The sequence below is a fragment of the Equus caballus genome, chromosome 9 (genome assembly GCF_041296265.1).
Source record: "Equus caballus isolate H_3958 breed thoroughbred chromosome 9, TB-T2T, whole genome shotgun sequence".
NCBI lineage: Eukaryota > Metazoa > Chordata > Mammalia > Perissodactyla > Equidae > Equus > Equus caballus.
In genome coordinates this window covers 25,869,259-26,157,616 of record NC_091692.1, presented here as the reverse complement: position 1 = coordinate 26,157,616, position 288,358 = coordinate 25,869,259, and the positions used below count along the sequence as shown (strand labels likewise).

General features: G+C 40.5%; 1 protein-coding gene and 2 long non-coding RNA genes across 13 annotated transcripts; 1 reads left to right on the top strand and 2 right to left on the bottom strand.

The window, feature by feature from the left end:
• Window positions 1-50,665: 50,665 nt before the first annotated feature.
• LOC111775083 (uncharacterized) lies at window positions 50,666-56,013 on the bottom strand. Its single transcript, XR_002810581.2, has 3 exons — window positions 55,889-56,013; window positions 51,292-51,358; window positions 50,666-50,769 (listed from the first exon to the last, which is right to left on the bottom strand). It is a non-coding gene; the product is annotated as an uncharacterized lncRNA (long non-coding RNA).
• Window positions 56,014-72,999: 16,986 nt separating this feature from the next.
• LOC111774948 (uncharacterized) lies at window positions 73,000-95,977 on the bottom strand. 2 transcript variants are annotated; one of them, XR_011421281.1, is made up of 3 exons: window positions 95,743-95,977; window positions 76,325-76,467; window positions 73,000-75,858 (listed from the first exon to the last, which is right to left on the bottom strand). It is a non-coding gene; the product is annotated as an uncharacterized lncRNA (long non-coding RNA). The 2 variants fall into 2 exon arrangements; XR_011421282.1 differs by lacking the exon at window positions 95,743-95,977 and having other exon boundaries at window positions 75,645-75,861.
• On the top strand, window positions 95,353-240,479 carry FAM110B (family with sequence similarity 110 member B). 10 transcript variants are annotated; one of them, XM_070221524.1, is made up of 5 exons: window positions 95,440-95,830; window positions 130,722-130,818; window positions 147,910-147,948; window positions 177,834-177,922; window positions 237,614-240,479. In XM_070221524.1, exon 5 carries the CDS (start codon window positions 237,934-237,936, stop codon window positions 239,044-239,046), a length of 1,113 nt encoding a protein of 370 aa, XP_070077625.1. In that variant the 5' UTR covers window positions 95,440-95,830; window positions 130,722-130,818; window positions 147,910-147,948; window positions 177,834-177,922; window positions 237,614-237,933; the 3' UTR covers window positions 239,047-240,479. The 10 variants fall into 10 exon arrangements, with proteins under 10 accessions (XP_070077622.1, XP_070077625.1, XP_023504334.1 ...); XM_023648568.2 differs by lacking the exons at window positions 95,440-95,830; window positions 147,910-147,948 and adding exons at window positions 96,286-96,425; window positions 155,635-155,684; XM_023648569.2 differs by lacking the exon at window positions 95,440-95,830 and adding an exon at window positions 96,286-96,425.
• The last annotated feature ends 47,879 nt before the right edge of the window (window positions 240,480-288,358 follow it).

Genomic DNA, 288,358 nt, shown 5'->3' with positions numbered 1-288,358 from the left:
TTCAGGTGAATGGGAGAGAAAGGGGCAGAGTCTGACAAGTGAGGTTTTCAGCAAGGAAATGACTTCCTGCTATTCCCAGGTACAGACAGGAGAGGTGCAGGGCTTAAAAGAAAGTGGGTGGACGAGGCGGGAACCAGGCACTCATAATAGAGGCCAATATCAGCCAGTGTTTGGGGGTTGTTAGGGATTAAAAGCAAGCCATGGATATAGAACTGTGAAGGAAAACTTCAGGATGTCAGTGACCTCAAGAATCTCTTTTTTCTCTATCCTCTCTCTCTGGTCTATTTAGCAAGTTATTCCTCTCTAGCTTTTCTCTAAATCCTTCCAGTTCCCCAGTCAAATAAGTTTATTATACTCCTTTCCCATTCCAGGATTTATTGCTTCAAGATTCTCCAAATGAACTATACTCCTAACCTCAAAAGTACATCTTACGGCAAATAAGCACATAAAAAGATGTTCAACATCATTAGCATTCAGGGAAACTCAAATCAAAACCACAAGGAGATATTACTACACGCTCATCATTTGGTTGAAATAAAGAATCGTGACAACACCAACTGCTGGCCAGGATGCAGAGAAACTGAATCACTCACATATTTTTGGTGGGAATGTAAAGTGGTACATAGAGCCGCTCTGGAAAACAGTTTAACAGTTTCTTATAAAACTAAACACATAATTACTTTGTGAACCAATAATTTCACTTGTGGACATTTATCCGAGAGACGCGAAATCTTACGTTCACGCAAAAACCTGTACACAAACGTTGATAGCCGCTTTATTCATAACAGCCAAAAACTAGAAACAAGCACGTGTCCTTACGAGGTCAAGAGCTCAACAGATGGTGGCACAAACTACTGGTAGCAATGAACTATTGGCTTTATAATTTTGTCTTTCTCATTGAGATCTTTCATGCACCTAGACTTCTCCTTTGCAAATCATGTAATAAAGAGGTTTATCTTTATTTGTCCTAGTGAGTTGGTATTTCCAATACCCTCTACTGAAAAGGCCACATTTCCCCAATGTCTTGAGGGGCCTCCTCCCCGTGACCCTCAGTGTGGGGACACTAGTGCCAACTCCTCCCTGTGACACCCAGTGTTGGGGCACTAGTGGCTTCCTGCTTGCTGGTCTGTTCACCATCCTGTGCTTGGCATTCCACCCACTATCTGTGTAACAAATCCCCTGCACTGAATTTCCCCTGTTGTATATATTAAAGCAGTTTCTGTTTTTCTGATTAGACGCTTGGAAAGTTGGATAAAAGTTAGAGTCTTTATAGTGTTGATGGATCTCCTTCTATGGCTAGTTTTCTGAAAATGTTTTCAAAATAATAAAAAAGTATTACATTTTATCAAATATTCTGCACCATTTGAAATAATCATATGCTTTCTCTCTTCTGGCCTATTAATGTACAGATTACACTGACAATTTTCCTACTGTTGAATCCTCAAACCATTTGGTTATCCACGATTTCATTTAAAGTGATTGGAGTTCTCCTGCTACCAACTACGGCCTGAGTTATGTCTAAGCTTCTATGCTCCTTGGATAAGGCTGCCCTGGACAGCCCAGCAGGCCTTCTTGATCGGCTCTGCAGCCAAATCCAGCCTGGCAAAGGCTTCTCCCCACAACCCTTCACTTCCCCACTTGCCCCTGCAAGGGACATGTGCTCGTGGGAGCCAGTGATGCTGGGAGGGAGGAGGTCATCGAGGCGGTCTGACTAATTCATGGTCTAAAGGGCCAAATGAGTTCGTTCTTTGTTTTCGTGTCTTTTGTTTTTTGGATCTGAGCTTCACTACTGACCTGTTCTAGGCCGCTGTCTTACAGACCCATGAATGTGAGAGTAGCAAGGGGCGGGCATTGGTATCACTTGGAGATCTTTGACGCTTAAAGAAAAAATACCCTTGGGAGCTATGTTTGGCCCCTCTCCCACTGTGTACTGAAGAGTTGGGCTGTGATGAGGCTCATCTGGTGGGGGCTGCAACCGCTCTTCCAGAGGATACCATCTGGGTCTTCCATCTAGAACTATTTATGTGAAGATGCTCACTGTTCATTAATACACTTGCTGTTCAAGTATTAAAACCTATGCAACATTTTTTACTTTCTAATAAAACAAAAATGTTTGCTAAAAAAGAAATACCCCTCTTCCCCACCTCGACCCTGGCCATTGAACAGAATTCTCCTCATAAACAAGCTTCCTTTTTTGATGGCGCAAATTTTGGGGGGCTACCATCATGATCTTTCCTAATATTCATATTCATTCAGTCCTTGTAAATTGCTATGAGGTGAAAGGGGTTCCCCAAAAACTTATATGTTGAAGTCCTGATCCCCAGTAGGTCAGAATGTGACTATACTTGAAGATAGAGTCTTTAAAGAGGTAACTAAGTTAAGATGAGGTCATTAGGGTGAGCCCTAATCCAACATGACTGATGTCCTCAGAAGAGAAGGAGATTAGCACACAGACATTCACAGAGGGAAGACCATGTGAGGACATCTTGAGAAGGCAGCCATCTCCAAGCCAAGGAGAGAGGCCTCAGAAGAAACCAACCCTGCTGACACCTTGATCTCAGACTTCTAGCCTCCAGCACTGTGAGAAAAATTTCTCATGCCCGGTTGAAGCCCCCCAGCCTGGGGTGTTTTGTTACCTCAGCCCTAGCAAACAATACAGGAGGATATGAGTGTTGGGGTCAGGATGAACCTCGGCACAGGCACTACCCCCATGGGGCAATTTATGCCTTCACTTTCCTTTGTCCATACATGTATAGAAAAAGCGTTCATTGAGGAAAAGACAATCTACATAAAAATCATTTTCAATAAGTAAATGACAATTATAGTTTTTTTTTTTAGGAAACCAATATGAAAAAATAGTAGTAAAAATAAAAAATAATAGTAATAATTATAATTAAAAACATTAACAATAAAAACTAGTTATTGAGCACATACTGTTAGTTACACAGTACCCTGTAAGATTTGCAAAGATCATTTTAGTTTTAATCCTCAGAACCCAGTGAAGCGATTCTCATGAGCCCCATTTAACAGAAGGGGAAATGGAGGCTCATGGAGCAAGTGACAGATCTCGAGTAACACAGGAAAAGGCAAAAGCAGGTTTTAACTGAAGACCTAACCCCAAACTGCATTCTCTTGCCATTTCAACTGATATGTTTTAAAAAATTATTCTATCTCCGGTCAATTTTTCTCAGGAAGAATAAATGCAAACATGATTTCCTCGAACACGACTGTAAAGTTGGAAACGATTTGAAAGCTTGCCCTGAGAGGAAAGTAAGCCTGCAACCAGCACAGGATCAATCATCCTTACCTTTCACAGAAATCACTATCATCAAAGCTGTTCTCATAGCTCATTGATGCTCACCTCCTTTTTAACAGCTTGTATTTCAAACTTGAGCTCAGGCACAAATAGAAGATAAAATGGAGTTTGAACACATCTGCATTAGCCAGAAGAATTCTCAGATTACCTAGTGTTGACAATTTTATACTCCAAAAGTATAATCTAAGTGTTTTACCCACATTAAAGATTATACGAAAAAGAAGTTTGAATTCAAAAATTTAAAAATACAAGGCAGGCCTGGTGGCACAGCGGTTAAACGCACACGTCCCGCTTCAGTGGCTTGGGATTCACCAGCTCGGATCCCGAATGGGGACCTATGCACCACCTGTCAAGCCATGCTGTGATAGGCGTCCCACATAAAATGAAGGAAGATGGGCACGGATGTTAGCTCAGGGCCAGTCTTCCTCCGCAAAAAGAGGAGGATTGGTGGCAGATATTAGCTCAGGGCTAATCTGCCTCCAAAAAAGAAAATTTAAAAATACTATCCAGCTTCAAGTGGATGCAAGAACTTTAAATCTCCATAGAATTTAACATAAGAAGTGGTAATGAAATAAATAAATAAAACTGGAATATAAGTTGGAAAAAAATGAAGCATAATTTATTTATTTTTTTTTTTTAAGGAAGATTAGCCCTGAGCTAACTACTGCCAGTCCTCCTCTTTTTTTTGCTGAGGAAGCCTGGCCCTGAGCTAACATCCATGCCCATCTTCCTCTACTTTATATGTGGGACGCCTATCACAGCAGGGTGCGCCAAGCGGTGCCATGTCCGCACCCTGGATCTGAACCTGCAAACCCCAGGCCGCCAAGAAGCTGAACGTGCGCACTTAAGGGCTGCGCCACTGGGCTGGCCTCTGAAACATAATTTAAATACACTATTAATATTGGCATGTTTTGGGGAGATTGTGTTTTTTCCTTTCAATTATCCCCATGTATTCTTTATTTAATTTGAGGGGATCTATTTAATATAAGAAGATAATAGGAATCATCATAATTTCATCAAGCAGTATCTTTTTACCCTTTGTATTTTATCCAAACTTTCCTAACGTAAGAGAGCTGTGTCTCATTTTGCTATCATTAGGAATTGTGACTGAAGTCTTCATTAAAGTACCCTTCCATTTGCCGTGTAAGTAAGGCATTCAGCTCTGGAGAACGACGTATAAAGAAAGCATACAAAGTATCCTTTATAAAGGATAAAGAAAGTATAACTTAATGAATGTGCTTCAGAAGACAGATGGAACCAAGCATTTGAAAGAATGATGTTGATATCTTTTAACTACATCAATAGAGCTTTTATCTTTGAACAAGGATGAGTTCATATTTTACAGGTAAGGTCTGGTCTGAATAGAATGTCTTGTCTCCCACCCCCCACCCCGGCCCTCCAAGATGGCTGTGCCTGGGATTTTAATGCTATATATTTGGGTTGTTTGTTTTCCAGATAAATGTTCTGACTTTAGAATCTGAAATTAAGAAGTAATTAAATCATAGCAGTTTTTAAAGAACTATGGAGAGATTTACAATTGAGCAAATAATTTTCTGTTTCCTTCTAACGGCGACATACTTGAAGAATGTCCTGGTGACCGGCTGTTTTGGATAATACTGTTAGTATTTCTCCGGGAGGAGCATACTTACACGGGGTACATGAGATGAGTTCTATTCTTATCCCCATTGTATAGTGAGGAAACTGAAGCGCAAGTTTTCTACCCAAATCCTCTGATTCGTGAGCGGAGGATGTATTAGTTATCTACAGGTGCGTAACAAATTACCCTGAAATTTAGTTTAAAGTTACAAAAATTCATTATCTTACAGTTTCTGAGGATCAAGAATTCGAGTGTCCCAGCTGAGTGGATCCAGCTGCAGGGTCTCCCATGAGGTTTCAGTCAAGAGGTCAGCCAGGGCTGCAGTCACCTAAAGGCTTGCCCAGGATAGGGGGAACCACTTCCAAGATGGCTCACCTACAGGCTGTTGACAGGGGCCTCAGTTTCTCTTTGAATGTTGACAGAAGGCCCACTTTCTTGCCATATGGCCCTCTCCACAGGGCTGACTATGTGTCCTCAGATGATGGCAGCCAGCTCCCCCAGAGTGAGTGATCCAAGAGAGTGAGAAAGGAGAAAGCCTTAGTGCTCTTCACGGCCTAGCCTCAGAAGTAACACAGCTTCACTTCTGCCACACTCTGTTCAGCAGCAGTAAGTCTCTAAGTCCTCAAGGGGCAGGAAATTGAGGGCCACCTTCTAAGGGAAGGGTATTAAAGACTTTGTGGACATATTTAAAACCACCACCCAGAAAATCTATCCTAGCCTATTATGGCATTTTTGAGGCACACATCAGTTCAGTAAGGTGTGCCTATCTTAAGAAAACAGCTCAGTGAATACATACATGCATGTATGTGTATACATAATACACATTATTATACATACCACACAGAGCAACATGCGGAACATTCTCTGCACAGAAGAGTCCCCAAAAACAACTACTATTTTTTAACTACTATTTTCCTTTTAATAACTACTATTTTTGACCACTATTATCTGATTTCTATCATCATAGATTAGTTTTGCTGAATCTTAAAATACACACAAATGAAGTCGTTCAGCATATACTGTTTTTGTGCCTGGCTTCTCCCACTGAACATTGTCTATGAGGTTGGTCCATGTTATTTCTGTGGTTGTGGTTCCTTTTTTGTTGTTGCACAGCATTCCATTTAAAAATATATACCATAATTTTATTTATCCATTCTAGTTTTCATGGACATTTGGGTCGTTTCCATATTGGGTCTATTACAAATTCTGCTCTATGAACACTCTTTTTCATGTCCTTTGGTGGGCAAAAACACTCATTTCTATTTAGTATTAAACTAAGACCAGAATGGCTGGGACACGAGATAGGAGATAGTAGATAATGAGAGTTTTCCAAAATAGCTGTACCAATTTACACTCCCAGCAGTGAATGGAAATTCCAGTTGTTAACATCCTTGTTAACACTTTGTGTTGTCCATGCCTAAGATTTTAATCTTTCTGGTGGGTGAGCATGTTTTTAATTTGCGTTTCCCTGATTAGAACTGATATTGAGTATCTTTTCTCATGTGTAGAGCCCATTGTAAAGTACCTGGTCAAGTCATTTACCCATCCTTTCACTTAATGTCTGCCTCATATTAATTTATAAGTATTCTTTATGTATTTGAAATATGAATATGAGTTACATCTATTGAAAACATCTTCTCCAAACCTTTAACTTGCCTTTTCATCCTCTTCCTACAGTTCTTTTTGATGAACCTAAGTTCTTAATTGCAATAAATTCTGTTTTTCACATTTTAGAGCCTATATTCTTATAACTTATATGATCGGATAGGTAAAAAAGTAAAATTTAGGAGAAATAAAGGTTAATACCTTTTGCCTTCTAGATAAGTCATCCAAAATATACATTTCACACTCAGTCCTTCAAAGAAAGGAGTATCATGGTTTTCAAGGATAAATGAAGTGAACACAGGAAAATGTCCCATGTATGGGTGAAGAAATCTAGGTGAAGATATGATTTTAGGAACGTGGCTTGGCTCCTGTCAGGGATGGGGTGGTGGGCCCCACAGGCAGTGCCTGACTGGTAGCTCAGCAGGATTGAAACTTAGGAAATAGGTACTGTGTCAGTCTTGTTTCCCTACTTATCTTGAACTCCTAGAAATGTCTGGTAAAAAAAAAATGTGCTCAAAAATATTTGTTTAATAAATCAACAGAAATGAGCCCCATCTCAAAATGGAATGTGCCTCCCAGCAAAAAGACATCCTTTAGCGAGGAAAATATGTTTTGCTGAGTAAGGTGGAAATTTAAAGGGAGAAGTAATGAGAGGACATTTCAGTGAGGCGCATATTCGAACTGCTCATACACACACATCAATGAAACAGAATAGGGAGCTCAGAATAAGCTCATGCATAAATGGTCGATTAATTTATGACAAAGGAACCAAAAATATACAATGAGAAAAAGACAATTTCTTCAATAAATGGTGTTGGACAAACTGGATGGCCACATACAAAAGAATGAAACTGGAACATTGTCTTACACCATACACAAAAATCAACTCAAAATGGATTAGAGACTAGAATGTAAGACCTAAAACCATAAAACTCCTAGTAGAAACCACGAGGTAAGCTCCTTGATGTTGGTCTTGGCAATGATTTTTTTGGATTTGACACCAAAAGCAAAGGTAATAAAAGCAAAAATAAACAAGTGAGATAACATCAAGCTATAAAGCTTCTTCACAGCAAAGGAAACCATCAACAAAATGAAAAGGTAATCAACCAAACTGGAGAAAGTATTTGCAAATCATGTAGCTGATAATTAGTTAATATCCAAAATATAAAGAACTCATACAACTCAATAGCAAAAAACAAACAATCTGATTTAAAAATGGGCAGAGGATCTGAATAAACATTTTTCCAAAGAAGACATAAATATAGCCAACAGATACCAGAAAAGGTGCTCAACATCACTAATCATCAGGGAAATGCAAATAAAAACCACGAGACATCAACTCACACCTGTTAAAATGGCTATTATCAAAGGACAAGAAACAACAAGTTTTAGGATGTGGAGAATGTAAACTGGTGTAGCCACTATAGAAAACTGCATGGAGTTTGCTCAAAAAATGAAAATAGAACTACTATATGATCCAGCAATTCCACTTCTATGTATTTATCCAAAAGAAATGAAAACACTAACTTGAATAAATATATGCACCCCCATGTTCATGGCAGCATTAATTACAAAAGCCAAGACATGAAAGCAACCCAAGTGTCCATTGATGGATGTATGGATATTCAGCCATAAAAAGGAAGGAAATTCTGCCACTTGCAGCAACATTCATGGACCGCAAAGACATCACGCTATCTTAAATAAGTCAGAGAAAAACAAATACTATATAATCTCACTTATATATATGGAATCTAAAAAAAACAAACAAAACAAACTCATAGATACAGAGAACAGATTGGTAGTTGCAGAGGCAGGGCGTGGGGTTGAGAGTGGAATGGGTGAAAGCGGTCAAAAAGTACAAACTTCTAGTTATAAAATAAATAAGTCCTGAGAATGTAATGTACAGCATGGTGAGCATACTTAGTAATACTGTATTGTATATTTGAAAGTTGCTAAAAGTAGATCTTAAAAACTCTCATGGCAAGAAAAAATAATTTGTAACTATGTGGTAATGAATGTTAACTAGACTTAGTGTGGTGATCATTTTGCAATATATACATATATTGAATGATTATGTTGTACACCTGAAACTAACAATATTATATGTCAATTATATTGCAATTTACAAAATAAAATGAAATATAATAAAATAAAACTACTCTTACTGACGGAATAATAGCCTCTCAATGATGTCTAAATCCTAATCCTCGGAACCTTGAATATGTTACCTTATGGGGCAAAAGGGGCTTTGTTAATGTGATTAAGTTAGGATCTTAAGACGGGAAAATTTTTTGGGATTATCTCCATGGGCCCAATGTAATTGGAAGAATCCTTATAAGAGATAGACAAGAAGATCTAAAGAAGAAATAGAAGATGTGACAATGGAAGCGAGAAGTTGGAGTTATAGGAGGAAGGGTAACCAGGCTAGGAATGCAGATGGCATCTAGAAGCTGAAGAAAGCAAGGAACAGATTCCCCCTTCTCAGATTCCAGAAGGAGCCAGCTCTGCCAACATCTTGACTTTTGCCCAGTGAGACTGATTTTGGACTTCTCCAGAACTGTAAGATAATAAATTTGTGGTGCTTTAAGCCACTACGTTTGTGGTAATTTGTTACAACAGCAACAGGAAGGTAATACAATCACGGTGAGATATTATCACATACCAACCAGACTGGCAACAATTAAACAGTCTGATGGTACTTGTGCAGCCAAGAGTGTAAAGCAATAGGAATTCTCATATACTAATGACTGAAGTACAAAAGGGTACCACCTTGGGAAACAATTTGCCATTAGCTGGTAAAGTGGAAGTATCTGTATACCCTTCAGTGCAATTCTCTTTCCAGGCATGTATTCTAGAGAAATTCTTGCATAGGCACACCAGGAATACCTGTGCAGTGAACTTTACAGCAGCACTGCTTGTTATACCCAAATTACTGAAACATCCCAAATATCCACCGAGAGTTGATTGGAGAGAAACAACGTTACAGAAGCATAGAGTGGGAAACCACACAGCCCAGAAAGTGGGTGCATTAGGATCACGTGCATGGTTCTGGAGGCATGTCCAAAGTGGCTGGCTGGGAAAGAGCACATATGATCAGATTCCATTTAAATAAAGTTCAGAACAGACGAAGCTAAATAAACAGTTCAGGGTACATAACTATGTGTTCAAGAATAAATGAAAGCAAAGGATCTGGAGCAGGCAAGGCAAGAAGGGACTCCAAAGATACAGACTGTTACGATGATACTTCTTAGGCTGGGAGGCAGGTATTCCATTTTTTTAATTATGTTTTATATTTACACTTATATACATTCTTTTGCGTAAGTGACGTATTGTATTTTGAAATACAAAATGGCTACTCTCTGATATCTTTTGATTATTTTTCATAATGTTTTCAACTAAGTTCTTGAACGCCTTTTGTTAGGTTTGTTCCTATGTATTTTTGTTTACCTTTTTGTTGATATTATAAACGGCAGCTTTTTAAAATTGCATTTGTTGCTAGTCAGTTAAAATATAACTGCCTTTTGTAAATTTTTCATCTATCTGGGGACATTGTTAAACTCTCTTATGCTAATAATTTGTCTATAGATTATTTGTTTTTCTAATGTAGATAATCACGTCATCTGCAAACAATGACAATTTGTTCCTTTGTTTCTCATCTTTATAACTTTATTTTTTTTTTCTTGTCTTATTAGAATGAATAAAAGTTGCAGAGTGGGGTTTAGCAGACGCTGTGATAGTGGTTGTCCTCAGCTTGTCCCTGATTTTAAAATCTCATTACTGAGTACGATGTTACAGTAGGTTTCTGTAGACGTTCTTCATCAGGTTTTGAAAGTTCTCTTCTTTTCCTAATTTGCCAAAAGTTTGTAAACTGGATGATTGCTGAATGTGACTAACGCTTTTTCTAAACCTGCTGAGATGATCATGTAATTTTTCTCCTTTAATCACTTAATGTAGTAAATTACTTTCGTAAATTATTCAGATTTGGTAATAATATCTATGGCATCTATAGTTATATCCCATTTTTATTCCAAATAATGGTAAGTTTAATAGAGAGAGATATGTAGAGACCTACATGGATCTATATATCTCTCTCTATAAAACACAGCTAAAATCAGTCTCTAATAGAAAAGTTAAAAATTGATGGGATTTATCTTTACAGATTTATCTTAAGTCCTTCACAAAGATACAGAATCTAAGATTCTATAAAATCATCATCAACTTCATTGCCTAGGAAATTATTGCTATGGTTGTAGCAATAGTAGATTATATTTGAAAAATATCTGGTAGTATCATTAGAAATGCCCACTAAGTGTTCAGTCCTTATCTCTCACTTATAAGCAAGGTCTTTCCAGGATTGCGTTAAGTACTTTTCAAGGCCTGGGGTAAAGATTTTGTGTTAGATGTTTTGACGAGTCAAGAAAAAGAAATTTGTCATTTTTTTCTCTTGATTCTATACACTATGTAACAGCAATGAAATTCACACATATCTATCTGTTGGCTGTCTATATCATTGTCCGTATTGTGATTCTTTCCCAAATGTATCACAAGGAGGAGTGGCTTATGATTCCTTTACCTGACTTTGTACTATGGGATCATCAGAACCTGAGAAAGAAGGAAACTCATAGATATGGGGCAGTGCGGGCAGCACTCCATACTGTGACGTGAGACAACTCAGTTCCAAAAAATGGAAGGATTTACCCAAATGGCGTTAATAGTGGGTAGGAATAGAGCCAGGGTTTGTGTCAGAGCCGGGACCCCCAGTTCAGGGCTCTGTCCAGCCACAGGCATGTCTGAGGATTTAGCCATGCCTTAATGGGATGGCCACAGATAGCCTGCTCTTAGACGATAACCTTCATTCCTCCTGGCAGGTCAGACGTCAAACATAATTATCTATTCCTTTGAAATCAAAATGAAGTATATTGAAAGGGACCATTATTTACCGAGTTTCGCCCTAGCAAAGCGTCACCAGTCTCTGATTGACTAAAAGGCTTTTATTAAAGCATAAATAAAAAGTGGACAGATGGCATTGAAGTTTTCCTGAGAGGTTTCAAAAGATCATATTCTTTAGAAGAACTAGGACTTCCCTTGGAGTAAAGCAATAGGTTACTAGGCTCTAGAGAGAATAAATAAAATGGTCTGATGTTCATTTTTTATTCTCAGTAAAATATTGATGGAGTACCACTGTCAAAATCTATTTGGCAAACTGCACAGTGTGCCTTAAATTATAACCCTTTATGTTTCCAGACACGAAGAACATCATCTTTTGAAATGTTCCAAAATAATAGGTGTAGGAAAAAAAATACCGAATTCTGGTTTATACATTTGCTAATAAAACCGTCAATATTGTATTTAAAGAAATTTGTGTATGCTACAAAGTCTAGTAAAGGTCAACGAACCTTCTGACTGTACTTACATATGTACTGAATATTTATTTTTTCTTCCCATTTAATTTCAAAAAGATCATTTGTTTCAACAGTTTTACAAACCATTATTAAGTATTTTAAACATTTTATTTCTAGCATTCTTAAGCATACGCTTTGCCAGTTGAAATCCCATAGCAATAAGAGAATAAATCAAACCTAACATGAATTTATTTACCACCACATATATAAAGACTATTCTTTGGGGATTATAGTCGATAAAATGTTTTCATATGCAGGGACAACATTTTTCCAGCAGCAGTATAAAAACACCAGAGAAAGCGTTTGTCTTCTTTTTCACGTACAATATTCCCTTCAGAGCTCACCTTTAGTTTAAAATGTCCTTATTGCTTACAGAGGACACAGAACAGGCAGCCAGCCTGGCAAACTTTCAGCAGGTAATTAAGGGTTCTATTCTCTTCCGGTTTCTTGTACTTTAACAATTACTCTAAAACAAAGCACGTGAAAAACAGGAAGAATAACCATCTAAGTTTAATAAAGCATTTGAATTACTTTTGCCAGCTTTAATTGGATCCATTTCTTTAAATAAAACTTTTATTTTAGAACAGCTTTAGATTTACAGAAAAGTTGCAAAGATGTTACAGAGTTCCCATATACTGCACACCCACTTTTCCCTATTATTAACATCTCATATTAGTATCTTACATTTGTTACAATTAACAAACCAATATTGATAAATTATTATTAACTGAAATTCATACTTTATTTAGATTTCCTTAGTTTTTACCTAATGTCCTTTTTCTAGGCCAGCATCTCAACTGGTGATGACAGTTTCTCAGACTTTCTTTGTTTTTGAGGACCTTGACAGTTTTGAAGTGTGCTGGCCAGGTATTTTGTGGAGTGTCCCTCAATCTGAATTTGCCTGATGTTTTTCTCACGGTTGGTCAAGGGTTATGTATTTTGGGAAGGAAGATCAGAGAGACAGAGTGCCATTCTAATTACATCATATCAAGCGTACGTACCATCAACATGATTGATCATGTGATGTTGAACTTGATCACGTGGCTGAGATAGTGTTTGTCAGGTTTGTCACCTTAAAGTCACTCTACTTTGTCCTCTTCCATACTGTATTCTTTAGAAAGAAGCGACTGTGTGCAGCCCACACTTCAGGAGTAGAGTTATGCTCCATCTCCTTGAGGGTAAAGCATCTACATAAATTATTTGAATTCTTCTGCACAGGAGATTTGTTTATTCTCCCCCTTTATTTATTTATTCTTTTATTTATAACCATATGGACTCATGGGTATTCATTTTATACTTTGGGTTATAGTGCAGTATTACTTTATTTATTTTGTTGTTCTGATTGTTCCAGCTTTGACCAATCAGAGCTCTTTCAGTTGGATTGTGTCCCTTTGACATGATCCTAGCATTATGTGTGTATGGGCTTTTTAGTTTGGTTTTGTTTTTTAGAACTCTCTTACTTGCTGGTGCTATAAGATGCTCCAAGATCATCTTGTTTATTTCCTGCCTCAGTCCTGGAATCAGTCACATCTCCATAGAGCCCTAATTCCTTTTATTAGAGAATGGTATTAGAAAAAAGATCTGGGCACTAGGTCTGCTTTTTGTTACTGTAGCATCGTTTATTTTAGGCCCTCTCAGCTAACAGAGTAAGGAAATATATGTGTGTATAGTAATCTGTGTATATAACATATCTATAAGTGTATCTAATATGTAACCATCTATGTCTATATTAAGCTAAATATGAGCTCATACTGATGTCTCCAACTCCTATTCATTATACCATGGGTCATTCTAGCCTCCTCTTCTTAAATACAGTAACCTCCCACTCCAACAGTGACAGAACTATCCATCATCCACTTACTTAATTGCTCAATTGCAGTACACATGAGTAGCAGTATCAGAATGGTTAACACATATCCCCACGGGAAAGACTTTTATCAACTGGAGTACAATGCCTACGGACAGTTGCTTTTGCCTGAGTCTTAAAGACTCCACTCATTTCTGAAATTACTTACGTTAGCACCTGCCTTCCCTCCACCTCCAACAGACTCTTTTTTCGAAAGAGAAAGAAATCAGGAAAAATCAGCCAGTAAACTTGTACACTTTGGTGTTTCCATTTATAAATTATAAAGTTGAAGCAGGAATGAAGAACTCACCATGCAGATCACAGTTCTAATATTTTATGTAAAAAACAAATTCTTTAGAACAAGAATTAGACAAGTAGGCTCTGTAAGGAAATATTTTCTTTCCTTTTTTTCTTGGTGAGGAAGATTAGCCCTGAGCTCACAGCCGTGGCCAATCTTCCTCTTTTTCCATGAGTAGATTGTCGCTGAGCTAACATCTCTGCCACCCTTCCTCTGTTTTGTATGTGGGATGCTGCCACAGCATGGCCTGATGAAAATGTGTATGTCTGCACCTGGGATCCGAATCTGCAAACCTTGGGCTGCCGAGGCAGAAAGCACAGACTTAACCACTATGCCAATGAGCTGGCATCAGGAAATATTTTCTTATATTTCAAAGAGAAATTTAGAACACAGCAGTTCAAGACATTGATTTTATTTAAGCTTAACTACCCAGCTATCACCTTGTGTCAACAGACCAGCCATATAAACAAAAGCAGAGTATACAAAAAGAGAAAGGAAAGGACCCTTATGATGGAAGTGTTTTGCAAGACTCCTGTAGACTAGCCGTGATAGAGAGCACAGCTGCCTAATTTATGTTTTACATTCAATATAGTCGCATATTCAAATAGATTCTTCTAACACACTTTTGGTTATTAGTAATAGGATTGTGAAATAATAGCTTAAAGCTTCTTTAGCTACCAAACTTTAAGGAACATATCCTTTGTAAGTTCAACTCTCAAACTAAACTAAAAATTTGAGTACAGTGTTGATCGGAAATGAAGGTTCTTATTAATAATTCTCAACATCTCTTTAATTACTGGCCACCTGCCTCAGGCTCTGTAGCACTTACTTTAAATAGTGCTTCCTCCAACTTAATTTTCCTTTCTTCTTGGTTGTATGACATATAATGACCTGACAGACTGTTTTGAGCAAAGGTAAATAAATTAGTCATTTGTGTCGCTGAATGTATTTACCATGGTTAAGAAGGAGTGAATATATTAAATATATTAATGTATATACTGTCCTAGCTCAAGGTAGAATACCGACCAAAAACAACAACAAAATCTAATTTCTAAAAGAGACTAAACTTTCCTCATTTAAGGTTATGTGATCAAGATAAAATTTCCACATTGTGGAGTATTCCATTTGGAATCTTAGTAAGATTTTAAAGCTGTTTTCTTTATCTGAAATTAAGTTTGGGGAATGTTAGAATTGACACAAAAAAATCTTCTTCTGCCTTCTTCTCTCTCTTATCTTCAAATTTCATCTACTTTTCTTTCTATGTGTAGAAGAGGCAAAAGAAAATTAACCATTTTTCTACATTTAACACCAAACAATTGGCTGAACTTTTTCAGTGAATTGATTGATTTCTGTTGAAATAAGAAAGCCCATCTTTGTTATACAGTGGCATAACAACTGCTTGAAAAGTGATCAATTTACTCCTCGTCTGCAGTCACTTGTCGGATAGCACGTAAGTGTGTACATACATCTCACGTGCAGAAGTCCAACTGATGGCTAGATGATGCTTAGGTTCCTGCATTGAAAAAGATTCTGAAAACACAAACATGATGAGAGAAGGTGTTGTACACGACTAGCAATGCCTGTCACCAGTGAGGAAATGAGAAAGAGTGGCAAAATATCTGTATTTACCTTTTCTAAGTTATAATATTGACTGTTTGTGATGCAATTAGCTCATATTTTAGAATCAAATTAGTAAAACCAGTGTTACTTTATCTGATAAGCATTTATGACTTTTTGCTTTACATAAAAATGATTCCATTTTTGTGCTCTGGTTGTATCAATTTTTCCTCCTCCTGAGAACCAAAGGCCATAAAATACATTACATAATGCCACCTAAGACATAATTTTTCTCAGTAATTCTTCCTAAATCCACATTACTGGACTATAAACTCCATGAGGGCAGGAATAATGCCTAACTTCCTGCAATGCCATAACCCAGAACTTAAAATGATGACTCGGCTGCATAAACCGGGCTTCCCATCCACTGATAAGGAACTCGGAAGTCGTTACCAGGACCCCCCAGCCCCTGCCTGATCTGGCTCCTGACCACTTCTCTGACCTGCTCCCCCTCTGACCGCCCTCACTCCAATCCAGCCATTCTGACCTTCCTGCAGGCCTTCTTAGAGGGTAAATCCAATCCCGCCCAAGGGTCTCTGAATCTACTCATTCTTCTGACTGCCACTCCCTGCCCACAGGCATCTGCATGGCCTACTCTCTCAGTCACTACATTAGGTCCCTGCAAATGTCATCTCCCCAGGAGGAATGGCCCAATCCAGGGTAGAGGGCCTCAGAGCACTCATCATCCTCCCCGAAGGTTACATTAAGGCGCTTCTCCAGGACCTTCCGGCTCTCAGCACCTCCACTGGCCTCTCCCAGCTGCTGCCTGCTGAGCCCGGGCGTCTCTGGCATACATCGTGCTCTGGACACAACCTGCTGTTCACAGCAGCAACTCGGCGAGTTTACACTCTCTCATCTTCGAGCCTTGAATCACAGAGCCACCAACCTAAAGCGTCTTGTTAGATTTAACAGGGCCATTGCAGACAGACTTGACCGCATCAAGCCTCTCAAGTACAGATGTCGACTCTCTTTTCTCAAGCTGGCGTACCAGAGTGTGTGCCTCTTAATAAGAAGGGAAGTATTCTCACTAAGAATTGTATATGTTCTAAATGTATTTGCACTTGAGATAGGAATTCTTTATATTTAATAAGGTCTCAGGATGCAATTGACACAGAGCACTTATAGCAGCAATGTTTAAATATTCATGAAAATATTATCATACTGTTGGCTACTTTTTTCAGCTGAAAATAAACCATTAATAATCCATTTCCACCTTTTGAAAAGACATCAAACAAGGAGTCTGCAAAGTCAGAAAGTGTATATTTAATTGAGAGCTCAAGAAAACCGCTGTGACTATAAATATCCAGCAGTAGAAAATGGACAGGTCTAAATGGACTAAAATTATAGTGGTTTCAGAAGTTAAAAGCTGTGTAAATAAGATAGATAAATGGAATGGGTGGGATGGAGAGAATGTAAGCAAGCGTGAGAAGGAAGTAACATCTTGCCTTACTGTAAAATTTTCTTATCGATGTAACTTCACCTGCCTCTCATCCAGGCCTTCCAGCTAATTTTAAGGTAACATTTCATTTTAATCTCCAATTTTCAGATAGAAATAATGAAGGGAGAGAAGTTAGGTGCTTGGTCCAAAGTTCTCCATCTTCCAAATTTTTTCCAGCTCTAATCTCCCACTCATGATACAGAAATAGGCAGATCTTTAAATTCTATTGCTTATTCTCTGTCCTTTACTAATACAGGAAACGGCTTTACAATCTTCCACGTAGACAATCACCTAATTAGGGAGCTATGGAAAATCACTGCAGGCCCAGCTCACAGGATTCTGCCAGCTCCACTGTACTCTTTGGCTATGAAACTTCCACTCAAGACATTTCCTGAGCCTGTAACTTCATCAGCTGAGGTTCAGCTGGAATGGTCTACAAATACATCAGTATTCTCTGCTTTGTAGGCAGAGTCCAATTTAGAAACAGGTTATATAGTTACTAAGCTAATGTGTTAAGGCAGTAATTTGGATCTGGAATATATTTCCCCATGGAAACTTTATTACATATGGTAGTTTTAAGACAAGCCCACAAAGACTATCTAATCCACAATGAACCAAAATTAACATACTAATGCACAGTTTCAATGATGTGGAGCCCATCTGCGACTTTGTGTCTATAGAAAAATGTACTCTGAAACCCACATGGGACCCCAGGAATCTGTGTTTCTCAGGAGGTGACACTGGGGAACAGGAAGGCCATATGGGATGCAGGAAAAATACTTCAGGCAGCAGTAACTTAGAAATCTCTTTACCACTTTGTAAAGGAAGGCAGCTAAGTCAACCAGAGCCCAAAGGTTATTCCTGATGGGCAGACAAGTCAATGCTGGGACTCACCTGCCCGACTTTTGCATTTGGGATTCTTTCAAGGTCAGGTCATTGCATAGTGTGTACAGGTTGAGGTCTGTTAGTGAGGCAGGCCCTGCCCGGAGGCTCTGCAGGTGGTTTTCAAGGTGAGCACGCTATGAAGGGTCTTGAATAATTCAGCTTCCCAAAAGCACCTTTGCATCAGCTTGTTTCTTTCTCTGCCATGACACTCCCACCTTAGAGTACCTGAGGGCCTGGCAAGCTGCACATCAACAGGTACACAATGGCAACTTCCACATTGAAAATCAAAGGGTAAGGCTTTCCTGCTCTCTTCTCTCCTAAAACATCAGAAAACAAGAAGGAGGAGAAACAAACAGTAAACATCCCCATGGAGGAAATAAGTAAACTGCTATGGAAATCTCCCTTAGCCCCATGTGACACTATGGGGCAGCAATGGAGACAGGGCCGAGGAGGGAAGAGCTGACCTTTCATCTCTGCACCCATGCCGTGGGGCAGCCCTGCAGCCACCACCCTTGGTCACACCGGCAGAAGGAAATGCTAAAGTCCCATGCACAGAAGACCCTATGTCATGACGAGCTTCATGGAGAGCCAGGAAGCTTTCCCACCAGCCATCCTAGGAAGAACTCCCCTTTTCAGAGATGATGACAATGTAGCAGGCTGGCCTCATGCTTCTCTGTAGATGCCCGAGGTGCTGGAAGACAGTGGCTCTATGTGTGACCTGGGAAAGGAAGCAGGACCCAGGAGGTGCATGCCTGCTCAAAGACAACATCAGACAAACTCAACTTGAAAGAATTCTGCAAAATAATTGATCACTGCTCTTCAAAAATGTTAAGATTGGAGGAGATTGGAGGAGACTATGGAGCGAGAAGAAGTGAATACAATGTGAGATCCAGGAGAGGATCACGGAACAGAAAAAAAATGATATTAGTTTAAAAACTGGTGACATCCAAATAAGGTCTATAGTTAATAGTATGGGACCAAAGCCAATTTTCTGGTAATTGTGCTATAGTTATGTAAAATGTTTACACTAGAGAAATCTAATGCTACTTTTGCAATTTTTCTGTAAGTCTAAAATGAGTCAAAATAAAATGCTAAAGAAGTAAGAAAGCAGATAATTATGTTTAGACATGCAAGAACTTAAAGAATATAATTCCTATGAGCTCTTCTTGAATAAACATTAGAAGATGAATCTGAGCCAACGAACAGATGATGGGAAATCATGACGAAAGGACAGCGAGCACTTGAGCATTGGATCCCTTACGTAGGACTGAGATTCAACCAGCCTGTGGCTATAAAGAAAAGCGCAAGTATTTTTAAAAATTATAAACTGTGATAATGTATAAATATAAATATAACTATGAAAATGTTGGAGTGGTAGTCAGAGAGGAGGAGCAGTGGAAAGACAATGATAAATTTATGTAGTAAAGTAGAGTTTCAAAAGATATTTAAAACTGATAAATCAATTAATAGAATTATGAGTACTTTAAAAATACAAGAGTAAACACTTGAAAAACTAATGATAATGACATAATCAAAATTGAGAGGAGTGAGAGGCAGACTGGTAAAAAGTGAAAATACACTAATATTGTTATTGCTTACAGTGGGCAATAAATAGATGCTGTCCGATGAACAGAGGATTAAGTATAACGCTATTTATGAGGGTAGTAGTAAAGGCTTGAAATTAGACTTTCTAAATTATAATAGTGAACACAACTAAAATAAGGGGAATTTTTTTAAAACATAGAGAGGAATTGGAGTCGGTCCAGTGGCATGGGGGTGAAGTTCCTGTGCTCCACTTCAGTGGCCTGGGATTCATAGGTTTAAATCCTGGGCATGAACCTATACATTGTTCACCAAGCCATGATGTGGCAGCATCCCACATACAAAGTAGAGGAAGATTGGCACGGATTTTAGCTCACGGCCAATCTTCCTCACCAAAAGAAAAAAGAAAAACAATAGACAATAAGATAATTATATTAATTGCAGCATTGTTTTATAACAGCAACAGACTGGAAACAATCTAAATGTTTATCATTGGAGGACTAGCTAAACAATCTGATAAACAGGAATACAACATAGGTATTAAAAAGAATAAGGCAGCAGATCTATATCTTGATATGGAATGATCTCCAGGATGTAGTAAGAAGAAAAAAAGTTCAGTACAGTTTGTGTAGCAAATAAAAAAAGAAAGAAAAAGCCCCTGCATGGATGTGCATGTGTGTTTGTGTGCTTGTATCTTGGAAGAACAGACAGAAACTAACAGCAGTGGTTTTCCTCTCAGGGAAGGAGTGAATTGTAGGACACGGATGCAAAGGAGACTTTTGCTTCACTCTAGATAACCTTTTGTGCCTTATAAATCTTGCATTATAAAAATCTATTTCCTGTTGAAAACAATGGATAGATGATGATGACAAAAGATAGATAGAGAATTAGATAGATAGATAGGCAGACAGATAGATAGATAGATAGATAGATAGATAGATAGATAGATATAGATATAGATATAGATAGACAGATAGATACAGATAGATAGATAGAGGGGCCAGCCTGGTGGCATAGTGGTTAAGTTCGTGCGCTCCGCTGTGCGGCCCAGGGTTCACAGGTTTGGATCCCAAGTGCAGACCTACATGCCAGTCATCAAGCCATGCTATGGCGGCATCCTACATACAAAATAGAGGAAGATTGGCACAGATGTTAGCTCAGCAACAATCTTCCTCAAGGAAAAAGAGGAGGATTGACAACAGATGCTAGTTTAGGGCCAATCTTCCTCACCAAAAAAAAAGATAGCTAGATGATAGACAGAAAAAGATAGATAGATGATAGAAAAAACTAGCCACCAGAAAGAGTGTTTAGAATAAAGCACAAGGAAATGCTGATTCCCAGTGTTTTTATACCTACAAAACTGTGCCAGTGATGGAGGCTTCCATAGTTGGCAAACCTGGCTTCTGGAGAGAGGCACGATTCACTTGGTGGGTGAATGTGAACACAGAAGGGCTTTTGCCCATATCCAGGGTCCTGCTGAGCAACCAGAAAACTGTTCCAGCAAACAGAAAGGGTGCCCTGGTCTTCTTATAACCTTTCTTGGGGCTGAGGATCTTGTGATAGAGAATGGGGGTCAGGAGTAACAAGCAGTCAAAGATACCATTTGCAGTCTGGCTTAGGAAAGAAGGTTGACTGTGGCTCCATTTCCAAGATAAGGAACAGAGGGGAAGTGGTTTTCCTAGGGGTGGTGAAGGGCGAGTGGGAGTGGAGGTGGGCTTGTTACTGTGAACAAGAAAAGTTCTTTCTCTTTGCAGTAGGTTAGGTTGAAAGTGCGGTAGGTTAGGTCTGTGCCTGGAGAACAGACATCCAAATGTAGATGCTCATTAACCAGTTGGACTTATCAGTCTATATTTCAGAAGTGAGATCTGGCCTGGACATATAGACCATGTAGACATCAGTGGATGACTTTAACGTCAGTCTTTGTAAAGGGTAAAACTGACAGCACGGTATGCAGACTGAGGAAGAAATAGGCAGATGGAGGAGAAATAATCGAAAGGAACCCTAAATGTAAGGATGGGCAGAGGAGGAAGAGCTACGAAGGAAGCTAAGAAAGTGAAACCAGAGAGCTCACAGATTTCACAGCAGCCAAGGAAAAAGACCTTGTCAATTCTTTCAAGAAGATTGGCTGTGCCCAGGAGAGATGCAGGGCAGAAGCCAGAGGAGAAAGCAGAGTCCAAAAGGGACTTTGGTAAGACAGAAGAGACTTGGTACATTGAAATGCTAATAGTAGGATCCAGGGGATAGAAAGAAGTTGAAGATGCAGGAAGGTGAGATGAGAGATGTTTCTTGTGAGGACGGAGAAGATGGATTCTGAGCCTGAGAGACCTGAGCCTTGGACAGGATGGGGACCACCTCTTTCATTGTAACCAAGGGGAGGAGGCAAAGCAGAGGTGCAGGCGCAAATCAGCTTGTCAGTGCAGCAGCAGGTAGGAGGGCAGTCCTGACTGCGAATACGATGACATCTCTTTTCTCATTGAAGTAGACAGTGAGTCATCTACTAAAACTGAAGGGGTAAGTGGTGGGGTTAGAAGATATTTAAAAAAAGAGTAGATGTTATTATAGCTTCTTTGCAGAAAAAGAGAAGCTGCTGACTAAAAAAGATTGGTGGAAGAAGTTGGAGTCCAGAAATTTGGAGAGCCAAATGTCAGCAGGGTCATGTGGGTTTGGTTTGGTTGGGTTTTTTCAGCATCACTCAGCAGACCAGATATAGACGCAAGAAAAGCGAGGTCGGTTGTATGGATCCAGAGTGAGTACAGGGGAGGTGACCTAGTGGAAGGACTTGTAGAATATGAGTAAGAGGTTGAAATAATGGACAATGGGCTGGAGACCAGACAGAAGACGAACAGAAGACAGAAGAGAGCTGATGAATAGGAGCAGAAGGGTCAAAGATCTGGAGGTCTGAGACTGGTAGAGAAACACATGTATAAAAAGAGCTGGGCAGATTGGAGACTGAAGGACAGAGGCAAGTTTTCAATAAATAGCCAAGTAAGATTGTAAGAGATGCTTCAGCATATTTTTAAATGCAAATCAAAATATTTCCACTTCTCAGATTGGCATACAGAAAGTAAGTTTAATAATGAAGGGTTCAATGTGGTGAGGATATGGGGAAATGAGCACCATTCCACACCGTTAGTAGGACCACGAATTGGCACAAAACTTCTAAAGTGGATAATTTGGCAATATCTGCCAAAATTACAAGTGGGCGTACTGACTGAGCAGGCAGTTCCATAGCTAAGAATTTAATCTAAGGACTTAGACAAGTTTTCCAAAACGCACGTAAGGGACATGCTCCATATCGTGAATTTACTCATTCAGCAGTTATTTACTGGGCACCTAGATGTTCTAGATCATGATGGTCAAAATGTAATTTTCAAAAATGAGAAACATGACTCTCAAAGAAATATAGAATGAACATGCCACCAATTTAATTCAACACATTAATGATTGAGACAAGCAGTAATATAGTAAAGCTGGTTCAAAGGAAACCTTGAGGAAAGGAGGTTTATATGATCCTTTAAAAAGAGAATGCTAAAATAAGATTGTTAGGGTACATACAGACTCTTAAGTTCTGTAGGGAAATAAACTGTAACCTTTGAAGATATCTTTTCTACCAGACAGAAATAATTTGCATCTTGACTGGACACAAATCAACAAGTTAACATGTGCCTTTATAGAAACTAAGCTCTTAATTAATAGTAAATTGCAGTCAAATAATGGTGTATTCTCTTAGAAAATTAAATGATTTCTGTGTAGGCTTGTTAAATGATGCCCTAATATGACATGAAAGGATATGGCACACTCTTACACGCTTATTTTCAAATTCAAACAATTTTTCTTAGCATGACCTTGTTTTTGGGGTACAACCATGAACAAAGCAATCAAGTTCCTTGCCTTTCTGGAACCAGCAATGCAGGGACCGCCCCCTCAATGTTGGGGATGGTTATATAAGATTTGGTATGTACATTCAATGGAATATGATGAATTCTATACAGTCTTTTAAAATACTAAAGTTGATCTGTCACATTGATAGCCAGAGGCCAAAGAAGGAAGTGGTTTTTCTTTTCCATAATAATGAGGACTTTGCATATTGGACTGGAAGCAGCACTCAGAACTAGAAGTACTATGTCTTCACTTCATCACAGGGAAAGTGAGATGTGGGGGAAGAAGGCAACAATGCCACATGAGAGTTTCCGGGAAAGCTGGATCAGTAGTTGGGAAGAAATGGAGTCTGTCTAGCTGGGAACAGAAATTTGAAAGGGCACACTGAAAACCCTGAAGGAAGAGGAAGGAGGAAGGGAAAAAATAAGAGTTTGAGTCTTAAAGCAAAAGCGTGAAGCGTATGGAAATTAAGAGGATGAAAGAGGCTATCAGAGTCACTCAGGGTTGACATTGGTGGGAGTGACCAAGGATAATGGCACACAATGAGATGATTTCACCCCATTTCTCAAAAGAATTAATCAACTTCCAGTTTCAGCTTCAACATATAAAGAGCGTGGATGTTATCAACAACTGTCCTTACAAGAAAAAGCCAGAAAAACTAAAAATCAATGACTTCTCTCGGACCTGTCAGAGAACTGAAGTCACTGGGCAAACTGTCACCCTGGATTCTTGACAGTCAGGTGCATCTAGAGAGATACAGAGACCAAGATCTTCTTCCCCAGAGCAAAAGCCACTAGAGCCATAAACTGGTAGGAACAGTTAAATGGTAAGGTTGACAAATTGCTGGGGCCTCAATGTGGAACATCATGAAAGTAAGAAAGTCCCAGAGGAAGTTTTAGGGAGATCCCCTCACTTTCATGGGTTTTTTTTTCCAGAAACCCCACCAGATTCTCAGTGAGAATGCCAAAGAGACCCCCTCTTGACTCTGGCAGATGGAGGGGAAGAGCCTTCTCCATAACAAAGGGCTACTCTTCACATAAAAAGACTTTGTAAGATCTCAATTCTGAAACCTCATCTCAGTTGGAAAAAGAGGATTCTTTCCAACTCCAGTCCCTCCAACCTTCCTGTCTCACCTGAGGCCACACACACACACACACACACACACATAGTCAACAAGGGTCAGGACTTTGAAAAAATAGATTGGGAACCCTGTAGTCAGGGAAGGGAGTAGGGGGCAAAGGGTAAATGCAGGGTATACCACTGCAGAAACACATATGAAGGTCACAGGCCAGAGACACAGGCCCTCAGAAAGACTGAGATTTTATCAGAAGATTATAGGATGCTCTCTTTCCCCTACACCTTACCACCACACCCACAGGGCTCCAGTATAATAACACTGGTTCCCAGGTGAAAGAACTGCCAGACACATTCTCTGAGGAAAAGCACTGTGGTAAGCCAAAAGTGAAGAGAGCAGACAAAAACAAGGATGGAGAGGAATTTGATGCCTCTGGTACTTATAGCTATGATAAATATTAATACAACCCAACATCTGATCAGATTAGTGTAAATTCTCACACTAAAGACATATTTATTTCAGTTTTTCTTACCCAAAGCAACAAGCTTGAATTTCAGCAAGAAATTATACGACACACTAACAGGCAGAAAAAAATGACGCATACACACAGTCTGAAGAGACAAAGCAATCATCAGAACCTCACACAGATATGACACAGATGTTGGAATTCTTGGATGGGGAATTTAAAATAACAATGATTAATATGTTAAAGGCACTAATGGAAAAAGTAGATAAGATTCAAGAACAGATGGTTAATGTAATGTAATTTAAGCAGAGAGATTAAAACGCTAAGAAAAAAATCAAAAAGAAATTCTGGAAATCAAAAACATCACAACAGAAACAAAGAATGCCTTAGACGAGCTTATCAACAGACTGGACATGGCTGAGGAAAGAATCAGTGAACTTCAAATAGGTCAGTTAGAAAATTCTCAAACTGAAAAGCAAAGACAAAAAAGAACAAATAAAAGAGAAGAGAAATAGATAGAACATCCAAGAACTGTGACCAACATCAGAGGGTATAACATACATGCAATTGGAACACCTGAAGAAGAAGAAAGAGAGAACGGAATAGAAGAAATATTTGAGGTAACAATGGTTGAGAATGTTTCAAAATTAATGACAGACACCAAACCACAGATACAGATGCAGGAAGCTCAGAGGACACCAAACAGGACAAGTGCTAAGAAAGCACCCACTTAGGCATGTCCTATTCAAAAGAATTCATCCCAGCAGTCACCTGCTAAGTGGTTAGATGATGAGACTCAAGCAGCCTAGAAGTTCTTGTAGGCACTTCAAGCAGTGTTTGATACTTTAATTCCTCCCTCTTTTTCACCTTCTATTTCAAGTTGCTCACGAAATGCTGCCAGTTGTCTCAGAAAGGTCTTTCAAACCCAGCATCTCCTTTTATCTTCCTATTGCCACTGCCTGAATCCAGGGCCTCATCATCTGTTACTTGGAACTATCACAACAATCTATTCATCTGTCTCCAGTTTCTTCACTCCACATGTAGGCCAGAGTTATCATCCAAAAAACTCAGTTGGATTTTTGGTACCTGCAAACTGAAACTCAAAATTCTGCTGAAAATCTGGCTACAGATTCATTTCCATTACCCACCACCAGGCACCCAAACTGAACTCAGTACCTTTCATTCCGGGCCTTGGCATTCTATTCCCTGTTCCTGGATCACATCTCACCCTATTCTTTATCTGTCAACCTACTCATCTTTTGATGTCTAGTTCAATATTACCTTCTCAGTGTGCTTTACCATATTCCCATTGTTAAATTAGTTGCTCTGTATTGCTGTGCCTCAATGGTATTTTATTAATACTTGTGGAAGCAGTTACAATGTTATATTACAATTTATTTGTTGATGTGTTAATCTGTGTCTCTAGAACAAGAGATCCACAGGGGCAGAGACATTTGCACATACTAGTCACTAAATAAACGTGTTGAAATAAAGAGAAATAAAAAGATGAGATAATTTTTGGAAAGGTACTGATAGTCAAGATATTCATCACAAAGATAAAGAAGGAAATTTTCAGAGTGCAAAGAAAACCAATCGAGAGAAGGTTATCTGGGCATTTGATTTAACAGTTAATTTGGAAACTAGAAGCTGTTTTTGCACTGCCCAGGAAGTCAGACAGTTGTGGCATTCGATACTTCACTATTAGGAGAAACAGCAGATACCGAATACGCAATTTTATATCAGAGATTTCTTCATCAAGCAAAATCTAGGGAATCTCCTGGCATTGATGTTCCTTCTTTCCCGTTGCCTTGGTCTATTTTGGCTGCTATATATAACAAAATCCGACAGAGTAGGTGACTTAGGAATAACTGAAATTCATTTCTCACAGTTCTAGAGGCTAGGAAGTCCAAGGTCAAGGCACCCACATGGTCTCATTCTGGTGGGGCCCTCTTCCTGGTTCACGGCTACGTTCTCACATAGAGGAAGGAGTGAGGGAGCTCTGTGGGGTCTATTTTATGAGAGCACTAATCGCATTCATGATGGCTCCACCCTCATAACCTAAGCCCCGCTCAAAGGCCCTGTCTCTTAAAACCATCACCTTTGGGCATTAGGACTTCAACACATGAGTTTTGGGAAGACACAAATATTCAGCCCATAGCAGCCACAGTCTGTCCTCACTGCTCACTCTTGTCTTTACAGGAAAGCTCCATGCACCATGCAATGCCCAATATTCAAACTTTTGATAGCCATGAATCATCAGAAAACTCTGTTAATAAATACTGAAATAATACATTTTTAAAAACATTCCCAACAAAAACTTCTTTTTTGAAATCTTACCAACTAAGAAGTTAATTGATTTTTTAATATTATTATCTATTTTATTTTGTTTTGGTCCCTAACTCAGGATGTAAACCCAATGATAATCATTTGAACATTCTCTGGGCAGTTTCCAAGGAGACCTAAATGTTTTCAGCTTGGACCTTTCTAGACTTCCCCAAAGCTTGTCCGTGTGCCAAGCACCACCAGAGTAGCAGTCGAGAGCAGAGGCCGTAAGTCAGGATGGGAAGGAGCAAGGAGTGGCTTCCCCAGCTGGGCCCAGGGCTTAGGCAAGAGCGAGGCAGGTATCCCAGGGACACCAAGGCCTTGAACTGTCAATAGCCCCCTTCCCTCAGTGCGGGCGTTCTGGACTTGGTGTCTACAGACAGTCATGTGATCTGTGGATAGAACTGTATGTCAATATCATTTATTTCCTTTGTAATTGTATGGATTTTATTTTACAGTTTAAAAACATCATCTTGAGAAGGAGTCCATGGCATGAGAAAACGTGCAAACTCCTGCAGGATTTCTTTATCAAAGAACCATATTTCAGGGAGATAGAATACAAATTTTATAATACTGTACGTGCATTTTCCTGAGAAGGCCTAGGGCTTTCCCTCGCCACAGAACAGGGTCTAGAGAGTCAAAAAGCTCTCAGGTGTGTCAGGTTTTAGGGTGGGTCCTTTAGGCACACCAGAATCTCTCTCCATCCAGTTTCTAAAACTAAGGACTATTTCTTTCAATTTCATCTAGGTTTAGTAAAAGAGTGACTAATAAGTGATCTGCCTGCTAACTAATCATACCTTTTATTTAAATTCACTAGGCTCAGTCTAGGGCTTACATTCTCAGCTCAGTGCTTCAAGCTGTCCTATCTATGTGACCTTCCTGCCTTAGGGACAAAACAAGTCATTTTGGTCCCGACATTTTACTATTTACCAATCCTTCCACAAGTGCTATGTCACCTTATTTTTGCAGTAGGCCTGTACAATAAGAATTTGTACCCATTTACAAGGGGAAGAATCTAGCAATGGTGTGATTTCAGGCAAAGGCCCAGCCTTAGTCTGACTCAGCGGGAGAGCTTTGCAAGGGAGCCACTCTTTATACCCCTCCACCACCCACACCCTATGTCCCCGTCATTGGTCACTGGCAGTGAGCTGCCCCTGGGTAATAAGGGGTGGGAAGTGTTGACCTCCAGGCTCTTTGGGTTGTCTGGCATGGGGAAAATGGGGTCCAGGAGCCCCAGAACAGCTCTCCAAAGAAAGCAATGGGTGCCAACCATTAAAAGCAAAAGCACAAAGAAGGGAGGCGATGGTGCAAACACAGGGTCAAAGGTACTCAAGGGGTTTGGGTGGAACATTGGCAGTATCTGCTACAAAGAGACTGTGATTTTCCCAGGTGAATCTGAAATTAACTACAGGTCTTCAAATTTCAACTGTCACTTTTGCATTGAGTTTTCCATCATCTAGAAACCACACTTTTTCAGAACATTCCTATTATTCCTACTATGGCATATACCTGAGACCTAATTGCCACTCACTCTGTGCAGCCTCTATTACAAAGCTACCAAAGTCACCTAATAAATCCTGAAAGATAAAATGACATGCCCTGCTAACTTGATTGAGTAAAAAAATAAGTAACATACTTTGTCAGGTCACTGGTGATGCCTGTGGTTTCCCTCAACATAACACAGACTGGGACAGAAGCAGAAGGGACCATGACTGCTGAAAGAATGACTTGAATAGAATATCTAATGTAAGATGAATTCACAGGAAATCAAGCTTCATTAGCTCAGATGTCTCCATATGGAACTACTTGTTGGGTCAAGAGCTTTCCAGAAAACCATATGAAACCCTGGGAAATGTCTGTTTTGGATGTAAGAAATCTCAAGGGCTTTTATGGATTCAGATCTTTGTTATGGAAAAAGGAACTCTGAGGGGAGCCTGGGAAGTGTGCGTTCTGGGAGACATGCCAACTTCAAAGCTGACGTGATTTGCAATAACCCAGTTAATCAACCATAAAAATCAAGGCTTTATCATTTTTTAGAGATAATCATACACTGTAATTTTGAGTAGTAAGACTTATTGTGAGAAAACCACATGCTTTAGCTAGCATGTATGTTTGTTTAAAAGACAATTAAATGTAAAAATCTCAGCCAAGAGCTTGCCCTGTTCATAAATATCCAGTATATTGATGTTTTCAGATACCATTTGCCCATATTTTTAAAAGATAAACTGACTTCAGAAACCTTTCATGACTTAAACTTGGCTTTAGCAATTAGGGAATCATTTTTTAAATAAAAGAAATTGACTGTCACTGACGAAAGTCAGAAATTCTTACGTGTAGTATGAAGCTGAATTTTTATGTAAACAAATCAGAATTTTGAAACTACAACACAGGCAGGCTCATTCTTACTAGCACGACTGTCTGAGACTATTTTTACCTGCTTTTTTTTTTCTTAATACAGACTATCCGGGATCTTAAGCTGAAATTTGATAAAGGGCCTAGCAAAATGGTTTTGAGAGTCTGGCAGGGAAAGAGGGTGAAATTGAAGAGAAAAGAAGATCAGAAACGTCAATCCCAAGAGAAATAGTGAAGAAAGCAAAGCTGAGCTTTCTGTCTCCCACTTCATGCCCCCTCCCTTTTGAATACCTAATGCTTTGAAGCTGCTCGGGGTCCCACAGTGGATCTCAGCCAGATTATGCCCAGGACAGTAACTTAAAAAGATGAATAGAGATAAATAGAAAGATAAATAGAGCTTAAAAAAATGAATCCAAGTTCTGGAAACTTCAGGTTTCCAAAGTGTGTTCTAGGTACACCTAAGGATCCCTGAGACACTATCAGAAGGCTACCAGGTCAAGACTATTTTCATATTCATTTTCAAAACTATTTTCATAACAATGCTGTATTCAAAACAATAAATGTTATTCACTTTTCACTCTTATTTTCCCTTAAGTGTATAATGGAGTTTTCCATAGGCTACTTAATGTGTGATATCATAACAGATTGAATGCATGTTAAAAATAGCTAGAATAATAACAAAAGAGTCAAAAAGTATGTAATTTCCCAATAGGTGCTGATTTTTAAAAAGTAGTTTAAAAAAAAAATCTCGATCCAAAAGAAGGCAAATAAAGGGGGAGTGGAGTAGCAGGGAAGAGAAGAAATAGAAAAATATGGAATAATATGAAATAAACCTAAACATATGAGAAATCACAATAAAAGTAAGTGGATTAAACCATTGAGTTAAAAGATAAAAATTTGTGAGACAAAATATTTTTTTTTATAAACTACATGTTTGTACAGAACACCAAAGCAGAGGTGGCAAACGACATCCCACAGGCTCTGTCCAGCCCTTGCCTATTTATATATGGTCTTAGGCTGAGAATGGTTTTACACTTTTAAATGAATAGAAAAAAAGAAAAATATGTGACAGAGACCACATGTGACCTGCAAAGGTTAAGATATTTACTATCTGGCTCTTTACAGAAAAAGTTTGCCAGCTCGTACTTTAAAATATAAAATCGTAAGGTCCAGAGGGGAGACAGAATGGAGACAGATTTAGAGGAGACAGGTTTAGGACAGAAGATGGTTTCCCCCAATATCTGGATACTAGCTGGATAGATGCATGTCTTACCACATTTATTAGCCTCCTTGCAGCTAGGTACAGCCAATAGGAAATTAACTGCAGCAACTTATACAACTTCCAGGTCAAGACTTTATTAAGGATACAGATGCCTCCCACTCTACTTTCCCTCCTTCCTACAGAAGAGAGAAAAATGAGCCAGGGATGGAGTGAGCTATCTTTGATCATGAGGATGAAGTCATTGCTTGGAGGCTAGCAAAGTAATGAAGTAGGAGCCTGAGTCCTTAGACAATTTATAGAAGCAGAGATATCTGATAATCCCTGTACTGCCCACCTCCAGATCATTACAGATTAGGCAGAAATAGACTTCTCTTTCACTTAAGCCAAGGAGGTGATCTTTGTTACTGTAACTTAGCCTGTATCCTAACTAATATATCAAGCAATGCAAGCTAAAAGAAAGCCATGTAGCTGTGATAATATCAGACAAAATAGGCTTTACAGCAAAAGGGTCATAATGAGGGGCTGGCCTGGTGCCGCAGCAGTTAATTTTGCCCATTCTGCTTTTGCGGCCCAGGGTTCGCCAGTTCGGATCCCGGGTGTGCACCTACGCACCACTTGTCAAGCTATGCAGTGGCAGGCATCCCACATATAAAGTAGAGGAAGATGGGCACAGATGTTAGCTCAGGGCCAGTCTTCCTCAGCAAAAAGAGGAGGATTAGTGGCAGATGTTAGCTCACGGCTAATCTTCCTCAAAAAAAAAAAAAGGTCATAATGATAAAAGGCTCGTTTTACTGGAAAATGTAATAATTCTAAATTTGTATAAACTTCAGTTCCACACTCATATATCTTCACAGAACTACAGGAAATTAACAAATCCACCATTCCAGTGGAATAGTTAACACTTCTCTCTCAGTAATCAATAGATCAAAAAGAAAATAAAATTAGCAATGAAAGATTTAGAAAGAAAAATTAATATGCTTTATCTAGTAGGTATGTAGAGAATATTACATCCAACAATTGAATAACTTATGACTTTTTAAAGTACAAATAGAACAGGTTTGAAAATTGACCACATTCTAAGTCATAAAGCTAGCTTTAACAAATTTCAAAGGATGGTAAGATATGGAATGTATTTTCTGACCACAATGTAAATAACAAATAACAATATAAAACAATAACAAAATAAAACAAGAGAAAAAACACATTTACAAATTTTGTAAAATTCTAAACAGCTCAGAGATTAAAGAAGAAAGAATAATGCAAATTATAAAATGTTTATAAATGAGCAGTAACTAAAATACTATGCAATAAAATTTGTTGAATGTAGCAAAAGCATTGCTTAGTGACAAATGCAGCCCATGTTAAAAGATGAGTTTCATTGAAAGGTAAAATCATGACTCATACAGATAGAAAACTGAACACATGTTAACTATTTTATTCTATTCAGTAATCAACAAGGGAATCAAGCTGATGTTATAACTGTTCAAAAGAGAATCCAAAGAATAAACACATTTATACATCGGGAATATTGAAAAGAATGTGTGAATGGAAGTAAAACTGGTTTGCCCAGAGGAGAAGAGGAAGTCAGTTGAACTTCGACCAAGCAGGACAGAATCTACATATCCATAAACAAGAATTATTTTGTGCTGTTATCAGCTACTTGCGGTTTTATAAAATAGGTCAAAGACAATGACTATAGAAGAATCAGATAACCAGGAGAGTGTGCCGTATGTTGGAAATGCATAGTTTTCCATGGAAGCATAAATTTTTCCTTATAGTCACCTCCTTATGATCAAAAATACCATACAGAAGGGTTATTCAATATCACAAAGTAAGGCTGGTCTCTTTAGCTTTGGCTCTACTATTTACAGAGACACAGCGAGAATGCTATTTTAACATTTAGATCTCTTTGAGTTTGTTTTGTTGCAATGAACTAAGCATATACCTTATGAAATATGGGAGAGAAAAAAACACAGCAAAATAAACCCAAAGAATAAAGGTTGTAGTGCATAAAGATAAGTGCAAAAAGTTAGGAACTAAAAAGCCAAGAGTTCCTGGATCTGCCCCAGGAAGCAGAGAGCTGGAAGAGCCTTGCTTCCACCCTTACAACAACTTCATCCATACTCACTTCAAGCTCATGACTATCTTTGAACCCACTGGAGAACTGAGGTTGCAGAGCAGCAACTGGTCCAAAATCCAAGGAGGATGGCACACGCAGGGTGAGAGAAGAGATGGGAACATTCAACCGGGATATATCAACTGTGGAAGATGTAAGCAGACACTAGTTAAAGTGTTAGGCTAGAAGAGGTGAAAAATTGGTGAAAACCAAGTATGGAAGAGCCAGAGAGTGTAAACCCCTGGAGGCTGCAAAAATTGAGTATGCACCCTCTTGCAGACTCTTTCTCTACAAATCCCCTTGGCCACTCACAGAAAAGATCCGAAAGAGCTCTAAGAAGCAATCACTGTGATGGAGGAAGGAGAAGAGCAGGAGTGTAGAAGAGGCAAGAAACTACTGCTGCCCTTAGGGGCCTTTGAAAACTCATGGCAGCTGGGGGGAACTTTATGCCTAGAGAGGAGCAGGATTATACCAACCTCACAACTACCACCAAGGGAGGGCAAGGAGAAGTCCACACCTCCAATAAATAACAACCCAGATAAATAATGCATGCCTAAGTCAAAGGGTTAATCAAAACAACAGAGAACAACACCCCCAACTGCAACCTAATAATAATTGAAAAATTGAAATGATAAGTAACAGTAGAATATTGATGGGAGGGATCAGGAGAAGAACAAGAGGATTCAAGCAATCTTCATGGAGGCACAGTGCAAACGGAAGACCTAAAACTCAAAATTCAGCAGACAGGCCCCCATCCTAAACAAAACGTATCTCTCAGAGCATTTTGAAGCCTGTGATATACTGATAGTTGTCATAGCAACAGCAAACCTCAAACCCAGGCAATCTCATGCTGGGCCATGAAACAAACCTCAACAAATTTTAAAAAATAGAAATCATAGAAAATATGTTCTCAGACCACAATGGAATTAAATTGAAAATAAGTAACAGGATACATGAAAAATCTCAAAACGGTTGACTATTAAAACTGTAGTTCTAAATTACCTGTAGGTCAAAAAGGAAGTCTCAAGAAAATTAGGAAATACTTTGAACCGAATTGAAATGAAAATAAAACATCAAAATTTGTGGCATGCAAGTAAAGCAGTGCTTGGAAAGAAACTTATAGTATTTAAATGCTTGTATTAGAAAGAAAAGGGGGGAAAAGATCAAAATCAGCAATCTAATCTTTCATGTTGAGAAATTGGAAGAAGAGCAAACTAAACCCAAAGCAAGTAAAACACAGGAAATAAAGATAAGTACACAAACAGATGAAATCATAAACAAAAGTCAGTAGAGAAAAATCTATGAAACCAAAGTTAATGCTTTGAAACATCAAGAAAACTGGTAAATCTCTAGCCATATTGACCAAGCAAAAAAAGATAGATTATACAAATAACCAATATTAGGAAGAGAGGATATCAGTACAAACCCTAGAGTTATTGAAAGAAGAATATGGGACTATTGTAAAACTCTATGTACATAAATTTTACATCTTAGGTGAAATGGACCCATCCTTGAAAAACACAAATTACCAAAAGAAATAGATAATTTCAATAGTCCTATATCTATTAATTAAATTCCTGCTTTAAGAACTTCCAAGAAGAAACCTCCAGGTCCAGACAATTTCATTGTAAATTCTATCAAACATTTAAGGAAGAAAAACTACTGTCTCTATAATCTCTTCTAGAAAATGGAAGAGGAGGGAAGACTTCCCAACCTACCCATGAAGCCAGCATTACCCTAATACAAAAACTAGTGAAAGACATTATACGAAAAGAAAAATACAGACCAATAGCCCTAAAGAACATAGACACACACAAAAAACCTTGAAAAAAATTAACCAATCAAATCCAACAATGTATAAAAAGGAAAATATATCATGACCAAGTTAAGTTTATCCTAGGAATGCAAGGCTAGATTGGCATTCAAAAATCCATCAATGTATTTCTTGTGAATCTGTAATTATTTCAAAATGAAAAGTTAAGATAAATTTAAAAATAAAAATGAACAGAAAGAATCCATTAATAACAATGAAAAAATCATTTGACAAAATTCAACAGTCTTTCATAATAAAAACTCTCAGAAAACTATGAATTGAAGGGAAGTTTCTGAACCTGATAAAGGGTGTCTACTAATAAAAAGCACCATCATACTTCATGGAGAAAAACTAAATGCTTTCCCATACGTTCTAGAACAACACAAAGATATCTTCTCTCACAACTTCTGTTCAACATCCTACTGGAAGTCCTAGCCATTGCAATATTGCAAGAAAACAAAAAGTTGTATAAGTCAGAAAAGAATAAAAATATCTCTACACATAGACAGCATTGCTGTCTATGTAGAAAGTTAAAAAAAAAAAACTCTACAAAATAGTTCCTAGAACTAATAAATGAGTTTAGCATGGTTACAGAATAAGAAGGCTATCTACAAGTATCAAATAATATTTAATATCTAAACAAAGTCAGTAGGAGGTAGATAGATGTGGGAAGGAGAGGGGAAGAGAGGAAGAGGGGAAAGGGAGAGAAAGGAATTTATTGCAAGAAATTGGCTTATGCAATTGCAGGTGCTGGCTAAGCAAGTCTGAAATCCATAGGTCTAGCAGCCGAGACAGGAAGATCACTGGTGAGCTGGAACTCACAGGCATGGGCTCATGCTGTTCTCCACAGGCAGCCAGGAAAGGAAGATGATGAGCAGGATGGACTCCACAGACAGCCTACCAAAGCTGCTGTCAACAAGCAGAATTTCTTCTTTCTTTTGGGGAAGCCTCAGCCCTCATACTAAGGCCTTTCAATTTATTGAGTCAGATCCACCCAGATTATCCACGAAAATATCTCTTACATAAAGTTAACTAATTAGAGAGAGGCTTTAATTATATCTGCAAAACACCTTTGCAGCAACGCTGAGGTTAGAGTTTGGTTGAGTGACTGATGGTTGTAGCCTAGGCAAGCTGGTACATGAAAAAAGCCATGACAGATATTGATTCTTTCCAATTTGATCTATACATTTAATGTGATCTCAATCAAAATCCCAGCATGCTCTTCTATAGACATTGAAAAACTGATTCTAAAAATGTACATGGAAAGGCAAATGAACTAGAATATATAAAATAAATTTGAGAAAAGGGAAAAAGGATGGAAGACTCTCACTACACTTATTTGTTACCACATAAAATTGGACTTCTCTTGCCTGATGCACATAAACGAGTCAATTATTATGGCATTAGCTTTGGGGAAAAGAAACGTAGCTTTATTTTGCGAGATCAATCTGTAAGGAGACAGGGAGCATGTGCACTCAGATCTGTCTCCCTGATGCAGGGCTTGGGGCACTACTTACGGGAGGAAGGGCAGGGCGGTCTGAAGTGCGGGGCGAGACGATTAAACATAAAGAGAAGTGGAGTAACTGATGATATGCACAAATTTCATGCCTCTTCCTAGGATGCATGGTCACAAAATGGTGGTGTTACCACGATCTGAGGGTGGGACTTTTAGCAACTTGATGTCAAAAAGGTCGCTTATCGAGCATTTGTGCAGGCCCAGTTGAGGGGTTGGTGGTCTCAACCAGCCTGAACTGGACAAGGGTTCTCAGTTCCTAAAAGACAGCTCTTTTTTTTTTTTTTTTTTTTGAGGAAGATTAGCCCTGAGCTAACATCTGCTGCCAATCCTCCTCTTTTTGCTGAGGAAGACTGGCCCTGAGCTAACATCTATGCCCATCCTCAACTTTATATGTGGGACACCTGTCACAGCATGGCTTGATAAGCAGTGGGTAGGTCCGCACCCAGGATCCTAACCAGCGAACCCTGGGCCACTGAAGTGGAACGTGCGAACCTAACCATTCTGCCACCAGGCCGGCCCCTGAAAGACAACTCTTAATTGCTCTGTTGATAAGGTGGAGTCAGTTGAAGTGGTCCACAGTTACATATTCAAAACACAATAATCAATTGTACTGATTGAATAATGAATAATCATTGACTGATGAAATAATAGGCACATATATCGATGAAATAGAATAAGAGCCCAGAAATAAACTCTCACATATTCAGTCAAATGGGTTTTTACAAAGACAATATGATAAAGAATAATCTTTTCAACAAATGGTTATAGAATATTTGAACATGTATATGCCCAAAAAAAGCCCCTCAAACTATACCTCATACTTTATACAGAACTTGAGTGAAAAGAGATCATAGACCTAAATGTAAAATAAAACATTATACAACTTCCAGAAGAAATTATAGGAGAAAAATCTGTGTAATTTTGGGCTATGTAAAGAGTTTTTACATTGACACCAAAAGCACAATTGATAAAAGAAAAAACAGATATTCTGGACTTTATTAAAACTAAAAACTTTTGTTCTGCAAAAGACACTAGTAAGAGAATGAAAACACAAACCACAGTCTGTGAGAAAATATTTGTAATCGTATTGCTGAAAAAGAGATTATATCCAATATATAAAAAATTCTCAAAAGTTAACAATAAGAAAACAAATGACCCAAAAAGAGGAGAGGGGAAATATCTGAGCAGACACTTTATCAAAGAAGATGTATGGAGAGAAAATAAGTATATAGAAAGATGCTACACATCATTAATTATTAGGAAAATGCTAATCAAAACAAAAATAAGGTACTACCACATGCCTAAAAAAGATGTACATAAAAAAAAACATCCAAAGTTCGCATGAATGTGGAGCAATTGGAGCTCTCCTACACTGCTGGTGGCAATGGAAGACAGTACATCTTAGAAAGCAGTATGGCAGTTTCTTGTAAAGTTAAACACGCACCAACCATATGACCCCCAGAAAAACCCACACATGAATAGCAGCTTTATTCATAGTAGTCAAAAATTGGAACAACTAGATATCATTCAACTGGCGACCAGATAAACAAACAGGTACAACCATACAATGGAATACTCTGTGGCAATAAAAAGGAATGGACTACGGATTCATGCAATAATATGGATGGATCTGAACTGCATTTAGCTAAAGTAAAGAGCTCATGTTGTATAGTTATAAGGCTACATGTTGTATAGTTCTATTTGTATGACATTCTGCAGAAGAGAAAACTATAAGAAGGATAAGAAATAAATGACGCCATGTGCCATGGGGTGGGCAGAACTGTTGTCTATAAAGGCGTAGCACGGGTGAATTTTGGGGAGAGGAGCAGCAGAGCTGTTCCACGTGGAACTGTGGTGGTGGCTACATGACTGTATACATTTGCCAACCCTGTAGATGCATTCACCACAAAAATGAAAAGCTATTACTGCACGTTAACAGAAGATTCAACAAGGACGTGAATAAAGATGAAATACAGACTCTGACAAATGGCTCTAATTGTCTTACATATAAATCTCACACCTCACTAAAGGGGATGGGGAAGAAAGGAGCTAACCTAAGTAACTTTGAAAAAGGGTGTTTTGCCTGAATACTGTACACAAACAGAACTGAACCCAAACATTGTAGTCTAATTGGTAAATTTTGTTCTCACAGAGTATGGATTAGGAATTTTGAAGCATTTTTATTTGTATAATAATGTTGAACAAATAAGCAAATACATCATAGATAAGGAGAACCTGATTTTTGATTGTTAGACAAAGAAGCTACGAATAAGGAAAGGAGAAAGGCTAGAAGGAACCCTGTGGTACTAGTTCGGAGCCTGACATGTCAATGTGGAGTCATAGTTTATTATCTTCACACACGCACAGAGATAAATTGATTCGAAAATAAATGTAGGTGTGTATATATACATGTGTGTGACTCAGTATACACACGTATGTTTCCTAGCTCTGTCCAGTGAGAGGGGCTAGAAGCAAGAACAGCCCAGTAGCAATGAGCACACCTCATGCCCAGATCTTGGTTTCTAATACCATTCTCCAGCAAAAGAAACCAGGGGTTCTTGGAGACCTCATTGATTCCAGGGATGAGGTTGGGAAAATACAAGGTGAGCCCGGAACATAATGTGACTAAAGAAAGTAAGAAAGAGCTGAAAAAGAAAAAAAGAGGAAAGGGGTGGGGAAGGAAGGATGGAAGAAAGGAAAAGAGAGCAGGGAGGCAGGGAGGGAAAAAAAGACAGAAAGAAGGAATGTGACATAGCAAAAGGCATAGGAGCCAAGCTGACAGACTTCCCAATGGCCAACATTAGAACAAGTGGAGCAACAAATAAATAAGAAAACCTTTGGATTACAGACCGAAGAATAAAATAAACATCCATGAATTCATATTGATATAAATAAACATTTTTGATCTATAATCCAGAAGTATTATTTATTTGTTGTTCAGGTTTTCCTATTTTTGCAACTCTTCTTTAAGTCTAAACTCATCTCAAAATTTTTTTAAAAAGCAAAACACCCTATAAAGAATCAACAAAGCTAAAATTAGTTGTTGGAACAGAGTGGTGAAATGAACATACTTCCCACAAGGCACTAGAGATGAGAGAGAGAAGGCACTAGAAATGCAGGTTCCTATCTGCAGTATCCTCCTCAAACTCCAGTTCCAGTTCAGTAGGTTTGGGACATACCCCTGACCCAGACACCAGTAGATTTTCAGATATCCCCAAGTGTTTCTGGGAGCCAATGAGACAGTTTCATTTTGAGCCACAACTCTCAGTATCTCCAAGTACTACTTTAGTTTAACTCTTTCTGTATTTCCCTTTGGCCTCACCCCTCAAAGTCCTGTTAGATGAGCAACCAAGTTGAACTCAGGCTACCTATGACTTCTAGACTATTCTTTTCAGAACAGCACCCTTAACTATGTGACGTAATGTGTGAAGAAGCCATCAAGGCCTTTGGGGAATTCAAAAAGGTCTGCCCAATCTCTGAGTTCATAAGATTGGCACAAAGGTCAGTGGTGGCAACATCTTATTTTGATACAAGGAAAATGTATGAAAGCAGAAAGGAAAAAGTTGTCTAAACCTTAATCAGTTTGCTGAAGCATAGGTTCTATATCCTGGAGTGAAGTGGACCTACCAGGGTGCAGACACTCCACTGTACTTGTTTCATGTTCTCCTCACAATAGTCCCGCCCAGAAATGTATTTATCCCCCTTTTACAGATGAGAATCTTTCACTCAGGGAGTAACCCACTCACAGTCACACAGCTGCTAAGTGGCAAACACAGGATTGAAGCCGGATTTTTCTAAGACTTCAGCCCACGATAATTCTACCGTAACTACATATCATCTACCATGATACTTCATCCTAAAGTTTAGTCACGTGGGTAACGTGGTTTTTACTTGTTTTACTAGTTCCAAGGCTGGCTTCATGTTCTTTATTTCTCCATGATGAGTCTTTATCTTTAAAACTAAAGAATGAGCCCCATCCTCCCATAAAACTCTCTTCCCACGAAAGGAATTTTCATAAATCCTATCTTGATTGACTCATCCTAAGGGTGTTGAGTAAGAGGAGAGGCTTTCCACGTCTATGTAAAATTAGCCCAGCTCGGCGTTGTTATGCACGAGTCTTGGCAGCAATTCTTGCTTTTCAAAGTGGTAGTGTACCTTGAATTCATTTGGTGTAGCAAGGCATTCTAGTCTGAGCCATACTGATGAATTACGTCCCCAGTGGGTTTTTTTTCTAAATAATGTTGAATTAGATTTAATCTGAGACCTTCTCCAGCTGGCTTATTTTCTTCAGCAAGTATTGAAGTGAATCTCTCTTCTGACTCCCTTGGTTCTTTTCAGATGAGAATAGCCCATCTAATCAGTTCTACATCATTCTTGGATTTGAATAAAACCTTCAAAGCTTGTGTGATTTAGCAAAGTAATAAATACCTCAAATGTAGCTATAAGAAGCGAAAGTTAGAAAGAGTTGCCAGCACTGAAGGAAAAGAGGCAGAGAGTAAAAGAGATATTCTTTGTGGTTAATTGCAAATTGACTCTGTCTGACAAGAAAAAAAGAACTCTTCCTGGTCTATATTTTCCCCCTAAGGATCTTAACACAAGGTTATGCAACATCTCTTGATAGTAATTGCCAATAAATATGCCATTGTCTTGATACATATTATTTGAAAATTGGTGTATGGAAGTAATACTCCAGAGCAACTTTTTATTTGGATGTTTTCTCATCACCCCAAAAACATCATATTCTAGACTAAATGTACCAGCTCCTTTCCTCTTACTTTGTCTCAAACCATTTCTCTTTCTTGGCTTACCTCTCCCTGGCAATGGCCTCACCACTCCCATATTGAATTTGGAGTCATCTCTAAACTTAATCTTCTTTAAGAGGAAGTACAGTGCTGAGGGAATGGGCTTTGGATTCAAATCCTGACTCCACCCCTTACTGGTTATGTGCCCTTGACCAAGTTATTTTAACCAATTTGAGCCTCGGTGTATTCGTCTGTAATATAGGGATCATAAAGTCAGCCTTACAGCATTATTGTGAGGATTAAATGACATAAAGTACCCAGAACATCAAGTATGGGGCCTGATGCATATTAGGAGCTCAAAGTATTTAGGTTCTTATTGTTACAAATAGAGAAAAAGGGCCCTTGAAAAATGTGCCTGATTTTTTACCCAAGCCATGGAGATAGTAAGTCAATTTGAAATTGCACCAATAAGCTGCCACATGCAATCTATGTCAAAGAAAGGGTTCAACTAAAATACTCGATAAGAAGAAAACATCTTGGTTTATATCCACTACTTAAAGGTCACCCAGGCTGAGAGGAGAAATGATAACATTATTCAGAGTAGAGTTGTCAGAGGAGGATTTGCAGTGGCAACTGGTGGTTGTGAAGGGCCAACTGGTGGGCAGTGAAAGGCTCCAACAGAGGGGTCCTTTCCTTGTCTCTCGGGTGAATGCAATATCCACTTCCACAGTAGTTTTTTCTGTTTTGTGGGGAAGATCGTCCCTGAGCTAACATCTCTGCCAAAGTAAATCTTCCTTTATTTTGTACGTGGGACACCGCCACAGCATGGTTTAATGAGTGGTGCACAGGTCCGCACCCAGGATCCAAACCCGTAAACCCCGGGCCACCAAAGTGGAGCATGTGAACTTAACCACTACACCACCAGGCCGGCCTCCCCCACAGTATTTTTAATTTCACATTTGATTAAAGGCTATTTATTAATAACTCACTATGTGAGTTATTAAAAGTGAATATTATTTGAAATTCATAAATAAAATGAGTCCATTTGTTCAATAATGATTCTGAGTATTCCACTAAAAAGTACCACCCAAACTTAGCAAATTGTAAACTTCATACTGTCCACACTCATGGAGTTAAAATGCCTACAATTTTCAAGAAAATTACTTTGAATTGGCAACATAATCATCACTTTTTGCCAGATACTTATGTAAAGGATATTTCTTTTATATAATACCTCCCACATAGCAAGTGCTAATAAGTAGTAATTATTACTGTTACTTAATTCCCCATAACCATTCACTCGCCAAGTCCTAGATAGTTCTCCAAAAAGTTTCGCTCTCTTCATTTCTACCACAACCACCTTAATCCAGGCTGGCATCATCTCAAACCAGACAATACTTTCCTACTAACTTCAGTTTCCTTGACCTTTCTGTTAATCCTCCTTAGAGCTAAATCAAACTTCCTTAAATATCATGTTATAGTAGCATTGATTGCCTTCCACTTTCTTAAGATATCTGAATCTAAACACATTTATGTACCTGATTCTTAGGACCACCCTCCATAATCTGCTCTTCCTGTCTAGCCATCCTTAATTCCCACAGTTTGCCAATAAAAATTCTCCATTCCCAGCAAGCCACACTCTTCATGGATTCACAAGGGCTTTTGGGAATTCAGGAGTGATATTCCGAGTAAGAAATGGGTGGAGCTTTAATAGGCGATAGGTGGAGTTTTTTGCTCCACCAATCCCAGTATTACCAGCCATCAAGATTCACACTAACTGCCTCCTCTTTCAAATATTCTTTCCAAATCAATCTAGCCTACATTAATTTCCCCTCACCGAAGCCTCAGAGCACTTGAATACTGTGCCACCCAATTCAACATTTAATTATGCATTGTCTCACAAAGTTCTTTAACCACTCCATGTGTACTTCCTGTATGTTATCCTTTCCTCTCCAGTAGGTAATTTCTTCAAGAATACAAACTAAATTTTAATCATCTCCCACATTTTAAATTAGTGATGGACATGTAATATAACAGGTTATCACATAGTGCACAGTTATTACTATCAGGCAAATTGCTAGGCATTTTAGCTTAATTATTTAATTTAATACCCACAATGATCCTATATGGTAGATGTTTTACTATTCCCCATTGTAGAGATGAGTCTTCTGAGATTCGAAGACAAATCTTGCCCAAGGTCAGAGAGCTAGTAAACAGCAAAACCCCGAGGTGATTCCAGAAAATTCTGATCTCTGAGTCTTGGCTCTAGCAGGTATTCAACACAAAGCTGATTGTTGATAAGTCTTTAATACCAATTTTCTCTAATACAACTTCAATAACTTCCACACCTCTGAATGCAGAGCGGAGTCTCAAGTCTCAATATATACTTGTTGCTTGATTGACTACAGCAAAATGTCATATAAATTAGCCTAACAAGCTTTCGGTATCTCAATGAATAACAGAGCACATGACCACATTTTCCAAGACCACTGACAATTTCTTCAGCTTATTTTCAAAACCTTGGAGTTGTTCCTCACATTTTCCACTTGGGGAAATAAACGAAGACTACCCAAACGAGAGCAAATGGAGGCCATTTATTCAGCTTGTTAAAGCGAGGGAGTCAGCCACCACCACTTGCATTTGGCAGAGGCTCATGGCATGCAGGGGAGTGGGAAAGCTTTGTAGTGGGGAAAAGGGCAGCTCCAGGAATGCCCTGATTGCAGGTTGTTGGCCTGGGGTAGCTGGAGGCAGCCTGACTGGAACAGGATTTCTTATGTGACTGGTTTGGGGAGCATACTTGTCTTTCTCTGGTTGTCCTTGAATTGAAATGACATAGGTGAAAGTGGCAAAAGACAGGGATCGGGCGGTCACTGACCGAGTCCTGACTTTCCTGGGCCAGTTGCTGCAGAGGCTGTGGGCCAGAGTCCCATTGTCCTATGTGGTCTGGCCATTGTCTGTTGGGCTATTCAACCTCTCACACTTAACTGTAAACCATCTTTTATCCTAATTTACATTCTTCAGGTATTTGGAATGCTACTTCTAGTTTTTGTTACAAAGAAATCCAACTTAACTTATTCCCAAAGACTGTCCAAAGACAAAGTTTTGTGGGTTAATAAATTGCTTTCTTATGAAATGCAATTTTGTTTAGAAGCTCCCTGTTTCTTAAAAAAATAAGCTTTTCCCAAAAAAAGGATGAAGAAGTAATTAGATCAAAAAACGACTACAAATATCACTTTTCCTACATAAAACACTCAGTGAAATTCTAGTGCTAATAAAGAATGTTATTTCAGCAACCACAGATTAGAAATAAGGACATTGGCCTGGTTTCAGTATATACTACAGTGAAAACACTCCCATAACCACACTCAATATTATCTTAAATCTCTGAAGGTTTTGACATTTGCAAAGTTATCAGGTTTTTACCCCACTTTTACAAAGTTCTGCCTAACTGGATTCAGATAGTACCCAAAAAATAGACGGCAAAACCCTATAAAGTAATGCATGTGGGGGGGAGGGGCTATGTGGGAAATCTCTGCACCTTCCTCTCAATTTTGTTGTGAGCCTAAAACTGCTCTAAAAAAAATTGTCCTAAAATAAAACTGTAAAGTATGATATTATTTTCCTGATAGCAACTTTGTAACTAGCTCATTTTAATTTTTACCAGCTAGTTTTGTCACTTCCAGGCATTTAGGGACTTTGATTTCTGAAACACTTAACTTTTTTGGATGCTACCTTTACTGAATCGCCAAGTCAATCTCCTCCGCACGGTACATTAAATGTACTACAATCCTCTTTATGCTGCTCACGTCGAGTTGGAAATTACAATTGGTTTTATTCAAAGCTTTAGTCCTGGGTCCAAGAGGACATAATACTTCATTATTTAGAATAGTGCCATTATCTCTTACCTGGAAATAAAGGAAAAGTCAGCTTATTCTCATCAAAAAATAAGCAATTGTCTCAGGAAAAGGTAAAATAAAAATCTTTTTAAAAAACAGGATTCTTAAAAATAAGAGTCCATTAGCATACAATGCTTTGTGCTACTGAGTAAACCAAAGAAACTGAAGCTGACCTTGTTTTCAAGTTCTGATCTAGTCAACTCTTACAGTCCTGTAAGCTCTCCAAAATCACAAGCCCACGCGAAACACTGGAATGACCATCAAATGAATGGGGGCGGGCAGGATGGGGTGGGCCGGAACCGGAAGCACTCATGATTAAGGTTTCCTGAAGGAGGCTAATCTTTAGCCAATTCTTGAATTGGCAGAAATATCTATGATAAAATATATATTGTAATGTATTTAAAATATATTCTACACTTCATAGGTGGGCATGATCACGCACCTGACCACTTCTACTTAACTCGATTTCAACTTCCAAGCTGTAAATTCTGCCACTATCAAACTGTGAGACTAATTCAGTCCCTAAATGGGATAATATAAGGAAAATTTGTTCAGATATCAGCATTACATCAGCCCAGATGCTAGTAAGAGTATCATGCCTTAGGAAATAATTTAGCATACTCTCTCCCAAAAGGGCCTCTGGGAAAATTCTTTTCTTCTTCCTTTCTTCTTTTCTTCTGCTGCCATAAAAAATAAAAATAAGAAATTCCTATATGTGTGAAGTCAGAAAGGCAAGAATAAATTGAGCCACATTAACACACACACTCAGGGACACATCTTAACTCCTGCAGCAGTGTTCGCTTTTTAACCCCGGTGAATGGGTAAGTGGTGTGGTTCAGGCATAATATGAAACTGTCTCAATCTGCTTCTTCTAGTTATTACTAGCAACTGAGTCATACGCATGTAAGGTCAGCCCTGGGAGAGAAGGAGAAAGCTTTGTTTGTGGCCCTTAGGCCACACTTTCTAAGGAAGGAGAAACACTTTCTCATGTCAGTCCCATTGCAACCGTCTCTTTACCTGCCTGTCTTCCCCACACGAGACTGGAACTTCTCCAGGATAGGGACTGAATTCACCCCAGGGACAGAAGGAGAGACTTTATCGGGCGGCTGAGATTCCTGCACTGGGTATCTGCCCACCTGCATCACTTTCTTCTCCTTGGCAAAGTCAAGCTTTCAACTTTAAAGCCTTAAGACGTTTGGCTTCATGGAAGCCACAGTGGAGTTACTTCTAGTTTGGCAACTGCTTCTGGAACTACCAAAGCGGCTCTAATGGTCCTCCCGCATGTGTGGCTGTGTTATTCCTGAGCCCGGCGCAGTCAGTGTGTGATCTCCAACAGCACCGCCTGCCATTACAGTGGACAAGCATTTGGGGAGTTAGATAACCGCCCTTGACGGCCGCGTTTGACTGGGTTTTGATGATGAACTAGGCTAGAACGAGCCTGCCTCCAGGGTAGGACGTGAGGACCCATCTGTTTAAGGCTGATTATGAATAACTGATAATGAGTGAGCAGACTGAAGTCATGCCCTGATAACAAGACTGTTTGGAAGAGCAAATACCACTTTTTTTAAATATTAGAGATAAATGGTATCTCCCTGAATGCCTGGTCTGGTACTTAGGAGCCGGTTTACACTTTTCCAATTAAAGTGATTCATTCCTGGTTGCATTAGCGGCAAAAACAATTGAACACTTTGGAAAGAAGAGCAAATCATTAAGGTAAAGATATTTTAAGTATAAACAAATGATCTCAAGACCAATAGTAAATATTTAACCCCTTTCTCTTTAACTTCAGTACCAAAATACTGATGATCATGAAATGCAGCTAAAGAATAGAGAAAAGACAGGTAGTAAGGAAGGAAATAGCTTTTGTCCTTTTGGAGTTGATTTGCCAGCTTTGCTCTTCCCAGCACTGTAGCTATATTATTAAAAGTATAGAATGAAAACCCATATGAGTTAAGACATGTTCATTATGCCCATGGCAACCTAGTTTAGGAGAGAAAGAGTAACAAAAATTAATCCTAACACAGAAATAGAGAGAGAATTAGAAATCCAGGTTCTCTCAGCGGTAAATTGTTATTTATATCACCCTTATAAACTAAAAGGGAAAAATCCAAAATCAAACCAGTAAATGATAGAAATATCTTCTAAAGATGCAGCAACGAATTTAAACTTTCTGCACACAATTTTAATGGTAGTGTTGTTTTTCCCCAAAGTTTCCAAAATCTGTGGCTTTGAGCCGAGCCCCATGCTGTCAGCCCACTTTAGCACATTTTAATGAAGGGAAAATGGCAACACTGCTCTCTGAACTGTGTCACAGCACTTTCTAACACAGTCTCCGAGTGTGCGCTTAGGATCTTGGTGTTAACACTTGATTTAGAAAGCACTTTGAAGCTTTGAATTAGGGTCATCAATATAATAATTTGACAGCATCAGTTCTACTTGGTAATAAAAAATGATTCTTTGTCAGAATTCTCAGCATTACAAAGAAACAAAGGCATTCACATATCTCCAAGAAAAGTTCCAGCTCAAGGGCACTTGTGTTCTAATATATATTCCTAATATATGTTTGTGTTTAAAAGATATTAAAATCCATTAGCCGCTCATAAATTTCATCATCATCTATCTTTATCATTAATCTCATATGAATTCTGAGGATTAAGGAACTGCAGTATAATTCACTTTGACACATTCTGTGTCAATAGACGCTCAGCTGAAACCAGTTAAATATGATTTTAGGTTTTAAAGAGGGCATGGATTGTGAAAAACAAATTAGTCATTAAGACATCTAAGATGTTATGGCTTCAACCAAAAACCCTGATAAATCAGGAATGAAATAATGGCACAATCTGTGACACGATGCGAAGAAGAACAAGAGGATTTCAAAGTGACCTAGCGCCCAGATCCCTTACACAGGGCCAGGAGAGGTGGGAGACGAAATAACACACTTAGGGCACTAATGACAACATTCCCACACACATTTCCAAGATAGCTTCAATAGTACAGAAGACACTGACTAAATTTTTCTGTTTGCTTCTTAAAATATAAGCACTGTGAAAATTTTACTCAGAATTGAGTTAATTTAGTAAAGCAAAAAGTAAATTTGACTGTTGAAACAGGTGCAAGCAATTCTCTAGACTAATAAAATTAGTGAGCTGTAAAAACTATTGAAAGTGTTAAAAGATGTCTTAAAGCTCCATTATTGTCATTGAATAATCATAATGCCATAACAAGTCAAAATTAGGCTTGGTAGCCTGATGTAGGTTTTTGAGAAAGCATGCTTTGGAGTTAATTGCTTGCTCAAAGTTAAGTGAAATCAGAATTTGTGGGCTCTCCGCCAAGTTCTAGGAGGCCAAGAGGTCTGTTTGTGTCTCAAACTGACCGCCTGTCCTTCTCACTGGACCCTCCCACTTCTCTCAGAGAATCCTGCCTCCATGAAAGTCCAGCTAAAATGCCACTTCCTCCAGGAAAACTTCCCTGAGCTTTCCCTACTCTGAAAGTTCACTGTTCTCTCCTTTTTCCATACTTTGTGGCAAACATCCCAGCAGCCTTGTCCATAAGGAACAAAGACTGACTCTTCACATTTGAATTCCCACACTGGTACTCGGTGCTGACCACATGCCAGGCTCCGTTCTAGGCACTGCGGATATATTAACTCACGTCTTTCTCATTGCATCCCTCAGGGAGGTACTACTTTGTTCCCCATTTTTCCAGTGAAGAAACTGAAGCACAGAGAAGTTAGGTAAGTTTCCCGAGGTCACGGACTTGGGACCTGCCTGGAAAACCAAAATTAGCCATGGGATCATGAAAAGTTTACTAAAGACCCCCATTCTTAACAATTTATTCTTGTAGGGTGTGTGTGTGTGTGTGTGTGTGTGTTTATGTGTAGAAAATCTAAACCTATTTAGCCTCATAAGATGCAAATTTGTTTTCAGAGTATTAAGACTTAGTACCATACCAATTAAATTCTGGCGCAGTCTCCCACAGCCTAGGACAGAAGCTGAGGATGACCTGGCCTGTGCCTAGCAGTTCAGTGCTGTGACTAACCACAAGTACTGTTACCAGTCCTAACGGCTGCGTACATGTAGGGGTATCAGAAAATGTCACATTCTCGGTTTTTTTCTTTTTTCTTGTTTTTTACTTTTCTTTCAGTATATGGATTCTTTTTATTTACATGGTAACAAAGCAGTTATATTTTGTTCATCTTTTATTAGTTTTCTATTGCTATCAGAACAAATCACCACAAAGTTCAACAACACAAATTTATTATCTCGTAGTTCGTAGGTCAGAAATCTGCGCAGGCTCAGCTGGGTTTTCTGCTCCAGGTTTCACAAAGCAGAAATCAAGGTGTCAGAGGGGCTATGTTACTTTGGGGAGGCGGTGAGGATGATTGTGCTTCCAGGTTCACTCAGGTGTTGACTGAATTCAGTTCCTTGCAGCTGTAGCACTGAGGTGGGTGTTTGCCTGTTGGCTGGCAACAAAGGGTCCCTTCTCAGCTTCTAGAGGCCTCTGGCACTCCTGAGCTCAGGGCTCTCTTCCTCCATCTTAACACCCAGCAACGGTGGTAGCGTTCTTCTCTCTCCCACTTGGAATCCCCTGACCTCCCTTTGTGCCTCATCCCTCTGACCCTTCTGCCTTCCTTTTTGTCATTTAAGGTCTCACGGGATTACACTGGGCCCATCCCAATAATCCAGGCTCATCTCCCTATTTTAAGGTTAGTTGATTAGCAATCTTAATTCCTTCTGAAAAATCCCTTCACAGCAGTATCTAGATTAGCGTTTGATTGAATAACCAGAGAACAGGAATCCTGGGGGCATCTTTAGAATTCTGCCAAGCACTCATGTTGACCCTCAAAATGTAAACATGAAAAAAATGTTTTCTTAACCAGAAGTTAAAAACTTTTGTGTGTTTTAATTTCGTTACTCACATTCTGTATTTTCCAACTAAATAGCTATGTTAGTTATTAACAACAAATGTATTGAAACTAGGAATTTAGGTACAATTCTAATAAAAAGATGCTTTAATCAGTGAGTGTACTACTTTGTATGACATCCCTTTATGATTTGTAAATATATTAATTGAGTTGAATGATAGGAAATTTATATTAATGTATTAATTGCTGGCTTTTTTTTCTTTGACTATCAATAAAACTTTCTATAAAAATAATTTCAACAATATGATTAAATTTTACTTCCAATTTTACATGTAGCACAATGATACAAGTTTAGACAGATAGTAAGTTAGGTGGGATACAAATATATTTCCTAGAGATAAGCTAAATTAATTAAACTGTATAATTGGTCATAGTTACATCACCCTAATGAATAGTTCAAGAATTTATAACAATTTTATGTATTCTGAAGAAGAAATCGGCGTCCTCAAAATCATTTTTGGCAATAGGGGCACACAGGAGTGCTCCATTTATGCTGTTGAATGAATGAATGAATGAATGAATGCGATTTGGTGGTGGCAGGAAGTGCACGAATTTGTTCTAGGAAATACTCAAAGAAATGATCCAAGAATTAACCTTTGTTTTCTCAGCCATGGAAGAAGGTTATAATTAGATGTTGTCTAAGAGTCTTCCTAGCTTCACATTCTATAATCACAATTTGCAAAAATTTTCATTCTGAATTTTCACCTTTTGTTCCATTCAAGATATTCACAAATGCACATGGAAAGAATGTAAATAGAATTTTTCCTAAGGAAAATTTAAAAAGCAATTAAAATGGGATTGCACAAAATTTTATTAAGAGCTTGAGAGATGCAATTTGCTTTCAGTAACAGCTGCCTTTCCAAAATCTGTGAATTCTCAAGATATTAGTCCATAGCCCTGAATGGGGAGACAAAAACAATATGGCAAGGAAGAAATGGTATGGCATTTCTGGCAGTTTACTGAAGGTGTGACTTTAAACAAAGCACTTAACTCTTCTGGACTCCACTTTCCTAATCTGTGAGAGAGACAGGGCTCCCTAAATGAAAGGATATTGCATCTAAATAAACAATCTCACTCTAATGGGGTATCAAGCTGTTTCCAGTGACTGGAATCTTATGGGAAGTGGAGCGATAGCCCCACACCAGGTTGTTAGGAGGTTGCCATGGACATTGGCTGTCAATATTAAAAAAAAAAAAATCTTTGCAAGTTGATGGTACACAGCCTCTACATGTTGAATGGCATTGTGCGCCTAGAGCATTAGAGTAAGGCAAGTGTCAATGTTTTAAAATTCTCCAGCAATTATTCTACTGTATCACACTCTGTGTTCACGTTTCCTCTCCTCTGACATTTCTACCGCTACAACCAAAGGCCATTTCCTTTTTGGTCTGTCAACAGTGGAAATTGAAAACAGCTGCTCACCAATCCTTTGGATAATAGGTTCTCTGTGCACATCGCATTATGGGGTCTTTAAGGTCACCTCCAATACCTGAAGAGATCACAAAGAAGAATTTTCAAGTTGAGTTGGGCCTTAGTAATCATCTAATCCAACTTCCACCCAAGGCAGGAGGCCCATCTGTAACTTCCATCCTCCAGCCACCGTTTGGCCTCTGCACAAACACTTGCAGAACATGGGATCATGCTCCCCAAAGCAGCACAGTTCTTGTTACCTCACTTAAATTGTTAGAAACATTGTTCTTATATTTAACTGGAATCCCACTATAGTTTTTATAGGACCTTATTCTGTGATCTAGAATCGGGTAGAATGAGTTCATGCATTTTCTTTATAACAGCAGTTTACCTATATGAAGAGAGCTCTCCTCTGACCACAAATGGTTAATTTTAGTTCAAACTTTACCGTTTCTTCATGTGAAATGGTTTACATGCATCTTACTATCATTTTTATTAATTTCTGCATGTTCTCTATTTTCTGAATGTTCCTCTTTTGAAAAATTATTCAAAGAATAAAATACTGTACAGTTCAGTAAAAATAAATGACCTACAGTCACAGGCAAAAATACTGCTGAAACTCACAAACAGAATATTTAGTAAAATAATCAGGACACAAAAGAATATAGTATATTTCCACTTACATGAATTCAAAACCTAACTTGTTTAGGACTGCATATATAGATGATAGAACTATAAAGAGAAGGCAGTTAATAATTATTATAAAAGTCATGATAAGTGCTTACCTCTTTTTTTTTTTTTTTTTTGCTGAGGAAGATGAGCCCCAAGCAAATACCTGTTGTCAAACTCCCTCTTTTTGCTTGAGGAAGATTGTCCCTGAGCTAACATCATGCCAGGCTTCCTCTATTTTGTATGTGGGATGCCACCAAATCATGGCTTGATTAGTGGTGTGTAGGTCCATGCCAGGGATCCGAACTGCAAGCCTTGGGCCACTGAAGGGGAGAACGTGAACTTAACCACTACACCACCAAACTGGCCCCAGTGCTTACCTCTTGAGAAAGACCAGAGGTGTGATTAGGGAAGGAGGGCTAGTTTTGGGGATATTTTGGAGCATCAGCAATGTTCTCTTTCTTGATCCTAGTGGTGATTTCATGATAGTCATCTTATAGTTTCATTAACTGTGCATATATGTTGTGTCTACTTTTCTGAATGTGTGTTATATTTCACATTTGTGCCATTTGCATATTACTCTAAAAATGTACATGCATGCATTTTGACTGAAGAATTCACTTTCCAAATAATTGTCCCAAGCAAATAATTAAGGCTATACACAAAGATTTAGCTCAATGTACTTTTAATGTAATAATGATTATGATTGGGAAAAAAAAAACCCAGGGTAAATTAAATCTGCAAAGTTAAGGTCACTTCCAATTCCTGATTGAGTTATTTATGATATATGTGTCTATTGATATGAAAATATATTCATGATTTTTTGCTGAATATAAGAGAATAAAATACAAATCTGTAATGATTACATTTTTTGAAAAAATCTGGAAAGGATTTTAATGAAATACTAACAGCAATTCTCAGAGGCTTATTATGGTTTACTTTTTATTTATCTCTCTTTTTCATCTCTGATTCTAGATTATTCTGTAAGGATTTGTGCATTGTACTATTTTGTAATAGAAATATTATTAAAAATGGTACTAAAAACGAATGGGCCTAATGCTCTAAACATGTCAGGGGTCAGGCCCCTGCATCCTACACAGAGTCCATTCTTCAGTGCAGCCTAAGTTTTGCACATACTTTGTAGGAGTAACTACAGGACACTGCGTGAAAAAGAAATGGGGAGAGTCAAGCGAAATACGATATCGACTGACTGTAACCCTTATCTTTTTAATTTAGTTCTTTTAAATCCAAGTTATTCAACAGCATAAGATTCAAGCAGTCTTGTCAAGGCCTTGTTAAAAAAAGCAACAGTCTCATACCCCTCCTTTTCTCTATTTCCTGTCTCCAGAGGCAACAGTTTCAACTCTTTCGGCTGACGTATGACTTCCTATTCTGAACAACAGGTTTTCATTGCTTCATTGTATAGCTTTAAGCATTATCTGTTGGCTTCCCGCTACAGAAAGTGAATATGTATCTCTTTTTTACTAACACACCCTTGCCCACACTACACACGTGACTGTTCCTGTCCTCACAACCTACCAAGCACAATTCTGGCTATAAATATTTGGTTTGTGTGCACCTCATCTGGATGGGGGGTGCAATAATCACAGCTGAGTCATGGAGTATCTGTGGTCCTGCAAACGTCTTTGTTTTCCCTGGAGCTCATCATTGTTTGTGTTTGTTTATTTGCCCAGTTTTCACTCTTCTTACCTCCCCCAATTGTATAAACCCCAAACTCTTCCCCAGGTGTTTAAACCTCCTCTCAATTCATCCAATATATTCTGTATTTATCAGCTTAACACACCTTTTAAAGAATTCTTTCCCAGAACATCTGACTGTCTCTAATGGGACCTGCAAGCTTCACTCAGGACATTTTTATCATCTTGGGTATTCTTTCCACGCCTCTCTTTTGTTGATCTTCTCTTTCCCGGATCCCACAACCTCTTCCTTGGTTTACTCCCATACTTTCGTGGAATACACTCCTTTGTAACTTCCTAAAAAGGGATGCATGGAAAGCAATTTTTTTTTTTCAGATTTTGAGTGTCTAAAAATGTCTTTATTCTACCTTCTCAAGTAATTGATGGTTTTGTAAACATAGAATTCTAAACTGGAATTATTTTCCCTCAGAATTTTGAAGGCATTGCCCCACTGTCTTCCTATTGCTATTGAAAAATCTGATATCAATCAGATTTTTGAATTTTCATATGTATAATTTTCTCTCAGAAAAAAATGTGTTGATCTTTTCTTTGTCCCCAGTACAATGAAATTCTACAATAATATATCTTGCTATGGATCTATTTCATCACTGAGTCTGGATACTCTGTGAGCCCTTTCAACTTGAAAACTTGAGTCCTTCCGTTCTGGGACATTGTCTTGAACTTATTTAATAATTTCCTCGCCTCTGTTTTCATACATCTTTCTTCCTGATTCCCCTGTTATTCAGATGATGACACTTCTGGAATAGTCTTTTAATTTTCAATAGAACAAACCAGCTTTCAACTCCACCAGGAGTCATCCAGTTCAGCCAGAGATCCATTATTTTACCCTTCCCAAAAGACTAATATCCAGTTTTCTACCAGAGCAGGAAGGGAATTGGGGAGCTACCAGCTTCTTGTTACCCCAATTAAAAATTAAATAAATAGGAGACCAGCCCAGTGGTGTAGTGGTTAAGTTCATGTACTCTGCTTTGGGGCTTGGGGTTCGCAGCTTCAGATCCCAGGTGCAGACCTAACTCCAGTCGTCAAGCCATGCTGTGGCAACATCCCACAAAATAGAGGAAGACTGGCACAGTTGTTAGCTCAGTGACAGTCTTCCTCAAGCAAAAAGAGAAAGATTGGCAACAACTGTTAGCTCAGGGCCAATCTTCCTCACAACAAATAAATAAATAAACAAGAATGATCTTGAGAAAAAGAAAATGTTTTCATGAAGTCTTTCATGTTCTAGCCTCACTTTCAGCCATCTTCCGGGGGTACTTGGTGCTGCCAACCCTTAGCTTCCAGGAGTTTGTTCAGCTGAGATTCAGCTTTCTTAAGTGTGCTAAAAGAGTAACCATCCATTCACCTGCTTTCTAGCTTTCCAGTTATCTTCTCTTCCACTCTCTTTGCCCTTGTGAGTATTTATATATATATATATATACATATATATATATAATTTTTATAGTACTCCAATTTATTATGAATTTGACAAAATGCACAAGTAAACATATGTCTAATTTGCCATTTTAATTGGTAACTTCTCACATATTTTGTCACATGAACTTCTCTCATGACAAGTTTTTTTCATATTTTATATGTTCCAATCTACTTCTCAAAAAAAAAGTAGAGATCTATACTTTTACATTTTAATCTTGTGCATTTTGCCCATTTTTCACCCTTTGAAGGTAATTTGAAAACTCAGTCATGTAGTAGGAATGACAATAATAATAAAGAGAGCTACTATCTTACGTGTATCTGGAGCTGTAGCATATCAAAGTAACAAGTATCCCTCACAGTTTTGTGTTATCTACACATCTGATAACCATGTTCTTTGTCTTCATTTAAGTCATGGGTTGGCAAACTATAGCCCACGGCCCAAACCTGGCCTGCTGCCTGCTTTATAGATAGTTTTATTAGAGTATAGCCACGTTCATTTGTCTACATATTGTCTATGGCTGCTTGTGCTAACAGGAGAGTCCAGTAGTTGCAACAGAGACCATATAACCTGCAAAGCCTAAAATATTTCCTCTCTAGCCCTTTACAAATAAAGTTTGTCAATCCCTGCTTTAAGTTCTTGATAAAATGTGTAAAATATGACAAGGCTAGATCTAAGCCCATTGGCGAGGTACCACACCTCCCAGACACTGATTCATTAACCAGTACAATTAGGCAACTAGCAATAAATCTATTTAACTCCATGACTTGTAGATAATGCAAATCAAGTACATAAGGTGAAAAAAACTCACAAAAATCCATGCTGACTTTAAATTGAATGAATTGTCCTATAAGATATGAAATCCCCCATCACTTTGTGCTTAAACAGTGACGACACTCAAACACAGAAGAATCTCTGTGGGAGATACTTATGCACAGGCTTCCTGAATCCTCTGCAGGTTCTAAGGAACATGGAATTCTAAGGGATTCTAAGAATTCACAAAATGGGTTCTAAGGAATATTAGACCCGTGGAAGGGAAAAAAGGATTAATGCTATAAGTTTGTGAAATATTGCTACATTCTCTCTCTTAGAGATTTACAGTATGTTAGCACATGAAAGATTTTGAAAATTCCTTCAAAAGAAAAATCTGAATACCCTTGTTTATGCAAATGGCACCCATTGGAAAGTCTCTCTTCTAATTCTGAGACTCTTTGATTCCATCTTATCTGAATTTATATCATTGGAAACATCAAATGCTTTGCTGACATCATTGGTACTAACCAAAATGATTAAAAATATTTTTCATGGTTTTCAGAGACTCAAACAACTTTATGGTTCTCTGTCTGTTCAGCAGTGTTTTACCTGGAAGCTAGTCTAAAAGAAGCTGACGGTTAACCAAGACAGAGGCAGAGCGCTGAGATAAGTGGTGTTAATCATTCGTTGCCTCCCTCTCCCTTCTTCTGAGCCCAGCAGAAAGGAATGAGGGGAAGATAAAAGCAATAACTATTTAGCTGGGGACAGATGGAATCACTTACCGCTGCTGGAAGCAACTGGAATGCTCTGCACTTAGCAACCAACAAAGCAAGGACAGCCCCTCTGCAGGTTTATAGTGAAGCTTATCTGTCCAGTCCAGGACAGCGTTGGCCACTGCTTTTATGCTTTATTTGGTTTAGATCTCTTGAGGGCCATTGATAATGACGGTTCTGTCATCTCTCTCTCACATGAAATCCTCTCCATCATGCCAGCCTACCTGTCAGAGGTGATTCTAATCATTAATAAAAATAATTTATTTGAGCACCATCTTAGGCTTCAACTTACATAGTAATGATGAAATATTATAAACCTAATACTTCTGCTCACTACACAGGTACACACAGAACGGAGCCAGCATTCAAACTCAGATCTTCCGTGTACAAATTCCACGTCCTTTCTAACAAACCATATTGCCTGTCCAAATACTCTTTATTTTTCTCATTCTCTAGTTCTGTCAGTATAGTAATTCTATTTTTTTTAAAAAACCTGCCACTAAAATCATATGTGATTCACATTATATTTCTACTGAACAGCATAGCCTGATATATAGATTCAAGGCAATCCCAATCAAAATCTCAGCAAGCTTTTCTAGAAATGGACAAGCTAATTCCAAAATGTACATGGAAAGGCAAAGGACCTGGAAAGAGCGAAACAAATTTGAAAAAGAAAAAAATTGCAGGACATACACTCTTTGATTTCAAGAGTTACTATAAAGCAATAGTAATCAAGATAGTGTGGTACTAGCATAAGGATAGACAAATAGATTAATGGGAAATAATGGAGCACAGAAGCAGATCTCCGCTCTTATGGGCAACTTGTGGATTTTCAACAACTACCAAGGTAATTCAATGGGGAAAGGATAGTGCCTTTAATAAATGATGCTGGTGAAATCGTATATCTGTATGCAAAATAAAAATAAAATGAAATACAAACGAACCTTGACTCTTACCTAACACCAAATACAAACATTAATTTGAAATGAATTATAGGCTAAAATTTAAAGATAAACTACTAAACTTCCAGAAGAAAAACATGGTAAGATGCATTCATGAAGTTGGGATTGGAAAAGATTCCTAAATAGAACACAAAAAGCATAAACCATAAAATAAAAAATTGATAGACTGGACATTATCAAAATTCTAAAAATCCGCTTTTTGAAAGGTACAGTTAAGAAAATGAAAAGGCAAGCCATGGACTAGATGAACACAGCCACAATATATACATCTCACCCAAAAACCTGTATCCAGAATATATAAAGAACTCTTATAATTCAATAAGAAAACAAAAGAACTAACAAATAATGAGCAAACTATCTGAATAGTTTCATCACGAAAAAATACAGCGGTGTGCTAACAAGCTCATGGAAAAAAATGTTCAACATCATTAGTCATCGGATAATCCAAATTAAAGCCACAAAGAGCTATCACTACACATCCACTGAAATGGCTAAAATTAAAAAGATTGACTCTACTAAGTGTTGACAAAGATGTGGAGCCACTAGAACTGTTATACATTTCTTTTAGGACTACAAAATGCTACAAACACTTTGCAAAACAGTTTGGTAGTTCCTCATAAGGTTTAACATACACTCACTATGACTCAATTCAATTCCTAGGTATCTACCCAAAGAAATGAAAATGTATGTTCCCACAAAGATTTGCACTTGAATCTTCAACAGCTTATTCATAACAGCCAAAAACTGTCCAATAACAGCTGAATAGATAAACAAATTATGGTGTAGCTATTTAATGAAATGCTCTTTGGCAATGAAAACAAATGAAGTACTGATACATGCAACAACATGGATGAAGCTAAAATAGCTGAACAAAAGTAGTCTGACACCAAAGAGTGAATGTTGTATAATGTCAATTTATGGAACTCCAGAAAATAAAACAATGTACAGTAACAGAAATAGATCAGTGCATGCCTCAGGTCTGCAGTACAGGTGGGATTGACTTTCTATGGGCAAGAGGGAACTTTTTGGGGGTGATGGAAATGTTCTATGTCTCAATAATGGTGGAAATTGCGTGGTTGCCTACGCTTGTTAAGACTCATCAAACTTCACCCTTAAAATGAGCATACTTTATTGTATGGAATTTATACCTCAATAAAGTTGATTTCTTAAACGTGTAAATATGGAAATAGAAAAAAAAATCCAGGAGTGCACATATCAGCATTGTAATGCCCAGGTGGTAGAATTAAGGGTGATTTTTACTTCCTTTATTTTGTTCTTCTGCGTAACCTAGTATTTCCATTATTATATGTAGTGTTAGTGGTACGAAAAGATTAAAGTAAAAATGACATCCATTCATTAAAAAGGACAAAAGCCATGTATGTGCTTTTCTCATCCCCTGTAGTGATTTTCTTACCTTCTCAGGAGAGCAAGGCCAGGCTTCATCGCTTCATCACCTTCTGAGCCCAGCGCCCCCAGTAACAGCAGGTGAACTGAATTAAAATGCTAGATTCATTCTGGTTAGCATCCATATCTAGACTGCCCAGCCTGCTGTCTCTTGAGAATCATTTAGAACTTTCTCCATCACTGCTCTTTTCTGGGCCTTACCTATGTCCTCCACCTAGTTTTACAGCTCCACAGGGTGTGTCAAAGAAAAACCAGAGCTGGACAGTAGTGACAGCGGTAAAAACAGATTTTACCCAAGAACTATTGCAATAGGGGAAGAGAAATCTCAGTAAAGGACTAGGCTCAACTCCAAATATAACAAGGAAAAGTGTGGATTTATAGCCAAGGAGCAGGGTGGAAATTACTGAGGCGACATTACTGGTAAGGGGAGATTTTGGCTAAATCCACTTGACAGGATTCTTGCAGAAGGCAGGCTGGGGGATCAGACATCACCTGGGGGATGGTGGAGGATGAGGTATTTGATCAGATATCAAGGGTGATGAGATAGTGAGGGGAGGGGATGCTCAGCAAACTGACTTAGCAGGATTCTTGCTCTTGAGGACAAGGCCCAAGGACGGGGCTTAGTCTCAAAAGGGCTTAGAGGAGCCTGCCTCAAGTTTGGTCTTTGTCAGGTGCCTTTTCTCTTCTCCCATGTTGGCTGGCTCTCCTTCCCTGTAAGACCCAGGTGGATCACAGCCCCTGCAGGGAGTCACCAGATACAAGGACAACCCCTTCCTCCAGAATGGGGCGGTTGCCCTTTCCAGGACCCTGTGCAGGTTCCTTGCTGGTGAGAGAGTGCCTCCTCCTTCAGAAGATCCTCATACAGGCTTCCTGGGAAGAATGTCCAACCTGGGAGAGCCCCGCTTGTGCAGTTTCCTCCGCCTATTCCCTTCCCTCCTTGAAATCCTTTTTTCTGCATTGGCTAGCTTCTGCCATTGTTTTCTGATCCTAGGAGGCATTCCTTCCTTGCCTAGAAAGTTAGGTGATACAGAAATGTTACTCAATGCTTTTCACTTCCTCATTCTTCTGGCAGGCAGAGCAGTTTCACTTGCAGCACAGGCCTTTGGTGCGCGCCTCCTCCAAGAAAAGACAGAAAAAAGTATCTAGTCCATCCTGTACAACGCAGGAGGCTCCTCTGGGCCAAGGTGACAGGCCTGATAAACTGAATCAGGGACAATGGGTGCATTCCCAAGCAGAGAAAGTAAACTTCTGACACAGCAGGAAGCCAGCCAGACATAAGGCAGCAAGCTAGCAAAGTTCCCTGTGTCGGACCATCTTGCTTCACAGTACCTCCTCTAATGTCATTTTTTCATAATGTTTTTATCTATCGTGTCAACAAATCAACAAAATATCATCTCAAAGAATTGCTGAAAAGGTGCTAGTTTCAGAGAGTATAGTCAGGAGACTTGCACCCCTGCCTAGCTGGGCTTCTGCTCCTAGGATGGAATAGGCAGGCACCACAGAGGGGACAAAGTCCTGGTGGCATTGAGCTATTGGTGCAAACAGGACTGACAGCTGCGACGAGTGCTGGGCTGTCGAAACTCTAGTCCAGGTGCCTGAGAAGTATCCCAGACACGTGTAGGACAGGGGGGTGGTGACAGGGGTTCTGTGTCCCCTCCAGTGTGGTGCACTGCCTTTTTGATTCTAAATATGTGCTTGCGCATAGAAGGAAACACAGTACCTAAGCTCTATGGGACTCAAATAGTTGCATATAGCTCAGTTACTAAATAATTCAGAATTACTTTAGTTCTTACAGAAAAGGATAAAACCGAATTTAATTCTAACGGGAAAATCTGTGGTATTTGAAATGCTGTGAGCCTAGCCAGGTCCCTGTCATATGCAATATTTGAGAAAAGCATCTGTAAATGATGAAATGGGTCTTTGAACAGTGGGGAAATAATCTCTTTAGTGCTGCACTGGGTAATCTCCATGAGCCAGTGCTCAGCGCTGAACAGAGGGTTAATGGAGAGAAACACAGCACAATCAATGCATCATGTCAAATTCGAATCCAAAGATTTGGAAAATGCAAGCCTCTCCTCTTTCCCTTTATATTTCCTTTTACATTTAAAGGGAAGGCTTTTTACATGTCCTGTCTACTATCAGCACAACATGCAAGGAGCAGGAGCATTCAAGTTAAACAGTTGCTAACTGGAACTCAGACTGTGTGAGCTCTTCCCTCTCAGCTTAATGCTCTTTTGTCTGCCTAAGAGAAAGGCACAGGCCTTTTAATTAAGTGTGATCAATGAGATTACCCTTTGTAAGTTCCTAATTAGGTATAAGGTTGAACAATATATTAATTCACATTCAAATGGCTATTTTCCTGCAATTTATGGAGTTAGCAATTAAATAACATATTTTCAAGTCAAGATCTTCAGTTACGTGAGATCAGGAAATTCATTTATTCTAAAAAAAAAAGAAAGAATCATACAAATTAAAAAAAATTTAATTTTTAAAATACATTTTTTCTTGCAAAAAAATTTTTGTAGTATTTCAGTAAAGCAGGTTCACAATAAAGTTAGTCCTCAAGATAGATTAGAAGGCCATTACATGAAAGTAAAATCAAAATATATGCATAATTTGCCAACTTTCCTATTTTGGTATGAACACATTTTTATTTGAGAAGGAAGGTAAAATATAGTAAGGTGTTCTTCAGCAGCCTTCCCTAAGAAATAAAAATAAAACTGTGCTTTGGAAATATGATAATTCATCTAGTTCTGAAAATACTGAAGAATATTTGAATTTTTTGATTAAATTAATGAGATAAATAGGTTTGATATGTTGACAGCTTAAATGTGTAATTTTCATCAAATTTATGTCTTCACTCTGAGTGTATAATAAGTAGCTATTTTGGGATTGATTGGCACTCACTATTGGGAAGGGGAAGGTAGGATATGGCTAAAGAGTCTTAGGACTATGTTGACAGTCTGTTACCTATGCCCAGGAAAGAGGGGTCATCATGAGTCTAAGCCTTAAATAACCGTACTCTGCACAGATCTTACCCGGAAGGACCCATCCAGCTCTAGGATTATGTAATTTTACAAATCAACTAAATTCCACTTATTAGTGGAACAGAATGGTTACCTGAATGCTCTTTGTTATTCTCTACAGTTTATACTCTTCTACCTGTTGGAATTTTTAAGATGGTGCAAAAATCAGCATTACTTTCATGTCTACCAAAATTCTAAATAATTGAAAAATAGTATGATGGAAGAAGGCAGATGAAGAATGAGGTATGATTGGAGAACGTGGCTCAATTCCTCAAACAAATGGATTTCTTAACAGTGACCTGAATTCACTAAGGTAGCTTGGGATGAAGAAAAACTTGGGACCAGACAGGCCTGCCCCTCACTTTTCCCCTACGTTTTTATCCCCTACAGAGCGTACTCCTATAGAAGTAGTGAAGGAGAGTGCTCATTCCTTATAGGCAACAAATCTCAAATGGAAGTGGCCAGGCTAACATGCTCAGATTCTCCTTCGAAAATAACCAGATGGGCCACTCCATCTCTCTAGGGATAGAATAATTAAGAGACATAGATATACACTGATATTTTTCCATCTGGAAGGGCACATCAGGATGGGTTCATCCTCTAACACTGTCCTTGGGAAGACTACAATCAGGTTAGTCCTGTATTAATGTTGGGAGGTCTGGGACTGTACCATTTTTATTGTCTGATCCAAGGACCGCAAGCAGGTTTCATCCTGCTTGATAAATCTAAGCTCTGTGACAGTCTTCCTGGAGCACTGACTGGTCAGGATGGTGAAGACATATGTATCCTCTGTGGTAAAGAGTATCACGATGGATTAGTAATATCTGCCATAGACAGGCACAGGAAGGTGAGTGACCGAGTATGTGCCACTGATTTCCCATCATAGCCCTGGGGGCCACGAACAGGGCTCTGTGAAATGGGGCTCAGGAACCATCCAAGGAGATGAGGAGAGGCTGCATAATCTGGACTCCAAACCTTGCTCTTGTGATTGTTCCCCAAAAAGCATTTTTATTATGTTGCTCCACAACTCAAAACCCTCAAAGATGTTTGCGTTAGCTCTGGGATAAGGGTCAAATGCTCCACTTCTACCCCAATATTTCCCTCCATGGTCCTCTTATGACTCTTCTGTGCCAGTCAATGTAGGCTCTGTCTCCTCTCCCATAAAAATAGATTAGCCAACCTCTGCAGAACCTTCCAGCTCTTGCCTGTATGTAGAACACGGTCAGGAATCAAGTAATTTGTGTGCTATGATCTGAATGTTTATTTCCCCTCAAAATTCATATGTTGAAATCCTAACCCCCAATGTGATGGTATTAGGAGGTGGTAATTTTGAGAGGTGATTAGAAAATGAAGGTGGAGCCCCTGTGAATGGAGTTAAGGTTTTTATAAAAGAGGGCCCACAGAGATCCCTCGCCCCTTCCACCACGTGAGGGCACAGTGAGAAGGCATCAGCTATGAACCTGGAAAAGGGCTCTCACCAGAATGAGACCATGCGGGTACCTTGATCTTGGACTTCTAGCCTCCAGAACTGTGAGAAATAAATTTCTGTTGTTTATAAGCCACCAAGTCTATGGTATTTTTGTTATAGCAGTCCAGACAGACTAAGACACTGTGAATTCTTTAAAATTGATTGAATACATATGTACTCTTTTTTGGGAGAGGGTTCATGGCTTTCATTAGACTTTTCAAAAATCTGGACTCCAAAAGGTAAACATTCCACTCATCACAGCTCCTGGGCCACATAATGGACCAATCATAGTTCCAGTACAACACGGTCTCCTAAAACATCCTCTTTGTCATAAATACTTTTGCCTGGACCCCTTTCCCACATGGAAACGTGTCATATCACAGGAGGAACAGGGAGATATTTTGCACGTTCTGAGAGCTTGGAGGTGTCCCTTTACCTTGCTAGCTACAATTCTAGCTTGACTTGTCATCACCAATCACTGCTACAGTGTAGACCCGACACTGCTGAGATTTCTATAAACACCACCAATCCCAGTCCTTTTGGAAATATCCAGTGACCCTGCTCACTGAGAATTCCTTAACTCTGTTTTTGTACCAATCCACGTGTCAATCCAGTTGAGCACTTTTCCCAATAGGGACCTGGGTGAATTCTGGTGGTACTGAATTTCCCCTCAAACTATAAGAGTTGGACATGGAGTAAACACAGAAGGGAACTCTGGCTGAGATGGGGTCCACTTCGAGTTCATAATACCTTCTAGTAGGTCAGAAATGCCTGCTCTGCAAGTGTTTGCTACTGTTCATGGACACAATTTTTAACACAGGGAAGAAAGTAAACCACTGTTTACCCAAGTTCTCCACCTATTTTGGAACTATGAAAAATTCCCAGACTGTCCCTTTACTGGGCTCCTTTCTCCAAACATCTTCCCAAAGCGTGGCCTGTAAAGACAGTATAAGTTATTGGAGAAAACTTAAATCTGCCCTTTTCTCCACATAAGTTTCTAAGATTTCCTATTTTCCATGGAGATAGAAGAATTACTGGAAGAATTCTTACTCTAATGTTTTGCACTTCTTTGCATATAATCCAAACTCAAAAATAAAAGAGAGTTCTTTGTGGAAACTTCAAAACAAAGGAAAACAAAACAAAAAACCCACTTTCTTAGATCTCCAGTTGATGAAGCACAAATCTTTGCAATTCTCTTTGACCTACCATTTTAAAAAAGTACTTAATTCTGGAAAAAATACTCAAAGAAATATTTCATTCCATTTGAATTTAAGAGAAATGTTGGGGGAAAATGAGGCGGGTACATAAATTTGAAACTTGATTCAAATTGTTCCCCCAGATTCTCTGATCCTCTTTCCTCTATTCCCTTACATGAAGTGAAATATCTGTTTATAGACAAATCTTAGTTTATAAGGGCCATCTGCTGAAATGGCCATTCATGGTTTTCTTCTCCATTTCTCTTTCCTTTATCTTTTCCTTCTTCTTGGCTTTTGATTCCTCCAACCAACTTCACCCCAAGGCTAAATTGTTTAGTTCCTAAATTATTTATTCATTATAATTTTTGCCCAGTGCCGAGGAGTCTCTTCCTTATCCATACTCTAGAGGGGCTCACCAAGCTTCCTCTGGTCTCAGCGAGGAGAGAAGGACGTTGGATTCCTCCTCTTCCTCTCTCTTCCACCTCATGAACAGGGAAAGAATTGTTCCTATGCACTCTCCAGAAAACAAGGCTGCTTCTTAAGCTCCATCCAATAAATGTGCAAGGAACTTACTCCGACTTAAAGGTGGGAAAGATGAACTTAATCTTGTCACCAAGCAGACCTGGTACCTTCTGTGGAAATTTCTCTGCACTCAGAATCATGCCCCTCCACACACACACTCCTGGCCAGACCCCTACCCCCACCTGGACTCATAATTTAGGACTTGGAATCTTCTGAGGGAATATCATCTACCGTACATCCTCAGGAATGCGTCTGGTAATAACTTCCTCACCCCAAGGAAGCAAGTCAGGCACAGTTGAACTTGGAAAGTTTTCAAATCAGAACTCTGAAGTCTCCAAAATCGCAGTGGAATCAAATTCATAAATTTTCACTTCCAGAAGTGACAAATTCTTGTCTCAAATCATGCCATTTAAGAAAATAATTCAGAAGGATAGGTAATAAATTAATTTGCTTGCTTACAAAGTTTATGTCAGGTTGCTTAATTACACTAATAATTGCTACTCACTACAAAATATCAGTAGGTTAAACACATGTTCCTCTTCTGTTTTCGTTTCAAAGGCTTAGCAGGAAAAAATCGGTTGAGAGATCTTGAGTTACACTCAAATAACAGAAAAAATATTTTCAAGGGACTTCTTAGTAGAAATTTTAATGGACTGGTTCTTAGCTAAGAAGAATCCACTTATGAAAATATTTTTAGTGGCCTATGAAACATCATTAAATTTAGAATAATGCCCCTGGGTAAAATCAAAGTATCGGATTGCAATGCCTAACTTCATTTATATGATTGTTACTGTGCTGAGAAGTTCCCGAAAATTGTGACATCAGTTTTAGTGAAGATGTACTTGGAGTGAATGTGGGCTTTCCTTCGCTCAGCATTATACATTGAGTCCCACTATGAACTGAGAAGTGCACAAGGTACTGAGTTAGACAGGACAGTTTTGGTCTCGAAGAACTTCCCCAGCAATCAAAACAGATATGGACCAAATTATTGCAGTATAATATCCGTGCAGAAAAGGAAGTTTGTACATAGTGCAGCGGCAGCTTGAACGATCTAGAAACACAACCCTGGGTAGTCAGGAAATGTTTCACCAAGCTGACATCATGTTTGGTATATGAAGGATACAGAAGAATTCCCTAGGCAGAGAAGAGAGAAAAGGGGCAATTATGATACAAAGATGTGCAAAAGTGCCTACGTGCATACACACACTGAAGTCTAGTGGTGCGCAACACAGTGGCTGGAATTTTTAGGATGCGTGACAAGAAAAGGGGTAGGTATGAGACAAGAATGTAGATTGAGGCCAGTGGTGGAGGACCTGGACAATCAGCAAAGAATCTGGATTTGCCTCACAGCCCCTGGAAGACACAAAATGTTTCGAGATAGAAGAGAAAGGGAAGGACAAGAGTAGACTAAAATGGGGAAGGGTTGGCTGGTGGGCAATCATTTGGGAGGCCTTCCTAACTATCCAAGTGAGAACTCAGGGAGGCCTCAAACAAGATTCGGAAATGAGTAGGGTTAGGAGGGGAGACATTTGAGAGACATTTCAAAAGCAGAATGAACTGGATTTTTCAACTGGGTGAGAGGAGAAACATGACATCTAATTTACCTGGGCTTGCTACCTTGATAGAAAAGTGTGGACAATGGCATTAAGTGAACTACTCGCAGCAGAAAGAACAGAGTTGGAACAGGTGTGGAGAATTTGAGTTGAGGAAAGAGACTGGGTGGTGTTGGGGGGGGAGGGAGGAAGGACCAATGGTGAACTTGGATAGGATTGGGTAGCATCTAAAATCAGGCAAGACAATCCCGTGACTATGCTAAAAAAAACTTTGAATTCTACAATTTAAATGAGTGAGTTGTATGCTATGTGGATTATATCTCATAAAGCTTTTTTTTTTTTGAGAAGGATTAGCCCTGAGCTAACTACTGCCAGTCCTCCTCTTTTTGCTGAGGAAGACTGGCCCTGAGCTAACATCCGTGCCCATCTTCCTCTACTTTATATGTGGGATGCCCACCACAGCATGGCGTGCCAAGCGGTGCCATGTCTACACCCGGGATCCGAACCGGCGAACCCCGGATTATGTGAACTTAACCCTTGCGCCACTAGGCCAGCCCCTCAATAAAGCTCTTTTTAAAAAGTCAAGCCAGGGAGGAAGAATCCACAAAAATGACAGAGCAAAGGTAACAGAATTTCAAGGAGGAGAAGGTAAATTATCCTTTAGATTTTTCCTTACTTTTTCTTATTCTATTATTTCTTATTCCTATTTTATCATTCCTTATTCTATTTTCACTCTCAAATTTCCTATTTTTATTCCCTACCAGAAAGGGCCTTCAGCTCAGTTTAATGGTTCCCAAATTCTAATGACTGATTCCTCAATAAATTCACAGATGCTAGTAGTAAACTCATATATTCACATTTTTCGCGAAGGGGAATATGTGACTGGAGAGAAATTGTAGTTTTTATTTGATTGAGCATATGCAGAATGTCACAAGAGTTTAATATACTATAATAAAGTGAAATGTTTTATTTGCTTAATTTTTTTAAACGATTTTGACCAACTATATCAGGGAAACGTAAAAGTGAAGCTTTTAGTCTGACATACCATTTCCATATATAAATACTAAAATATTTGTTGAGCGAAATTCTTTATATTGCATAACTTCATAATCCTGAATGTTTTTTACACCGGTGATGAAGTGTTGTTACGCTCACTGATATGTAATGGACCGATGCACGATATCATAACATGCAATATATTTATACATGCTAGAAAAGGACAACAGTAAGTCTTCAAAAAAAGAAGAATGACATTGACACCAAAATAGAACTATACTCCAATTTTTTTAAAAAAGGAAGAGAAAAAGCCAATTCAGAGCAATCTTGTTAAAATGAAGGTGAGGTCTTGATCATGTCACTTTTCTGCTTGCAACCTTTGCAAGCCTTCCCTTCTTATCCAGAATAAAAACCAAGGGGCTCCCCCTGGCCTATAAGGGCCCACGCTCCCTGTCCCCTCCTTACCTGCCTGACCTAGTCTTCTGCTCTCTGTCCACATGTTACATGCTCCTGTGACTCTGATTGTCCGTAGGCCTTGAACATGCCACTCCTGCCATATGGCCCCGACTCCTGCTGCGCCCTCTGGCCAGGAAGCTGTTGGGTGGGTAACCACAGCGTCTGCTCCCTCATGTCCTTCAAGTCTTCGCAGCCTCGCCCCTGGACCTTCCTGTCCTCCTCTACTCTACGTCTCCCCATGGCACCTGTCCCTTCAAATGACCATATTACTTTTTCTTTCGTTTCCTGTCCCCTCCCCACACTTGAATGATGGCTCCACGGAGGCCGGGATGTTTGTTTGTTTTGTTCACTCGTGTTTCATCAGCCCCAAGAAGAATGCCTGTCAGCAAATACTTTTTAATGAATGAAAAACTCTATTCCTTTAAGTTTGAGCAACGCACGTTTATCCAGTAAGCAGTGTAGAAATCAATACCTTCTGGAAAATTAAAAAACACTTTTCTTACTAACATGTATTGAAAGGTGCAACATACTTCTAATCAGGATTTCACGTGTTTGAAGTGCCGAGAATCCAGTGTGAATCTTAAATATGTGAATAACGTGCACCCTATAAAGGAAACAAGAACATACAAGCATGGTTTTAGTCCCTCTATGGTCCATTGCTATAAACATCTATACGCATCAGACATCTATGAGAAGCTAACTCAAACAGTGAGTGATGCTGAAATCCTAAGTATATTTCTATATAAAAATAATTTTTAGGTAAAAATAATCTTAGTAAAGTTTCTTGAATTCTTTTGCATGTGTATATGTGTTTTCTTTAAATATATTCTTATGTTTTTTTCCCACGTATTGTACTTTTTGTATCGCTCAGTTGTTAACTCTGAGTACAGAGAATGTTTATCTTTTTTCCTTTGTATTATTTTCACAAGTTGTACCAAATAGTTTAAAGAGAGCCCATAATATATGTAGCTGAACGTTTGAAAGCACCTGGAGAGGAGACTGAGGAAGCAGTGCACATCCACACGGTTGGCATCGTCCCTAGACACAAGTAGTTTGATTTTCTCAGAGTTGCTTTGTCCAGGACTAATGCTTCATAGAGCTCTGAGCTGCTTAAAAAATGAGTGTAAATAATTGAAAATCCTTGGCATTTATTTATACTGTGTGAAAAAATAAATCGAGATAGCAGAAAACACATACATATGCACACATACACACACACGTGCACACAAACACTTTAATGAGATCTTCTATTTCAGGGTCTAAAGAGCATCTGGCTCATTTGGGGACATATATATAATCTTAAGAACACGGAGAGCCTAAAGCCCAAGAGAACACGATGCAGTGGAAAGCATATTCAGCATTATTCGAAACGCATTTTATTGCAAAACAGTAAAGATTTATGACTGAGTCATGAGGATTAGCAGTAGAGTTTTTTCACTTTCTTTAACAAATCATATTAATAACAGCTTTATAAAACATCGGCAAGGCACAGTATAATTTTTGAGTCACATAATAAATAGCGACTAGAAACATTACTAAGCCAATTAAAATTTACATTCAGAATTCCCTAGTAAATTTACGTATAATTATTTTAGAGGTCTGTGAAGGTTTCCATCTTGCTGACCTGAATTTAATTACTGTTTAATGTGTTTTCTGCACATATGTTTAAAAAGTTTTTAAGTTTTACATAGATTATTAATCAATATGTCATATTCTCCCAGTCTAGTTGAAAGACGCGTGAAATTAAGGAGAACTAACAAAGAGTAAAAGTTTGTTGTGCATTCTTTCACATCCTGAATTTAACAGAGTGTAAATATTGCCCATTTAGAAATCCATTCTTCAAGGATAATTTCTCTGAGCATAAATAAAAGACATTCGTAATGTTATCAAGACAAAGATAGGCAGTCAGCAGCAAGGTAATTAATTAAATGTCCATTATGGAAAGCAGATTTTCTGACAGAATGTAATGGAAGAAATATTCCAGGATTTATAACAAGTATTCTGACTTCACAATTTACAATATTATTTCCTTTTTCATGAATTTTAAGAATATGGGTGGAATTCTTCTGGAATTCTCAGAGCCCTGTGGTTGGTGAGGTCTGAGCAAGCAAGTTTTTCAAAGCCAGGTTTCCCTGCACAGTCTGCCTCACTGAGCTCTGTATACACCATCTGCAGACTCTTTTGCCCCTAAGTCCATTTGCTCCTTTTAGAGGAGCATATAAGGGATTTATAGGAGCATGGTATAAATCTTAGGCAACGTTCCTTCAACAATTCAAAATTCAGATAAGAATATCTCTTACAGTGAGGGTCAAATTATAAAGCCTGGAATTCCTGGTAAAAATATGCTAAGCCCCTACACCTAAATATCCCAAGGGCAAGTTACCTCTTCCACAACTTTTCTCCCAGCCTCTCTCTGACCATAACTTTTCCCAACTAGCATCTGCTAAGGGAGTTTCCTCCCTGGGAAAGAGTGTCTGAGAAGCAAGTATTGGGTGAGCCCCCTGAGTCCAGTTTAGGGATGGTTTTCATGGGCCTTCAGTTGCCCAGATGTGTGCTCCTCGTTCCAGAGCCCCTCAGATAGAGTTCTTCCTCTACACTCCGCTCTCTGACCTTTCAGAAGCAGGGCCAACTCTACAGTGTTAGTCAACTGAGTATGTACTGTCTCTTGGCAGCTATTGGGCTGGCTCTCTGTCTGGAACTGTCTCCCTTTATCCCCTTAAGACAACTGACATTTCATCTTCAAAGAAAAATTCACATCTTTGAGTTTCCACAACAAGGAAACACCACTGGAAGTCTAAATATTTCCAGACTTACAAGTCTGATGGACACAGGGAATAACTCACGCATTAAAAGAACAATTTGCCAGGCTTCCCATTTAACAAAGGGTCCAAGCACCATGTGGTTCACTTTTCCCCAAATTTCCATTAATATCTTGAGACAATATACGGAAAAAAACCTTAAAAACTTATATCCACATTGCAAGCTAAGAATGACAGAAAATGATATGCCAAAGAGTCTAGGCAAATTTTTACTAACTATCTCATTAATAGGGTTCAACTGAGAAAAAGAATCATGGGTCACCCCACACTCGAACCAGTACAGTGTGGTTCAGAAGAAGGAATTAGTAAACATTTTGATTTCTGCTACCTCATTTATTTTAAACTTCCATCCTTACTAGCCATCAGAGACAGAAACTGCCAGTTAAAAATACAGCCTGCCTCCTAGAAGGGGAAGAAAAAACACTATAGGCCAGAAAAAAGTCCTCACAGAAATGCATACTAAGGGATCTTGTCTTTTAGGTTCCTACCTGGACCAAAAACAACTACTGTCTAAGCAATGAAAACGCAGCAGGTAAAAGAGAATAACACAAATTTCACTTCTCGCCTTAGTCTAAAAGAATGGTACTAAATAAATATTGTATCAGTCAAAACTCTTTCTGTTGGAAACGACAGAAACCTAAATCACCTTAAGCCCAAGAGGGAAGTCTACTGGCTCAGATCTCCACCCTGCAGAAAGGGCAGGGGTGAAGCTGGTGTCAGGGGCAACTACATCCCAGTCTCTCTCCTTCCTCCCTCCCTCCACCCTTCCTCCCTTCCTTCCTCCACCACCCTCCTTTCCTCTCTTTCTTCCCCTTTTCCTTCCTGTCTCCTTTTCTGCCAACCTTCTGCCCTCTATTTCTTCTTTCATTTTCCTTTCTGCACGTCGGTTTTATTCCTTCCAAGTGCAGTCAGACATCCTCCACACAGGAGGGGAACAAGGCTTCCAGCAGCCCTGTACTCGCACTATAATGGCTCTAACAGCAGAAAGAAAAGGTGTCTTCTCTGCTAGCTCCATTTTAATCTTGAGAAGAATAAAGGCTTGTTTTGGGTTACATGCCCATCTCCGTGGCAGGGGAAAGGGTGATATGATCAGCACAGCCTAGATCACATATCCTTGTCTCCACAGTTGGAGTAGGAGGAAAGGAAGGGGCAGATGCTTTAGAAGAGATGGTGAAAATATAATGCATGTGTTTACTGCAAATGCCTGAAAGCATCAAAACTGTTGCTAGGTCAGTATTAACCTTCTCTGCAGGTATAGATTTTTTTACAACTTTATTTTGGTATAATTGAAGCACATGAAATTTCACATATAAAAATGTACAATTCGATCAGTTTTGACATACGTATACACCCTTGAAATCATCACCACCATCAAGATAATGAACATTTCTATTACCTACAGAAGTTTCCTCATGCTTCTTTGCAACTTATCCTTCTCTACACACCCTTACCTAAACAACCACTGACTTGCTTGCTGTTACTATAGATTAGTTGGCATGTTCTAGAATTTTGTATAAACAGAATCATGCTGTGAAAGCTCTTTTTGGCCTGAATTCTTTTACTCAAGATAAGGTGTTTGAGAATCATCAGTGTTATTGTGTACATCAGTAGGTTGTTCCCTTTTATTGCTGAGTTGTATTCCATTGTACGGATATACCATAATTTTTTAATCCATTCAACTGTTGATAAATATTTGGGGGTTTTCAATTTGAGGCTATTAGAAATAGAGTTGTTATGAATATTTGTGCACAAGCCTTTGTGGGAACACATTTTTTGTTTTTCTTGGGTAATTACATAAAAGTCGAATGGCTGGTTCATGTGGTTGGTGTATGTTTAACTTTTTAAGAAACTTACAAATTGTTTCCAAAGTGGTTGCACCATTTCGCTTTCCCATGAGCAGTGTATGAGCATTCAAGTTGCTCCACATCCTCGCCATTTTCTAAGATTAGTCTGCTCAAGTTTAGCTATTTTTTTGGGTGTGCAGTGATATTTCATTTTTGTTTTAAATTGCACTTACCTCATGATTAACGCATTGAGCATCTTTTAATGTGTGTATTGTGCATATTTGGAGTATACACTTAAATCCTGTTTAATTAGATTGTTTAATTGAATTGCTATTAGTTGTAAGAGTTATGTGTCCTGCTTACAAGTTATCTGTGTAATATACATGTTGTAAATATTTTCTCCCAGTCTGTGGCTTGTTCAAGTAAAATGAAAAAATAAACAAATTTGGTGTCACAGAGATCCTAAAACCCTTGGAATTTCCTGAGTGATAGGAGTGTCTTTTATTATTGATAACAAGCTCCTTTCAATCCCACCTGAGTTTATGCTAATGAGGTGACTTGAGTTAGGGCCCCTAGATAGTCTCAGGATGGGGCTGTTTCCCAGAAAGACCAAGAGGATTGGACCTTTCAGCCCATCTACCTGACAGGAAGGGATCACCTGGAGATTGAGTTCTATAAAAACTCTCGAACAAGGAAATATGGAAAGCTTTTCAATTGGTAAATACATCCATGTGCTGGGAGCTTGGCACACCCCACCGCCACAGGGACAGAAGCTCCTGCACTTGAGATCCTTCCAGCCACGCCTTATGCACCTCTTAATCTGACTGTTCATTTGTGTCCTTTATAAGAAACTGGCTAATGTAAATAAAACGTTTTCCTGAGTTCTATAAATCACTCTAGCAAGTTATCAAACCTTAGGAGGGTAGTGGGAAGCCCTGACTCATAGCCATATGGTGAAAAGTTTAGGAGGCCCGAGACTTCCAGCTGGCATCTGAAGTGGGGGACAGTCTTGTGGGACTGAGCACTTAAGCTGTAGGGTCTGTGCTAATTCTGAGTAGTTAGTGTGAGAATTGAACTGAATTGTTCAACACTCAGTTTAGTGTCTGGAGAATCAGAGAATTGGTTGTTGGTGTTGAAAACCATCGCAAACCTTTTCATTTTTGATATAGTTCAATTTATCAATTTTTTTTTTGTCTTTCATACTTTTGATGATCTATCTAAGAAGTTTTTGCCTAAACTAAGGTCTCAAAGATTTTTTCCCCATGTTTTTCCCTAGAAATTTTATAGTTCTAGATTTTTTATTTAGCTCTATGATCCAGTTTGAGTTACTTTTTGTTTATGATGTAGAGTTGAGGTTCTTCTTTTTTTTTCATGTAAATATCCAGTTGATCCACCACCATTCGTTAAAAAGACTTATCTTTTCCGCATTGAATTTAAATTGGCACTTTTGCCAAAAATCAATTGACACATATGTGTGGGTTTATTCACAGAACATAGGAGTAATAAGAAGTATCCCAATGAATCTCCTACATCCCAGACACACTCTGTATTCTGTTCCCTTGAGCTGTATGTTAACCTTTTCACTAATACAAAAATTTTTTGATGAATCTAAAGTAAGCCTTTAAGTCAAGTAGGGTAAGCCCTACTTATGAGAGATTGATCATCATTTTCAATATTGTTTCATCTATCATAGGTCTATTGCATTTTAATATATACTTTAGAATCAACCTTTAAAATTTGCACACAAAAAGACAAATGGAATAAGCACTGGGATTGTGTCAGATCTATAGACCAATTTGGGGAAACACATTTTTACAATACTGAGTCTTCCAATCCACGAACATGGTATATATCACTCCATTTATTTATTTTGGTCATTAATTCCTCTCTGCCGTGTTTTGTAGCTTACAGTGTAAAAGTCTTAAATCTCTTTTGTTAGGTCTATTTCAGTGTATCTGTATCAATCAGAGTTCAATCAGAGAAGCAGAGCCATTGTATAGACAGTCATGCATCACTTAACGACAGGGATATGTAGTAAGAAATGCATTGTTAGGCAATTTTGTCATTGTGCGCACACCATAGAGTATACTGACACAAACCTAGACAGTATAGCCTACTACACACCTGAGCTATATGGCACTAATCTAAGGGGACCACAGTCATATATGTGGTCCGTCATTGACCGAAACATCATTATGCAGAACACGACTGCATATGAATTTCTAACAGGAATTTGATCTAATGCAATGGTGGGAATCTCTAAGGTTGTTGTCTTTGTGTTTAACACTGGAGCCTGAAAACACAGGGCAGGTAATCCTGAATGGAAGGTAGGTGTAAAGTGAGGAAGAACAAAGACAAGCTGGAATCCGTGAGTACAAACTGGAACTTATGAGTATGAGCTGCCTGAAACCCACAAGGACATACTGGACCCCTTCAGTGAGTCAGTTCTCATTGCAGTCACTGTGATGAAATGCATGTCCTGTAGTAGAAGCTGACACCCTGAATCATGAAGATAAATATACACCTGGTTCAGCAGTAGGAGCTGAAGGAGAATTCAAGGGCAAGTAAAGCAGTTGCAGGCCTAGGTGTTGCCCCATGCCAATGAGATGAGCAGGCATATGAGCAACAACGTGAGTGAGCTATAAAAGATGTCTGCCCCAACCTCACAAGCAAATATTCAAAGTGGCTGCTTCTTTTCTTCTGCATCCCAAATCTTGCATGGAAATCTCTCTTGCGACCTACTTAAACTGGAAATATACAGGGAAGGGAATTCTGGGAAACAGTTTATCCTAGATAAGTTGACACATTATAAAACCATACCAGTTCACTCCTTGTCAACTTGTCACTCAAGCACATCTCTTTAAACCATATTTAATTTTCAAATAGAAATAATAACAAAGTCACATTTCCACCAAACATGAGGGATACAACAAAAAAGCAGAGTAACTCTTTCCCCAAAAATGGAAGCAAAGACCCTTTTTGTCTTAGGTTGATGTTCATTCTTCTTCCAGATGATTCGCATTCTCTTAATTTGATAGCTTGTAACTTAAACATGAGATATAAATTAAACTGCTGTTAACACATTTTACGTTAGATAGGAGGATATTGGGAAGAGGGAAGAGAACAAAATATTGGTTAATACAAATATTCATATCAAAGTAAGGAATAAATGCTCTTAACTATTACAATATTTAGTTCTCTAAATCGTCACGTCATAGATGGTATTTATAACTAAATTCTTCCATTATCCTTTCAAAATTCCCTTTGCCTTCAGGAAGTGCCCCAGCTGGTGGTGATTGGGGACTCTTGGGCGACCCAAACCTTCATTCCTGAGTGGTCTGGTCATTAGCAGTCCTGCCTGAATTGGGTTTTTGTAGCTTCCATTGACTTTAATCTCAGGACATGAAAGTACTAAGAAGGGCCCCAGGGGATCTCCTACATTCCAAAAATACTGCTCCTTACCCCGACTGTTGAGTAGCAACCCAATTGTTCCTTAATGTTCATGATCAATCATCCCAGCCAATATAGTAATCACCTTCTCTGTCTCGTGGTTCACCGGCTAGAGGATCCCAAAGTGGCCAGGTGATGGTCTCAACATCCAGTTTAATGGAATTATTGCTGTTTTCCACGGTGTAAGCATTCCTCCCTTTGGAATTAAGACCTCCAGACAAGCAGAGTCTAAAGTTGCAGAAACAAGGGCACAAAGTATTTGCATTGATCAATAAGAGTTAGAGGAAGACATTTCCAATCCCTCATTCCTGGGTATGGGAGAAACACCTGATTTAGAGTATATACTGCATCCTGGAGGAAATTCTCCCAGCTCTCCAAGGTTGCTGCCACCTAACTGATCCTATGAGTCTTCAAAAGGCCACTCTACCAATTGCTTCAGCATGGTGAAGAACATGGTAAGATTATGAATTCCATGAGCCTGGGCCCACTGCCACACTGTATTTGCTATGAAGTGAGTTACCTGATTGGAAGCAATGACATATGGAATACCACCATGGTGGATAAGGCATTCTATAAATCCATGAATGGTAGTTTTGACAGAGGCATTGTGGGCAAGGAAGGCAAATCCATATTCAGACTAATTGTCTATCGAAGTGAGAACAAAGCACTGCCCCTTCCATGATGGAAGTAGGCCAGAGTAATCAACCTGCCACCAGGCAACTGGCTAATCACTCTGGGGAATGGTGCCATAGCTGGTACTCAGTGTTAGTCTCTGCTACAGGTTGGGCACTGAGTAGTGGCTGTAATCAGGTCGGCCTTTGCGAGGGGAATTCCGTGCTGCTGAGCCCACGCATAGCTTCCATCCCTGCCACCACAGCCATTTTGTTCATGTGCCCATTAGGCAATGAGAAGAGAGGCTGGGCATGAAGTGGACTGGTACCCACAGAACAGGTCATGCTCTCCACTTGATTATTAAAATCCTTCTCTGCTGAGATCACCCTTTAGCAAGCATTAACATGGAACACAAACGATTCACATTCTTTGCCCATTCTGTTGGGTGTTTCCACTTCTTCCTTCTCCCGATGGCTGGCATTTGCACTATCCTGAGAGCGAGAGCCTCCTTAAATTTGTGCACTAGGTACCTCACTTGTCTCACCCTAGTCCCAGCCCAGGTTTCTACCTTCAAGTTACTGAAAGACCAAGAAAATTCTATTTTAGAACTTCTACTATCTAAGTTTTTAGAAATCAAGGAAAATGGGAAAGATGCCAGAAGCCTGAAGAGGAATAACTAGTGACCAATCCTGCCCAGATATTTCAGAAACCATTCATTCATACATCCCTTTACATCATATCTACGGCGTGCCAGGCTTGGCAGTTTGGACTTATTGCCCAAGATAGTGGGGACTCATTGAAAAGATTTAAGCTTATGGGAAAAGACTGATGTCATCAGATTTACAGTACGCATAGAAGTTTCTCTCATTGCGATGTGGACTATGGAACACAGGGGGAAGGGACTGGAAACAGGAGGACACAAGTTCTTCCTCAGTGAGCTTAAAAGGGGGAAGGGACTGGAAACAGGAGGACACAAGTTCTTCCTCAGTGAGCTTAAAAGGGGGAAGGGACTGGAAACAGGAGGACACAAGTTCTTCCTCAGTGAGCTTAAAAGAAGTTGTGGTCAGTTCCTCTCAAGCTAGACTAGACTAGGGGCAGCGTAGGGGTATTACAGGAGTGGGAGCAAAAGAGAAGTTTCAAAGATGAGATAATACTTACAGAGTCTTAGAAAAATATGTAGATAACTAAGAGATAATTAAAAAAAAGAAGAGAAGGCACATTGTAGGTAAAGAGCGACCTGGTGATAGAGATCTAGTTTAAGAATTATCAGAATATGTACAATGACTGAAGCCACTAGTGGTTAATATGGCCAAGTACAAGATAATCTTGGGGAACATCAGCCCCTAGGGAAGAAATAACATTGTTCATCAAACGTTGGGAAATTCTAATGCAGACAGTGGGACCCACATACATAAATGAGTACTAACTGTTCTTTTTCGTAGTTGTAGTCCTCAGGCAATTAATTCATTTAACCTCTCTCAGGTCCACGTTCCTCTTAGGCACACACTTTAAAGCTTGCTTAGAGAACTATGCAAAATCCTATTCCATGCCCTCTTGTCCTAGTTGCTCACAAATGGCAGTTATCATTATTACAATTATTAATAACAGTAACTTGAAGAATGGTGTAGTTATGTAAATTTGTGGACCCCTCCCTGAAACTGATAATTAAAGGATGTTGTCCTGAAATAAGATTTTTGAATTGATTCTCTCTTTGAGTTTTTCTCGATTAGGTCCTATTCAAAATATTAGTAATAGCTTTAGTGAGAAATAGAATACAGTTTTATTAAAGACACGGATGACATCAAGCTCAGAGAAAAAGTATGTTTCATAGCAAATTAGGATTCAAACAGGAAGCAAAAAATGTTTGCAAGTTAGACTATTAGGTATAATGAACAGATTAAAACAGAGAGAGAATAAACCTACATTACTTTTCTTTCTGTTCTTCAAACACACTGAGTTAATTCTTGCATTACGGCCTCTGCACTAGTTATTTCCTTGCCAGCAATGTTTCACTCACTTGGCTGGCTCCATTGTGTCATTTAGAGCTCAGCTCAAAGATCACCTTTTTTGTAATGGCTTCCTTGAGCATCTCATCTTAAACAGAACCATCCTCCTACCTGACGGCAAGTTACAGTATCACACTACATCATTGCCTTTACTGTATTTATCGAAGTCTAACAGGTTTTTATTTTATGAAGCTCAATCGGAATATGGCAGGTGTTTCCCTTTGCCTAGTGCATATGTCCCTGACAAGATTCTTTGATGGCATTCACAAATCCAAGGCCCGGTATACACTGTTATCTGGACTCTTCACATCTAGACTCCACTTAGACTCAGAGTGTGCCCTGCAAGCCCCATATTCCACTTCCTTCCTCCTTCTTTTCAGGGAGTTTGCATCTCCAAGCTAGAAAAAGAGCCATTGGTGAAAGTGGGGAGAACAAATAGAAAGGCCATTGTCTGTTCTCTGAATGGGGCAGACTCTTGTTTTCTGTTTTGGTTGGCAGGAAGTGAGGGAGAAATTGCTGGATTCCAACCTTGATTCTTGCCAGTAGCTTTGCTTCATTTCATCTGACCAAATAGCTTCAGGCTAGCAACCGCAATTCTTAATTCAACTCCACCGATTTTTTCTTTAATACTTTATGTAAAATTGTCTCAGAAAGTTGACATGTTTATATATATTTAAAGTATAATTTAATAAACAAATCTTGAATGTAAACTTGTTGAATTAGCACAAAATGAATCCCCATGTAGCCACCATCCATTAAAAAAACATCAAATTACTGGCACTTCTTAAGCACCCCTTGTGCTGCCACCCAATTACTAACACCACCCTGTGCCCCCAAAGCAACTTTTTCCATCCTGACTTCTAAAGCCATAGATTAGTTTTGCCTTTTTAAAAACATTATATGAGTGGAATCATGGTACACATTCTTTCATATCTGGCTTCTTCTATTTAATGATGTGTTTGTGAGTTTCATCCTTGTGGTTGCATATCTCAGTAGCTAACTCGTTTTCATGCAATATAGTATTCCATTGTATGAATATACTATCAATGATTTATCCATCCTGCTGTTGAAGGACATTGGTTTTTGCCAGGGTTTGGGTCTTGCAAATAGTGCTCCTCTGAACATTCTTGTGCATGTCTTCTGGTTTACATATGCATGCATTTCTTTTGGCCATATATCTAGAAGTAGAACTGCTGGGTCTTAGAGTATGGGTATGGTTTACTTTGACAGACATTGACACAGTGCTTGTACAAACTTCCACTCCTACCAGCTATGAATCAGAGTTCCAGTTATTCCACAACCTGTCAGTTTTTTGTTTTTAATTTTACCCATTCTGGCAGTTGTGTGGTGGTAATTTATTGTGGTTTTAATTTGCATTTCTGTGATTATTAATAAGGCTGAACACATGGTTTTCTATGCTCACTGGTCATTTGGATATCCTCTTTTGTGAATCCTGTTCAAGTCTTTTGCTCATTTTTCTTTGTCTGTGAGCTCTTTACATATTTTGCGTAGGAGCCTTTTGTCAGTCATCTTTTTGCAAATGTCTTCTCCTACTCTGTGGTGTTCCCTTTGATGAACAGAACTTCTTAATTTTAATGTAGTCCATTTTATTAATCTTATTTTAAGTGTTAATTACTGTAGCTTTATAACAAGTCTTGGTATTTAGTAATAAAATTCCTCCAACTTTGTTCTTATTTTTCAAGATAATCTTGAATAAAATTGTTGAAATGTTGTTTTCTTTATGCATTTTTTTATCCAATAGATTACCAGTTACTAAAAGGCAGGATCATGATTTTTTACTAGGAAAATCATCTACAAATTTTGAAATTTTCACATCTATGTGACAAAATCTCTCTTCCTCTGTTCTTTTCTGTTAACTAGATTAAAGTCTTTGCTGACCCCAAAATGGGATCAATAGCATTTCTGTTACACTTTGGTCTGTAATCAATCACATCTGGGCAACTGGGAGAGTTTCAATTCACTTAGCAGACATATAACCCTGTTTTAACATTAGAGAACCATATGGCCCTCTGCTTTTAATAGATGGTCTTAATTACCTAGAACTAATAGTCTTCTAACTTAGTCTTCTACAGCTACAAGACTCAAAAGAATTTTGACATATTTTGCTTCTCAAGTCCACTAAGTTCTTCCTGATAGCAAAAGAGAATATTTTCATTTCTAACTGATGTCATTTTTGCATACTTAGACCTTTACAGAAATTCAGAACAACGGATCAGCCTGTGGTCTGCCCCACCACCCAAACTCACATAAACTTTAAGAGTATTCTCTCCTCTCAGTTCTCCAATGACCCATTTCCAATTCCCTTAAAAAGCATCTTTGCTATCTTTAAAATGTGATGATAAAAACTAAACACAGAAAGTAAGAAATTAACATTTTTTTCAAATATACCTTTCCAGTATCATATTGATTTTCTGAAACAAAAGGTCTCAAAACTATCTCATAGTCAGCTTGTGCTCAGCTGAACGAGGTGGGCCCTCATTAACGAAACAGCAGTTTCCAAAGGTGCTCTCATCCTTAGAATGTTTAAGCGAAAGCTGCCTGACCATCTGCCCACTTTGGGTATGAGATTGGACTAGATATTGTCTAAGATCGGAGGCTAAGAGTATTTTCCTTTCAGCATTTCCTTAGCCTGCATTACATTACATTTTCTATTGTCAGTCTGTATCATTAAGGGTTATCATTTTTCCTCATTCTATATCACTCCACCTAAATATGCAATCCAACTTCAATCCCATTGGCTCTACTCCAAAAAGACAACCCAAATTCATTAAAAGTTCTTCTGTCTTCCTTATTGCTACCTTGGTACAAGCCACCTCCATTTGCTTCCCTAGACCACGTGAAATTTCCAAACTGACTTCCCAGCTTCCATTGTTCTCTCTCTTCTCCCATTTGTGACATCTCAGCTCCTGATCTTGTAGTCACATAAAGCAGATTATACACTTTCCAGGGTTTCTCATCACATGCAGAATACAATGTAAATTCCTCACCATGGCCATGCCTCTTCTCCAGCCTCACCTTCTCCTGCCCCTGCTTGCTCACTAAACTCCGGTTAGACTCATCTTTTTTCTCGAACACACCTAGCTCATTCCTGCCTTAGGACGTTTGCCATAGCTATGCCCTCTGCCTGGAGTGCACTTTTCCCTCATCTGTGCATGGCTGGTTCCTTCTGCTTCCTTAGGTCTCAGCTCAAATGCCATCTCCCCAGTGCGACCTTTCTGACCAGGTGATCTAACTTAACTCCACACTTCCATAGTCATCTGCTTTCCATAGCACCATCCTGTTTAAAACAAACAAATTCATCCTCATCTGAGATTATCTTACACATCTATCATTATTTGACTACTTTTGCTCTCCTGCCATGAGAAAACAGTAGCTCCATTAGCACAAGAATCTTGCGTGTTTGTTTGCTATTGTATCACCATACACAGAGAAACTTTGCAATGTATGCTGGCTGAATGAATGAGTGAATTAATAAATAAATCAATGAATGAGGGAACTCTTTTTATGTTATGCCCATTCTTTCTGCATTTTCCTCTACTGTCTTCTTCCTAATTCTGATTTGCTATTGCGAAAATGACAATACACGTAATTCATGCTTTCAGCTTGTTGAGTACATAACTGCTAAGGTCTCATCTTGCTTTGTGAATTCTATGAGTCTATTTGCATACACTCATACAAACATTATCTTCAGCATATAAATGTTTTAGATTCTTTAATCGTTGATTGGTCACATTGTTGTCAATGACTGGAAGCCTTTGCCTCTCATTTGGTGAAGCACCAAAGATACTTCCAACTATTGCTGCAATCCAACTAAACTTACAGATACCTGGAATTTTTCTTACGTATAAAATATTATTCTCAGATTCTCTTTTAAGAGTTTTGAAGCTTTTCTTATCATTGCAGAGGAAAGAAATCCAAGTAAATTAGAAGGAACAGAAGCTGGAAATATGCAGGCATATTTGTGGCTTGAGTTATTCCACTACTTGTACATTATGTGGTTTACCTCAACGTGTGGAAAAATACAGTAAGTCCTCCATTGTATGGGGTGTAGTTACAGTATCGTGTAACTTAGATGGTTTATTCTTCCTTGCAAATATTTTGTGATAAACACACAGTATGCTGAAATCTTCTGAATAATTAATTTCTATTTGCTTAAAGGAGCATTTTTTTTTAATCTATGAAAGCTCTTTTTAAAAAGTGTGTTTCTGCTTGATCCTTACCTCTACTAAAAAAGTTCCAACTCCACAAATGTGGAAAAATGCCTTTAGGTTTATTGAAGTTATTTATTCATGGGAGTATATGGAATAAGGCAGATCTGTCCATCAGGAAAGACAGAATGGAAGAATTCCGAGTTATTACTATACCAGATTTGCTTACAACAGGAAATTTACAACTTTCCTACTGCAGATAGCATAATTTCTCTACTATTATTGGGGGGAGAGGGAAATTAATGTGTACAGTGCATCCAGAATTTATGCTCCACATATTACTTTCTTCAATATAAAATATTGTTGAAAAAAATAGTTCCCAGAAATCATCAAAATATTTGATTTAGCTTGCCACTTACAATAGCTTCATCATTTCACTAATAAAAAATCCCACTTGTTTTTGTATTTGGTCTTGAGGATTCAGAAGGTCTTAAAGATCTATTGCTTTATTTTTCTTTGGAATCATGAGAATTCTTGGGAACTTAATATTATTTTGCTATATCTGTAGTATTCTGATTCAGACATTCTCATCTGAATATAACATTAAGATGATTTAAAAAATAATGGACTAGAGACTGGCCAGGTGGCATAGTGGTTCATCAGCCCAAGGTTCAGAGGTTCAGATCCTGGGTGCAGACCTATACACCGCTCATCAAGCCATGCTGAGGTTACTCCCACATAGAAGAACTAGAAGGACCTACAATTAGGCTATACAACTATGTAATGGGGCTTTGGGGAGAAAAGAAAAAAGAGGAAGATTGGCAACAGATGTTAGCTCAGGGCCAATCTTCCTCAGGGGGGAAAAAACAGACTAAAACTTTTTCTTACTTGAAAATCTTATAGTTGTTTCCATGTATAATTTTAAAATATCTATTTTTATACAAAAATTTGTTGAATATTAAATTGTATAATTATGATTCATATTACTGTATGCTTCAACTAATCCTGTCTTTATTTGTACATTTAAAAGTCTTACTTGACCATTTAATCATGACTATCAACAGAGGTCAAAAATATTCAACAACAATATTCTATATTAAAGTCAGAGGTAAATGACCAATGACTGTTATGACCACATAGAATCTTTTGAAACACTGTTTAGAAGCAACCATCCAAATGGCTGGCATGCTATTTGCCATTCACTGATGACTCTTATTCTTGACATTTCTGAAATTATCTTGCTTTTTAAAATCTTTGCCTACCATAGATTCTTTAGAGCAGTTATCTTTTTTTTTCTAATTTATGCCTTATTTTATTTACAATTGTAATTTCTCTATCAGGAAAATCCCTCCCTCCTCTTTTTAATCTCCCTATTATATAAAGTCCCATTAAAACTTAATTTCCTCAAAACTTCCATAATCATCCTCCACCAGATTTCTCTATACAGGATCTGTTAGGCACTTAATCGAAAATGACCTTGCATTATATTTATTTGACCTCGTTCATCTGTTCAATTTTTTCATAGGTATGTTCTGTTACTTAAAGAAATTGAAAATTACTCATGGCTAAAAATCACCTCTTATAATTTGCTTATGACTTCCCTCAGCCCTTCTGCATCATAGCACAAACGGACAATATACAATTTAGTGACTGGATCACTGGAAAATCTCTCATTATGACAGAACACAATTATTGACAGAATACTTCTCTACAAATTACTTAATTGCTTTATTTTAGTGTTACAATTAGGGCAGAAGATTGCAACCTACACGTACCAATCTATTCCTCATGCAATGGTTTGTTAAAATGCCTTTTAAAATATAGTAAACTCCTGCATTTAAATAGATTTTTCCATGTCTGAAATATTTTATCATTAAGAACAGCAAAGGCTTTCTCAATGAAATTATTAATACATGTACATATACAGAAATAGGCGGATAGCGAGATGCTAGCATACACATAGAAGCTTATGAACAATACGGTTATTTACTATTGTCAATAAGTCACAAAACATTTCGCAAAATGATTTACAGTACATTTACATTTATAACATTGGGTCTATTGTACCAGAGAGGAAATCAAAGTCTGTCTAGAGAAAAGCCAGAAAAATTCACAAAATAAAATTTTCTGGCACCAGGGTTGGAGTGTGCACTCGCCCAGGGGGCACCATCTGCAGCATGGCCCGTAGAGTTGGGCAAGGGAGGCTGCGTGGTTTTGTGTGGCAGCCCGGCAGAGACCAGAGGGTACAGAGAAGGATATTATAACAATTTAAACTTTAGTGCCACTCCTTAGTTAAGTAGTTTTGAAATTCTTAGGGATGTCTAGTCAATCTGTTATGATGGATGATGTTAAAATGCACAATGATACTTACCAGTCATTTAGTAGAGAAGAAAAATAAGGTGCAACAGTAAAAAGTAAATTATCTAAGATACATATAAATAAGACAGAATTAAGGGATAAAGCACAAAAGGTGATATGGACTAGCATCTAAAATTACTACTTAAACTTACATGTGTTATATGTCAACAATATCTCAATAAAGCTGGGAAAAAGAAAAAATGAATGTATAAAATTAAGTACTTTTCATAGTCTAAACTGTTTACAAATATACCATAAGCATTCAAAATGTGTATTGCTTATATGAGTCTTATGTCTCAAAATAGGAAAAGATTTTGTAGTGACATTTCATTCTCCAAAAAAACTATGATCCAGGAAAGTTCAAATTATTTTACGCTAAAGTAATAGCAGATTATGAGTTTTCATATTAAGTATACATTCTGGGCTATTTCTCAGTTATATAACAGTGTCTTTTAGACATGAAAGATACTCAAATTCAAATTTTGTTACCTAACATATCAAAGAAAAAAATGCTGTCTAACTTAAATCGTTTTTAGAAGTTGAGGCACAGGAAAACATACATAATATTTATTACAGTAATATTTTACTCTGCTAAATCCAAGTCAAGGAGTAGATTGTATGTAGTTATAGAAGATAACCTTTCTGAATTTATAAAGCTGTATGGAAAATGCAACTCATCTGGTGGGCTGTAGACTGATGGGAAAAAAGTAGGCATATTAGGTTCATTCCCACTTTAATTAGGCCAATTTAATTAACCAAGAATATAAAATATATGCTGTGTATATAACCACCTAGATGAAGCCACAGATACCCGTGTCATACAGGAAAGCATCTCTCAGGATTTTACAAGCTCAGTGATGTTTCTGCCCGTGCTCTGTTATACTTGGGGTTCACATCTCCACTCTGGAAGAAATAAAAATATGATTTAAGAAAATGTTATTAAAGAGACTGTCTTTTCTCAGGTGAACATTCTTGGCTCCGTTGTCAAATATTAGTTGAGCGTATATGCATGGGTTTATTTCTGGGTTCTCAATTCTGTTTCACTGGTCTATGTGTCTGTTTTTAAGCCAGTACCATATTGTTTTGATTACCATAGCTTTGTAATATAGTTTGAAAACAGGAAGTGTGATGTCTCCAGCTTTGTTCTTCTTTCTCAGAATTGCTTTGGGGTCAGAATTATTTGGAGTCTTTTGTGGCTCCAAGTGAATTTTAGGATGCTCACTGGAGAAAAGACAGCCTCTTCAATAAATGGTGGTAGGAAAATTCTTACTCACATGCAAAGGAATGAAACTAGACCCTTATCTTCTACCACTCACAAAAAATAACTTAAAACGGATTAAAGACTTAAATGCAAGACCTGAAACCATAAAACTCCTAGAAGAAAACATAGGGAAAAATTTCCTTGATGTTGGCCTTGGCAATGATTTTTTGGATATGATGCCTGAAACACAAACAACAAAAGCAAAATACACAAGTGGGACTACATCAAACTAAAACGCTTCTGCACAGCAGAAGAAACAATTAAAAAAATAAAAAGGCAACCTGTGGAATGGGAAAAAAAAATTTGCAAACTACATATCTGACAAGGAGTAAAAATCCAAAATATATAAGGAACTCATACAACTTAACAGCAAATAATCCAATTAAAAAATGGGAAAGGACTTCAATAAATATTCTTCCCCCCCAAAAAAGAAATTCAAACGGCCAACAGGTACATGAAAAGGTGCGCAGCATCACTAATCATCAGGAACATACAAATCAAACACAATGAGATACCACTTCACAGCTATTAGAATGGCTATCATTAAAAAGACTTATCATCTCAGGTGCTGGTGAGGATATGGACAAGACAGAACCTTTGTGCACCGTTGGTAGAGATGTCAATTGGTACAGCCACTATGGAAAACAATATGGAAGTTCTTGGAAAAATTAAAAGTTTACATATACATGAATATTATTCATTCATAAAAAAGAGGGAAATCCTGCCTTTTGTGACAAGATCTAAGAGAGTAGATCTTAAGTCCTCATCACAAGAAAAAATTTTGTAACTATGTGAAGTGATGGATGTTAACTAAACGTAGTGTGACAATCATTTCACAACATAAATATATTAAATAATTATGTTGTACACCTTAAATTTATACAATGTCATATGTCAATTATATCTCAATAAAATCAGGAGGTTGGGAGAAAATATTAACAAGGCCACACACTCCTAGGGGAGAAAGTAGAGTGAGGTGTGAGGCACACCCAAAGGACATCTCTGCCTCCAGACTTCCAGTATCCTGAAAAGCCCCTTCTCCTGTGGTTCCCCCACCACCTCCACAGCGGCCCCCCACCCCGGTGATTCATATCTTGTTTGATACGAGAACTATCATCACATCTCTATTTTCTCAGATATAGCATTTGCGTTTAGAGAAAAATAACACCTTATTCAGAGAAGATTAACAAAAACACTTTTACTATTCATATTCTCAAAGAATGGCTTTATGCATCTTTTCAAATCCAGGAAAGAGTTAGATCTTCCTGCAGTCCCCCAGTCTCATTCTCTCCTGGATTCTGACGTGTATTGCCAGGTGGGAAAGATGCCCCGGTGGCTGCCGGGAGCTGCACGCATCTTAGGGGCTTCTCCAGGGTGACTGCATTCTCAGTGCTCAGCACTCTGTCGTGCAGGAAATGCTACAGTTTAGAGACTTTATACCAGTTCCCAGGGATGGGAAGTCAATGAACACAAAATGACATAATAATTATGAAATTATGCCACTATCACAGCATGAATTTACCTCAACATCTGATGAAATTTTGCTAAGTAGTGTGGGAAATTTCAAAAGGGGTTAGCTACATCCCTCCTTCTCATACAGCTTACCACCTAGGGAGATTAATGAGGAGCCACCCAAATACCATTAACTGAGCAGGACAATGTATCAGTTCATAGTGAGCTTTGAGTTCTGAGAGATATGCGATCTAATCAAATGTAACATTGAAAGACCCTCTGAGAGAGGCATGATTAAGACGTTTATGAAGAGTTTGGGAACCCAGCCAATCCAAAATTGATAAAGGTTATTATAATTTATGATTAGAAGAAAATTGTGCTAGTATTTAAATTTTCTACCTGCTACTTTGCATAAAACTTCCAACTAACTAAATAAGAAGTAGAGGCTGTCAGAGGAAGGCGTGCAGGTTGATAAACGCCATAATTACACACTGACATTTTTGTACCTTATGCTGAATGTGCGTGTGTATCCATACTTCTGTTCTATCAAAAACACCAAAATGGCAACATCTGCTGATGTTTTTACCCAGAAGATTTCAACATACCATGTTTCAGTCTTCCTGTACATTCTCCAGCAGAGTTAAGACAAAGCTTTTTGGATTTGGTGGCCTGGTGAGCTGGGGAGTAGAGACACTCTCTCTCTCACCCCATTCTGTCTTTTCCTAACCTCCCTCCTTCTGTTCCTCTACCTCATCCCTCTTCTATGACAAACTGACTAGGAATTTCAAATGTTGATGTTCTAAAAGGATATCTACTTAGAAGTCTTGGCTGCCGGTGGCCAAACTAGCAGAAAATTAAGGATACGTATAATTTGTGAGTAAATAAAATGAGTTCGAGCTCCTCAAAAAATTAAAAATACAACTACCTTACAATCCAGCAATTTCACTTCTGGGTATTTATCCAAAGAAAATGAAAACACTGTCTCGAAGAGATATATACACCCCCAAGTTCACTGCAGCATTATTTACAATAGCCAAGATATGGAAACAACCTAAGTGTACATCCATGGGTGAAGGATAAAGAAAATGTGGTATACATATATGAGGGAATATTATTCAGCAGTAAAAAAGAATGAAATCTTGCCATTTGCACAACATGGATGGACCTAAAGGGTATTATGCTAAGTGAAATAAGTCAGATAGAGAAAGACAAATACCATATGATCTCACTTATATGTGGAATCTAAACAACAAAAGAAAACCAAGCTCTTGCATGCAGAGAACAGACTGGTGGTTGCCAGAGGTAGAGGGGCGGGGGGGGGGGGGGGCAAGTAGCAAAATGAGTGAATGGGGTCAAAAGGTACAAATTTCTAGTTATGAAATAAATAAGTCCTGGGGATGTAATGTACAGCATGGTGACTATGATTAATAATACTGTACTGCATATTTGAAAGTTGCTAAGAGAGGAAAAACAGTTCTCACCACAGGAAAAAAAAATTTGTAACTATGTATGGTGACGGATGTGAACCAGACTTACTGTGATGATTCAAAAAAAACAAGTTAGAGTCGTTGAACTACTGCTCAAAAGATTGATTTTTACCAATTTGAGGAATGGAAGAACAATCATGGACGAGGTAATGAAGAATACGTTTGACTGGTGGTGTGATTATACACTGAACTGGGAAAGCCATTGTACTAAGTGCAGGTAAGATGTGAATAGATGGATGAGTGAAAACACTGAAAATGAGAGATTTGGTGACAGAATGAGTGAGGGAGGAATGTGTGGGTGAATGAGCTAAAATTCACATCTATACCAAAAGCATTGTGACATTTGTTACAATTTCCCAATAATTTGCAGGTGATTTCTACAGATGTCAGAAATACCATTGCTCATCCTTTAGATTAATACCAGGTGACTGAAAAATAGAATGCCTACATGAAATTCTGAATATATCTTTTGCAAACATGTAGAAACCATCACATACGCTTTAAAAAGAGTTCAGGAAAAAAACACGTTGAACCCTAAGACTCATGACTCTGTGTACCTACTTTAAACGTGAGTTAAATAGAGGAAAACGGTTATTACGCATCTACCATCTGTGGCTCAGAGACCTACTATTCCCTTACTGGTCCTTTTCTCCTTGTTCTCTCCTGCTTATTACCTATTTTGCTCATTAGCATCTCTACTACATAATGGTAGAAAGGAGGAGAGGAGTTCAAATTAGTTCATTTTTCTGGCTACTAATGAACTGGTTTAATATTTGATCAGGAAGAGGTTTGAATGAAATTAGAGATTTCAGTTATTCATGCCACCTCTGGTTTTTGATTCCAGGGAAAATGATAATTAGTGAGCTCTGCACAAAATAGATGGATTATATATTTCTATTAAGTAAGTAGCTTAACGTTCTAAGTTCACCTTGCCACAAATAGTTTAAAAATGCTCCACCTACTTGGTACATTATTTCACACTGTCTATGAGAACACAGACAGCGTATATATTAACCTCATATCCCACATACTATGCAAGCAAATTTTGACAGCTTAATCCTTTCGAAATAGTTGAAAATCTGGAAGTAAGTGAAAGTTCTGTGTGAAATAAAAATAAGAGCTCATGTATGTATTTCATAGAAGCAGACACAGCCTCTCAGCTCTGAAGCATAGATCAGTTTTATAGCTGAAAAGGACCCGAACAGTTTCAATTCCCTCTGCATAATTAACTTGTTATATGCAATATTTGGCAATCTAGAGTTCCTCAGGAAATTTTTTATGTGCTTGGTGTCAATAACAGAATAAGAGAATCAATTCAGTTCAGTTCAGTTCAAGTGAACAGACAGCTTCTGTGTGCCCTCCATGGTCTTGGCCTGGGGGGCAGTCTGCATTCTTCTTTGTAATTGATCAGTTCCCTTCACCGGCTCCACCTCCTGGGTGCCAATGACACCATCTTCTCCTTCACCTGTGCTCTTTATGGTAGAGTTTCCTGTGCCTGCTAAAATCTAGGTTGACTCACCTTCCCTTGTTTGTCCTTTCAGCTTCTCCAACACTTTTGTAAGTAGTTCCCTGTATTCAATTCCCTGTTTCCTGCCTGGAGCATGACTGATGACGCATGGGGGGATAGTAATCACGTCAGTTAATGACAGGTGGTGGTAATGGGCATTAGGGGCCTAGGAGATAGCTGAGTGGAGTTAGATACACCGTATGCTTTTTTGTTTGTTTGTTTTTAATTTCCAATCCATTGCAGTCTGTTATTTACATACATACTATACAATACCATATAATGTCCCAGGGATGTCAAAATGCTATAAAAGTTTCCAAACACAGGCTCCCACTTTCTAAACTCGTCTTGTCTGAGGGCAGTAACAAACAATTCAGAAACCACTGCTGGCTGCAGGCAGCACCTTGAGCAGCACTAGTCAAGCAGAGAGCTAGAGAAAAGAAAGTGCGCTGAAGATCAGAAAACGAGGCAGAAGTGACAGGTCAAAATTCTGAAGTCACTGACAAATCAGTGGTAGTTAGAGATGTAGAACCAGGAAAAACCCCATAGGAAGAGTGCATGGACAGAAATAGGCACAGGCTGTGGGCCGAACATCAGCGAGCACCATGATGTGGCCAAAAGCAAGCGGTCTGAGAGAATCCAGAAGTGAAGGTGGAGAACAGAGATGCCAGAGGAGGAGAGAAGCAGAGGCTCCATAGAATGCCATTAGGGTCCACTGAGGTGGGCACCTTGCCCTGAATGCCTTAAAGAGGCATTTAGTTCATGTGCTTTGCTGATTAAGGCAGGCTGCTATGGTCTGAATGTTTGTGTACCCCAAAACTTACACGTTGAACTCTTAGCTCCGCTAAGTTATTAGTAGGTGGGGCATTTGGAGGTGGGTAGTTCACGATGGTGGAGCCCTCATGAATGCTATTAGTGTTTTTACAGAAGAGGTGGCAGAGAGCTCCCTGCTCCCCTCCCCTTCTGTCATGTGATGACACAGTAAACAAATGTCCATCCATGAACCAGGAAGCGGGCTCTCACCAGACACTGAGTCTGCCGACATTTTGATTTTGGACTTCTCAGCCTCCAGAACTGTGAGAAAATAAATTTCTACTGTTTATAAGCCACTCAGCCTATGGTATTTTTGCTACAGCAACCTAAACGGACTAAGACACAGGCATATAAATGTTTCAGAAAGAATTCCATCAAAACAGTTAACTTAAAGGAGTTGGAGTAATTTACTGGAAAAACTCAATCACAGAGAACACTGCCCTCACTGATGATAGGCAAATATGTGAAGCATCAGTGCTACCTAATAGAAATTTCTGTGATGATAATGGAAATCTTTTTTACCTGCACTGTCTCACAGGGTAGCCATTAGCTACATGTGGCTATTGTGCACTTGAAAAGTGGCTAGTGTGACTGAGAAACTGAAGTCTTCATCCAATTTAATTTTAATTCATCTAAATGTCAATAGCCACACGTAGCTAGGGGCTATCTTATCGGATAGATGATTCATATGACTTATAGGCAAGTTGGGTTTAGAGTAAAAGATGCATAGTCTTTGGGGTCTGCCTTTAAATCCCCTAATTACCATCTCTGTGACCTTGTATGTGCTACTCGCCTTTCCTGGCCTCAGCTTCTTGTTCATAAAATGGGGGTCATAATATTTAGGTTTAGAGCCATTGTGATGACTAAAAACGAGGCATGTAAATTGCCTAACACAGACCAAGTATCCAGTAAACAATGGCTCTTACTAGTATTAAATGCTGTAGGTCAAAATTCATGAACGTAATTCAGTTGTTTTGATTCCTCTGATCATCAGCACGAACGTGTAATAAACTGTGAAGTATGCCATAAGAGAGAACCTCCAGAGGCTGCTGCCTCTGCTGCAGGAGGCTCTTCTCTAGTAACTGACAATGTTTTTCTAGTTGGTGATTCTCTTATCTCAGCCTTGCTGTGAGCTGTCCCTTTTCAGTGCGATTGCTTTTAGCAAATCCACCCCACTCTAAGTAGCATTCCTCACTGCTTTTTCTATAACCTGGGAAGAACCAAAGGCTGTTCAAGGGAAAAAACAAATCGAGCTTGTTCAATCGATAACTTTAATTTTACATACAATTCTAAGTCAATGGAGTCTGACCGGAGGGTTTCTCACGTCTTTTTCTGTGGAATTAAGAGCACAGATTCAGAGACCTTATTTACCTTAACCCTGGCTGATGGTCACAATCTCTTGGGGGAACATTTAAAAAATACACATGCCTTGCCCTCCTCCCCTCAACCTGGAGACACGACATTGTTAGGACCACTCCAGGCGATTTTGTTTCATGTTTTGAAAATTACTGATGTACACCATGTTCCCATGGTGGGTTCCAGACAGAAGGGGTTGTCTGAGCTCAGGTTAATTGAGAGATTGCTGTACCACTCTTGGGTAAGGAAATGGCACAGATGTCACACGGATCCAGCACATGGATGTGGGGAAACTGGAAATTTGACTGAAATTTTTCCTGGGGAGTCATAGCCAATCATTTGAACAAGTGTCACTCAGAGATAGGCCTGGATTCCAAAACTAATTTTTCTTTACTTTTCCTCCTAGGCTACCCTGTCATATACAAGCATACCTCCTTGTACCGTCCTTTCCTGGGGCTCATATCTATTGACGATATATTGTTATTTGGCTCATGGGCTTTTATACATGAAATTTCACTAGTTGTTGACACAATGAGGTACATTCCCATCTGAAGAAAGACTAATGAAAACTCTGAACTGGTATCGTATTTTCCTATAAGAAATTGTTCCTGCAATCAGAGGCTCAGAGCAACGCCTTCACATCCATCTGGCTCACTCTCTCACTACCAACACTCCTACAGTCACAGACCTGTGAGTAATGGTTAAGCAACGTACTGATTAGTGTATGGATGCTTCTTAGGGTACTAGTCAAATACTGTTACATACTTTTAGAGACAAAAATCTCTGTGAAACAAAAGAATTCCAAGCATAGGCCAATGGCCCACTTCTCCTGAACAATATGCAACACAGTAAAATTCCAGCACAACAGACCAATTTCAACAGTCCCAGAAACTCTGTAGTAGGCCCTAAAATTTTCAGTCCAGAAAAGAGGAAATGTCCTATATCAGCAAATACTGGAGATTATGTTATATTAGAAAAAATTGATGAGACAAAAAATTTACTGGGATTTCTGATTTAGATGTGTTATTGTTTTCTCTCTGGTTTTCTAACCACATCTTTTATTAATTTTTTGTTTTGAGGAGGGCAATATGAAAATATTAAATTACACTGGGCAATACTAACACCCTAAATGAGAATCTCAGTTCTATTAAAAGTTAGGTCTTCCTGCTAAGTGACCTCCTCGGCCCATACTTTATTATGAAGTAATTTAGGTGATAAAGAAGTTAGGACTCATTGGTTATGGTCTTGATTTTTAGAGCACAGATCATATGGGAATCTTTTATGGCTTTATAAGTATTTTGGAAAGAAACCTAACTCAAAATAGAATAAGCTAGAAAGACAATTCATTGGTGCATTTCTTCAGAAGTCCAGGGGTTTCAAGTGGTTTCAGAGATGGCTCTCTGGAGGGACTCATTAATGTCACGCGGACTCTTTCTGTCTGAATTGCTCAGTTGGCTTTCTCCTGCTTTGGCTTTATTCTCTAGTAGGCTAACTCCAGCTGCTGCAGGCTTACATGGCATGGTCTCAGACACTGCCCTATCAGGTCCGAAAAAGGAACCCCCTTTCCGTGATTACACCATGTGTGTTCCCCACCCACCCCTTCTGTGCCCAGGAGATGACATACTCTAACTGGCAGGCCTGAGTCACATGCCCCTGCAATGGCAAGGGAGCAATTCCCCAAAGGAAGAGGTTGGGACAAAAGAAGTTACAATAAAAATTTAAGAAAAAAAAATTGCCTACTTTGGAGCAAGAGAAGTTGGTTCCATTTGCTACGGGAATGATGAAAAATAACTTCATTCTACTGTTACATGACTTTTGGAGTTAATGGAGACCACAACATAATCTGTGATCACATGGAATGCAGTAGTATGCCAAAGGAAAGTTCCACTTAAAACCCAGCATCATGTCACTTTCTTAAAATGGTTCTCTTGTAAATAACCAAAAATTTATTATGGAAGTCTCAGTTTTATTTATTTGATAATTTCGGAACTAGAATGAAACAACAGTCAGGAGAAATATTTAAAGATGTAATTATGCTGTGAATTTGTATCTCATTCAAATTCAATCATTTTGATGAAGATGGGCTTCATCTTTTAGAATTCCCAGTAGCAAAAAATAAACCGGATGTGTTTAGTCTTCCTAAAACAACCAAATCTTCCAAAAACCAATCTAATTATTAAGCAAATAAACAAAAAGCATTACCAACTCATACATCATGAGATGAGTAAAGAAGCACCCCAAAAACGTTTACTTAATTTTGAAAAATGACCTGGCCCATGCTGCAGAGGCAGTACATTGTGCTTGAGGTTTTTTCTATATTCTTCACTCTTTGCTCTTTTTTTTTTTTGAATCTTAAAAATGCCTTCACAAATTAAGTCTACAAATAATAAGATGGCCCATCTGAGTATACGAAAGTTAGTCAGCAGAATATGCTGTCTGGCATCAAGATCACCGGGATGGGTTGACTACGAGGTGGGGTTATCACCTTCAAGAAAGAGGCTCTAGGTCTCCAGCGCTGCGTGATCTGGTCCCGGGTTTCCTAGCAGTTGCGATCCAGCGGATTCTTCGCCCGGGTGAGAATGCGGGTGGGGGTGCCGGAGGGCTTTCGGGGGTAGGGGTGGGAGTGGGTGGAGGGGTTTGGAGGTGCGAGTGAGGGGGAGGGGTTTGGAGGTGGGAGTGAGGGGAGGGGCTGGAGATGGGGAGGGGGAAGGGCTGCCTGCGGGGGCCGGACAGGGTGGGGGTGGGGTGAGGGGGTGGGGGCGGGGTGGGGTGGGGGTGGGGGCGGGGTGGGGTGGGGGCGGGGCGGGCCGCTCTGGGGGCGTGCGCGCTGCATAGGGACACGCGCTCTGGGCCACAGCAACTCGCCCCAAGTTCCCTCCCTCGCTCTCCGGCGAAGCCTGCCTGAGCCCTCCCACTCGGTGCAGAGCGAACGAACCTTCGCGGCCGCCGCCAGCCCGGGCTCTCCGTGGCCTCGCTTCCCGGGCCCCCTTGGCCAGCGCCGTCCGCTCTCAGCCAGCGGCCCCGCGGTGGCGGCGGCGAGGACTCGGCGGCCCCTGCGGCCCGCGCTCGGCCCTCCGGCGGCCCCGACCCTCCTTGCCCGCCGTCCCCGGGAACCCGGCGCCCGGCTCGGGCCGCACCGCACCTCACGGGCCAAGGAGCGCGGCCGAGGTAAGGCTGGGCCGGGGGCCGGGGCCGGGTCGGGGGCCGGGTCGGGGTCCCGGCCGCGGACAATACCGAAGCCGCGCGACCCGAACGAAGCCGGGGCCGCCCCTGCAGCCTGCCCGGCCGGCCTGGGGCTCCGTCGAGCCCGGCCCGCGGCCGCCCTGGCCCGGACGGCCCCGGTGGCGGCTCGCTGCGCCCCTGCGCTGCGCTGCGCGGCCCGGGCGCGGGCGGCCCGAGCGGGGTGGGCTGCCGGGCGCTCGCCGGGCTCCGAAGGCGCGCCTGCTTGGCGCTGCTGCAGGGTGGGTCGGCGGGGGACGGCGACTGCGCTCCCCCGCGTCTCCTTGCAGAGTCTCTAATCTCGGCTGCTAAGCACTTCGGGTGTTAATACTTAATCAGTATCTCTTGCACGTTGGCTGGGAATTCTTGCAAGAAATGCACATTCAGAGGCTCTGAAAGTTTGTTTTTGGTTACCCCCTCCAGCTCCACCCATGGCCTCACTTATCTCTACTTTCTTTGAAAGCATACAGATTTGAAATACAATTAAATTATCCTTGGCTCACTCGTGCCCCCATCACCCAGCGGAGCTCATAACTTGGCAACAAAGCGCGTGCAGGCTGTGGGAAGCGGCTGATGCCCGCTGGCCAGCCTAGTGCCCTGTGACTGTTGGGAGAACAGTTGCTGCACAGCGTAAATAGCAGTGACAGTTCTCCCTCTGTGCAGGCTTGTGGGGAGGGAAGCAGAGATAACTTTGCTGGATGCTTAAATGACTCTGGAAAGTGGAACGAAAACACCTGGTGCCCCGCTTTTTAACCCTTTCAAGTTGTTATTCACATTTGCTGGGCCACAAAAACGAGCAGGCTTTCTTTCTTGCCTAAGATGCAGGCAAACTCTGGGTTTTTCCTCACGGCCATGTCCTGTGAAAAATCTGGCACACATCTGTGACAACATTGCGTGGCTGGCGTTGTAAGGACTACAAGTGTTTGTTTTTGAGAAGGGGACTATGATAGGAGAATAAGCATTTTTGCAATATAAATAGTGTCACTTCCATTTTTTCATTTCCCTGTTGGCGTTGAAGTATTTACTTAGTATTGTCCCCCCAATTTATGCTTAGAGTCATTCCATGAAAAATACCTGTATTAACTTGTTGTGCTTATTTTGTGACATCACAACCTCTGGTGATTCAGATGAGTTACTTATTAAGCATAGTTATTTTAACATCAGAGCGAGTTAATGGTAAGCCAGAATTCTTTCTCGGTAGCATCCCATTGATTTACCGTATGGCATTTAGCCTGTGGTATTACCATAGGTCGTACAACAGTAAAGTCACTGATTGGACAGGGAGGTGGCGATGCTTTGTCAACCTGGTAATCTGTAAAGCACTTAGAACAGTGTCCGGAACATAGTGCTTGGTAAGTGTCAGCTAGTTTTCCTTCTAATTTTTATCGTCAGTCTATGTGTTTTTTCTCTTTGGAAAATGGTTGTTTTGTTTTAATTCCAGATCTTTTAAATCATGGTCCATTTTAAATCTATGGTATGATTTCAGATCAGAATGAAGGTTGGGTTGTTGTTTTGCTTATGACTGATGAGCTGTTCTGTATATTCTTATGTACCACATATAGTGGATTTGTAAGGGCAGGAAAGTCCTGAACTCAGCCCTATCCAGGTACATTTCATAATAATGACAGCTGATTATCCTTAAGGGCCTAATTGTCTAAGGAGAAGCCTAGACATTAGGGGGAACGTGGGCTGGGAAGCGCATCCTGAACCTTCTTGTTCTCTAGGTTTAGAGTAATACTTCCAGTTCCTAGCGCAGAAAGAACCATGTTGGCACAGCGGTTAGGTAACTCACACTGTGTCACAAGGTAATAACAGATATCTGTACTGTATATACATCAACCGGAGCGTATAATTCTTACTCGTGCTTTAAAATTTTTAGAGGATTTATAGCCTAATTAGCTAAGAGAAAAAAATTAAAATTAATTACTTGCCGTGTGTCAGTAACCAAAAGATTATGTTTGCTACCTAGTCATTTGAAAAGATGTCAGGAGTTTACTTTCATTTTGAGGTTTTTTAATTCCTGTTTTAACTTTGAAGTGACATCTTTTTCATTCCTCAACAGTTTACCTCGCTAAGCAAAGACACGGCGTTAACCCTTGGGGCCTTGCAGAGCCGAAGCTGCTGTAGGCACAGTGTGGCAGTAGATGGTGCTGTGGATAATGCTGGTGTACAAGGCACATGTGTGGTCAAGTAGAAGGGGAGGGGTTCATTTCGCAGTCCCATTGCTTGCCCTCTCCCCAAATAGACACTCACCGCACAGACACTAACAGTCTTTTTAGGAATAAACTTTTTAAAACGTTTGTCCTTTATATTTTCAACTTTTTAAGACTAGTTACTTGGCCAGATTTTTTCTCTCTGAAAACCATAGTATTCCAGGTGTTAGGACAAACGTTGCCTGTAACGATATTATTTAGTCAACTGGACTCTTTCTTCTTATTTTCCCATAATAGAGTAAGATTGATTGTTCTGAGCCTAGAGGATCTCCAACTCACCTGGATTTTTTTCAATACTTAACTTTTAGGAGAGAGAAACAAATGATAAGAAACCTACCTGCATCCTGACTTTATTTAAGAAAACAGTTTCCTGGAGTGAATTCTCATTTATTCTGTTTTTTCCCATTTTTCTGACTCCCCGTATGATGCAGTGAGAATGGATATTCAGGATGAAGATTCTGATGCTCTGCTTTAAAAGCCATGACTCATTCAAGAAAAATATACGCGTTCTATTTAGTAGAGCACCAAGTGGAGAGAGTGAATAAGGACACTTGGGATAAGGGTTTTCTGGATTGTAGTCAGTTATCTCTGTGGGCTGGCTCTGGGACTGGCCAGTCCTCGGCAGTTGACTGTGTTCTCTTTTCTCCTCTGACACGGGGCAGTTGCTGCTGTCTCCTGTCAGCAGGTGGGGTCAAGTGCCTTGGCGGAGTCACATGGCTAATAGCAAAGCGATTTTAACCCAGGGGTGTGTGTCCCTCTGGTGCCCCTGGATCTTTCCATCACGCTATGTGGAATAACCTCTGTTTTGCCCATTCAGGATGCATTCACTGTATTCTTTTTGAGTTTGATACCAATAAATCTCTTCTTCATAACTCAGTGATGTGCTTTGAATTTCCTGGGTAACGTTTGGTCATTAAAAAGTCCAAAACAGGAGAAGTTAAGCTGTTTTTAATTGTTAGAGGAAACCTAAGATGTCACAATACCTTGTTAAAGGTTGCTTATTTTAGGTGGGTTGAGGAGAAGGATGGCAGGTTTAAGTTCTTTGAACTATGTAAAGACCGATGCAAATGGCTCAGATTATGAACTAATAATGTTGGACCTGTTTTTGGCTTTGTTGCTCAAGTGATCTAGCGAAAGTTCTGACTTCCTTATACCCCCAAAGACTTTCTTTCCCTTGGATTAAAGGGAGTTTATTCTTTTTTATTGATTAAGAATATCTGAAAGGATTGTGATGATTAATGAAACGTTGGATCAAATCCCCAGTCTGAGTATTCCTTTTTTTTTAATTAGCTAGAACGTAATTTAATTTTTTAAATGGTGAATTTTTTTCTTTTTTTGCATTGAAAGAATTAAAGAAATACAAAAAAGTAGTATCTGAGGGGCTGGCCCGGTGGTGTGGCGGTTAAATTCGTGGGCTCTGCTTCGGCAGCCCAGGATTTGCCAGTTTGGATCCCAGGCACGGACCTACGCACCGCTTGTCAAGCCATGCTGTGGCAGACGTCCCGCATATAAAGTGGAGGAAGATGGGCACAGACGTTAACTCAGGGCCAGTCTTCCAAAAGTAGTATCTGAGAATTGTTCAAAGGAGAACACACATTATGCCTAGTGTTTATTAAAGAAGCTAAATGTAGCATTGACTCTGATCTTTGAAAGGATGAGTGTGTGGGATGATTTGGCTTATGGGATGGTGGAAGTTGGAGGATAGTAGTAAGAAATTTAGTTTTTCATTGTTTGTGAATGTCATAATCCAACCAGTTAACTACAGATGATTAAAGATACGGACAAGGCTTCAACACTTTTGCAGAATATATTTTCCTCCTGTTTTTAGATCTGAGTTTGTTTCTGGGTGATCTTTTGTGATGCAAAATTAATGAACTTCATTAAATCGTGCATACTCCTATTCTCACACCTTAGGCTTCCTCCCACTGTGTGTGATTTTTACATTAACATTTTGCAGTTTGAGTATCTTAAGGAGAATCACCTAGGAACACAGCATTCAAAGACATAAGCCTTATTTTCTTTTATTTTAGGAAACTTTAGTAGATGAAGCAATTTGCTTCCTTTTTCCAGTATGTTTGGTGATAAAAATAGTGACCATGTGGATGATTAAACAATTTTAAACTGAGACTGGCGCTAAAGCTGCGATTTTGAAATTGTAAACACTTTAGAGAGAAGTTCAAAGGTGAACTCTAAGCAAAAGGAAACAATATGTCACTTGGCAGACAGGTTTCTAGAAGAATTATAGAATTCTGTGGTGTGTTTTATGCATCAGAGCAAGATCAATGGTTTTTGAAATTGTCCAGTTCCAGATAAAGCTTTTAAAATACAATTCAGAAGCATATGGGAATTTCTGAGTGGTTATGTTGTAATGCAAAGCATTTTTTCCTAGTAGTCCCATTAGAAGTTTGTTTCGTCTTTTTGTCTTTTTCAGAAGGAATCACAGATATGCTTCAAAATGATCATTCTTGCCAGCAATTTTTTTTTTGTTTCATTGACTAGAACTTAATGAAAAGGAAGTAATTATGGAAAAGAATGCAGTTTTGTAATTTCTTCTATTTTGATTATTATGTTAAATGGATATTTATAGAGAATTCATTGTGTGCCAGATACTGGGGATAAGCAGTGGCCAGGAAAGCCATGGTTGCTGCCTATTTGAGGCTTTACAGTGTAAAGTGGGGGGGAAATAAAATAAAATAAATAAATGAAAAGCTAACTTAAAGTAGTAATAAGTGCAGTCAAGAAGGAGGGTGGTTGGGGCTGGCCCCGTGGCCGAGTGGTTAAGTTCGCGCGCTCCGCTGCAGGCGGCCCAGTGTTTCGTCGGTTCGAAGCCTGGGCGCGGACATGGCACTGCTCGTCAGACCACGCTGAGGCAGCGTCCCACATGCCACAACTAGAGGAACCCACAACGAAGAATATACAACTATGTACCGGGGGGCTTTGGGGAGAAAAAGGAAATAATAATAAAATCTTTAAAAAAAAAAAAAAAAAAAAGAAGGAGGGTGGCATTCCCATCTGGCCTTGTGGTCTGGGAGGCCTCATGGAGGATGTTTGAGCTGAGACTTAAGTGAAAAGAAAAGGAGCAACCTCTGGAAGGTCTCTGGGCAGGGAGGATGGCTTGTGCAAAGGCCCTGTGGCAGGTGGAACCTGCCTTTGTGAGGAACAGGAGAGTAACCTGGTCAACAGCAGAGTAACCGGGTCAGCAGGGCCTTGTAGGCCATGGGGGGCATTTCCGTTTGTGCTGAATGTAGTAGGAGCTGCTGGAGGTGTGACGCAAAGAGGGCCAGGCTCTAATTTGCAGATTTGACAGCTCACTCTGCCTGCCTTGTGGAGCATGGATCATTGGAAAGAGTGGAAGTGGAGAGCCAGTTAGGATGCTGAGGTGGTGATCAGTGCCATTTGGGCTGGAAGGAAAGGAGAGGAGATGGAGGGAATCCTGTGTTTGTAGGATCTTGAATTTCTCCTAACCTAACACAGCGTTGATCTTAAGATGCGTCCTCATTATATATCACTAAGAAACAAGACATGGATGCACATTGCCCATTGTGATATGCATCCTGATTTCAGGTATTAAAATGGGACAGGAGAAGTCTTAGAATTGGTGAAATACAATGTACTCTGGAGATCAAGCTGAGAGGCCTTGCCGATTTGTATTTTCTCTCTATTTGTATCTGAACAATACAAATCCTGTTATTTGGAAGGACCTGGGGGTCATGTGTAGTGGAGTCACCAACCTCAGGATTGGAATCTGGTATAGAAAAGTGCATCTGGTGCAAGTAGTCTTTCTGATGCTTTAATATCATGTAGAAGAGGCATTTACAGATTTTATTGCTTCCACTTGCACTACAGACTGTTGGTGTCAGAGATCGAGGAAACTGGGACGGCCCAGATTTGCCAGGTTCAAGGGGAGGCACAGACCCTGTGTGCATGTTCAGAAGGGGGCGTAGATCCATTGGGAGTTACAATCTTTGTTTCTCTCTGTCACACACTGGGAGCTGGGCAGGATGAGGGCTCCCTCCCAGCTGTGGGGATTCCAGGCCAGACACTTAGTTGCGGGCCAGCAAAGAGGAAAGTCAGTTACCTAAGGACTGAGAGAGTACAGGTTTTCTAGTCGAGTCTCTCTGGGTGTGAAGATTGGCTCTGTGTGAGGTTGAGCAAGTTACTGAGGCTTCTGGAACCTCAGTTTCCTCATCTGTAAAGTGGGGATAACTGCCGTACCTACTTCTGGGATTGTTGTGAGGGTTAAGTAAGGTGACGCTTGCAAAGAGCCGAGCTCTCCATCGAGGTTAGTTGCCGTTAAGTGTTACTGTCTCAAGGATTTCATATGTCATTCTTTCTGTCTTACATATTCTCATCTTATGGGTCACAGGATGAAGGTCACTTTTTCAGAGACTCACCCAGACCACAGAAGCTAAGGTAGCCCTTCTCCAGCCACTCTCTTTCCCGTTGTCCTATTGTAGTGTATTCATAGCCCTCGTTCCTAATTGAGATTGTATAGTTTGTTTACATGTTGAAAGTACATTTCTCCACATTAAAAGGGATGCTGTCATGTAAGCTGCTTTATCCACAGCACCTAGAACTGTACCAGGCCACATCGCAGGGCTTAAGACATATTTACTGAGTGGAGGGTGTGGTTGACACTGCTGATTTTTGAGGTGTTTGCCTATGGGACCTTGAAGGCACAGCAAAAAGGCCAGTTCTAAAGCAGAGTTCTTCTCTTGGACTTGGTTTTTAATTTTTTTTTTGCTGGGAAAGATTTGCCCTGAGCTAACATCTGTTGCCAGTCTTCCCCCTCTCTCTCTCTTTCTCCCTCTCCAAAGCCCCAGTACGTAGTTGTATATTCTAGTTGTAAGTCCTTCTATGTGAGCTGCTGCCACAGCATGGCTACTGACAGACAAGTGGTGTGGTTCCTCAGCCGGGAACTGAACCTGGGCTGCTGAAGCAGAGTGCGCCAAACTTTAATCGCTAGGCGGTCAGGACTGGCTCTTGACTTTGTTTTTTTGCTCTGAGATGACTGGCTTTCCAGCTGCCGCGAATCTGCCTGCTGTCCCGTGGGCAGGGTCCGACCGGTCCTTGATAGAGTATTTTGGGGAAGCAGGGTGGGAGGAGAGGGAGAGTTTACATTTGGAAACTTGGGTTTCTTGGGGTAGCAGGACATGCTTGTCGTTTGCTTTGGCATTTCAGAGGGTGTCACTTGCTTTGGCTTCAAGCTGAATGTCACCTGAGGCCTACCTACTGTCTGAGATGCCAGCTTACAGGCACATGACTCCTTCTCTGAAACCCACAAGGGTAAACATGGTGGGGAAACCACTGTAAAAGTGACCGATGCCTGTCCAACTGCTCTGGCCACCTTGCTAGCTGGCGCTGAAGTTGGGGCCTAGCCTGCAGCCTGATAGACTGCTCCGTCAGCACTCTGGACTGTGGTGGCTCCCTCTGTCTCTAAGTTACGTTGTGTTACTGATGATACCATATCTCATTATAATGCCTTTTGTTAGTGCATTGATTTTGATGCTATTTGTATTTTTCAAAAGGAAATCATTACCCATTTTAGAAATAAGAATGTTTAAATATTCTCCAGGCTTTTATCTTTTACAGGGCTGCTTCTTGACCACGGTCTTTGGGTGAAGTTTAGTGAGTAAAGTGTACAGACTTATTTTCAAATCCTTGAGCAGACACTCCGCAATCATAGGTGTGTTGTACATATTTTTTTGCACATGTGTGCAAACTGTTAGTTACCTTCCTTTTCCTGGCTACCATGGGGCCACCGTTTCCACTGGTGGTCACAGACAGACAGCTGGACACTGGAAACTCAGCAGTGTTGGGGATACCAATGAATCCTGACGGCATTTCTGTGTTTTGACTACATAGTTAGAACAAGGTGAATTGGGAGGTTCATTGTACACTTGACTGGAAGTTGAAGATCTTTAAAATCCTTTTAATCTATCTCTGGCCTGTGCTCATTCAGATGAGCTTTAATTGGAATGTTGTGATTTTTAAGAATCAGATGTTTTTCTTCCCAATAAATTTTGTTCTTGTTTAATGACCCTGAGAGAAGAAGAGGAATGATTGTGTTGGTTTCGAATACGACTGGTCATGGGCGCTCTGCCCAGTCTATAGGCTTTCTTCTGACCTACAGTGTGACTTGGGTGTGTAACCATAAACCTTTTTACAAATTTTGGTCAAAGTGGCCACCGTCTTGGAGGAGATAGACTGGCTGTCTAGTGACTTAGTTCTTTAATTTAGCGAAGATTTTGTTTTTTGTAGTTCTTGTTAGCAAATGTGTACTTACAGCTCTTATGAGGGAGAGTATTACAGTCGTGTAAATCTGTATTTTTCAGGAGGTTGAAATATTCTTTCAGGTAGTGCTGGAGATTTGTGGTCTACTTGTACTGTTTGCAAATTGGTTTTAAGTGAATTTTCCGTAGAAGTAACGGAAGCCCCACGTGAATCATGTGCTTAGTGTGTATGTGTATGTACGTGTGTGTGAAGGCCCAGTGTTCAGTATGAGCTTTACAGTGGCCACGTCGTCCCAGTTGGAAGTGGCTCTGCCCTCACCCCTGTGTGATGTGTTCCAGTTCATGTGGCCTGGTTTGCTTATCTGATTTCTCCCACAGGTATTTTTCCTTTCAGAATTCACCAGCACAGGATTGAACTGCTTTGGCTGTTAATCCCCCATTGCTATTTCCACATGCCTTTTCCAGAGTAATTTCAGGGTGAAGCATTCAGCTGTTGAAAAGCTCTGTTCGTTCTTTGGACCTTTTTCAAAAGGCGTTTAGGTACGGTGAGTTAATGATAAAGAGACCGCATCGCATGGCCTTTTAAATCAGCATACCAAGACATTAACAAATATTTTTATACACTTTGTGTCTGAAATACTTAAATATCTTCATTTTAATTTGGATTTTTCATTTTACCAGAGAGTATTTATTATTCACATATATCTTATATTAGTTGGAGTTCTTCAGAGAAACAGAACCAATAGGATCTCAATCTCTGTCTCTCTGTCTCTGTCTCTATCTCTATCTCTATCTCTATCTCTATCATCTCAAGGAGACTTATTATAAGGAATTGGTTCCTGTGATTATGGAGGCTGAGAAGTCCCATAGTCTGTTGTCTGCAAGCTGGAAACCCAGAAGAGCCAATGGTGTAAGTTCCACTGTGAGTGCCGAAGACCATTGTCTCAGCTCAACCAGCCAGGCAGAGATCTGAATTCTCCCTTCTTCCACCTTTTTGTTGTATTCAGGCCCTCAACAGACTAGATGAGGCCCACCACATTGGAGAGGGCAGTCTGCTTCACTCTGTCTACCGATTCAAATGTTAATCTCACCCACACACATCCTTACAGACACACCCTGAATAATGTTTAACCAAATATCTGGATACCCCATGGCCCAGGCAAGTTGATGCATGAAATTAACCACCACACACTTGTAGTATAATCAGAGTGTTTCAGGAATTAGGTAAGCTGTTTTGAAAACATTTTGTAAAAGTACTGTTTCCCAAGCCTGTTTAAGTGAACTGACTCCCAGAGTGTTAAGAGCAGGTACCCTTCTCTAAGTCCTACTCCCCCATGAAGGCCTTCTCAGAAGTTCTGGCACCGTTCCACCTTACCTTCCTCACCGGTACTTCCTTTACTGGTTCAATTGATTGCTGTATTTTATGATATGTTCTTGGCTTTGTGGCATCTCTTTGTTGAGACAGTGAGTTCATCAGGCTCAGAGACAGTGTCTGTATTTCTCCATGAGTGTTGCCTATGCAAGAAAATGGTGGTGGTGTTGACATGCCTGTCCTCCCTGCTCTGTGCAGTCTTTGCATGGTGCACGCACCTGGAGGCGATGTTCGTGGCGATAAGCTTGATGGACTAAGTCTCCACGTGTGGTTTACCCCCAAGACAGTTTACGTTCAGGTTTAAAGTGATAGTAGTTACTTTGTATAAGTATGTCTGATTTACAATTTTCACTCTTATTTGGCCTTCACATTTTAGCCAGGTAGGGAGATGTTCTCGAAACTCCATTTATTGCCTAACGTAGTAAATATAGGAAGAAATTGAGTGCTATATCATTTTTAGAAGCAGATTAAATTAGATTAATTTAGATTATTCACACCTCTGATTTTTCCTCCATTAGCGTGTGCAATCAACCATAGTAATAATGATAATGATGTGATTATTGAGTCAGACCCTTATGTAGTGCTTCTCATGTTCCTGGCACTGTTTTTGGCATTTTACTGATATTTATTGTATTTGCCTGATGGCTCCGTCATTTTCTAGTTGAAATAGTTGATGCATTTCTGCTCATACCCGATTTTAGCTTTGTTTTTTGAGACATTCTGCTTTAAGAGGTGAAGAACTGATTCGTTGCATATAACTAAAACATTAATTTCTATAAGAGTTCACTTTTAGATTTGTTTGTTTAGAATGATCTGAGCTTCCTTAGGCTCCTTATGTGTTCCTGTTTGGGTCATGAGTTGGTTTGAGACTAGAATCAACCACAGGCAGCAGCTTGCTACAAGGCCTCGGGGACCATGACACTGTTGGGTGGCCTCATGACTCGGCAGTGTGGCCTTGGTAGATTCCAGTAGACTGACTTGTGGGTCCTAATTAAATCCCAGGGGAGAGTTTTTTCTAGACACCTGACCTCCTAAGATGAAACTGGCTGGGGCCAAGGGTACGAGCTGAAACTTCTCACCTAGCAGTTTCACCATTAGGACACGGATGCCATGCTTAGTTGAACTGTTTTCCAAAACCACTGCTCAGATTTTGCTCAGCTGATACAGTGACTAGCAGTGTCCCTAGTCACTGACACCGCTTCCATTTCCCAGTCAATAAATATTTGAGTGCCTGCTCTTTGCCAGAGACCATGCTGCTACCTGGTTGGGTGGAAGTCAAGTCTTCACTGGTCTTGAAGTTGTGGGTAGCTCTAAGCCCTATGGGCCTCCTCTCTTAGAACTTCATCTTCCTCTTTAGCCATGTCTTGGAACTCCAGTTAACCAAGTCACTGCCTGTTGTAGGAGAAATGAGGTGACCTCATTTGTGCTCCTGTCCTCATCCATCCTCTGAAACATCCTGTTGCCCTTGATGAAATTGTCAGTGTGCCTTGTGAATGGGGTCACATGCATCACGGTGTTGTCTCCTTGATATGGGGGATGCAGCATCAATGAAGCAAAGATTCATCTTTTTATTATAGGAGAAAAATAAAACTTCATCAGTTTTTCTTTTTACCATCGCTTTTTCGGCCCCTCCATCCCCTCTTTGAACAAAAAGTAATGCAAAAGGAACATTATGTCAGAAGGTATTTTTTTCTTTTATTTTGATATGTCAAGTAGCAAAACTCCTATAAGAAGCTTCCTTCTGACTAAAATAGCAAACATAGTAGCAAGCAAGACAACTTTTGTCTGTTCTCATAGGTTTTTAATAGATTGGTGCTTTGTGGTCTAGTGAAGTGACGGTATAGGAATCCTGAAAAGCTTACATTTGGAGAGGAATGAATTGTTCCCCCTGCATCTGAGCTGAGACTGACATCAGGAGTGTGGCCTTTGAGCAGGAACGGCCTCCAGATTGATGGTGGAAGACAGGCCAGTATTCATCAGCCTGGGCTCCTGCCAGCTGATACTTAGCTTCTCACCATCACCTCCATACTGAAATTAGGACCCTGCTCCCCATTGACATCCCCTCTGGGCTTTCCCCTCTGTCTGACTCTGAAATGTCTCTCCTGCCTGGCCCCTCTCTGCATTCCTGGTGCACCTTCCACCTTAGTTCAGGCCTTGGTCATCTTTTCCTTTCCTCTCATAGCCCTGTCTCAACCTTCTTCCCTTTCCTGCCGCTACTGTACTGCCTCCAGAATTAGCTGAAATATCCGTCTGTCACATTGCTCAGCTGCTCCAAGCCCTGACCATGTACCCAGAACAAAGTCTTGTTAACATACTCTGCCACCTTCTTGGCCTCCGTGCCCTTCCAGCCCCTTCCCTGCCATTGCCCCTGCTGTTCCTTCTGCCTGAAGTGCCTGTTCACCTCGGCCCTGCTTTGTGCAATCCTGGTCATCCTATAATGCTTCCATCCTGCCTCCTCTCTAATTATTTTCCTTGACCTTATGTTGTCTGAGTAAAAAGAACAGAAGAAACAATCATATCTTTTATGATGCTAAAGTTACTTGAACGCAAAGGCATAAAAGTATATCTTCCTGCTCACTCCTGTAAGGCTGGACAGAGGGACATAAATCATGTTCAGAGCAGCAGCAGCTTGTGAATATCTGCTTCAGCCTTCAACCCTGCTGTTCTAGAGTAGTGTGCGTCTTGAGATTGAGGAGAAGTGATCTCTCAGGTGCTGAAGGAGTTTGCACATGGGCTCAAGGGACCCCTCTTGATAATATCCTGAGAGATCCTGGAGAAAACAAGAAGTGCCAGAATCAGGATATATGCCCTGATTTTTCAGAAAGCACCAAGAGATCCTAGACCTGCACTGTCCAGTATGGTGGCCACTGGCCACATGTGTCTGCTGAGTACTAGGCATGTGACTGGCCTGAATTGAGATATCCTGTAAGTGTAAAATAACCAGATTTTCAACCTTTAGTTTGAAAAAAGAATGTAAAATAGCTCATTAATAGTTTTTTATTTTACATGTTAAGGTGGTAATATTTTGGATTGATTGCTTAAATAAAATATATCAAAATTAATTTCACTGTTTCTTTTAAATTTTTTATGTAGCTATAAGAAAATTTAAAATAACATATGTGCCTCACACTAATGGCTTGCATTATATTTCCATTGGAGGATGCTGTTCAAGACACTACAGTTCATTGATTTTACTCCATATCCTTGGCAGCCTTCTAAAACATAGTGTTAAGCAGATGGTTGTGTACTTGTAGAAAAGGAAGTAGTAATAACTAAAAGCAAGAATAGTTTCACTAAGAACAAATCATGCCAGGCTGACCTCATTTTTTTCCGTAAGGCTACTGGGCAAGAGATCAGAACAATTCTGTAGATTTCTATTTGGATTTCTGTGATGCATTTGGAGCATCTCCTCTCATAAGTCAAGGACAATTTAGGGAACTGAGTGCGGTTGATAGCGTGGCTGTGTCTGGAGCTGGTTGAACTCAGTTCTCAGAATATCTTGTACTGATTGTCTGACGGGCTGGGGATGCTCTCGGGCTCCCCATAGAGCTTGTTTCATTTCAGTGACATGAGAGAACATAGACTAAGATCATTTGTGAAGAGGTCAAGTTTGATCAGGCTTCGGTGGTCTAAGAGAAAGGTTGTGCCACACCGGCCGTGTCTGCGGAAAGGTCTGGAGGCGTTCATGGACCACATTTATTGACTGCATATGTGCCCAGGCACTACGCTGGTGCTGGGAATGAAGATTAATACTCTGTTGGCCCTAACCTCACAATTTCATCCAGGGGGAGAGAAAACTTAAATAAATCGTGGATCCTGTGGCAGCACGGCGACAGAGGCACGTATGAGTCAGGTGCTGGGCAGTCAGAGAATGTCCCCACCTCTGCTGATTTCAGACCACTTGCCTGGATCCTGGTTTCTAATTCTTGCCACAAAGAATGACTTAGTATTAATTGGTCTAAAACTAAAATCATTATCTTTAATGGTTCATATCCAACAACTTAATATATAGCAACTTAATTTGTGTGAGGTTTTTTTATCCTAATCGGTTTTATTTATGTTTCCAGCTTTGTTGAGGCATAATTGACAAATAAAAATTATGCATATTTAAAATATACAGTGTGATGTTTTGGTGTATGTATACATTGTGAAATGAGGACCACAATTAAGCTAATTAACACATACATCATCACACGTAGTTACTTTGTTTTTGGTGAGAACACTTAAGATCTATTTTCTTAGCAAATTTCGAGTAGACAATACAGTATTATTAGTTATTATACAATATATAAACAATTTATACAACAATAAAAACTGTATACAGTACGGTTATTCTTATTAACTGTAGTCTCCATGTTGTACATAGGTCTCTAGAACTTATTCATATTATGATCGACAGTTTGCTCCCTTTGACCAACATCTCCCCATTTCTCCCACCCCCCCCCCCCGCCCCAGTCCCTGGCAACCACCATTCTACTCTCTGCTTCTGTGAGTTCGACTTTTTTAGATTCCACATATAAATATGTGAGATTTTTTTCTAAAGCTTTGGTAGAAAGCTTGGTAATACCTGCTTTGAAAAATTTCCAGGACAAAATCATCTTGACAATGTACTTTTGGGGGTTTACTGGTAAGGTCCCATGTACTAGATAGAGTGGCCGTCAAACTGTTATTTCTCAAAGAACATTCTGGCTTTGGCCCCTAGGTGCCTGTTTGGCTGCATCCATACAGAAGCTGATAATTCTGCTTTCTGGTCAGGCTTTTTGAACTTTAGTTGAAAGTTATGAACCTACTGAGCTCTTAGCAATCTAAGGGGCTTATTTGTTGTGGAAAATTCTTTCAAGAGTTTACATAGCCCATCGCTGCTTTGGTTCCTTCAACTTTGATTTCCTAAGTATGTAGTAAGTGGCTCTGGGAACTTTGAGGTGGTGAGGAGTTACCCCAGACCCTCCCAGGATGGCCTCCTGACGGAGCGGCCCTCTTGTCCGTGCTGCTATCCAGTTTGGTTGACGGATATTCCAGAGGTGGCCACATGCCATCTCTCCCTGTATTTTGGTGGAGATGTTGTCAGTACCTTTTGCATTGTTATCGCCTGTCTACGGTTTACACGCTTAAAAGTTTGTCGAAAACATGCAAGGCAAATAATTTGATCATAAACAATAAACTTTAGGCAAAATTGAAGCTCCACGATAGCAACTTAGTAGGAAATTATGGCTGGTTTCTTCTCTATCTTGACCTCTATTCTAGGCTTTAATTTTCTCGAGATCCTGGAATTTTAATTTTCTGTTTTCCTCTGATTTTATTTTATTTTATTCTTGAAGGTATCTCATCTTTTTGTGAAAGAAGGCCAGGTTTAAAGTAAAACTAGAGGCTTTCTTTGTATTTTTTGGTCTATAAGTTGGTTGTTTAGACTCTTTACCTTGGGGAGGTAGGAGTTATATATTTGACATTTATATATTATATATATAATTATATATATAATATATATAATTGTATATATACATGTATAATATATATATATTATATATAATTGTATATATACAACAATTATATATATTGTTGAAGCTTTCATATTAAATATCAAAACAGTGGTGGGCAGCATTTTTATTTTTTGTGTATTTTTTTTGTAGATGTTAATATTTAGAGGCCACATTTTTTTTTTTTCTGTTCAAAATTACAAGTTTTATCAAGTCTTATGAGGGGGGAAAACTTCTTACAACTTAATTATCTCTTAAGTAGAAAAAAAGGGAGATTTGGTGATGTTTCTGGGCCGTGACGGGGCACTCTCTGGGCGTATTTGGGTGGTCGCAGTGCCTGGCAGCCAGACCTTTGGGTTCCTGTGCATGTGTGGGGCTGATGGTGTTCACCTGGGGTTATCTCATTTCTTTTTCAGAACAACCCTGCAGGGGTGGTATGACTATGGTCCCATCTTACTAATGGGGACACCAGAGGTGAGATGGAATCTTCAAGTTGTTGGGGAGTGGAAGAGCTGGTATAGCACATGCACTCAGTGAGCCAGGGCTGCAGCCTTGCCTGTGCTAGAGAGGCCCCCACTGCCCTCCCCAGCCTGGTCTTCCCTTTCCTGGGGGCGCGTGTTCATCCCCCTGAGTTGGCAGGGTGGAGTGAGCATTCCCATGTTTGCCTTCCCTGCCTGCAGCCTCCCTGCCTGCTGCTCCGAGAGGCTCTGAGTTCCACTCCACTCTGGGATGTCCCTTCTGCAGGCCTGGGAGTGCTTGTTGATGACCCTCAGATGGGTTTTCCTAGAGGATCTCCCCCTCCTGAAAGGCCATGTTTGGAATTAGGCTGTATACTCGAACTGAGGTTGGCTGGGCTTTGCTTAATGAAGATTTGTCTCAATACTGCAAGAGAAGACAAATACCTGTTCCAGGATCTTTACCTAAATGTATCAAAGATGGAATATAACAGCAAGAAATCTCAAGGCCAGCATAAAAGTATGAAGGGGGAGGGCTTGGGATGTGCCCAATGGCTACCCTCAGATGCACACTAGGGGCTCATGTGGGTGTGCAGTGCTGTCTTGTGCAAGATGACCACCCCAGCCTGGTGCACACCTGGGCTTCATACACAGTAGTTGACTGTGTTGGGAAGGCCTTTGTGGGATGGAGGGATTATCGAATTGTGTGTTCTGCAGATTGTCAAACCAAGACCCATGGGGGAAAGTGATAGGGAGGCAGGTTTCAACTTAATGACGGTCAGAGGTGCCCCAGACCAGAATGGGCTGTCATATGAAGTGGACTCTATTGTTGAGATGGGGAGGAGGGGTCTGGAAGGGCTGGACAGTTGGCTTTCTGTCCGCCGTGCTGAGGCCGCAATTATTTTTATCCTGACACATGTCAACTTCACCCATAACCCACCATGGCTGTTGCCATTTCTAGCACCATCTTTTTTACTTCTCATTTTGCGTTTATTTCATCCTTCTTTAGAAGCTCTGCTCCATGGTAGACTTAACGGAGTCTATTCAGGGCACTCTCTGAGGGGCACAGTGTTGGAAAACAAAGTCACATCTCTCTTTAACACTGAAATAAACTGATAAATGCTTGTTAGCTGAGGAGGAGAGGAGTGAGGTAGCCGGCCTTCAGTTCTGGAGCCTTTGCCACTATGCTAGAAATGAGACTGGAACGTGGGCCTCCTGGGAACAGGGTATTTCTGTGCATTAAGATCCCGGCATCTACGTGTGCAGTTAATGCTTTTGCCTTCTGTTCTCTCTGGCTTGGCAAAGGGCCAAGCAAAATGGGAACTATTGGGGCCATCAGTTCTTCCTTGAAAGGCCCTTCAGGATTACCGACTCCGTGGTCCACTGTCGAGCCAGTAAGAACACTTGGGATTGTGTAGTGTCCTGGGCTACCCTCCCCCAAGTGGGAATTGAGGGGACTGTGAATGTCGCGTCCGAGGTGACAGTGACACACAGGTGGCTTTAGGAGGCCGTGATCTCTGTGAGTGGTTTGCACACTGTAGCACACCAGAGTCACCTGGAGGGTTAAACAAATTGCCAGTCTTTCCCCAGAGTTTCTGATCAGTGGGTCCAGGGAGGGCCTGACAGTTTGCATTGTAGCATGCTTCCTGATGATGTTGAACTGCTCGTCTGGGTGAAGGCCTCCTTTTAGAGGCGCATGGTGCTAAACTGGAGAGCCGCCCGGTGCGGTGAGCTTTGCAGGATCCTGGGCAGGAGGGAGGATGATTAAAGGTGGAAGTTTTGTAGGGAAAATGCTTAGTAGGGCATAAAGGATTATAAGAGTCCTAGAGACGACGACCTGTGGTGTCACAGGCTTTAACCTTCTCATCAAGAATCTGAAACAAAGTGTGTAATTTTTCTTATAACACTTCTGCTTAATAAGCCACACATATGTATGTTGTCCCCAACCATTTTGCATATGTTTTTAGTCTGTGCAGATTTTCATGTTTAAAATATTAGTACAGTTATAATTTGCTTTTGGGGTTGCCATTTATCAAGCATTTTTAGACACTGGGAAGCAAAACTATGATCTTCATATTTTATTTTAAAAGAAAAATTTTTAGTGGAAATCTCTTCTTGGAGCATATTCAGCTTTTATAAAATATTTTTAAATGTAGTGATTAAGAGATATCTTTGTTAACATCAAGACTTTGGGCTGTGAAAATGTACTTATTTCCTAAGATTTAAAAAAAATGTTTTTATGAAAGAGTATCCTTTTCTTGGGAGTTGTCATTTTTTTAGCTGATGAGTTGATGTTCTTTATTTTCAGACAGCTTGGCTCTTTTTTGTTTTAGAGTACATAAAATTTACATTCTTGGAACACTTTTTCTTATTTCAACAGAAGTTAATGTAGATACTATTAAATTGATTAAATTTGGAGGAATATAGTGGAGATAATTTTGAAGTTTAGTCTTGGGTCCTTAAGTAAAAATGCGCTTAGTGAACTGAAGCATGTTTTTAAAAAGTTACAAGGATTTAATCTGACATCTAGTGACATGTGTATTCTATAATTAAAATAAGTCCTATTTGGAAACAAATTTAACTCATGGAATATTGAACTATTTCTTATTATATCATTCGACTCATTCTATTTTTATGGTTTAATTATATGGTTGACCCATTTAATCTGAAAACCTCACAAAACAGAAACTAGGGTATCTTTTAAACAATTTTAGAATCTGAGAAATCCGATGTCTCTTTGGTGAGGGAACTAGAACATGTATTCTCTCTGCCCCTTTGATGATTTTTTTTTATCTGTGAAATAGATACTTTTAGATAAATGATTATACTGGTCAAAAAGAAACCTGGGAGTTGAAGTAAAATCTGTGTTATCTATTGTTGCATAACAAGTGACCCCAAATTTAGTGGCTCACAATGATAAAGGTTTCCCATGTTGACATTTCCGTGGGGATTCAGGGTGTCTCAGGAGGCTGCAGTCAGGGTGTTGCTGGGGCTGCAGTCTCCTGAAGGCTGGACCGGGCCTGCAGGCGCTGCATTCAAGGTGGCTCAGCTAGGGGACAGGCGATGCTGGTTGTTGGTGGGCAGAGGGAGCTCCGTTCCTCTCCACCTGGGGCCTTTCCTGGAGCTGTTGGAACTGCTTTGGTTATAGGTCAAATTCTTGGCCAGGGAACTGCCGGAAGGATGATCTTTCATAACGTCCCAGACTGGCTTGCTGCCTAACTCCACATATCAGCAAGTTTCCTGAGGTGCTGCCTTGCACTGGGAAATGCTCCAGGCAGACATCTGCCATGTTCTTTGCCCTCCAGGAGCCCAGGAGAAGATGGTACAGTGAGTACAATGTGCTCAGCCTAAAAGGTGGGGGAGGAGATGTGTCCAGGGAGGCTTTCTTGAAGAAGGTCCCATCTGAGCTGAGCCTTTTAAGGAAAGGTAGGTGTTAGCTAGGTGGCGGAATGAGCTGGGAGTGGGAAGCTGAGGGAGAAATTCAGGAGGGAAATTCTAGCCAGAGGGTCAGACCAAGTCAAGGGACTGAGGCGTGAAACAGCATGGCAAGTCTGGGGCATTTCAAGCAGTTTAGTTTTGCAGTGTAAAGTGAAATGCTTGAATTGGGGAAAGATTCGAGGAGTGGAGAAACATAGTGTGGTGGGTAGCGGAGTTTGGACATCATCCTGTAAGTCTTTGCTTCTGAACCACGCAGCATGGGCATGACCTTGTTGCCTGCCGTGCATATTTTCTCATCCATTCCTTCAACAAAGGTTTGAGCACCTGCTCGGTTTACGGCATTGTGCTGCTTCCTTTAGTCCTTTACTCCTGCAGGGTAGGGATGTCTCCATTTTAAAGATGAGCGACTGGTGGAAGGAGATTCATTGACGTGCACAAGGTCTTGTGGCCAGTGAGTGCAGGGCTGAGTGTTTATCTGCATCTTTGTGAAAACCTGAAGGTAGAGTTAAGGTGCAAGCTGGTTTTTCATAAGAATCACCTGAGATACATATTTAAAATAAAGACTTCGGGGCCCCACCTTAGGCTTCTTTATCTCTAGGGAAGGGCTTCAGGTGGTGCTTACTGTGGATGGGGTTGAGAGCCGAGCCTTGCTTCAGGCTTGAACTTTGCATCGTTGTGGGTGGAGAGGGGAAGCAGTCTCTTCTCTGTGTGGCTTTGAGGGGCATGAAGACCAAGGGGTGATTAATTGGGAAAACTCTGAGTGTAATGACAGCAGACATTATAGCAATGTTTTCTGAGAGATTTCCAAAGTCTCTAAAAAATAAATTGTGAAAGAAGATACTGATAAGCCTCAGTACCTTGGAAAGCAACACAGTTTGATTTTTGATAATAGATTTGATTTGATATTTCATTTGAGTAAGTAGCTGAAAGGTGCTAATGATGTATTTAATACTTGTGTCAGAACCAAAGCTGAAAAATACCTGAATACAAGAGCCCAGACCAATACTAATGTCGTGTAGTTCCCTAGGACTGGGGAAAGCCATAAAGAATAGGATTCATAAGAATTATTCAAAAAGGATATTTTAGTGTTTAGGATTGCCCTGTATTTCATAATGCACTGTTATTAGCACTCACATATTTCGATCATTTTATTCTCAAACCTGAAAGAGTAGGCTTCTGTTTCCATTTCACAGGGCTATAGAATGTAGTGTTTATTTAGGAAAGAATGTACATACTAGTTAATTATTATGTTTTTAAATGCTCAAACATTAAAGTTTATTTAGGAAAGAATGTACATGCTAGTTAATTATTATGTCTTTGAATGCTCAAATATTAAAGTTTTCTTTATGCTTATCAGTTTTTTTTTGTTTATTCTATCAGTTATTGAGTGTAGAGTGATAATCTCCCAACTATGATTGTGGATTTGTCTGTTTCTCTCTTTAGTTTCTAGATTTTTGCTTCATTTAGTTTGAGATACATACCCATTTAAAACTCTTAATGTCTTTGTGCTGAATTGACTCTTTTATCACTATATATTGCCCTCTGTTATTTCTGGGGATACTTGTTATCTTGAAGTCTACTTTGTTTAGCCACACCAGTGTTCTGTGATTAGTATGTGCATGACATACACACACACACACACACACCATGGTATATATATTTTTTATATATATACTTTAAATATATGTATTTTCTATTCTTTTATTTTTAACTTATCTGGTCTTTATACTTAAAGTGTGCCTTTTATAAATAGCATATAGTTAGCTGTTGCTTTTTTAATCCAGTCTTAAAAACTCTCCCTTTTAATTGAGGGTTTCATCCATTTACGTTTAATATAATTATTGACACAGTTCATTTTAAGTCTGCTCTCTTATTATTTGTATTCTCTTCTTTGTCTGATGTGTTTGTCCTTTCCTGCTTCATCGCTTCATTTTGGATTAATCGAGTATTTTTTAGTATTTCATTTTATCTCCTTGGCTTTTTAGGCCAGCTTTGGTTTTATTCTTTTGACTAGTTGTTCTAGAACATGTATATAGTATATAGTATATAGTATATGCATATTCTTTACATATATATGGTCCTCTACGTTGAATTGATATTATTACTTTGCATTGTATCTAAGCATCTTACAACCGTAAATTTTCGTTTACCTTCCTCCCATATTTTGTGCTGTTGTTATATATTTATGTCTACATATGTTATAACCCCACAATATATTATTATATTTTGCTTTACAGCCAATTATCTTTTAAAATTTTTTTTAAAAGAGAAAGATACTTTTTTATATTTATTGATACTTTTACTATTCCTGCAATCTTCATTCCTTCCTGTACATCTGAGTTTTTCTATTTGGTATTATTGCCTTCAACTCGAAGATCTCCTCTATCATTTATTATAAAGTGGGTCTGCCAGTGGCAGATTTTCTTAGCTTCCATTTAGCTGAAAACTTCTTTAATTTGCCTTCATTTTTGAGGGATAATTTTGCCAAGATTAGGATTCTAAGTTGACAGCTTTCTTTTTTCCTTTTATCTCTTTAAATATGTTGTTGCGTTTTTGCTTGTCTTGTTCCTAATGAGAAACTTGCCATCATTAATTATTATCTTTGTTTCCCTTTGGGTGATGTCTTTTTTTATCCCCTTGTTTTTAAAAAATTTTTCTTTCTATGTTTTGTTTTCAGCAATTAGACTATGGTATACCTAGTTCTGGTTTTCTTTATATTTATCTGCTTGGAATTCATTGAGCTTCTTGGGTTGGTGGGTTGATGTTTTTCAAATTTGATACAGTTCAGTCACATTTCATGAAATATTTTTAATCTCATTGATCTCTCTCCTTTCCTCTCCTCTAATTATCCATATTTTTGATTGATTGATATTATTTTCCAAGTCACTGATACTTAGTTAATTTTTTTCCTGTTCTTTTTCTCTCTTTAATTTGGAAAATTTAAGATTATTGACTTGTTCTTTTTTAATGTCCAGCTAACAAACCCATCCAATAAATTTTTTATTTGAAATATTATATTTTTAGTCCTCGATTTTTATTTAGTTCTATTTTAGAGTTTCTATGCTTTCTTAAAATAACCCATCTCTTCTCTTACTCTATACTTATTTTCCTATAAATTCTTTAACATATATACCATAGTTGTTTTAAAGTCCTTAACTACTAATTTTATTCATGGAGTCATCTGTGATTCTGTTCTTATTAACTGTGTTAATTCTTAATTATGGATCACAATTTCCTATTTCTTTATATATTTTGTTATTTAAATTGTATTCCAGGTGTTGTGAATAAAATGGTAGAGACTGAAGTATAGTATTTTGTTTCATTGCTCAGAGAGCACAAGCTCTTCCTCTTTTTTTGTTGTTGTTTTGATGAGGAAGATTGTCCCTGAGGTAACACTTGTGCCAATCCTCCTCTATTTTATATGTGGGATACTGCTACAGCATGGCTTGATGAGTGGTGTGCAGGCCTGTGTCCAGGATCTGAACCTGTCAACTCTGGGCCAGTGAAGCAGAGCACCTGAATTTAACCACTATGCCACTGGGCTTGACCCAAGCTCTTCCTTCTTAATGGAGGTTAGGGTGAGGAGCTGAACATTCAGATCCCTCAGAATTTAGCTAAGGTGTGAGTTGCGCTTTAATTAGAGTGAGCTCATCTAATATGCTTTTTGTATCTTTGTCAGGATTTCAGCTGGGAGTGGATTGGACTAGGGTTTTAGACACTTTTGATTCGCCTTTGGATTCCGAGACTGAAGCAGCATGAGAATGCATGGGCCATGTGATTTCCCTTGGCCTCCAACCTTTCCACTGTTGCTTTTTTATCTCATTTTGGGGATAGGGTAGGTCAGAAGACTTATTAGGAAAGGTAATTTGCTTTTTTGCATTTGTTGTTCTTCCAGATTCTACTCTGTCCTGCCAGCTCACACTGTAAGGCTCTCTCGTCGTACCTGTGAGTCTCTCTGTGGGCTCCCCTTTGCCCTGATCCAGCCTAGCTAGGCGCAGCCCTCAGATGTGCAGCCTAGAGTGACTTTCAGCTCACCTGTGAAGGCCTTGTTTCTTGTTAAAGTGTGGGTCATCAGGCTGCTTCGCCTTTATTACTCTTCCCTAGACCCACAGAACAGTATGTTTTTATTTTGCCCAGGTGAAATTTACTGTTACCATAAGTTAAAAGGCCTTTCACGTGCTCTGTAGCCTAACTGGAAATGGAAGTCTCATATGCATTTTTAAAGTAAATGCTCAGAAGTATGTAGACCATCAGTGAGTTCTCCTGCCCTCTGGTTTCTGGTTGGGTTTGACCGTGGAAAGTACTGGCAGATGATCAGTGCCCAGTTGAAGTATTGAGTGACATTCTTCTAATTTTTCCTTTTTCCAAGACTAAAATTTATAATACTAATGAGCCACACCTAGTTAGTGATGGCTGCCAACAAAATAGGCTATCTGAAAGGGAACAAAAAATAAAATCAAACATTGTTCTCTAGGACTTGCGTGAGACCAACTCCTTCTCAGTTATGGAGCTGCCCAATCAAATGCAAGTCAGAAAACAGGAAAAGTTAAAGATACATACAGCGGATCCGTAACTGTCTCAGTCTGTTTGCACTGCCGTAGACTGCGTGGCTTAAACTGCAAACATTTCTTTCTCTCAGTTTTGGAGACTGGGAAGTCCAAGGTCCAGGTGAAAGCCCACTTCCTGGTTCATAGACGTGACGTTCCTGTATCCTCACAGGGCAGCAAGGGCAAGGGAGCTCTCTGGGGTCTCTTTTATAAGGGCACTAATCCCATTCATGAGGGTTCCATCATCATGACCTAATCAACTCCCAAAGGCACCACCTCCTAGTACCATTACATTGGGGTGTAGGATTTCAGCATACTAATTTTGGGGGAACACAAACATTCACTCCATTGCAATAACATTTCTGCTACTAATGGTTGAAGTGTAATTGATTATTTACTCTGTTTAGGTTACAAGCCAGTGGTGTTCAATGTATTGTCATTTAATTCAGAGCAACCCTGAGTAGAACTGCGATTCTAATTTGGGATTGTTTGACTACAAAACGTATGTCTTAACCACTAAGCTATAAATACTACCTTGTTCAACTACTTTTTTTTTCCTGATGATTAAGCAGTTTATTTTTTATGTATTTGATTGTCCTATCAATTACTTTTTGATCAGCCAGTAGTATTTTATCCGGTAGCTCCTTTATTGTGGACATTGATTTGAGTGTGGAACATAATGGACATAGAAGAATTCAGACTGTGTTTGTGAAACATTTAATTTAGTTGAGGAATAAGGCTTACCTAAAACAGCCAAACAGCCAAAGAAACATTGCAAAAGGTCATATAACAAATGCTGTATTTTATGGAGCAAGTTGTATTTTTTATCATGCAATTTAATATCGCCGTTAAGATAGCAAAATTGCCTTAAATGTAATGGAGCCATTAATCTGGTGTTTATTCACAGTGTCAGTCTTTCCTGTCCGGTCATTTATCTTGACATTAATTTCCCTGAAGCCCTAAAGATAGCATATAGCAGACAGTCAATATGAAACCTTACCTTACTTGACAGAGATGGCCTGCTCACACACTCCACTTGCTCCCTTGCTGGGAGCCAGCATTGAAGGTTTCAGGGGTGCTCCAGGGAGAAGGGAGCTGTGTGCAGCATTCTGTGACGCGGTTGATGCTGGTAGGCTCTCTGGATCCTCCTAGTGCGGTCAGGCTCTCGCTTTCATAAACATGACGGCTTATATTTAGCCATTCACAAGGCTTCACAGGGAGAGGCACCTGGCTGTATGTTTCTGTTCTGAGGCTAAGGCTTTCCTGTCACATGAGAAGTGAGAAGTGCCCAGTAGATACCTGCTGCCTTGTGGACCAACCTTGGGGACTTAGGCTAAGTGAAATAAGCCATCACAAGAAGACAAATACTGTATGGTTCCACTTATATGACGTATTTAGACTGGTCAGATTCACAGAGACAGAAAGCAGATCAGTGGTTGCTAGGGGCCGGGGGGAGGAGAACAGGGAGTTAATGTTGACCAGGTAGAGAATTTCACTTTTGCGCGGTGAAAAGCTTTCTGGGGACAGCTGGTGATGATGGTTGGACAACAGTGTGAATGTACTTAATGCCACTGAACTATACACTTAAAAGTAGTTAGGATGGTAAATTTTATAAGTATGTATTTTACCACAATTAAAAAAGTGTCATAATATAAAACATGTTGTCTCAATAAAGCCTGTGTTTAGGCATAAAAAAAAGAGAAGTGCACAGTAGATTGTATTACATTTTATTAACATTACGCTTAATTTTTGTAGGATAGCAGAAAATGCCAGTGCTGTTGTTAGCATTGTCTTACACTTGCTTATTAATGAGATGAATAGCTTTTTTTAGAGAAAGCTAAAAGAAGAGATTCTTTGGCCTGAAATCATTGCCGCCTGCTCTGGCAAGCACTTGAAAGGGACTCCAATTATGCTTCTCACCTAGACAGGAGAGCTCCAGACCTCAGCGTTGTTAAACAGAGATTGGTCTCTTGAGGACCAAAGAAACAATGTGGGAAAGCCGTGCCCACGTGCTTGATGAGAATGGGGAGCGTGTGTGTCTTTCAAACAGCTTACGTGATGCTTAGAGTCCCTATTGTAGTCCAGTACTGAATGTTTCATGGAGACTAATTTTTTAAGGAAAAAAGAAGGGAGATTTGAATCTCATCAACACTCTTATTTGTTATTTGGAGAGCCCTGGAAGGATGGAAAATTGCCAGTTTATAATTGTAGCAGAAAACAGATATTTGTTGGCATGATTTCTTGCTATGATATTCTAGCGTCAGTTAAATAATATTACATAATTTCTATTTTTATTTTTTAAGGAACATAGTGACCGATTTAATATAGTCATTAAAAAATGATTATTTGTACAAGTAGAATTATCATCTGACCCAGCAGTTCCACTTCTGGGTGTATATACCCAAAAGAACTGAAAGCAGGCTCTCGAAGAGAGATTTGTACACCCGTTCATAGCAGTGTTACTCACAGTAGCTAAAATGTGAACGCAACCTAAGTGTTTATCCATAGAGGAATGAAGAAACAAAATGTGGCATATACGTGCAACGCAATATTAGTCAGCCTTAAAAGTTAAGAAAATTCCGACATAGGCTACAGCATGGGTGAACCTTGAGGACATTATGCTAAGTGAAATAAGCCAGTCACAAGAAGACAAATACTGTATTATTCCACGTGTATGAAATACTTAAGAGTAGTCAAAATCATAGAGACAGAAAGTAGAACAGTGGCTGCCAGGGGCTAGGGGAGGGGAGGGTGGAGAATTATTATTTGATGGGTGTAGAGTGTCAGTTCTACAAGACAAAAAGAGTGCTGGAAATGGATGGTGGTGATGATTATGCAACATCACGAATGTTTTTAATACCACTGAATTGTACTCTGAAAAATAGTGAAGATGATAAATTTTATGTTATGTGTATCTTACCATAATAAAAAATTGAAAAAAATTTTAAGATCAGCCTCCAAAGAAGATAAATGCTTTCTACTTAGATTGTAGTGAGTTGCTTACTCCTGTGTTTTATCTTGAAGGAGATGTTTTCCATAATGTAGGTGAATAAGGGATTTTGCACATAAAGATTTGAGTGACTGTAAAATACATATTTTCTACAACAGTTTCTGCTGGACAGAGAAGTACAGTGACTTTTGAAGAGCTGTGCTGACCAAAAAGAAAATCTCTCTTCCTATCTTTGGGATTTAGGACATCACTGGGGGTGTACAGCTCGAAAATTTTTGAGGAAAGCGGCTCCTCTCTTCTTTCTTCCCAGAGCAGCATATGAGTCCCACAGAGTGTATCAAAATCACTCTTGTTTATATTCATCCTCCTGCGTCTAAATAATAGTTCCATGCAGCTGCTGCCGGCATTTAGGCTGGAGACTGCTATAAACTGTGTTTCTTTGTAATTTTATTGATCTTTTCCAAATGAGGTATTCTTTCCAGCTACTGACTTAAAATCATTAAAACCTAGAAAATGACAATATTAGTAATTGGATCATAACCAGTTAATAACGTTTTAGGTTTAAAACCATTTATTTGTATAATAAGTTGTGTGTCTAAGTATCGTTTTTAAGAGTGTTAAAAATGAACATTTGAGGTGTGTGCAACACTCTGTAAAAAATGTATTATTTGGAACCAACTGCATTTATCCTTAAAAGAAATTTGTGATATTGACATTGTAGTAAGCATTTTACAGGTTTTCCATTATGACACTTTTCAGAAATTTCTCTCTCAGATATAACATTTCTTTGACCTATGTGGGTTTGCTAAGTGTTACTGTTTATAGAAAATCAGTGAACGAAAGTGATGCGATACATTTGAGTGAATTTAATGAAACTTTTCAGTGTGCTTTATCTCTTTTGTAAAGCCCAGAGAAATATAGGGATCTGTTTTAACTCAGTGCAAATCAATTAATTATTGAAATACATAAAAGGCCTCTTTTTAAGGTGTCTTCACAGCATTTGCGGAGCATTACAGTGATAACGGTATTTTTAGTTTGAACCTCCAGAAGATGTTTCTAATTGTATAATCCTGCCTTTTGGAAAGGAAAGGTAATTTTCTAGAATGTTCACAAATCAATGATCCATAACTGAAAAAGAAGAAACCTTTATTAAGTGACTATGTGCCTGGCATTTTTACACATTTTTGTTGAAGCACTTTACTCCAAAGTAGATTTTATTTCCACTTGGTGGTGAAGAAGCGAGCAGCAGGAGGTTGCTGAGCAGTCAGCCCACATTTAGGGAGTGCCATGTACTGGTTCCTTTGCTGACTCCCTTATGATACATTGGTATTTAGTCCTCGCAGTGACGCGTTGAGGTAAGGGTTATAGTGATCTCCATCTGACAGACTGGGAAACTGGTGCTTTGAGAGGTTGAAGTTAGTTACTCAAGGTCACATAGTGAAGGCGTGGAAGCAGGATTTGAACCCAGCTGACTTCAGAATGCCCCTTGATGTCCTTTCAGTAATCATTTTGGCTCCAATACTGTATCCCAACTTAAGGCTGCCTGAATCCTTTGGAGAGTTGTCCACCTTCTAGCTTCTGTAGCCTCAAGATGACAGCATTTGCCTGAACTTACTCTGTACCTCTTGCATAACCCAAGTGGATACATTGCTGATGGGTATAAGGTCAGACAGGACATATAGAACTGGACTATCTTGGAATCTCTGACGTGTTCAAAAATATCTATAAAGTGTCACATTCTGGGCTAAGTCCTGGAGATTAAGATAACCAGCCAAGGGTTTATGGTTTATTGGGGAGATAACAGCCATAACTAATCTCTAGATCTAGGGTGAATGTTTTCAAGGAGATGAGGAAGTGGTAAAAGCACGGAGAGGCCAAGGGAGTGCTTCTCGATGGAGGGATTGTCTCAACTGTGGGCTAAGGACGAGTGGGTTACAGTATCCAGACGCACATTAGGAGACATGAAAGATATTTCAGACAGTGAATGGTATGTGCACAGTGTGAAGGCAAAAAAAAGCATAGCACCATGAGAGGGTTCTGCAGTGGTGCAGAGTTGCTGGACGCAGCATATGAGGGAGAGTGGCAAAGATTTGATGGGGGGCCCTGTGTGCCAGTCTGAGTGGTGCTTGGCCTTCATGCTGTAGGTGGTGGAGAGTCACTGAAAGAGTGTAAGGGCAGTAGCATGGGGGCACAATAGGAGGGCGTGATCATAACTGGATATGAGAAAGATCAATTTTGCTACCACCTACAAGGTTGAAAATCTGGGCATTGGGAGACAGGTTGTGAGGTGATGGTAGTGATCCAGGTAGCACATTACGATGAAATATTGGGAATAGAGTATGGCTAAATTCTTAGTTCAGTAAACTTGCTGTTGCCAGGTCTCCCTACCTTATGAGGCTGTATTTCAAATTTGAGATTGTTCAATGCTGGAATGCTCTTATCGTGAGCCATGTTGCCTCTCTATAACTTCTGCCACTCAGAATGATGTCTCTTCCATTATATGACAGTTCACCTTTCACCCCGACTCCCAGGCACTTCCCCTTCCTGTCTGCCCATTCCTCCGATTGTCAAGATCTGACAGGGCTCACATCAGCTTGCATCGTGTAGCAGGTGCAGGGTAATTCCAGGCTCCTGCATCACCAGAGGGATTTAGTAGTGGGGAGATGGCAACACTGCAGCAGATTCAGGCACCTAAACTGGGCTTTGGAAGGGGGCTTGTAATGAGTACATCGAGAGCATGGTAGAATGTTACCCGGACCCCTATAATTCAGCAGAGTCAGACTTGTGTGTGTTTGTATTGAATTCGATACTTCTTTTAGTTCAGTCTGCAATTTTGCTAGTCTTTATGCCATACTTAAGAGTTGAGTGATACACGCAAACTCATAGTTCTTTTTCAGATTAATTAGTTTATAACTTCTACCATGGGGTGCGTTACTTACATTTTTTGGAAGATTAACTTTGGAAGGGTAAGGGCTCGCCCTTAATCCTGGCATCTTTCTCTATCTAGTGTAGTGACCAACACATGGTAGCCCTTCAGGAAATATCTGTTGAAGAAATGCAATTTGGTTTTCTTGACCTGTGTTTGATATTAATGCTATGAAATTGTTCCTTCCCCACACATTTGGAATCACGATTCTGTTATATCACATTTTAGCCACTTTTAACGTAAAGTCAGCTATAACTTTGATGAGCCTGTCTTATATCTTTATTCACATCGTGGAGAATTGTGTCCAGTTTTCCAGTTAATATGTCAAAGCGTTTTAAAGAATCATTTTGGAGTCAACTCATAATCTGGCCATATTTCTTCGAGTTTCTACACTTGTTGGTTTTTTTCTAATATCTCTTGGTAATTTTTCTGTCTTCTATGTGTTCCCTCCATGGATTATCAGTAGTGTTAGGAAGATTATCCTTTTACATTGAGGTGAGGAAGTTTATCTTAGAATAAATATTATTAGGCCACTTTTTGGAAATCTATTATAAAGGCAGAACCTATTGGAAATTGTAGAAAAATGGAATAATTTAGTATCTCTATTTTTGACTTGGTTTTTCTCTTTCTTTTTCGGTGGTCTCAAGGTACTTAGCCATTATTGATTGCTGTAATCCTTGGTAAGTATTTGAGGATGTTGAGTACCATCTGCTGAAGGAATTTCAGGTCTTATCGATGAAGTTAATGATTTTCAGGTTAAATGATGGTGGCACTGCATTTTGTTTTGGTTTTAATCAGTTTTGTTGAGGTATACTGCATATATGAATAAATTCACTGATGTTAAGTATCTAATTCAGTGAATTTTCACAAATATGCACAGTCATGTACCAGCAATTACAATCGTGATATAGAACACTTCCATCCCTCCAACATGTTCTGTTAAGCTTCTTTGTGGTCAGTCCCTTCCCCCAGCCCCGTTACCCTTGGCTGCAATTAATCTGCTTTCTATTGCTATAGTTTTGCTTCCCTAAAATTTCATATAAATGGAATTATACATTTAGTCGTTTGTGTTTGGCTCCTTTCCCATAGTATAATGTTTTTGAGACTTACTTATGTTGTTGCACACATAAGTAATTCTTTCCTTTTTATTACTGAGTGGTAGTCCCTTATGTGATATACCACAATTTGTTTATCCACTCACCAGATGATGGACATTTGAGTTCTCTCAAGTTTTGGACTGTTATGAATAAGGCTGCTATGAACATTCTTGTATAAGTCTTTGTGTGGGATTTGTGTCTTTAGCGTTCTCATAGGTAAATACCTAGAAGTGGAATTGCTGGGTCATATGGTAAGTATGTGTTTAACATTATAAGAAACGGCCAAATTATTTTTCAGAATACCTGTAACATTTTAAATTTTCCACCAGCCTTGTATGAGAGTTCCAGTTTCTGTATATCCATTGCAAACACTTGATATTTTTGCCCTTTGAAATTTAGCCATTCTATTGAGTATATAGTGATATCTTATTAAGGTTTTATTTTGCATTTCCCTATAATTAAGTTGAAGATAACTTCTTGTGCTTACTTGGCATTTGTTTATTTTCTTTGTTGAAAGTGTGTGTTTCAATCTTTTTTTTAATAGAGTTTGTCTGGCAATGAGTTTTAATACCATCAATGAGTTTATATGAAGAAATATAAGGAAGGTATTTTGTTGCTGGCGTATTTTCATGAAAGGAATCCCTTTCAATGGATGTGTTGTTTCTGCCCTTTGTTTGCTCCTTTGGGTGTGTGTAGAAGGATTCTATTGTCCTCTGTTGCCTATTTTAACTTAATCTTACCTTGCTTCTCCACTCTCTACCGAATGTCAACTCATATTCTCTGGGAAAACCACATGTGAATTTACTAACTACCCCTCTAACCGCACACTCACACGTATATATTCGTCACGTGCAAAGCTTGGCTCAGTTGCCACCACGAAAGCCTCCTTAATGATCTCAGTCATCAGGCTACACTAGGCAAGGACGCCATCTCCTGCTTTTTGGTTCTCCTGCATGTAGCATTGTACCATGGAGATAACCAGGGAGTCCGCAAATGACTGTGGAATGTAATAAACTGCTGAGCTAGGTAAATTAAGTGCTCTTGAATGATTCCAGAGTTTTAGAGAATAAGAGTTCTTTCTCAACTGATGGATCGAATAGTAAATTATATTGAAATTCTTATTCTAAAAACTGCTGATGTAAAACTTTGCCTGTAGAATACCTGTATTTTGCTTGATAGCTATCTATAAAATCTGCTTGAAAATGTATTGTAGCAAAGCTATGATTGTGATTTGACTATGAATACGAAAGGGAAATTCTATTTTTAGAGTAGATTATCTAGGATTGACAACCTAAGAGTGTCCCAAATCTCATTTCAGATTTCTCATGGGCTTTAATGGTTTAATCTAACTTTATCAGTGGTACAAAATGCAGAGAATGTTCTTGATAATTTTGAGTACTGTTTCATATTGACATAAAGTTGAATTGATTCAGCAAGTCGTGTTCATGCTCTGTAGAGTAATAGATATATAGAAAAATAGATGAAATTACAAGCTCTTAAGAGGTTGTTTATGAAAATTAAAGATCAGTTATGATCTAATAGAGCTCTGGATTGGCACCTAGGAAGTCTGAGATCTAGGACCAGCTTAGCTCTGTGACTTTGGAGAGGTCATTTGACCACTCTGGGCTTTCATGTCTTCAGATATGAGATGAGTAGATTGGAGCAGAAGATGATCCCTTAGCTTCAAGAATATGTGCTGTGACTTATTTTTATTAGGATGGTTTGGATATCACATGGCAACTTTGAAGATAAATCCAATCATCAAATTCTTCATAGGTGGTATTATTCTCCATTCCAATCAAAATTGTATGACTTTTCTATCTCTGAATCATTAGAGTAAGGGTTCAGCTCTGTTACTTTCTCTTTTCAAAAGTATGAGAAAGAAAAGGCAAAACTGATGATAAAGATGAAAAGGAATTTTTGATAGAATTTTAGGGAAAAACAAAAAATACTGGTTGCAAAATAGTGAAATACAAACCTTTTTACTTTGTTATCGTGAGTCACAATCAATTTCAATTGGGCCCAAAGGTATTTTGGATTAAAATCTCTCCAACGTCTTGTTAAGTGTGTGTGATATTATTCATTTGAATTCCTGGAATCCCATATGTTTCAGCAGGCAGAGAAAATAAAATGTTAAATTGCTGGTAGTAAGCAATCAAAAAGAGCCATAGAAATTGGAGTTTTTATTTTTATTTTAATCTAGTACTAGTTTTTGCTTTATGTTCTTGTTGAACATTGTTAGGTCATGGGACAGGGGAAAGTAGATTGTTTTGAAAGTGTTTTAAATGTGAGAGTGGGAGGTATCAGTCTTGTTACTTAAATAGACATTTTCAGGCTTTCTTTTCATTTTTTTGAGGCTGTACAAAATCTAGGTCAAGATTTGCAGCCTTACTGATAAACTCCTGGCATATGGTTCATTACACATCACTCCAGAAAGGAGATCACGATGGTCGGGAAGCTGGCATCGATGTTAATGAAGTGGTTGTTAGCCATCATCTGTGGAAGTCCCAAGTGCCTCCTTAAAATATTTCACTGTGTATTACTCCTGTGACCATGCAAAATATTGAGTAAATCTCAACAAAAAAGATAGCTACTGCAATCAGAGCATTTTCCTTCCCTACCTGCTAGCTCCCACTTTCAAGTCAACATAAAGAGGTAGTTATTTCGACTGATGGCATACGACGAGAGCAGATGCCAGAGGAGAAGACGGTTAAATCTTCCACCGTGATATTTTCTTTTGCGTTGCCAGATGTCCAGATAACAATCACTTTCCTGATTCATTCAAGTGTCTCCAAATATAGTAAAAAGCTTTACGTGTCAGACAGACCTGGCGACACGACTCCGTTCAGAAAGCCTCAGTTTCTTCCCTCTTTGTAAAGCGGAGTCACGTTGTTTCTGAGCTTGAGTGTGTGCCCGGTCAAGGTTAATTGTTTCCTTCCTGGAAATGAAATGTTGTATTTCATTTGGGGCGGTGTAGCCTCCAAGGTCTGTCCTTGCTCCGGGGAGGGGAGTCCCAGGACGACTAGGTGCGTGCTTATGAGTTGCTGTTGGAACTGCATTTGGAAAACAAGACAAGATGAGATGCTGATTTGTAACATATTATTCCCCTTCAACCATTAACAGAGTTTCTGAAGTGTAGTCTCTCTGTTTCCCTCCCCAGTTAGACAGTTGTCTGCGAGGAGGCTGCATCCTTTCCTGCCTGATTTTGTGAACTAGAGGATGTGGTGGTTCCGGGGGTGCGGAGGCACCCCGGCGTCTCCACAGCTGATGGCAGTACACAGGCTCCTTGGGTTTGTTTTCCATTAAATGCACGAACAAAGCCTACCCTAGGGTTGATTTTTGTTTCCTTCTAGAATCAATTTAAAGTTTGCTAGAGCAACTATATTTGAAAGAGGCTTTTAGACCCAATTTTTTCCCAGGTATATTAGGAAATATGATCTGTCTGTTATTAAGTGAAAATTGGTTTCATTTAATGATACTTTAAAAATTAATCGTTTTTAGTCTCCAGAATAATTTTTAATATGTGTCCTTTTCCTTTAGAAATCCCCAACTGGACATCCAGAGCACCTGTCCTGTTCTTTCTGGTCTTGAATCGGAAGTTGACAAGACTCTCTAAGACCTGAAAAGGAAATAAAAGGTAATTACATGTTAAAAATTATGTTATTAAATTCATGTATAACTCTGATGGTTATAAAGCAAATACAACCTTTTATTTTTTGAGTATGGTTTAGGTGTCCCCCTCCCTGATTGTCCCCTCCCTTGTCCATTCCTATTTACTCTCCCTCCCTCCTTCCCCTCCTCTTCTGCCTCCATTCTCTTCCTTCCTCCTTCTCTCCGTCAGCTTTCTCTCCTCTCCTCCTCTGCTCCCTCCCTCCGCTCCCCTCCCTCCTTTCTCTGTATTCATTCAGCAAACATTTGTGGAGTCTGTCCTGTGCCGGGCACTGTTCTGGGCACACACTCTTCATCCCTATCTCCCACGCCGGGGCAGGAATGGGAGGGCTTGGCCAAAACCAGCTCAGTGAAGGTGGCCGCCTCCCTGACCACTGCTCTGCTATCTGGCTGCCAGGCTGGCCTCAGCTCCTGCCCCTAGCTCGCTCTCTCCCTGCTGGCCCTGAAATGCTTGCACTTCTCCGGCTCTCTTGGAAGCGGCCTGGGTGTTTGCCTGCAGTGGCTTCTTCTGCGACTTCAAGGATATTGAACCTTCCTAATTTGGACTGTTAAAATCTCGGTCACTCTTGGGGACAAGTAAAGCAGCATCAGGGTACTGTCTTCTGACTAGTGAAATTGCAAATATTCTCACTTGGCATGAGTCCTGGTATATTTTTTCCAGCCAACTAACATAGTACATATGTTGCAAAAAAATTAAAATGTTACCGATCTATAGCATAGAATGTGACTATCAACGCTAAAGCCACTACTCCCCAGAGATAATCCTGGTTAAATTTGGGTGCACACACCTTAATTATTTTCTTCTCCATGCCAATGTTGTTAATAAAGCTGTGCAGTCTGTAATAAGTGCCTTAACCCAGTGAGCAAAAATATTTGGCGTAAAGATGGTTTCATAATTTCTGCTAAAAATAGCACCTCATTTCTTTCTTGTTCTTGGCCCTTGCTAATTGAAACGTCAATTTCCGTGAGTTGGGGGCCAGTGGTGTCCCCACGTACTTGGTTCATTTTGGTGGTGTCTTGTAGTCACTTTGTAGTCGAGCTGCCACTTACTTCTCATTGCATTAATAATGCATTAGTCATTCTACTATTCAGTGGAGAACCTGGACCCAGGTGTTGCCCAGTCAAGGCGAGCACCCTTGTTTTGGGTGCTGGGTGGGTGGAACTTCTCCCTAAGCTGAAAACCTCTTTTGTGGTATGTCCACTCCAGCATGGCTCTTGAGACTAGTGTCATTTCTTCATCGTGCCTCTGTCTGTTCTTAAGTTGACAATTGTTAGTTGGTTGATTTCCAGTTGTCTTCCTCCTAATGGGACTGCTACTTACCATGGCTTCCTGGCTCCCTCCTGGGATGCAGGAGCATCACCTTACTTCCAAGACCTGGCTCCCCTATGATCTTTTTCCTTTAGCCTTTGTTTGCCTCCTCACATACCTGAGAATTGGCCCCTTCCCCACACTTGATGCCCCCACTCTATCCAAAAACGATTTGCTGTGATTCCTACAGCCCTTGTTCCACCGTTTACCCAGTTTGTTTCCTCCGCTGTCAGTCGCTCAGGCTTGTTTAGCGCGCTAACAGAGAGCCTAGTGTGGTCTGGCACATAGTGGGCCATAGTAACTACGCAGCGACGATGACCGTTGAATGGACGTAGGGCATCTGCCCAGACCAAGGCTCATTGTTCTATGATGCCTTGTGCTCTGGTCAGTTAGAAGCCCTGGCCTTTAGGTCATGTGCTCCTGGGACATTGAGCTGTGCCAGCTTTGAGGCAGGACTTCAGTTTTCTTATTGTGAGTTTCTTCAAGGAAACTTAGGGGAGGTCCCAGGCAGGTTTATGAATTGGCTTGTGGATTGGGTGGTCCAGCTCTGGCCAAACCAGCCCTGGTCCCCTCTTGTCTGCTGTGGTAACTCTTCTCATCCGTGAGACAGAGGGCAGGCCTGGAGAACCAGACTCCTCGGAGTTGGTGGGTGAGAGTATGGCTTTGGCCTTTGTAGGATCTGGGTGAGCATCTAGATTCTGCCACATATAACATATGTGACGTCGGGATAGCTGTTTACTCTCTATGCCTCTGTTTCTTCATCTGTCAAATCAGGATAATAGTCGTACCCGTGTCATAGGCTTGTGTGAACGTTGAATGAGTGAGTTGCTACACAGACTGACACATGGGAAATATTTAATGCATGTTAATAGCTTTTGTTACTATCATCTTCTGTGGAATGGAGATAATAATATCTACTTCTCAGGGTTGCTATAAGCATTAAATGAAGTGGTGTATATAAAATGCATTGTACCGGGCACATAGTGAACTCAATGAGTGGTATCACTGAGTGACAATGGTAAAATAACAGTAGCATTAGCAGCAGATGTGTTCAGAATGGGACAGATATTGTGACCCCAAATGCTGGCTAATCTCAAACAGTAGTAGACAAGAACCGCTACAAGTTCAGTTTGCCAACCAGACAGGATGTATTTATTAGCAACTTATGTTGTTTAAAATCTCATCCTTAGTTTATTACATCATTGTCTACACTTTGGTCACAAGTTAGTTCATAAAGAGTTTGGTTATGATTGACAACTGGAGTGAATAGTTGAGTTATATACTCCTATAATCCTTTTATTTTTGTCAGTGTCCACTTTTTAAATATAAAGGGCAGTATTTTCTTGGATTTTTATGAAATTTTAAAACTAACTTAATAAGGATGTTAGATCTTGAATAACATTAGCCTCCGTTAGCCTACATGTGTCTTTGATCACAATATATATACGTAATTATTTTGGTCTCTCTCATTAGATAATGCCTTTCTTTCATCATTCTTAAATGTGAAGAATACTGAAATAATATCACCCGTGCTATATGTGGTTGTCCCAAAACTATAAAAGGAGAAACAAATTAATAACGTTTGGTTCCGTTATACCTAAATTAAATGAGGCTTATAGGAAAAACTTTGACATTCTTTTCTCTCTACTTTGAACCCACAACACATTTGAATCATTGATGTATTAGAATTTTTTACCATTTGTTTTACACATTTGCTTTTTGTATGCTTGAAACAAGTAACATTACTTGGCTTAAGAATGTCTTTTAAAGAAGAGAGTGTGTGATTCCAGTGACTGAGTCACCCTAGAAGGTGAATGTTTTGAACCCTTCTGGCAACAGAGACCTGTCTTGTTATTTTTACACCCATGCCTGGCACCAGGCATGCTCAGTGAAGATGGGAACTAAATTGAGAACGCAGCAAGGGAATTGGAGAACTGAAAACGCCTTTATGAGAATGCTGAGAATAGGATGACTTTTCAAATGTGCCTGTAGTATTGCTGTAACACAGCTTAAACTGTAAATAAAGACATTTCGGTGGGAGTGATATTTTGTGTATATTTGCAGTGAAACTAGTTCTCGTTCTCTCCTAAGTTTAGGATGCCGATGGGCTGAGTCTGTCTCTTCTTTCTTTCTGCCCTCCCTCCCTGTTCCTCTCGTGCCCTGTCTACCCTCTTCTCCCTACCTCCTGCCTCTTTATGAGGTGGACTTAGAGCGAGACCCCGTCTGTCCCTGCTCTCGCAGTGTTCCCTGGGCTGTGGCCTGGACTTCTTCTTTGGAGGTCCTGAGGAGAATTCAGATTAACAGCAGTAACCAGCCTTGAGCAATAATGCCCCCACGCCTGTCCTTTCTGCTGCTGTGACTTGTATTCTGGTAAACCCTTCTTGATGCTTGAACACCCAAGGGAGGGAGCAGTCAGCCTCTCTGCTGGAATCTATGATGATACATCCCTGATATTGACTTAAATCTACCTCTTAGGTGGTTTTGTCAATGCCCTTTGCTACATCTTTTCTCAGCTAAGTTGGGAAGAAAACATTCTGCCTCTATTAGCATCCTTATTTTCTGGCAGAGAACAGTGTTGTGGCCTCGTTTCACAGGAAAGACCCAGGCTCAGCCAGATTTATGTTCTGTTTGAAATCAAGAGTTATTCTCTTATCTGCCAGTTCTTATCTTAGTGTTCTTCCCAACTGTGGACGTTAGCCTCTTTTTATTATGATTTTTTTCTGGAAATTTACGCAACTTTAAAAATTTGTCTTTGTTACATGGTTGCACATAGGTTTGCACATAGGTTGCACATATGGTTTGTCCTGAGATTAAAGATGTAAAAAAAATACAGCTACTTCTCAAAATTTGTATCAGTGCCAACTGAAAGTTTCTGAAAACCATGGAGTAGTTCACTTGCTGCTCTGAATGGGACAAATTAGTCAGACCCTCCCCTCCATACACACCCTTCCCAGAGGTAACCTTTGGTTTAAGCTCTCACTGAGTTTGCCTCCTTATTTACTTTTGGTGTTGATTGTACCTCAGTACCATCAAAGAGTAAACCATTTAAGCAGGAGATACAGTTCTTCAGACCCTTCAAAGCCCAAGAATTTGACTTTTTCCTCTCCAAGTACTGAGGATCCTATTTTTTGAATTTCTGTAATGTAAACTTAGATTTTCCTAGCCTGACTTTCCCTGATTGATGTCCAGTCCTACGTTTATTTATTTATTTATTTTTACCTTGTTTTATTGTTTAGTTGAAGGAGAAAAACATCTGAAGGTAGGTTTCGTTTTTTCCATGTTTTTTGAGACCATTAAGCTATTGATGTATTAGTGGCGTTAAGATACAAGTATGTTAAAAATTTTCTCCCCCCAACGTGGTCTATAGTTCTGGGCTCTGATTAACCTCCTACAAAGCCTGTTATTTACAGCAAATGAATTCTCATTGTTTCATATGATTCTTTAAAAAAAAAATAATACTTAGCACTTTTCCAGGGTTTTGTACACAAATATGTAATTAAGCTTTCCTTCTCTAAAAGGATATTTGTTTATTTTATTGATTTAAAATGTTTCCAAATTAAGTTGCACACTTCAGTCATAAAGACGAAGTTCTGTTTTAATGAGGGATACTGTTTATAATCATTTTTTTTAGCAGCATCTCTTTTCAGAGAGTACTGCTCTGGGCAGTGTTTTCTGACTTGTTGTCTAAGTTGATCAGAATTGGAACACAGGTGTTTGTTTTCTCTTTCTCTCATTGTTGTTCAGGGCCACCGCCACTGTGCTGCCTTATCTTGATTTCTCTCTCTCTCTCCACCCACTGCATCAGCCTTTCATCTCAGAGGCTGCTCTTTCTTTGGTCTCCGTCAGCTGAACAGATAGACATCACCCAAACGGGACACAAGCAGGGACTATCTGGTTTCAAATGCAGGATGTATGGGATCAAATGAATTGTAGGTTTTTCTGACCTGGTAACTCACCCAGTTTTTGTTTCTTAATCTTCAAAAGGTACTGCTAGGAGGATAATTGTAGCTACTGAAAACGCGTGTCGTCCTTCCCTCTGTGAGTGATTGCTGATGACATAGAAATGTGTTGTGACCTCTTTTCACTTAAATTTTAAATCTCAGGTATCACTCACCCTGTATCAGGTGGCGAAGCTGCCATCACTCCTCATCAACCCTGGGAACATTATTGATGACTGTTCTCTTTAGTCCAAACTGTGTGTTTTTTGCATCTGAACTCATGGCACGTTTAAGATAGAGATAGTGCACATTTGACTTCAACTCCTTGATTTTACAGAGGAGAAAATCGAGACCATTTTACAGTTCCTGTCATTTAATATATTTATAGGAATGCAACAAATATATCTTTTTCTACTGTTGTTCTTACTGTATTTTTCATGTGATTGAAGTATTTATGGAAAGTAGTGCATTAAATCATATTAAAAGTGATGAGCCTTCGATATCCACCCCAGTATGGCACACATGTGCTTCACCTGGGACCTGTAGGAGCAGAGCTGGCATTCAGCAGTTTCCTCAACAGCCATGGTCTGCATTTGTTCATTCAGTTGTTCACTTAACAGATGTGCCCTGGGCACCACAGTACCATGTGGAAACACAGGGCTCCTGCCAGAGTTGTTGCCTGATCCCATATTTCGCTAAATTTAACATCGACAGGGCTACAGAGATTTTTTGACAGAAATTCCCTGAGGGAGCAGAGGAAAGCATGTCAGCATTGCATCAGAGTTTATGAAAGGCATTTCTCCAGTGTCCTTCTGAGGTGAATCTGCGAGGTGTGGTCTGCCATGCCCGGGATCAGGTTACAGTTAACCTGGCTGGCTGGGGATCCCAGGGCCCCCGTGGCCCTGCTCTAGGGAGGTAAGATGAGCCCTGAGTCATCCTCCTGCAGTGTTGGGAGGACCAGCTCCTTGTGAGATCCCCCTGTGTGTGGGTCACGTTAAAAATGCAAAAAGAGCTTAGATTAGTCTTAATTTGACTCAAAGAGTAAACTCGTTTCCCTCAGAGTGAATGTAATGTGTTCAATACCTGTTTGATTCTCTGCTGATTGGCAGGGGCGTCGAGGCAACTCTGAAGTACCACGGGCAGTGGTCCAGTGAGCAAGAAGGGTTTTGTCACCTGCTCCATTTTCTTTCTGTTCCCTTTCAAACTTCTCACCCTCTGTGTAGAGAAAATCTTACCAAGGTGAGATTGCCTTGAATTGACATGGTCTTGAAATTTTATTCCCTGGTACTCTTTTTGCACAATTTGAAAAACAGTAATTTAATAAACTACTTCTGTTTAATAGGCTGTGTTAGGAGCCAGGCCAGTCCTTTGGACAGTGGGCAGTGCAACAGGAATTTCAGAGCTGAATTCAGAGGTTTGAGTCACCTGGAGAGCAGTCAGCCTCCTCCGAAGGTCGTGTCTTCTTTGACAAACTGTACCTGCCTCACTCGCCTTGAATGGTCCCCGTACTATTTTTTTCCCTGCAAAACCTTTATCTTTTCCTACTCTTGGTTTGGGCACAAATTATTCTGTCCCAAAAGCTAATCCATCTGCATTCTGTGACTGTTTATTTCTTAAGCATATAGCAAGCAAAAGCAGTTTGCTTTTCTTTAGGTATTTCATTTTACCAACACCTAAAATAATGCTCACAAAGAGAAACTGATGTACGCGCACATAGAGACCCAGGAGCTCCTGGATGGTCTCTCCCTAACTCAGGACCAGCGTTTTTTTAAACTCAGTTTTTAATGAGGCTTCAAATGTTCACTTGTGAAAAGTTTCCTTGCTCTGCTGTCCATATTTGAGCACCCTTTTTGGTGTATGATGGTTTATTGGTAAAATAAATTTTAGTGACAAATGCACACTTTTTTTTCAAGCAGGGAGTTAGAAAGGGGAAAAATCTTAATTGCTGGGGCACCCCCCAGTAACATAACCACAGGAATGAACATTACATGGAAATGTTCATTCCAGCAAGAAGTGGGACCACCCTTTTAATCTAAAACATGATGACCTTTCCCACTCTTCTCCTATTCTACCTTTTACCAAACCTTAAAACATCCTATCATGATTATATATTTTCAGTTGTCCCCATCACTTAACTGGTGGTGATATTCCAGCCAACGTGTTAGCAAGTGTGCTTTCGTGTTACTGTGTGTCGCCCCTCCCCCATTTTGCTTTGTCATTATTCTGTAGCTTCTGACCATTTTGGGGAGTCCACAGTCAGAGGAAATCAGAGCAGCCGTGCTGTAAGCAGAGGAGTCTTGTTGCCAGGTCAGCAAGGTGAGGACGTTACTCTGGATGGTGAAATTTATTCACCATAGTGGTCACCAGCTGTCACAGACATGAGGCATGAGGTTTTGTGCCACACTGATTGGCAGAGGAAGAACTTTGGGTCAACAGCACTTCCTGGCGTGAACCATCTGGGAAGTGAGGACTTTCCCTGAAGTAATGTGTGCATCAGCACTCTCTCAGTTTCAGCAGTAGGACTCGGTGATCCTCTGCTGATCTGACTACCAAGTGGTTGACAGACAGCTCACTTCTGCTTTAAGTCGAGAAGCAGTACTCAAAATTGAACTTATTTCCTGGTACCCAGGTCTTTCTGGTATGAAATCAGCAAGGGGCTTGCTTCAGTTCTTAGTAGGATTTGGCCTCTGATAAGCTGGTAAACTTTCCAAGCTTTCCTTTCCCCATGATCACCATGAAGAGAAATAAATTCTGATTTCGCTGCTTCCCTAAGACATAGAATTTTTGATTTGGCTATTATAATCAGGCAGAAGTTAGAACACATAATGTTATTGGACTGAAAATAATGTTATTCCTTCTTTTTAGATACCATACTCTATACCTGATCCAGGATATTACACTAATTGCTTTTGTGATGAAGATACTTTAAAATCACAGATGTTATTGATTTAAAAATAGAACATAGGCGTTTTTATTAAGCTGTTGAGAAACAGGGTTTAGATGCTTTTTCCTGATTTTCTGGCTAAATGCAACAGTAATGAGAATTGTGGGTGAAATGTTAATGTCGTGCAGAGATGATATTTTGTGACCCATTTGCATTTGGCCACTTTTTACACTGATTGTTTTACGCAGCATATCTATTCCTAGTTTATTCACACTTCTAGTTAGCTTGGATCTTTTGCTTTACAAATTGTAATCTTGCCCAGTGGGATCTCCCAGTCTCATTTCTTAGGAGAGGGGAACTAGATAGGGGATGCTGATGCAGCCCCTGGAGAATGGTCTAAGGGGTTCTCTGGACTGTTTGGCCCCCCAGATGATGCAGGCACCGTCTGTGTACTAGAGGCTTGTGGGGCAGGGCTTACTTTCCTAGTACACTAGATGAAGGTGCGAGTGGAGAACTTGCTTCCTGCATATGTTGTTTTGTTTTCCACTACGTAAAAGCTATAATTTTTGTCAAAATTGGTTATCGAGTCTCCCTGGGTCTTGAAAGAATTGAAATAGATAAAAAGCATCCACTTGTTAACATGCCAGGACTTCTTCTGATTTCTAGCTGTCCCACTTCACGTTCTGGAAATACACCTGGCTCCTTTCAGCCTCAGAGACTTTGCATGACATTTACATCTTCATAATGCGTACACTTCTTCCTCAGGGCACCAGGAGCGAATGCTTGTACTAAATGAATGAGATGATTTTCCAAGGTGTGACCATAATGCACCAGGGATTGGCTGATATTTAAAGAACGTGAATGAAAGCAATAGACGCCTTACCAGGGCAGGACGCAGGAGCTTTTCACCAAGTATGCCCTCCTAGGACTTGAAGTCTTACTGACGGCTGATTGTGTAAACTGGAGTTGTTTGTCCACTGTTTGTACACTAGTGAATGTCAGCCCAGGTGCTGGGGTCACATGGGTTCAGAGCACCTTGTGCGTCAGCCCAGGTGGCCTGTTAGGGACAACCCGTGTCAGTAGTCAAAGTGCTTGGGTTCACAGGAGTTTGCTTCTCAGATGCATCACCTCAGGTCGTGGGTTTTCCCTCTGTCAGAAGGTTGGAAGGTAAAGCAGTATGATACGCCTGAGGAAGACTCTTCCACGTAAATCAAGAGCTTTCATTTCATTCTGGGATGAATCACTGACAAATTCTTAAACCCGTGAGAAGTTACTTCATCTCTTTCCGCTTTGATTTTCTTCCTCAATGGTACTAATACCAAATCTGAACACTGACGTAGTGTTTCCTGTTGCCAGGCACTGCTCTAACTGCTTTCCAGGGACTGCCTCATTTAATCCTCATAACAGCTCTGGGTTAGATCCTGCTGTTATCCCCATTTTATAGATGAAGAAACTGAGCCATGGAGAGGTGAAATAGCTTGTCCAGGGTCGTGCATCTAATAAGTAGTGACAGAGGATTTGAACCCAATCAGACTGGCTCTAGAATGCCATGCTCTTAACTGCTATACTGTACTCCCTCTCAGAAAAATGTGTATAGTGTCCCTGATTCCTTTGTATTTGGTTTGACGGTGTGAATATACATTTACCCTTTTATGGAAGGTATTTGAACCAGTGAATATCGCTACTATTTCTCTGGTACCTACATATGTTTGGGGTGGCTTTCATGAAACACCTTGTCTGTGCTGCTTGGGAATTACTTTCTCTATGGTATGGGCTCATACCCACATCTGAGTGCTCCAGGGTACCACATGCATATATACAAGTGAATCATCTGCAGTCCTGGGCGCCACTCACACGGACCACTATGGTCATGGCGACTCCAGATTGTGCAGTACACAGCCTGTACAACTGTGTGCACAGCCCTTTATAAGCAATAAATACACTTATAAAAGTGATAGCCTTATTTAGAAAATTTCCATGAACATACAGAAAATTAATGTATTGTATCTATGATAATAGTCCATGCTTTATGAGCTTGCCTTAGTGCATCAAAGCCACCTTTCACAGACTTCATATGCTCCAGTGTCCATTTGAAGGCAGCAGCTAGTAGGTAAATAAAGAAGCTGGATTGCAACCGAAGAATCAAAATAAGTACCTGTACTGATTTCTGATTTAGGTGGACACTAGTTGGCCAGACTGTGGACGTTATACTTACAAAATAATCAGCTTAGCAGTTTTGTAAATTATGGACTTTATCCAATAAAATAAAAGCCAATTTGAAATATTTCAGGTGCCACTTAGCTTCAAGCCAACAAAACTCACTAACACATCAGATTTCCGGGATTCATGGATGTTCTTTAGTAAAGTACCAGCTGTGGTTAAAGTCAGGCAGCACTTGGAAATTCTCATGAGAAAAGGACAAAATACCGTGCTGGTGAATGGAAACAAAGCCCTCAAACTCTTTTATCAACTAAATAGGTTCGGTATTAAATAGGTTATACAACATTTATACTATTTAGTTTTAGAAAATAATGAGTTAGCTGGCTAAAATAAAAAGCTCTTTTAAAGCAGCTTTAATTAGTTAAAAGTCTGTTAAAGAGTTATTTTAAAAGTTAGTGAAGTGACGTTAGTTGTACTCCGACAGTGAGTCGGTGCCGTGTAGGTCTGGGCAGTCAGGACAGCTGTCGCCACGTTTATTACAGGAGGAGGAGAGGCACCGAGCCGACCAGGTTGTGTGTTCAGAGCACCTTAGAATTAGGTTCTCTTAACCGCTTAAGGCAGCGCTGGATACGTCAGCAGTGATCGCGGCTGCACAGTGCTGTCCCCTGTCCCTGACAGCACGATCACACTCTCCCTTGCCGCTGTGTCCTCTTCAGTTAGAAAGTTGGCTAGTAGAGCTACACGGCAAGCCCCGTGAGGGCAGCAAGTTTTGTCTGTTTGTTGGCTGCTCTATCCCCACGGCCTAGACCAGTGCCTCATACCCTGCAGGTGCCCCATAAATAGTGACTCATTGAATGGATTGAACTGTTTACTGGTCTGACTGTGCACTCAGGAAGCATAGATCTTGCATGTTTTGTGAACAGCTTTACTTTATGTGACACCTTTTAACACCTCGGACCCATTTTGCACTGTACCCCTCGGCCCCCAGCTCCATCTGATGGCCGTATCCATTAGTTGATTACAGCAGTTCAAGTCTTATCTGTTGATTAGAATTCAGGGGCCACCTGTGCAAACCACTGCAGTGTGGAGCACAAACCAAGGAGTGTTTTCATTTTGTAAGACTAAAAGTATGGAAAAGAAGAAGTGAAACTGTCATTGTTTACAGATGACATGGTACTATATATGGAAAACACTGAAGATCACCAGAAAACTACTAGAACCAATACATGAATTCAGTAAAGTTGCAGGATACGAAATTAATGTACAGAAATCTGTTGCATTTCTATACACTAATAGTCTATCAGAAAGAGAAATTAAGGAAACAGTCTCACTTACAATTGCATCAAAAATAATAAAATACCTAGGAATAAATTTAACCAAGGAGGGCGGGTGAAAGACTTGTACTCTGAATACGGTAAGATGTGGAAGAAAGAAATTGAAGATGACACAAATAAAGGGAAAGAAATTTTGTGCTCATGGATTGGAAGAATTAACAGTATTGAAATGTCCATACTACCCAAAGCAATCTACAGATTCAGTGCAATCCCTATCAAAATACCAATGGCATTTTTCACAGAAATAGAACAAATAATCCTAAAATTTGTATGGAACCACAAAAGACCCAGAATAGCCAGAGCACTTTTGAGAAAGAACAAAGCTGGAGGTATCACATTCCCTGATTTCAAACTATACTACAAAGCTACAGTAATCAAAACAGCATGGTACTGGTGCAAAAAACAGACACATAGATCAGTGAAATAGAATAGAGAGCCCAGAAACAAACCCACAATTATATGGGTCAATTAATCTATGACAAAGGAGGCAAGAGTATACAATGGGGAAAAGATACTCTCTTCAATAAATGGTGTTGGGAAAACTGGACAGCCACATGCAAAAGAATGCAGCTGATGTCCTTTCTTACCCCGTATACAAAAATAAACTCAAAATACAGTAAAGACTTAAATGTAAAACCTGAAGAAAACATAAACAGTAAGCTCTTTGACATCAGTCTTAGTATTTTTGGGATATGTCTCCTCAGGCAAGGGCAACAAAAGCCAAAATAAACAAATGGGACTACATCAAACTAAAAAGCTTTTGCACAGTGAAGGAAACCAACAAAACAAAAAGGGCAACCTACTAAGTGGGAGAAGATATTTGTGAATGATGTATTTGATAAGGGGTTAATATTCAAAATATATAAAGAACACATACAACTCAACTGCAAAAAAACAAACAATCCGATTAAAATATGGGCAAAGGACTTGAATAGACATTTTTCCAAAGACATACAGATGGCCAACAGACACGTGAAAAGATGCTCAACATCACTAATCATCAAGGAAATGCAAATCAAAACCACAATGAAATACCACCTCACACCTGTCAAAATGGCTATTATCAAAAAGACAATAAAAATGACAGTGTTGGTAGGGATGTGGAGAAAAGAGAACCCTCATGCACTGTTGGTGGGAATGTAAATTGATGCAGCCACTATGGAAAACAGTATGGAGGTTCCTCAAAAGATTAAGAATTGAACTACCATATATGGTCCAGCAATTCCACTTCTGGGTATTTACCCAAAGAAAACAACAGCACTGATTCAAAAAAATATGTACACCACTGTGTTCATTGCAGCATTATTTATAATACCCAATATATGGAAGCAACCTGAGTGTCCATCGATAGATGAATGGATAAAGAAGATGCGGTATATGTATACAGTGGGATATTACTTAGCCATAAAAAGATTGAAATCTTGCCATTTGCAAGAACATGGATGGACCTTGAGGGTATTTTGCTGAGTGAAATGAGTCAGAGAAAGACAAATACCATATGATTTCACTTACATGTGGAGTCTAAAAAACAAAACAAACAGACAAAACAAAACAAATAGACTCATAGATATAGAAAACAAACTGGTGGTTGCGGGGGGCGGGGCACAGAAGGGGAGCCCATTTGGGCGAAAAAGGTGAAGGGGATTAAGAGGTACAAAGTTCCTGTCAAAAATCTGTCACAGGGATGTAATGTATGGCATAGAGAATATAGTCAGTAATACTGTAATAACAGTTGTATGATGACAGGTGGTAACTAAACTTATGGTGGTGATCATTTCATAATGTATATAAATATTGAATCACTATGTTGTATGCTTGAAACTAACATAATATTCTATGTCAACTATACTGCAATAAAAAAATTAAAAGAAATTATATTAAGATTGTAATACCAAAAGGTAGGCATTCCTCTAAGGAGAATTTTTCCTTCTTTCAGCTAAGAGCATAACATAAGACAAGTAAAGTGCAACACTCATTGAGCATGGTAACGAAGTTAGCATTATCAGATTAGCTGTAATTGAATTTTCGTATTTTATGCAGATAAAATGTCAGAACTAACCCTTACTATATATTAATACTGAACTATAGACTTTAAAATAAAATCGTAATAATTTAGTCCTCTACAACTTCTGGATTCTCAGAAATCCTTTGTACATTTTGTGGCATTTTCTAAGAGTGCCTTTTTCGTAAATGAGGAAACTGAGGCACAGAAAGATTGTAGGAGCCCAGGCGTTAACTGTCAGGTGTAAACTAAAGCCTCATAATTCCACGTATTGTGTTCTTTCTGTTACATTATGTATACCAAGAATCCTCGTTCAGCGCATGGTCACCCATTAACAAGCCTGAGAGAACCAGAATGTCTTAGTACCATTTATGCATTTATAATTTCTTCTCTTCTGGTTCATCTTTGGGAACCCCCTTAGAGCAGAGATTCGAAGAAGGAAATCTGTGTGCACATCTTACCATGGATGAACACAGCAATGTGTGTTAACAACCCTTCGTCATCTTTGACCTGTATCACCTGCTCACGTTCACTTTTGTAAGAAGAGTGATTGACGCCATGTCAGGCAACCCTTAGTTGTGCAGTTTTAAATCTTGCATCTCCAGTCTCTCGCTACACTGCGGCGTTCTGCCAAATGATGGCTGTGGGGTCACGATTTACTGTTGTGGTGGTGGTCCAATTGAATGTGCGGTGCTTGTGGTTTTGCAAATGCTGCAGAGAATTTCCTTTATAGGACACAGGGTCTTAGGTCTTATGGCTTGAACTGAGGGGGCTGTTATACACATGACAGATTTCTAGAGCTGATGTTGTTGACAACCATAATGTCAGCACACCCTCAAAGCAGAAGAAAGCTGGATGGAAGAGTTGTGAAGAGAAAATCATGGTCATGGTAGGGAGCATTTTCAAACAATGCTTAAATAGTATTCCAGGGGTGAAGCTAATTAGGTAGAAAATGGAAACTCAGTCAGTTTCTTTCCTGTGAAGACTATGCAAGAAGAATGAGATACTCCACGTCTTTTGGAATCAATGACACGAGCATTCTGTAGGATTTCAAATGGTGAAATAATTCTTATGCCTTAGTCCAGGAGTTCCAGCCTATCTGTAGGGAAGAGGTGAATATTAAGAACTTGAGCTTTGACATCATGGTCTGTGTTTGGGTAGGATGCTTGTGAGGCTTGAGGACTAGAGTGTGTTCAGAAACTGTAGCTCTATCTTGGGGTGGACTTGAAAGCTGCCGCTGTTCTTTCTTCTTTCCCTCACCTCAGCGTCATCCCTGGAGGCCACCAGGCCTGGGCTGTGGTTCCATCACTGAGGCGCAACAGTTGACCTGAGGCACCAGAAACCTCATGGGAATGTAATTAATTGTTGTCCTCTTTTCCTTTCCCTCTCTCTCTTCTTTTTAAACTGATATTAATCAAGCAATGATACTTAATGTTTGAAGAGGTAACTTTCTATCAAACGGTAATAAAGGAGTTCTGCCTTTGTAAGTTTATATGTGTTTTGGTAAATGACTGCTCTCTTGTAAAACGTGAGAGGCTGTTTAACGTGCATAATGAATATTGAGATTTTACTCTTTTTAAAAATAGCTTCTTCATGTAGGAGGTTAGTGTGCTTGGCGACCAATTTGAGAATTTTGAAAAAAAAATTTTTTAATGTCAAAGTAGGACTTAATTTAAATTTTAGCTTCTTTGCTTTTAACTCTCTTTCAACTTCTCCAGAACAGTTATTAGCATAAAAGCTTAATGGATTCACGTTCCCTGGGTTATATACATGCTGTTGAAATGCAGAGTCGATTCTAAATGCTTGCGTAATAATCCTAAACCCAGCCTGAAGCTCCAGAGTGCTTACGCACAGTCCGTTATGACACAGCCAGGCAGTGGTGAATTGTTTAGCACAGTATTTTGCAAAGGTTTTTCTCTTAGTCCCTTTCAGAAGCACCTGCAAATTCTGTTCAGGAAAATTATCTGTTCATATTTTGAGGGTAAAAGTAGAAGCATTGAATGTTCCTTTAGTGCAGGTTTGATAGGGTGGCGCTGAACCTTTTTTTATTTTAAAAGGAATATTAACATGGATCTCACCATTGTTCTTACCCTGCTGAGCCCTGACACCTGCGCCCCCACAGTGGAGTTTCCACTCTATGCCTCTCCTTGTCTCACCATCTAACAATGCGTCTGTATGTTCTGTCGTCCTATCTGTGGCCATCTTTCGCCTTCCTTTCCCCTCTACCTTCCCTCGGCTCTGCCTCTTTTCTATACTTTCTCTAGGATCTCCATCTTCTTTTACAAACCAGGGACACTCATTCCTTTTTTCCCTGACCTCAGGACCTTGTGATTTGCTGCTCCATCTTGTCTTCTGTTGTCCTCCTACGTCAGAGTTTCTCATCTCCCCTTCCTGCCCTCTTTGTCCATCCACTTCCTGTGACCTAAGTGTATCCATCCACCAGGGCTCTGTCTCAGCCCTCTTGTCATTCTTCACCCGGAACATCATACCTGCTGCTGGTTCTAACTGTGCTTCATCGGTTATCTCAACATTTATGCCACTTGCTAGATCCACTTAACTGATATTCCACTCCAGTCTCAAATTCACCATGTCACGAATGGATCTCCTGACCTTCCTGCCAAAGCAGCATCTCTCCTGGCTTTTCTCCTGGAGTGCCACTGAGCTTTCATTACTAAGGAACCAACTTTGGAGAACCTTGGAGAATCACCTGAACTCCTGGGCATTCACTCATTAAGTATTTTTGTTCTTTGACTCTTTCTTATTTACCCTTTGTCTCTTTCCAGAATGTTCCAGGTTAAGCCCTCATCTTCTTTTATCACATAGTATTGCTGAAGCCAGTTCTGATTGGCTAGTCTGTCCCTCAGGTATTTCCTTTTCAGTGTACCCTGAATGTTGCATATAGGTGTTGATAAAAATCCTATCTTCATGTCCCCTTCATTCTTGAAAACCTTTTACTAACTCCCATAGACCCTGGGGGTAAAGCAATAGATGTGGTAGGTTGGGCGCTCACCTGTTGCTGTAGTGGAGTTCTAACTCACCTCTCCAGCCATCACTGTTCTTCTCCTTGGAGCCCTTCTCCTCATCTGGATTGATCTGTTAAGGCCCTCAGTGCTTTTTGCAGGCCTGTTCTTTTCCTTTGCTCACATCCTTACTTAAAATCCCTGCCCCCTTTCTTCACTTAGCCAAGTCATGGTAATACTTGCCATTTACTGAGCATGTCCTGTTTGCCTGGCAAATGCCAGTGAGCACAGTACATTTATGTTACTTAATCTTTGCAACGACCCTATAGTGTGAGTACCATTCTATGATTATTCTTATATTATTGTCCTCCCAGTACCTGCTTTATAAGGGTCTAGTGTGAATGTGCAGTGCCAGACCCATAGTGCACTTCATACATTCTGTCATTGTCCCTTTCATTATTCCTTTTGGCAGGTGGAGACCTGAGATGCAGATGTGCAGGCCACACCAGCGGTATGTGGGGGAGCTGGGGTGGGCACTGGCTTGTGGACTGTAGACCCCAGGCTCCTCAGTGCTGGGCTAGGGACCCCTCAAGCTTGCCTTTCGGTGCCTTCTTTGGTTCTCATTGGCAAATATGCTGCTAGTCTTTAGATTTTTCTTCTTAAGAATAAATGTTTACTCATTAGTAACTGAGTTAAAGGAAGTAAAGTAGCTAAAATCTGGTATCCATTAACTGAAGAGGCCCCATTTCTAAATAAAATGAGTGCTCCACTCGGCTTTCCTGAGTCCCCTCTGCGTTGTCCGGCCACGGAGCAGCTGGGGGACTGTGTTGCCAGGCAGGATGCCTGCCTTTTGGGACGGAGCCCCTCCGCAGGGGTCATCTGTTTGGGGTCTTCTGTGCCTGCTCCTCTTGTGTTAGTTCATGTGTTTGTAGAATGACTGCGCTACACGGTATTTCTCCAGGGGGCCGAGTTCTCCTGGTCTCCATGTAAGGCACAGAGGGAGAGTTGGCCTCCTACCTTCTTTAAGTGGACCAGTCAGAAAAACTGAAGAGTCCTCTCATGCCTCGATTAAACACAAAACTCCAGGTTGAATTGATAGCGTTTACTGTTTTAAGATCTCATGGTTAGTTTTGAATTATCAATGAGGTTTCTTTTTTCTTTTATTTTTAATGTGGTAGAAAACCTGTAAGGTCAAATTTACTGTCTTAATTTCTAAGTGTAAACTTCTCAGTGATGCTTTGTTTTTGTTTTATGTTATTACTTCTTAATTTTTTGTGTGTCTATTAGTGACATCTCTCCCCCCGGTATAAACTGCTTAAGGGCCCGGGTCAGGCGGTGTCCGTTTCGCTGCGTCCAGTCAGTGCGTTTGTTCCCTGTCTGTTATTTCTGAGCACGTGTTTTGCATCCCCGACTTTGTCTAGCACACAGCAGATGTTAAACATCTAAAGACTGAGTTTAAGAAATTTCTTTTAGGAATGATTTTTAGTGGTAGAATTCGAAAACAGCTTGTGTGAGGAGTCACGCTCATCCTTTTAAAAATAAATGCCAAATAAGACAAGCATTATCATGGGGAAGTTTCTCCCCTAGGAAAAACCGTTATAGAGTGATAAGGATTAAGATTTTTATTTCTTCCTAGCAGGACTAGTAAAGATACTGTGTATGAGTGTGTGTATGTTCTTGAACTGTAATGTTAAATATTTTTTATTTTGATCACTGTGTGTCTCCAAGAATACAATTACAGCTGTGTGTCACTTAATGACAGGATATGTTCTGAGAAATGCGTTGTTGGGTGATTTCGTCATCGTGTGAGCATCATAGTGTACTTACGCAAACCTAGATGGTATGCTGCTACTCTCACGGGACCACCATCGTATATGCGGTCCGTCATTGACTGAAATCTTTTGTGGTGCGTGACTGTATTGTCATTTTACATTGTTGAGTCAGGAATAAAAGTTTAGTGTGTTTGATTTAGGTCCCAAACTCTCATATACTCCATTCTGTTTCTGAGGAGTCAGTTTGGTTTCAATATAACTTTCTATTTGGGGAAGTTTAGAAGTTAGTGAACAAAACAGTGTTTCCTTCTCATGGATGGGCAAAATTTTGTTGTGCTCAGACTGTTGTATTAGACATGTGCAAATTTAGTTGTGACAGATGAAGAACTGTCAAATATGCCTTTCATATTTAAACAGACTACAATGGATGCAAGTATTTAATGAAAAGCTAGTTTTCTTTAATAAAAAAATGTAGTTGGTCTCAGTCCTCAAGCACACAACAAATGCTGGAACTGCCCTTGATTAGACCAGATGTTTCTGTTTCACTCGTAATAGTTTTGGATGGGTGGATGGAGATGTACACTTTCTTAGTTGATCGCTCACCACCGTCGTGCCAAACATGATATAATTCCTGGGCTACGCTGCATCTTCCATAACGTGCATACCGCTAATGTTATACTGATTGAAATTGCTTTTTTCAATTCTTAATAGACTTGTTTCTCTCTCGGTAGACTGGGGGACCGAACATGAGGAGCTGACATAGTTATGTATGTTTTTTTAGTGCCTAGCGTGGAGTAGAAATGAACAAATGTCTATAAATTGGAATAACAGCAGGATTGCTTATAAAAGCAAAATGAGACGCAGAATACTTATATTTTAGTATTTAATGTTTATTCTTAAGAAAAACAGTGGGGCAACATCCTCTAATGTTTACTTTTTCTTGTAATAATATGTGAATGCCGTGTTTTTCTTAGCATTCTCTGGCATTACTCAATAAGCACTTACAAAGGCTACTGTATATAGTAGATAATCAATTGCTATTTTTATGAATAGAAGATGAACACTTTTCCTAATATATGTCATAGAAACCTAGATAAATTTTAGTGTCGATGTTGATATTATTGATATAACATTAATAAAATATCATGGAAGGGCTAATTCCTATTTTGACATTTCTGAAAAATATTGCTTATGTATAATCTTTAGAATAGTCACTATCATTAAAGATTTGTATGTTCTGCTGGTTGCTGGATTTCATGGTTTGTGGAAAGGATAGAGATTTCTTTGGAGGCCTCTCATACTTTTCTTTCTTTTTCACCTGTTGTAACGGTCAGAGGCTAGGCTTAGGAGAAAGCCCATTAGTTCCCTGTTGCTTGCATATCGAATTTCCGCAAACGATAGCCATTTCTTAGCTCATGGTTCTGTAGGTCCTGGGTTCTCTGCTCAGGGTCTCACACTCACGTGTTGGCCGGACTACATTCTCAGTTGAGGCTTTGGGGAAAAATCTTTTTCTAAGCTCATTCAGATTTTTGGCAGGACTCTTCTCCTTTTTTCCCCACTCTTAGCCAAGGGCTACCATCAGTTCCTATAAGTTTCTAGAAGCCTCTCTTAATTCCTTGCCTTGGGCCTTCTCACGTATCTTCTCACAGGTTCTCTCACAACATCGCAGCAAGATCCCTGGTCAGATCCCCCTCATTTCTCATCTCTTTGGCTTCTCTTCTTTGATCAGCCAGAGAAAACTCTGCTTTTAAAGGATTCATGAGATTAGGCTGGGCCCTTCCAGATAATCTCCTTATCTTAAGGTTAATGTGCCAGAGAATGTGCCTAATCAAAGGAGTAAAACTGGTTATATTCACTGTCCTGGGATTTTGCAGGGTGAGTCCACCAGGCAGGGGGAGTTCCTGGAGTTTGTGTTAGAATTCTGCTTCCACAGAAAGTTCGGTTAAGATGCTTAGGAAATGCCAAATTTACCTCCATGCTTATGGTACTTTGAGATGCTGAAGACTGTGTTTTATGGACTTTTTTCTTTCTTAACCGTGTGTATTTCTAAGGGAAAGAGAAGCAGTCCGTCCTTTGTATAAAGGGATGTTTTTACAGTCAGTTAGGGCTTAGGGTTTAGGTTTATGATTGTCTTTCAGCCATTTGCCCTGGAGCCTGGTCAAATGAGGACCTGGTCAAGGGTGCAGGGTCTTGCCATTAACGTAGAAACCAAACTGACCCAGGTTAAGGGCTTAATCCGGGTTAAGAACTTGACAAGGCAGGCCATAGGGAGCTGCCCTGAGTTCATGACCACAGGAGTGACTTGCCAGAATCACTCTTTTTGGCAGATGAACGTGGGAACTGTACATATGGTTAGAGAGGATAAGCCAGAGCAGAAACCTGCCAGGAATTCAGAAGTGATTGCTCATTTATCAGTGGCAAGGGAGATTTAGAAATTTATTGTGTTCCTTGAATTATATTAATAGTAGTAGTGCTAGTAAAATAAAGAAGAGTGGGCAATCTTGAACAAGGTAAAAGAGAAAATCAGGCTGCCTTTTATGACCTGTGATCACCTGAGGAGCATTTGGTTACTTCTAGTGGAGACCATGTGTGAATGGTTTTTAGGCTGTGTGGCAGGTAAATCATCAGTTTGTTATAGAAGTTGGCAATTGCAGTGGGTTTATGAGTATTGTTTTAAGTGCATATACATTTTTTTATCACCTAAAAAACCTTGCTAACTAGAAGCACGTGAGGTGAAATGGATATACAGTGTGTATTTTACATGGACTTGTATTTCACTTTTACAGCCTCTGGCCTTGCGTGTTCCCCTACCTCTTGCAAAAAGCCGCATACCTTTAAATGAGATGGATAATGGATCTGTAATATATATTACTCTAGCGATAGGATATTCATTGCTTCTGAATGCCACACTTCTCTCTTTGTTTAACTCACCCCCCACCCCAGTCATATATGCATGGTTTTCTTGGAGTCAGCATTCAAGGGGAGTTTAGTCTTTACTTCCTATTCTCTCCACTGTTTCACTGAAGAATTTTTAAGATAAACAAACAAACACAGAAATTATCTATGGGCCTGGGAACCGGACACTGAACGTCTCTGTTTTCACATAAGTATAAAATGCTGGTTTTGCAAATATTCACTGTGGAGTTCTCACCACATAGTTGGCTGATAAAACTATCAATAAAATAAAACTGGATAGTGCTGTTGTCATGGGAAAGAGAACATTTAGTTTCATGTTTTGTGTCTGAACACAGTCCTGCTGCAATGCAGTGACAGTCGGAAGAGGGCATAGTGATCTGCGGCTTAGCCATAGAATCAGGGATGTGAGATGCTGACGCTTTGAAAGGAAACCTGTGTAGTAAATCATTTATTCCTTCAGTAAATATTTATCGATAATCTGCTTTGAGCACTGTTCTTCTACAGGCAGGGGATATAGCAATAATCAAAAACACAGGAGGTTCTGCCCTCCTGAGGCTTGTTTCAGTGAGAGGGAGCAGACGTACGGACGATAAATATATAAAATATTTAGTCTTTCAAATGGTAAAAAGAAGAGAGTAAAGCAGGGCTGGGGGTGGATGTATGATGTAGGGGAGAGGTGGTGGGTGCACTTCGGGGAGCGTGGTAGGCGGAGTTCTGAGATGACCTTGTGCTGAGTGGGTGAGACTGATCCAGTGAAGGTGATGATTTGGTTCCATCTTGTAAGTCTCAGTCTCAGGACACTGGAGTAGAGATTGTCCTGCCGACCTTGGAGAGGTGAGCTGTGGGAGGGCCGCATGGCAGTGACGGTGAACAGCCTCTAGGGGATGAGAATGGCACAGCCAGCAGGGAAACTGGGATGCCAGTCCTCCAGCCACAAGGGACTGAATTCAGCCAACAACCAGAGGAGTGGCACCTGAGGCAGGAGGGGCCTGGCAGTGCGCCTGGGAGCCGCCAGGAGAGCAGTGTTTAGGAGTGGAGGGGGCTGTCATGCTGTCGGAACTGAGGTCAGAGGGTTTACCTGGAGCCGGAGTGGAAAGGGCTGTAGGGCTATTGTTAGGATTTTGACTTTTGCCCTGAAGGCCGTGGGAGGCTGTTAAAGGGTTTTGGACAGAGGAGTGACTTGGTCTGACCGTCATCTTAACAGGGTCTCTGTGGCTGCTGTGCTGAGACTGGATGAGACCAGTAAGACAGTTGCAGTAATTTAGAGCACAGGTGACAGTGGCTTGGGCCAGGGTCCAGCTGTGTAGGAGGTGAGGAATGGTTAGGTTCTGGAAATATTTTGAAAATTGGGTGTATAGGATTTAATGACAATTTGGATGTGTGGTGTGATAGAAAACATAAAGGGTGACTCCAGGGTTTCTGGCCAAAGCACCCAGAAGAAGGATGCTGTGGTTAACTAGCGGAGGAGAGAATGGTGTGGAGAGATTTGAGAGTGGGTTTAGCAGCTCAGTTTTGGACCCTTTGAGTTTGAGCTGCTGATGCCATGCAAATGGAGATGGTGAGTTGCTGGTGAATACACCAGTCCGGAGGTCAGGGAGAAGGCGGACTGGAGAGGTACACGTGGGAGTCGTTAGCACATCTGTGGGATCTAGAGCCGTGAGATCCCTAGGTCAGTCACTATAGATAGGCAAGAAAAAGGTTTAAGACCTTTTTTTTTTTTTTACTGGTTCAGTAAGATATTTTCAATTATTTTATCTCAGTGCCTTTTATGTTTTACTATAAACTTTATTCAATATTTGGCCTGCCTGAAAATGTTTTTCTGTTTTTCACTGGAATTTCACTTCATCACTTTTAAAATTTTTCTGTTTGCTTTCAATATATAGTATTATATATTGTATATATATACCTGGCGGTGGGGGAGTGAAGTTGGATATGAAACCCTGTTGGCACCTCCTGATAGGAGGATTCTAGCACCAGCCAGGAGCAGTCTACACCCAGGGGGCCAGATCCCTTCTCCCTGAGGGCAAATGGATGCAGAAGTCTGAAGTCTCCTTCCAAGCCCAACTGAACAAGAGCAAGCGGAGTGTTTATATACCTCCCCCCTAGTCCTCTGCTTCATTACCGAAGAATCATAAACGATAATGTGATTTTTCAAAATGGGCTGTGCAGAAGACCTGTTGCTAGCTGGGTATAGTTTGCTGTGTTTCTTCAATTAGACACAACTAAGCAAAGATACACAAGAATAGGAGGGAACACTCTGGGGATTTAGTCGGTAGGAGAAGATTGACACTGCAAAGAGCAGAGCAGTTGAGAGGAGGTGAGAGAGTAGTCTCTGGACCCGTTCATCATCTGTGTTTCCCGAGGGGCTTGGGACCAGTGTATTTGGAGCTAGAGCTTGTCAGAGTTGATGGTGGGAGTGGGGAGAACCATGTCCCTCAAAAAGCAAAAGACCTCTGGGGCTCACCTGATGGCGTAGTAGTTAAGTTCACACACTCCGCTTTAGCAGCCCAGGGTTCTGGGGTGTGGATCCTGGGCACAGACCTACACACCACTCATCATGCTGTGGTGGCGTCCGACATACAAAATAGAGGAAGACTGGCACAGATCTTAGCTGAGGGCCAGTCTTCCTCACCAAAAAAAAAAATCCAAGACCTCTACTGCTGTATACATCTGTTTTTATACAAGTAATCCCTTTAGTTCATAAATTTCTTATTCCGGCTAATGACATGTTTATTCATGTATCTGAAAAATTAACAATTACTTCATAGCACCTTCTCAGCTCTTTTTTTCCTTTCTTTCTCAATTTTTCTACACCATGTTATCAGATGGTATGTAGTATTGAATTGCTGCATTCTCAAACTAGTGGCTTAAAAAAAGAATCACACAGACTGTGATATAAAATCTTGGGAAACTGAGATAGTTATTCATACCCTCTCTTGTTCCAAAAAGGACTCCAGTGGCAAACTTGGAGAGTTTGGGTTTCAAGTAGTTTGCTTTCTGTAATGAGGGCACCAGCCCGAAGCAGCCATGCTGGCCTTGTCAGCTGGGCCAGTGAGCAGCAGGGTTGGAGAGCAGCCGTGTTTTCCTGTATGCACCTGAGGTGTAGTGCTGGAAGCACGCGGGAGGGACTCTCCACTCTGCCTGCAAGAGCATTTGCAAACCTGACAGCATGGCGCCCAGCTGAGGATGTTGTGTTAGCCGACTTCATTTGAATAGCTTCAGTCTTCCCCCTCCTCTCTCTATATCTTTTTTTCCCTTTCCATTTGGGGTCATGTTTCTTCTTGGCATTTAAATAATCACCATTCCTGATCTAAAGATTGCATTTTAATTAATTTTCCTTACACCTGTGGACACACATTCTTTTGTGTCATTTGGGAAGGGTACATCATGCGTCTCCCCACTCCCTTAGTGTTTTGTGTTTTTCAAAGCGTGGCATTTTCAGTGCCCTTTTGAAGTTGAGTAAATCAGTTGTGCTCTTAAGTGACAGAAGTGGCATTTTTCTTTTTAAGGTGCCTTGGGCCTCTTGAGATCCAGTGCTGGTCAAGTGAAGCCTTCCCTTGTGAGTAGAACGTTGTTAGCCACCTCGAGTCACACGTAGGACAAGCTCAGTTTCCAGCTCTGATCAGCATTAACACCCATTAATGTGCTACGTGCAAGAAAGGATGAACACCCTCAAATCTTATGTTTCGTGATAAAAATTAGCAACTTCCAGAAACTCAAGAAACATTTGCCTTATACAATTGGGTACAAGGAGTTGCTTATTTATAGTTCTTTTTCACTTGGAGGTGTCAGTTTCCATATATGTTAGAGACCACCTTCCGTGCTGTTTTAGTCTGGTCTAGATCAGAGGGCAGCAAACGATGGCCCATGGACCAAGTCCAGCCCACTGTCAGTTTTTGTAAATAAAGTTTTATTGGGCCACAGCCATGATCATTTGTTTACACTTTGACCTTCGCTATTTTGTGCTGCAGTGGCAGAGCTGAGAAGTCATGACAGAGACTGCGTGGCCTACAAAGCCTAAAATATCCCCTATCTGGCTCTTTACAAAAAGATTTGCCAACTTATGGTCTAAAATAATAAGTTTTTAAACTAAAAATTTCCAATCATAATGCAATTTGGAATCATTGACATCTCTAGCTTTTTGAGGTTGTCAGGATGAGTCCATTGAGAATATAGCCAGTAGTTTAAAATAAATACACATTAAATGTTTAGCTTTCCAGTACTGTTTCAATTTCTACTGGTTATCAAAAGTTAAGTGAAGTGTGGAAATGTAAAATAAAAAGCATCAAGTCACACTAAAAAGAGAACACTGACATTTTACGTAAACCCAAGTATTCAGTTGCATTTTCCTGGGGCTTGATAACATTTAAAGCTAAAATCTTCATAAAGGCATAATTCACACATCTCCTGAGGTCTCCCTTATAAATCCTTATAAATCGCGCAAGATGGCATGTTTATAGCCCAAAGTGAAGGCCGAATTTGCCTTGACTAAAATCAAATGAGAACTTAGTTTGCTTAGGTGCCTGTGTTGTGCATGTATCTGTGAAGATTCCGATGCTTTTCTGATAGGTTAATTAAATTTTCCTACTAATGCATAGTTTATTTGAACTGCTGTTCTGTTTTCCGTAGGCTTTTGGTTGTTCCATTATGATAAGGACAGATCCCCTTTCTCCCGGAGATTTTTCCATCCCCATCCTTGGTGTCATTACAGGGTATTGTCACGCAGCCTGGACCCTGAGAGAATGTTCTCTCCGGGGCTGCCTTGTGCTTTGAGGGTGAAAGCAGAACACAAGGCTCAAAGTGAAGAAGCCTGCGTACTTGGTGGGAATGGTCTGCCTTTCTTTCCTGTCCGTTGCTGGTAAATGAGGGCAGAGGGGTTGTGCTAAATGCTGCGAAATCTAATTACCACTTGATTTATAGCCACATTCACACCGTGGCCAGGGGCGAGTTCACTGCTGTGAAAACACACGCAGTCCTGCGCGCCTGGAATGCTCTGCTCCCCTCTGCTGGCCCCTGCAGTTGGTCGCTGCTTTCCTTGGCAAGAGCACTGGGCCCACTCACAGGTCCATGGCCCCAGGGAAGCCAGGCGCAGGCTCCAGGCGGACACGGTGCTGGGCCGGGCTAGCTTGTAGAGCGCCTGAGAGGAGCTTGGCACTCGCACGCAAACACACACACACACAAACAAACAAACATGGTGCATTTAGGCAGCTGAATGCAAGGTTTTTGGCAAGGCTGCTCTTCTCCATTTCCTGGATATTGGGAAATTAGATCGTAGTTTATTTTCCTAAGAACTATAACTGGAGGCTCTGCCCTTTTAATTATTCTTATTTCTTGTACTGTTGTGATTCAAGCTTTGAGGATCCAAATTTTCCAAAACAGACTGTTATAAATTGAGAGTCCTTCTTTTCTGACCTTCCCACTCCTTTCGCAGTGACCTTTTAAAGCCCCCGGGAAGCCTTGGAAGCTCGGAACCATAGTGCAGCTTCAAGGTTCAAGTGCACATGTTGGGGTCAACTGCCGGGGACCCCAGATTCCACCACTCACCAGCTGGTAGCCCCGAGAAGGTGACTGACCTCTCTCTCAGCTTCCTCCGCTGTGAAATGGCAGTAGTATCTGCTTCATAGAATTGTTTCGAGGATGAAGTGGTTAATGTGTTTTAGCGGGGGGCCAGGCACAGAGAAGGTGTTCAGTGGAGGTCAGCTGTTCCTGGGCCAGAGCTGAGTGAGACTCGCCTCAGGCTTGTGTTACTTCTGCTCCCTCCCTCAGAGGTGGCTGCCAGACTGTGTTGCTTTGAATTGTCATATGTAGTGTCACTGGGATCACTTTGCCCCGTGGGGACAGGTATTTGATCACTGGTATGTTTTAGAATTGTTTGCATGAGGCTTTATTATTGTTCTTTAAATTCTCTACAGACAGAACCCTCCCTTACTAGCTGCTGGGGCCAGCTCCTACCTCCTGTCCCCTTTTGAAGCCATAAAATAGTTATTTTTATTTAAGAAGAAACTGAGTCTTAAAGAAATGAAGTAATTTAACCTAAACTTGTATAACTAGTAAGGAACAGAACAGATATTCAAAACCAAGACTTGTTCTTAAAGTTTCCATTGACCTCAAGGTGCTTAGCTGTGTGTTTTTAAGAGTAATATACAAGTCAGTTAGAAAAAGAGGTAAGTGTATATATTATATTCATATAAAATGCATATTAATTTCTTCCAGAAAATTGCTTTATTACAAACATGAGACAAATAAAAGGAAAATTGGTCAAGTAAAAGCAGAAGAGGCAAAAATAAAGGTTTTAAATGGGTATTAATGATGGCTAACTGTTTAAAATAAGCTTTCCAAGGGCCTACAAGTAGAAAAAATTATTCTCAGGTCCTGATAAAGTAATCTCATGGATAATGGCACAATATGACATTAAAATGAGTAAACTATAACTGTCATAAGTTCATATGGAATCGAGTCATCATGTTTTCTTTATAAATACGTGGCATACTACATATAAATAAGAGGTAGAAAGGTTCAGAAGAATTTAAAAATAATTTTATTAGGATATCAGATCAGTAATAAAACCTTTTTAAAAACTTTTTAGTAAGACAGTGTTGGTAATATTGTTTTTTTAATACAATATGGGGTTTTTTTTTTAAGTAAAATTTACAAATCTTAAGTGTACAGTTCGATAAGTTCTAACAAATTATACACAGTCATGGCACCACCCTAATAAAGGTATAGAACATTGCCATCACCCAGCAAATTCTCCCTTGGCACTTTCTAGTCAGTTCCTCCTTTTCCACCCCAAAGAAGAAATCATTGTTCTGATTTCTCTCACCATAAATTAGTTTTATCTGTTTTTAAATTTCTACAGTGGGGATCATGCAATAAATACCCTTTGTGCTAGTTCCTTTCCATCCATGTCATGTCTTTGAGATTCATCCTCGTTGTATCCGTAGCTCGGTCCTCTTATTCCGTTGTGTGCGTATACTGTAGTTTGCTTGTTGGTTCTTCTCTTAATGGATGTTTGGCTTGTTTCCAGTTGGGCATTTTGAATAAAGTTGCTATACACATTGTTGAACAAGTCCTTTTGTGGACGTGTGTTTTCTTTTATCTTGGATGATACCCCTGAGTGGAATCTCTGGGTCATAGGGTAGATGTTTGATTAACTTTTCTGTTAGCAGTGAGTGAGTTCCAGTTGTTCCACATCCTTGCCAACATTTGGTATTGTCTTTCTATTTTTAGTGATAAGAGGGCTATGAAATGATGTCTTTTTCTGGTTTAAATTTGTATTTCTCTTATGCCTGGTGACGCTGACTACCTTTCCATCCGCTTATAGGCCTTCATATTTTCTACTTTTGTGATGTATCTGTTTAAGTCTTTGGCCCTTTTTTTAAGTTGAATTGTTTGTCATTTTGCCTTTTCATTTTCTTAACAGTGTTATTTGATAATTCTTTCAAAGACCAATTGGTAATTCGTTTTTTTATAGTTAGTGTTTTTTGTTAGGAAATTAGGAAATTTTTACCTACTTCAAAGTTGCAAAAATATTCTCCTGTTTTTTTCTGGAAGCTTTGTGGTTTCAGTTTTAAACTTTTATGTCTATGATCTATCTAGGTTTATATTTTTGGTGGGAGGTAGGGGTGAAAGTTGACAGTTTCCCAAATGAATATCTAATTTTTCCATCATCGTTGGTTGAAAATTCTTTTCATTTTCCATTGAATTGTTTGAGTTCATTTGTCAAAAATCAGTGGTATATTTGTGGATCTATTTCTGGACTCTCTTCTGCTTCATTGATCTAATTCTTTATTCTTATTAATACCACAATGTTGGGATTCCCGTGTCTTTATGGAACAGCTTCCTGTCCTCTGTGTGGAGGATACTTTCTTTTCAGTGAGAATGCAGATGAACCACCTTCTGGTTCCTCACAGTGGATCACATTTCCACCAAGTGGGAAACGTCCCTAATCTGAGATTCTGACATGGAGTTTTGCAGGTGGAATGTGTTATGCGGTTGAATGACTGCAGTTTGTTCAGATATGAAAAATTTGGTGTAATATATTCCATTTCACTGTGATTTAGGTCAGAGAATAATGCTGAAAAGAAATGTGTATGAAGGCATGAGTGAGCAGACTACAGAGGAGCCCAAAACTGGTAAATCAAAAAGGAAGATAGGCTAACTGAAATTCCAGTTATTCTCACACTGAGACCAACCAATGTTTAAAATAATGCTTTAGTATTGCATTTTCTTGGTTGCCAATGGAGTATTTTTTTTCCTGTAAAATACCTTCTCTCCAAAGATACACAGCATCAGCATCTTTTGGAAGGACTGAAATTGTTGTTTTTCAAAAAGAAAAAAAAAAGAAGAAATTCTAAGTTCCTTTGCTGCAAATGAGGAAATTTTAAGAAAAGGAGTAATTACAAATCAAATAAAATCTCTTTTCTCCATCCTTCCTCCCTTGGCCTGTCCCGGGCTGGTGTTTAGGGCAGGAGACTCCGCCCGTTATGCAGGACCCAGGCTCTCTCGCCTGGAGCATCTCAAGGAGTGGGAGTATTCATTCTCATCAACTGCACCGCTCATCATTTCTGATGCAGGACCGAGGCCTACAAGGTTTTCTACTTACTTTACCCAGAGAAGCCAGGATCCACTGTTTTGTGAGAATGAGCTGCACCCATTGTAGACAAAGTGAAATTAACTAACCCCCCACATTTTCCCCCTTCCCCCACCTTTTTAGGATAATGGAACACCAGACACCATCTTTTTAAAGCCTAGCACTGACTCAAATTACGGATTCAAATTGTTTTTCTTCTTAAACAACAATAAAGACAAATGTGAAGATGATGCTTACCCTTTGGGTGAAGATGATTAAAACGAAAATCTTCTTTAGTCTGAATAACATCAAGCTATCAAGTGGCCGCTTTGTGTCACTGCTCTCTGGACTCCTGTGGTTCTTTTCCACTAATCTGTTAGGTACTTTATGCTGTTTATTCCTAATACAGAACATTTCTGCAATGTTAATTTAAAAGCCGTGTATATAATTTAGGATACAAAGCATTTTGTAGGCTTGACTCAGCCTTTATGATAAGAAACCTTTGTCTTGTGCTATTTCATGTAAGAGGAATTTAAACTGTCCCCTTCATTAGAAGACCTGCCTGCAGTGGAATTAAAATAGCTTCTCCCTGAATGGGAGCATTGACTTGGCAAAGATCGTGAGCAGTTATTCGAGAGGAATGTAATCGAATACTTGAAATTTAAATTAGCTTGTAATCTGACTTTGGAAATAAAGTCAAAGAGAAACCCAAGAAAGTTTCCTTAAGGTGAATTAATGTCCTTTAAATCACTTGCAGTTTCAAATCTAATGACATACACATGATACAAGTAAGATGCAATGAAGCTTATCTTTTCCATGGGCTTGTTCTCCCTGATACACTGATACAGAGTTTAGAAAAGGTGCCTTACATAGAGAGAACCCACATCTGCCAAAATGCCTTTCAGGGACCAATTTGGCAGCATAGTGGTTAAATTTGTGCGCTCTGCTTTGGTCACCCAGGGTTTGCAGGTTTGGATCCCAGGCACGGACCTAGCACTGCTCATCAAGCTATGCTGTCCCACATAAAATAGAGGAAGATTGGCACAGATGTTAGCTCAGTGACAATCTTCCTCACCAAGAAAAACAAAAAAAAGCCTTGCAAATATCAGCAGAGATTTACAAACTGTTCTGGTAACATTTGGAGGAAGAACTTTTTTCTTTATTGTATCCCTAAAGCATACATTATTAACCCAACAAAGAACCTCAAATAAATGACAAAGATTTTCTTCTTCATTTAGAAACTATTCACATATTCATATTTCCAAAGGATTCTTTCTCTTCAAATAACTTCTTCCTCATTCTTAAAGGACTTAATGTGTTTTCTGTTACAATCACTGAGTGGTAAACATTTCAGGAGACTAACACTTGTTAAATGAAAAAGGTCCCATCATTACCGTCACTGCCTTTCACAGGATTACATAATGAAAAAGTTTCTTTGCTATAAAAGAAACATAGAAAAGGATCTCTACATATGAAAATAGAAACAGGAGAAATATAGGGAATCTAGATACAGAAAACTAGTCACCATTTATGAAAAACTTATTCAAAAAAGAAATTGGGGTATGATTATTTTCAGTAGGGAAAAAAAGTCTTGGTTTTATAGGTAATTTCCCACTTAACCGTATAGATGGAATAGAGCACCAAGGCAAATTTCTGTTAAACAAATCCCACTTGCACATTAATTTCTATTGTGGAACTTAAAAAATTGGTCCCCAGATATAATAAAATTACCTTTAAAATGTATACATGTAAATGGAAATATCTTTCTGACAAAACCATCAAACCGTTATCTATGAATAATACTGAGCTATGGTTCATAAGATTTTAAAAACGTAAAAGTAAAAATAGAGGCAGTATAGGCAGCCATGCTGGAGGTGATTCCTCTGCTTTACTTTTTTAAACTCATCTTCCACTATGGTAAAAGAAAGTAGCAATCCATAATGCTTCAGAAACTTGCCACGGTTCCAGTCAATCTTGAATCATGCTAATGTTTCTAACTTTATAGCCAAAGAAATTATTTTCCATTTTCTCCGTCACTTAAATTTACTGGCTTCTTTATAGACGTTTAAACCTGACCATATCTTCCAAATGTCTAAGAATGCCCTTTGGTAAAAGGAGAGAGTTATCCAAATAAATAACTAAGGAAAGGAATATCTGAGCCCTCCTTAGCAATGAGGACTTGTACCAGGGCCAACAGAGACTTGCCCTCATGTCTGATAATCATCAGTAAATTGATTGACAATCCAGGCTGAAGTTTTGGTTCCCACCCTAGTGGTTTCACTTATGACTGGGAATGATGAGCACATCAAAACGTTGTTTGCTGAGGCTGCCACTTACTAGCTGGTTAGCAAAGCTAAGCTATACCCTGTCAGCTGGCTGTAGGCCAGATCCTATGACCAGGGCCCGAGGCAGCAAGAATCTCCAAGCCTGAGGCTTTAGAGGGGCTACTCATTAGAAATGTGCCAGCCACGGTTTTTTCTTTTCCTTGGGTAGAAGTGGGGAAAAAAATAGAGTTTTAACAAATAGTTTATGTTCAGTGTTAGTGATAACACAGTAGAAAAATTAAACAATTCAGAAAAGTTAAACCATGCAGAGATAAAAACTATGCACATTGTGGCATTTGCCCTTTTTCTATATATATATTCACAGAGCTATATGTATATATATAATAGAGATAATTTTAACAAAAATGGAATCATAATATACATCGATTTATGACTCTCACTTAATATTCAGCTATATTTCCATTTAATAAATAGTCTTCTATAATATCACCTTTGATAACTGCATAATGTTCCATATTTTTATTTATACATCATCGTTTATTTAACCAATTGGCTATTGTTTAATGTTAAGATTTTCAATTTTTTTTGCACACATCTTTAATTACTTGTAAGGTTTTTTTGCATGTGATCCCAACTATTTCCTCTGGATTATTTTCCCAAAGTGAATGGCCAGGGGTAAAGAGAGAGACATTTGTAAAATTTTAAGAAGCTTTTCCAAATTGTCCCAGGAAAAAAGTTGTGCTTTAAGTTCCAGAATTTCTAGATGTTATTAACAAACTCTTATCCGTATAGCATGTTCCATCTGGCTTGTGCTCTGGACGTGATGGTTATATGTTTACATTATATACTTCTTTTTCTGGGAGAGGGTCAGTTTTTCTAATAACGATAATATCATTTGGCCTGGATGTTTTAATTTTGCCATCAGCCAAGCAAGGAGAACATATATAGAGTAGTCCCCCACCTTGGAATGTGGGCATATGTTCCAAGACCCCCAGTGGATGCCCCAAACCATGGACAGTACAGAACCCTATATATATACTGTGTTTTTTCCTGTACATCCATACTTATGTTAATGTTTAATTTATAAATTAGGTACAGTAAGAGATTAACAATAACATATTGAATAGAACAATTAGAACAATATACTGTAATAAGAGTACTGTAGATCTTAGCAACCTCATCATAGGATTTTTTTTCTTTGCTTGTTAAGCTGAGAACTTTCATCTTTTAGAAAGCACTTGAAGGAAGCACTTTCCACTTCTTTTTGGCAGACCCAAATCCCCAGCATCACTACTCTTGTGCTTTGGGGCGGTTATTGAGTAAAATAAGGATTACTTGAACACAAGCACTGTGATAACGCGACTGTCGATCTGATAACCGAGACAGTTACTAAGTGACTAATGGACAGGTAGCATACACAGCACGCATATGCTGGACAAATGATTCATGTCCCGGGCGGGACGGAGCAGGACAGTATGAGGTTTCATCACAGTACTCAGACCGGTTTGCAATTTAAAACTTAAGAATGGTTTATTTTTGGAATTTTCCTTTTAATATTTTTGGACCACAGTTGACCAAATGTTACTGAAACCTCAGATAAGAGGGGGCTTCTGTAATGTTTACGAAATGCTGGGCACTCCCTAAATGCTTTCTGTATATATTACCTCATTTAATCCACACATCTTCATCCTCATGTTACAGAGGAGAAAATTCAAGCATATAGAAGTTAAGTAATTTACCCAAGGTTACCAGCTGGAAAGTAGCTAGATTCAGATAAAATATAATGGGGTAGAATGTGAGAAGTATATGGCGATATTGTTCTAGCAACATAATTCCTCCCAAGGAGTATCATTCAGGAAGTAACCTCCAAAGTTTTGATATGACCCTTTCAAGACAACTGTCCTTTCACCTCTACTGACTTTAAAAGTTTCAGGAAGACCCCAAATGAATTTCATAATAAATTATGTTCTGTAGTTACATATTTGTTTGGACAAAAGTCTGAGCTTTCAAAGTTAGTAACATTAAAACATAATTATGAACATTCGTGCCATGCATACTTGAAGTTTTTCCATGAAGCTTTTGCTTAAAATAGCCACATGCATTACTCATGCAAGATTATATACCTTGATGTTGGGCTGCAAGTGTGGAGATATGTCCAAGAACTGGTGCTGATGTTGTACAGAACTATTTAAAATGATAAAAAGTTCATTTAACTGAAATGTGTAGGTATTCCACTTTGGCAGATAAAGCCAAAATTTAGGACATTAGTCTATTTATTGTAATTTAAAGTTTTGTAGGAATCAATAGAGAGAGAGTCCAATCCTGGGTCCTTTTGATAGTACAGAGATGATTTCTGAGGTAAATGCTTCCCATCCTAGAAGATGCCTGTTCGCACTCAGAAAACATGGTATCATCTGAGAACAGAAGGGAAGCTAAGTGGCTCAGGACTGCTGCTACAACCTAACTCATAGCTCTTATTAGATAATAATATCTAATTGTTTATTATATTATAATATCTATTATATTATTATATATAAAATTATTTAACAATATCCCATTATTATGCCCACAGTAATTAATTTTTTGTATGTAGGAACAAACATGGTTTTAGTGAGAAGAGGAGCAAAATAGGAGCCAGTTGAGTCTGGAGTCCCTGAGCAAGTCCCGTAACCATCCCAGGCCCCTTTTCCTCATCTCTAAACTGAGGATGATAATAATAATACCTCCCTGACAGCATTTTGGGGAGTCTCAAAGCAGAAAATGCATGTGAAACTTCCTTGTCAATTTAAAGACTCTGTTCAGGTTTAATCATTGGTGGTGTTTTATCTGTCTCCTTCCCTGGTTTGGAAGGTCCATGTCCTCATCCTAGCACAGTATTTGACAAATGATGAGAGCTCAATAAATACTAGTTAAATGTCATTATGAGCAGAGGGAGGAAGTATGTAGATAACAAGGAACCCTATTTGAGAACTGAGTAAGTTCCAGGCACCAGCACAGGAGCAATGGTAACCTCTCAAACATGGGGTGTTGCCATGCAACGGGCAGCGTTCTCTGTGCTTTACAGGTAATTCCTATTTAATCATCACAAAAATCTTGCGAAGAAAGTTCTGCCGGTATCATTTTCTTGCTAGATGAGGACAGTGAGACACACATGAGGTTCAATAACTTGCTCTCGGGTGTTGGAGCTGGATGCCCTGTGGTCTGAGTCCAGAGCATGCCTGACTGTGGGTCGGCGCCTCTGGAGCCTCCTTGCTAGCACCTCAGCAGTGAAGGCGCTTGTAATTATCTTCAGGTTTTCGGTGCCCTGCACATTGAAAAGCACTCGTGTTTCCTGAGTAAAGACATGAAATCCTTTCAGTTTCAAGTAATTGTTTTTCTTGTGGCCAAGAATCTTTACAGACCACCCTGAATGACATATATATTAAGATTGCCCCATTTTATGTGGAAAGTCTGAGTGGAAATACAATTCATGGAGAAAAAGCAATATACCCATATATCCATATATAGAGGACAAGTCTTCCTAACATAAAACTATGGTCTTTGCTCCTCTGCTCCTCCCCACTGTGAGAGTCTAAAGCTGTCCCCAGTTGGGACTCTATCCACCTTCCAACCTTCTGTCTTGCTCTGTGTCCCCGGGAACCTGTGTCCTCGATGTCTCAGGTTTGTCATTGGTCGGTGGTGGTGAACACACTAGAACATTAGGACAAATTCTGTGTTTGAAGAAAATGCCTGCCACAAATGCCCAAGACAGCATCTTAAGGTACACCCAGCGCGGTGGCTCCCCTTTCTGAAACCCCTGCCTTCCTGCAGGCCCGCAGGTGCTTCCTGCCTCCCTCACCTGTGGCTCTGGCAGGGGAGGGCCATATCCCAACCCATGATCACATAACAGGTTCAATATATATTTCCTGAATTAGTGAAGCAATATCACCTTAGTGTTTTAGGTTCTCAAGTAACTCTCTCTTCTCTGTCCTAAGCTTTTATTTCTTAAGAGCTACAAGCAGGATGCTAAGGATTAATCTTATTCATTATTTAAAATCACTCCCATTAAGGTATAAATCACTGATGTCTTAAACCACCGCAGTGGCTTTGTTGTTGTTAAAGAGAGTTGTTGGTAACAGTAATTTTTAATTGGCAGAACGTCCATTCATGCAGGGCTCTCTGCTGTCCACATGCCATTTGGACATGCGTGTTCTGAAATCAACAACTGCTTACACATGTATGAAATGTCCATGTGCATCCTACCTTATCAGCTGAACAAACCCATGTTTGACTTATAGACCTATATAAATATAAATGAAAGGATGGTGGCAGTTTTTATTTCTGGAGACTATAGAAGTCCTTTTATTATGCAGTGCTTAAATTTGTCTACAATGAGAGATTTTTTAAATTCCCTGTAATTGATTATTTGACTGTGTAATTAGGAAACAATTATTTGGGTAAAAATGAGCTGTTCTGGAAGGCAGGTGAATCAAAAAAGATGCTTTCCTAAGAATACTCTGTTCATGAGATGCAGAATAAAACAATCTTAATGAAGATTTTTCTGAATCGAATTGTTTGTTAGGCAAATAAGTGTGCTTTTTGCATCAAAATTTCAAAGCTTTCTGATGTTACCCTAATTGTTCAGTTTTCTCAGATTTTCAGGGAAAAGTCATTTTTGCACTACTGTATTCCAGCTCTCTTCTTAATTCTGTCCACCTGCACAGAAGCACCTCTGTGGATTCTTCTTAATTTGGGACATTGTACTGAATGCTGTGGTTACCATTTGTTTAGTAGGGTTGAGAGCTCACCTCCAGGGCAAGAGTCTTGTGTACTTCTTATAAAAGTACACAAGGCACTACAAGATGCTCAACTGGATTATAAACCGAGCCCCACAGAGGAGACTCAGGTGATCTGCTTATGCAGCCTGGCAAGATGATCGTCCAAACATAATCATCTTTCTTAGTGGGCAGCTTCCCAGGAGGCCTGAGAACGGACTTGCCCAATGGTGTTCTGTGCAGACATACAAAGGAACCTCTGAGGTCCTATTGAGGCATTGGGGTCACTTCGTGGTAAACAGGACAGGATGCTAAGAGTCTGAAGAAAGAGGGAGATGAGAGCTACGCATGGCCTTTGGAGCAGCTGGAGTAATTTCCAGCAGCCTAATTCAATCGTTCCCAGCCCAGCCACATTACAACTGCATTGAGTGTCCTGTATGCCACGTTCTCAAAGAAAGAAAGAAAGAAAAGAAAAGAAAAGCCGATGTTTGGGTGTTAGGAACAGAAAAGGAAGGGACACCAACTACCCTTATGCTTTTTCACTGGTTGTCCTACACCCAGTAGCCAGAGCAGAATTGCATAGCCTGGGCATTCTTCTTTTCCTCGAAATGGGGGTAGGTGGCATGCTAGAGATCCTAGCATGGCTTTGAGGGAGCCAGCTGTTGGCATCTATGCCTAGCTCCTCGTGCAGTAACTTCCTGTTGGTGGCCTAAGATACCACAATGGAAATGCTACAAGTTGTCTATCCCAACACTTGCTGGCCCCCACTCTCTGCGTGGGCTGGGTTGTTTGGCTTGTCCTGGACCATCCTGGGCTGCTGATCCCTGCTCCCTCCTTTGGCAGAGCTGGGAGTAGAGTTGAGCTGGGGCTTCCCCCAGCCAAATGAGAGAAATGTCAGCCATGGTGGCCCAGCTTGTGGTCAGGCTTCCCCATGCCCAGGTCCTCATGCCCAGGTGTTCCTCAGAGCAGAAGCAGGCCCCCTGGGTCCCTCTCAGCAAGTTGGAGTTTGATAAATAGCTGAAATGGAGACACTCTTAGTCAGAATCTTCAGACGAGTCTAAAGTTATCTGGGAGCCATGGGCTTAAACAGAATCGTTTTTATTGTGTGAACCCTGATTTCTTTTCCAAAGGAAGAAAACTCTAACAGTGTTCTGTATGGAAATTCTTGATACACAGGCTTTCCTCTCCTCATTCTCCAAGGTTAGAGAATCAAACAGAACTTGGGGAAACCCAGTCGGTGAGGTAAGCTGTTTCTGTGGTGACTGTCTGCTCCTTCTTGGCCATTGTAGGAACTGTGAGATGTACACATTTTCATTCTTTTCAAGGAAGGATAAGTGAGGGTTTCGATTTAGAAATAATAAGAAACTATTACTAGAAAGAACTGGAAGGAATGCACCAGCAGTCAGATTTCCAGACAGCTTGGACCAGACCCTTTTCCTCCTCTCATGTATGCAGTTTGCAGCTGTGTGCCCCCCCTCCCCACCTTGTGTCCTCTGGCTCCCGCTGGCCTCTCCAGGACCTTCACAGCACTCAGCCCTCACCCATGCTCCAGCCAAAAGCCTGCTTCAGCCTCAGACCAGACTCTCCACCCAACTTACGTGCTTTCACAGCATCCTGCATTTCACAGCAGTTTCGTCTACCGTAATTACTCATTTGTTAATGAATCGCTTAATGTTTATCTCCCTCGTTAGAATGGAAGCTCCACTAGGAGTCTGAGCACGGTCTCACTCCTGCTGTGCTCCCAGTGTCCACCACAGTCCTTGCACGTAGTAGATGCCAAAAACTATTCATCGAGTAAATGAATGATTTTTCAGAATGAAGGATGAGTTGTCTGAAGTTCAAAGACAAAAGTGCTATTCCAGAGGTTAAAAAAATATATCGGCTCACCTCGCAGGGTGGCAATGAGACAGATCACCAATTAACTGTTACTCAGTTTCAGAACTAATATTGGTTCTCAGCATGTTGACAGATAAGATCTAAGAAAGGACAGTTTCTTCTTTCTCTTAGAAAGCGTCTGTTTAATGTCTTATACAAAACAGGCATGAGACAAATTAATCAAACAGCTTTTTAAAAGTACCTTTTTTTGAGCTAGCAGTCTGTTAAATGAAGAGGAAGGCAAAGTGGTTGGATGTTTCCTAGATAAATGCCTGGAAGTGTTACTGGTCTGTATCCTGGCAGCCTCCAGGGAGCTGTGCCTTAGGCCAAACCACTGAAGCCAGTTGCTCTTAGAGTTTTCGCTCCTGATGATGGTGATTGCGCTTTGATAATTCACATCGACGAGGCTTCGTGGTAGCACGTGCAGCAGTTATTTCCTTCAGCAGACTTGTCTCCATCCTATTTTCCAGAGTTTGTGGATGTGTCCACATTTCTACACAGTTGTTCACTCTTGAATTTATGGGCCGTGAGTTTCTGTGTTTTCCCTTGAAGTTTATGGGCCATGCCATTCCTCTCACTGGTTTATTTCCCAAACAGATTGTGGTGCACGAAGATTGGAGGATGAATACTGCCCTTTAGTCAGTATTTCTTTTCCATGGCTACTAATTAATCCCTGAGAATATTTGGTTCCTTAGAGTAAATCATTATGGCTGTTGAAGATGTCAGCGCTTTGTAAAGGTTTTCAAATAAAAAGCAAGGCAAAACAAAACTACCGAAATGAGAAGTTTGCATATTATCATTGGATTGGAACTTGACTAGTAGAACATACCAATTTCTGGGAATTAGGAAAAATAAATTTAACAGATTAACAGATTTGATTTAACATCATCCCAGAACTGTTAATTTTGCAAAACATACCAAGAAGAAAGAAATGACTTTAAGGGAAAACAAATAAATAGGCTGCAGGGACAAAGGTTGTATTCAACTAGACGTCTCTCCCTGTTTCACATAAATTTGTCATTTTAAATTTAATCAACCTCTTCATTATAGACTTTCCTCAATTTATATTCCATAGGAAACACTTTTCAAGTGTATAATACCATTTAATCTATTTTGCAAATTAATGAAAATTAATTATGAGACCAGACTTCCTAAAAATTCCTTTTAAGATTGGTTCATATAAAATTAATTGAAATTAGTGACTATTACATATCCAGAAAGAAGTAGGTGAAATAAGTTTTGTTACTACAGTGAATACCAATAATGGTTCTGTATGATTAATCATCTGCTGTTAGCTTGTCACCATGAATTATTTCTAAATGGTGTTTTTGACAAAGCTGTACGATGGAAAAGTGTTTCGGTACTTCTTTTTTGAGTAGTATGGTACTAGAAAAGAAGATAACCAATATGGTATGATGAAAAGATCACTACTGTTAATAATAGATTTATTTAGAACTCACTCTGTTCCAGGCCTGGTGCTGTGTGCTTAGTACTTAATAGCTCATTGGCAATAATCCTGCAAGGTGTCTCCAGTACTGTCTCTGTGAGACACATAGGAATCCAGTCAGTTGCCCAAAGTTACGCACGTGGGAAGTACCTTATCCAGAACTCAAACGCAGGCAGTCTGGCTGTTAGAATGATGCTTTTTACCTATGCATCAAGCTGCCTCTCACAGGATTTGGCTACTAGAATTAATTTTACCATTAAATTGTGCAGTGGCCAAATTTTTTCCTGTTCTTTAAATATATAATGTAAATATGGTATTGGTAGTATAAAAATTAAAGGCTTATGAAAAACTCAAGAAAGGTCAAAAGGCATACAAGCAAGTGTAGTATACAGATCATTTACTTAAAAGATAAATTTTAATATGTGGAATAAAATCCAAGATTTTATTTTTCACTTTCCCCAAAATTTGTGGGCATGAATGCTTCTGAATCTGACCAGGAAAGTTTGTATTTTGGTCCGATACATTATTAGACTAACTGTATGGTCAAGTCTGGCTTGATTATCATAAATCATAGAAATGAACAGAATTTACTTTAAAATTTTATAGATGGTGGATTTCCAAATTTTTCTTAGCTAGCAGTTTTAGTCATCTTTAGCCTCAGAACCAGATTCAAAACAAAATATCTTCTCTGACAGCTGGTCATCATTTTATGCTTACTCTAGGCAAATTATTTAATACTTAAGATCGTAAAAGAACTCCACAATGACTTTAACTCCATAATAATTTTACCTGGATTCAAGAGTGGGCAAATGTCTTTAATTTTTGCTTTTACAGTTACTTCTGATATCTCTTTTCTGTCTCTGGTAACTCTGAATTATTATTCATCACTGTAGTCAAGATTATGATTTTTGACACCTTGATTAGCACTTTTCCACTCTGGATGGAAATTTGCATGGTATTTCAAACTACATTGAGAGATTAATTAGCACTTTAGGACAAATAAGTGGCAAATTGCTAATTGGGATAAATAAAGTGAGACAGATTTTATAGCACTACCGCTAATGTCTTCAGGGTATCGATTTTATTATTTATTCCCCAGTGCTAGAATCTGTTAAGTTTAAGTATGCTGGTGGTACTGTACATTGATTTAACCACTCTTTGTTTCTCTAGATTGGCGGAAAAACAAGAATGCACTTTAAAAATCACTTATAGTTTATAAGGTGATACATTAATCCTCAAAATGACAGGAAATCAAGATGATTTTGTCAGTGGGTTTAATTTATTAAAATCTAATTTGCTCATGTGCTTTGCTCCAATAGCTCTGTGCTAGCAAACTAGCTATAATTAGATTAGCAGCCAGCTAAACGCTGGTGACAGCCTGCGCCTCAGAGAGCATGTGCTGGATTCTGCATGAGCCTCTCCTCATTGGTTGCTAGCCTTGCTGCTCGCTGGTTTGATAGGTTTCCACAGTACTCTCTATGCTGCATTGGAGACATAGATACAGAGATACTCGTCTGTGTTCTTGCAACGGTGGAGGTGCTTAGCTGGTAACGTTAGAGAAGGAACAAGGCACTGAAGAGAAGGCGTTCGTCTTTGTTGTCAGAGCATCGGCAGTCTCCGGCTGCCCGCTGCCAAAGGAGATCAGTGAAGAAGTTTCAGTTCATGGTAATTACTTTGAGTCTTTATCTAGCAGGAAGAGCAGGGCCATGCATGAAATGAAGCGTGTTCATCATGTCATCTGTTTAATTTGATCTTGCTTTTGTTAATATCATGCGTATTCCAGCGTTCCATGCTAAAATGTGTTCTCCCGGAAAAGGCTTGGCTGGTAAACAGCCACCGTGTTCATGAAGGACTATTGTTTCTACCTGGATTCAAGAGTGCATGTGCTGGGGAGTGATTCTTATTGGTTCTCTTCTGTTTTGGAAAGCCTGATGTTGCATCAATTTGGGTGTCTTTGGAGATGCGTTTCAGTATCCGGTCGACTTTGTTTGCTTTGAGACCACACTCTCTTGAATAATGAGCAATCAAGGAGAGTTCAGAAACACACTTTAATTAGGACAGGGCAGTGATCCTCCTGAGTCGACAGAGGGTCTTAGCAGAAGTAATGTGCTATTGTTTCTTCAAAAGATGTGTGCAGCCTTCATTTTGGATGGTTTTCTTTGTTTCACCTTTTGTAGTTCTCATTAAGCCTTTTTGGTATAGAGAATGTTAGAGTATCCTATTCTGCCAAAAATACTTATAGGTGTGTATTCAGAAGTGCCAAGAGAATTTTTGACTCTGGGCTTTGTTTAAAGGGACGTTGCTTTTGGAGTGGAAGTGAAATCTCAGGAAGGTGGGGTTCTTCCCACTTAGACGGATGTTTGACATTTAAAAATTTCTGTTAATGGTCACGTGAATTTTTTGGCAAATCAAACAATAAATAATCTTAAGTTCTGTAATAAAGATGGTACATTCTGAAGGAAAAATCTTTAAATGGCCAACGCTGAGCTTAAAGAAACCCAAACAAATGCCATGCGAGTTTTTGCTTCTCAGTGCACCTCCTCCATGGAGTTCTATTTTATTCCAGAAGAGCCCCCTGCTACCATTTAGTCCCCAGACTTAAAAATTGATGTCCTGACCATATCAGACTGTGGGGCCCACAGAAACTTGTGTATTGAGTCAACGGTCACACGGCTGGCAGGCTGCCACCATGCGTCTGGTATCAGTGGAGAGCCCTGCTGATAGCTGAAAGCTGTCGGGAATTAGTTCGCTGCTCCTGAAAAGCCAAACGATGCCATTGAAGTATTTGGTTGAAATAACTCCTTTGGTTTAGAACAATATGCTGGTTAAGAGGGTTCAGTATATTCTTTGGTAGAGGAAAACTTCAGAATATTAGCAGTGCCTCACTCCCCCTGCCCCAAAATTCCCTCCCTAGTCCATCCTGAGGAGTGGTAAATCGTCTAGTGTAATATTTCTCTCAAAGAACAGTTTTAAGGAAAAAAATAAGGAATATTATGAAAGTTTGTCATTTGTTGTAATGCAGTATTGTCTATAATTAGAAAGTTTGAGAGTCGTTCGTTGCACCCCAGTGTCTCTATGACTTTAAGCAATCTGCAGTGTTTTCAGTGTTAAGATACCATGTGTGGCGCAGTGAGCATGGAAAGGGTCGCTCTGCTGAGAGGACTTGCTTCCCATTTGGACTCGCTCGCTGCAAACCACGCCTTGTCGGATTTCAGAAGGTGCGGAGCCATGGGGGAGAGCGCAGCTGAATAGAGTAATTTTGCTCTTCTTCCCATGTGCAGACCCCGCCTTCATTCTTTGCCTGATGCGCTTCCTGCTGCGGATACGGAGAGTAACCTTTCTGTGTATCAACAGTTAGTCTTGGACACTCATTTTGGGAAGAATAAATTGATATAATTCTATAATTGTCTCTCCCCCTCCTTCTCTTGATCTCCTAAAATCCTTCCTAAATTATCTTGGTCTTAGAGAATTACTAAGAAGTAGACTGCCTTAAAAGTAAGTTATTGTTGTCCAGCGTAAACATTGTCAACCTTCGGTGAGCAGACCCTGTTAAGCCGTGTGTCACGGAAAGCTTGGGAAGTAGTTCTAAGTGATGACTCTCAAGGGCTGGATCTTAAAAGACTTTCTGTATTTAGAAGGAACTTCTTACAAATGTAAATATCAATGTGTGTGTATATTGTGTAATATACTGTGGTATCCTAAAGGACCTCTCAACGTACATACTAAAGGGGCATTTTTCTAATAGCACTAAATAGAATGTTACTTACATTTTTGCAGAGTAACAATATCTGCACTTTTAGCTTCAGATGAATCACATCTTAACTTTTTTTTTAACTACATTAAGGGGAATCTTTATTTATTTCTGAGAAAAAATAAATAAATTTCTTGGACACTGAAATTTTTTTCTCTTCCCTTCTTCTAATTCTGTAGCTCTTTACTGATGAGAGAATGACATTTCTGACCAATCAAAAATAGGTCTATTGGCGTGAACTAAAGTATAAAACATAACATTTTAAAAGTAAAACATTATCTGTTGTAAGTGATACTTTCTAGCTTTTTCTCTTGGGGGCTTATAATCACAGCAGGAAAAACGGTAATCAGTTTAAAAATGAAATATCATTCCATACAGAATATGATGTGCCACAAAGCAACTTGGGCTGAACAAGGCCTGAAAATAATTGTGAAAAGGAAGGATGTAAGAGTTCCAGGGGAATACGTATAGGTGGCTTTGTGGTTCGTCACTTGGGCATCTGTGATATCAAAAGAACTAAGGGATATTTGTCATTAGCAATTGATAAATATTTCAGGGTTGACCCTCCAAAATTTGCCTGGATTGGAAAAATATTTGAAGAAACATTAGGCCTCTCATCTAAGTGTATTTAGTTTTTCTTTCATTATTTTATTCTGTAATTGTGGGTATCTTCCACGTACTAGATTCTGTGCTAAGCGTTAGTGAGAGAAGATGGAGGGCACAGCCCGCCCTGCCAGAAGCTGCCTGTTGAGGAGGAGAGACAGCGAAATAAATAGTAGGGGTGCAGGGAGCAAAACAGAGGCACTTAGCTTGGCCATCCTAAGGAGAGGTGACCAGTTCTTTAGAAAGGTGGAGGAGGGTGCCAGGGAAGTGTGCAGGAACAGAGAGAGTAGTGCCCAAAGCCTGTTTCCCATCCATTTTGCACTACATCCACTACTGTTAATGTTAAGTAAGAGTTGGTGAGGACCACAGATGTCTCATATTCTATATTGATTTTTGGTTTCACCATGTCATCTTATTTGTGATCTCTGATAAATGTAATAAATATGAACTATCATTTCTTTTCTTCCTCCTACTACCTCTTTTCAGAATACACAGCACATTATTCCATGGAAGTATTTGTATTTTAATAGATTTACATCACATGGGATTTGAAAATTTTTTTTAAAAGTACCCAATAATTTAAAAAGGCATCTTAAGGGGCTGGCCCCGTGGCTGAGTGGTTAGGTTCGCGCGCTCTGCTGCAGGCGGCCCAGTGTTTCGTTGGTTCGAATCCTGGGCGCGGACATGGCACTGCTCATCAGACCACGCTGAGGCAGCGTCCCACATGCCACAACTAGAAGGACCCACAACGAAGAATGTACAACTATGTACCGGGGGGCTTTGGGGAGAAAAAGGAAACAATAAAATCTTTGAAAAAAAAAAAAATATCTATAAAAAGGCATCTTAAAGGAATCAGAAAATTCTTTCATTACTGTTGTACTCTTAAGTAATTTAATGATTACTCTGGAACTATTTGCTTTGCCTGGAATTATCATTTGCTATTAGATGCCTGTTGACTCTTTTATTTAGTTGACTTTTATTTATGTTGTATGTACTCATTAAAGACAAGCTTATAAAATTTGGGTTTGGATTATAACACCTGCATTTAACCTTACTGTGTTTAAGGCCTACTGCTCTCCTTATACATTTAATTTAAATTAGACATATTTTAAATCTTGCCAAATTTGGAGGGCAAGTCCACTTTACACATCATATATTTGCTTTAGATCTTGCTGCCAGTAAAATGTCTACATGAAAAGAGACTCTGCATTTCCGATAGTGCAGGATCCTCCTAATTCTATAGTGTTTTGCCTTAGTCAGGCTTCCTCACTTACTTTTTCACAGCCCGTCCTTGCCCCATCCTACTCGCTGAGTTGGAAGTATCATTCTTCAGAGCTGATTGCCAAAGCCGGCAGCTCTCTGACCCTGTGGCCTCTGGGAAACAGCTCCTTTCTCTTTTCCTCGTGTCTCTGATTGTTCCTTCCCTCTCTCCATTTCTACCCCCCTTTTAAGTAGACATTCTGCAAGGTTCTGTCGTTCATCAGCTTCCCGTCCCCTGCTTTCCCTTGGTTGGTTCATCCATTGCCACAGACTTAGCTGCCACTTCTGTCCTCTCATGTCCCTCTGCTCCAGCCACACTGGCCTCTTGTGCTTTCTGCCTTGGGGCCCTGGCTGTGCCTCTGCCTGGAATGCACTTCCCCCAGTAGAGCCATGGCTTATTCCCTCACTGCCTTCAAAATTTTGCTCAAATATCTCCAGCTGCCATCCTGGTGGGACATTCTGAGTTAGTATCTGTTGTATTTAGTCTCCTGTCTGGATTGTAAACTTGGAAATCAGAGATTTATGTCTTAACTCCCAGAGTCTTGAACAGAACTTGGTCTGTAGAATGTGCTCAGTCAGTACTTGAATGAATGTCAAATGAGTGACTATCAGCATGGGAGTGTTACAGTGCAGGTGAAGGGTGATCCCGTGGCTGTCAGGAGCTCTGCCCCAGCCAGCTGAGTGGTTTGTACCGAGCCCTAGAGCCTAAATGGGCCTCTGTTTCCTGTTCTGAAATGAGGATTGTGTACCAGATGGGCTTTAAGGCCTTTTGGAATTCTTAACACTCTGTCCTACCTTGGGGAGGCCCAAAGTGGGGACGGGCAGAGCAGCAGTTCCGAAATGAGATGATGTTGTGTAAACCTTTATTTATATGACTTCTCACAACTTGATGTTTTATATTCTTTTTTCTGTATAATTGCTATCTGTGGTTAAATGTCTCCTCTAAAAAAAATTTGAAGTGTGCAAAACACTTATCTTCTGACTGAAAAAGTATGTAAAAACTAACAATTTTGGTTAACTAACATGTTTATCTATTTTTTAAATTTGTTGACCAATTTTTAAAAGAATCATCACTTTCTGTTGCTATATATAGTATTTAATAGCCTGCCTATTTTTGTCAATTACAAAGGCAGTCGCAATCTTTTTCTTCTCTATTTTTAGATATTTCGTGCTGCAGAGAGTACTTCAAGACAGGAAGGATTCCCTGTGTCTTCTGCCTACCTTCTCTAAAATCCTCATTCCTCTTTCAAGTAAGTGTACTGCTTTGCTTTGATCCATTCTGAGCAGAAGGTATTGATTCACTCTGAAAACTGGTGTCATTATTATGTTAAGACAAAGAGGGTGAGGTTTCAGATATTTCGCTGTTTAACAACAACAACAAAAAAGAGTCCCACCTTTGAGTCCACTGCCAGAACCACAATACCAATAATGGTGATTTGCTTTGCCAAGGGTTTCCAATGATGTGTCTTCTATGTATCTGCTAGTATTATGCTTTCTTAAATGCTGTGTTATATTTATCAGTAATCTCTCAGATATTTAGAAGTGCATGGATTTGAAGACAAAATTAAAAAATGAACATATTTACACTCCAGTGAGAAGTACACTGTCTGTAGTTGGGGAATGAGATGGTGTTTTCTGACAGGCCAGATAATGTGGGACTGGCAGCAAGTGCCCTGGGAGAGATTTTTGCAGTATGGCCTCCCAAGGGAGGCTGTGTCAAGAGGGCAGAAGCTAACGCCAACTGGGAGACAAACTGAGAGGGTAGGGCAGGTGTTGGAGGACAGCCAGCGGACTTGGGAATGTGCACGCTCCATGGAAGACACTACTGGGTACATGGCCCCACGTCCACACCATTCCCGGATTCCTTTCTAGTTTCCACAAGCTGATGGAAAGCGTGGAAACATCCTATAGCCAGATCCATCTTCCCACGAAGGAGCTGAGGAAGTGGATGAACAGTTGTCAAGGTCCAGATGGTTCCTCCCTTTTACAGAGGGGCTGGGAGTTCAATATCACCAAATGAAGAGGTTGGGAATGTTTAGGAAAGTGGGAGACAGCTCTCCAGTCTCCAGCAGTAACCTGAGGAGTGGTAAAGAGCAGCCCTCATGAGAACATACAGGCTTAACCTCGGTGCCCATATTCCAAGTGATCACATGCTTTGATTTGATTGACAGCCTTCTTGAGCCTCCTTTTCAGCATCCATATGTCGTGTGCCATTGCCTATATAGTATGCCATGCATTTTATAGTTGCATATAATTATTGTTGCATTATGCAGGACATTGTTAGGTAGAGGTTAAGAGGTTATTGCTTTCCAGGAACCTCAGACTCTAACTTAGGCTGACAAGTAAGAATCAACCTGTGCCAGGTGGAATTCTGCAATCTCTGGAAAGAGAGGAATTAAAGGAAAAGCCAACAACACCCCTCAGTGATCCACCCTGAAATTTATCACTTTTATCACCATATGACTTTATTTTCTTATGCCAGATATAAGATGTTCTGATATGAAAGCTTGGGCTCTGGTTGGCTAGAAGGAACTCAGCCTCTCCCATCCCCAGGCCTTACAGAGCCGAGCTTGTAGAATTGCAGCTGAGCACAGGTGAATTTAATGGGGAATGCCTTCTAACGGGCTGTGTTCTCTACTCTGCGTCATTCTGGGGAACCCATCCCTGTCTGCCCTCAAGTGAGGGGGTTCCTGGGACGTGGGACGTATAGTACTAAAAGCCAGAAGAGTCACCAGTAAACCAGGGCCTGTTGGTCCCCCTTCTGATTCCTAGCAGCCCTCCTCTCTGGTACACAGCCGTGTGAGGTTAATGCTCACCAAGCTGGCTCCTGACAGCAGTTGAATTTGCCGCCCTAGTGGCCAGGAAGGAACTGGGGTTGAGTAGACATGGTTCTAACTTCAGCTCCACTGCTTACTAACCCTGCAAATGGAGTTGACTTCTCTGAGCCTCTGCTTCCTGTATACCAATAAGAATAACAGCAAGCCAGTAGGAGTTTGGGGAAGGTTACATGACAGCTCTGGGAAGTGCCTAGCACAGCATAGGTGTGTGAGAAGTGGGGGCCCCTCCTTTCCCCTCAAGATGAACTATTTAGAGAAGACAGTCAGTACCTTCACAGGCATAACCATTTTGAGCTTTGTCAATATTATTATTTGGCTAGGTCCTGCATCAGAAAGATTAGCAAGATTTCAACCATGCGACTCATAAGCATAATGTCGGTGGGTTGTAGACACTAAATCTTGGTCCCTATATCTAATTCTTAAATCGTGTCAGGTCATTGTGTGCAGGTCACTTTCTGTTGTTTTTCTATCAGTTTTCCCATAAATAAGATAGAAATATTTTTTTAAAGTGCTCTAAAGAATGTCGTGAAAAGCCGAGTTTTTGTCTTATTACCCAAATATTTTCAACTGTTCTAGGCGATTATTGTATTTAAAGTTCATTAAAACTTTGTTTTTTTCTAAGTTCTTAAATTTCAGATAAATGACCTTGTGAAGACATATAACAATACATATTGTTATTGTCATTAACATTTTTCATTACTCCTCGTGCATTCAAGATTATTTTCAGAGTACAAGGTGGGTCTTTTTTTTTTTAAGTGGTTCCTTGTTTAAGGAAACTAAAAGAGAAGATAAAGGCATAATATAAAAAGACCTTGTAATGTTCTTTTCGTCAAACCTCTGAGTTTTTTCAACCTAGAACATGAAGGCTCCTGTGTAGTATATATGTAAGCCATCTTTAAAGGAATATACAAACGCCAGTTTCTGTGAGTTACTCATGTGACTGCAATTGCAGGAAATAATTTACAAGGTCCTTTTGTTTCTGATTTCGTGTTATCTTAATCAAACGTAAGTAATTGATAGTTTCTCCTGGAAAGTTTCCTTTTAGAAAACTTCTCTGGGATGGAGTTTTGTTTTTTATATTGTGAGTGTTAGATACTTGAGAAATTGTTGGGAGTAAAACCAAACTTTGCACATTTTTTTGTGTGTTAAATAGTCCTGACCAAAAAATATATGTTAGTTTTCCCCAAATGCCTTTTTTTTTTTCCATTTTTGTGTTTCCTAAAGCTGGTCCTCCATAGCGAGTGATTTGTTCCTTGTCCATGACTCATCCACCTTTCACGCCAGCATCTCTGACTTTTGCCTTTTCCAAGATCAGCTCTTTGCCAAGCGAATGACTCAGAGCTCAGGTTCCACAATACCGTCAGGTGTGGCTCCTCTGAAGCCGTCTCAGCTGACTTTGAGCAAGGTCTCCCTCAGGAGCCAGCTACAGTAATGAGACCCACTGGGCGATCTAACCGAGCCAGGCTTTTGACCTTGCTTGCTGGTTTTTGAAAAAAGAAGAGGAAGAAGAGGAGGCCTCGTCTGGAAAAAGTAGCTTGGTTTTTAGTTGTTTTATTCTCTTTATCCACAAAAATCGTACAGCCTTCTGGAAGGATAGATATAGAGATACTCATCTCTCTAAAATACTCCTATACTTAGAAAATATAATTCTGTTTTTGAAGATTTAACATATATTTAATACGAAGTTCAAGAGGCCACACTTTAAATTATTAAATTACCAATTAAGTTACTTCGTATATTTAAAATGCTGTTTTTTTAATCAAGTGAAAGACAAATTTTGTGTTACTGTGGAAAGTTTTTGGTGGTGGTTGTTCATTAGGCTGTCACAATGTCAGTTCATTGTCAGTGTGGTCATTGCTTTGTACAAAGAGCAGCAGAAAAGTTAACTCCATCATCTGTGGAAGGCCTGCTCTAGGAGCACTGTGCTGGAAGTGTGCTGAACTCAAAAAAGTAAATTGGCCAGAGTTTTACCCGCAGAACAAGTTTATTTGGGAACAAGTAAAAGAATTGCAATTCAGGATATGCACACTATGGCGGACCATAGGCAAATCCAGAGAACAAAGGAGGGGCGCTTGCTTTTATAGAGAAAAAGGGGAGTTGGGAGAGGCTGTAATAAATGAAAACTCAATTGGAGGAAACTGGGAGGCCAAAGTGTAGAGGCTTCTCATTGGCTAGGTTGCTACAGTCTCTCATTGGCTGGGCTGTTGCCAGGCCAGGGGGAGAAATCTTCCTTCCTCTGCTAGATGGTAAAGTGGAAAACACCTTCCTGTTGGAGATGCAAGCATACCTCTCTTCCTGTTGGCAGTAACTGGCAACTTATGCTAGAGTGTGAGAGCTCCCCCTACAGGTCTTCCCAACTCTAATTTAGTTGCGATTTCTTCTATTAATTTCACAGACGTCATATGGCTCTGCAGTTTTCACTTGCCCTGCAGAGAAAGTATTAGAATCTTCTTTGTGTAGATGAGGATATAAGAACCAAAGAGGTTAAACTTCATTCCAAAGGGCAACCATGTGGTAAGACAGACGCTGGGTCTAAACTCCAAGTTTACCCCAGGCTCTCCTATTAAACCCCTTACCAGACCTTTCACACCATTTGATTTCTTTACAATGATGGAGTCATAAATGGAACAGGAAAGTTGGTTGAGGGAAATTGGGCAATGGGAAAGGTGGAGTGGGAAAGTTACAGGAACACATGGATGTCTGCTAGAATATTAGAATGATTTCATGGAAGTCGTCAATTAATAAGAGAACGGAAGAGACCAAACATCGAGGAATGACAGAAAGAGACCATAAGAGCACACACGTTAGAGACAGAGGAGGACACGTGCAGAGTGATTGCATTTGTGCCAGGAGAAAAACTAGAATATCAGGATTTTCACATTTTATGTATTCTCCAACCTGTTAAGTGTCTGCTGCCATCATTGGTTTGGATTGAGAAAGCGTTCATGTGTTCTGACTGCTCAGAGAAGTTCAGAGAGAGACCATGCTCCCCAGGACCATGTGATTAGTGAGCACTGGAGTATCCTCTCCACGCTGGTCTCTCTCTTCAGTAGCCTAGTGCTGTAGTCTGAATGTTTGTGTCCCATCCCCCCAAATTTGTATGTTGAAATCCTAATGCCCAATGTGATGGTATTAGGAGATGGGGCCTTTGGGAGGTGCTTAATTCGTGAGAGTGGAGCCCTCGTGGATGGGATTAGTGCTCTTATAAAGCAGGCTCCAGAGAGATACCTTGCTCCTCCTGCCGTATGAGGACACAGTGAGAAGTTGGTAGTCTGCAGCCCAGAAGAGGCCCTTCACCAGGATGCAGCCATGCTGGTGCCTTGATCTTGGACTTCCTGCTTCCAGCACTGTGAGAAATAAATGTTTGTTGGTTTATAAGCCACCCGTCTGTGGGATTTTGTCATAGCAGCCCGAACAGACTAAGACACCTAGGATAAAAGTATGTTGAATATTCAATTCTGCTTTTCTTTTGTGTATCTGTGTTCAGAGATGCAACAGAAAACCTGAAAAATACTCTTAATCCTCATTTCTTCTTCTTTGAGAACTCCTCCTACTTAGCAGGGGAGGAGATGCTGCTTTCTCGGTGCATGGTCTTTGGGTAGTATTTGGACTTACCTACTCTCACAGCTTCGCATAGCACTGGTCCATCATCGTCCTGACATATTTATCTCTTGACTTTACTTGAGTCTGATGGGTCTAATTCTCTGTAGGAGACATTTACAATAGAGCTCAGCATCATCCTTGGTCAAAGAGAAGCAGTTTTCACCATGACAGTCAGTCCTCGGGAAGGAAGCCCATTGAGTGACTCCCGGTTCTTTACTACACGTGCCCAATCAGGCATCAAGCCTTGGTGACTTTTCCTCCGGCATCATGCATCATTTATTGGTGTTGCCATCTCTTCATCACCAGAAAACTCCGATACTGACTTAAGCTTATGCTAGTCAGCCTGCCTGTAGTCTCTGCTCTCAGACCAGTCCATTTAGTAACCAGAAAATTCTTTTGCAAACACTCTTTTCATTGTATTACTTCCCTGCTCCAAAACCCTGTTTCCCCCCAGTTACCTGTAGATCACATTTAAATTTCAGAGCCTGCCAGGTAAAGCCGCCTCTCCACTGGGCTCTCCACATTTATCCAAAGTCAGTATCCATTATTCTTCTCATGTTCTTCACACACTGGGCTCATCAGAGTTTATGTGTTTTTTCTTGCCTGGAATTCCTTCACAATTGCTTTCTCATGAAGTCCAAAAGTTCCTTTCAGACCATGTCCAAAGTTACTTTTTATTTTAAAAGAAAGCTTTTTAAAGCAAAATCCCAGAATTTTTACTATTCATTCAGTGAACAGGTTTCTTCACAATTTATGTACTTTTATAAGTAGTCTTGAAATTATTCTTTAAGCATTATATGATTCTCAAATTATATGATAAATTCATTAAAAAAATTTTCCTTAATGAAATTGTCCCATTCACAACAACATGGATGGACCTTGAGGGTATTATGTTAAGTGAAATAAGCCAGATAGAGAAAGATGAAGTCTGTATGACTCCACTCGTAGGTGGAAGTTAAACATGTGGACAAAGAGAACAGATTAGTGGTTACCAGGGGAAGGGGGGGTGGGGGGTAGGCACAAAGGGTGAAGTGGTGCACCTACAACACGACTGACAATAATGTACAACTGAAATTTCACAAGGTTGTAAACTATCATACTCTTAATAAAAAGTAAAAAAAAAATTTTTTTTCCTTAACGCTGTGAATGCATGGGCTTTCAGTGGTTTGAGAGGATGAATAAACAAGCAGTGCTCTTCCAAGCTACCTCAGGCATCCAGATAGTGCACTGTGAGAACATGGGCTGGGGTTGAAATCCTAGAGGAGATTTTAGGTCGTTTTGCAGCCTTAGCACAGTTCTGTGAGCTGATTAACTTTCTGAGGAGTAGGAACGAAGTAATTTACTAACCTGGGAAGCTCTTCATAAAAATAATTTTATTCAACAACACAGAAGGGAAAGCTGTTGTCAGTTCTTAAATATCCATAATAGAGTGATATCTAAAGTGACGTATAGAAAACATAATCAGGAGGAACATAGCAGCATCTCCTCTGAAGGGAAAACAGACCGACTGACAGCAGGAAGCACAAGCAGAAACTCGATCGAAACCCCGCTCATTTGTGAGGCCCGTTTCAGATTTCCCCTCCTGTGTGAGGGTTTTCTTATCTGGAAATCTCCATTTATTCAGAATTTACATTCTGTGGGTTCATAGTCCCTTAAGGCTCTGAGTCCATAGTCATATACTTTTTTCAGTCTCTGGGAAGGTAAATGGCACTTATCATAATCTGATTTATGTTACAATAAGTTGCTTCTGCCTCTTTCTAGTAGATTATAAGCAGTTTGAGAGTAAGAGTTATGTTTTAACTTTTCATCTTTAGAATACAGCACAGAATGTAGCAAACCGTAAGGATTAAGAATGGTTTGTGGACCTTTAAAGGGCTGAAGGACTTTTTGTGCATGTAAAGGAAAGTCACTGTAAGTTTTTCATCTGCCTTTTTATAAGCTCTGATAGCAGCATCTACAGATATAAGACATGGTGACACGGGGAGTTAACAGGGGCAGTGGCATCATTTCACTAAAAGAGTGAGAAACAGTCTGCTTGTGGAGAAAGGAAGGAGAAAACAAAGTCAGAAACAAAGGAAGAAAAGAACAGGAAAAATTGAGTTGTTTGTAGTTCAACATTATGGTATGGAATTCTAAGAACTTGAGCTTAAACTCTAATCAAAGTAGGGAATAATCAAGGCATAATTAGTTTTATGAAAAGGCTCTTTAAATCTGGACTCCTCAACTGCATTTAAAATACGGTTTTATTTACAAAATGAAGTTTAGCTACAGTTCTGTTTTTAGCTCTAATTGAGTGTTCCACAAATTCAACATTCAAAAACTCAATTATTTGTGATTGGCTCAAGTTCAATAATTGCCTTGATTCTGCAGTTTGGGGGAGGTACCACCTCAAAGGACCACACGTTGGAGCTGATGAAGGATGAAGAGTGAGCGCAACCATCCCCCACTCTTCACACTCACCTTCACGTCCTGTCTCTGTGTTAATCCAGTCATCATTTCCATTGAAAAACGTCTATCTGGGGGGCCGGCCCAGTGGCGCAGTGGTTAAGTTCGAACGTTCTGCTTTGGCGGCCCAGGGCTCGCCAGTTTGGATCCCAGGTGTGGACATGGCACCACCTGGCAAGCCATGCTGTGGTAGGCGTCCCACATATAAAGTAGAGGGAGATGGGAACGGATGTTAGCTCAGGGCCAGTGTTCCTCAGCAAAAAGAGGAGGATTGGCAGCAGATGTTAGCTCAGGGCTAATCTTCCTCAAAAAAAAAAAAGAGACAAACTCTTTTCAAGCATCACTTTAATGGCAGTTGGCCTATAAATAGTGTCAGTTTCTAATTTTAAGTGATTTTATAAGATTCTCATGCTTTCTTTCCATCCAGTTAGCAGTGGACTTGAATTTCAATTTTTTGAAATATGACATATTCACTAAAAGCTTAGCACCCCATTCACCCTATCACTCTCCATCTCCTAGGTAAAGAGGGGGTTGTGAAACCTCACTCCTCACCTGTTAATGTTGATTACTTCTCCAGAGGTTCCTCTCAGGTGCCAGTGGAGTTTTTATAATGTCATTACTGGGCAAATTATGGTAAATAGCCACCAAGTAGCATTAGATTCTAAGCACAGCACAAGGAGTAGCTCCTACCCTCTGTTCTCCCAGGACACCCTCGAGGACACTCTCGAGGACACTGTCTTACAGGTACGTCAGCGTAGTCATCCCTGATCATATGAGGCACACAGGTCGGGCAGTCAGAGTCGCGATTGAGGCCTGCCTCCCTGACCCCAGCCCACCGCCGTCTCTGCCTCTCTCTCAGGCTCTGCTCTAAACCTGGCAGCAGACAGCAAAAATAGGAAAAAGCAGGGCTTTGTTTTCTTTTCCTCTCTTACTTTTATTTGTAGTTCAACATTTCATGCTGTGTTTTTAAGGAAAAAAATCTCCCCCTTTCCATTTTTGGTCATACCCTTCCACTTAGCCAACCAAAAAATGTTGGAAAACTGATACCCTTATAGATTTAATTTAAGCTTTTGACCATTGGCTTGTCATGAACAAGAAAGATTTGTGCATTTGTTGAACTCTGGCCCGAAAAAGTTTCACATTAGTTGTTTTTAGAGAGTGTAATGAATTTTCCTGAAATACACCTGGCACATGTATTTACAAAGCATTTCAAGACTATGTTCACTTTCTCCCCCACCAGACGTATATTTTCTGTGCTTTGACCATTCCGCAGGACTTGGCCCCGTTATGCAGTGTGCTGCATTCTGCTTTCATGGAGCTGTTGATTCCTCACTGCATTCCTTGTGTGCTGCCCATTTGCACATGTGGCCTTGCCCACTATACTGGGGTTTATCAGCTGTGTGCAGTGATCACTTTCACAACTGGATCTTCAGCCCTTCTAAGGTAGTCTCCAGGAGTGCTAGGCCGAGGTAAATTGCCTCATCTGGAGTGTTTGAGAGCATCTCTCTCTTAACATACTTTGGTCACTAAGCATTCGACTAAGAGATGCTAATTTACGATTAAGGAAAAATATATGAATATGTGACTGTAGGTCTCCCATTAAGAAACAGGAAATTAAGAGATCACTTAAGGACATTTTATGCCAAATTTGCAGCATTTTAGAGTTTCTTATTATACCTTGCTAATGATACTTGACATTATACATGTTTGCAATGTATCTTATTATCTTAAATACAACTATGTTTCCAAGCTCTATGATCATTAGACATTTCCCTCCAATCGATCTCTTATTTTTAAGCCTTTTGAAACCTGGTTTTGAAGTGCTATTTGAAGTCTTCTTATGTTTTAAACTAAGTAGCCACTTTATTGGCACTTAGCCTTGTACGTAAGTAGGACCACCATGTGCTTTTTAGGATATTTCATAGAAAGTGCTACTTCTCTTTTAAACTTGTGCATTGTTGCTGTGATGTGTAAAATACTTTACAAACTGCGTCTTTTGGTTTCCAGTCAGTAATGGATGGTGATGCTCTCTGAGTACATTTCAATACTAATATATTTCCCAGGGAAGACAATGGAATGTAATAGCTCCATAGTGTCGTGACTTACATAATGTTGCACACGTAGAACAATGTGGAGCTGGTGTTTTTCTTGGCATTTATTGGGCGCTTTGCAGGGCCAGTCATGGTGTCAAGTCCTTTATATGCGTCATCTCCCCTGATTCTCACAACAGGTAGTTGTTGGAACAAAGCAGGTAATCACGGGGCGAGATTTGAGCCCATGTTTTTCTGGCTACAGATCCATCCTTCTTACAAACCTTGCCAAAATGTGTCGAGTGTGATAGTTTTTGTGCACCAGGTGTTTCTCAGTCTTTGGAGGTAAATGCTTTCTTCCTATTTAGAAACCATATTCTTTTGACAGGTTAGATTTACTGAAGGTTTGTCTGAAAAAAAGAACTTGCTGTAGATGCCAACGAAGACTTCCCCTTCAGGCTTGTTTATTGGATAGTGGCCCCAAAGAGACCAGTGCTCTCCATCACCTTCATCCTCATCTGGGAGCCTTCAGATGGGTCTCCTAACTTCTGGGACTCAGGTCACAGGACTCTGCGCCCAGCTGTCTGATTTGAGGCTACTGATGCAGCAGTAGCAATTTGCATTCTCCTTAAAGACTTAGACATTTTATAAAGCACTTTCACTTCAACAGTCTTGAGGAGTAAGGGGGAACTATTATCTCAACTTTTAGATGAGGCAACAGAAGCGTAGGAGAAAAGTGACTTCTCAAAGTTTCATTGCTCACAACTGGAAAAGCCAGAATACAAGTTCATCTGTCTCCTTCTACATCACAACTCCAAATCGAGACCTCTGTCGGGGGGGCAGCACCTCATTTGCTCATCAGTAGAATGAATGAATTAAACTTCACCAGTGGCTTTCAAACTCTGTTCTCTGGAGTACCAGAGGCTTCAAGGCCAGCAGGGCATTGAGATTGCAGCCTCTGCTTAGGCAAAACCACCACATCTGTGTATTTTACATACTGAAGTTCCACATAACCTTTACTCTAGGGAAAGCTTCTGGAGCTAAAAAAAAAAAGACTCCTGAACATCAAGGTTCATATTATATTCTAAGTTCTAGCCTTTAGGGGCTCGTGCCAATTAAACAAGTCAATGAAATTAATATAAACATGAGAGAATTGTCAATGGGAAAATATGATCTGGCTCACAAAATTAATTTGCAGCTTTCCAAAAATACATCTTTTGGGCGAGGCCCAGAGACTCCCCCAGATGCAGAGCTCCCTAATGCCTAGTTCAGTGGCAAGTACCTAGTTCAAGCCCCAGTCCTGCCTGGTCTGGGGTTTTGCAGCTTTCCTCACCCACTCCGATACACTCCGCACACTCCAGAGAGTGCAAGCGACTTAAAGCCAGGTTGCTCACTGCACACCACCCTTCACTGGCTCCCATCATTTACAAGGTCGAGTTCAGGCCCCTTGACTTGGATGAGAGATTCCCTGTAAAGATCTGTCTCCCTCTGCTGCTCTATCTTTCTCCCTCATGAACTTTCCCTGTAGGACTGTGAAAGGACCCACAGCCCCTGTGAGTACTGGGCTCTCTATGCCTTTGGGCTTGGGTTTTTTCTATTCCTGTGCCTGGCACTTGGCCTCTGGAGTCTGCTCAGACTTCACTTCTTCCAGGATGGCTTCATTTAACCCTTGGGCTCTGTTATGTAACCCCATGTACCCCTCTCTGATAGTTTCATAGCCTCTCATGTACCTTCATCTCCACTCTGAAACAGACCCTTTCAATTCAAATGATGTCTCTTCCCTCCATCTGTGATCTCCTCAGTGACAGAGCATAGATTTCAGTCATTTTTATATACCTCATGGTTAGAATAGCACCTGGCTCATAGGAGGGGCCCAATAACTGTTTGCCTAAATGAAATTAAATGGAACTATACATTTTATTGTATATATTTTAAGCAATGCACAGAATATAAAAGATTTTATGTATTTTACACCTTTTATAGTATGCTAGGATTATAAGTGATTTCATAATTAATTTTAAAAGATAATCACAACTTTTAGTTTTTCTGTTAAAATCTCATTTTACTATGTGCATACATATATTTAGTGAGTCTGTATAAAACAGGGAATTTCCACACCTTTCCAGTCACTCCACAGCTGCTTTCATTATTTTACTGACTTGATGAATTCCTAGTTGCATCAAGGCCCAAATGATGTTTTCAAGTCATATATCTAGGTTAGAACTCCTACGATAAAATGACATTTCCAGACAGAATTCTCCGTCTTTCATAGTTTGTCTGACTTCAATGAAATATTTGTCTTTCTTTCCATAATACGTTGTCTGTCTTATCTTCATTTTTGAAAGAGATTTGAGTGGAGGGATTGTATATGCTTCTTTTTATGGGATTCTATGAATATGAGCACTTAGTTTAATAAACCAAGTTATATTTCCCAAACTTTAGAAAGGGTTATGATTGTGTGCACTAGACTTTGTGTGGAAGTTCCAAGAACACCGTACCCCTTCAGCCTGATGCCCTCATCCTTGGTACAGCCTCATCCTTTGAGTGAGAGCAGGAGGGCACGAGAGTTATGACCGCCTTCCAAGGGGAAGCAATATTTTGTCCAAAAACCATCAAGGACAGAGTTTTCTGCTTTCCATACTAGCTTTTTGATCTGAGGGCTTACAAGGTGAAACCCATGCACATCAACTTGCTGCCTTGTAAATTTGATCCCTTGTAAATCTGCGACATTTTTCCTTGTTACAACAGTTTTATATTCTCATGTACGTAAATACTGCCTTTGACAGGAGCAGAGCCTCGTGCCATGAATATTCCTTCAGCAGTGGTGAGAACTCTGCAATAAAGCTTTGAAGTTTTAGGATGACAATCAAATGGTCCAACAAAGGGCAGAGAGAAGCTAAAATAAAACCTTCACAGATGAGTGGTTTTATTTCTCTTCAACTATGTGGTCCTAATACTACTGCCTTTGTGCATCGTCCACATGAATTGGTGAACTTTAGTGTGCAAGGATGATAAAGTATTTCGTCAGTTGAAGGTCATCTATGGCTAAGCTATAATTTCTACAGTTCTGAGAAAATCAGAGATCTCTGTCAACCTTATCATTTGCATTGGGGATCTGTTTAGATGTTTAATGCTTATTTGACTGCTGCCTTCCTCAGTTGTAGTGCTTAAAATATGGTGCCTGAGATTCACAGTAATTTAATTTTGTGGTTTGACTTATTTGTGGGTGCCTTAGTTTTATGGTTCTTGCTTTCCGCGGAAAAACATAATAGAATCTGAGCTCAAAGCCATTACCTTCTACTACCCAAAGTGCATTTCTTTCCCTGGTCATTTTTTTCTGATTAGCACCCATAATTTTAGTTTGCAGTTTATTCAGTTGGATGTGATAAATGGATTAGTACCAAAATAATTATTGACAATTTCAAAAAACACTTGCAGGGGGAAAATGGTAAACAGTCTAATGATGCAATGACGATACAGAGAATTTAAGAAGTAGCTATAATATGGATGCATTGATGATAACTTACTTCTAAGTTAAAGTTACTCATTTTAAAACTTCACATTGTCCTTGTTTATTTTTGGATCAGGAGATCATCTTTTAGAAGAAAGCATTTCATAGAAGTAACATACCACTGAAACTAATTTTTACTTTACAAACATATTTTTGCCATTATGGAGTCTTTCAGAAAATTTTATTCTTTAGAAGTATGGTTTCTGCCCTTCTCCCCAAAAATGTCATACATTAGCAAGATTCAGTAGCAGAGCTTCAAATAACTAGTTTTATTCAAAATAAAGGCTAAGGTATCTGTACGCTCCTTTGAGAATCTCAGGATTTTCATCTCATCATTTATACAGATTGACTTGAGTTTTTCCCCACAAAGTCTAGCAGAGGAAACTGCCTATTTTTTAATATTAACAATACTTATTAACAGTAGTAATTATAGCAGCTAACATTTATTGATGCTTGCTATGCTTTTTGCCCCCTTTTAAGCATTTACCTGGATTTTCTCACTTAATCTTCACAACATTCCCTTGAGACAGATGTGGAAACTGGAGCACACGAGTCCCCTCCCCATGGGACTGCTTTCTGCTTGGGTTGGCCATGCGTTGCAGGTTTGTCGGCGGACTTCACCCTCCTAGGCAAGGGCCCTTCTAGTAAATCGTGTCCTTTAGTTGACCACACGGTCTCTGTAGTGGACCAAAAGTTAATGCTGTTCCAGAAGGTAAACACTGTAAGACAAGAGAGAAGGGCATTTTCGTGCTCATCTCTCCAGCCAGAATTATATTTGAAGCAAAGCAGAATGACAACATTTCCTTTCAAAAAAAAACCCCCAGTGAAGGCGCCCTTGTTCAGGGTTTTGTGGCCACTCAGTTTCAGATGATAGAGCATCTCCTGCACTTGTTTCCAGTGGGACAAAAGCCTCTCCCTCATCCTTGCTTTCTGCTTGATTCTTCTCATGATCACTTGGTCGTTTTCACAACTCAGTTGTCCAGCTGGTGTTCATGAGGCCCCTGCTGGACAGTAACCACTCGTGCTTCATCTACTTGGAGGGTGTTGCCCATGTCCAGCTTTTTGGCTCAGCCCCTCCTCTCTCTCAGGACTCAGGATCAGAATTTTGTAATCAGGTGTGCTGAGACTCACATCATGAATTAAAGCGAAATTTGTGGATGGCTTTATCACCACCATGCCTCCATCAGAACACATGCCTGATGGTTGTTCATACACTAAAGAGTAGAGAAAAAATTTAAGCTTAGGTAACTTGTGAACATTAATGCCATATGCATTCTCATAAAAATAAAAATCCTCCCCCAAATCATAATTGATAGTGACCCTGGAAACCCAACATGCAGATCCCTCTTCTCCTCACGTGGTTGCTGAGTTATAGGGAATGTGTGAAATAATCTCTCCATGGCAGAGGAGTCTGTTACCATGGAAACACGCTTACTAGTTTCTAAACCCTTCTGGCTGGTTCCAGGAACATTAGCTCTATTCTAATATTAAAAAAATAAATCTAAGATTAATATCTGGCTTTTAAATAGTTGTAATTGTTTAAAGAAAAGCATTCATTTCAAATTACACATAGACCCTTCTCATCTGGAGAAGTGTTACCTTTGATATTATTTATACTGGTATTTCATACAGGCAGAGTGACCACTGCTGGACCACTCACATCTGTTGCCACTAACTGAGCCTTCGTTTTCCATATTGTAATTTGGGGCTTGGCATTAGATTGATCTGGGAGAACATAATTTTATTTAATCATACTTTACTATTTATGTACTATTTTTCTCTTTTAAATCTCTGCTTCCTTATGGAGACATGCTATATTTGTCAAGCCTACTGTCCCCGCACAGACAGGACGATTAATTGTGCGCTTTTCCCGTTGTCAGGAGATCGTGTGTACAGTGTCTCTATTCCCACCAACTTCTTAGTTTGAAACTGGGAATAACATCTAAAGGAAGGCTCCGAAATATTCAAAGTTTTATACTAATGAATTGTACTTAAATATTTAAATGTAGTTTTTAAAAGTGAATAGTTAAGTTTAAAAAATTAAACATTTGACTCATTTGCAGTGTTTAAATATATTTTTGAAACTGAGCAAAGTAAGTTTGTTTATTCATTCTGTTTGTTGGGTTCTTGCTTAATATGCAGTACACTTCTGGTCCTCCCTCCCTCGTGTCCCTCAGGGTGGATTTAGTGCTCTCATCGACCACGTTTATTTGCATACGTTTATTGTGATTTTATATATGTGCTGTTAAAGTGTTTAATGTATGTGGATATGAATACTGTGTAATACACACACACATTTACTCATATATATATATATATATATATACGCATATCTCGAACTGTATTGTCCTTTCCTTTCAGAATAGACCTCATCTATTTCTTATGTATTTTCTTACTACGGTATTTCTTAATATCTGTTTTCTTTTCTATTGTGTAGCATGTGGTATTACATGTAGGTGGGCCGAATGAAGGCTGTGTGTTTTATGTGCTTCATTTTCATTTAAAAAGTTTTTGTTGATTTCTTTCAGTCTCTTCATTCTCTCTCCTTCTGCCTGATTGCTAAGCTTTCAAAAGTATTACCCTTTTGTTCTAGTCTAGTCACGTTTGTGAATGTCCATGCTTTCTGCCTCTGGAGTGCTCTGTCAGTTGTGTCTGGCTAAACTTTACCTTGCCCTAATCCCTGGCCCTTGTCTCTTTCTTTTCTCTTAGAATTTAGATTCTAGGAATATCTTTTAGAGTCAGGGATTATATATAAACTCTCTTCTCTAGGTTCTGTGTAAAATCCAGCACATTTACCTTCACAAACTATAAATACTGACATAGCACCTCTTAAATTTTAATCTGGTGCTTCCTCGTATACTTTGAACAGTCATTAATTCAATTTTGGGTACTTGTAGTTATTCCCATAAGGTACATTCTGAAGGTGGGCGGGCTCCTTCAAAGAGAGCAATACGCAGGTTGTTGCATTTTGGTTCTGTTATCAGTTGAATACATTTCACATATTGTGTTAGTCTGCTAGGGCCGCCTTAACGAAATACCACAGGTTGAGCAGTTTAAACAACAGACTTTTATTCCCTCACAGTTCTGGAGGCTAGAAGTCTAGGTTCAGGTCTCCAGGGTTCATTCCTTGTTCCATACCTCTCCCCTAGCTTCTGGGGTTTGCTGGCAATCTTTCCCGTTCCTTGGCCTGTAGAAGCATAACCCCGATCTCTGCCTTCATCTTCACATGGTGTTCTACGTGTGTGTGTATCTGTGTCCAGGGTCCCCCTTTTCATAAAGACACCAGTCATATTAGATTAGGGGCCCACCCTACTCCCATGTGACCTCATCTTAACTAATTACGTCTGCAGCAACCCTATTTCCAAATAAGGTCACATTCTGAGGTACTGGGGGTTGGGACATGAACATATGAATTTTAGAGGACACAATTCAACCTACAACACATATCATTACAATAAAACTTGTTTTATATCCTAAGTCTATTCAGTGATTTTACAGCAAGTAGACCTTGTGTTAGGATCATAATACAAATCAAACACAATTGGTGCGGATGCATTTACTAAGCAAAGTCTTGAGCGTTTATGCCTTGGCAGCTCCGCTCAGCGCTCTGATTGCTCTCCTACTTGGAGGGCCCATTTATTCCTAATCATACTAGCGTAACCTCATTTAAAGACTAAATTAATTGTTTCTAAATTGTGCCAGCAATTGTTACTCCTGGATGCCAGCGAGATCTCTAAACATCTTTTTAACCTTTTTATCAAATGATAATTTCATTTTAATACAAAAAAAAATGACCGTAATGAATTTTAGTCAGAATAAACCACTGTATATTATTTATTGGAGCTATATTTATTTCCAATCTAGATAATCTGACTTCCTCCAAAATCTAGTATTTGCTGTTTCAGGAATTAATTTTTTGAGGTACTATGCTACCTTGTACTTTAATCATGGTGGATTTAAGTCACCAGCCAGTAAGACAGCCAGTTTCTAAATGGCGAACAGCATGTACTGGCTCACCGTTGTTTCTGCCTCTTGGCACCATTTCCTCAAAGTTACAGGTCGGTGCCCACCAGCCGTGAGGCAGTAGTGACTGTCTTGGTTGGAGTCCCAGGGTACGTGCTTCCTTTGTTCCCCATGGGAGACAGTAAAGCAGTAAGCTGGAGCTATCGCATTTGCCAGCTGTGTTTATTCTATTTAAATGGTGCTCAGGCCCTACATCTAAAACTTGAAAGGAAAGGAAGTCTTCAGTATTAATCCCTGCTTTTAGTTATTTTCTGGACCATCACATCTTACTTTCCTGTCATTCAACGATGCTAACGCATTCACCAACACTTTTCAAGAAGGTGTTTACGTTAAAGCAGAGTGAGCATGTTGAGAGACGCAGATTGCACGTAGCTCAGCCACTGCTTCAGTGGAGTTCAGGGTGAGTCGCCTGCCTCTGTTACAGAGGGAGGAGCTCTGACTGACAGAACGTGGAAAAGATGAGACGGAGCAGCAAGTGGGTATTCCCACAAGTCACTTTGCTTCCATTTTACAGCGAAAAGTTGGGAAGTTATCAATGAACGGTGTACCAACTTCTTATTGTGTGATTTGATGTTAATGTTAGAGGTTTACCATTGTTGATATAATTTGATTTTCAATAAAATTACATATTCCTCATGTCCAGTTTTGCTTCAAATTATGTCTAAATTAACTAATTAAGAATAGTTTTTAAATGTACGAAACTACTTTCAACCAGGATATGTGATTTCAAATTATGGAAAGGAATTTATTTGGGCAAGTATTAATATGAAGCTAATTAGATTTGTTGCATAAACAAGTTGATTTCCACCAGGATCATAACAATATATCTGACTTGCAGCCACTGGGCTGGGCTTGTTCGAGCTTCCTCCTCAGCTCCACCATCAGCTGCCATTCTCCCTTTGTGCTGCCATCTCTTGTTGGTACCACCCGTGCAGCCTCTGCTTTCGTTCATTCTCATTTCACATATATGTTCAGTGGGCATCTCCAGTTCCCTGAGTTCCCGCCTTTCCCTCCTTCCCAGAGGGACCTGCACATCTGTCCTCCACACTAGCCCACTGCCTTCTCTCAGCTGTTGCTCCTCACATTGATCAGTCACTCAGGCTAGAAACTTCAAAACCATTGAAGAGGTTCAAGAAGAGAGTAATATGATCAGACATGGGCTTTAGAAGAGTCAGTCATTGTCTTTATCTATGCAATATTATATAGTGCAGTGCTTATTATTTTAAAAAACCAATTGAATTAAGCAACTCTACGAGGCAAAAAAGGGATGAATATGTACCTAAGGGTCTTAAACCTGAATTTTAAAAAAATTGTGTTTGTTTTACGGCAAGTTTCAGTTCTCAAAAGTGTTAAACTTTGTAAGGATTGTACAGAGAGAGATTTATAAAGTTGACTCAATTAATGCAGTATAGACAGTGTGATGTGTGTTTCTATAAGCAAATACCCATGTCATTTCCTGGACATCAGTCAACCTTCATGATAAACCACACATGCAATACCCCATGGTCCCATCATTTTCAGTACTGTGACCCCTTCCAGGAAGTGTAAAGATACAAAAATGAGTCATAATAGTTTTATTTTTCTAGCACATCCTGTTTCTTTATCTGGCACTCCGTAGAATGTATGTGAATGTGAATAAGGATCCAAGTGACTTCTTATCCTTTGAAATCCAGCTCTGGCATCACCACTTCTAGAAAGCCTCTTCTCTTCCACCTCCCCGAGTCCCACACTGTTCATTCAGGGCCTTTCCTTGAAGTTCCCCTGGTGCTGTGTTCCTAGTTCTAACAGACTGTGTGTCACACTCTGGTATAACTGTCTGGTTGCCTTGCCCAGCTAGAGCACAGCTCATTAGAAACTAGAACCATGTTCTCTCACTCACTCCTCACCACCTCATGCCGGGCTTATTACTGGGCCTACTCAGTTTGTATTTGCAAAATAAATGAGTGAAGGACCAAGACAGGGGTATATTGACCCTGTGTCCAGCTCCTTAACCTTTGCTTCTCTGCATACTTATATTTTGTGCTTTGATTTTTCTGAAGACTAGTCTTTCAGGGATTACGTGTCAACGTAAGAAACACATTGCTTGGATAGGATGTTTCTTGGAGGTGTAATGTGGAATCGTGTGGTTAAAAAGGGACACTGTAGTTCCACCTGTTCCTCTCCAAGAATTGCAGCGAAGCCTTCACAACCTGACGTGCATGCAGCGAATTGTAAGGAAGTCTAAGAAAGATTATAGAACACTGAGAGCAGGCTGGGTCCAGGGCAGAGCAGAAAATCATCTACTGAAACTACGAATAAAATGAAATGTAAGTTTATCTTTTTATATACTATTTTCTTATTCACGTCTTTGCACCTGGGAGGGAGAAGACTACAGGGTAGAGGACACTAGGTTGAAAGGGAGTGGCTGTAGAATTCTTTGTAACATATAAAAGTGATTGTAATTGTTAAACGTCGACGTGAAATAACTGGTTTGCAGCTTTCTATGATGTAAGACAATATTCAACTGCTTTTGAAGTAATTACTCCCCACATTTTTTCTACTGATACTCTTATTTTTATGCTATATTTGTGTATTTTCAAAAACTTATCATTTGATTGCCTTTTTCACTATCCTTTAAATACTTGAAATTCTGTTTTTACATACAGATATAAACAATCGATATAAAATTACATCGTATAGAATAATATTTTGAAAAGGTTCTCAGATGACATGGCTCAGTGATTTCTTAAAGGACAGAAAAACACCTTATTAATGGAGAAAACCAAACATCCATCTTCTCCTGGGAATACAGGTTGAATTTTAATTGAGTAACTTGCATCAGCCACATCATGTTACTGACGTCTATCAGGCAAGTGGGCTTCTATACCAGGAGTTCTTTACAGAAAAAGAAGTCTTTCTTTTCCTTTTCCTTTCCTGGGAGATGATAGCTTCCTCCTATGGGTAACCATCAACTATGCGGGCCGAGAGTGGTAACTAGCAATGGAACTGGGTGCTCTGGGGCGGCATTTTCTTTTGTATGGGGAAGGCAGTAACTAGTTTCAGAGACTTGCCGTTTTCCTAAAATTGCTTTGGGCTCCATGTTACCTAAGCTTCTGGAACAAGTCCTGGAGCCAGAACACTTGAGTTTTATCATAGCTCTACCACCCAATGTGGGGTCATCTTGACAAGCTAGTTAACGTCTATAAGCTTACATTTCCTCAGGGTTATGTGGATTAAATGAGAAGATGAATATAAAGCATTTAATATATAGTGTTTTTTGCTCTTGTTTTGATGGTCCGGTTTTTTTGCATTGTAAAGGATGGTTGAGTTATTTTTCAGAATGTTTCATTTTTCCTATATTCAGATGTCGTTTTCAGCTCTGAATGTTGATGCAAAGCTTGGGAATTTGGTTGTTTCCTGAGCGTAAACAAATGTGAAATACTCTGTTGTAGCCCATGGAGTTAGAACAAAAATCACCAGTGGATTTGAATTCTGCCCAGTTGTTTCTCTTTGCTTTACATGGCTCCAATCTGCATGAATTTCAGTTAGATGTTTTAGTTAAATAAAACCAGTTGCCCCACGCCACAGTTCGAATTTCAGTTAGCGTGGTATATTAACTGTAATTGCGTAAAGCACCAACTTGATAGTTAGCGCTTCAGTCTACAGGTCACTATATAAATAGCAGGTGCTCATCGTGATGGATGACCAATCACGTCATTTCTTTCAAAGTCTGTCCGTGATGGTCACTGCACGTCTATCATTCAATTCACCCACAGACAGGAAAGCATGTCGCTGTGTTCCCTCCTTGTCTTGCAGTGATAACTCATGTGACGTTTTATAAAAAATGGATACTTAAAAAGGGAATTGGCCAAGCCAGGTGGAAGTGCAGCAGAGCAATGAAAAGTGATGATGCTGGAAGTGAAATTCAAATCAAACATATATGGAAGAAATAGCTCCGGGGAATGTTGACACTGCCGTCACTTGAGAGACTGTAGATGTGCACACGGGAGCCGAGTGAAGGGGACTTATCAGCATGAATGAAGAAAGTGGTTGTGACAGAAAGGATGAAGATGTCCCAGAGGAAGTGACGCTATCAAAAACTTCACATGAAAGGATTTCTTGGACATATTCACTCCATTGAAGGCACAAAGGATTAAATGTTGGAAGCTGATCCAAACTTAGACAGGTGTGTGGCGATTCACTAAGGCATAGAAAAGATGCTCACCCCATAGCGTGTGCTGTAGGATGGGATGAGGACGGCAAGCATGGGTCGCTCAAACTACTCTTGGTAAATTTTTACAAAGAAATCAAACGTTCTCAATGTGTTTATGTTGTCAGTTAGAGTGATTTAAATTATAGTGTTCATTTGTCTTTATAACTGATAATGAGAGTTTTAAACTTTTGTCGGTAAGTTTTTAAAGGTCACAGAGCCATTGTAATTGTTGCCATTGATTATTAAATACATATTGCTTGGTTTCAGCTTATATGGTTCTTTTTACAGTCATAATCTTGCAAAGCGAGGGACCATCTGTAGTGAAAAATAGTCAAGCGAATCCTGTTGCCGTTTGGATTTTCTATTACTGAAAAATTAGTTCACACATCCTCTTTAATATTGTCAGTATTTTCAGGTACTTTCCCAGCCTATTAAAGGCAATCCATCTGGTAATAGATGCTTTATTGATTCTAGAACTTACCTGACTTTGTAATACTTATTACTTTTGATTTTCAAAAAGTCTAGAAATTAAATATTCAGAGGCTTAGGTTTTTGTGGTACTTTTAGTGAAATATGTTTGCACTATAAAAGTTTGCGTTTGTTTGTTTTCGTTGTAAAAGGAGGCCCCACTAGTATGCTCCACAGGCAAACAGCCAAACTGCTGCCTTATATATAGCATATTCCATGACAGTTCTTTAGTGTTTGCTAGATTTGCTGCTCATGTCTGCGGTCTCTTGGGGGTGAGAAATGTAATCTTGCTAGCTAATGTAAGTCAACAAGCTGTGGGGCATCGTTGTCTATTTTGTAGTATTCATGCAGAATGTTTTGATTTTAAAATGTCCAGAATACTTAAAACTGTCTTATATCATTCAACTTCCTAATAAGTACCTATAATTTAAAACCTCCAAATTGGTTGGTTTTGAAATAATGTTAATATAATGAATAATAATAAGAGCTTCTGGGTTATTTTTAATGCATCAGATCCTGTGCTGTGGGCTGTGTAAGAGAAAGGAACTGTGATTACCATTTTGGAGAATGTCCCCATGGCCACCAGCATGCCCACGTCATTGTGTTGTTCCCCACCGGGCTGCACACTGACAACATGCTTGCTCACATACAGTAACGAAAAGCCTGTGTGGGAATGTTTGTGCTTTTAAAGATTGGATTAATCGTGTCCAGGGAATGAAGCAGATTTAAACACAGCTCAGAGTAATTCTCAGAATGGGAAGATTGACTTCTGCTCTGCCATTTCCAACTTTTTACTAAAATAACGTCCTTACTAGTCATGTAGCAAAGAGACTAGTTGATTTTGTTCTTTTGGGGATCTGCCCTCTTTATATACGTGAATTTTTATAGTTTTTCCTATAATTTATCTTATCATGTTCATCAGCTTTATAAAGAAAAAATAAAATTTTTTACTCCAAACATTTTTGCCTGAACCTGAGGTGAAGATTACCACAAGGAGCAACAAGAAGATGCCAGTGATGGTAAAGAGGGATCAGAAATGGTGATTTTGAAGATCCTGTGCTAATTTTTAGATTCTGGCTATACTTTTACTCACATTGATAAATAAGGGCAATTTCAGGAATAGGAAAATGGGGACTACATGAACCTAAACCAACACTGCCATGGGTGACACCTTCAGAATCATTGCAGGACCACAGGAGGCAGCCCTGAGGCCACTTCGGGACAGGCCTTAACTGCAGACCTGATCTAAAAAATCACATGAAGCCTCTCCTTTGACTTGAATCCCACGGGAGGCTTTCTGGTACATTCAGGAAAATGGTGGCTTGGAATTTATTGCTCTTCCTCGCCGGCTTCCTGGCCAGCAGAGTCCCCTGCTCCAGGGGGGCTGCACCTTGCAGCCTGGCTGCCCGAATGCAGCCAGGAGCTCCTGACATATCATAAGCACAGCCTGCTCCAAGAAAGCCCTTCAGGCTCCAGCTCCTGCTGTCTTCACTTTCTGCCTACTGCTGTGAATTCCATCCTCCTTCATTTGGCTTTTGGTGGGTCATGACTTAGCCCAGATGGCTCCTTCTGCCAGCACTGCCTGCCCCTTCTCCCAATTTGTCATTTTGTGAGCTGCAGTCAAAATGTTGAAGAATTCTTTCCCACCCTTGCCAGGAACTTCATTACTTCTTCACCTGGATTCTGGAAATAATTTATTCTTAACCACCATGATACCTCCTGTTTATTGGCTGTCTGTTACGCGCCAGGGCACTTGACATGCATGATCTCAATTCAGCAAACAATCCTGTTTAACCCTATTACAGACTCTAGTAGGTGAGGAGACAAGTACCTTGCCCAAGATGTCACTAGTAAATAGTGGAATCTGAATTGAAACACTTGTCCTCTTTATAGCACATCACACATTGCATGATTATTGTCTCCCTGCTTCATTTTTATCCTCCCCACGTGACTATAAAGTTCTCTGTCTTATTTCTTTATCACTTCCATCTCCACCCTAAAAATCCAGCCCCATGCTTGGCACACAGCCCTTGTTCCATAAATAAAGTTTACTGGAGACCACATGAGGGACTGAATGAAAGTTTGAATCAATTCCCAAGAGCTACAGGGTAAGAACAGAATCAGCAAGAAAGACTAAAATCCAGTTTTACAAAATTAGCATAATATGTGCAAGAATAATTTTCTGTTAGAGAAATTTGGCCATGGTGAGAGTCTATGTAAATAGAACTCTTAAAGACCCCAGGGCTCAATTTCCTTACTGGTCTCGAGCAAAGGCACAATAGCTGTTTCGTTAAGGGCTCCTAAAAATGGTGATTTCATTTTCTACAGTACTATTCCTATGTAGGCACCTTTTCTGGTTACTGGCCAGGGGGCATAGGAAGGCGTTTTGGGGAAGAGGGCTTGCTGTTGTCTAGAGTGGCTCACACTCCTCCCTAAGTGTGTGCTCCACTGCCACAGTTGAAGGACAGACAGGAAAACGAGGTCAGCAATCCTGGACAGTGGCAAGGTGCCCGGGACACGGGTGGGGAATCCAGAGGGCCAGCAGGCATCCCGACTGACATCGGAGAAGCAGAAGGCTGTGGGATTGCCAGAGTGGCCTCTTGAGCCAGTGCAATCCAGCCTGCCGTGATTGTTGACCCTTAGACTGCCTAACACCCGACTGCCCTTGAGTCATTAATCTGCCCTTCCGAGCAACTTATTTATCATGACAGTGAGCCAGGCTCGGAGAAACAGTCTACTGTAACCTATTCAGTTTATTTCTTCAAAGGTTGTAGTGAGTGGCTCAGAGACAGGGCCAAATAGAAAATTCAGAACATCATGCCTTCTGTGTTTACCCTGATGATTATTCTCTTCCATTACTGTCAACTGAACAGCATGGGGAACAGAATTCCCTGAAAAATTGAGATATGGGACACCAGCCAGGTCTGAAGCTTCCATCCAAAAGAAATAATCTGTGATTTGGGGCTAGCAGGAATTAAACGTGCTATCTACTTAAAATCCATTTTTTATATTTGGACTGTTTAGAATTATTTGTTCAAGAACCTCGTTGAGGCAGATGATTATATTATCATACTCATTTGTTTCGAGGAGGAAAATAGCCTTATTTGCCTCAAACCAGAAAGTGCTACTAAATGCTGTGATTAGAAAAAGGAGAAAGAAATCTGTTTATTTAAAAAATTTATTTATGACATTATTATGCATTTTAATTTGTAGAGGAGAAAAAGGAAAGGAACTGGTTAAGACGATTAAAATTTAAATTTCTCTCTGGAGAATCAGTGACTCATAAAATGACTCAGAAGGTGAGCATAGTGGGAAATGTTACACTGATTTATGTGTAATGAAAATCCAGTTTTAACTAAAGGTAACAGTATTTAGCATTGTTTTTCTTATCATTTCTTTCTTTACCATAAATCAGAGCCCCTGACAAAGGATTCTTTTTATTCTGGATAAATTATTTCCAACCTTAATTTGGGCTGTGTTATTAGCCAAGTGTTACACTTCCTTTTTTCTTTCTAATGCAGACCGATAGGGAGTAGAAAGCCACGTTAGAACAGACACAGTTTTTTTTCAGTTCTTGAGGAAATTTCCACAAAAAGTCAATAATATATTAGGCATTTGAATGTGTCACTTGAGCAATGCTGTAAACTTGTGCCAGACACTTTAAGGACTAACACAAAGGGGAAACACTGATGGTGACTATTCCTCAAATAAAAGCTTAGTCTTTAAATAGCTATAAGAGATGCGATAGGAAAATAGATTCCAAATTATAATAGGCCAAACATAAAACCTTCTAAATGTTATTTTGGAACTTCACTTTTCTGAAGATAGCATTATTTCTAGTTCTATAAAACTGATTTGATTGGATATTATTACTTGATTAGAGCAATTCATAAATTTCATGTTAGGAGAAACATTAGACTTTTGAATGAATTAATCTTTATAGAAATTCTTTGTTTTGTATTTATTTATTTATTTACATCTTTTGTATCTCTTGTTGCAAACATAAAGCAAATTCTAAATACACACATTCGTTTTGTACCAGAGCCAACCTTCCTCCGCCTGTCAGTTTAAAAGGTAATCTATGCTCAGAAAATGGCTCTCGTAATATAACGGCACAAAAATACATGCTTCACTTCTAAACTGTCCATTCAGTGCCCTATTGTCTTATATTTAATGTGAATTTTTAAAATTTCATTATCTGGTTTTTGAACTCAGTAGGTTAGAAGCAGGAGTTGTGAAGGGGTTGGGAGAGTCCTGGACACAAGAAGAATGACAAGACAATTAATAACTAACAGCCTGCTTCCTGCTTTCCACACCAGAAATCTAAAGAAGTCGACGTCTACAGACAGTGTTTACGTGAACTGTAGTCACGTAATAGCCGTGAATTGGCGATAAACACATTCAAGTATATAAACTGCTATTAAAAGATTCCATCACAAATGCTTATTTAAGCAAACTGTTTGGATCCTTAAATAAACATGTAGTGAATTAGTGAAAGGACGGACATAAGCTCCTATTTTCTGTGTCCCCCAAGAGTTCACAAGCCCCTCCTTCCGTGACAGTAGGCAGTAGTTGAGGGAATAACGCTGTGTCCTCTCCGCCACTCACTGAGCACCAGGTTGGTGCCTGGCCTTGTGCTGGGCACTTTCTGTGTCTTGTTTAACTGAGATAAGTGAAAACAGATTCACCCATGGATATCCGTACTTCGGATTAGTCGCACTAAAAGCAAAAGGCCATTGGTAAAAAATATAATTCTGTTTCCGGTTGTTTTTAGTACAGTTTAAAATTATAATGATATTAAAGTTTAAAATTAGTATCTTCACGTAGACAACTTACTTAGTAATTTTTACAAGTAAGTTGTAACTCATTTTTCTTGAAAAGTCATGAGTATCACCTTGTATGAAGCTAGGCTTCCAAAGTCTGAGTATCAGAACCTGGACCTTGAGCACTCGTTTGGAGCATTAGTGACGACCCCCACTCGACCTGGCTGTGATTTCCATTTTGCACAGTGCAGGGTGGTGCTGAGGGCCGTGGGGCCAACTCCCTGGGCTTCCCGAGGGTTTATGGCCCCACCTCGTAGTTCCACAGCCCCGGCCTGATCGGGCCTCCTTCCAGATGAGTGCTTCCCATTAAACCTGGCAACAGTTTCCAGCACTGTGTTCCCAAGAATATTCCCGTAGGAAATATCGTCTGGCTTTATGGTTTTAAGGGATCTTTTAAAGATTTCTGCAAAAGAAGGAAACAAATCTCTGACTGAGAGTGCATCATTAGTAAATGTCTTCTGGGCACGGATCTTTAATGGCATTTCACAGGTATCTGTATCCACAGTTGCTTTGGATTCATGTCTTGGCTAAAACTTAGTGAGCAAAGAAAGAAGATAAATGTCAGAGGAGAGTAGAAGTGACTTCTCTATCATTTTTTAAAAGGCTCATGCTCACTCGTAGCCCTTTTTCCTTTATTTTGGCATTCTGTATTTTAAAGTAACTCACATCTCGCCTTCCCATTGATGTCATCTGCAGACTTTGTAAGTTTGCTCTGGCCGGCCCTCAGGGTCTTCACGGAGTGCACCCTGTCCCTTAAGAAGGGAAAGACTCACTAATCACTCAAAGGCTAATATTTGTATAAGGAGACACTGTTTTCCCAGATTATTGCTATGATGTGAGATGGAATCAAAAGTCCTGATAGATTCTATGACTTGTCTCTTTTTCCATGGCAAGGGATTATCTTAGTGTGAGAGAATTATTTCTAGAAGCCATAGTTGCTCTTCTTCAAGTCAGATTTATATTTAATAATTATTCTGGTAATGATACAAGAATAAATTGCACATTTCTATGAATTCTCAGAACCTTCTTTGAAAGCTATAATTATGTATAACACTCAAAAAGAGATATTGGCCTTCTGTCCAAGTGTGTTCATCCCTGGGCCCTGTGGCCTCTGTCATCGAAGCCAGCCTCACACTGGCCTCGGTGGCTTTACGTTCTTGATAATGAGACTCCAAGTTCATCTCTCTTGAACCCCAGGCCTAGGATGCAAGGCTTCTCCTTCTGGACTCAACCACCTGAAGGGAGTTTCCTCCCTTAGTCAGCTGGACAAGTTGAGAGGCTTTAGATGCATCTGCTGGTGCCTGGGTGAGAGACCAGCCCGCTGGGTGAAGTAGCCAGAGTTCAGTAAGGGCTGACTGTCAGGAGCCAGGCACTGGTCTAAATGTTTTGCATGTGTTAATATATTTCATCCTGACTTAATAATCCTAGGAGATGGGTAATGTTTTATCTCTTTATACAGTTGAGGAGATTGAAACACAGAGAATTTAAGTATCTTGCTGAAGGAGATTTAGCCTGTCAGGCAGAGGCAATATCTAAAGCCAGCAGGTGCCCCTCCAGACTTCGTGCAGTGCTGTCCTGTGATTGAAGGCAGCATGAGAGCTGGTCTTAATTGACATCAGCCCTCTGGAGTAGCTGAGTGCTCTGGGGTTACCTATTCCTCTCCAATGGAAAGTTTGTCGTGTTGTTGTTATTTTAATTTGTAGTTGGGTCACTGTAAATTCCAGGAAAACCCACCTTCCTTAGAATCTGTGACTCATCTTGACTAATACTGTTTTCTAAAATATTCCATTGCTCACCTGCTCGTGGCCACCCTATCCCCTCATGCAGTTTCTTAAAGCCTACTTTTCTGGCTTGTTTTCCATTTTCTTTAGAACTACAAAAAGGAATTCCTGTGCATGTATTTTGTGTAACTATAGAATGCTGTTAATAGTATGTGTGCCAGACAGTAACTTCTGTACACACACAAACCAAAGGCTCATCTGGAGGCCTGTTAGTGTAAGCAGGAGCTTCTCGGGACTTTGCCGTCTCCGACCTAATCTTCCCAGTGTCAGTACTGTGCGCAGACCACTAATGATACAGTGCGCCTTATTCAGATGTTGAGAAATGCGTTATGCTAAGTATAACTTAGAGTGGGGGAAAAAAGGTTTTATTCCTGATAAAAAGTAATGTTAGCAGAGGCTGAATAGCATAGTGATTATGAACTGGAATTTGGAAGTGAGAAAGGACTGGAGTGGAATCCTAGCTCAGCCACTTGGCAACACTTTGAACTTTGGCAGGTTCACTCACTTATTCACTGGACAGCTGTAGATTCGTATGTGCCAGGTACTGTTGCTCTGGAAATGCAGAGAACAAAACAAGGCTGCTCCAGTAGAACTTAATATGGGAGACAGTAAATAAATAAATGTGTGATAATCTTGTTGGCTCCACCTTTAACATATATCAGAAAATGACCAGTTCTTGCCACCCCACTGCGGTCATCAAGGTCCTAACCCCTGGGATCCTTGCGATAGCCTGTTAACTGGCCCCTGCTTCCATTCTGGCCCCCCCACAGCCTGTTCCCAACAGAGCATGCAGAGAGCCCCCTCCAGCTCCTGAGTCCAAGCTCTCACTCCTGGGCTCAAAATGCCACAGTGGCACCTGTTCTATGTGGAGATAGTCATGGTCCTTACAGCAGCCCACAGTGCCCAGGTGGTCGTGTCTGTTAGCTCGCTCCCATGCCAGCCACATGTGTGCCTCCAGGCCTCTGCGCTTGTCTTTCCCCAGCATCTCTGTGATCACTCCCTCACCTCCTTCAAAGCTTTGCTTTTGATAAGATATCCCCTTATCCGTGAGACTGCCTGTTTGACACACAGAACAGTACCTGATCGTGGGAGGAGCTGACATATTTAATGAATATACATAGACACCAACCCTAAAATTCAGACCAGATACACTCCTTAATACTTGAAACAGTTCTGTAACCCATCAGTGGAATGAATTAGCCTATTTTGAAGGTCTTGGGAGTCCTCTTCTTCCCAAACACTGAAATTTGGTTGTGTCATGATAGTAAACCCAGAGAATGTGAATGAAAGAGCATTTAGCTTCTTAGGAAGAAATAAAGAAAAGATAAGTAAATTACCTTATTTTTTCTCGTCCAGAATTTATTTCGTTTCGGGCTTATAGTTCTGGATTCCAGAGGCCTGCAGAGAGAGCATCAGGAAAGGTTTGTTAACCCAAAACCGTTTCAGGCTTCTCCTTAATGTGATGCACACAGCACACGGGGGCTGTGTCCCGAATTCTAAGCCTAGCAGCTCCCTCAAGACCTAAAGAAAAGCAAGTGAGAAGTCAAAAAGCGCATGTCTTAGGACCCCAGGGGATGGCTTAAAGCGAAGAGCCTCTTTTGTGGCGGTTTATTTTATAGCGTTTTTGTGCAGTTCTGTCCAGAATCCCTTAAGCTGAAAAAAAAAAAGATCAATAGTAGGTAAACCAATTAGGGAATCGAAGGGAAGTCGTTTCTCCTAGCCTAATAAAGCGGAAGGCAAGCTGAGCTACATGAGAGGGTTGATATGATTCTGTGTGATGCCTTCTTGGTGGCAGCTGGACAAAGAGACAAGAACAAAGGGTAGTTTGTTCACGTTAACTCCTTGGTGGGACGATCCATGAACCAACATTCAGGAAGAAGCCAGGGAAGATTTAGAAAGGGGAAGCTACAGAGGCCTGTTTTTATGTGTAAGCACAGAACCACAGAACCTTTGCCAAAAGCGGGCATGGCAAATTTGGGGGAGTACTTAACCTCTGAGCACTTCAGTTTCTTTGTTGGCCAAATCGTGATCATGAGAGGCATCTAACTTGGGGCCAGATTGCCGTGTTCACATTTTAGCCTCACTTCTTTCTAGCTGAGGTAGAGTGAACATTTTCTTGGGCAAATTATTGAACGTCTTAACATCTTGGGGACCTCAGTTTCTTCATTTCTAAAATCAAGGACAGTAATAGCCCCTGTATAATAGAGTTGTTGTAGAAATTAATGTGTTAGTATTTGTCAAGTCCCTTAGAACAGTTCTGGCACACAGTAAGCACCATCTAGGAGTTATTTCCATAATCATTATTTTTATGTAGTATGTACCTAATGAATATGTATGTTAATAAACATAGTCTGTCTTTATAACCAGAAGGCGTTTTTGGAATTTGCTTATCTTAATAGGGACTTAGGTTTCCTGTTTCTTTAGAAAATAAAAAGAGATTAAATATAGGACAGCGTTTTAAAAATTTAAATCAAAAAGCATCTATCTTTATAAATACTTATGCAATACTGTGAAATCTCTTGGCCTCCAGAAAGTATGAGAGATTCTAAAGTAAGATCCTTAGATAGGAAAAGATAGATCTTGTGTGCACACATCATTAAGTTTTAAAAGTGTTTCCTCAGGGCTGGCCTGGTGGCATAATGGTTAAGTTCATGCACTCTGCTTTGGCATCCTGAGGTTTGCAGGTTCAGATCCTGGGCGTGGACCTACACGCCACTCATCAAGCCATGCTGTGGCAGCATCCCACATACAAAATAGAGGAAGATTGGCAACAGATGTTAGCTCAGGGCCAATCTTCCTCACCAAAAAGAAACAGAAAGTTTACTCATTTATCATCAATCTCATTATTGATAATACCATTTCCATTGTCCCAAGGGACTTAATTCAATATATTCCTTTTCTCTTTCCTCCTCCCTCCACTGACCTTGTTCTGTGACATCATTTTCCATACCTTTGATGAATGAGTGCATTCTGTCTGGGACATCCAGACCCCTCTTGGTTGGGCAGTGCAGGCACATCCAGCCAAAGAGCAGGCCTCAGTCGAGTCTCAGGTGCCAGAAAGCTCTGGAGCCTTACTGACTGAGAAGGGAAGCTCGCCACATATTCCCCGTCTTTCAGATTCCAAACACTTTTCCCATCCTGAAACCAGTCCTTATTTTACAGGGTGTGAGGGGCCCCCTGGACGGTGCTGTATGGGATTAGTGGTGGGAAGTTTCTCCAGGTGGCCGGCTTAGGTGGAAAGCTTCTTCATCTCGGAGAGTTACTGATAAGCAGTGGCTCCTCCTGCGGGGGCCGGGGGGTGGGGGGAGCGGGGGGCAGCGGGGCTGTGGTGTGAGGAGCCGAGATGCTCCAGAGAGGCTGCTCTGAGGAGGCGGCTTTTATTCAACACATTCATGTTTTCAGTTGCAAAACAGCAGACTCTGCAGCAGCTTCAGGTGTGAACATCTCTCAGGCCACTTACAGGTTAAAAAGTCCAAAAATTCCCTTTTGAGCATTAACAGTGTGGTTTGAAAAGTACCTCTTTTTTATAGATACAACTGCAGATGTCAGTTTGGTGCGGCCTAGGGAAAGCGACTTTGCTACTCTAAAACAAGTAACAATAGTAATAATGATAAATTTTAAAAAGCTGCTTGACAGTATTTGTGCTCCTAGCCTTGCGATCTCATTTTTAGGTTCTCATTTTAACATTGCCTACAGACATTATTCTTATATATTCCTTTAAACATTCAGAATTAATATTATTCGTGACTTTTCTCAACAAGTGGGATAACAAACAGTAGCCTCTCCAAAAAGAAACCCAGTCTGTTAAGTGCTCATACACGTGCCCGCACTCTCAGGCTGCCTGCACAGAAATCCAGGGTGAAGCGAATAAAGATCAGGCAGTGTTGCTGAAAAAAGTATGTATGCTCCCCCTTCTCTTAATTTGTTTTCTGTTCATTTGAGTTTGGGGGAAATAGTGGTATGTACGTTTCTCTTTGTGATGGAAGATCTAACACTCCAAAAGACTTTCTTCTCATTGCGAGGTTTTGATAAGTTGGTTGAAATCTATTCTTTACTTTTTCTTGCGGTTCCTTGTAGTCTCTTTGTTGCAGTTGCCGTCAAATGTATTCAGACAGCTCCGATGGCTTCAGTTCTTCCCACTGACCTGTGGGCAGATATTCTTTGGGACTGTCCGGCCCACCTGTGAAAGGAGAGTAGGTGCTGGCTGTGATTGCTGCAGCCATTTCGTGCTTCCTGTGCCTGGCGTTGTGCTCAGTGCTTTGTACATGTTTTCACATTTTAAGTCCACAGCCATCTGGTAAGGTAGCTTATGCACCTCGTTCTCTTACTGTCAAGAAAGGCGAGGGTCAGGTGTGAGTAAATAACCTGCTTCAGGGACATGCAGCCAGTAAGCGATGGAGCCCAGGGTTAAGCCAAGGTCCATCTGACTTCCAGGTTCATACTTTGAGTCAACATTTGTACTGTCGTTGAACAAGTGGGTAAAATGTTCTGCCTCCCAGGCTTGTGTCCCTGACTCAGTGACTCCAAGGGCACCTTATACAAGGGCATGTGGTTTCTACTAGAACGAGGACTAAGGAAAGGCACGTGGCCTGAGCATGTTTAAAGTAAATAGCCAGACTGCATTTGCACATAAATATTTTATCATTTTGTAAGATATCCTGTACATAATGTGCCGCTCTTATTTAGATTGCTTCAGGAAACCTTCTTTATGTATTACTTTTTCTAGATGCTTCCCTTGTCCTTGTTTTGTTGAGGCATAATTGACATGTAATATTATATTAGTTTCAGATGTACAACGTGATGATTCGATATTTGTCTGTACCACAAAATGATCACCATGAGTCTAGTTAACATCCCTCATCATATATAGTTACAAAATTTTTTTCTTGTGATGAGAACTTTTAAGATCTACTCTCTTAGCAACTTTCAAATATGCAATACAGTGTTATTAACCATAGTCACCATGCTGTACATAACATCCCCAGGACTCATTTATCTTATAACTAGAAGTTTGCCCCTTTGGGTGCTTCCCTTTTGATCTTCCTGATCTAGCTTTTCTTGTCTGAATTATCCTATAAACTGTTTAATAGTGAAGAGTGATGGAAGATGTGGAAATAAGAGAATAGCCCCACCGATACCCATTCCCTACCAGGAGAAATTCCGGGAAGGGCACCTCAGGAGGCATCTCTGGTATTTCAACAGGTGAACTTCTTTCTCTGTAATTTATTTTTGTGTCAGAATACGCGCTTACTTACTGCTGGATCCCATCCCAGAAGTGGCTGCCCCGTTGCTATAGATAAGGATAAATGCTCAGGAACTCAAAGGGAGAGAGTACCTGTCTGTATTGTTGAGGTTTTGATTTATCTACCAAAGAGCTGGGTTATAAAGAATCTAGCATTTAAGTGCATGCCGATGGGATCCATGAAATTCCCAAGGTGAGGAAACAGGAATGGGTGTAACTGGGCTCTAAGACTAGGTGGTAGTTATTGGAAACACTGGAGGGCTGGCTAGAATTGAAATCAGCCGAGACAGTCATTCAGCAGACACTACCTGGTCCATGCAGACATCCCATCTGCATGAGATGGAGTCTGAGGGTTAGTGATTCGGAGCATCCCCCATGAGAAGAACCAGTGTAGGGGATGCTCAGCAGAAGCTGCTTTGGAGGCATATCAGATAGATATTTCTCCCCTCTACTTACCCTTTGCTCATTCAATTACTCGACTGTTAATGATGCTCCCTGGAGATACAGGGGTAGTAATAGATGCTGTCATGTCCTCATGGAGTTTATATGTTCTGGTGCAGGAGACAAACGAATAAGACTTCAGTTAGTGGCAAGTTTATGCAGAAAAATAAGCATTGTAATAGGATGGGAAGTGATGGGAGTCCAGATGCTGTGTGGTGGCTGGTCTGAGGAGGTGTCATCTAAGCAGAGGCCCAATGAGGGAAACCAGAGGGTCGCTGATCTCCTTTGTCCATATACGTACACAACAGCTTAAATTGTCTCACTGACAGTGTAGTGAAGCCTTTGGTTTATTCTAATGTGGGTCTGAGAAGCCTGGTGGAGTTCATCAAACGAAGGAAAGGTCGTTTGGATCATAGTCAATATTAGGCTTTCAGATTCCAAACATTCCATCTGAGAATGCTCCATATATAAAGTTTTGAATCCAAAAACTTTAATCTGCACTGTATGCAGATGCAATGGAGTCATGTTTTAAACCAATTTTTTATTGCTTTTTCCCTTGAATTGCCCAGGAATATGCCAGACAACAGAGATTATATAAAGTTTAGAGTCGTTATAATTAGTTTATTTTTAAGTTAATTTTATTATGAGAAATATAATATAGCTTCACATTCTGTAGTTGTTGTACTTCAGCCACAGCTCCTTTTTTCAGAAAACTGTCCTGTTTCGTAGAGTTATTAATGGCCTCCTTTTGTCTTTTGCCTTATTTTCTAATATACCTAGAGTCAATTTTTTTCCCCAAACGTTCCAACATTTCTGCCATATGCCTCTGAATACTATTTCACAAATACTCACACACGCCTCCTTGCAGGAGCTCTTTATCCTCGGGGTCATTTCTGGGCCAGTCGCTCTCTAAGCTGCTCAGCAGCTGCTGTGCTGTGACTTCTCGTCAGCCTAATGCTGGAACTGCCCCTGGCTGCTCCTTGCAGGGGGATCCCCTCTTCTCTTAGATTCTGGGATCGGTTCTTTCTAAGTTTATTCTCCCATCTTACAAAGCACATCCCCTCTAAGCCTCCTAAGGAAAGTGCCTGGGAGGCATATTTTTAAATCCCTGCATGTCTGAAAAGTGTTTTTATTCCATTCTTGTACTTGAAGAAGGATTGCCTGGGCAGAGGTTATTAAAAAGTATTTTGAAGACATTGTACCATTGTTTTCTGGAATCTAGTGCTGCTGTTAAGAAGTACAGTGACATTCTGGTTCCTGTATGTGTCCTGTTTTTCTCTTGAAGCTTTTTAAGATCTTCTCTTTTTCCTGATGTTCTGAAATTTCACAGTGGCATGACTTGCTGTGGATTTTTTGTTTGTTTCTTTATACTTGGACTGCTATTTCTGGCTCTGGATGCCTGTATCCTTCCATCTGACTGTCTTTTTAGTATTATTTCTTAAATAATTTCTCCCCTTCCACATTCTCTGTTCGCTTTGTCTAGAATTATTATTTCTTGAGTATTGAACCCTCTGGATGAGTGCTCTCATTTTTATCATCTTTTCTTTCCTATTTTCTAACTTTGGGGTTTTTTGCTCTATTTTCTGGGAGATTTCCTAGGTTTTCCTTCATATCCTCCAATGGAATCTTATTTCGATTAAATATTTAATTCCCAACGCTTATTTTTGCCTTTTCATTGATTTTTTTAAGAGCATTTGGTTTTTATTTTAGGGCTGCAATAGCTCTACTTTTTCCTCTAGACGATTTCCTAGGCCTTTTGAAGTTTCCTTCAAATGTCCTTTGAATATCTCTTTTCCTCCTGGTTCCTTTTTCTTCTTTGATTATGTGGGTCTCTGACTTTCATGTTAGAGACTTGGCTGCCATTAGCACTTAAAAGGGAGTTGCTGAGAATGGAGTTGGGATCTCCTGCGTGTGAAGGTGAGAGTTGTTGATGGCGGAATGCACTGTATAGAATCGTATGCTGAGCCAGCCTTCTCCAAATTAGAACCCCTAAACTTCATAGGTGCCCTGTTCCCCCTACCCAGGCACAACACACACACACCTACCCTGGGCTGATCAGTTTCTTCAGAGGGAAAAAAATTCCTTTCTCGGTGGTGAGAGCTCAGCAGAGGCAGCAGTGGAAGGCTCCACCCGTGGCACCTTCTTTTAACTCAATCCTGCTTTCAGCCCATTCCTGCCCAGCTGGGAGTCCTGTGGGTGCTGGCAGAGGCAGGATGGGGGGCGGCTTGCCTCTGTGCTGTGTCATGATGGGGTCTCCGGCCCACCAGTACTGTGTCTGGAGTTTCACAGGCCCCATATTTTCAGCTTGGTTTGTTTCAGCCCGGATTCTGGCCTGTCCTGCTCCAGGGTCCTGCCTCTTCGGAAGGCGGTGCCGGGAGAATCCACTGGCTTTTCACTGGAATCTTCCACCAGACACTTAGAGTATAACTTCCACCGTCTCACTAGGTTACTTACTACCCGTCCCTCTGCTTTGTGTCTCTCTTATGCTTTTTATTGTTTTATTCTCATTTCAACAAGATTTGGGGAATGAAAGGAGATAAACAAAAGAAGTCATGTTAGTGTTTTGAACCAAAAGTAACATTTCGGATTTTTTTCACTTTCTTTATATATATTTCACATTATTCATATGGCAGTCCGGTTTTTTAGCTAATATTCTCCATATGATGCTTCAATCTTTAGAAACCATTGTGCGGAAAATGCTAAATTCTGTAACACGTGAACATATGGTAAAGATTTTATACACTGTTAGTAATTATAAATTATTTGATTAACATGACTAATGCTTTATAAAGATTAATTGAGAAAGGATTTGTCAGTTGTGCCAGACTTGTTTTCATAGCTGTCCTGATTATAGATTCTGAGATGCAGTTTCTTCCTATACAGACTTCCTCTAAAAGACAGAATAAAAGCAGATTTCTAAGTTAATTAATAGTGTTTGTGACAGGGATTCAATTTTGTCCTATTTATATAGAAATGTGTTTTTCTGATTCTTTACAAATGAGGAGGATATGCTACACTATAGGACAAAAGGCCTTTTTAATTTTATATCCTCTTTTGTAACTCTGCTAATCTGCCTTTATCTCTCATGTATCTATTTCAGTTTCTTATTTGGAGTAAGGGGGTCCCTGGTTAGTTAATAAAAGTGTTAGCCTAGAGAAAGTGATAATAGAAATATTCAGCCCTAAATGGGGACACTGGGTTCCCGAGTAACATCTTGGCCACTAGGTCTAATAATTAGGAGTGGTCTCTCTTCTACATATTAGAGGCCACATACACTAGCAGAACCTTCAGTACTGGATTAATTAGGATCCTCTGCTCATTCCGCAGTAAAATGAATTGGACTAGATGGATCTTTTAAGTCTCTTCTGACTATAAAGTCTGACTGAAATCCTGGGCCTTCTTGATAGCAGCACACAGGGGACCACTGCTAAGAGAAGTTCTAATGGATCTATTCTTGGTTGCACTGTCTACCAGAAAAATGTCATCCTCACAGCCAAACAGATCTAATAGGCAGTTATAGTTAAAGATTGGAATTCCATATTACGCTGCACATGTGACTTTTTTCATTAGACCTTTTTCTAATCATTGCTTATAGTCTTTAAATCCCGTAAATGCTGTAATAGCTGCACCCTAGTGATGCGTGTAAAGGCAGGTGGACAAGAAGAAGTAGGATGCATCAAGAGCTGGTCTGGGGCATTTTGGAGACATGTAGAGGGTAAGAAATAGGCATTGCTATTTCTAGAACAGATTTCCATGTTTAAATGGAACTTAAATTTGCAAAGCAGGTATTGTTTTAAAACTTTGCCAATCACTTTATGCACATCTCTATTAGAATGGTCATTTAAAATACAGAATTAATGAAGAAGACTTAGGAAATGTCAAATGTAATATCTCTGAATCTTGTTCTTCTAAGTAGATTGCAGAGAGACTGAGGAATTTAAAAAGAAAATGATTCATTCTTTGTAAGTTTGGTAGACCAAAAGTCAGTTCTGCCCAAAATCCTTTTTCTTTGATGCTGGGTTTTTTAAAATGTCTTATCAAAACGAATTTAAAGCACTTAGTTCGGAGTAGAAAATCATTGAAATCTTGAATTGTTCTGTTTGAATTATGAGAAATTTTTACATGAAAATAATTTTTGACAAATGATTTCAAAGAACACTATGAATGTATTAAATTTCCTTCGTTTCTAATCTCATCTTCTTACACACTTTCAACTTGGTATCTTCATAGGCATGACTAAGTTCATACGATAGGGCCTTACTGTCTCCGGTACTATTTAAGTAACACATTCCAATCCATGCCATATTCTGAACCATAAAAAGGCAAAGACACTTTTTTTCAAAACAAAGTTTCGTTTTAGAATTTTGCAGGAATTTAGGAAACATGGTCCCATCTTTCTGATTTCGAGGCCAAAGTTTAAGCCTTAGGTTGTTTTCTCAAGATTAAGATATGAAAAATGTTGGGGACCGGCCCTGTGGCTGAGTGGTTAAGTTCGCGCTCTCCACTGTGGCGGCCCAGGGTTTCACGCGCTCCACTGTGGTGGCCCAGGGCTCGGATCCTGGGCGTGGACATGGCACCGCTCATTGGGCCATGTTGAGGCAGCATCCCACATGCCACAACTGGAAGGACCCACAACTAAAATATACAACTATGTACCAGGGGGCTTTGGGGAGAAAAAGGAAAAATAAAATCTTAAAAAAAAAAAAAAGAAAAATGTTAAAGCCTATTTCTCCATATAAAATGACGTACAATCTGACCAACAAATTAAATTCTATTGTAATTTAGCCTTCTGTGTTATTTTTTAAATCGTGATTGTTCATTTCTTTTGGGAGAAAACTGTTCCTCCTCCTCCTCAGGCTTTTTTTTTTTTTACTTCTTATTTTGAAATTACAGATTCATAGGAAGTTACAAGGAGAGCAGAGAGGTACCATATACTGTCACCAGTATCCCCCATGATGGTGCCATCTTTTATAATTATTGCGCAGTGTCAAAGCCAGGAATTTGACAGTGGTACAATGTGTTGTGTCTAGTTCTGACATTTTGTCACTTGTGTAGTTTCATGTAACCGCCACCACAATCAAGATACTATCCATACTATTCCAAAGTATGAAGATCTCTCTTTCCAGACCCCTTTATACACACACATACAACCCCCCATCCCTAACCCCTCACAACCATTTATCTGTTTGCCAACTAACTCTTTAATTTTGTAATTTGAGAATGTAATGTAACTGGAATCATACAGTGTGTGACTTTTTTTTAATTGGCTTTTTTTACTCAGCTTAATACCACTGAGATATATCCAACTTGCTGCATGTATCAGTAGTTCCTTTTCATTGCTGAATAGTGTTCCATGGTATGGATATGCCACCGTTTATTTAAGCATTCACCTATTAAGGGACATGTTGGCTGTTTCTAGTTTTTAACTATTACAGATAAAGCTGCTTTGAACAAGTCTGTACAGGCTTTTGTGTAGATATAGTTTCCCGTTCTCTGGAATAAATGCCCAGGAGTGCAATTTCTGGGTTCTAGGTAAGTTTACATTTAGCTTTCTTAAGAAACTGCCAAACTCATTTCCAGAGTGTCTCTACCATGTTACATTCCCACTATCAATGCGTACAGTGATCCAGTTTCCCTCTATCCTCCCCAGAACTTATTTGGTGATGTTACTTTTTTCTTAGTTGCTCTAACAGGCGTGTAGTGATGGCCTATCGTGGTCTTAATGGCTGGAGACATTGAACATCTTTCTCATGTGTTTCTTTGCCCTTTGTATGCCCTCTTTGTTGAAACCTCTCTTCATATCTTTTGCCCATTTTCTAATTGTATTGTTTGATTTTTTAAAGTTGAGTTTTGAGAGTTATTTGTATATTCTAGATATGAGTCCTTTCATGTTTTTGCCTATGGATGTCCAGTTGCTCCAGCACCATTGAAAAGAACTTTGACCTAAATCTCACACTTTATGCAAAAATGAACTCAGAAAGGATCACAGATTTACTTGTAAAACAACTATAGAATTTTTAGGAGATCACACAGGAGAAAATCTTTGGAATCTGGGACTTGATGAAGGGTTCTTAGATATGACATTGAAAGCATGATCTATAAAAGAAAAAAACTGATAAATTTGACTTATCAAAATCAAAAAACTTTTTCTCTGTGAAAGACTATGTCACAAGGATGAAAAGATGAGCTACAGAGTGGGAGAAAATATTTGCAAAATGCATATCTGACAAAGGACTCATTGAATTACTTTTGCACCTTTGTCAAAGTAAGTTAACTGTATGTGCGTAGGTCTATATTTGGGTTCTCTATTCTGTTCCCTTAATCTGTGTCTCTCCCTCCACAATAGCACACAGTCTTGATAACTGTAGCTATATAATAAGTTTCAAAATTGAGTATAGTGATTCCTCCCACTTTTATTCTTCTTTTTCAAAATTGTTTTAGCTATTATAGTTCCTTTGCCTTTCCATGTAAAGTTTAGAATAATCACTGTATGTTTGCGTGTAACTCCTGGGAAGTTTTGCTTGGCAATCCCTCTTCCTTCCTCTCTCATTCTTTTAGTCCACTTTGCTCATTTCTGCTGCTTCTTGGTTGTCTATCTTCTCTAACATGATTGTCTACTTAGAAAATATCAAAGGATCTACAAAACAAAGAACCAAAAAAAGCCGTTAAAACTAAGAAAGTGATTCAGCAAGGTTACATGATACAAGATCAACATAGAAAAGTCAATTTTATTTCTATATACTGGTAATGGGCACATGGAAGCTGAAATTAAAAATACAAAGCTATTTACAATGGCTAAAAAAATGAAATACTTAAGTGTAAATCTAAGAAAACACATATAGGACTTGTATGCTGAAAACTATAAAACTCTGATGAAAGAGATTAAAGAATATTTAAATAAATGGAGAGACATACCATGTTAATGAACTGGAAAACTCAGCCTAGTAAAGATGTCAGTTTTCCCCAAGTCTTTAAACAGGTTAAATGCAATGCCTGTCAAAATCCCAGGAAGATTTTTTTGTAGATGCATTTTCTGTTTTGATGTGTTTCTTTTTTACAAGAACATCTGGAATTTCTGTGTGTTTTGAAAATGATGAATTGACCAGGGAAATGATTTTCTAATAATATGAGGTAGTTTCAAAACTTTCAATTAGAAAGAACACTTTAATTGTGAAAATGTAATGCATGCCTCCTGTCTGCCAGGTCCCATGCTAAGTGCCTTCCATCCTTTGTGTCATGTTACCTTCACAACCACCCTGTGAAAAAAGTGCTGTCATCATCCCCGTTAACAGATGGGACAATGGAAGCACACAGAAGGGGTTTACTTCCCCAAGAAGCAAGATTGAAAGGTAGACCAGCTTGAGTCCAAAGTCAGCTCTGCATTCAGTGTCACTGCCCCTCTAGGGGTCTTGGTGTCTTCCTTTTGTCAGCAGGGAACTCATACCAAGTACTCTCTCATATAATTCTGCTTTTTGAAAATCACTGTAATCCTCCTATCACTCCACTCCCTAATTCCCTGCAAGGTTCTGTTTTTAGTATTCCCAGTATTTTCTACCGTAACATCCCTCTTCCAGCTAGAGAGCTGAACCCAGGGATTATATTAAATTGTCCAATTATGAGGGAACATTTGATAGATAGTTTTCAGAGTAAACTTTCTTTTCTTAATCTTCATTTAAAAGAGCCTTTCCCAGGGCTAACCCAGTGGTGTAGTGGTTAAGTTCGCACAGTCTGCTTCGGCGGCCCCGGGTTCACGGGTTCGGATCCTGGCAGCAGACCTACACACTGCTCATCAAGCCATGCTGTGGCTGTGACCCACATACAATATAGAGGAAGATTGATACAGATGTTACCTCAGTGACAGTCTTCCTCAAGCAAAAAGAGGAAGATTGGCAACAGATGTTAGTTCAGGGCCGATCTTTCTCACCAAGATAAATAAATAAATAAAAGAGGCTTTCCTATCTGTCAGAGGAGGATAACTATAGAAATATTGTCTTTTGCCCTGCAGTGGGAGACATGGATTTTGGAATGACACATCACTTTTCTTAGGTGTCAGAAGAAGTAGGTCACTTTTTAGTGTTTACCATAATGTTTGAAAAAGCTGGCATTGGAAAATGAGAAGTTGAATATTGAGTAGTTCTTTGTCCAAAGACTACAAATGGACTACTGAACTATTTTCTGAGATGGACAATAGCTTTTTTGGTAGTTTCTTTTTTCCAGTGTCTCCCTGAGATAAATTTTATTTTAATGGTCAATTGTAGCTTGATAAAAAAGAGTAATTTAGTCTTCATATATATATTGGCTTCATTTATTGAAATGTTTTTCTAGATATACTTGTAAACACAGGAAAGCTCTAACCTCTTTGAGTTCTAGAAACAAGGATTGGGGTGACCTAGAGTACCTTAGAAAGTGAAATGCTTCTATCTTTAAAGCTATTAAACAAAAGAGAAAAATCCAATCCCCTCCCTCTAGAAATCAATAAAGAAAAAAGAATGTCACAGAAGAGTTAGATTCCCTTTGAGTTAATGGAGGAGGAAATTACATGAATCAAAATGTTCATTTGGAGATGTAGGCATTGCATCCAAAGTGCTTTCTGTCACTGTCTCAGATGGGCGACGGTGGGCTCCTGTGGCAGGTTTACCAGGTGCTGACTGCAGGATTTAATAACTCGATTACTAAACTGCAGTTGCTGGCAAAATGTTTTCTGAAGAATTTAAGATAACATGATCTCAAAAATAAGCAGACACATTCCATGCAAATAGAGCACTACTGTCAGCACAGTTTGCTATGGTAGCCATCCAGCTCTTGTAACATTAGAGGCTGCCTCTGTCCTCCGGGTATCAACCACCCCCTCCTTGCCTTTGCAGACCATCTCTGAGCCCAGTGAATGGCTCCTACGTGGTGATTTCCTTGGTCACCCTGTAAACTCATGGCGCAGTTTCAGAAGCCGTGCACTGCTGGAAGGATGCTACATTTTCTTTACACAGAAACATGCTTTATAAGGAGTATGAGAATTTCAGGGACATAAAGGATATAAGAGATCTACTGTGGTGCAGATCCAGGACTTCTAGAACGGCATGGAAAGCAAGTTTACCAAGGTCCAATCAGGTCCCCGTGGGCATAACTGATGAGATGTCCTGCTCCCTCCTCCTTCCTCTGTCTCACATTCGTCTAGCCCACTTCGCTCACTCCTTCCTGCCCTTTACTGTCTATATCTTGGGAGACTTAATCCACTTATCAAAAACAGTCTTACCACTTCCTTAATATGTTCTATTCAATTATTCTTTCAGTGCTTAATAACTTATTACAGTTTATCTTCAAACTATTTTTCTGTCTTCATGTTATGTCTTCATGTTTTCTCTGTCCTCATGTTCCTGTCCTCTTGCTTTGAACATAGTAATTTGAGTCTGGGCAGTGAGAAGAGTTTCAAAGAAACACAGAACTTATTGGAAAGAAACTTGGCATTCATCTGTCACCCCCTCCCACCCGTGACAGGAATCCCCTCTAAAATTTCTGGGACGGATGGTAAGCCTGCATCTGCACGAACCCTTCCTGGGATGAAAAGCTCCCTCTTTACAAAGGAGTTAATTCTGGTTTGGGGCAGTTTTAATTGTTCAAAATTCTTCCTTAAATCAATTGGCAAATTGCGTCTACAGTCTATGACATTCATCGGATAGTATTTTCTTTTCTCCAGCTCATTAAAAAGAACAGTGGCTAACATGTAGTGCCCCCTGTGCTAAGATAGGCCCTAGTGTCATCCCTGTGGCACAAGTCAGAACCTGAAGGTTAGAGACACCTGAGGTCACACGGAGGTAGAGAGTAGAGCAGGGTGGAAACTTGTGTTGTCTAACCCCAATAGCCCCTTCTCCTTATGGGCGCTGCCCTCCGGGTCACACCTGCTCTCTGGGCCCCTTCTTTCCTGGTTGTTTACGTCCCGCTCTGTGATCTGTTTCTCTCAAATGCCTTTTCCCTATCTCGCCGTTGGAATGGTTATGAGGTAGGTATTCTCTCACTTTTAACTTCGGTGCTCCCCTGCCGTTGTTCCTTAGAATCCAACCTTAGAATCTCACCACATTTACTCTGGATTGTGCAGTCTGCTTGCTGGAATGTTGTGAACGCCACATTGTGTCTGTTTCATTTGTGTCGCTATCTCCTAGAACAGTGCCTGGCACATCGTGGCACTTGATTGGTATTTGTTGAATGACTGAGTTCCCTTCCTTAGTCATTCTATAGTCTACGAATTCTGAACTGTTTTTCCCTACGGTTTCTGATTGCCCATTGGTAGACTTTAAATGCACAGAAACAATCCCGTCTCCTGTCTTACAGGAGATAAATTATAGTTCATCAGAGGATCTGCTTTTAGCAGAACGGGAAGCACATGGAGAGCTACCACTTCCCGTCACTGTTAGGTTTTGCCTCTGCGACAGTTTATAATCTGCCCTAGAGGTGACTGCTGACTCACTGGGGTCTAGTAACATTCCCACAGCAGTATCACTGGTTTTCTTTTCATCTGTCAGCATCGGCCAGATGCGCTCTGCCCCGTGCCCACGCTCAGGCTCCGGGGGTCTGTATAAGTACTGCCTTGACCCTCAGCAGCACCATCCCCGGCCACTCCCTTAGAGCTGTTACCATTGAAAAACGTCTCCTCCGATCTCGCAGGCCACTTATGAAAAGTCTCACACAAGCTTCTGACACCTCTAAGCCATTACTTACCACCTTTGTTAAAGTTTCTGGTTCTCGTTTATATTCTCCTGTTCTCAGTACATTAGTGTGAAGTCTCTCTTCTGCATCGTGTGCATTTTCCTCTTTCTACTGTATCATGCCTGTCAGCATACCAGTATGCTGTCATTTCTGCTGACTCTTGATCCTGCTTACCCCTCCAGCGAGCACCTCATCTCAAAGCTCCTGAAACAAGCCCTCAACACTCATCGTCTCCTTTCTTTCTTTCTTTCGGTTCTCTCCTGGCACCCTCCCAATCACTTTACCAAATTCTTGTTGATGTCAACAGTAATTTCTACCTTGCTAAATCCTTGCTCTCCTTTTCTTTTTAACACTTATCATGCTACATAGTTTATTTATTTATCCTATTTATTGCCATGTATGTGAACTCCATATCTTGTTCATTTTGTGCTCTGCCTAGTGTATAGTACACGCTCAGTAAGCATTTTCTGAATGAACAAATAGGCTGCTGGTGCTTCCTGCATTCTAGATCTTCTGTCTGTATAAACTTGCTTAAACATGTCCCTTTAGGGGTCTGTTCCCTTGAGGGCAGGAGGATTATAGAAAGTTGTCGTTGTCACATTGAAGGACTGGAGGATTCATGCCCCTCTGTAGGCAAGCCCAGAGGCGGGCTCAAGCTTCGTCAAGACGGAGTCTGATTTTTATCTAATCCGGTGATGACTAGATTGTTATTTTCTGTTGTTCAGAAGATATTCTCATTTCCTTAGCAAGCTATTAGAATAATTATTTTTCACTGAGGAGGATGTAGTGAAATTTTGAGAGCCCCTTAGAGAAGCTTAGCAACCAAAGAGCTTTTGTTGTCACTGCTACAAATTGGTTATTTGGGCCTATTTTTTATATTTTATTAATGCCTTCTCCACAGTTTTCAGAACATCTTCCTGCCTCTTGGTCCCCCTCACTGTTCCATCCGCCTTCACAGCAAGCACTGCTAACCGTGACGTCTCCTACAGAGGTGCACAGATGTTGCCACCGCAGCAGGGAGGAGGTTTGGTTCTGAAAGCAGCCTGGGGCCTGGCCTCGGATTTGGGGTTGGTGAGGAGGGTGCTAGCTAGTGTTCTTGCCTCGCCCCCTTCCTGGCTGACATCCACACCTGGTCCCTCTGCACTTCTTGCCATCAAGGATGTTTCCATGACTATTCAGAGCAGTAGGAGGGCACAGACAGACCTGAGGTTGACAACCAGCTCCTCAATTGACCAGCTTCAGGCAAGTCACTTACACCTCCTGAGGCTCAGTTTCCCTATCTGCTGTGTGGACAAATGATACCTTACCTTGGGCAAGACTGATAAATATAAGGCCTCCAGCTCGTCTGCCATGAAATCCACCAGAGGAAAGGTACTCAACAAATGATTGTTACAGTATTTCTCTTCATAAACTTAACTAATTAAGCCCAGAATCAAAAGCTTGAGAGATCATAGGGGCCAGCCAGGTGGCGCAGTGGTTAAGTTCTCGTGTTCCACTTCGGCGACCCGGGGTTCACGGGTTTGGATATGGGTGTGGACCCACGCACCACTTGTCAGGCCATGCTATGGTAGGCATCCCACATATAGAGTGGAGGAAGGTGGGCACGGATGTTGGCACAGGGCCAGTCTTCAGCAAAACGAGGAGGATTGGCGGCAGATGTTGTCAGCTCACGGCTGATCTTCCTCAAAAAACAAAAGCAAAAAAAGCTTGAGAGATCATAAAGCACTAAACATCAACAACCAGCTTTTGCCACAAGCAAAATAATTCTTTCTTGTTAAAAAGTAATAGAAAACTCCATTTCTTGCTAAACAAACATACAAGAGACTGAGGAAGAAAAACTATTTCTAAAATCCGACTCCTTTTTCTCACTTTGGATGAGTCATTTTTCTTTAGTAAACAGGAGTGAGAAGCCTCAACTCAGTCAGGATGGAGGCAGATAGTATCACATTGAAGTAAAAGCAGGAAGGAAGAGAGGAAGAAGGGGCCTTGTGTTTGAGTGCACATTGCATGTGGAGTGTTCAGATCGAATGAGAGATGGGTTTTGTCCATCCAGCAGTGTCTTTAGTTTTTTAAATATTTATCAGATTACTTTTAACGTAGATTTCGGATGGTCGTATTCCTTGGAGAGCCTGTGGGTGAGCTGGCCCTGTGTGCGTGTCTGTCTGTTTTGGCAGCAGGGGTAGGGAGGTGGGGAAGTATGCAAAGCCTTTTTGATAGTTTTAGCTTTTTGTTCTTTTACACTGAGGCAAAGACATCCTAAACTGGACACATGTCCGACAAGGGTCCCTACAGGAGATTCTGGGCTCTGCTGTCCTCCAGCAAAGGAGCTGGGGTAGGGCAGATGAGAGCCAGGCAGCCTGTCCTCAGTGCCCGTGGTTGGGGGAGGGGGTACCACCCCCACTCAGTAGGGGAAGTGCCAAGGGCAAGGATCGGACACAGAATGAGAGGTCAGAAAAAGCTTCCCACAGGGGACAGTTTCTTCAGCTTGGAACACTCTAGTCAAGGCCTGGCATAGGAGGCAGAAGGAATCCAGGACAGGGAGCCAAATGTGGAGGCAGGCTTCAGAGAGTGGGACCAGAAGGAGGGCTCCAGGTGACAGGTGAGGGTGGACAGGTGCCAGGCGCGAGAGGGCCTGTGGCTGCAGACCCAGATGCATCACTCTGTCACCAGCGTCTCCCCCACCCTCCTAATGCCATGTCTGCCTCCAGACGCAACTAGACCACACTGCCTAGCAGAGCAGCGAGCTCCGGGGCAGAGCTGGGGCAGGGTGGAGTGGACCTATTAGTCATTCCCGAGTGCCTTGTCACTTGGACCCAAAAATAATATTTCAACTGAAAATTGTGGTGAAGGCTTACCTTGTACCATTCTAGGCTTGAAAATGATTTATGTAAAATGTGTTGAGTGCTAAAGATTAAAATATGTGCTGCAAAAATAGGTGTCTGTCGACTTACATGTCTTAGTTTGAAAATTATTATTTGTCCCAAAGACGAAGAATCCTTAAAAATGAAAAAATATTGTTTGTCTTTTCTGAGTACACTTGAAAAGAACTAGTTGTTCTAACAACCGCTGTACCAAGAGCTGTTCAAGAGGTGGAAAATAGCTCTAGGTGTTCCTTGGCAAATGACAGCCACAGTAGTCATTATTTTTGTAAGTGAACCTACTGCTTCTGCTTTAAAATTCTACCTTGTGTTGATTTCCCTTTGCACCATATTTGTGTTCTAAGCACAATTCAGTGCTAATGTGTTCATTCAGGTATGAATAAACAGTGTCTCTGCATTCGTGTGCTGTTGCACCATGCTCTCCAGTCAAGAGGAGGTACTTCGTGTTGTTTCAAATTTGTAAACAGTGTATTTCAGATTTCACTTCCCGAGTTGTTTATCTGACATGTTCATTGAGCCTTTACAGTCTATACAATGGTGTGCTAGATACTCTTCCCAGTGGTGAGCCCTGGCGTTCAACTCAGCGAATGTTTGAGTGAGTGCCTCCTATGCACATGGCTGAGGGCGTTGGTAGACACAGCGATAAGGAGCCTGTGATCCCTGCTCTCCAAATGCTCTGTGTAGTAAGATGGAATGAAACCACAGACTTACGTTGCTTACTGTTCTTTTTAATGGATCTCTCATGATTTTCATCGAAGTTCAGCTAACTTTGATAGATCTACAGTCTGTGATGTCAAGAAAAAAAATTAAATTAATGGAACCCAAATTTTAAACATTTTACTTCCTCTGCTTATGCATTTAAGCTGTTAGCAAGTAGCATGGTTATTTGATTTAACAAAAAATTAAAAAGATTTCTTTTCCTCTTCTACGTTCTGGGGGAAGCTGGTATTCAGCAGTGAATGGCCAAAAGAGTAGATTTTAGGAACTAAAATATCATTAGTTTGGATTCTTGAGCTCTATTATTTAAATATAAAGCATTTTAAAATACATCATATCTATATTTTTAAGAGCTGGAGCGACAATGTGACCTGTTGAGGTGGGCCAAGGCGTACCTATCCAGACCCGGGTGTGGAGCCCACAGCACTCGGTAGCTGAGTATCTTAGGCAGCTTTGTTAGTGTCTTTGCATACAGTTACCTCATCTGTAAAGCAGGGATAACAAGACATGCTTTAGAGATACTGGTGGGATTGAATTCAAAAACCTGCGAAATGCATTTAGTTCAGTTGTGGGACATCATATGTGCTTAATAAGAAATTATTATTGGCCACTTTTTAAACATAATTTATACAGCTATTTCCCTAATATGTGTACAGTGAACTTGTTCCACTCCCCAAAAAATGCTGCTTTACTTTTTCTCCCTTTAAGTTTAAATGTTTCACAATTTTATCTTACCACATTTTAATATTTATTTCAGAGCTGTTCACTAGAAATTATTTATTTCCAAGGCTGTTCACTAGAGATTAAAAATATTCTCGGAAATAAGTGTTCTATCTGTATGCCATCCTAATCGTTCTTGTTGTGTGTATGTGCTACAGCTGCTGTAGAGTACAGGTTTATGCAGCTAAAGGGAAAAGCAGTCATATACTAAGGGCAGAAGCTGAAGATAGATGTTGGTGGGAGAACTGGGTACAGCATTCTCAGATCCACACAGCCCTGGATTCCGGTCCGGGGCTCTCCAGGTGCCGCTCGCAAGTACTTACCCTCTGGCTTATACAAAGGGGATCAAACTACCTGTTAAGGGGGTAACTGTGAGGATGGATGAGGTGGTGAGTGCTAGCTCCGAGCACCATCTCTCCATGAACTCCACAGATTGCTACTAGAGTTCATAATCACTGAGTTCGTTGAGTTGTTATTGCTCCTGCTGGAAGGTACTCCTGCTCCATCTAACTGGGGAAACCAGCTAACTCTTAGACTCATGTTAACTCGCAAGTGTTCTGAAACTGTGATTTCGGTGTACTGGTTATAGAAAAGGACATTGACCCCTTGAACTCCACTTTTATTTAGAGTTTGGCCATGACCTCACATTCTCACAGCAAACATAGAGCTGCATACAGCTCTCTCCAGGAGGGGACAAAAGTGGCAGAAAGTGGGATCATTTTGTGTTTGTTTGCATAAGGCAAGCAGTCTATTGGATATTCATTAAGAATTCTAGTAACCCTGCTTTTTAATTACTTGTAGTTATTTTCATCGAGCAAGTCATTATATTTCCAAATGATTTTTGGTGCTGACTATACACAGCATCGATTTCTGTAATCTCAGGTAAAAGGCAAGGCCCACATTGATTCAAGTTGGGGGCCCACTTACAGCAACACTTTCTTTACTTTTGGCCAAGGAAGAATGTTGAACCAGAACTGTGATTTTTTTTTCTGATTATCTATTTCATTTTAACTGTCTTAAATAAGAGAAAGACATTTTAAGGGAAACTCATAACATTTTTTAAAATGGATTACTTACAAATGAAAATGAAGCATGTGAACAAGTTTCCTAAATGACCCTGGAGAATGACATTAAAGTAAGTAATCCATCATGGATTGAGACTTGACCTGCTGTTTTCGCCTACCAAGTTTAGGTTTATTTCATTTTTAATAATGGCTTTATTATTTACTCTAAGCCTGTTTCACTCACATAACTGTTTGCTTTGAAATTTGAAACCACATATTTTCTTTGTAACTCAAATAAAAATGGGGTCATGTGAGTGACCTTTTAGACAGAAACGACTCAGTCAATCCACTTTGACAGAAATAGCACACACACTATCACTCGAGAGTAATGGAATCATTTAAAGACAAAAGATCATTCAGTTACCGTAAAACTTGAAATCTAATGATGGTGATTATCAGTGCCAAGTTGGGGACACTGGGGACGAAATTTAATAACAGCTCACATTTACTGAACCAATTTTGTGCTGAGCTCCATGCCGAGCACTTTCAGTGTGTTACCTCATGGAATTCTCACATCAGCCCCATGGAATGTAGGAGTCGCTATTACCAATGGCCCATAAATGAGGAAACTGAGGTACACCAAGAGTGAGTAACTTACTCAGGGTGGCAGAGCCATAAGAGATCTGGTTATGGTAAGCGCAGTTGACCTTGACCCCTGGACCTGGCTCTGAACTGAGGAGGGGCACGGCGTCCGCAGACACACAAACAATGCCTGAAGGATACCACGTGGAGCCGGTTTATTTTCTGGCCTGGATTCATTAGGGGATAAACAGAAAGTGAACTCTTTCCCCTGCCCTAAGAATTCACCCTGCTGAATTCTCGTTTCCGTCCCTGGGATGAAATCTCAGACAGGACGCATAGCCTCTTTGGTTCATCTTAAATAATTGAAAGATCAGTTGTAGGCATAAAAGAGCCCAGTCCAACGTCATGACCAAAACTCCAACTTCTCAATCAGTTTAAATTAGCTTCTCCCTCTCCCAGCTCAGGACTTCGTTGGCTTGGAAATCTCTGTGGAGGAGCGCACTTAATGAATGTTGTGGGTTTTTTCCCTTTTTCCCTGCAGCTCCACTCCCACTCGTTATGAGGCATCACTTCTAACCTCTCCGGGTCAGGCCCCAAGTGGGCATATGAATGTGATGGGCGGGCAGGGTGTTAAGAGGAAGGTGACAGGTTCCTCTCCTGGACTTCCACACCTGTAATCTCGTGTCCCCTGGGCCTGGGGGATTTCAGAGCTGGTTCTCTTTGGCAGCTTTGGGGTTCCCTGGGGACCCTCTCCCACTGCGAGGGGGTGCTCACAGCCTTCCCTTCAGTGCGGGGCTGTTGGCTTCCTTTGCGGGAGAAGTTTTGGGGGCATTTCCTCTTGAGATAACCCCAGACCACCTTTCCCCAAGTACACATGTGGGCCCAGAAAACCCTCGCCCTAGTACTCCTGGAAACACGGCTTCCTCTTGCCTGTGCGCTCTGGTTGGACAGTCCGGCGCAGACTCTGCCTTTAGACCTCTCAGAGGCAAGCTGCAAGCCAGTCCATGCTCCTCAGCTCCAAGAGACCTGTGTTGGACTCTCTTGGTGGGCCCTGAGGCCAACCTCAGCCTGTCTGAGATAAGAGTAGGTACACATGGCCACTGTCCACACCACAGCACTGCGGGAAGAGCTGGAGACAGCCCTGATACTGCTCTCCTGAGGCCCAGTTGTCTCTTGTTCCCATTGCTGTCTTTTTTTGCCCACCTGACATCATGGAAAAATCTCGATAGGTACCAAATTGTACCCCCTCCGCTCTTCCCTCTAGCCTTGCTCAGTTCACAGGGCCACCTAAAGGATATTGCCATAACACAGTGCATACTTAATAGTCAGAATAATTTTCACACATTTATCAAAACACTTATGCAACTTTGTGCCGCTCCACCAGCGTGCCTCAGCACACCATGCAGGAGCCACCACAGCAGACACTATTCCCTGGTCCGAATCCATTAAGTCGTTAGAAGGTAAGAGTTGGTCTCCCCAGTGGGAGCATCTCTGCACTCATTCCAACATTTGTTTCCCATCCTCTGGTGGGATAGAATGAATGTGTCAAAAGAAACAAGGTTACAGGGGTTGCTGAAAAAGCGGGGAAATAGTTTACCCAACATGTGAAAATTTAAAACAAAGTAATGGAAACCCAGGTCAGGAATTTTTTTATTAAATAACATTTGAAGACCTACTCTAGCCAACTGAAAGAATTAGCCAAAAAGGCTAGGATCCTGGAATCAAAAGTTTCACTGTTATTAGGAAATAGTCCGTGGTTTCCAAGAATAGACAAAGCGATGGTGGTGTTGGCAAGAAGATTATTTCACCTACAGTTTGGAGCTGATTGCTGACGTAAACGCCGAGGTCAGGAAAGAGAAGATTCGGCGTCAGAATTATGGATGGTGAGGGTTCCACCAGGCGATAAGAAAGGGGGCAGGTCATTCAGTACCCGAAAAAGCGCAGTCCTGAAAGGTGGGGGTACGGACTTCATGCTTCCAGATGGCTGGCCCTCCAATTTCTTAGTTTCTGTTCAGTCTATAGTGTGCAAATTCAGTCTTTTTTTTGACACATAAAAAAGATTTGTTTTGTTTGTTATTTTTTGTTACTCCCTCATTCAGTTTTTCACTTTTGTTATTCTCCTTTTGCGTTCTTTATGAGCTATTCTCTCAGTATAAAAGGAGTTAATAAAAGTGGCTGTGCATTAGGAAGAGAAGGAAAGGGAAGATGTTGAAAAAATGGCACATTAATTGAAATGGATAAAGTAATGTCTTCCAAATGCAATGGCATTGCTTCCTTCAACCCTAAGGATTACTTATGCACACATTTTGCTTCTAAATGTAATTTTTGGTGATAACTGCAGTATTGCTCACTATTTGTGATACATATTAAGGAGGTGACAAATTTTACAAAACCCTCTTGGTTAGAAACCGTCTCCAGCGGAAGGCAGGGCAGATGTGTGAATGTACAGGGCTGGTTTGGAGGGGCTGCCCCAGTTCTCTGGGGCTCAGGCCTGGGGTGCAAAGGAGGAAGGGGTAAAGGATTAGACAAGAGTGTGGACTTCCCCATAAAGTACTTCTCAGTAGTCAACCTGGAAGCCCAGAATTGTCCTCAACACAGCCTCTCACCCTCCACATCCAGTCCATCTCCAAGTCCAGCCTAGTTCACCTCTTGAAAATCTCTGGAAATCGTTCACACTTTCTCCATCCCCAGAGACACCATCCTCCCAAGGGTTACATGAATGAAAGTGTCTTTGGGCCCTTATTTAACCTTTTCACATCCCCTAAAGAGGTAGGAGCTATTATTGTCCCCATTTTAGAGATGGGAAACCTGAGGCACAGGGCATGAAGTAACCTGCCCAAGGCTACTCATCCATTACAAGGCAGAGCCAGGATTCAAACCCAAGGGCAGGGCTGTGATGGGCAACCCCTCAGAGCCCAGCTGCCATCTCCCCTCCCCTGGACGGCTCTCACTGGCCTCTCTGCAGCCGTGCTTGCTCCCTCTCATCCTGTCCCCTCACTGCGGCCAGGGGGATTTCTGAAAAATACAAATCTGACCCTGGCACTAATGCTTCGTTACCCGTTAGTGCTCTTCCATTACCCTTAATTTACTCCCATTACTAGTGAAATCCAAAGTCCCTCTGCCCCTCCTCCACTCCCCCAGTAGTCTCTTGCCTCTGTCCCCCTGGCGCTCTGCTGCGGCCGTTGGATGTCTTTTAAGTTTCTTGACTGTGCCAGGAGCTCCATAGAGAGCTGCTCTGCTGATGGGTGCCGGTCCCCATCTGTGCCTTTACTCCGGTTCCTCCCCTCCTCACTGTTCCCTCATCTGACTGCTGAGAAGTGGGTTGTGGGGAAGTCCTCTGTGACAGTCCTGCCACATTTCTCATCAGCATTAGTCAACTAATATTCATCTATGTATTTTTGAATCTTTTCTCTAAATTGTCATGACTTTGCTGTTTCTTTACATCTTACACATAATTGCTCAGTCAATAGGTACTAATTGGTTGATTGAACACAGCCTGTAATTTAGTAAGCACTCTTAGATTTTGAGTGCATTTCTCTTAGATTTGTAAGGAATTCAAAAGTTAACGTTGTCATGTGAGACTGCATTTTTACTTCACTGACAAGGACGATTCTCTGTTCTTAAATGGGAAAAACCAAGAATGTGGTTATGAGTGACCCCAGTCAAGTTGGAATCTTGTGCTTAAAGTCAGTAAACACAAATACTGTCACAAAGAATCAAAAGGCAACATGGGATGATTTTACTCATATTGTAAAATGTTTGTGATCTGACATGTTAGGAAACTAGAGGAATCAGTTCTTCTAGAAGTCTTAGCAACCTCAAAGGTAAACTGCCTCCTTTGCTATTTGCCTCCAAGTATGTTTGAGCTGAAGACATTTCAGGCTCACCAAATTCAACACACTGATTTTTATAGATAAAAATCAAGACACTGAAATGTTAGGTGACTTAGAGTTGAATTCATCAGGCTCCCTCTTTTTTTATTTTAATTATGCATGTGACTCACTTTACATTTTTTTTTTAAGAAAGATCAGCCCTGAGCTAACTACTGCCAATCCTCCTCTTTTTGCTGAGGAATACTGGCCCTAAGCTAACATCTGTGCCCATCTTCCTCTACTTTATATGTGGAACGCCTGCCACAGCATGCTTTGCCAAGCAGTGCCATGTCCGCACCCAGGATCCGAACCAGCGAACCCCGGGACACCGAGAAGTGGAACGTGGGCACTTAACCATTGTGCCACCGGGGTGGCCCCAGGGTCCCTCTTTAAAACAATGTTAGGGCCTTTTCCTCCTGTAACACGCACAAGCAGGGACCAGCTTTCACAGGCTCAGGAAACCTCTGTGGGTGAATCTGGGGTGACTGTTCGTGCTCTGGCTGCAGTGCTCTTTTCCTACTTAACATTTAAAGACTAATTAGGCATTAGCTCTCTTTTCCTTTTTACTTACCAGAAGCACTTAGCCCTCAGTGTTTTATAATATTGAATTTTAAAATCAGGAGAGTTTATGCTGTGATCTGGATCTGCTACATCAATGGGGAACCACACTCCCCATGGCAGTCCTCAGCCAGAGGCCCCTTCACACAGGCCAGTCCCCTGTGACCTGCCTGACCTCAGAGGCTCTGACGCATGTATTGCCTGGATTACAGGAACATTGGCTTTAAGCATTTTTCATATAAACTGCATGTATTGAGGCTCATTTTCTATCCCTAACTGCCTCCAGGGTGCAAATGTTCTTAGACCCAGTGTGCTGGATCTCCCCAACATTACACATCAGCTGAGGGTCCTGGTCTTTACCTAACTGCCCCTGTGAGCAGCAGGCAAATTTGAAGTTAGAAGGATTCAGGCCACTTTGGTTTTAAAAGCCTGGAATACTCTGGGATTGCTATTCCCTGCCTAAAAAGCCCCAGACTTTTACTCACTTAAGAGACAAGAAAGCTTGGCAGTTTCCCCTGTGCCAGAGGCGTCTGGGTTCTAATCTGATGCTCACGAGTGCAGGAGAAGGCTTCATTCCCTTCCCCTCCCCGCTCAGTGCTGGAGCAGCTTCTAGGCATCACCTGGGATCTGTGAAAAATGCACCATCTGGGCCTCACCCCAAATCTACTGAGTCAGACTCTGTGTTTCAGAGACTTCCCCAGGGATGCGCAGGCACATTAAAGTTTGAGAAGCACCACTAGAGTGAGAGGGAGTCACCATTTCTTTGTCCCTGTGCCCTCTGTCCCCCAGCTGCCTCTGTGCCACATCAGCCGTCCCCACAGACCGGGACGCCCACACAGATGAAGCGATCCCACCGGCCCCGGTTCTCCGCGGGGAAGGAGCTGGCAGGGCTCTGCCCCACCAACCACAGTCAGCCCCAGGCCAGCTTGCTGTTGAGTTCACGTCTGCCCTCGTTCAGTGGGCCATTTTGTACCTCGGCTCTGCCAAGTTTTTTTTCCAATCTTTTTTATCCCTTCATGAAATTTTCAAGTGGATATTAAACAGGGTAGAACGTAGCCAAAGTGGTTTATGAATGGAAGTTTCTCTGTCCCTCAGGCTTGTATTCTCTTTCTTTAGCTGTAAGTTAGGGATCAAGCAAGGCTGTATAATTACTTTTGTTTATGAAACCCTACACAGCTGAAATCTAATTTTCCTTCTCTGAAACAAGATGGAGAGGAGTTAGAAGGCCCTCCTGGCCTGCTCCCATCACGGCCCGGCCACACTCGAGGTGGCTGAGTGGGTGTCAGGGGCCTGCAGCAGGGCTGCCGTCAGCGGAGGGTCACGTGCCACAGCGCTCCCTGAGCACAGTCCATGGTGATCACGTTTATGACATCGAGATGTGGCTCCACATGTCCTGGTGTGTCATTTGCCATTGGAGTGGTCTGGAATGTGCCTGGTCGACATAACGAAACCTACACTACACGACTCTGAGACTGTGCTGCTCTGTCCAAGCCGACACTGTCTATACATCGAAAGTAAAAGAACAGAAGCTAAGGACCACATAAGTATTAGGAGAAGGAGCGGCCTAAGTCACCTTCATTGTTTGTGAAGTAGGTTCAGTTTGTTGCCTAAAACAGGCAGAAAACTTAGACTATGCCTTATCATCCTGTAGCACCCAGCTAGTTTGTACGGCTTTTTCCGTTGTTTCAGTTCTTCTAGTAAGAAGCTTTTCTTTTTTTTTCTTTCGTCCTCAAAGAGTTCAAATTAAAACTTTTAAACTCTGACTATGGTCATTTCTAAACATCATCAGTGTGTTGGTAATTATTAGGGAAATTGGGAATAACAGAGGAAAGAGGGAGGGGTAGAATGAAAAGGAAATGAAATGTAAACTAGTTGCCACTTGTTACTATTTTTCTAACAGAATCCTTTCCCACTGGTTTTGTGTCTAGTAATTGCTTCTAGGCTTGTATGGTGTGGAGTGCTTAGAGGAGCCATCTTGAGGGTGTCTGCCTCTGTTTGCCCATTTCCATGCCTCTTCCATGGAGAACGAAAGTGTGAAAGGAGGACAGTGAACTTTCTGAGAAATGCTTCCTAGAAAACAGACTGGCATTCCTCAGGCTTGTGAGTTGAGAGTAATGGTTTTTATTTAGTGTTCCCAGCAGCACCTGCCCGCCCTGACAGACAGACGGGCATGCTGGAAAGTCGGGGCAGTACTGATGGAGATTTGGGGCTTCTGGTCCTGATGTGATGGAATTAGACAGGTGTGCAGGCCAGCATGAGCTTTAACGCCAGTGGACATTATATGATAACCACAACTCATCATTCAAGAAGCCTTTTCCTGAAACAGCAAATGCAGGAACCATAGGGAAGTTCCGTCACAGGCCAATATTCCCATGTGCCATTTTGAAATTGGAAATAATTCGTTCATTCTTAGCTCCTCAGAATCACGTGATTTTAGGGGGAGAAGCGATAGTGGGACTCTCGTCCAAGCACCTCACGTCATAGATGAGGAGACAGGGCCCCGGGAGCAGAGGTACAAGCTCTGGCTCCTTTCAGCCCGTGGGCCATCTCCCCGCTTGCTGGAGATTTGCTTTGGTCATTAGACACAAAGCTGATGAGTGCACATCTCAGTCCTGTCCTTCACTCTGTCCCTCCGTGGATGCATTTGGAAGCTCCAGAGGTAATCAGTGGAGACGTTACACACACATGGGAGAAACATGGCCTGTCCTGGGGGCAGCCCCCTCTTAAGCGCCCTGGGTGTGATCCACTGAGGTTGCCTCCCAGCCCAGGCTCTGCAGCCTGCTCTGGCTTGAGCCCCCTAGGTGGAGGAGGGTGAGATGGTGTGTTGACCCAAGCAGGGTCCATTCATCTTCCCGTGAGGTGGACCCAGAGTGGATGAGCATATTTCGAGGCTCCAGGGGGAATCGCCACTCCCCTTCTGGCATTTCATTCAAAATATGTTCAAAGAAACAATCTCAATCTTCAGGAGAGGAGGTGGTTTATTAAACTAAATTGAAATATCATGATAGAACCACACAATTACAGGAAATCGTATGTGGGAATTGCCTTGGGGCTTCTCAAATGCTGCATAGGAAAATATTTTTATTAGAACAAATCCTTTTGCAGATTACCAAAATTGTCTCTAACAAAACATGGAATGGGTTGTATTTAGAGATTGAGTTTTAGAGATGATAAGGAGAAATATCAGTTCCTTTCCAAGCTTGTTATTAATAGATACTTGATTTTCTGACCATGAGAGCACATGATTTTATGGTAATATCACTTTATTTATTTTGTAAATTAGTTATTTGACATGTTAGTTAAATACAGTACTCTCTTAATATTCCTAATTATAACCCAAGATGCTGAAAAGGTCTTTAACCAGTTGCTTTAGAATGCTGATGTGTTAGTAAATGTTCTCTGCCAGCAGTAACAGGCAGAGAGGAGTTGTTCCCACGGCTGCAGAGAGAAATGCTACGTTATATTGTGTATTAAGTAGGCAGACTCCTTGTAGATTTATATTAGGAGTATTGATAAGTGTTTCTTTAGAGTGGTTTTGGTTGGGGGGTGGTGCTAGTCAAGTTATTCAGAATGCCCGTGACTAAGTCCCATGAAGGCTTAACTATTACACAAGTTTTCTACAAAGTAACATATTTAGGTATGATTGACATTTTAAGATTTTGTTCTCAGTACCTAGAGGATTGGGGAAAATACATACCACAAACAAATTTTTGATTTCTTCTTACTAAGTGTAAGAAATGATGGAGCATTTATAATCAAATTATCTACCCATATGGTTAATATAGAAGTATTTCTAGATTTTTAAATTAAAGAAGCTTGAATTTAATGGGCTGAACTTCAAACAGTCTTGGTTTTCAGGAGAAAGTGGTTTCAAATATCTTGGTTGGCAAAAATAAGATAACAAACATTTGACTTTTGAAAACTTTTTTCATTTCTACTGCCAGTCCCATTTCTTGCTGTTCTCCGTTTTTGAAGAGTTCAAAAAGTGCTTGTTTCCAGTGTTATTGAGAGATTGGTAGTAAGAAGTCAGAAGTTTTGCTTCATTGCAAAAGAGACATATTATAACTCATCCCTCTAATAGCCTAAAGCAGATGAGGGGTTCTTCGGAACCGGCAGCCTTTAATGAACTGGGAACCGGGCTTTGCAAAACCCGCCTTTCTACATCATCTAGTATTTCCTGGGTTTTGCTATAAGTAATGCCAACCGGGCGTGATCAGGAGACGGTTCTCACCAATGGGGAGGCAGCTGGAAGAGTTCACGCGTGGGAAATCTCAGCCCCTTTCTTCCTCCCGGACGCCGGCATCTGACTGCCGCGCGCTGGGGCGCTGGGGCGCAGGCTCGGCGCGGGTCCGGGCGCTCCTCGTCCTCTGAACCGGGAATCGCCTCCTGGAACGGCCGGGCGCCCTCGGGCTGCGGTCGGCAGGCGGAGGCGGGGGCGCCGCGGGGTTTCTCTGTTGCTACAGCCGTGATGTCACTCGCCCATCCTAACCCGCGGTTGGTTGTTTTGTGTTTCAGCTCTGCCTGCAGTTGAACACAAAGACCTGGAGGAGACTCCCACATCCTTCGGGGAGAAGAAAGGAGGCAGCGAAGCAGATTAAAGGAACTTGTGGCTTGTGGCCTTTTTGTGCAGGGGCTGCCTGTAAGGGGGAAAGTAAATTAAAGCCACAGTGGCGGTTAATGAGCTGTGAGATGAGGCGCTGCTGCTGCTGCTGCTGACACTCAGATTCCAGGATCCGTCTGCTGCCCTTTGTGCTTCATGTACATGTGTCTATTCAGCGCATCCGGAGGCGCCCAGAAGAGAATCCAACACGGCTGCCGGGGAGAGACCACCCACCATGCCCACGGAGACCCTACAGACAGGTAGCATGGTGAAGCCGGTCAGCCCCGCCGGCACCTTCACCTCGGCGGTCCCCCTGCGCATCCTCAACAAAGGGCCCGACTACTTTCGCAGGCAGGCCGAGCCCAACCCGAAAAGACTCAGCGCCGTGGAGAGGCTGGAAGCGGATAAGGCGAAGTATGTCAAGAGTCAGGAGGTCATCAACGCCAAGCAGGAGCCCGTGAAGCCGGCCGTGCTGGCCAAGCCCCCGGTGTGCCCCGCCGCCAAGCGCGCCCTGGGCAGCCCCACGCTCAAAGTGTTCGGCAGCAGCGCCAAGACCGAGAGCGGCGTGCAGAGGGAGAATCTGAAGCTCGAGATCCTGAAAAACATCATCAACAGCTCCGAAGGCTCCAGCTCGGGCTCCGGGCACAAGCACAGCTCCCGAAACTGGCCGCCCCACAGGCCGGACGCCACCGACCTGCACCGGCACTCCTTCGCTGAGTCCCTGAAGGTTTACCCGACGCAGGGCCGCGGCAGCCCGCAGGAAAGCAGCTCCCACGTCGGCAGGAGGCTGCTGGACCAGTCGGCCGAGTCCTTCCTCCACGTCTCCCACAGCTCCTCGGACATCCGCAAAGTGACCAGTGTTAAGCCCTTAAAAGCGATCCCCTGCAGTAGCTCCGCCCCTCCCCTGCCGCCCAAACCCAAGGTCGCCGCCATCGCCACCATGAAGTCTCCCGAAGCCGACCCTGTGGAACCCGCTTGTGGAGTCAGCCGAAGACCCTCCCTCCAGCGGTCTAAGTCAGACTTGAGTGACAGATATTTCCGGGTGGACGCAGACGTGGAGAGGTTCTTCAACTACTGCGGACTGGACCCCGAAGAGCTGGAAAACCTCGGAATGGAAAACTTTGCAAGGGCTAATTCTGACATAATATCCCTCAACTTCCGCAGCGCAAGCATGATCAGCTCAGACTGTGAACAGTCTCAGGACAGTAACAGTGACCTTAGAAATGATGACAGTGCCAATGACCGGGTGCCATATGGCATTTCTGCGATCGAAAGAAATGCTAGGATCATCAAGTGGTTATATAGCATCAAACAAGCTAGAGAGTCACAGAAGGTCTCCCACGTGTAAGAGAAAGTGCGTGCGGAGGAGGGAGGGGTGGGTCTCTGTTTGTGCATCCGCAGTTGTGAAGGTTGTGAGGTCTCCTTGAAGTGTTGTGAGCTTCTCCACTCTCTTTGTGTTGCTTGTTGTGCAATGTTTTCAAGTTGCATGCCTGTCAACATGGGGACTGACCTGGCTTCCGCGTCAACCATCGCTGCCGAGCCTGGCTTGACTCAGTCATCTGCCAAAAGTTTCAGGCCAGAATCTAATTAGGGCTTCAATCTTAAGCAAAACTGTTTACACGATACAGTATACAACTTCTTCAATATTTATGTGGTTCTTGTGTTTTTATATCCCACGCTATTGTGTCTTAATTAAAAGTTTTATCAACTGGCTTTTAAGTTGAGAGTAGAATCTTTTTCAAATAAAAAGCTAATTTGCCTATATGTGAGATGGAAACAATGGGAAAATACATGGGATCTGCTATCAAACAGATGTAGTGACTGACCTAGGGTAGAAGAATCAGGCTGGGTTTCTGAGGAAGAAAGTGGTGAGCCTGGATGTTAGTCACTTACATATTGAAATTCTCCTGCCCTGCCGCTTACTAAAGTCACGGTTGGGGCAACAAAGCTACGTTTTGTGTCCTATTTGGTGTGTAAATGTTGGTCGTTCTATGTAATACTGACCCTAAGGAAAGACAATCAGATACAATGAAGGTGATTACATCTGGGAGGTTGGGTGTTTGGGGCTTTTATTGATGTTCTGGTTTGGGTTGATTGAGAAATTTCTATATTAATCTTTTGACAGGAATGATCACCCTAAAGTTGATACTGAATGTCTTTTTTTAAAAAAAGTTTGTTTTTTTGATCAAGAACTAATTCCATGCTGATTCTCTTCCCTCCCTTTGTTGTTGTTGTTTTTTTTGGGAGAGCGGAGTGGGGTTTGGGCTTGTTGGGCTATACGAAGACATGAACACAAATGGAAATAGCAGCCATATCCGCAGAGAGCCTCCTCTTCAAAGTGGATCCCTTTGGGAGCTGAGCCCTGTCTGAGCAGAGTGGTGGCGGTGTCTTGCATACGTTACTCTCAGGCTGTGGACCTTCGTTGCAGCTCTAGGAAACTGTAGAAACCCGACACTATGTAGCTTGTCCACCCTGTGGCTCCTAGTGCTGCGTATCACCTTGTTCCCGCTCCCCGGTAGCCTGTCTTCCAGGTGGTGCAGTCCGCTGCCAGCCGACGGCCGGTTGTGGTGTGGTCCCAGAGCGGGAACCTGCAGTGGTCTGCTTCATTGCTCTTGTAGTCTTGCTCTCGAGTTCTCAGCAGCACTACCTTAGACTTCATCAGCTGATAGGAAACTTTTTATGGTGTAAATGCTGTAAGACTTTGTACATACTTCGGTTGTTATGAAATCTTTAAGGAAAAACAAGAAAAAGTTACACTAATAAATCGCTCTGGTGCAGGCACTCGTGGTGGTGGTTTCTCTTTGTGCTTTCCTTCATTCCCTCCACGAAGGTTAACTTTGAACTGTGAGCCAGAAGCAGATTTTCGATAGTCTTGAAGAGACATGATTTCTTGTTATTTTCACCATATCCCAATTATTCTGAACAGCACTGTTCTTAATTGTAGCTATCGCAGTGTGCTTTTGCTAAAATGGTTTCATCAAGGTTCCTAAAATATGCTGCTGCAGCTTTACTTAGTTCACACTCCTGTTATTTTTATCTTTTCTTAAACATCAGAATTCTTCACACCTTCCCCAAGACTCTTCAGTTGTAAATATTTATGAGTTCTTTCAGTGGAGACACACCTTTGAAATTTATAGCCTTGTTCTCATTTGTACAAGCCCAGCATCATTCACAGGACACGTGTTCGTACATTTGTCCACTCAGTGATTCATCCCTCTTTCTGTGGGTCATTTGTTGAGAGGCCCTCTCGTTCAAGCCTCACGTAGGCACGGGACTGCCACCATCCCAGGCACAGTCTCTGCCTCGAGCAACTGAGATTGCACATTTATTTTAAGAGAAATATCATTCCTCTTAGTGGACGTGTAGGACATTGAGTATTCACTGAGTACTCACTGCATCACGTTATTTGAAGATTAACATTTCCTCAAAAGTTCCAAATAATATGTAAATGTAAAAGAAAGCATTATTTAAAATCGTTTTCAGAAACAGAAATGATATAATTCCCAACTATTAGTTTTCGTAAACATTTTTTTTCTGAAAATCAAATTTGGTTTCTTGACTCTCTCTACTGGTTTTGAGTTCTTTCTGGTTCTCTGATTAATTTCCAGTTCAACTAAAACTCTGCTTCCCAGAAGAAGCATTTTGAAATGCAGCTATGAGTGGTGATGGTACAATGCATTCAAGATGATAGAATGAAAATAAGTTTAAATGTATGTATGTATATACACACATTTTCCTCTCTCACATTGGGGTAGAAATGTGACCATTTAAAATATTCGTAGCTTAGCATTGATATATCCATCTCTTTCTGGGACTATTGAAATACCAAAAATAGATGTTATTTTCCTAAGGAAACCAGTTTCTTTGGGAGATGAACATTTCTTAGCTAATTTAATATCACTGTTTATGCTGCTTTAGTCATAGATTCTGTTTGAATCTTCCAACATTTCAAAACCACATTTAATCTGTATTTCATCAGAGCTGTAAATCACCCCACTGTAATTCAATCTAATCTTCTGTGGCCTTATTTGTACAATGGACAAACGTGAGGTTTTTGGTTCCTACGGAAGATAGGAGTTCATTATTTTCTTTTTCTTCTTGAAATTAGTGTTTCTAAAAAGGACTATTTCAAATGCTTAATATTAAATCCTAAGAGTGAGACATTTTTGTCCTTTTTGCAAAATGCTCATTCTCTTAGCTCATGGAAGTAAGTATCTCGTGTGTATGTGTGTATGATGATAATGTTGGTATAAACACAGGGTTGTCATATAGTTCACACTTTTTTTCACCCACACAATGCAGAGTGAGGCACACTTGCACTAGATGACCCTGGAAATTGGTGGTTTCTCTCTGAAAACCAGCAAATGGTAAGACACTTCTCTCATTTCCACTCCCTCTGCCATTGCCTTACTTGGGTTCTCATCTTATCTTACCTGGACCATTGTTCCTAGAGCTTCCTAACTGGAAGTCCCCCCCACAACCCTCCCCAGCCAATCTCTTCCCACCCCATTTCATGCCAAAGAAATCATAATCGACTGATCATGTCACTTTTCTGTCTAAAAACATCCTTCAGCTTGAATATGCTGCCGATAGGAAAAATCCTAACTGCTTAAGAGAGGATGTTGGGCATTTACCTCTCAGACCCCATCTTCTGTGTCCATTTCAGCCACCCAGACTAGGCCTCCAGGCTCCAACCAACGGGAGGTTTCCCTTGGGAACTTTTCACCACTGCATTAGTGATCCATTGCTGCATAACACATTTTATGGTCCAGTATCCTAAGTCACACATCCACACATTCAATTCCTCAGAAGCATGTCACTAAATAGAGCCCACCCTCATGGAGAGGAGAGTTAGGCCCTGTCTTTTAAAGGAAAGAATATCAGGGAATTTATGGACATACAATCTCCCTCTATCTGTGGGAGATTGGTTCCAGGAACCCCATGGATACCAAAATCCGCCCATGCTCAAATCCCTTATATAAAATGGCATAGTGGGGCCGGCCCAGTGGCATAGTGGTTAAGTTCGCACCTTCTGCTTCTCGGCAGCCCAGGGTTCGCCGGTTTCGATCCTGGCTGTGGACATGGCACCACTTGGCAAAAGCCATGCTGTGGTCGGCGTCCCACGTAAAAGTAGAGGAAGACAGGCATGGATATTAGCTCAGGGCCAGTCTTCCTCAGCAAAAAAGAGGAGGATTGGCAGTAGTTAGCTCAGGGCTAATCTTCCTCAAAAAAAGAAAAAAATGGCATAGTGGTTGCATATAATCTACACACATCCTCTGTATACTTCAAATCATCTCTAGATGACTGACAATACCTAATACCATGTAAATGCTATGTAAATGGTTGTTATACTGTATTGTTTAGGGAATAGTGACAAGAAAAAAGTCTGTGCACATTCAGTACAGACATAACCATTGTAGGCCTTTCCATCCACGGTTGGTTGAATCTGCAGACGCGGAACCCACTGTGTTTAGGATCACCACTACTGCTGATGTTCAGTACTCTTCATTCTGTGAGGAATGCTGTCTCCTCCTCCTCGACCTCACATACTTTTGCTCTTTTAAGACTCAACACAACTATCAACCAGGGAGACTTTTTTGAGTTTTTATGTTGCCTTTTCCCATTAACTGGTAATTTTTGTCATGACCACGGGCCCAGCCTTTGCTGGCCTAAATAGTGACTGTGTGTGAGTTTTTAAATGGTATGCTTTCCTCAAAACATTATATTTCCGGCCAGGAAAAAACCCTGTCCTAATAAATTAACAAATCTCCAATGATGATGATGTGAACGATGGCCCCAGAGTTGGGCAGTGCACAACACAGCAGCCCAGAGTATATAGCAGATGCTTCATAAATGTTGCCTGGATTGTTTTAACCCATCATATTTAAGTCCTGTGCTAGTTACAGTACAAGTGTTATCACAGTTTACCCAAGGTGGTAGTTATTGCCCCATTTTAGAGGTTAAGATCCTGAATTCCATGGAGATTAAGCCCCTTAACCAAGATCCCACGGGAAGTGGCAAATTGGAACTTGAACTCAACCCTTCGGTTCCAGCTTTGCTCTCCCTGCAACCCAGCTCAAGACAATGAGAGGCAGACTGAGTGGGTTATACTTAAAAACCAAAGTGCCCTTAAATTCGTCTTGATAATTTTATCTGCCACCTGTGTATAATAACATGCCACAGACAGAATTTCAACAATTTCGCTCTTACCTAAATGGTAACAATAAAATTTAGAAAAAGACCTCAGCTGTTCCATTATGAGTAACATACAGCCCACTGAGTTCAAAGAGACAAGGCTGTTAGAATCACGTTCTTTCAGTTTTGAGTGTACTGTGTTCTGAAGCCACATCCTGTCTTTTTTGATCAAGGACTTTAGAAGGGTAAACAATAGAGAAAAGTGTCCGCCCACAGTTCAATAATCAGAAAACACATTTGGACGATTTGGTGAATCAGCGTCCCTCGTTCTCCCAGCCTTGAGGATGGGCATGGTGCATTCTAACCAGAAGATGTATTGGGGAAGGAACAGAAAAGGCTAAGTGTGCTCCAGAGGAGCTGAGTAGATTCTTAGAAAAGGTGACTGATCTCACCACGATTTTGAAAATGTCAAACCTGCGTTGTCCACTTAGCCCTGTAAGATGACTGGGAGTTCTATCAGCTTCTGCAGTGCCATCGAAGAGCTAGGCTAGGAAGGACCACAGGCTTGGTGGCTGCATGTTCTGCTCTGAACAAGTCACCTTCATGGAGGATTTCTCTCGTGTGTTCAGTTCACACCCCCTTGCTTTGGCAGAAACACAGCAAAAGGAAAAGCCCGAGGGAGATGGGCCTCAGCAATCTTTTGGAACCCCTTCCTCCAATGACTGAGACCCATCTACCTAAAAGTTTGTCTTCATTGCCATTCCCTCATGTATGAAATGGGGGCAAAGCCATCTGATGTGTGTGTTCCCTTGGCCTCAGGGCTTTGTGACAGCACTGAGCGCTGTTTTGGGAGCATTAGGATGAGGTGTGAGGTTATGAAAATTCAGAGAAGCCTGGGTTCATATCGTTGTGCCAAGTGGGGTGGCAGGCGAGGCCTGTGATGGGGGCCAAACATTTTATGCACCAGCTGCCCAAGAATTTTGGTTGGCGAAAGAAATGAAATCTATAAAAGGATTCTTCTCTGAACGAAAGGAATCTGAATGAAAGGTTTCAGAACCTGACAGAATTGAATGTGTCCAGGTAAGCACCAATGTACAAAGCTACGAGGATAATAGGAATGGTGATACAGTCTTTCACTACTTTGGCATTTCAGTCATTCCATATTCATGAAACAACTATCAGTATGTCTTAGATGCAGTGCTAAGCCTTTTGTCACATTGTCTCATTTTATTCTCACAAGAACCTTAGAAGTAAATAAGGATCCATTTTGCTGATTAAGGATCTGAGGATGAAGCAACTTCTCAAAGTCACACATCCAATAAGTGGAAAAAGTGAAATGAAAACCCAGGTTAATAAGGCACATCTTAAGATTCATTCCACAATGAATTTTTAGCATCTAGTATGATACGAGCCATTTTTGTTCCTTTGCAATAAGTTGTGCTGCAGAACACTTCTGAGAAGCTTAAAACACTATTGCACGTGCTAGTTTGTGATTCTTCCATCCAGTGAGTGACTCAAAACTATTCATCCTTTGATCACATCAGGACTGAAACTTCTGGTTCTTCTGAGAAGGACATTAGTGATCAACTGTCCCTCTTCATCTTATTTTACAGAGGAGAAAACAGATGCAGAGAAATGGGATGGTGGGACTCAGCCAGGGCTGTCGAGCAGCTGGCAGATGGGGCTAGAACAGAGGAGACTGGTGCTCCGTCACCCTCACTAAGTACCAGGGTCAGAATAGTGGGACTATGTACCACAAACAATTCCATCACTCAACATAGGAGCAACTTGATTAATATACACTCTATTATTCCTATGCACTGTTCCTGTCTCAAAACTATCTTTCAGATATTTAAAGAAACTTAATTAGGAGATTTTCCATTAATATACAGCAACTGTTTTCCAATTAACTGTAGCAGATATAAGATACTAAAGATTAGGAAATTTCTCTAAGGCAGTTTTTAGCAATTTTGGAAGTAATTCCTACTATTTTAACATTATTTTCGTAACTCCACTGTCCATAGATGCCCAGTGTTCCTCAAGAGCTTAGGAACCATTTTCCTAGGCCTGATTCCTCTCCCTCCTGTATCCTCTGGGGCAGACATTGCCACTGGTTCAGATATCCATTTCTGTCTCCTTCTGGGCTCACAAGAGGATTGCATTTTCACACCCCATGGCCTTACGTGTGGCCAATGAACCGTGAATGGAAGTGACGCATGTTACAGTTGGGAGGAGGCACAGAAGAGCCAAGCCCTTACGCTCCATCTCCTCATCTCCCAAACATGGCAGCCAGCAAAGTTCCAGAGGGTGGAGCTGCCGTTGGGATCCTCAATGAGGACAATGTGGAACAGAGCCCTCCGCCCTCACCCCATAATGGATATGTAGGCCCCAGGGGTGAACTTTATCCTCGTAAAATCACTGGGAGTTTGGGGATGATTTTTTACTGCAAGACAAAACTTGGCTATTGCCTCAGTTGAAAAATAACCAATAGAGACCACCATGTTATTCCAGCAAGAGGCAAGATCAAAGAGCCAGCTTTAACGCATTGTTTCCCAAAGTGTACCCCAAACACTGTATTTGAATTCCTTGAGGTTCTCAATACAAAGCAAATTCCCCAGCTCCACTCCAGGCCCCCTGAGTCAGAATTGGTGGGAGTGGGCCCAGGAAGCTGCATTTTTAATAAATGCCCTCCAAATGATTCTTAGGCGTGTTACAATTCCAGTGTCTTCTACGTTCAGATAGTTAATTAGCTTTCAATATTACTAACTAGAAAACAAAATTGCCAGATATTTGAAAATAATTTTGGGGGCTGGCCCCGTGGCCGAGTGGTTAAGTCTGTGTGCTCCGCTTCAGTGGCCCCGGGTTTGGCCGGTTCAGATCCCAGGTGCAGACATGGCACCGCTCCTCAAACCATGCGGAGGCGGCGTGCCACATAGCACAACCAGAGGCACCCACAACTAGAATATACAACTATGTACTGGGGTGCTTTAGGGAGAAGAAGGAAAAAAAAAAAAGATTGGCAACAGATGTTAGCGCAGGTGCCAACCCTAAGGAAAAAAAACGAAAAGAACTTTGATGCATTTTAGAATCATAATTACAAGCACTAGCCTTTTGAAGTCTTATTTTGTGAAATGAAAAACACATACAAGACTACCTGCCAGCTGTGATAAGCAGACTCAGCAGATTGGAATCATGCAGCAACCTCTGTCCATTTCCGGTGCCCAGCCTGCACTGGCCTCCGTGACCTTTCACCTGGACTACTGCCAAAGCCTCTGAGTGTGTGCCCCAGTCTGTTCTCACGCGCCTCAATGTATTCCCATCAAGCAACCAAAAGAGATCTTTGAAAAACGAATATCACGTAATGTCATTCCGCTGCTTAAAACCTTTCAGCAGTTTTTCACTGCATTTATAACAAAATAAAAAATGTGGTACCTCAGGCCATAAGACCTTGCGTGTCTCCTGCCTACCATGCCCCCTGATCCCTGGGGCTCCCCGTCCTTTCCACTCTCCGTCTGAGTTTGTAGAATGTACCAGCTCTTCTCACCCCGCCGCCGACGGTCCAGGATCACGCTGCCCTTCCTTAATAGATCATTTCCCCTTCACAGTCCATCTTCATGTTGCTGACTCATAATCTTAGAATTCGCTTCAGTTGTCATCTCCTCAGACGGCCCTTCCTGTCACTTTCTGTAGATTCCTTGTGTTAATCTCTATCCTTTGCTTATGTCCTTCCTGGTTCTTACTAGAACCTGAAATTCTCTTATTAACTAACTTATTGTCTATCTTGGGCAGCCTTTTACCCCCTTTACCTAGTTCAGTGCCTGGCACAGCGTTGGTGAATATGTGTCTTAGGAAGGAATGGATCAATCCAAACCCAATTCCTCATCTGATCCCCCCTCCTGGCTGTAGCAAGGCCCTTCAGCTTGTCCTGCTGCCCCTCGTGTCTCTGTCAATGACACCATCATTCTACACATGGGAACTGGCTTGGCATCTAAGAGTTTCTTTCCCTAGTTTGTTCTTGGAAAATGAATAAAACAACATTTTTAAGGTAATGGGAGTCCACAGTATGAACCTCTCAGTACAAAAGGATTTTTTAAGCAAGTATTCTCATTCACTGTGCACCTACTTTAAAAGGAGGTGGCAGTCCTTCCTGTTCACAATGAACTATAACTCAGAGCAGTAAGAAGCTATATAGTATGTGTGTGGGGGAGTGTGTGCTGGAGGGGCAGCAATCCAAGACTGCAGACGTGATTTTTATCCTGACTTCTTATATTTGTCTCAAAGGTCAACAAGTAGCATATCCCTTCTCTTTGCCAGAATACAAAAGCTCACCCTTTAGGGGAAACTACATACTCCAGGTGACACTAGTAGATATTAGCCACCGAAGTGCCCTCCTGGCAGACTGTCTCCAAGGCAAATCTGGTTCAGAAACACCTCCCATGGTAGCCTTTCAATGTGTACACACTGACCTCTCAACCACGGGTTCACCATCCTGTTCTCTGAAAATTCTGCTAACTGGGGAAGAAAAAAAAAAAGCAAGCCATGCATGATTGCGATTGCTCCCTCAACTGAATAACACTGTGGTGGCTCATAATTGATAACATATGGAAGTTCAACTGGGCGAAGGAAACACGAGAGGAGAACTCTCATTACATCACCTCCTGAAATGCTTGGGTTAGCATGTTTTGCCTTCCCAAGTGTAAATAAGTTTGAAGCTTTCGAGGATTTCCAGACATCCTAATCTTTTCCGGTTGTTTCTTCTTTTTGATAAGAGATGGAGCACAGCAGCCAGGTGAGTTATTTATGTGCATCGCAAGCGCAGTTCTGGCAGATAGACACTCCAAATGTTTCCATCACATCGCTTTCCTCTATTGAGTTCAAGACCATTTTAAGGACTTGAGCTACTGAGCATGTTCTGTTGGAGGAAGATATTGTAACTTTCATTTAGTAAGTTCATGGGTGTGTGGTTATTTTACTAAAGGCCTTTCCTATTTTCCCCCAATGAATTGACAGCTGCACATGGCTTAGGAATGTGGTGCTAATGTCTGTGGCTACAGGAAAATTACTCCACTTGGTCTGGACAAAGGCTTGAAGTGTTTTACCCATGTTTTGAATTTCTCAGAGCCTCTCAGTGTACAAGCATCTGATATAAAACCAACCCCCCTGCCCCCCCGCCAAAGACCCCTTGCTTGAGTTTATGGGTTTGCTTCCATCTGCTGAGAATTTGTTGGTTTAAGGAATCTGTGAATTAAGATCTGGACAGCATTTCAGGTTCCCAAGGTTTTGTTTTCAGCATTTAATTCACCACCTGATGCCTTTTAAATCCAGTTTAATAGTTGAAATGGATTTTTGTGCCTTCTGCACTTAAATGATTATGTGTTCATATGCATGCACATGTTAGATTTCTTAAAGAATTTATTCCAGACAAATGTGCTGAGGGTCAAATTACACTATGGTTATTTTTAAAATTTAACTCCTGGTGATTTTGGGGGGGTCTGTTGAGGGGTATTTGAAATGCTCTGCAGACCAGCAGATAGTTGGCTCATTTCAAGCTGAAAGGGAAATAGAAGGCTGCTTCTTTTCTTTAGCATTCCTCTGCTCATAACCCTCTTTTCCTGGTGATCGGGTGGCTTTTTCACAATTCAGGTTTAGGGGCAAGGAAAAAGATGGAGAGCAGACATCTTGCCCGGTGAGAACACAAAACTGCAGCTAATGTTGTGTCGTAGTTCTGCTCGACTTTCCTCTTTCTGCCCCACTTTCCTCTTTCTTCCCCGTTCATGTGCCCACTAGAAGATAACCTCCCTGAAGACAGGCACTCTCTTCCCTCTACTGTGTCGCTGCTGCCTAGTTAATGCTCTGGTATGTATTGGGTGTGGGTGCTTAATTTTTGCTGAATGAATATGCTGTAGAGGGAACCCAAGATCACTGTAGGAGTCCTAATCTGAGGGGATAGGCCAGGAAGGCTTAGCGGGGCGGCTTGCCACCAGTTGTGTCCTGTCCCCTCACAGGGCTCCCCAGACACACGAGCTCTTTGTTCTTCCTCTTTGGCTGCCTCCATCTCATTTCTCCTCCAGGAGTCGCTGCTCTGTACCAGCCCCTGCTATAGGCCTGGGGATGCAGCAGTGAGCCCAGCAGATGGAGGGCCCACCCACAAGGAGAGCTCGCTTCCGTGTGAGACAGACGGTAAATAAGCTAAATAAGTCAGAGAAACAGAATGTTAGACAATGACACATGCTTAGGAAAAAGGAGTAAAACAGGAATGAGAGATAGGAAGTGGCCTTCCTGGGGATGTCCTTTGGGTAAAGAAGGAAGGAGGTGAGGGAGGAACCATGCGGATATCTGGGAAAAGCAATCCAGGCAAAGGCCCATCAAATAGACCACAGGAGGCCTGTGGGACTGAAGGGGAAGGGCCAGGGGGCAGGCCCTGAGCTATTTAGTAATAAGTGTCTCAGAAAGAGAACCGTCCTATCGATCCAATGCCATTTAGGGGAAGATCCAGGTTAAACAAACCTAAGTGGGTTCTGGCATCTTCACTGGAGGAGCCTTTAATCTCCAAGAGTCAGTTTTAGTGCAAACTGTTTCCTAAGTGTCCTTGAGTCAGGAACCACTTTTGGGGGGACTCGGGTCTCTAAAGATCCTAGAAACAAGCTGAGGGGCCAGGAGGGTGGGTGGCAGTGGAGGCTGACTTGTGGCCCTCATCACTCTCATCACCAGCTGTGTCCCCAGTGCATCCTAACCAAGACCACAACGTTCACATGTCCCAGAGAGAGAAAAAGGAGGGCTAAAGTAACCTGCTGTGTCGGACACCAGAAGGAACGTTATAGAAACGTTATGTTTTCGTTACACATATTATTTGTTTACTTAGTCTTACTATTAATTATTACCAATTGCCGCTGTTAGCTAGTCCTATTTTTATGATGTTTAATTAACATTTGTGTAACAGAAAAGTAAATAATACAAAATAATATATGATTTCAATTAAACACAGATTTCGTATGTTTATAATAAAGTAATAACACGTGTATAATTATATATACATATATATACCTACATAGTGAGTATATACTATATATACATATATAACGTGCATGTACTGTACATATGCACATACTGTGTATACACATATACACACATATACTATGTATACATATATATCATACAAACATATACTATATACACATATTAACATACATACATAACTATATGTATACATATACCATACATATACTATATGTACACATATATAATGTACATGCATATACTATATTTTCATACGTGTATATGAAAACCTGGCCACCCTGCTTGAGCTCAGAGCTCAGTTTTCAGTGGTGAATTGGAAAAATGTTAGCCCCCAGCCCCACTTGGAGAACAAAGACAACAGAAACCGACAGAACAGTGGAGACCAAAAGACCGCCGCAGAGTGGAGTCTCCCGGAACCACAAAAATCAGGAACCCAGACTGGAGCCAACCGCAGAGGCTGAGGCTTTTCTGAGAACTTGAAATTCCAGGCTGGGCGGCCCAGCCAGTGGCACCATCTCACACTCTCCCATCTGCTCCAGAGCCATGTGCTATAGAGCTCTGTGCCAGAGCGCTCCCTGCCTCCCCACACCTGCCAGAGGGCTGCAGAGGGAGGGAAAACCTGCGTGGGATTTTTTTTTTTTTTTTAAAGCTTGGCCCTGAGCTAACATCTGTTGCCAATCTTCCTCTTTTTTTCCTTCTCCCCAAAGTCCCCCAGTACAAACTTGTATATTCTAGTTCTAGGTCCTTCTAGTTCTGCTATGTAGGATGCCACCCCAGCATGGCTCGGTGAGCTGTGCTAGGTCTGCACCCAGGATCCAAAGCAGTGACACCCTGGGCCAACAAAGCAGAGAGCATGAACTTAACCACTTGGCCACAGGGCTGGCCCCCTGCGTGGGGATTTGAGGATTCAACTCCCAGTTCCTTCTCTTCCTGCTATGAGCCTTCAGCAACTCGCTCAAATGTGCTAAGCCTCAGTTTCACCATTGGTAAAATGGAGTCACCATGTTACAGGCCCTGTGCCCTCCTCCACAGTGGTCATAGGATAGTGCTTTTGTGAGGGGTAAATGTGTGTACACAGGAGCACACGGTGGTGGGGCCGTTATCTCCCTTCCTCCTCTCTGTACTCTTTCATTTCGTCAAGGGCAGAACATATTGTCACCATAAATGGGACCTGAGCTTTAGGAAATGATTAGCCACTGGAAAACCTCTTTCTTTCATTCATTTAAATAAGAATTATCATTAGGGCTGCAGGCCAGCAGGTCCTGGATTTTGTGGAACATAAAGAGAAGTGAAACAGGTCAGGAAGCATAAGCGAGGACAGGACTCCCAGAGGCATCCCATCTGCTGGAGCTCCTGGCCCCTCCCCTCCTCCAGTTCCAGCTCAAATCCTCTGAAACCCAAGTCAAACTACCTCCATTCCTACCCTTCCCATTCCTGCTACACCCCATACTCCCCCCGCAACGTCTTCCCAGCAGAACTCAACCTCCCTCCTGCCTATGCTTATGACAAGTATTCATTCATTGCAGAGAACATTGAGGATAAATCATGTGTGGCCCAGTGGCATGTCTTCCATTGTTTAATTGTTGTTAAAAATTGTCTTCTAAATCTTAAGTTAATCTATTTAACTTTTCCTGCTGAGAAAGCAATGGGAAAACCCACCCATCTAAATGTTCCCACTGTGGCTTCATCTGGGAAAATCCGCTTTTCACACGCGCTGCCCTACCTAGCATTAACTAAACTCGAATTTCCTTTGTAAGACTTTCTGGGTTTGGTTTATCTGTAAAATTAGCTGTAGTTCTAGAAATCATTTTGGTTCAAATGGGGTATAGAGATGTGCAGATGGGTGCAGTTAATTGAAGACCTAGATAGACAATCCATGCTCCGAATTGAATATTGCTCTTCCCTTCATTGTGAATGCCTGCAGTCAGTAGCATTTAAAGCAATTAGGTTTTCCATTGTGCTGCATTGTTACATTGTTACAGGAAAAGGAACTTTCCTGAACTTGAGAGTGGGGGACAGGGAACCAAGGAGGAGAGAGATTTCCCTAAGTGCTTATATTCTGTTGTGAGCTTAACTTTTTTGAATTGAAGCTTTTTGTAGAACTCATTATTTCAAACAACTTTCCATGGGCTAGAAACGACGTAGTAGTACCTAATAGATAAGTATTTATACCTATTCACAGTCATTCAGGGCTGAGCTGTGCAGAATTGTGTTAGGGCTCTGAACTTGAATTAGAAAGAGGCAGTTTGCTGGAAAACAGACCAAGAATGGCACCTGAGTGAAAACACCCATATTTGCAGAGCATGTTTGAGATCAGTTACGCATACGTCTCCCACCGCGGGCCCAGAAAGGCCGAGGAGCTGCAAGACCATCAAACGGGATTAAAGGATGCTCTAGATGCTATTGGAAAGGCAACGCTTTGGAAGATTTAGAAGTGTTGAAACTGAAAGGATTTTTTGTGTGAATGCTTTTTTACAGATGTGTGTGTGTGCGCGTGTGTATTTACACTTTTGTTAGAGAAACTGTACTCTATAATTACAGAATTTGAAAGGGTGAATAGAGGGGACAGGAGTCTGCGACGTGGGTTTTGTTTACCGTTTCTTACTCCATTGGAGCTGGTATTTTAAGCACACTGATCTCATTTCCACTCGGAGACCTTGCAGATAAAATGGATGTTTCACAGATAACACACAAGGCTGGAACACAAATGGCACCGCACCTGGGGCAGCTGAGAGACCACTCACGGGGGCTGTTCCCCACACACCAGGCAGTCGCAGACCATTCAAAACAATGGCCCTGTCTCTCCAAAGAGCGCAACTCGTTAAACTCCACCCACACTGATCTCTGCGCCAGGTGGCATTTCTTTTAAATGACAGCAGTTTGTCAGTTTGGTAGAGGAGATGCATAGCTAACGAGGGGACACCCGTGCTCTCCACAGAACAAAGAGGAAAGTTTCAGGGACATCCACCCAAGAGATTTACTGGCAGGGCTGGCGGAGAGAGGCAAGCCAAGGGCACTTCCAGAACTGAGTCTAACCAGTTCAGGTAATGATCCTGGCCTGATTTTGTTGTTGTTGTTGTTTTGATTTGTAAGAGCTCGGAGTATGTTAAGCTCTAACAACTATTCTTCTCTTTCAAAATAAATACCTAAATATTTTGTCAAGCAGCACTGTCGCTGATGAGGTCTGATTGCTCCAGTGTGACAACACTGAGTGCATTCTCGACAGAAGGGGTTCAGCCAGCCTACAGAAACTACCAGGATCCCTGGCACTCAGCCCTGGAGCTTAGGCCACATAGCCAATAAAAGGGAGGTGCACACACAGGGCCTGCTCGCTGATGCCCTTTTTTCATTAACTGTTTCTGTTTCACTTACTGTGAGGGGATTATAAATGGTCCGTTAAAAACCACATTAATTTCAGATCTTCCTCTGAGTGCCACGGTCCTCAGAGCTCAGGCTTGTGGACATTGTTGGTTTCATCTATGCTGTTCCCACTTCTCTTCTCCTCTCCCCTGTTGTGGAAACAATACCCCTAATTTCCTTAAGGTGCCAAGGCTACCCCCTGCCAAGGCTACCCCCTGAACCACCACATCCCGTCACCCTATCCAGCTCTCACCAGAAGGTTTACCTGTGACCCAGGCAGGCTCAATGATTGAGGGCCCATCTCCCGGGCCACACAGCCCAATCAGAGGTCCTCCCAGTGAGAAGTGGGGAGAGGCCCCACTAGAATAAGACAGCGGGGGTGATGCTGGAGCTTCTGGGGGCCACACCACAGAGGGAGGCCCCAACAAAGGCAATGCTGGCTGTTCAGCCATGCACATCTGACTTCAGTTCCGTGAGCCGAAAAAGAAACTCCCCTCACTTTTTTGCATTAGTCAGTTTGAATTGGGTTTTCTGTCGCTTTCAACAAAAAGCGTTCTGACTAATGCACTATGTATGGTGTCTTTGAGAGAGTCTGTTAGTTTAAAGACAATGAATAATCGCGCAGGGCTTGAGCCAGTTTCTTAGACTCTTGCTCTCCTTGGAAACTTCGTCCAAACAGAGACTTCATTAGAGCGCTAGAGCAGAGCCAGAGGGACTGGTCAGTGGACTGTTAAGAAGGGTCTGGACAAAGAGCTCCACTCAGCCCCCCAAGTCAGGGGGCTCCCTCTACCAAGAGATAAGCTTCCCTCTGAATTACAGGCACTTTCAAACATAAACTTGTTTGTTCTTGTTATGCAAGTAATACATAGTAGCTATAGAAAAACTGGAAAAAACTGATGATAAAAAGAAAAAAGCATCATTTCTCCCCAATTCTCACTATGCATGTAGATGAAGATGTTGCTAATTCTTGTCTATCCCTCTGTTGCACTTTAAACACACAGACAGGGCTGTGTCTTGTTTACTATGATCATCCCAAATCTAGCACTATGCGTGCCTCATGATAAGCATCTTAATCCATTAAAATAGCGGGTGAGTGAGTGAATAAATGAAATGCTACAGCACACCCAGTACTTCCCAACCTTCCAAGTCCCCATGACAAATCATATTTGCAAGGCACTCTGGGCACTCAGGAGACACAAAGTTAGGGATGCTGGGTGCCCGAGCCCTACTTTGCTGCCCGTCTCAGGCCCATCTCGTGATCAGTCTTGTGAAGCTCAGGTGTAGTTCTGCACAGCAGCTGGCTCCGGAGTCAGGCTCTCATTCAGCCTTGGCTCAGAGACTTACTAGGCTTTTGAGCTTCGATCAGTGTCAGATGCAATGATCTCATATTCTGGATTCCGTTCTCCCAAGATCCCCAACCATGACTCTTCTTTCCACCCAAAGGATCAAAGCCCAGCTGCACAGTAGCTGTCCTTAGCCCTTGTCCCAGCACAGGGAGTGTCCTCCTTGGTGTGTGAACTTGCACCTGGGCCCAAAGACCTGAAATAGGATACATTTCATTTGGGATAGATCATCCTCATATTTAGAAATTGGATCGGTTTGGAAAACTACAAAAGGAGAATAATATGAGTGATCAAATTTTATTTTTATTTTAGAATAAGATATAATTCTAGAGTAAATGATACATTGATCATTCTCATGCAATTTTTCAAAATGTATCTTGAGAACCATTCCCGAAACAAAGTTCCGGGATATTTTAAGAAATGACACCTCTGGGAGAATGCGTATATCCTCTCCCACAATAACTACTCTGAAGGGTGAGCCTCATTTAGATGTATGAGTTCCAGCCAGTTTATTGAAAAGCATATGTCCTCATCGTAATACCTTACAACTGCCACCATTTTAGAAGTACCCAGTCATCTTGGTTTGGGAACATGGAAAGTATTGTTTGTATCAAGTTGAGTCCCTTCACTGTCATATCAATTTATGGTCTGAGAGAGCATTGGTAGTGCAGAGCCAATAAATATGTGTTTTTCCTGCCCCTGACCCAAACAGAGCCTGGTGACCCTGCTCAGCCTCGCTCGGTCCCAGGTGTGGAAGGGACTGCAAGGAACAATTTTTAGATGTCTGCTTTTATGAACAGCCCAACTATTATCCTGAGCAATTAAGGGCAAGGACACTCTTTAACTTTGATATTTGTCAACTTTTAAAAATCATTGGCTAAACCTAAGTTCACACTATGGCTCTTCAAATTCTTTTTCAGAAGTAAAGTAGAGTTCAAAAACTGTGTTGGTTTTCTTTCTTTATGATGTAAACGTACATCAAAAAGCAATTTTAATGAATACTGCATTGACATAAAATATATTATGTGATGCTATATTATAGACGTTAGTGGCATTCTTAGGCCATACCATATTATATTAATAGATGGTTTGTTATGCCATATTAATAATAATCACCAAAATACAGCCTGCCTCTAAATGAGAAAAAGTAAAGTCAAGTGATAAAGGGGGCCAGCCCTAAGTATGTGCATCTTGTTAGTTAGGTGCGGGCGCTGAGCTGAGGGCTCTCGAAGCATAACCACACTTAATCCTCGCAACAACCTTGAAAGGGAAGGTCTGATTCACCCCTTTGTGTGGCTGAGGAAACCGAGACTCACACCACCTAGGGAGGATTTTGGCTGTGCATCCTCAATCTAGAGCATTCTCTCAGGACTTGAGTTCCCTGAGTAAAACCCTTGGGATGTTGAGGTCTCACCCACTACTTCCAAGGAGATCTTTCTTTTTTCTCCCTCCAAGACACAAGCACATCCCTCTGACTGAGGCTGTCTGGGACCAGAGGCTGGAGGTCTGGCAATGTGTCCCTCCAGAGAGGCGAAGCTGACCCATGGGTGTTCCCTCATGGTGCCAGGAGTTCAGGCACAGTGGCCCTCAATTCGGTGTGCCAGTGGAGGTGGGCGGCTGGGAGGGGTTGGGAGGGGGACCCTCACTCAGTAAGAAGGGCAATGCTGAACAACCCCTAAAGGCTGCTTGTCTCAGCCTCTGCCCGTGAGGGTCCCTTCGTCTCAAATGTGCTTGTCACCCTCCAGCCCCCTGACTGTGAAATGCCTGCTCCTTCTTCATGTCTCAGATTAAACACATTTATGGAAATTAAACAGCCCTTCCTTGACACCCCGGTCATATGATCCCACAGCACTTTTTGCAGATTTTGTCTACTTTTAATTGTTTGCTGGTGTGTTGATTGTTATCTTAGCATCAGAGAGTAAGCTCCATGAGGAGAGGGACAGTGATGTCTTGTTGTCCTTTGTACCCACCGTGCTCAACCACAGTCCCCGGGACATAGCTAAGGTTACTGATAAATATGTATTGAAGGAATAAACAATCTACGTACATTCCCTGAGGCAAAGTCTTTGTCTTATTCACTGTTATATCATCAGACTTCTATTTAGGCAGCTAATGAATGTGGAAGGAATGATGGTTTTAGAATCTCACCATTTTACCACCAACAGGGCAATAATTGATGCAGGCAAGAATCATCAATGGATGCTAAAACTTTGGATGCATGTTTGATGAGGAACAAGGATATTTACACAGCCTCAAAGAATCCTCCCACAAATTACTGGTTTATTAGAAAGGGACAAATAGTAACCTCATAGTGGAGAAACCTGGTGAATGCCACCTTAACCAATGGATCCAAGTTAACATCACGAATGTTGGGACAAACCAATGTCATGTGATTCCTAGTGGGATGCACCAAAAATGACAGAGCATCACCTATGTGGAGTCCACATGGAAGAGGAATTGTAATGTGGAAGGAGCAGAAAGACTGTTATTTGGTTCTCATGACAACCCAAGTGACATAGGAAGTGACAACCCCCTTTGCTATAAGAAGGACTCATTCCCATGTTATAAACAAGGAAGTAGATTCAGTGAAATTAGATGACATGGCCAACAATCAATGCTAGAATGTGTCAGAGCTGGACCTCTAATGAGGACTTCCAACTCCAGCCTAAATCTTCCCTCCGCTTTCTGCTGCCTCTCCCAGGGCTGCAAACACACCACAAAGGTGAGTGAGTGGCTCCAACAATGAGAGGGAGGCCTAGTGATTAGCATATGGAGAAGGACATTGCGGACTTGAGCTCCTGTCCTGCACCCACACCAGCTATCAAAGGGAATGCAGGGGAAGGATCTTCTGCAGCCCCGGGTTCCTTTTCTGTAAAAGATGGTTTCTGCTTTGCCTGTGATTCTAAGAGGCAGATCTTCCTGTCTAGACTTTCATTTCATAGACTTGGCAACTATTCATTTTGCAGTATGATTTGGAAACTTGCTATGAATGTTTTAAGAGAAGCAATTTCCTTCAGAGTCAGATGTTTTGACGAAATGACTATAATATCTTAGATTTGAGACAGGGACAAAGAAAGGAGAAACACGCCCCATTAGGAAAACTCTTCCAGGTAGAATAGAAAATGAAGTAAAACTCCCAGCCTTCCCCAACAACAGGTCAAAATCATTCATTCATTCATTTAATCATTTCATTGAACCGTAATTTCCAAAACCACATCTCTATCAAAAAAGTCCTCATTATGTAAAAATCCTCTAAAGCTTAGAAACCTAAGTCTTGATTGGCTGAACCAAACAACAAAATGACGCTGCCCTCATCCTGAGGAGGAAAGTTTTTGCCTAAATGTCTTCATTCTGCAGACATTTAAAAAACACCTATTATGTGCAAGGCCTCATGCTTGGGGATCTCCAGGAAGGCTTACTGATTGACCTGAATAAGAGGGCATGAAGGATTGGTAGACCTTGTGCATGTGGAGATGGTACATAGGGGCCCGACAAGCAAGAATAAGAGGTGGGAAGTATTGGGCTTATACAAAGAACCCCTGGTCATTCAGTTCAGTCTCCTGTCAGAGTACATGAATATCAGTTGAGGGCAACAATGTGGGAAAGGTAGCTTAAGTGTTAAGGAATTTGAACTCTAGGTTGCAGCCATTTAGGATTCCTTGAAGATGATGATCTTTTTTAGCAGAAGTTCTATGCTTTAAGAGTTGTTTTGTTTGCTTGTTTATTTATTTAAATGATGCTGGCTGAAGAAACTTTGCAATGTTTGGAATGCCCCCTAGCAAGGGTGATACAGGAAAGTGGAAGAGAACTGGAGTCCAGACCATGACCTCAGAAGTGCAAACCTCCCATCTGAACGGATCCTGGAAGCAGAGTGAGCTGGAAGGGTTTCCATGCTCTGCCTCTGCTGGGTCTTGAACCCCTGTTCCAAGCCTGGAGCCCCGCATTCCTTGGGAAGCTTGGATCACACCCTATGCCAAGGTTAGCTAGAAAGAGCTGATGATAAAGTCACAGCTGGGAAGATCCACTTAGATCATGTGGCAAGCTACTGGAGAATCCAGAAGGAGACAGGAGTGAACCCCACAAACACTTGATGCTCAGGCAGTAGCTCTTGTCTGGGTTCTCAGCAAATTTTATAGACGGTCCTGGGAGCCTCTGAAAAAGTACTCACACGTTTCTGGCACAGGCCAACCTCTTCCCCTGTGGTGATGGACCCTTGCTGGAAAGGTGTGAGGGTCTGAAGCGTCCTCAGGGGCCCCGAACTGCACACTGGAGAATTCTTTGGAGCGGGCCAAATACTGGACTCACAGACCTGCATCTGTAGCAGCTTCTGTTGTGTTTTTACAGGAAAAGCAGGCAGTGGAGACAAATGATCTGAGAGAAAAGTATTGACAAGATAAGTGATGGTTTTGCCCCTTGGATCTAAGTTTCTGGAAGGCTCTTAGAAGGGTGCGCCTGCTTCTCTGCATACTTTACTTGGCAAGGATTTCCCACCGAACTGTATAATGAGGAAACTCACAAAATGTAGAGCAGCAGTATTCAAAATGGGGTCTGGGAACCGGTGCTGCTCTCTGATTGTCACTAATTCACCAAGAAATAAGTACAGAAATAACGAGTAAAGTTTAGGCTCTTATGGCAATTTGACATGGCTGCAACATTCAAGCTTACGATCAAGGGATCTGTCTCACTGAACAGAGTGGAGACAAAAAAACACTGGTCATTTCCCACAGATTGGAAGTGAAATTAACAACAACAAACAAAAACAAAAACCCAAAGCGATCCTTGACTGCAGCTAGGTTTATCAGCAGTGCTGTGGAGAACACAGCGGGCAGGGGACTGGATTTCAGTGGTTCATCATCAACGTCCATTGATACCAGCTGTGTGCCAGCAGCCGAGGAAAGAGAGATAAATATTGTCCTTGAGGAGCTCACAGTTCCATTGGGAAGACAGCCCCCCCAACCGACTCAAGTAACCCAATTGGATGGATGCTAGGATAGAGCTTACTCGGGTTTACTCCCCAGCGCCTCCAAAGTAAGGCTGCTCGTCTTGGCCATTGGGGATGTCTACTGTCAATGGTGATAGTGCCCATCTGTTAAGCATTTCCATTGTGCTAGATGCTCAATTTAAAACTTTACATGCGTTACGTATTTAATCCCCACAAGAACCCCCAGGGATAGGTACCTTATTGTCACTTTCAATTTATAGATGTGGAAATTAAGGCTCAGAGAGGATATAAAATCTTGTCCAAGATCATAGATATCATAAATCATTGTTCATTTTGCAACAATACTTCAATAACAAAATGTTCAAGAAATATTTGTTGAATAAGGAATCTGAGGCAATGGGGGCATGGAGAAAGTACTGACTCAGTGGAAGGAGAAAGAAAGGAGTCCTTTTAACCTTGAGTTGGTTATTTATGAAAGTTTATCCATGAATGGATCCCCAATGCTTCACCCAGCGCCCAGCACCAAACAAGGGGCTAACATCAGTTAGATAAATGAACACCGAAAAATTAGATGAATATAAAGTGATATATATGAGCTAGAATAAATTTTTTAATCTAAAGTATTAAAGTTATTAATAGCAAAATTTACAAACTTAAAAGCATAGTGTCCCTTAAATTTTATAGCAATTCATTGTCTCAGATCTGAAATAGCCGTAGCCATCCCTTCGTCCCTGTACACCCAATAATGTCACATAAAGCCAACGCTAAAAATGCAATCCTTCCTTTCTCTCTCAAAATGTGGGTGTTTACTCAGTACCTGTGTCTCTCCTTTGCTGCCAGGGCTCAAAGCAGAAGTGACAAAATGCCATGAGATAGACCATTTGCATAGGATTGCCAATGTGAAAGAAAGCCGGAGGTGCCAGCCAACTGCCAAGAAAGGCTGCTCTCAAAAGATTCTGGCCAGAGTTTTGCAGATGCAAGAGATTTAAATAAACATCCAAACTTTCGCTTGCTTATCAAGACTGAACCTCTGAACCTGTCACACAGGGAATGATCTAAAGCCAGCAAATAAGAAAGCCTGAGAGAGCTCATGAATGAAAATTATATTTAACTGTAAATGCCCTCTTTCTCCCAATGGCTTCTCACAGAGGAGAATAGACAATATTTTGAACAGATCAGTCAAAATCATCAGCGTATGTAGCTTACATCGAAAACAAAGTAAAAGCATGTGACATACCCTTAACAGATGCAAACCTAGCGACAGAATGCAGTAGACTTGTGTGTTGTGGTACATCTAGAAGTATAGCTTTTTTCTAAAGAATGTATTTCTATGAATATTTGATGCACACATATTCCTGGGTTTTCAATTTGGCTGCTGCATAAGCAGATGGCTAATAGTATAAAAACTTGGAACTTACTAAAACATCTAAATCCCAGGCCATTTAGTTTATTTTGAATACCAAATTGAGTATTTGAATGTTTTAAATTAAAGTGCATAATTCTTACCCCCTTGATTAGATGTTTAAATGCTGTACTGAGATTAACTAATGAAACCACAAATCTTGGAAGAGTAGAGACTAAGGCATGATAGGGCATTTTTAAAAAATAATTTATTCCTTGGGATAGAGGAAGTAAAACATTTTATGCCAACCCCTTCCACCCTGATTATTTATATAACACACCTTATAAAGGAATCTTGTTTTCTTCCCTGTCACTCAAAATGTTCTTATTTTATTGTGCATTAAAACAAGTTCCAAAAATCACTGGATGTGTCCAAGTTTCACTGGCTTTACCTCCTTTCATCACGAATATTCTAGTCTATTCTTTCTTCTACCTCCTAACCAATCCATTTCTTCCTGTGGCTTCTCAAATTATTTGACAGAGATATTGGCAATTAACTAGTGCTCTATTGCAGTCAGTGACTTTGCAGTCACTGCAAAGGGGAGGGCGGGAGGAATGAGCCTGTAGCTGTTGTTGACATGGGTAGCAGGAAAGCTGTGTGCTGCGGCACTCTGCGCCCTCCGATCTGGAGCGACTTCTCCCACTAGCCAACGACACAGTTCCTGCAGTGACCCTGTGTCCTGTGCAGCTGTGTGGTCATGGCTCTCAGCACTTCATCCTGGTGTGGAATCCCTGAAGTGAAAAACACTAGCAAACAAACAAGCCCCCTTCCCTGGGGTGACCCATCTCCTCCTTCAGCTACCGTACCTCATTTCTCTCTGTCTATCCAAAGTCAAACTTCTCAGACTTGCCCACATTCTCTGCTTCTACTTTCTCATGTCCCTTTCACTTCTTAACCCATGGCAGTCAACCTTCTGATACTTCCAGGTCACTGAAACTACCCTTGTCGGGGTTCCTCGTGGCCCCTGTGTTTAGATCAAACCAGCGCTTCTCAGCCCGGCCCTCCTCTTACCACTTGGCAGCAGCAATGGCGCCTGCATGCCCCTCCTCCTTCTTGGCTCGCCCTTACCCTCCTTGCGTTTCTGGTTTCATGGCACCTCGCTCTCCTGGTTTTCCTCCTGCTTCGCTGGCCACTCTTTCTCGGTTTCCTTTGCTCACTTTTGCCAAAACTTTAAAAATGGTGGAGCGCTTCAGACCTCCCTTTGGAGCCCATTTTCCTACCGTGCTTCCTTTTTCCCATGTTCTCATTCAGTCTTATCAGTATGCTGATATCTTACAGATTTGTTTCTTCAGTTCCAACATCTCACCTGAGTTGCAGACTTAAAAAACTCATTCTCTGCTTGTTCTCTCCACCTGTATAACTTAAAACCAAAAATGAAATATGCAACAACGAAAACCACCTAATTATTATTTTTTTTACAGAAATTCAAGAATAATTCCTTAATATCATGAAATATCCAGCCAACGTTTACATGTCCCCAATTGTCTAATGAATGTCCTCTCCCCTTTTTAAAAAAGTTTTGATTATTTAAATCAGTATCCAAATGGGTCCAGACCTTTTGATGGTTGATGTCTCTTAAAGTTTCTTTTAATCTCTACGTTATCCTTCCATCTCTCTTTATTTTTGCTTGTAGTTTTTTTTGTTTTGTTTTTTAAGTGAAGACACTGTATTGTTTGTCCTGGGTTTTCCATGGTCTGGATTTTCAGACTCTCTTCTTGTGTGCGTGTTGAACTTAGTCCTCTACCCCTGGATTTCCTGTAAATTAGCAGTGAGTTCCAGAGTCTGATCAGATTCAGACTTGAGAGTTTTCTGTATTTGTTTTCACAAGAACACTTCTGATGTGGTGTTGAGTACTAGCAAAGGCAGTGTCTGATTGTCTCTCTTTTTGGTGATGTTAGTGGCCTTTGATGGTCATTGCCTGGACCCCCTTTAGAGGGAACAGCTGCTACTCCACTCCAGCTGGAAAAAACCACCTAATTATTGATTTAACTTCCCAACCTACCTCCCCACCCCGCAGTCTTCCCTGTCTCAGTAATTGGCATCGCTTACTCCCCTTGCAGTTCAAGACATTTCACTAAGCCCACTTCAAATCACTAACTCCTATGGGCTTCATCATCAAAATGTATCCCCAAACTCTGTACTTCTTTTCACTACCCGGCCAGCTACTGCCCTTGTCTACCACCCCGCCCCCCCCCCAGCTACCAGCTTTGTCTAAAACATTATTGTCTGTCACCAAGAATACTGCACCAGACTAGGGGCTCTCAAAGTAGGGTCCCTGGACCAGCAGCATCAGTATCATCTGTGAAATTGCTAGAAATAAAAATTCTGAAATATTGAATTAGAAACTCTGGGTGGTGCCCAGAAATCTGTTTTAACGAGCCCTCCTGGTGATTCTGATACAATCCAGAAGACTAATTTGTCTTTCTGCTTTTTTTTTTCTTTCTTTCTTTCTTTCTTTCTTTTTTTTTTTTTTTTTTTTTTTTTTTTTTTGGCTGAGGAGGATTTTCCCTGAGCTAACATCTGTGCCAATATTCTACTTTTTTTAGTATGTGGGCCACCAGCTCAGCATGGCCACTAAGAGAGCAGTGTAGGTCTGTGCCTGGGAACTGAACCTGGGCCACCGAAGTGGAGTGCACTAAATTTAACCACTAGGCCACCAGGGCTGGCCCATCTTTCTGCTTAATTTTTGTCTTAGATCATACTGTCTTGCAATAAAACTTCCAATGGCTACAACTTATAATTTTTAAGTTTTTTTTAACCATAGCACATAAAGTTCTGCCTGTTCTGATCCCTTTCTATGTCTCTGATCACACCTCATAACACATGCTCCATCCCACCCCAATGCTCCATTCATTGGCCTTCTGTCTTCCTTGATTACACCAACACACCTACTTCAGTGCCTCACATTGACTGTCCATTATTCCTCAATACCCTTCCCAACTTCTCCCCATCTGCCACTTTCTTATCATCCAGCTTTCAGCTGAAATGTAAACTCCACAAAGAATCTCCCCTAACCTTCATATATGCACACCCAATCACTTTCTATTGCGTAATTCTTTTATTTTGTTCATAACATTTATCACTACTTAACTTATATTATTTATTGGTTTGCCTGGTTATTGTTTTGCTCTCCCGATAGAATTTAGGCTTCAGGAGAACATGGACCTCATCTGTCTCATTCCTTACTCTATCGCCAATGCCTACAACAGTGCCTGACATGTACGTATTTGTTGAATGAGTGAGGATCTGTGTTCCAGTGCTAACCCCACTTCAAACTTGCTAAGTGCCTTTGAGTTAGTCCCCTTTCTGCTCCTGAATACCTTGCCCTCTATCAGTAAAGAACTTGGAGCACTTAATTTCTAAGTCCTTATCCATCTCTACAATTTGTTAAATCTGCAAATGTAAACCCTCATTCTGCCTTATTCTTTAAGAATCATTAAAGACATTTCAAATAATTATTCTACATACAGTAAAGAAATACCAGAAAGGATCTTTTAAGAAGAAGAAGAGAGGGGCTGGCCTGGTGGCGCAGCGGTTAAGTGCGCACATTCCACTTTGGCGGCCCAGGGTTCACCGGTGAGGGTCCCGGGTGCAGACATGGCACCGCTTGGCACGCCATGCTGTGGTAGGCATCCCACATATAAAGTAGAGGAAGATGGGCACGGATGTTAGCTCAGGGCTAGTCTTACTCAAAAAAAAGAAGAAGAAGAAGAAAAGAAAGATAAGAAAAGAAGGGATAAGGAGAGAGAGAGAGAGAAAGAGAAGAAAAAAAAGAGGAGGAGGAAGAAGAAGAAGAAGAACCACCTATGGTCCCACAAGCCAGAAATAATCAGTTAGAATTTTTGTGAATTCTATCCAGTCTTTTTACTATGGGTATTTCCCGTCCCCATCTTTAGTTACATTGTACTTTTTTGTAAATTCCCAATTTCACTTAATGTTTTGCAATCATCTTTCCATATGTATTAGTCAGGGTTCTTATTTGCAAGCAACAAAAGTTGACTGTGGCTGAAATTAGCAGAAAAAGAATTTATTAAAAGGATATTGAGTAGCTCACAGACTAACCCAGAGGGCTGGAGAATAGGGCTGGAGTTCCATGGCCAAAAATAGTACCCAAAATGATACCACAAAATTGAAAAGAATGGATATAGCTACTGCCACTCGTGCAATCCATCACCAGAATGGATTTTTTTGCATCACCAGCTTTCAGTTCAATACGTGACTGGCAAAGGCCTATGTTATACACACACACACTTTAGCTGCAAGAGAGCCAGGAAAACAAGTATCTGTCACTTTCAGCTTCTATAGTTGGGGTCCACATGATAAGAAATTCTCCCAATGTAACTCCTCGTAGATGATAAGGGCCTAAAATAAAAGACAAATTTCCACTACAGCTCACCTCTTAAGACAGACAGACAGACAGACAGACACACACACACACACACACACACACAGCAATTATAATGCAATATACAATGCAATTAACCTTCTCACAACAAAAATATGCTCACCACTTTCTAAAAGTGATCAATCCAAATTCTCATTATTTATTGCAGCCATCATGAGCCAGAATGTCAAAATTGTCTACCTTCTTTCTTTAGTATGTCATAATGCTGTCTTTTTATTTTGTAGCCTATGGACTAAATGGTCCAGTCAATGACCAATAACAAAACTACACATACATACACACACACAAAGATAAAAGGAGAAAAAAGAAGAACAATGGTAGTTAATATATTTATGCATGCAAATACAAGGAATAGAGTGCAATTACATGCTACTGTTCTTGTTTCTGCAACAAGTCCCCGGGCTTTATTTAATAGTTATATCTTGCCTCTTGCCCTACCCAGACCTTTTGCCTGCAGCCAGCATTTTATGGGATGATGACAATTTTTGTTCCTAAGGGCTGTGTTCCATTGGTGACACTTCTTTTATGGGCTTTCTTTAGTTTTTCATGTAGTAGCAGACATTTCCTAACTACCTCTGTAGTTTATTGGCAACCTGGTTTCCTTAATCACCCCAGTAAACCGCAATCCTATTTTCTTACCTGTTTGTCCAGTGAATGAAGAGTCTGAAATAGGCAGGTAACAATCTTAGCATGACTAGCTACGTAATTTGCAGAGCCTAATGTGAAATGCAATGTAGGACCCTTGTTAGAAATGTATTAAGAATTTCAAGATGGCAACAGTTGAGCATTAAACCACTCATGGGGCCCCTCTAAGCTTGGGGCCCTGTGTGACTGCTGTGGCTACATGTCCCTGAGCTGGCCCTGAGTCTCAGATTTGAATTCAGTGGAACAAGTATTGTATCCTACAGTAGATTGTATTTTGTTGCTGCATCAATATATATTCCATTCCACATGCTCATCTTTCAATGTGCCATTAACATTCCCCCAGTGAGAGTTGAGGTCAATGTCCATCCCTTCCCTTCGAACCTGGGGAATTGGTTTGACCAACATAATGCTGTGCTCCCTCTCTCTCTCTCTACTTCCCACCTTCCCTCCTTTCCTCCTTCTGAGGTATCCTGAGGAACTCAGAGCTATCCTGAAGCTGCCGCGCCAGAAGGATCACATGAAGACACCACATAGTGAGATGCTCAAGGAGCCCCAGCTGTTCCGGCCCTCGGATGTTCTAGTCTTCCCAGTCCAGGCACTAGACTTGTGAGTGGAGACTTGGAGAGGACCCCAGCCCCAGCTACCATCTGACTACAGCCTCATGAGAAATCCCAAGCCAGAATTATTAGGTCAAATATACCCAAGTTTTTCCCAAAGAAATCATGATAAATAATAAATGATGATTACTGTTTTAAACCATTAAGTGTTGGAGTGAATTCTTTTTCTATAACAATAGGTAACTAATTCACGTCCCTTGAGCAATAAGATCTCCAATGAGTGAAGTCCAAGTCTTGGATATGAGAAGCAAAAAAATTATGCAAGAGGGTCATTAAGTTAAATAGTGAGAGATGTCATTCCTCCTTACATCCATTGGTTCCTGGACCATCGTATTTTATTTATAGGAAGAACAGCACCATTACAAAGATGGGTTAAGACCTAATACTGAATCCTAGAGGACAGCATCACAGCCTTGCAAGGGTGGTTTCCCAGTTAAAGCTGTAACTGAAATGTCAATAAGTAGAATGACCATATAATTTATCACCCAAAGCAGGCCATTTTGAGAGGAAAAGGGAGCACATTGAATAATTCTTCTGGAAAAATAGGCATAAACCAGGGTCATCCTAGGCAAGCATATGGTCAGGACATATGGTCATCCTATCAATAATATGCTTCTGGGTCACGAGGTATATAGTAAGACTGGTAAATCACATGAACCTCAAAAATCATCTTACATCTATTGAAGTGAGTTCCTTGGTCAAAAATAATGTTGTCTGGAACACCACAATAGAGAATAAAGTCTTCAGCAAATCAATGATAGCGATACTGGCAGAATGGGGGCGTGAAGAGAATATGTGTATATACTTCTCTGGGGACAAATTGCTGATCCTCCCTGAGAGGCACACCACCCTGCTGCCAGGTGACTGGCTGGTCCACCCAAGATCTGTTACTCTATTGGGACTCATGGCAGTCATTGCGGCTGCAGTTCAGCAGCCAGTTGACCTTAGTAAGTGTTCAATAAATGGTGGCTGGTGATTACAAGTTCACATTTCAGGATCTGATAGAAAAGCTCCTATCTTACACTTCTTTCCCCCTAAACATTCTTCGCTTCTTGAGCATGTATTATTTTAGTTCAATTTCAGAATTCTGTTTCAGTTTACAAAAATCTCCAAAGGGCTTCTGATTAGAATTTCTATTGCATTTATAGACTAATTTGGGATTTAATGAGGGCAATAGAGGAAAAGGTGCATTCTTAGACAGGCCAAGTAGTAAAGGTATTCTTGAGACGATTTCCCACTGCTTACTCAATACCGGGCACATGTAAATGGATCATAATAGGTCCCTTCACAAGCATTATAAAATTCACTGTTTTCAAATATTTCCTGGAAGAAAATAGAATCAAGCCTTCCCAAATGGCTGTTGAGATTTGTTCACATGAACAATTCAAGAACAATGTATAATAATTGTCAGCCGTTCCATAGAAAGTATCAAGCGGATATTTTGATGTGTTGATTCCGTCCAGGCCTGGGAACTGTAATCACACATATGCTCTTTGGAGCTTCATGTGACTTATGTAAGTGATCATTTCAAAATGATTCCTTTAAAATATTTCTTATATTTTAAGTGAGTAGCTTTTCTGGTGTGCCAGCTCTATTGATACAGGCTAGGATTCCGTTTCTGACAAAAAATTAATATGCAACATTTCTCTTGCTTGGCAAGAGAAATAAGATGTAAACAAAACATTATTACCATTTATTTTTTGAGAGTGGGAAAAAACTACATATGTAGTAGATGAGAAACATATTTTAAAAAATACAGAGTTCTTAAAAACCGTAAATTAGTTATGTAGTTATAATTACAGTAATAAGATTCTGTCTTGCTTTCTTATTCTCTTGAGACAGCTTACTTCATAAATTGTTTGGTGAGGTTATAAATCTTAATTGTATTAGCATCTAGAATAATTAATATTAAAGTGCATTTCTGTGGCATTTCCATATTAGAAATTACTGATTCTAAAGTGATCTAAGATGGGCAAATACATATGAGAATTGCTGCAAAATATTTGGCTTTAGTGGGAGAAAAAAATCTGCAAAAACTTACTGTATAGGCGTTTATCCTTGTGACTCCTGAAGACTCTAGTTAGAAATGAGTTTATTGAACTTCAGCTGGAAGGAGATAATATCCTCAAAAATGAAAGTCATGCAAAAGAGGTTTAAGGTTATTCAGTTACAGAGACATCTAGGTAAAGAAAGAAAAAAGAAAAAATTCCTTATTATGCACGTATTAGAAGACTCATGTTAGAGCACACTATTCCCTTTTATTTACATTTGTATTGAGGTATATACACAGTAAAGTGCACAAATCTGAACTGATGAATTTTAACATGTGTATACACCATGAATGACGCCGCCCACCCCTGATCAAATGACAGGACATCCCAGAAGGCTCTCTCGTGCCCCTTGCAGCCAATATCCCCCCAGCCAAAGGTAACCACTATTTTTACTTCTATCGCTGTAGATTAGTTTGCCTATTCTTCTTCTTCTTCTTTTTTTTTTTTTTGGAGGAAGATTAGCCCTGAGCTAACATCTGCTGCCAATCCTCCTCTTTTTGCTGAGGAAGACTGGCCCTGAGCTAACATCCGTGCCCATCTTCCTCTACTTTATATGTGGGACGCCTACCACAGCATGTTGCCAAGCGGTGCCGTGTTTGCACCTGGGATCCGGGCCAGTGAACCCCGGGCTGCAGATGCAGAACGTGCGCACTTAACCCCTGTGCCACCGGGCGGGCCCTGGTTTGCCTATTCTTGAACTTCACGTCAGTGGAACTTCTTATAAATGTAGTATGTACATTTTTGTGAGTAACTTCTCTTACTCAACACTGTGTGAGATTCATCCATGTTGTTGCATGTAGCATCCATTCAATTTTTTTCTGTAATTGAAGAGAAACAGTGAAATCTTTGAGTTTAGAGAAGAATAAAATAATAACTATAATTTGATTAGTCAAGCATTGGTTTGCATCTACATTTAAGTCCTAGATTTGCAAATGAAAAGCACTGGGCTTAGCTCCTTACTGTTCATAGCTCTCACATCTCCAGAATGATCAACCATGAACCCCTCAGAGACGTCAAACCAGACAGTGCCCACTAGGCTGGATGTGTAAGAGTAAGGAAGGAAAGAGATGGAGGGACTCATCCTACAGGATTAGGATGGTGAAACAGTTTACAGAGTAGTAATTGAATGAGTATCTTGAATATTTTGTTGACTAAGGGGGAGTAATTCTCATTTCTGCTGAAAACATGGTAACAGGCTAGAGTCTTAAATTATATGGGGAATGACACCAAGTTAAAGATGAGAAAGAGTTAACACCTATAAGGACATGGAGTAATATGGAAGGGGATTATACTATCTTCTTCTCTGGGAGTTTTGGAAAAAAATAGGAAATAAGCATTTCCAATAAGCTCATGAAAATATTCAACTTTATATCACAATAAAATATATATTAGAACAATAATAATGACAAATTTTAACATTCAAATTTGCAAAGGTTCAGAAAGATGCCAGTATCAGTGCAGGCCGGAATGTGGGGAGGGAGCCCCGTGAAGCACGGTTGGTGGGATATTAATCACTACGCCATTTCTGAAGAACAGCTCGTCAGTATGAGTCCAGGGCCTTAAACATCTTCATACTCTAGTTCACTAATTTCATGTCTGGTAATTTCTTTTAAAGCAATAGAGATGGAAACAAAGTTATATGCAAAAAGTTTATCACAACATTATTTATTTGTTGTTAAAACAAACATTTAAAAAATCTAAATGGCCAGTAATCAGAGAATAGTTTAAGGAATATGATACAGCAAAATGGTGAAATGTTATATAGCAATTTAAAAATTATTTTTCAAAAAATATTAAATGACATGAGAAAATGTTTATGAATGGTGCTGGGTGAAAACGAAAGATATACCACTACATGTCATAGATGTCATAAACTGTTCTCTGTTTGAGTTACGTAATACTTTAAAAAATTAAGCTTCCAGGGACCTTGATATTCTAATTTCCTGCAGAACATCATGCTGGCCCCCTATGTCAATGACATTGTGTTGATGGAAACTGGTAAACAGGAAGGAGCAAGTACTCTGGTGCCCTGGTAAACGACAGAGTGCCCAAGAGTAGGAGATACACCTTACAAATATAGAGTGGCCTCTGCACTGTAAAGTTGTAAGGGGCAGAATGGTCTGAGCAAACCAGGTCATCCCCTTTATGACAAAGGACAAGATATTGCATTTTGTACCCCTGTCACTTGGATTTGTAGGCAGCACATAACAGACTTGGGACTACTATGCCAACACATTTATCAGATGACTTGGAAGGCTACCTGTTTTGAGTGGAGCCCAAGGCAAGGAGACTTCTGTTGTAGGCCTATACCCTGCCACTCAGGCCATATGGCCCAGCAGACCCATAGTGCTAGAGGATTCTTTGTGTGGCAGTTAAAGATTTGCAGCTCAGATCCCTGGAGTTCTGGGTAAGATCCTGCCTTCTGTAGCAGGAAACTAAACAACAACTCCCGTATGCTACTGGACCTAGCAGAGACTGGGCACTTGATGATAGGATATCAAGTGACAGTGTGACCAGTCTGCCCACCAGGGACTGGGATTTGTCAAGGTATAGCAGGTCTGGGAGCAATTTGCTGTGCTATGGAAGTGGAACAGTGGGGGATCTTGCCAGAGCAGATAGAGAGAGCACAAGTAAGATACGTAAGTATGCCACCTCCCTTAGCTCATACCTGTGGCCTCAAAGGATGTGATGGGGAGGAATAACTTGGGGCTCCTCCTGAGTTGGCTCAGTGTACATTTGTGTGAGATGCGTAGGGACTCACACCGTGCTACAGCCAATTTTGACAAATGGCAACATCCAGGTAACCCACATCTCTATCAAGACAGGTCATCTACTTTTAAGGAATGACTTTGTATACAGACTTTCTCAAAGATGGGAATATAGACTAATCTCTCAGAACTTCTATGTTTCGTGGAAAAATGACATCATTCTGTGTTTACAGTACCAATCTTAACTTAACTGTGTCTTTACTTGTTATAGCCAGATCATTTCATTAGAATTAATGAATAAAACTTGCAATTTAGCTAGTAAACAATTCCTAAACTTCTTAGGCCAATTTTAAATGAACTGTCAAAATACTTTACATACACATATAGATATATATATATAAACAATAAATATACCACATTTATTTCTTTGTATTTTACTATATTTCTCAGGATAGTGTTTTATATTCATAATATTAGACACATAACCCATTACTCATCTATATCTTTCTTTCTACCTATCATCTATCTATCTATCTATCTATCTATCTATGTATCTATCTATCATCATCTTGTTTTCTGATACCTTTTAGCTCTGCTAGAGAATAACATTTGGGTTACATTAGTTTATATCGCAAATCAGAGATGTCCTGATTCAGGTACTCATGAAGTTTTAGTGACAGTGTTTTTACTTGTATTCAGTAACAGAAGGAATAGAATAGATTTACAAATGGATTCTTTGGTACTGGTGCTGCTTCTAAACATATCTAATTTGAATTTTTCATTTGCACAGTTGGTTTTATTTGCTCTGAGGTATTACTGTAAAAAGGATAAAGAAGCACGTGTGTTACACTAACCTCAAAACTCATTTAAACATTTAATCTTCCAAATCCTGAACTGCGATTGACTTCATCAAGGTTTGGTTTATACTTACTCCTCGAATTATTAAAATTCCAGTTTTTGTAAAAAAAAGTTACAGAAAAAAATACTGGGAATAAAATCTCTCTCTCAAAACTCACTAAATAATTATAAATAGAACCAAAATTATTAATTTAATTTTCCTTAAATAACTCTAAAAAATATGAGTTAAGTACACAAGTAAAGCAATTCTATCTTTGCTAGTATTCTATTTGTTTAAAATATTGTTGATATTTGTTTCTACTTCTTTGTTATGTAGACTCCTGATTCAAAAAAGCCAGACACAAAAGATCTCTTGAATTTTGTCTTACCTTCAAATACTAGAAACCTTACCTACGAATATTAACTTTAATGTTTTGGTGATGACTTTTATGGTATCTATTACAAAGCTACCAGAGAAAGAAATATAGCGATGGAACCATAAAAAATACATAAAGTACATCATGGGAGTATTTTATATTAATCTTAAGACTAAAATCTACTGTGAAGTGGGATATTCTGATGTAATAAATCATTTCTTTGTATATCATATTTTTTGCCCAGTTTCACTTTAGAAAGATGAAATGCATTATTTGTAAAAACACTGCTCACCACTCCCCCCTCCACAGGCACAGTTGCTTACCTATGGAAACAGAAAACATGCCTCCAGCAAACTAGGAGCGAACAGTGTGATTTGCATCAACATGAAATGCTTGCCACCATAATCACTCCCTTTGTTTATTGATTTATCACACTCTTGGAAGAGGGGGTGGGGAAAGTTAAGGAGGAAGATGATGGACGTGAAGGTACTGGCAGGACCCAGAGTATGAAGGCAGAAGAGCAAGGGGCACATAGTGGGAAGGGCATATGTTTTCCTACAGCAGGAGCCTCTGGCGCAGGAGCCCAGATGGTCAGACCTGATGGGTAGAAGATGTGCGCAGGCGTGATGCTCTTGGATGCAGGGAAAGAAGGACTTTGCATTGTAGGTAATGGAGGGGGCTATTGAAAGAAGGTTTTTAAATAGGTTTAGGCATAAGCAGTGACTGGTGTAGGAAGATTACTCTAACATGTGTTTCTTCATTCTTTTATTCAACAAATATTGCTGAACTCCTACAATGTACCAGATACATCCTAAGTGCTGGCAACACAAAAAGACTGTCGTATGGTCCTTTGCCTCAGAGATTTTGTTAGTCTAAGAAGACTATATTGGATAAAATAGAGAAGAAAGATAATGAGGGCAGTTAGGGAACATGTTCAGCAGTACAGGAGAGAAAACCTAAGCTAAGTTAGTGGCAGTGGGAATGGGGATGGAGCAGTTGGGCTGGCTTTGCGTTATAAAGCTATGGAAAGTTGATAAAGTTAATAAATCATTTTATGTGGAAAAGAAGGGGAAATTTATTATTTTTCCTTAAGATTGGCACCTGGGCTAACAACCGTTGCCAATCTTCTTTTTTTTTTTTCCTGCTTTATCTCCCCAAACACCCCTCCCCCGCCCCCCTTACATAGTTGTATATCTTAGTTACAGGTCCTTCTAGTTGTGGGATGTGGGACGCCACCTCAACGTGGCCTGACAAGTGGTGGCATGTCCACACCCAGGATCCGAACCCTGGGGGGCCACAGCGGAGGGCACGAACTTAACCACTCGGCCACGGAGCTGGCCCCAAGAAGGGGAAATTTTAAAAAAGGTCTCAGTAATTTGATTAGTAAATTTGAGATACCATTGACACAAACAGAATCCTGCAAGTGTAGGTGTTTGGAGAAAAATTTGGGTTAAGATTGGGATGAACTGAGCTTTGAGGTCTTTTGAGATATCTAAGAGTGTCAGGAATTAGAGCAGGAAATCATCGTTGGGCGAGGGAAAGAGTGACCATATAATTTATCATCCAAACCAGGACCCCTCTGAGAATGCGCTGGACACTATGAATACCTACACCAGGACAATAAACATAAATTGGAGCTGTCTCAGGCAAACCAGGATGGATGGTGATTCTTAGTTATGATCAACCACATCATCTCCATAGATGACTTTGTAAGATAGGACAAATTGTTAAGGGAGAATGTGGAAAAAAGGAGCAGCGAATGAATGGCCATATCTACCCCATGAAATATTTCATTAAATTGTGGTTCAGGAGACATTGTGTTAGGTTACATCCTGGGAAGTTTTCCAAAGCTGTATAAGAGGGTTTTGCACACCTAGAGTTAAATGCCCCATTTAATCTTTAGAAATCTATTTTTATAGTTACCGTTTGCCACAAAAAATCAAATGGAGGAGGAGAAGGGATAGATAGGTAAATTACACCTTTTTGTGTGTGTGAGGAAGATTGGCTCTGAGCTAACATCTGTTGCCAATCTTCCTCTTTTTTTTTCACTTGAGGAAGATTATCAATCTTCATGTCCAGGGATGGAAGTGGAGGCCCTCCTACCCTGACCAGTTAGGGCAGCATTATGGGCTGTGGTCTGGACGGGAGAGGGCAAAAGGAAAAGCGCAGTGACTGGACATGCTTTTTCTGTGATGGGTACACCCTGCAAAGGACGGAATGTAACTGTGAAACATCATGGATCAATGATAATGGATTTGTCCACAGGAACCATTTATTTCCTCATTGGATCCCATTCACTGAAGATGTGTGTTAGAAGACACGTAAAGAGCTGGGAAGGGCTGCTGAATGGAATAGTACGTCTGGAAAGCACTAATATAAATACTACCTGAAGGCCCTTTAAATTTTCATCCTTTAAAAATGAAATGTTTTTTTCTCAGGGAAAATATTACTTAGTTCTGAAAGTCTTACCACGATGCACTGGAGCCAGCTCAAACTAGTTCACAAGGCTCAATTGTTAAGTGTTCAGGAATTTTTCAAGCTGGTTGTCCAACACAGCCCTTATTAAAAGTTATGTATTATACAATATTACAGAATTATATAGAAATGTATAAACACTTAAAAGTCAACAATTTCTAATTATTTTATTGCATTTTACTGTACTCTATGCTCTTGAAGTTCTTTCCTTCTTCTTGCACCCATGCAGTAGAAATGCGATAGAATGGCAGCTGCTGTATGTCTCTCCCCAGCTCCACAATCTGTGATGGTCCGGTTGGCAGCTTGAAATTGGCCATGGTGGGTATATTTACACCCAAAATATAGGTAAATGCTACAAATCAGAGCAACGCTCCTACCCTCAGCTTCAAGAACTGGTTATTAAATATTTATATAGATAGTATCTATTACTTTATCTGTACCTTTTATGACAAAAATTAATTAAGGGTGTTGCACTTAATATTAAATACAATACAAACCAGTTGTCGTGTGACTTGTTAATTGCAAATATGGCAGACAGATTGTTAAATGCATCTATAGGACTCCTTTTTAGAGGTTAAACCCTCAAGAGTGACAGCACCATGTTAGCACTCATTGCAAAAAAACACTATTTAGGAACAGCCAGACCATTTCCTTTAGCTGAAAACATCTTATAAACCAATATTTCTCTGGGAAAAATTTTACTCTAGTAGTCATATATTCACAAAATCTCAGAATCTTAGCTTGGACACCACTGTTTATTAGAAAATGTGGATTTTTATTCTGTATTTCTGGATTTTAAGCAATAAATCTCAATTTTCTGGAAACTGGCTTCTTCCTAACTCAGTTGCATATTCACAGACTGACATGGCTCTTGTCACATTCTATGTATTATGTTTACACTTGTATTTACTGCTTTATCACTTTGGTGATTTTTTTTCTTGATAAAAACATCCTGACAGAGAAAGCTTACCTATAAAATCCAAATGAATTTGTTTCTAACCACAGTAGTTTTGCCATGACATGTTTATGTGCTACTGTTAAATTAACTTATTATTTAACTTTTCCGACCAGTGGATGTAGACCAGATTTAAATAGCAGTCGCCCCAGAAACATTGCTCCCAGGAGAACAAAGCCGAGGCCATCTGCATTCCCAAACATGGAATCTCAAGGAGTTGATAATCAGCTGATTTTGATTATAACTTTACAGTGGCTCCTTTTGTTTGCTGGTGTAGATTTCACTGAGACTCCTGTATCAGACTGGATGATCTGACAATAACTGAAAAGTTTGGTTTAATTTTCTCTAATTTTGTGATTATTTTATTGCATTTTACTATACTCTATGCTCTTGAGGTTCTTTCCTTCTTTTTGTACCCATGCAGTAGAAATATGATAGAATGGAATAGAATTATGGTAGAATGGAATAGAATCTCCCCCTATTTTGTATGCCAGATGCTGCCACAGCATGGCTTGGTGAGCAGTGTGTGGGTCCATGCCCAGGATCCAAACCTGCGAATCCTGGGCCGCCAAAGCGGAGTGCGTGAACTTAACCACTATGCCACCAGGCCAGCCCCAAGAGGTGCATTTTAATTAATAAACCATAAAATAGGTTTTAGTATATCAAATTCAGAGAATCAAAAGGAAAACTGATTTATGTGAGGCGTCTATGATGTAGTGTTATTTAAGAAAAAGATGCAATTTAATATAATGCATTAAATACAGCCATTATTTGTAGTTGGTAGGCTTCATCCTTCCCTAGATTTATGGAACCAAATAGGAAGACATGATTCTAACGACTTTTCCAAAACATCATGTTAACTCTGTGGGCACTTTCAAGGAGCCACCCATAGGAAGAGATCCATATATGAGATTCTAGAAGATCTTACTCTACCATTTAATTTAAGCCCTAGCTGTAGCTAATGGCTGTATCATTCATGATGGACTGGGCAAAGTTTGGAGTTCCTCTTGCCTTTCATAAGGCTTTCTGAAAGGGTGTAAGGTTAGAGGATGTAGCAAGGGGTTATGCAAAAACACAGTAAAAACAGGAGGACAATTTGGACTTAGAAAACCACTGAATCTTTATCTTTTCTCCAAAAATATTTTCAGCATTAGAGCTCAAAAGTGTTTGGGTATAGTTTAAGCAACAAAGTCATTCTCTAACTAACTGCATAGTTACACATTTAAGAAGTGCAAGCCCTGAGTGGAGAAATTTTTTCTTTAGGTAGTGTATTCTTCAAATACATTTCTGTAATCAATAAATAATAAGGTTATATACTGTCTTTAATAGATAAATAATTAGATAGATAGATAGATAGATAATAGATAGGGACAGACAGGCACATTTATGTGAAAATACATAACAAACTCCATTTCTCTCCCTTCACCCTTTGCCTGTTCCCTATGGGATCGAGGAACACAGGGTCCTTCTGTGCCCATTGAATAAATGTCCAAGGTGTAACATGTGTCTAAGCTGAGCCTCACTCCTCTCCATTTTTAAGTTTCAGCCCCATACTCACCACAAACATATGACCACCTACCCAGGATGCAGAAAGTTTGATCTGAAGAATTCACAGATTTCCTAATAGGAGCCCAGGCCAGCCTTGGGCATCACTTCCTTCTTTTTCTCTTTCTCTGGGAACTGCCTCAGGAGCATCACTGCGTCTCACATTGTTTGGATAAAGCCTCCTAGAAGGAACATCTTTTTTTTTTCCAGTTATTTTATTGAGGTCATAAACGTCTATAACATTGTATAATTTCAGGGGTATATTATTATTTATAAATTTCTGTATAGATTGCATTGTGCTCACCACCAGTAGTCTAATTTTTATCTGTCACCATACACATATGCCACTTTACCCCTTTTACCCATCCACCAACCCCCTTCCCCTATGGTAACCACTAATCTGTTCTCTTCGTTTATGTGTTGGTTTATCTTCCACACATGAGTGAAACCATGCAGTATTTGTCTTTTTCTGTCTGGCATATATCACTTAACATCATACCCTCAAGGTCCATCCATGTTGTTGCAAATGGGATGATTTTGTCTTTTTATGGCTGAGCAGTATTCTATTGTATTCTATACTCATTTTATTGAGAATTTTTATCATAAACAGATGTTGGATCTTGTCAAATGCTTTCTCTGCATCTATCTAGATGATCATGTGATTTTTATTTCTCATTTTGTTAATGTGGTGTATCGCATTGGTTGATTTGCAGATGTTGAACCATCGCTGTATCCCTGGTATAAATTCCACTTGATCATAGTGTATGATCCTTTTAATGTATTCCTGTATTCAGTTTGCCAATATTTTTTTGAGGATTTTTGCATCTACATTTATCAGCAATATTGGCTTGTAATTTTCCTTCTTTGTGCTATCCTTGCCTGGTCTTCATATCAGGGTAATGTCCTCATAGAATGAGTTAGGAGGTGTTCTGTCTTCTTCAATTTTGGGGGATAGTTTGAAAAGGATAGATATTAAATCTTCTTTGAATGTGTGGTAGAATTCTCCAGAGAAGCCATCTGGTCCTAGGCTTCTATTTTTTGGGAGGTTTGTGATTACTGTTTCGATCTCTTTATTTGTGATTGGTCTATTCAGATTCTCTATTTCTTCTTCATTCAGTTTTGGGAGGTTGTGTAAGTCTAAGAATTTATCCGTTTCTTCTAGGTTGTCAAATTTGTTGGCATATAGTTTTTCATAGCATTCTCTTATAATTCTTAGCATTTCTGTAGTATCCATTGTGGTTTTTCCTCTTTCATTTCTAACTTTCTTTATTTGAGGCTTCTCTCTTATTTTCTTAGTGAGTCTAGCTAAGAGTTTGTCAATTTTGTTTATCTCTCAAAGAACCAGCTCTTAGTTTCATTGATCCTTTCCATTGTTTTTTCAGTCTCTATTTCATTTATTTCTGCTCTAATTATTATTATTTCCCTCCTCCTGCTGTCTTTGGGTTTCCTTTGTTCTTCTTTTTCTAGTTCTTTTAGGTGTAGTTTAAGATTACATATTTGATATTTTTCTTGTTTGTTGAGGTGGGCCTGTATTGCTACAAATTTTCCTCTTATAACCACTTTTGCTGGTTTTTAGGGTTTGTATGTTGTATTTTCATTTTCATTTGTCTCCAGGTATTGTTTAATTTTTCCTTTGATTTCTTCATTGATCCAGTGGTTCTTCAGTAGCATGTGGTTTAATCTCCACATATTTATGACTTTCCCAGCTTTTTTCTTGTAGTTGATTTCTGGTTTCATAGCATTGTGGTCAGAAAAGATGCTTGATATGATTTCAATCTTCTTACCTTGCCTCGTTTCCCAGCATATAGTCTATCTTTGGGAATGTTCCATGTGCACTTGAGAAGAATCTATATTCAGCTGTTTTTGGATGGGATGCTCTGTATATATCTGTTAAGTCCATTTGATCAAGTGTTTCATTTAAATCCACTGTTTTCTTGTTGACATTCTGTCTAGATGATCTATCCATTGATGTAAGTGGGGTGTTGAGGTCCCCTACTATTATTGCATTGCTGTTAATTTCTCCCTTTAGGTCTGTTAATAGTTGCTTTATATACTTTGGTGCTCCTGTGTTAGGTGCATATATATTTATAAATTTTATGTCGTCTTGGTAGAAAGTCCCTTTTATCATTATATCTTGCCCCCCTTTGCCTCTCATTTTTTTTTCTTGAAGTCTGCTTTGTCTGATATAAGTACACTTGCTTTCTTTTGATTTCTTTTGTTTGCCATTTGCTTGCAGTATTGTCTTCCATCCCTTCACTCTGAGCCTGTGTTTGTTTTTAGAGCTGAGATGTATTTCTTGGAGGCAGCATTTGTTGAGTCTTGTTTTCTAATCCATCCAGCCAGTCTGTGTCCTTTGCTTGGAGAATTCAATCCATTTACATTTATATTATTGATATATGAGGGCTTAATATTGCCATTTTAATCTCTTCTTTTCTGGTTGTTCTATATTCCCATTGTTTCTCTTCCTTTGTATTTCTGACTGCCATTTCAATTTGGTGGTGTTCTGTGGAGGTTTTCTCAGTTTTCTCTTTTTTACTTTTTGGGTCAGGAAGATTAGCCCTGAGCTAACATCTGTGTCACTCTTCCTCTATTTTCTAGGTGGGATGACTCCACAGCATGGCTGATGAGTGGCATAGGTCCATGCCCAGATCCAAACCAGTGAATCTGGGCCACTGAAGTGGGATGCACAGAACTTTAACCACTCAGCCACAGGACTGGCCCCCTCAGTTTTCTCTTTTTTTATGAATTGTAGCTCTCCTCTGAATTTTTGTGTAGTGGTTACTGTGATGTTTGTATAAAAGATCACATAGATGATATAGTCCATTTTCTGATAGCATCTTATCTCCATTAGCCTAAGCAGGTTTCCATCACTTTTCTCTTCCCCTTCTGAGTTATTGCTGTCACAAATGATTCTGTATTGTAAGTTTACGACTAAATTGAAGTATTTATAGTTACTTTTGATGCTTTCCTTCCCTTTATCTTCTAAGTTATAATTACGTTTCTGCTACCCTGTTCTGAAAGAGAGCCACAATTTTCTGATTTGTCTGTCTCGTTATCTCCTTGCTCAAAGCTTTGTAGACCATTGCCTTTTTGTTTCAGGTGTGAGGGCATCCTTAATCAATTCTTGTTGGGGACGTCTAGTGGCAATGCACTCCCTCAGCTTTTGTTTATCTGCGAAAGCTTTTATTTCTCCATTGCATCTGAAGGATAGTTTCACTGGATAGAGTATTCTTGGCTGAAAATTTTTGTCTTTCAGTATTTTGAATATATCATTCCATTTTCTAACCTGTAAAGTTTCTGCTGAGAAATCCACTGAAAACTTGATAGGGGTTCCCATTGTAGGTTATTTTCTTCTGCCTTGCTGCTCCTAACATTTTTTCTTTGTTGGTGACTTTTGCCAGTTTTACTATTATATACCTTGGAGAAGGTCTTTTAGTGTTGATGTAATTAGGAGTTATGTTGGCTTCGTTTATCTCTAAGTCTGGTTCTTTCTCTAGGTTTGGGAAATTCTTAGCTATGATTTCTTTGAACAAGCTCTCTCCTCCTTTCTCCCTCTGGTATACCTATAATCCTTATGTTGCTTTTCTAATTGTCAGATATTTCTCAAAGAATTCCTTGAGTTTTTAAAAATCTTCATTCTTTCTCCTCCTCCACCAGTAGTATTTCTATATTTCTATCCTCTAAATCACTAATTCTTTCCTCCATAACATCAGCTCTATTTTTTAAGGATTCTAGATTATTTTTTATCTCATTAAATGTGTTCTTCATATCCAGACTTTCTGCTTGGTTTTCTTTTATAGTTTCAAACTCTTTGGTGAAGTATTCCTTCTTCTCATTAATTTTATTTCTGAGCTCATTGAACTGTTTTTCTGAGTTTTCTTGTAATTCATTGAGTTTCTTTACAGCTGTTTTGAATTCTCTGTCATTTAGATCGTAAATTTCTGTGACTTCAGCATTGGTTTCGTGAGATTTTTCATTTTCCTTCTGCTGTAGGAAATTGTTGCTATAGTTTCTTATGGTTTTTGATGAAGTAATCTTTTGCTGACACATTTGTGGTAGTATCAGGTCACAGATTCCACCCGCTACTGCTGAGGGGAAACAGGAGCAATGTTTATGATCCCACCCCATTTACTGGAAGTTGTGCAGGTATGGTGGGTTCTTCCACCAACTGGGAAAACGTTTGCATGTGGGCTCAAGGCTGCCTGTGCACTGAGGCACAGTCCCACTGTGGAGTTGCAGCAGTACCATGGGTGCTCATGCCGGCAGGAAAGTATTTGCATGCAAATATATATCAGCCACCTCCTCTTCTTCTGGTCACATCTGCCACTGTGCTTGCTGAGTGGGGCTTCTTTGTGGTCTCCCAGCCTGGACCACACATTGGGGACTGCAGCGGCAGGATGGTCTCTCCCATCTGCTAGGAAAGCATTCACATGTGGACCCAGGGCTGCCACCACTTCTTCCCATAGTTGCACCAAAGTGTATTCCCACTTGCGGGGCTGATACAGTACTATGGGCTCTCGTGCCAGCTAGGGAAGTATTTGGGCATATGCACAGGGCTGCCGGGGAAAAGTAGGGGAGTGCTCATCTGTCTCCACCACTTCCCAGAGAACCAGTCTATCCACCTTCAGGTGTATAGCTACATTCGTCTCTCAGGTGTCCTATTGAGTTGTGTGGGTGTCCTCTGTTGGTCAATGAATGTCCATTTAGTTGTAGTTCAAAAAAGGAGAGATAAAGGGAACAGTTCACTCCACTATGTTGCTGATGTCCTAGAAAGAGCATCTTAAATACAGCACATATGGAGGCACTTAGCAATGCCCCCCCCCCCCCCCCCCCCACTGAGAGAGAGCTGTTATTAGTAAATCTGGCTCCCTCTATTGTAAAGTCCATTTTATGTTGCTAAGGGAAAAACAGCGCTGAAACATTAGTCATCTAGAATATGTTTTTAACTTGGAAAGCAACAGAATGTATCTCTGGAAAAATTTATCTGAGGCTACTTCTGAAAATTAAACAAGAGGTTTCTGAGTCTGAAAATTTGATTTAAGGAATCACTTTTGCATAAATAGATTTATACTCACATTTTCAGTAAATACAAGCAGCACATCACCTATTTTATATGTAAGCTTCCAGCTAAAAACGAGGATGGGGGTTCTATTGGATGAGGACAGTTGGGGGAAATTATAAGATAATTCTTCAAATGAAATGATATGACAAAAATTGTAGCCTGGCATTTTTTCTCTCTAATTAAGATAATGAGAAACAAAATTATAAGCATTTTCAGTAATGAATTTGAATTCCAGGCAACTGACAGTAGAAGTGAGGTTGGCATGTATTTTAATTGACATTAGAAGTCTCTTCCTGTTTACCTCTGGTTACCATTTTTTTTGATATAGGTTAATAGAGGGGGTAAAGACATACCATCATCCTGTCAAGCAATGCAGAGAAAAGATCTGATTTCCTACTGGGAAATTATAAACATATCTTCTTTCCTGTTGGGATAAAATCAGAACTGTGATTCATTTCCGATTGGCCTTATATTGGCTGCCTCTGTGACACTGTTAATGCAGAAGTAGTGAGATTGTTTGTCTATCAGAATCATGATCCTGAAAAATATCTGTGCAGGAAAAGAATGCAAAGGGCAGCCTAGAGTATAGGAATATGAGATAATCAAATGCATATGCTGCTTCTTTCACTGTATTTTCAGAGTAAATTCTTGAATGTACATAATTAGCATGTGCTTTTCTTCAGATGGTTAGTTTTCTGTCCTCTGAATATGTTATCTTTTTCTTTTTTGTAACTCAATAAATATTTATTAAAAGGTCATTGTTTATCAGAAATAGAAGATGAAGAGTATTTAGAACTTTTACTCTATACCGGGCAAAGTATGAACTATGGAGGCCCCTTATGAAGGGAAGTCTACCTCCATGAATTAGAACTTGGTGGGAGTTGGCAGTTTTATGGAGCCTTTCTCTCCTTCAATGGATGTTTGAGAGAAAATATGCATTCTTGCATAAGTGACAGACTGATAGCAAATATGACTGCCACATAGACCTAGGATAATTAATGAAATTAAAGTCCCTCCTGTGGTAACCAAACACATCCTGTGAGATCCCCATTGTCCCCACTGCTTTATGTAGGTCAGTTCACTTAACCTTTAACCACCCATCTTTTTCCCTTCCCAACATAAGCCCTGGTCGAATCCTCTGGTATCTACAAACATAATCAAGACAGGGATCTCTATGGCATCAAAGGGCCTCAATGGAGAAGCCAAAATAAAAGTAAAATGTAGAGATTTAATGAACCTTTAATAGAACATCATTAAGTCATTATTAAAACTGCATTTCAGTGTTTCACAGAGTGAAATCATTTCTTCCCCTGCTGATTTTTATTTTAAGTTTGCAGAAGTTCATTCTTCTTATAATGATTACAAGGACATAAAATTATGTATAAACAATTTGTTTATTCATTCAAAAGAGTAGTTGCTGTAAGCCTACTATGTGTTAGGCACTATTCTAGGCCCCAGGATGCAGTGGTGATTAGACAAACTCACTGACCTTGTACGGTTTATGTTCTAGGGGAAGACCCAGACCATAAAAAAGTAAATGTGTAATGCCACGGTCACAGTTACAAATGCTCTGAAGAAAAACAAAGCGTAGTAGTGGTGGTGGAGGATGACCTGGGAGAAGAGAGGTATGTGGTCAGGGAAGACTTCTCTGTGGAGGTGACATTTGAACACAAATGTATGCTGATGATGGTAAGGTAGCAAGCCACATGAAGAAGGTCTCAGGAGGGACATCCCAAGGCAAAGGAACAGCAAGTCTAAAGCTTTGAGAATGAAAGAACCTTGACATGAAAGGACTAGTAAAAATGCTGAGGGACCAAGTGATGCTGACTTCAAGATGGGGTCAGAGAGACTGACCAAAGTCGGATCATGGAGGGCATGTAGATTATGTGAAGGACTTTGGATTCTCTTCTCAGCAAATGGAAAGCAACTGGAAAGTTTATAGCATAGAAATGACATTAGCAGATTTATATTTAAAAATTAAATCCCTCTGATTGCTATGGGAAGAACTGAATGTAGGAGGAGGGGAGGAAAAAAGAGGAGACAAGGGGCCAGAGCAGAAGCAAAAAAGACCAGGCAAGAGATGATGGTGGAGACTTAGACGAGGAAATCAAGGCAGAAGTGGCAAGAAGATGTCAAACTTGGTTGTATTCCAAAGGAAAAGCTGATGGGCTGGATATGAGGGGAGAGATTAATAGTAGAGATGAGGATGTTTGTAGGATCATAACTAGAAGAATGGAGTTATTATTTACGGAAACAGGAAAGAGTGAGGAATGAGCATCTTTTGAGAGAAGCTTCATACAGCCTCGTTAAATTTGAGAGGCCCCTTAGAGAAGTCAACATAGAGTTCAGAGAAGTGATCTGGGCTGGAGATATGAATTTGGTAAGCATCAGAATATAGACGTTATTTAAATTCATGGGACAGAGCAAGACCCTCTGAGAAATGAGCCTAGATAAAGAAGAGGTCTAAAGACTGAGCACTGAGCTCTGAGACTTTTCAGTTTAACACTTGAGGAGAGGAGGAGCTAGCAATGACCACTGAGGCAGCACAGGGAAGTAGGAAGAACACTAGGAGGTTACAGTGCTCTGAGAGCCAAACAAGGAAATGTTTCAGGAGGAAAAGAGTGATTCCTACATCATATGCTCCCAAGAGGTTGAGTACAAAGACTTTGTACCTTGACAATTATGTTTCAGTCTGGAGGCATGGGTAAAGCTGGAGGGGAGTGAGTTGAAGAGAGAATTCAAGATAAGGATGTGGAGAGAGCTGTAGATACAATGTTTCTAGATAGATGGCTACAAGGCAACAGAGAACTTGGGCTGAGGCCAAAGGGAGTGAGGATTTGCGGGAGAGTATTTTCAGTTTTAGGGGAATTATTGCAGCATGTTTGTTGATGGTCATGATCTAGTACAGAGAGATAAATTGACGAAACAGGAAAGAGAGGGAATAACTACAGAATGGCAGTCCTTGAGTGGATGAGATCCAACACACACATCACGCGGTTGGCCTCAGTTAGAAGTAGATGCAGTTTAAGCATCAAAAGAGAAGGGTACACAGAGCAAATGGGCAGAGATGTCAATAGGTCGGCAGATTTGATGAAGATAGACAGGGTAGTTCTTTTCCTAATAATTATTATGTTTTAAGTGAAATAAGAAGTAAAGTTATCATCTAAGAGTGAGAAGAGAAAAGAGGTAATTGGAGTTTTGCGGAAAGAAAAGACATGAAATAGTACTCTCACAGAGTGGAAGAATTAATAAACTAGGGAATTAGAGTTGAATTTTGGGGCATTATTGAAGGTTTACTTGAAAATTTGGGCCATAAACTTAAATTGAGCACATTAGGCTTAGGCACGTGTTTTTGTTCAGCCCTTTCTGCTGTTCACAGGTGGGTAAGGAGTAGATGGAGAATTAGCGTTCTTCCAAGTGAAGATGATGGAGAGAGGATCTTGGGCTTAGATTAGAAAATTTTTTCCTATAAAAAACTAGACATGGGGCCAGCCTGGTGGCGCAGTGGTTAGGTTTGCACATTCCACTTCAGCAGCCTGGGGTTTGCCAGTTCGGATCCTGGATGTGGACATACACACCGCTTGTCAGGCCATGCTGTGGCCCAAATATGAAGTAGAGGAAGATGGGTATGGATGTTAGCTTAGGGCCAGTCTTCCTCAGCAAAAAGAGGAGGATTGGCAGCAGATGTTAGCTTAGGGCTAATCTTCCTCAAAAAGCAAACAAACCAACCAACCAGATGGTAAATATCTTAGACTTTCTTTGTGGGCCGTATAGTCTCTTTCACAGCTACTCAGCTCACCATTTTAATGCACAAGTAGCCATAGACAATACATAAATTAATGGGAGTGGCTGTGTTCCAATGAAACATTATTTATAAAAGAAGTCAGTGGGTTGATTTGGCCTGAGGGCCTTAGTTTACTGACCTATTGTCTAGAGAATTGAGAGTGTACCCAAGAGACCTATTACAGTGATAAACCATGGACTCAAAGCTGGGTCATGTATGAAGTGGACACCTGAGGATGTGATGAATTGCAAATGGCTTGGATATCTAGATGGGGCCGAACTGTGGGAATAGGGGTACTAATGAAAATGAACTGGAAAGAGAGAAGTGAGTGCTTAGAGTGTTTGCTACTTGACATCTAGTTGTTAGGGGTGCTGCCTTCATTGGATAAGAGCCATATGAGGACAGGAACCTGAGGGCCTTGGAGCTTTGCAGGCATCCTCTAAATGTTCTGGGGCTGAGTCTTAGTGAGGGGAAAGAAGGTCTTACCAAGAGCAAGCGCTGCTCTGAAAGCATCTCTCAAATCAAGGGCACCTGGAGTTTTGTACGTCTCCTTTATAGATTGCTACAAGCAGCAAGATGGGCTGACCTCTCCGGACTCAGATCTGTCCCAAACCCTGAGAGTGATGGCATGGCCAAAGAGAAGTCATTTTGCAAGAGTCTGTGTGCCCTAAATTCTCACTTTAATTCATTTGTTGGTTGCTTCCAGAGAATCTGGTACCACATCTCTTCCAGATCATCATTTGTTAATATTCTATGGGGGAAAAGAGACAGGGTTATTATTTTCTTGCAAAATCACCTTAGTTGATAATTTCCAGCAAACAACATCCTTGATATACCTTTCTCAAGTAATGCAGTATTTATGTGTAAGTCTTCTCATTAGGAAAATTTAACGGTCATTACAGATATAAAATTTTATTATTGATACTCCAGTTTCCCAAATTAACTCATCTCTTTGTTTATTCACTCATCTTATATGCTAGGCAGATAAAAATATTTAAGG

Coding starts and splice junctions, on each gene's coding strand:
- FAM110B (XM_070221521.1), top strand. CDS start 237,934: ATGCCCACGGAGACCCTACAGACAGGTAGCATGGTGAAGCCGGTCAGC.